The sequence below is a fragment of the Neopsephotus bourkii genome, unplaced genomic scaffold, assembly GCF_033783945.1.
Source record: "Neopsephotus bourkii isolate Nb327-2 ecotype Australia unplaced genomic scaffold, CSIRO-AGI_Nbou_v1 NB_1792, whole genome shotgun sequence".
NCBI lineage: Eukaryota > Metazoa > Chordata > Aves > Psittaciformes > Psittacidae > Neopsephotus > Neopsephotus bourkii.
In genome coordinates this window covers 12,996,527-13,223,578 of record NW_026902266.1, presented here as the reverse complement: position 1 = coordinate 13,223,578, position 227,052 = coordinate 12,996,527, and the positions used below count along the sequence as shown (strand labels likewise).

The window sequence follows — 227,052 nt, the reverse complement described above, 5'->3', positions numbered from 1 at the left end:
CCAGCAGGGCTACCACTTTTTGAGCTGTCAGGAAAATCACATTACAACCTCAGAAGAACCATATGTTGGTGCCATCAGGCAGCATTAACATGCTTTCGTCCCGTGAAAGTTCATGACACACTGGTGGAACTACAATAAATGCCCTGTATATTCCTTGTGTATGACATTAAAATGCCCATCATGTCTCTCTGTGAATACTAAAAACATGCTTGTCCTGGTGCTTTCCCAGTACCAATCTTGTTAGACAGCCATGCTGATAACAGCCACCATTTTAACCAGTGACCAAACCAGGAGCTTCCTGAAAACAAGTCCCTTAAAGCTTACACTGCAGTTTGCAAGAGGCCACATCTGCTTTTTACCTTTAGGGACCATTCAGAGTGTGTGGGACAGGCAGTACAGGCAGAAGATGCAATCTTCCCTCTGGTCACACAAATGATACTGGCTGAAATTACTAAAGCCCAGCCCTACAGAAATGTCATGCAACAAGTAATAACATCAAATGAAGGCAAAGTTTGAGCAGGTGTTGGCCAAAGGATTGGGAGAATGCAAAAATGAACACATTTTAGGATATATTTTCCTTACACCACTCTGGCTAAAAAATTCCTTCCCCAAAGTAGGCTACAAGGAATCCCCTCACACATACAGGGAATTTCTTGTCTCTTCCTCTCCTCCCTGTCAAATAGCTCTAGTAATATTGTCTAATAAGTGTCTAAGTGCCTGCACAATTTGTAAAATTCAACCACTTTGCAGATGCCTACACAAAAGCCGTAGTCTCCTGAGTGTACCCAAAGTTCACCAACTCTCTTCCAAAGCTGGAACAGAAAAATGCAGAAAAACATTGCACCCTAATACCTCTACCATAGATATTTTTAGTCACTGAACTTAAACACACTACACTGTGGTTCACTGCACACACAGACGTGTAGAATGTCTTTAAATGAATGCCATTTTTTTCTTGCAGAGAAAGTACCAAAAGCACTGACTCTAACTTCTGTGCTTGCACAGGGCCCAAGACATACCATAGCTCTGTACACATGGAGGCAGAATAGCAAATACTGGGACAATGGATAAATAGAGTTCAAAAAACTTATTCACAACTGAAAGTGATGAAAAAAAAAAATAGCAGGATTATGCTTTCCTAGTGGAAAATAAAAAAGAGGGTTGATTCTACACCTGTGGTTGTGGATAAACACAAATCAAACTCAAACGAGGTTGCAGCTCTTCGCCTATATTCCAGTCACTTCAGTAGCTCTTTTGCCATTCAGACCTGTTTCAAGAAGAAAAATTTACCTGATGTCTGCACATTTTGCTGTTAACTGTGAGCAGCAGGGGAAGCTCAAAAAAATCTGGTTATTTCTCAGGTTCTAAAACTTTGTATGTTAGTGTCCTTCACAGGCACTGAAGTCTCCAAAACAAATGCTTGGGGAAGACTGGAGGTCTTCCATTAGCACAGTGTAAAACTTCATCTACAATCCACATTTTCCAACTTAAGGCTGAGTCTTGACGAGATATTGTTGCTCACAGGCAACTGTACCAATTAAGCCATCAAAACTGAGGCCAACATGAACAGCAGACTAGTATGGTGACTAAATCGTGGCACAGGTCTGTGTGCCAGCAAGCTCCAGATAAAACCAATAGCTTCTGAACACCGAGGTAGGGAAGCTCTGTCAAGTACTGCTCATTCTTACCTCTGGGCTCCTATGTCTTGAAGGTTGTCATGTCATGCCATATTGTACTGTACCATATTGGCAGTCACTTTAAAAAATACACACCTGGAATCCCAGTGAATTGCTGACAGGAAAAAATAAAGTGTACTGGGGACAGGATGGCCTGTGCTTTCTGACAGAAGGTGAGGGTGAGGAAAGACATCAGCATCACCCAGCCTGCTAGTGCAAGGGTAGGCTTCTTTAGAGGCCCTCAGGATGAAGAAGGAAAGTACATTGAAAGCACACTTACACACAGAGAACTTTCTCTGATGAACTGCCTGCCATGTGTTTATTGATGAATGCCTTCTTCAGACACACAGGTGTGATGAGAATTACAAAAGCTGAAGAAAACAAAGGGACATTGGGACAAGCCCAGACAGGGATGTTTCCTGGGGACAAATGTTTATGTCAGCTAGAAAGAAGTCATAGAACTGGGGAATATGGGAAAATAGATTAAGAAAGAGAAAGAATGAGATCAAGAGGGACACTAGTAAAAAGATTTCAGAGAGAGAGACTGCAGAAGGAGAAGAGGAATAGAGGAGGGGAGAAGGGCAAGTGAGAAAAAATATTTGCGACTCTAGAAGGAAGGCAGGAAAAATAAAAAGAAAGTTAAAAAATAGGGATACAAATGGAGAAAGGAAAACCTCAAAACCAAAAAGAACTGATGAAGCAGAAAGAACAGCTGAATGGAAACTAGTTGGGAGAGCAAGCGACACTGAGAAGAAAAATATGAGATAGAAACAGGAGATGGCAGTGAGGAAAGGAAATTAGCTTAACAATGAAAGGAGTAAGGTAAGGAAGGATAGAAAGGTCAAACAGAAGAACATACAATTATAAAATAAAGGTCTGTAGTACTATCAGGTCTTGCATTCGTCAGCGAAATACTGAGTGCAAGCCCTATTGAGACTGAGGTGGAGGCAAGTATGAACATATTTAAATGCAAGATGGAGGCTGGATTGTGCTTTACACATAGGAACCACTTTTGTCTTCATTAATGAAACCACTGATAGTAGGAGCATTAGGGAGGCTAACAGAAGAGCTGTACTTCCCTTTGCCACTAGCGATACCAGGTACCAGGCGCATAACTTACACATTTCATCCCAGCCACCCAAAACTAGTCATGCTTTTAAGTCTCCAAGAGATGAAACAGTACCCGAAGATACAGGGTTAACAGAATTCCTAGTTTACTCTAGAAATAAGTAAACTCACATCTGCCTACAGAGTCATGTCAGATGAAGACAAGATGGACTTCGCAAATTCCAGATCCAGAGCCCACTTTGGACTTGGAATGAACCTCAAAGCTCAACAGCACTGGGATACAGTGCTCTGGTTACAAATACCAAAAAAAATTGAAACTTTGTATTTGGATTGCAGTTCAGGTTAGCAAAACTGCTTATCTCAGGAAATGCTTAAAAGCAGTACGCAGATTAGGGTTAATCTATAGTGTGCAAAGAATTAAACACCCAAATCAATTTGTTGTTGAACATGCCAACAAAAAGACTACAGGGAAGCTGTAATGTAATGGAACAGAGCTCTCCATATTATAAATGTAGCTACTGAGCTTTGTAAAGCAGCAGATAGTGTAAAGAATGAAAACAAATAACAGTTTAATAATGAATTACAATAATTGAGTCAAGAGGAAGCCAGGACATGAACCATGCCCTCAGAGCCCAGCTGAGTTAAAATAGTACACAGAGGGGAAATATATAATTTCAGACAATTCTGGTTGCTTATTTCTAAAGGTGAACAGAGAGCTTTTTAAAATTGCACGAGCAGAGTCCAGGGCTGTGTATTTCTCCCACTGATGAAATCACTAATATCAAAATGGTGTGGCTCTTGTTCTGCTTTAGGGCAAACAATATAAGCACAGCAGCCTATTCCTTCTACTGATAGCCATAATTCTTAGCACCACTCATTGAAACAAATTGCTGTGCAAACCACTTGGGTGGCTAGGCTTTTATTCTTAAAATATTATTTTATTCTTAAAAAATTTCTATATTCTGCACTACAAATTTTGGGGTGTTACCATCATTTTCTGCTGGGGATAAAGAGGAGAAAAAAATTCCTATGCAAATTCCCTAAGAATCTCTTTTCCTTGATTCATCAAAATTTCAGGTTTCTGAGCACTTATCAGTCCCCTTAATAAGCAAATGGCATATTTTGATCCCTCCCTTCACTTTGGCCCAGATTACTAACAGTATTCAGATGCTTGAAGTTAGATGTGGGCATTTTTAATCCTCTTCAGGACCTAAGTGCCTGTTTTTATTTCAGTGTTTTTTAGGTGGGTACTTATTTTGGGAAATCTCAATACTTACCTAGAAGCAACAATAATAATAGTAATAACAACAACAGACACCCTAATGTTTACCTTAACTACCTAAGTACAGGTAGAGGGTTGCTTCGTATCATGCTCAAAATCTACATCCAAGGAATATTTCAAAGCAACTAAAAGCACCATCTGCTGTGAGATCCATTGTACAACATCATTCACAAGCATTCACAGGTGACTTTTACAGTGAAAGGCAAAGGACTGACTTTCATCTTTCCAAAATGAATTATTTCTAAGCAGGCCTTTTCCAGTCACTGAGTACACACAAACACCATTCCTGGTGTCAGTTTATCCCAGCACATCCCTGTGGCAGCCCAGCCAGCTCTCCATTGCCCATCTCCACCTTGTAGGCTACAGTGTGTTCTTTCTTGCCTTTGTTCCCTCTAATGCTGCTGTTCACAGATTAGCCCATGGCAGTGGGTCCCGCAGACGTGACTCCCTATTGGGTCTGGCCTGGGCATCTGTCCACACCATTTGTATGGAAAGAAGCATGTTGTGGGATGGTAAAGTCATTAACCCACCAAATTTCAAAGATCAGCAACAAATGTTATATCACCTTAATGCAAGAAATGGAAAATATTTCCCCAGAGAAGGTGCCAGGCAGCTTCACCAGAGACGGCAACGCTTTCTGCAATAGGAGAAACTCCACTTCCACAACTGACTTTGCTGAGACTGCAGAAGGTGTAAATCAGTGCAGAGTTTGGACCTGTCTGTTTATAAACAACTGTGGATGTAAGCAAGCACTCAGATGACGTGGGGCTGCTGGCAAAAAGCCGAGCTGCATTTCCTGCTGAGGCTCCTCAGCCCCAGGTTAGGAGTGCAAAGCCTGCTTCCCTTGTCACACTAAGGGCAGCATATATGGCTGCTGCTTCACCTAATCCCTGGAATGCCACATGATAAGGCAGAATTTGTCAGCTATTGGGAAAGGCTACCAAAACCAGTGAACCACAACTGACAGTGTCTGAAGTGAAAACAAACTTTCCCAAATACGAAAGAATTTGTGCAACACTCCTTATTCATAGAGAGTCCAAAGTATCATCGGAAGTTCTGATAAATACAAAACCAAACTTTATCTGAAGTGGAAGTGATACCCAACATATGACCAAGGCAGGTAGGATAGAATGCACACTGAAGGCCCAACTAGAATGTAGTTACCCTTATTTTACACTGATTGTTTCAGTTCTCCATTCATAATGCAGGTAGAATCATACATGGTAAATAAAACTGGGAGAAAAATGAAGTGAGAAAGTCTGAGCTCTGCAGAGGTGTTAAGGGTGATGTTGCTAAGAAAGAAAAAAGTGAGAAGAGATATGTCCTCTGTTCATGCTCTCTTCTACGTCATCTGCATAATGAGACTTGCAGAAAGCACCCGAATTCCTCTAACCCTTTTTACTTTCTCTGTAAATATTCTTCTGGTATAATATGGAAACTTGTTGCAGCAACCTTTAAAGCTCAGGCTTTGTTCAGGACAGAAGTGGGGAGCTGAGAGTGCACAGCACTGTTTCTGAGGAGATTCACTCAGCAGGATTCAGTTTTTCTGCTTTTGGTTGGGGGGAAGCAGGAAAGGAGGGGAGAAGGAAAGGGACTCTTAGAAGACTATTTTGCTATTTCCTGTTAAAACTTAACTATGTGGACGTTCAAATGAGTATGAAAGAAAATCTAAAGAGAGGTAATGCATTCCTCACTGCAGCTAATCCTCGAAGGCCAGGCTTACATGATTTTTCAGTAGGAAAATTACAAAAAGTAATTTTCAGTTGGTTGGGTAATGAAAGAAATAAAAATTACCTAAAGCTACTGGGAAAACATAATGGTGTACGGGTATGTAGTTAGACGGACTCAGTTCACGGGGATGAGAACTACTGAATCAAGTTTCTGGAATGGCCATTACAGAATTTGTAGTAGTTAATATCACCATGTAAATCCCAACCTTTCCTCATACTTCCCAGGGGGAACCACAAATACTTTTCATCTGGCTTGTATTTAGGAAGACAGTTTTGGAAGTAGGAAAAAGAAAAATCAGCTGAAGATGCAGGAGGCACTGAGGCTAGCTGGTGTTCTAGTCTACCAGAATAGGGTCCCCTACCTTTAGTTTTAATATTGGACTGTCTCTTCTCTCACTGCTTTTTGTATGTTATGTTCCAGTAGTGACAAACAGTAACTGAACTGACAGTGTTACTTACTTGAAATTAAAACAACTGTTTAATGCTCTCAAGATTCAGAATCCTGCAGCTTTGCAAACTACAGTGTATGGACTGGCTGCTATGAAGCTCAATCCTGATTGCAGCTGCTCTCTTTGGTCTGCCTTTTCTGCTCATATGCTCATGATATGTTACATCCAATAGAGAGCCGGTCAGAACACATTGTTGGTGTTTGAAGAGGTCCATGAAAAAGGAGGACCACCTCAAAGAGATATCCTGCAGGAAGAACAATGCCAATGGTGTGTGAATAGCTGTGCAGTCTTAATGAACAGGTTTGGGCAGAAGGAAGACAGGGATGACTACAAATCACGCTAGGCAGTAAGTGTTCACAGCTCAGGGCTGTGTGCCACACAGCACACAGGGCAAAGTGCTCTGCCACAGTGCATGTCACAGGTAAATGGGACACATAAGGAGCTTTGAATCACAGGTCCTGTACATAGTCATTAAATAGTTGGGTAGAAGTATGTCAAACAATGAGGTGATGTAATGGGCAAACACTTGTCATAAACACAGAGAATCCTGACCTCATTTCACATGTGATTTCATCTTAGGTGACCTCACAAATGCAGTTACTCTACCACCTTCACAGCCTTGTGTGTTTTATGTGCTTCTTTTACCCTCTAGATCCTGAAGAAATTAGTTAATTTGTTATTTTTCACAATCAGTCCCAGATGGATGATGTCTGTCAGCATTTCCTGAGTTACAGAACATTTATCATTTTCAAACCACTTTATAAACACTACGCAGTTGATCCTCACACCACCCTATGCCCTAAGCATTAATACTTCCCTTTTACCAACTTCCCAATTATTACGGGAAGTCAAAGTAATCCTCACAGTAGCTAAGGTAAGAGCAGAACTCAGTACCATCCAATTTTTTAACTGCTCTTTACGCCTCTAGCACATCACACTTTCCTAATGCAAACACACCTACCACACTGCCCTCCAGTAATCCTTTTTTCTTTCTTATTTACATATAAAAATCCTCTACCCAGCTCCATTAGTTCTTGCGGCCTTTTGGTCTCTGGTATGGTTAGAACCAAGATCCCAGCTTGTCCGTAAGTGGTCTTAAGACACCTTTGTGTCTTAAGATACTTTATCCCAAATGTCTGTCAGGTACAACCAATAGTTTTAAAAAAGCCATTTTTAGCTTACTCACTTAGTATGTGGTCACAGAGTCATCTAATTCCTTGTGGATTCAGAACTGAGGTTCACTGAAAATCGGGCCGCAGCTGAGCTTTGGTGAATTTTTAATGTCAGCAATTCAATGGCTTGTAAAATAGAGGTATTTCAGAACTAACATCAGTAACTCTTGGAAAGGAGTGAAACTCAGAACGGTTGTGTTCTTAGCTGCAGTAGAGCATTCAGCAATGTTAAACTCCTTCCAAACACATATAAAGGGAAGTAGTTTGATTTATTAATAATAATGACCTTACATACATAGTTATAGGCAGGTGAAGGCTTTTGAGTCAGTTTTACATTCTAACTGCCGAAGGCAAGTAAAGAAGAAATGTCAAGTAGTAGTTAAGACAAAATTAGAAGCCTGTAAGCCCTTCCTTGAGCAGTGTTTCTTCATCTAATCCTGCCCATACTAGCAAAGAGTAGTGGTACATGGCTGAACACTGCCAGCACACCACCAGCTGCCAGCCCCTCGCACATAAAGGCTCCATAAGCCCTCCAATCATTTGAGTCGTATCACTTGCCAAAAAATCACCTGAACAAAAACACAGAACATGAACTTCTGATTATTACATTGTCTTTCCCGACCTTCCTTTTTGAAATCTTTTCCCTCTACTGGCATAGGTGACCCCAGACCTGATGCTCTTAAGGATAAACCTCCTGAACATTCACTGTTGCAATTCCTGACTTAATGAGTTTGCTTTCATGTTAGAGGCAATGGGTAATGCATGAGAAAAGCCATGAGGTACCTGAGAATAAGATTCACCACAGTTAAGTTAGAGATACCTAGAAGTACCCAAAAGGGAAATCCTTAGGAAAGCATTAGAGGTCTGCTCTCTGACAACATAAAGAAACTTTGTTTGCCGTAACAGGAGGTGTTCTTCTCTTGCAATTCAGACCCTAACTTCCTTTGCTGAGGATGTGTGTCTCTGCTCTTGCTTTTGTAACTGGCAGCTGGCCTCCGTGCTTCACAGCAATGACAGGAAGAAAGCGATATTGCCATTCACTGTCCTTCCTTGGTAGCAAAGTAGATAAGCCTTGGTCCACTAAGGACTGAAGGAAACTGAAGCTTAATGTCCTTCTCCACCTGAGATAATGTTTCTCCAAGCCCTACGGAGAAAGCACTGTCTAGCAGGAAACAGGTCTGTTGCTTCTCCTTCAGAGGTTCGCCTTCAGAGTTATAAATTGCATTTTATTATGCTCCTTGCAGAAGAAAGCAGTGAGAGAGTTCCAATTTCTGTGCAAGCCATTAGTGGATGTAGTACTCCAAACTGGGAACTGAAATGGCACATAATCTCTCATTTCCACAAGAGCAGGAGCCTGGCCACCAGTATATCTTCTCAAACAAGTAAGGGGGCTTCATCAAGCTTATGGCTTCAGTGTAGCTTGGGCAAAATTTAATTGTTGGCTACATCCGGACTGGTATTAGGTATTGAGGTATCTATCTCTGCATTATAACTCCTGCTCAGTCTGTTCCCTTTTGCAATAAGAGAATTAAAGTCTGAAAATGGGACAGAGGGAACAGGAAATCTATAGCTGATTGGGAGGGCAAACTCCTCAAATGAGCCTTCATTGGCTTTATATTGTTTACTCATGCATGCTCCTTCTGACCACAGAGTATAGCAAAAGTGAAGAAAACAAACTTGCATGGGATGAAGTTGTTCTAGTAATGCATCAATATTAACATCCTACATGTATAAAACATTGTCCATATCTTTTTGTCCACTTTTCTTTTTTTTGCTCTAAGTGGCTGTTGTCCAACCTTTAGGTGTCTCATGAATTCAGGTCAGTAGAGAACACTGGAAAATAAGTAAAATCTCTTTGTTTGAGACATGGGTTTGTTCTGCTGCCCAGGTTTGAAGAGGGTGAGATATATACCTACGTGTGATTTCAGCAGTGGCTCAGACACACAAGCCAGTTACAGTGGCTTACCGAGGAAATGCATATAAGCTGAACTTATATAAGTGGCTGCTCAGCTAAGTCAGAGCTCTTCATGGCATTTATGTGAATCTTACATACAGAATATGAATTAGGCATCCAGGCTGCAGCACTGGGAAGGGACTTTTACTCCTGCCTACATAGTTTTTAATCCCTAAAACCATGAAAGGAGCCATTACGGTGTGGCTAAAGAATGCCTAGGTGACACTTGTTGTATTTCTTCTACTGACAGCTGACGGCTTATGTTATTGCTGAGGAGAGTTAAACTATTAAAAACCTAATTTATGTCTCTTTCTTCACTGTGTGACTCAAACCAGTTTTGCAATCTGTTACAGGTTAACTAGCCAGGGTTAGGCAGGGTGGGGCCTATAGCAGATTGCAAAACTGGTTTATACAATTCACAAAGTGAGAAAACATCCTTAAAAATCGGCATTCTAGAAGAAGACCAGATACCTTACTATCTATTATGGCACGTCACGCAACAAAACAGATTTTCAGGCCCCTCAGCTTTTGCTGCTGTATTGAGTGAGACACTGCATGCAAATCACGTGCAAGCAGAGGCCACCCAGCATTGTGCTGCAGCTGAAGAGCATGCCTTTCTTTCAGCTTGGGGCTACGCTCAGAGGCGTACCCTCACCTGCAGCCGCTCTCCTCTCGTCCATAACTCTGTGTGCCAAGCGCAGCTGGTTAATAGATCACAGATCAGATGGACCAGCTGCTCCCAGCATATGGGGTCACAGAGGAGGGGAAGCTGCAGGGCTGCTCTGCAAATGTGTGAGAGGCAGGTCTGGAGCTGTCTGGAGATCAACAGGTGATTTTGAGTAGAGACCGGTCTTGTTTAACATTGTCGCTGACATGGACAGTGGGATTGAGTGTGCCCTCAGCAAGTTTGCCGATGACACCAAGCTGTGTGGTTCGGTTGATACGCTGGAGGCAAGGAATGCCATCCAGAGGGACCTTGACACGCTTGTGAGGTGGGCTGATGCCAACCTCATGAAGTTTAACCATGCCAAGTGCAAGGTCCTACACCTGGGTCGGAGCAATCCCAGGCACAGCTACAGGTTGGGCAGAGAAGAGATTCAGAGCAGCCCTGAGGAGAAGGACTTGGGGGTGCTGGTCAATGAGAAAATGAACATGAGCTGGCTTCAGTGTGTGCTTGAAGCCCAGAAAGCCAACTGTATCGTGGGCTGCATCAAAAGGAGTGTGACCAGAAGGTTGAAGGAGGTGATCCTGCCCCTCTACTCTGCTTGCGTGAGATCTCACTTGGAGTATTGTGTGCAGTTCTGGTGTCCTCAACATAAAAAGGACATGGAACTTTTGGAACAAGTCCAGAGAAGGGCCATGAGGATGATCAGGGGACTGGAGCACCTCCCATATGAAGATCAGCTGAGAAAGTTGGGGCTGTTCAGCCTTGAGAAGTGAAGGCTGCGTGGAGACCTCATAGCAGCCTTGCAGTATCTGAAGGGGGCTTACAGGGATGCTGGGGATGGACTCTTCATTAGGGACTGTAGTGATAGGACAAGGGGTAATGGGTTAAAACTTCAACAGGGGAAGTTTAGATTGGATATAAGGAGAAAATTCTTTACTGTTAGGGTGGTGAGGCACTGGAATAGGTTGCCCAGGGAGGTTGCGATTGCTCCATCCCTGGCAGTGCTCAAGGCCAGGTTGGACGAGGCCTTGGGTGATATGGTTTAGAGCAAGGTGTCCCTGCCCATGGCAGGGGGGATTGGAACTTGATGATCTTAAGGTCCTTTCCAACCCTAACTATTCTATGATTCTATGACATAGGTGTGTTTGAAAGCTTTTCTTCAATGTTAAACTCAGGAAGATGGAATACAGAAAGCATGGGAAATAAAAAAATTACATCAAAAGTCTATTGCATATGTGTTAAAATATGACAGATGGTTTCAGAATCTTGCACCTTCTTTTCTTATCAGTGCAGTTCCTTTTATTGCTTCCAGACGCTCAAATTTTGGCACTGTATCACAGTATCAGAGAAGACATGAAGTGTATGATCAACTTTCCTGTGTAGAGCCAATACCATCATTGTCCTAGGGAGTTTTCCTAGTCTACAGCCACAGAAAGATCATCAGAAACAGAGAGCCTTGCTTTCACTTACATTAGTGGGCCTTTTATATTGCTCCAACAATATAAAAAAGTCCTAAAGTTTAACTTAATGTGAAACTTCAGCCATCCTTTACATTGTCATGGCAGTGAAAATTTGTCCCTGCTATAAACATAACACAGCCATGTTCTGAATCGCTGTTACGTTATGCTGCATTATAACAATGAGACACCCGAACAGATCAGCTGGGGAGCCAGAGGAGTTTCCTTCACAGGAAGTGTTTGAGAAGTTAGGATCTGCATGTGCCAGCATGGTCTGGGAGTATTAGATCCTGCCTCAGTGCAGGGACAGGCTGAGTAATTTTCTGAAATCCTTTACAGTTCTGCAGTTCTGAAGGCTTGTGTTTTCTAAAGAGAGAAATTCTTTGCGTGTCACTCAGTGCGGTCTGGTCCTATACCCAGGATGTTATTTTGTATTTTTGCAAAGGCTATCAGTTTACCCACCATAGCAGTGAAAATTAAAAACTACATTCCTGAAATTGGCCTGTTTCCTAACAACATACCGAAGAAAAGCAAACAGAAAGGTATTACACATAACTTAGTTAAGATTGCTTCTTTTGTATTTGCTGCAGCGTAAACATATATTCCCTTCTTGCTCCCCCAAACTGCCCATTCCAGCTGAATTGTGAACTGTGATTCTAAGGACATCCAACTTTTGTGCTTTTAAAATTGTAATTAAAAAATCCCCCTTTTATCTACAAATTCCCCAAAAATTCTTCAAGTCCTGCTTTTCTTTTCTTTTCTTTTCTTTTCTTTTCTTTTCTTTTCTTTTCTTTTCTTTTCTTTTCTTTTCTTTTCTTTTCTTTTCTTTTCTTTTCTTTTCTTTTCTTTTCTTTTCTTTTCTTTTCTTTTCTTTTCTTTTCTTTTCTTTTCTTTTCTTTTCTTTTCTTTTCCCTTTTCTTTTCCCTTTCCTTTTCTCTTTCCTTTCTTTTCTTTTCCCTTTCCTTTTCTTTTCCCTTTCCTTTCCTTTCCTTTCCTTTCCTTTCCTTTCCTTTCCTTTCCTTTCCTTTCCTTTCCTTTCCTTTCCTTTCCTTTCCTTTCCTTTCCTTTCCTTTCCTTTCCTTTCCTTTCCTTTCCTTTCCTTTCCTTTCCTTTCCTTTCCTTTCCTCTTCTCTTCTCTTCTCTTCTCTTCTCTTCTCTTTCTCTTCTCTTCTCTTCTCTTCTCTTTCTTTCTTTCTTTCTTCTCTTCTCTTCTCTTCTCTTCTCTTCTCTTCTCTTCTCTTCTCTTCTCTTCTCTCCTTTTCCTTTTCTTTCCTTTTCCTTTTCTTTTCTTTTTTCTTTTTTCTTTTTTTTTATAACTCAAAAGATATCAGTTTTAAAATGACGCTGTTGCGTTTGTTTCTGAGCACAGTAGCCCCTATCTATTTCATGTCTCTATTTGTTTCACAGCAACAACTCTTGGGAAGGGACCTTCACGATGCCTCTCAGTGAAACTCCAGATTTAACAGCTTTACCACCTAGACCCAAAATCGGCGTTCATGTCCAGGGTTCATCTACAATTCTCCTGTCCCTTCTCTGTGGAAGTGGCCAGTTCCAAACCAAAGCTGTCCAAATTTCCTCACACTGCCCCACAGGAGAGGCATGGGAAGCTGTTGTTGCTGCCTATAGGACAGCAGAGAGAGAGACAGGTAAGCAATCTGGCTTAGGTAATGTAATGGTTTCACTGTCACAATACAAAGCTGCTTCACAGAGTAACTAGCCTACATGGGGGTTTGGGTTGCTGTGGCTGGGCTACCTGTTGTACTCAAACAAGCTCTGTCAGCCCTGCAATATCAGGTACCTCTACAGTGCCAGTGTAGCCCTGCTCCCAGGTTTCAATAATGAAAAAGAAACTTCAGTTTGCATATGTGTTATTGTGCCTTTGGTAGTGTCACGTTCGTGCTAGAGACAACCGTCCCAAAGGAACTGGACTAAAGCTAGCATTTCCCTTCCTTGGAGTCAATGAAGCAGTCCTCAGTCACAGCTGCGGTCTGGGTAACTGGAGTAACGAGGTCCGCAGCCCGTAATTTCACACTGAGCACTTCCTCCCTCAGGAGCCGCGTGGCCAGTTTATTGAAATCACACACAAATAGGTCTTAGTGCACTTCTTTGCGGCTGATACTAGAAAAACCTCAGATGGCCTAATTGTGAAATATGCTGGTGGAACCTGTGGAAACATGGCCTTTATTGCTGGCCTTTCAACCAGTGGAAGGGCTGACTTCAAACAAGAGGCAACCGTTATCATTGCAGCTGCCAACACCGTGCTTGCCTAGTACTCCTTTCCAGGCTTCAAAGTTCTTACCTACTTGGGCGTTGAAGTCACCAAGGATTATGATCTTATCTTCTATAGGAACCTTTTGAGTGAGGTGACGCAGGTCGGAGCGGAATTTTTCTTTTTCTGCAGGGTCAGCTTGCAGAGTTGGAGCACATATGCTGAAAAGAACAACATGTTGCTTATTGTGTAGTGGAAGACGTAAGCCCAAAGTTGGCATGAGTAAGAGTATAATATCACACACAGCAAAACTACTAATGCTCTTTACAGTCATCGAGAGGCTTAGGCCACTCTGGCCAGATCCTATGGGTCCCTACATACCCTCACCATACATCTTCCAGTAGAAATCACCAGCAGACCCTTCTTCCACTCTCAACTGAAGCTACTTCAGTAGCTTTTAAAGTGTCTCTGGACTGCGCTGCTCAACTCCAGTTCAGAAATTGCACTTGATCAGGCAAAAGACACTTGACCGTCTAATGCGACTTCATGTTCTGGACTGCAAGAAAACCTAGCAGTGACATGGCTGTGCCCACCCTCTGCACATGTAATGGCCATATCTGATCATTTGGTGTAAACCTTTTTTGTAAGCTGAGATCATAATCTTTAAACTGCTCCTCTGCAGGCCAGTCATTAGATTGAACTGCAGTTTCTTCTCACCTTGGGATGATCTTTTAAAGCATGTGAGCAATTATGAAAATCAGCATTTTTCCAGGGCAATAAAATTTGCGTTTCAGAGACTTGTGAATAAATACTTAAGAAAAAATATAAATGCATTAGGTAAAGTTTAGCTTATGTTAATTTTTATGACTCCTCTGGATGGTAGGACAGCTGCATTGGCTGCATAACATTTTTTAGAGTTAGCAACATATAGCCATCTGTTCAGCTTGTAACGTGTGTTAATAGGTATCTCAAATTTCAAATTTAGAAATTACCATCATAGTAAATAATGCAGCAGCAGGAAACTTGGGTTAACTAATGGAGACCTACCTGTAGTAATACTATATCTGTTTAAGTCAGTCATTACAGAAATATTCAAGTATGAAGTAGAATCATAAAACAGTTAGGGTTGGAAAGGACTTTAATATCATCTAGCTTCAAATCCCCTGCCATGGGCAGGGACACCTCACACTAAACCATGTCACCCAAGGCTCTGGCCAACCTGGCCTTGAACACCGCCAGGGATGGAGCATTCACAGCTTCCCTGGGCAACCCATTCCAGTGCCTTACCACCCTCACAGCAAAGAACTCCCTCCTTATGCCCAATCTAAACTTCCCCTGTTTAAGTTTTAATCCATTACCCCTTGTCCTATCACTACAGTCCCTAATGAAGAGTCCCTCCCCAGCATCCCTATAGGCCCCCTTCAGATACTGGAAGGCTGCTATGAGGTCTCCACGCAGCCTTTTCTCCAGGCTGAACAGCCCCAACTTTCTCAGCCTATCTTCACACGGGAGGTGCTTGAGTCCCCTGATCGTCCTCGTGGCCCTCCTCTGGACCACACAGCTTGGTGTCATTGGCAAACTTGCTGAGGGCGCACTCAATCCCACTGTCCATGTCACTGACAAAGATGTTGAACAAGACCGGTCCCAACACCGATCCCTGAGGGACACCACTCGTTACTGGTCTCCAGCCGGACATTGAGCCATTGACCACAACTCTTTGTGTGCGGCCATCCAGACAGTTCTTTATCCACCAAGCGGTCCGCTTCTCAAATTGATGTCTCTCCAATTTAGAGATAAGGATGTCATGCGGGACAGTGTCGAACGCTTTGCACAAGTCCAGGTAGATGACATCAACTGCTCTACCCCTGTCCATCAGTTCTGTAGCCCCATCATAGAAGGCCACCAAATTGGTCAGGCAGGATTTCCCCTTAGTGAAGCCATGCTGGCTGTCACCAAGCACCTTGCTGTTTTTCATGTGCCTTAGCATGCCTTCCAGTACTTGGCTTAAATGGGACTTTTAGGTAAAATGCATTAGAAAACCACATTTCTTGGAAGTTTGGGATTGAGACTAAGAAAAAGACATAGCCAAAAGGTTTCCAGCTTTATGTTGACACTTAGATGCATTTTACAGAGATTACAGATCTTAACTAACAATATACCAATATACCCACCCAGGCTTCATAAATTTATTTTATGGACTTGGTCCACCAGAGATGACCCTAAAGATAACTTCAGACCTACCTGGATTTGAAGTTCAGATCACTAACTCCAGAGAAAGAAAAAATCCCATGCAAAATGCCTGAGATCATAATCAAATTAATCTCAAATTGTGCAGCCCCTGTAGGACAATATCATACTTATGTAGTCTCAATGCAGGTGATGGTTGGCTCTGAATTTAATCTGAAAGGTGAGTTATAGTCCCCTATACGTGCATGGGTATGTATGAAGCAAGACAAATAACAAAATAAAGTCAAAGTATGGTCTTTACCCCACTCCCTGCTCCAAAAGGCTCTTCTTGCTGCACAGTAGCAGGCAGTTTAAAGGGCTGTAGCTCTAGGTTTTTGGTTCCCAAGATCAAGAAAATGTCACTCTAAAGCAGATGGTACTGCTAATGCAGAAGGTCATACACTTGGAAATTCATTTTAACAACCCAAAACTAAAGCAAGGGAATGGTAGCAATAGTCCATTATTATATTTGAATATTTAAAAGAGCATTGAGGAAGCACGGCAAGAAAGGAAGGCCGGTTTATCCTTGGATTGATCATAGAAAATGCATTTGATTTCCTTCATAAGAACTAAAGGGAAACATAAGCTAACAAAAGAAATCATAGTCAGATCCTTGAACCTCTACAGATGATGATTTTATCTGAGTATAGGAACCACAAAGGACACAGTGTCACCACAATTAATGGTCCTTATGCCATTTTCAACTAGAAGGATGCACTCCATTTCCCCACCAACTAGATGGATGCTGGAGCGGGCTAAGCGCATAATTGATGCTCTTCCTGGTTCAGCCTTAATTTTAGGACTGAGAAGCACTGAGATCAGTTGAATGTTCCTGTCCCATCTCCAGTCATCTTTCAACTACAGCTCAGCAGACTGAATTCCAGTCCTTTGCATGGGGCAGATGTCATACCAGAGAAGTTACAAGAACATGACTTCATGATTTCATAAAGTACCTTCACAGGAACTAATTAGGGGGTAACTTCTTAATGGAGAAACCACTAAGTTATGAATGAACTGTCAGTTGCTGTGCCAAGTAACTTGCAGCAGCAATTGCAGTCATAAACATTCTGGTTAAAAGCACACTTAATAGGACACTTTCACGGGCTGTGCAGTCTCTATCACAGGAACAATTTAGTATTTCCTCTGTTTGTACCAATTATAGAAGGGCCCGGAAAATCTGTGATCTCTATTCAATTTCTGTGACATGAATTTGCACCCATCTTTGCTATTCAATAGCCACTTCTCTCCCCTCCCCCAACTTTATAGCTCTTACGGCTGCGGAGAAAATGTGATTCAAACATATTTTGAAAGAGCAAGGTCTTCCCGAATCTCTGGAGAGCCTAATGAGGTGCTTGTGAGTATGAACTGCCCTATTCATATTAATCAGTAGCTTCATTGGTCTCACAGCCAAGAAACTAGTAATTCTTTAACAATATACTAAAATTAATTGAAATTCTCATCTTGGCTTTGCCAGAGACACATGATATTTCACTTTGTTTCTATACTCTGCTGGAATCTCTCAGCAGCTGTTTTTATCTCATGCTCTTCCTACAAGCAGAAAATCTGTGGAATTATGGTGCATCAGTCAGTCCTGCTCTCTGTTCAGTTAAGCAGCTACATAACTCACCTCTGGCTCAGCCCCTGCTAGAGTGGCCACACTGAACTGACACCAGTAACCTGGAACGCACACCTAGGTTATACCTTCTGGCACCCCCACCGTGCCTCTCTGGATCTTTAAGATTGTGTATAAATTGCTATTATCATGTGTCAAATGGCGAAAACATCTACCTATAGTGGCAAAATCATCTAGTCTGCTGATTTTTCATGCTGTCCTCATCACTAGGACAATCGTATAAACATCTGAGCAGCTTTAAACAGTTGTACATTACAGCACACAAATCTGACAAACTTTCAAAAATGCACTGCCCCAAACAGAAATACTTCCCACACAAATAGCCTTCCATAGCTCAGACACAGAGCTTGAAAACTCTTGCAAAAAGAAAGAGACATGGAAAGAACAGCTTTCTATTTCAAATTTCAAATGGAGTAAAAAAGCACCCATTTTTGTCATCCATTCTCGAATTTCTCTTCCAGATTGCATTTTGTATCTCTTCCTTGTTAAGAACCACATCAAAAAAAGAAACACTCCCCTTAAAATTTCCTAAGTAGGAAACTAGCTGTTGGTACAGTATTTCCTATGCGTTAGTATTAAAGGACTTCCAGAATATGATTAAAATATTATGAGCTGGTTTTATGAGAGCTGAAGTCATATAAGGTGATTTATATAGGCCATTGCAACCTTCCTATCAATTGCAAGTTTGCTTAAGGCTACTGTTTATTCTTTCAGAAAATACTGGAGATATCTAAGGTCTAAGGCACCAGAAAAAAGGAAAGGGAGGCAAGCATCTGTCATGGCACATAGAAAATGAACCCTTCTGGCAACTCCTGCCCAGCCCTAGATTAATATGGATTTACAATTAACATCATCAGTGAATCAAGTAGCATTGTAATTGTTTTTGCAGATATTCCAAAACTTTCTTCTCCACAGACATAATCTAATTCTAACTTAGCGAGACAGAACAGCTTGACACATTTGTTATCTAAAGACTACTTCAGCCAAAGAATATAATGAGAAAGCATGGGAACTTGACTCAGGAGCAAAGGCTCTTCTTCAATATTTGTTCCAAAAATAAAAAAGCCTCTCTCCCCTACATCTCTCATTATTTCTTACCCTTGAAGCTCTAATTTTGCCCCAAGGACTGCTTCAAAATACATTATCTTTGATAGGATTGCTTAATACTGTGCAGTCAAGTGGGATTAGAGCCTTCTGAGGGAAATAACATATTTCTTATTCATTTTCTTGACTAATTAGTAAAAATTACTTTGGGAAACCTTAGTTGTAGAAGGATCACTCACCTCTTTTTCACAGTGGGGATTAATAACCAGCACACACTATCGTTCAATGCCCAAGTGCAGCTGGCAGGCAGCTCCATGACACCAGCCCTGGAGCCTCATGGAGAAAGGAGCTAGAGCTTCCGCCTTCACCCAGTGACCTGGGTCTCAGGCATACCAGGAGCAAATCCATTATTCCCTCTCACAGGCACATTCTTACTTCATCACTAAGGTATCAAAGGCTGCTACAAAGGGGGACTAACCAAGTGTAGCCCTACTCTGGCGTCATTCCTTCAAGTAGTCTTTAGGGAGAACCGGTGAATGTTTTGCTTATGCACCAGTCTAAGGTAGGGAATGTGCCTGTATCCCAGCTTCTAGAAGTGATATAACAAGAAGATGAGCTGGAAAAGACCAGGCACAATGATGGAATCAGTTCGTGTCCTTCTTTATGCTGTGGCCAGACATAACCAGTCTTTGTTGAGAATTAACTGGCTAAATATTCCTTCAAAAGCCATTAAATTTCTTTCCTTAAATGCAATGATTTTGTAGGCATACATAGTAAAAAAACAGAACATGCCTTTATCATGCAAACATTGAAAGCTTACTTCCAGAGTTTCTTCAGCTATGAAGCTCAAGAAGAAAATAAGGACTACCACCATGTGAGGTACTATGTTATCACTGTGTATTACACCATCAGCACACTACATTATTGATACTCAAAACCATTTACAGCAATGCTGAAACAAGACAAAAATCAAACCCAGGGATCTGAATCTACAGTCCTCACTAAATCAAAAACAGGATAGTTGTTAACATGTACACAAAATAATGACTCAGACCTTAAAAAATCCATGATGTTGACTTACATTTGTGACTTTTTTAAAATACAAAAGACTATTTAGATTTCTTTACACAGTTCTAAGAATATGGACTGGGCGCTGCGTTTCCTACAGTTGATTTATTGGAGTGTTTTTGTAATCTGGGATGTAAAATTGTCAGGGTGTGATGAGGAAAAACAGGCTTTATGAAAGAGCATGTGACTAAATTGAAATGAACTTCCCTGCAAAGGGAAAAAGGGGCTTTTCATGTTCTTCATCACCACTGCCCACTTGGCTGAGCTTGGCTGGAGTGGCCATACTACAGCCACCTCAGGTACTTGATTGAGGTATGAGGCCACAAAGGGTCTCCTGACTTCCTTGGAAAGCTGTGGCTGTAGAGCATTTCTCTCTGGCTTTCCAGGCTAATTGTGGAAGTCAGATCAAGGCTCAGAGTTAAGAAGAGAACACAGATCCTGCAAAAGGTGTCAATCTCTTTGCTGAAAGAGAGAAGTATTCTAGAACAAAAAAAAAACCAACAAAACAACCCATGCTTTAGGGTCCATCTTCCACTCAGCAGTTACTGAAAGATTTCTTCCTTTGCCTAAGTGTCCAGTCATTAGTAACATGCTGAAAGTGATCTTTTTGGTATAGAGCCATATACACCAATCTAGATAATGCCAAGGTAACACAATGAGAATTGTTACTTCCTCATGCCCAACCATCATCTTTCACTTGCCATCACAATTTGATAGATGTGAAAGTAAAACAAAGCAAAATAAAATAAAATAAGGACAAAAAGAACCCAACACCATCATTCTTAGAGCACTGCCAGAGCTTCTACTTAGACAAGAGCAGTTTGACCTGTTATAGCAGGTAATGAGATCCACTTCTCTGTGACAAAATGGAACCTGACCATACAGTTTTATTGCTTACTGCTCTTTCCTGAAGAAGTTCTATCCTTAAAAATGGTTTCCAAGCTTGAAAACATTAATAATATTGATTCTGCTTGACAATGTTTCAGGACTTTTGCAAAGACCCCTTGTCTAGAGCTGAGTTGTGAAAAATTCCTGTTATTTCCAAAAATGAAGCAGAATATGATGTGCTGCCATGCCCACTAACTGTGAACATGACTTTTCATCAGTTACAGGGATTGATTTAATACAGATGTAGCCATGAGGCTTCTGAAAAGCACAATGGGTCCTCTGGGACTCTGCAAGCCTCCCTGACGCTTCAAGAGAGTCACTCCATGTCTGTATTTCTTTCTTTAGGACTAAAACCACCACACCAGACAAAAAGAAATCTGTGACAGCTTCAGAGCAGCCTGTTCCTGAGCAGAATTGTTGCCTCTGAGTAGGTGAGAGTTGGAACCACAAAGACAGGGCCAGGAGTTATTCCCTTTCTTCAGCAGTGCACAGCTGTGACAATATCTGCAGTGTAGGAAGAGGGTGAAGTTCTGGGCATCAATGCTATACATATCCCACATGCACAATGGAAGAGTCACTTCACCTTCACCTTGCTTCACCAGTGCTTTTGAAAGGCCATGGGGAAAGAAAGACTGACGCTATGATGTGGCTTTAGGGATATTTCTGGGCAGGCCTTCAAGCTCATTTCTTAGCCTTATTTTTCCATGGGTGTCCATGAAGACTACAATGAATAATCAATAATTTTGATCTTTCCCCAAGTTAACACAGGAGATACCAGGAAGAAGGGACTCAGTTACAGATTCTTTTTAGAGATAAAGGTATTTCATAGTTGTTTCATACCTCCCACACTGGCAGCATGTTAGGGAAACACACGACAAGGCCTTTCTCCCTGTTACGACAAACCTGAAGAGATCAAAAGTCAGTCAGTCTGGGGTGGGAGTCAGTAACAGTGATTCTAGGAGATGACTTATCTTCCCCTTTGTGTTGAGCACAAAAGAAGTAAGGACAGTCCATAAAGCTAACAGTCATGGAGTGATTCTTCTGCTTCCGGTGGGTACAGTAGCTACCCACCCATAGCTCACATGACCCAGCAGACTAATTCTGAGCATGCTGGGGATGGAGGAACCAGGATCTTACAGACTGCACAAGTCTGAGAGACACAGGCACGTGTGCAGTCTACCATCTGTGTGCTAGTCCCAAGTCTGAAAAATTCCAGTGCAGCATTTAACTTTCCCCAAAATACTGAAGATACTCTGAAGAGGCTGTTACGTAAAGCCTTTGCTAATACACCTGTAAAAGAGCAAAAGAACATCCATCTGGGCCAATATCAGATACACCATACCACAGGGCTATCCCTGGAAAAGCCAGCACCAGGAGAAATTTAACATGTTTTGCTCTGATTGGTTACAAACTCACCATAGACCAATCATGTGGATGGCTCTGAGTTTACTGCTGTAGGAGCACAGCTGACATCTTTGAAGCTTGCTGCTGAACTCTGTATGAAGAACGAGGGTAGCAACTTTTCTTGATAGATATCCTGTTTTCATGAGGCTGCTGTGGCACAGGCTAGCTGTCCTGATTTGTGGGCTGCTGTTAGCCACTGGGTCTCTGTGTGTGTTAGCCAGAATAACATAGGTGCACCTCAAGGGTCATGAAAGGGCTAGGATTTTGCTGATTATCCCAAGAAACTTGTGCGGAGTTAAATGTTAGAAAGTGTGGATATTCACAGGGTTTGACCTCCAAAGATGCTAAAGTGACAATCTAGAGTGCTATGAAGGAAAAAACTTCATTTCTTACAATATTTGGGCACCCGAATCCTATCTGTATTAGTAGTCACTATGCCTTTGAGGATGCAGGACAGCTCAGATTTATTTAGACCAGTGCCCACCACAGTCATAGTGCTTCAAGCTCCTGGTTGACTAAGCCTTGAAGCCAGGCAGTAAGGAATGCTAGACATTGGCAGTGAGGTAGACATATTTGACAATTTGAACTAAACCCACCTAACTCTTCTCAAAATATTTCACTGACAAAAACATAACTGGCTGGTTCCCTATTGCTACCAGAAGCAGATCTGAGTAAGAATAATAATATTGATGAACTGAGCATACAAAATAAAGTTACAACAGTAATTAAACACAGAACTCTATTTAGCAATGAAGGTTGGTTATTAATCTTGCTGGGTTAACAATTTGGTTAGGAGGCAATTAAACTCCAGTATTTTGAATTTGATCTTGTTTTGTCCTGGAATGAAAGTCCTGTAGGTGGTTATCTATCAAAAAATTTTCCCATGTGAAGCACATGATTAGTACAGCACAAATATTCTGCATTGATATGTATTTGTGATCATACCAAAGATTTTTCTTATATCAAGACACTTTAATACCCACACTTTCTCTATCTAGCCACTGGCAAGCAGTCGTGTCGGGTCAGGCAGGCCACTGCGGACTATTTCATAGCAAGACAGTTAATCCTCATTACAACAAACTGCCACACTTTAGCAAAAAGCTGTTCTGCCATGGTGTATTCTGAATTTCAGGCAGACCTCAGTCTCCAGAGATGCCAACTCAACCAGTAGCCTGATTCAGATATCCCACCTGTCCGAATGCCTACTGCATTTCTTCAAACCTTGGGTACCTTAAAGAAAAGTATTTTATGCTGCCTCTTTCCTCTCTCACCCTCCTTCTCCAGCATTACCTCTATTACAATATAATAACCCCAAATGACCTTGGGGCACCTTTTCTGAAGGAGTCTCACTTTGGATGCTGACTCACCACAGAAAGGATAGCCCTCTGCCCTCCTCACACAGTAACATGCAATCTTAATTTTATAATTCAAAAACACAGAACCAAATCCACCCCTAATGTAACTAGTCAATGAAATGACTCCAAGAATCAGTTTTAATCTCTTGGTTCTAATACAAGAAAAATGTCTCATCCAGCATAAAAGTAGAAACTTAATACACACTCTGGTGTGTTAGACAGCATTGTCAACACAGCACTGTATTTGCTTTTGAATAGGCTTATTCATATCTGTGTTCTTTCTAAATCTGGATATTGCATTTGTTATGCAAAGAAAGAAAATTAAGTTTTGCTACTTGAGACAGGGACTGCTGAGATACCTGAGATGCAGCATATGTTAACAGTACACCCATCCTCACTTAAGAGAGATGCTCAAACCTCTAATAAAATTTTGATTTTTAAAGATTTCCTCTACTAAAGTACACGTAAGTACCATGTACCATTGCCATCTAGTGGAAAGGTAAGTAAGAACACAGGTTTCCTTCACTTTAATAGCTATCCATGATGATTATTTTAGCTAATCTCTAGATTAGCATACTCCATGCTGACCTCTAGAAAGCATACTGTAAAGTCCATACATTTCTCAATGCCTGGCCTGCTCTCAGGTAAATCAATAGCTTCCTGTTTATCTTTTGGTATGGTCGAAAGAAGTGTTTGACTGCCGTTAGCAATCTTACTTATAGAAGACTTTTTCTTCTGAAACAGAGGAAACTTAGCTTGCATCCTCATCTTTGATTAAATATAATATTTACTAACTCAATTGAAATACAGCATGTTAGTGGATACACATGGTCAATATGAATGTATTTCAGAGACAACTGCTGTGAAAAGGGAGGTGGTGTACAACAGGAATAGAAATAAAGCTACACTAATTCAGCTTCTTCTTGGCTTGTCTGAAAGAATAAAATTAACACAGCTTTTTACAATTAAAAGCATACGCAAGTTTCAGGCAGACTCACAGATTAAGCATTAAAGTGAGGAGCTTCTACACAAAAACTCTGTTCAGGCTAAAAGACTTATTTCTTGTAGCCATTTGTTTAATGAGTTTACATCTGATGTAACGTTCAAAGAAGTCAGAAGAGCTAGTGTTTGACAGCTGCTCTTAAAAAACCCAATGAGGATGCACTTTGCTCATCTTCCTCACAAACTATAGATAAGGATGAGAAATGTTACAGAGATCCACTGGAAAACCTCAAAGGCAAAATACATGATATCTAGTTTTACTAGATTCTTATCATTTACAATTCACCCTAAAACTCCCACACATTTGTTTCTTAAAGTCCCTTATGCTCCGTTAAACCTCACTGCAGCAATGTTCCCATAGGAATGTGGCCACTTGCCAGACTCTCTCATGAACATTTCATTAATCTTCTTGGCTCTCATACAAACTACAAAACATTATTTGTTAGCAATTTAACTGTTTTGCTCCCAAATGTGCCAGAAATGTGATCTTTGCTATGCTTTCATTCAAGAATACACAGGATAATTATATAGTAAATGAAATGAGGTTTTTTACATTTAGCAAGATAGAGTGCCAGAAAGGTAAACCGTTTATAACTTATGGGTGGAATTAATTCCCATGCTATCCTATACACCAAACCTTTCTCAAATGTGAAGATCTAACTTATACTTAGCAAAATACTTCTTTAAATTCAGTTTCAGACAATCCCATATAATCTACATACTTGAGAGGGTAACATAACAAAAAAGACTATTTCTGTTTTCTGTAAGTCTGGCCTGCCCTATGTCCAGGGATACTGAGAAAAGACTGTCACTGGCTTTGCAATAAATATGAAGACTCTGTTAGCAAGCAAATCTTTGACAGTACGTGTGACTTGCTAGAGAGAAGAAAAGCAATTAAGAGAAAAGCAACATCATCCCCTGCAGAGCAGGGAGGAGTTATTATAGCTATACAGATACACAACTTTTATTTCATAAAATGGGAAGCTTCAGAGTGGTGTAAGTGGATAAAGCTGTCCCCAAATTCATATAACGCTAACAGTATAGAAGCAGGTTTCATCACTCAATTTCATCTGGGCTTAAAAAACCAGCATCACATAGAGACATGCAGATGCAACTCAGTTTCATGGGAGAAGTATAACCTTTCCATTTTCTAACTTTTCAGTATTGTAAGTAATAAGCTTCAAGTGTGTCAACTCCATGGGGTTTTGTTTTTTTTTTGGTAACTAATCTATAAGAAGCTCGGTTAATTCCTCAAATCCCATTTTCACTTTGCAATAAGGTGACTGTTTTAACCAATTTGCTTCCATAGCACTGTATGTAAAGTGGTATACATCTGTAACTGAAAGATGAAATAAAGAGTAAAGCACAAATCAAGGCTGAAGTCACTTAAAAAAAAGAGAATCAGAGAATTAAAAGGAGAGGAATGAACAATAGCACATTTCTAGGTCTTTCTGTTTTCTGATTGCTGTAAGTGCACACAAGAAACCAAAACATTTGGGATGTATCCAAACTCAGGCTTTTCTGAGGTTTTCCCAGCACTTTTTCGGCTTAATATTGTTCTGCAATGTAATGGGCAAAGACATGCAGCCATACTCTCCACATTGTGCAGTCAATAAATTGCAATCTGTGTTAACAGATCTGACCAGCCATGAATGAAGCAATGGCCACAGGCTGTTTGTGGGTCAGAATTTGGATTTTTTTCTTAGAATAATCATAAGGGGGAAAGAAAAAGGTATTGCAAATTATGCTGCAGAATGCACTGGATTGTGGCAAAAACTGACTGAAACATGCTCTTTCAATTCTACCTTTTAAAATAATAGCAGGGGATGAGTGGGGAAGTGTTATGAGTGCATCCATAGAACATGAGGGGTTGATGATAGAAATAAGAAGCTCTATCAGTTTTACATGCAGTAAGATAAGGAAACCATTCAAAACTTTCAACGTTGCTTGAGAAAAAGGAACAGGAATGGCAGAGTGCATAAGACCAGCTGGAAAAAATCGTGTTTTGGTGAGACAACGGCATGATCAGCTGCGTGATTTTGATTGTTTAGATATTGGATTGATCAACTATCTTAACCAGGGAGAAGGGACAGCTGGAAGAAAAGGTATGTCATAAGGTGTGATGAGATGAAGGGGATTGGGAGCTAGCAATTTTTGAAGGGTGAAAGTAGGTAGGAGTATTTTGATACAAAGGCTCATACAATATCTCAGGAGAGTCAGTCAATGAGGAAATAACCAACGGAGGGGGCAAGGCACCCTGGAAAGTATCTGTTTTTCTTAGATGGTGATGGGAGACCTGATGCAGCTCTTTCACCATTGGACTGAGAGTACTCCACTGCAGTGTTACAAGGGTTAAAACCAGTCCAGAGACAAGCAAATATGTAATCTGACATTCGGAATGAGCATTCCCAATTTAGCTTTCAACCAGTGGCAAAGCCTAGTCATAGTGGTGAGATGCCAAATATTAATTTAGGCAAAGCTATGCTGGTATATACTCTTGGAAGCTGTATGATTAGAAGTCAATAGAGTAAAACTGACCTAATTTCTTATTTTTATTTCATAAGTAAAAGCAGCTCAAGGGAATCCTGAACAGAGAGACTTGCTCAACCCACACCATAATTGGACAAGCTGATTTAACTAGCTGGCTGGCTAACACTGTATTCTGATTAAATTGTAAGACCTTTTTTTCCAAATGGCAAAGCTCTCCTCCCTGTAATTCCTGAGAGCTCCATCCGAGAATTACAGTGTAAAGAGAGTGTATAGTGTCAGACAGCCTCTGTTGTTCTCCCCAACAAGTTATAAACAAATATAGCATACTTACAGTGCTCTGTATTAAAGAAAGCCAAGATCAAGGCCAAGTGTCACAGTCCTCCCTGAAAATAATTGCAGCATGCAATATAATCCCACATACTCTAGCAATATGTAGTCTAAATAGAAACCAACAGGACAGCATGGGATTGTGGGTGGTGGAATTCTACCAGAACTCTTTTACGTTAATTAAGAAATGCTGATTAATAAAGAATGGCAAGTTTTAATGAGCCAGTAATATAAGAGAAATTGTGTTTAAATAACAAGAGTGTTTTGATTCCCTGGAACAAATCTTCTGATTTTTAATGGGGGGCAATTCACCTAGTGGAAAATTTTGCCTGACTTACGACAGCCGAAGTTTTCTGTTGGTGTTACTCACTGTGGTTTAACTCTATCCCAGAGGTCTGCTGGGTAACTAAGCCATTGGGAAAGAGGTCTTAGAAGCAGCAGAAATCACAGTCTTGACACCAAAATTACTGGGTGAGGTTGTGTCATACTAGAGAACAAGAAGATCACAAGACTTCTGGGGTTAAAGTGTTAAGGTACATGCAAAAGACCTAGCAACACAATACAGTATAGTTTATTTACTGAAAGTGCTCAGAATGCAAGTTACAGGTCTGCTAGCAAAGTGATTAACAAAGATGCTGTGACTGTGCTGCGGCAGCAGGATCGATCCTTTATCTCACTTCAGGGTACAAATGCTTCTTCTCCCTTTTAATAGTACAACTACACATAACTACCTACACAAAGTGAAGGAAACCCCTGATCTTTTTTGTTACTGAGCACAGACAGAAATCCTGAGGCATGATGCAGGTTTCTCTGTATATATATCCCAAAAGGAGGCAGAGCTGACTAGAGAAACTTGCCCATTAATATCCTGTATTCACATCATGCTACGCACCTTGGTGGATCATACAATACCTTGTAGATTACCTAAAGGAGCTGTGTTCATTGGAGGCACATTATTGTAAGCATAAAACAGGAATCCAGACACTTTTGGTAATCCAAACTCAAATAACGTGAGCATAGAGACTCTGCTGTGGCTAATGAAAAATGAAAAGCAAAGTCTAATTATCAGCAAAGGAATTTCAGAAATTAATACTCAAACCTCTAACTGAGGAATACATGTGTTCCTGAAAAGCAGTGTAACTGCTCAAAATATCTATAGAAAAACCTGTGCCCTAAATCTGCTTCCTACTAACTTGGTAACTTTCTACAGTGATTGGGAAGTGCATATTGTAACAAATTTATTGCCAGACTATCTTCCTGTCCCTCCAAGACAGAAAAATCTCTGAATCTGGACATGGAGTTCTGGTTAAATGAAGCTGAGTCTGCTACGTGCTTCTAATTTCTTTGCTTTGATGAAAGTCCTAATGTCACCACTTAGACAATGAGAAGGCAAGTTAGGGCTTTATCAGTACTAACTGGCAGCAGGCAGAGTTGAAGGCAGATCTTGATTAAGAGACCTAAGCCACTGGAATTAAACTGTGGGACTGCAGAGTCTGTGAAGTCGTGGTCCACATACAAGTTTTCATTTCAGAGCCCCCCTAACTAAGCCCCTTTTAAAACCTGACCTTTTTCTTCCAGCTCTCTTCTTCAAACTACAAGTAAACTCACGGAACCTGCCAAAGTAGAAAATTAACTTATTAGTCACAGGACAGTTGGTGGCACACAGAGCATACTACTGATTAATTTATCTGTCTAGGTTATTTTACAGCCAGCTGGCCCATCCTCATTGTGTTATATGAGCATGTTGCAAACTCTAAAGTGTTCACACAAAGATGCATTTCTTTCCCTTCTCCTCACCCTCTACTTTTATTTGTGCTTGTTTCTTTAGAGATTATGCATTTGTGCACCAAGTATCTGTATACCTGCTTCTCATTTGCATTAAGAGTCCCTAAGGTGCCATGAAGAAAGTTTAGTGTTAAGTAAGATTCAGGCCTTGATTTCCGTGAGGGTCAGAGGGGGGGGTTTATTTGTTCTGTTTCAATGCTTTTAAAATTGTGTAAATACAATTAGTATTGCTTCCATTTTGACAGGCTACAATCAGTAGTGGCTTAGATTACCCTCTCTGCAATTTATATTTGAGGAGATGATTTGGTTTTGCTATTGCTTTATTAAGGCACAGTGACCCAATTAGAAATGCTGATAGGGATCCTGACCAATTCTATCTTTACATTTTATCTTAAGAAAGAAAATGAAAGTTCCCAGATAGCAAAATTATGAAAATCACAAAGGGAAGGGACCCCTAAGACTCCTTCTACTGAAAATGTAATCACAAGTTTTTCACTCATCTGCATCAGGACTGGGAATAATCTCCCAATGTCCTAGAATTGCACATTTCTTTTTTCCTTTTCTCTTACAGATTAATTACAGTACTTCAGCAGTCTGTCAAATAAGGCAGCTCTGTTGCTTAGTTTTTAAACTAGTGCATTCATGGGAATCTTTTTTTTTTGTATCATTATCTCATAAAAATACACATGCAAGTTTAGCACAAACCATAAAATCGTATTGTAGGCTTCAGCTAATCTAGTGTCTTTCATTTGTAAGGAGGATTTGGGTGGAAGCCAAGTTAATTAAAACCAGAATAGAAATGTTCTATTCATATGAGTCATATACTTCTGACTCACAATAGAGTCTGTGCAGCTAATGGGTTAATTTGTCCTGATAACACAGAAAAAATGAACCTATACATTATGATGCTGTTTGAACCGAGTGCTGGTTTCAGACAGTAGATGTACAAGGTTTTTTTGCAATTAAGAACACAGATCTGCTCTAATAACGTCCCTTCTGTCTATTCAAGAGCCATTACAAGCAGTTCAGAAAGATCTGGAGGTACAGAAAGCTTAGAAATCGAGGACTGACACCTTCAGTACTCTATTACTGTAACAATATGCACATGGAAGTGTTTTAAGCTACTGTCACATAGGGGAAAGTCTAAATCACACACATGTAACTTGCAGTGTTGGCATTTTCCTCCTAGCTGATGGCCCTGCAGCACTTCAATGGGAAAAAATCCTCTCCAAGCAACCTAACAAACCCACATACTTGCCTCAGTGGCTTGATGCTCAGCACCTACATTTTTACCACAGGAAGTGTGGTAATCTTTTGAGCTAACAGCCTTTGTAACTCCTCTAGTCCCTTTTTCCCAGGGGACTGGCGTTCCACACAAACCTCACTGGTAACCTCCTAGCTCCTTGTTTTACACCACAACTTAAAAGGCATAGATGTGGTACAGAAAAGGGATCTTGGTTCCTAGTCCATACCTATTATGATCTTCTGTGTAAAGGTAGAGAAGTTCACTTACAGCTTTCTTCTCCCACATTCCTGCAAGACCATGAGCCTTTCAAGACATGCACTGTATCACGGCATGCATTCACAGAACTCCTATTGCAACAAACCCTGTATGCATGGATATAAACCATCCAGCAATAATAAGCACACCTGAGTAGTATCTGCCTAAAACTTAATGCCAGCATTGAACACAGACAGCAGCATTCTGGTACCCTGCAGTTGATCCCTCGTAAGAGTAGACAAAAATTAGTTTTTCAATCCTCATGCAGCTGAAACTCTTAATGAATACAAGAGTGGACAAGAAACATGTATGTTTAATGAGCTAATTGGCAAAGTGGCTATAAAGGATCCTTTATAAAGGAAAGCAGGCCTTAAAAGTAATGGTTTTGTGGGTATAATTATATAGGATTGTGCTAGGGTGTGAAGACAATAAAACACAGGCCTCAGTGCAAATGTGACTGAGGCTTTGCACAGTGATATGAGTATTTATCCATTCCTAGGTAAAACAGACTCCAAGAAACCACAAGTGCTTTTCTCACATATTTAAAGTTAATTCAGTATTTTGCTGAATTGAGGCTACAGCCCTCAGCATCTTGGAAGTTTCAAACTGTGCACAGGAATAGAAATAATCACCCCTTATCTAAGTATTGCCATCCAATAAAAAAAAATAATTAAATTCTAGCCACAGTGATTTCCCTCTCTCCCTCCCCATGTAATTTCAGAGTCCTCATCTGTTCATCTAATGTAACAGTTTTAAATTTGGCATGTGATCCAATGGACAAATCATTCGGAGACATGACTACAGTCAGCATTGTTCATTCCTCCCAGCATCAAAAGCCCTAAGCAGTGAATGGTGCTGATTAGTCACAGCTGAAGACTTTAGAACCTCAATATGTTAGTTTAGTATTAATTTTCACCTCACTGGAACAGTGGAAACATCCAGGAGAGGGAAGAATAGTTAAAGCATGTTTTCAGGGTTATTTCCAATAAATTAAACTGAGCCAAGTAGGAAAGAGTCTGTGCAGTCCACCACAATATGGAGAAGGGAAGCAGAAGATGGTCTTCCTGTTTTCCCTCACCAGCCCAGGTGAGGCACATGGCCCCAGGCAGATTTTGTGCTCTTCACACTGAATACAAGCACCAAGGTCACCATTCTGGAAAATCTATTAAAGCAATGCTTCCCCCTGAAGCTGTCTAAATTTCACCCTAAAATTCACCTTGATTTTTTCAATTGAAAAAGCCCTAGCATTTTATGCCTGCACATACTTGAAGCTGACCTAATCTCAATGGGACTGAGCAGTTCTAGTTTTAATCTGTCTGGGATCCAAAAAAGAGATTTAGCACTCAACCCAGTACCTGTGCCCAGAGAAGGCCTAAGAAGTCTCAACTGGCTTTTACAGACAAAATGCACACGTCTGCCATTTTCCTAAAACACAGCTGGTACATAATGTGGTGCTCATCTTCCCATATGAGTTCACCTAATGGCTACAGACAGGTAGGAAGCAGGCGATGAAACCATTATTTGCTTTGCCTAAGAAATGCAAAACTAACTCAGGCTGCAGGCTTTGTGGGGTAGGAATACCTTCTCTTGGGGCTGTTTTGACACCAGAGTCCTGGATGAGAGGAGTGAGAGTAACCAAAGCTCAGCAGGAACTCTGCATTGAAACAGAGGTGATGCTAGCCCTGGTTCCTCTTCAACCAATGTATTTTGGTATTTCAGCACCTTTTGACTAAAATACAAAAGCAGGGCTTACAGGAGGCCCAGAAGACAGGCTCTTCTCCCAAATCCTTTTCAGCCACCTAACCACCAGTTATGCCACCTATTTTGCTCGCTCTTTCTGTCAGTTACTGTGGAATCACTTTATATACTGAATTGCAAGTTCATCTTCTGAGTAGACAGTGCCCCTCCAACACCACTAAAAAATGCACATTACCTTAAATTCATATTGCAGATTATGGCATTCTAAGGAGGAGAAATAACTCCCAGAGGTGCATAAAGACATTAGACCCAGGTCTTTTACTTTGTGGGTGAAGAGACATGAAGAAACTGAGGCAGCCAGCCAACAACCTTTTTGTTGTATTGCAATATTTGAAGATGAGCAAGTTTACTTGCTCTTCAGGACAAAATACATAAAATTCAGGACAAAAGCTGCAAGTATATATGGTGGGGCTTAACACTGTGGATTCTAAGCAGATATACTTCTTTCCAGCCCTTTTAATAAGCTGGGATTGAAGAATGGCATTAAAACTCACCCTTACTGTTCCCTGTTGATTAGGCAGCTCTGCTTGGTGGTTTCAACTCTACAAGCAGACCTAAAGATCAAACACCTGCTTCTAGATTCATTCCAGTAATTCTGTAGCTAAAGATGTCGATCTGTAGCACTTTAGATGCCTATATTTTTGACTAGTGCCAAGCTCTGCACTGAAGCGCCTGCATTAAAGATCACAACAAAAACAAGTTTGTAAAAAAACAGATCTCAAAATCTTCCTAAATGCAGCTATTTTCTGAAATGGACAGTTTAATTTTGATCATTTTAACATTCTACTAAGATTCTGTTAAATCTCAAATTAACAAAATTATGCTGCAGCAAATTGCATTATACCCAGGTGCAATACCACCACTAAAATGTTCAGCACAGTAATTTAATTAAAGGTATACTTTGCTATTTTGAATCAAATACAGCATTTTCCCAACCTCCCGCTGTTAATCATTTCAAGCATATGCTTACGCGGCTGTTTTTGCCAACCCACTTTCAGCTGTCACCAGCCCCCACACGAAATAATAACAAACAACTAGTGCACCCACATAGAGGCAACTGAAAATGGGTCTAGAAGCTAAGAGAAAAATAAACCACACAGCCTTCCTAATTACTTGTCATACATCTCATACTTTGACCCAACATACAGGGTTGATTTTTCAGGTGCGTATTTTATTTTATTGTGAATCAAAACAAAGGTTTCAGATAAAGCACAGGAAAAATTCAGCAATGGTGTCTCTTACTTACAGGGTACATAAAATATATTCTGTGAAAGCTACTAACTCTGCACTTGAAGGCAACGCGGCTTAATTTAAACTAACCATTATTTTCAGATACATGTTAAGAAGCAGATTTTGCAAATATGCTATTTTTTCATTAGTTTGATATTGAAATTGAGAACCAAATACATTACAGCGAAACATACGTCGTTGCAGAGTGTGTAGTAGTAAACTGTTAGACAGAAAACAAAATCTCATTATTGGAAAAGAAACAGTCATACAGAAGATATTGTCAAAATACGTAAAATTAGCCCCAGTAAATATTAAATTACTCAAAACATCTTTGGAAAAATTGTGGATTCTGAGGTATGCATAATTTGGGTATTTTGGTGCTGCTATCTCCCATTTTTTATGTGAGACATCAAAAAAAAGATCTTGATTTAAGCTAATTGTAACTTTCTACAAAAGATTTCTTCAATTTTTAATTATATTTTTAACTGTAAAAAAACCACCCCACACTAATTCTTATAGTAAAATGACAAATGTCTATTAGATACTAGTGTAGAAAATCTTGCAAGAGTTATTCAAGGCACTGATCTTTTTTGCATGCTTGGCACACACAGAGGCCATTCAGGAAAGCTGTTCTGATAGGAAGACAGGAATAACAAAAACTAGACCTAAAGCTAGTATTTAGTGTATTAAATAGCATATATATCTTTCTCTAATGAAATAAATCCCATTACTTTTAAAAGTCATTTTGCTTTACAACACTATAGCCTTCACTAAGGTGTCTGCTAAATTAATCTGAAACACTAATTTAAAAAAATACTTTAAGGAATTGAGTAAGAACAAAAGTCAACCAAGTAGCATTTACCTCAATCAATACAGTCTGCCTGAATGTAAACCATTCTCAAATACTGTAACCTTCTGTAAAACAGAAATGACCAAATGCTCTGTTGATTTAATGCCACTGGTTCACACGGAGATATGCTGATCGGCAACTTGGTCAACGTAGATTTGGACCTTATCCAGCACTTGCTGGTCCACTTAAATGCCTGAACTATGGAACTATAAGGCTGCTGCCCCCCTACTACAGGAAGATATATACTGACTAAGAAATGCAAAGAACTAAATATTCTTTAATAAGAAACTTGGTGCATCTGTACTCCATCAGAAATACACAGCAATCAAGTTTTGGACTTTATGTGTGCATCTCAGGTAAAATTATGCAAAGATTCCTTCAATACTTTTTTTTGTAGGGCCTGTTTCTTTACAGCAACTAAATGCCAGTCAGCTGGGAAGGAAATCTGAAAGGAGATGACTTCAAGATATTAGGATTTTAGATAATTATTTTAACTACATCTTACTGACATACTGTTAAGAATCTCTAGCTGCTCTTTGAAAAAAAAGTAAGTTTTCTGTGGTTGACAGAACATGCCAGGCTCCATCAACTGGAAAAGAATGCCCATCTCCAATCACAAAACAAATCTGGATACCACATTGCTTGATGCAATGGATGGATTAGAAATCAGAGAAGCATAGAAACCTCTGTTCTTCTGGCAGTTTCATAATGCCCCAGCAGCAGAAGTGTTTACTGTTTGTTATTCAAGGCAGGTTAATATTCTGCCAGTTTTCAGTGGACTCCACTACCTGTGGACCTTCATGTGACAGAGCACAACAGACAAGAATATTAGTCTGGTGGATGAGATCAGAATACCACCATGAGATCTTAAGGCAGTGACTGGGACTCATACTACTTGGCTTTAGAAACCTAGCCAAAGCAGTGAGATAGCAGCCTCAAGATTAGAGACTCCTGCTGGGACCAGGAGAGAAACTTGCCTCTCCAGGTGACTGTTTATATCTTACATGGGCTACATCCATTGATCTGGATCTATTTAATCATTTAAAGCAAATATAAATAAAACTAAGATTGACCTAAAACTTAAACAACTTCTATTTTCATATAAAGAGTGAGGAAAGTTCTGCATTCAGCTGTACATCAGTACACCTGCTCTATATCAAGAATAAAAGCATCACAGGCACCACCAGAATTTGGCCCAGCTAATTTAACATTTCACTTCCCTGAAGGAAGAAGGTGATGGCCTACACTGATTGCTGAAGGGCAAACTGTCTGTAGTAGTATTGTATATTTCTATAATATTCTGTATCAAAGCAATAAATATTAGATATAATCTGTATATTAGATTTCATATTTATCTGATAGCTATTTAAATCTACATTGTCAAAAATATAAGCAGTGACCCACTCCTACATGGCAGCATATACTATATGTGTGAATGTGTTAAAACTATCACATGGGTCTATATTTACATAAGACACACTTGTTTATACAGTAGATTTTAATTTACATAAATTCTTACCATAGGATAACTGTGTAAAGCTTCGATAATATTTGTTTCTATGATTCTGCATAATTACATTTCAGCATGAGGATTCTATCATTTTGTCTCATTTTTACGTTTTTTAAGGATAGAAAACAGAGCCTGGTAGACTTCAAAATCTCTAAAACATTATATCAGTATAGCACAGGAACACTTACTTTCAAGTCCAGACAAAAAATAGTTTCATTGCTCCTAACTTTTTTCCTTTACATATATAAATCTCCTCTTTAAAGAAAGTGCACTCCTGAAAACAAGGGTAATCAAAATGTTTTAGCATTGTTGAAACGTAAAAGAGTGTTTCATTTGAGCATGATCATCAGAAAAAAACATCATACATGTTTTTAATTATTACAATTACTACAATCTAGGTGCACAAATGAAAAACGTACATTAAATAAGCTGAAACTGCTGCTGGTCTCAGTTTGCTAAAAAAAAATGGTTGATTGATTCCTATTGTTTTGCTTAATTTCTCAGGTATTAAAGATCTAATCAAAACATGTTCATTTTCATGGAGGTCAAAATGTCCAGTTATTTCCCTCTGTAAAAGGCAAGTAATTGTTAATTTTTTGTACCTCTAATTTCAGAAACTTTTAAAAATACAGAGGTAACAAAATATTTTAATAAAGATATTTAGAAAGTTTATAACAATCAGGTAACAATTTCTGAGTTCAGAGAACATTCAGATATTGTCTTCTGAACTACATATTGACTTTCCTTTGCTAAAGTTGACATATACTTCTCAGAAGAATATCTTCTGTAATATCTGTTAGCGTTCATTATGAGTATTTATTATGGATGCAGCTTTGAGCAATCTGGTCTAGTGGAAGGTGTTCCTGCCCATGGCAGGGGGTTGGAACTAGATGAGCTTTAAGGTCTCTTCCAACCCAAACCACTCTATGATTCTGTGATTACAGACAGAACATAACAGCTTGTCTTCCTTTTTTGCTAATGTTGGACTGGAAAGCCCTGGAAAATTGAAAAATATGCAATGCTTTATATAATAAGTAACATATAGATGTTACTGGCTGTTCTTGCCAGCACTGCTTTTCTACAGATGAACAGACCCAAGGGCTGACAGACTGCTTTCCCTTTTACCTATACCAGTTGTCATAATTGGACGACTATTAACAAGTCTCCTTCCTGCCCCAAACAGTCCAAGCATTTCTGAACAGTCATCCAGTAATTACTGCCTAAGGATTTTCTTCCTTACTGTGTAACCCAGGATCCCAAGAATGTGTGGTTGCATTGGATCACTTCTTAGAGTATCTAACATCAAGACTTCCAGCAAACGATTGATTTCTCTTCAACTTATGCCAGCACAGTTTCTGATGATTCAGGCAGTCTCCATCAGCTTCTTATGGAAATGTAATTGGTGCTTGGTATCTGTCTATGGCAAGAATCAACTCCCATTTCTCTTTCCTGTCTTTGTTTAAGCTAAAACTAAACAGGTAACAGCTTATACTTGGTCATGATTAGACAAAACTATTCTTTCTAGCTGTGTAAAAATGACCCCAAAAACTTACACTGTAATGGAGTCTTTGCAGATTGGAGTAGTTTTGACCAAAAAGCAGTGCTTTTGTAACTGAAACGCTACAGGAATGTTTCTAGAAAATGAACCTGACTTTTTCTGTGTCAGACATTATGCAGCGAAATACATTCATCATAAAATCAAACAAAGGGACAAATTCTAAATCCTACTTAGCAATAAATCTAAACTTACAACCTGTTAATCCTGTGTTTAAACTACTAAATAAAAAATAAACCATCTTTTATTTTCTAATACTATGTAGTAATACAAATATTACAGAGAAACGGTATTACATAATGTGTTTTCCTGAAATGTGTACTTTGTACAAAAGACCTCTTGAACAAAACCAAGTGACAAGCTGCAAAGCGTGCTTATGTGGAATGCTCAATAACACATAGTTAAAGCACAGCATCATGTTATAGTAAGTCTGAAGGAATGAGTAGCCACTTCAGTTTGCACCCCTAAAATTCAAGCCTAATAGTACTGGAAATATAAATCGATCAGGTTAAGTGCTTGAAAAAGTATCTTTTTAGCTGTGATCTGAACAAGAGTTTTTAACTGGTTGTCCCCATGCATATTTCTCATAATTAGAATGCAACTGTCTTATCATGGATAGAAAATATTGGACTAGAAAATACATACAGAAAAAGAATTAAAATAGCAAGTCAGTACAGAATCTTCCTATGATTTGATTCAAATGCTGATTTGAACTAAAGTTACCATATCTTTTTTCCATTGTTTCTCCACCTACTACAAAACAGTGTGGAGACAGTTATTACTAAGACATTAATTCTCCCAGAATACACTTAAATACCTTCCCTCCAAACCTTTTTTCTTATTATTTTTAAATCTACTATAAAAATAGTAGTGCATGGATAATCAATTAAAAATGCTTCAGATAAATGGTTCAGTTCCTTTTCAGATAAAGATGCAGAGGAATACTGATGAAAGATATGCTAGTTATGATGTTTTCTTTGTTAGCACTCCTTCACAACCCAAACCAATTCTTCACTCCACGTTCCTGTATTTGGTAAACAAATTGTACAGTACTCTCAGTGTAGACTTCAAGTCACAATTTACAATATCTAAAAAAAAGATAAGGGAAAAACGATTAGTAACTTCATTAGCTCAAAACATTTTTCAGAAAAAGTGCCTATCCTCTATTTCTTTCCCTTGCTCGGATCCATATCCATGAACATTAGAATCACAAGTACAGTAAGAAAGAGTAGAGACATAAACAAAGTAAAGCTTTTAAACTGGTAACTCAAAAAACATTATTTCAACCACTTTTTGTTAGGTATACAAACGGCTAATGGTGCTGGCATAGAAATGCAACCAGGGTTTAGATACCCATGCAACAAATTGTGCCTAGGTTTGCACATATTTACATTACTAGATCTTCAGTTAGTTGTGGCTGGAAAGTAAGTATTCTGAACAAATAATGAGACAGGAACCAATGGAACTCTCACATTAAGAATTGCAGAACTTGCATTCTGGGTTGCAATATCCTTTAGTAGGCCTAATTTCAGCAAGACAGCTAGAGGCAAGTTTAAATTTTCTGATGGATCTAAAGAAGCTAGGCATACAAGCAAGTCCCCTTTCTGAAAATGCTTTGGGTTAGTTGATGTACATGGCCTTAGAAACTCCATGTATAAAGGAGTTATATGAAACAAAAAGCTGATGAATACTTTGTTTCAAAGAGAAGTTCTTGAGAAAAATCAATGTTATTTCACGAGAAATCTATAAAACAAGCTGACAAGTACTACTGCAGCAGTCTATGCCAGTGCTTCAAGGAATATTTAGTCTCAAACAGGGGCTTAGAACTGCCCTCAGAAAGAACAGAATAGAGCAAAATAGAATTTGAATTAGAATTGTCCTATGACTTTTGACTCCACAGGAATTCAACCTCCTAATTTTGTTCTTGGAATTGGTCATGAAAGTGTAAAGCAGACGGTGTCCCATTATCTTCAAAACCTCCAAGCAGGCCTAGTAAATTGTGTATATAATCATCAGATGGCTCTACCATTATATTTAACTGCACTGTTACTTCTCACAGATTGTAAAGAATGAATCCAATCAAACCTGTGCATGCTGTCCCGAAGCACACAAACTTTGAAGGGCTAAAGATATCAACTACATGTCAAACTGACATCCACAGACAAAGGGTGAAAACACTCAAACCTAGATATTATGCTGAGCTTGTGTATGGTCATGAAACCACAGCCACATGGTTTTGTGGCTCTTAATTAAATTAGATCAAAACTGCTTGGTATAAAAGAAAATGCCAAAAGCTAGAGGAAGGGCATGCTGTTCCCACAGCATCAAGTTATACTCTGCAATACTGTTTGCATGTAACTCAGAAGTTTCCTTTTCAGGTCAGCAGCAAGCAGTGTAATACCTTCCTTTCCTAATACAGAATGTCAAATGTGTAAAGAGATAACTTTGATAGGTCTTTGCAACGTTACCAGAGGACTTCACTGCCACAACAGAATTCTGCAGAAAGCTCCAAACTAAAAAGCAGCACGCTCCCAGAGAAAGATGAGTTATTTTCATTGCTACATGTGTTTGACCTATACATATAACATTTTACTGATTGCAATTTTCAAAAAGAGAAACTTGAGTTTGACTTTGATGTACACATTTCAAGAAGTAATCTGAAAAAAGCTCAAACTGGAAATGTATTCATTATAGACTCAGTAGATTAATGTTCCGGCCCTTTTTAAAGTAAAGGTCACAGAATGCTTTTTAATACCTTTTCAATTATATTGCAAATAACCCAAATAAACTGTTGACCCTATAAAAATCATTGGGTTTCATACTCATTTATTTAACCACATTCTTTTTTCCACTAGATATGTTTTTCATATTCTAAAGCACTTTTCAGCATATTTTTTCCTCAAGAACCTCAAAGAAACAGTGTAGGAATTTAAAGAGTATTTAGTATACACATTTAGGGTAAGATCCTTTTCAATACGCTTTTGCTCACTGGAAATTTTAAGTACGGGCATTGTGCCCAGTGTAACAACACATAAAACAGATGTGTTTTTCCATTCACATTGGGCAGGAAGTTTCATATTAAGCATTTCAATAATTGCACAAGAAATGTCTTATATATGCTGAAATATCCTTATGGCTTGATTTATACTGGAAAAATTAGCTGTCCCCTAGAGCAATAAATACCTGAAAAATTAAATGCCATAAGAATTTTAAACCTCCATGGGGAGCAAGGGATCACAGATACTCTCTGTTTTACTTGGATCCCTAGATTTCACTATTTCCCTCTTCTTTGACTGTTTCAAACATAAAAGTTTGTGATATAGTCACCAGTGGTTTAGTTAAGAATGACTGTGGACAAGAATTCAAAAGGGAAAAAGAAGGGAAAAGACAGGCTGTGTAGGTGCAGATTAAATGCCCAGGCAGAATAGGCTCAATCCTGAGACGTATCTATTTTGTGTGCATGTACGTCTACTGCTGTTAGGATGTGGAAGCTGGGAGGAATGGAAAATAACCAGAATGGAGCAGAACTTGATTCAGTGATGTGTGCCTGAATCTCCAGAGTCAGTCATTACCATTAGAAGTAAAACTGAGTGTTCACTTCTATCAGCTCCTCAGAGAATGACAACCCAATATTACAGCAGGAAAAGACCGTGCATCATAGAACATGAATCTGCAATGGGTCTTGAAAGCACATTTATTTTTACTATTACAGTAGGTAACCAGCAGAAGCCTAGTTACCACCCCTGTTGGGAAGTGTGAAGCAGAAGCTACATGTCCAGCTCCTCCATGGTAAGAAGTGTCAACTTCTTAGGGGAGGAGCCATAGGAGCACCCTATAGCATGGTGAATCAAGAGCACTATATCTAGCCTGAAAGGCTGGATTTAAACCCTTCTTTATATGGGCAAAGAGGAGTGCAACCCTGGTCCTGCAAAAGTCAGCAGCAAAGACTTCATCTTCCCCCAAGGCACTTTACTTTCAGTTTCCAGCTCTAAATGTAATTTAAATATCCATTATTAGGTCCTGCATTCAAAGGCAGTTTATGTGAACATTTGAAATTCCTTATCCACAATACCTACTTATTTTGTGAAAAACCTGTAAATTACACTGGAATAGTTGAGGTTTGCTATGAAGATGCGGGATGGGGGAAAAGGGAGCAAATGGAGCAATTCGTATATGCTAGTTACACCATTCACAGCTGTATTCTTTTTCTTTCAGTGAATATCTGAGTATTACTGCATATGTTTGGTCATGCAGATATTACCCTGGCCATTCAAGAAAGGAAGCCTTGCAACATCTGAAAGTGTATCTAACAGTCATTTGAAATACAGTTACCTGAGCACTTCAAAATGTATCTTGACTTTCACTCTTTAATGTTTTAACCACTGTTTAGCTACACCATAATCCCATGAGATACATTGCAAATTTTTAAGAAGATATAAAAAAAAGTAGAATAGATACCTTCTGGTCTTGGCTTTGGTTTTTCCAGTCCACCATCTTGCATTAGCTCAAATGCGAAGGATACATTGAGGACCTAGTAATGCAATAAAGGTACTCATTATTGTGAACTACATATAATATAGGATAAATGGTCAAAACAAGATTTATTTAAAGCTGCAGACCCAGATGCTAAGAAAGAAAAAAATAGTCAGGGCTCTGTATATCAATGGCAGATCTGGTCTGTGGAATCCAGACAATCCATTGTTTTATTTTTTTCTGGGTAGTGGTGGTGGTTTCAGAAACATAAAAGTAATCGAAAAATAACATGTGGACTAATATTACCCATAGAAAAGTTAGTTACAAGTAAGAACAGCCCACCTCCTGCAAGTTTGAGAATTGGAACATGATGGCCCATGAAGCACTCTTCTCTTGAAATAGACAACTGAACTGCCTGGATAGCAACAGATATTTGGGTAATAGCTGGTCTTAAAATGATAGACTGTATGTATATGCTTTTATGCTTCCAAAAAAACATTAAACCTTTCAAATGTTAAATTCTTGGATTCTCAACACAAAAAACCCAGTTTAGTCATCAATTCATGCATATAATTTCTTCTACACTTACTGAAGACTAAGTCTGGTTCAATGCATCACAAAATGGCTGCCAAAATCAGTTCTTACTTGCTAGCCTCCCCATCATTAACATAATTTCCCCTTTTATTCCTGACAAGCATTAATATTGAGATCTTAAAAATGCTTGGAAATGGTTACCAGTACATTTCTATTACATCAAGCTTACGCAGAAAGGTCTGTGTCATCTTTGAAATATCTGACATGCTTATGTATTTGGTTTTTTTTAACAGAAAAATGAAATCTAATTACCTTTTGTTCAAAACTATCAGGAGTCAAGAAAAAGCTATGCAGAGGAACAAAATAGCCTTCTAGAAGACCCATTAGCAGGACTAAGTACACACCATCTGCAAACTGTAAAACAGACATTTCTCAGGACATTTACTGAAGAATAACTCATTGTTTTGCTTAATGAACAGGATATATATTGTCTAATGCAAAATACTAATACAAATATTTTAAAGTGCAACAAAAAGTTTTCATCTCACTTCTTTGATTCCTCTTATTTAGTTAGTACATTCTATTATGTGTTCTCCAAAACTGCCTAATGCTAAAACACACATGCCGAATAAAGTTCCTGGAAAGAGGGGTTGTCAGTGGCTTTGAGGTATGCCTTTGCTTTCTATTCAATTAGTTGCAGGGAATCAGAACAGCCACCTTTCAAGCTCTCAAACAGCATGCATTCCCTGAGCACAGAAAAGTAGAATGGAGGTGCAATCTCATGGCTGTGCTTAAATCCAGTGCATTGGAGGAAATAAAGGAACATCTTTGTCCATGTTATGTAAGTCTGTGTCAACCTAATTTTAAGTGTAATTACAGATGGAAGATAATGTAATTGCTATATGAGAATTTCTATCTAAAAAAATAGCAACAAGATTTTGATAAAGGCCTCTCACTCTTACCCCTGTGGCATCAGGTCTATCAATGTACTGAGAGATCCTCATGTCAAACTGAGTTATCTGAAGCAACCCATCACCTTCCCATAGTAGGTAATTTTCTCTCAACTGACAGAAATACAGTCTCTCATCTCAGGGAATACTGTTTCAGATAAATGCCTAAGGGGTTTCTAGCCACATCTGAATAAATAATTTTTTCCAAAGCAAATACTGCAATAAGCAGGCAAAGGGAACACATTTCTGAAAGGCCTTACATATTATTTCCATCTGAATCTTACCTTTGAAAAATCTCTACAAGACTGATAGCTATTTAAATAAACCAGAGATTCTTAATAAAATGCATCAAGACATAAAATAAAGCCTGTCCTGAAGTCACCTGGGGTTTTTTTGATACCATCCTTCCTGTGTGACCTTGTAATTTGCTTATGAAAACTGCTGCAGTTTTTCACATGGGGTGGTATTAATGCAGCAGGATTAAGCTTTTCTTTTAGTTATTTTCAGACAATTCAGCAGCTGAGAACAAGAAAGAAGACCATGTAGCACATTATTTCTGTGCTGCAATCAAGTCTGCAGCCCAACTCTACAGCTGCCTATACACTTGAGTAGCTTTACTCTCAAGAACGTGTCTTACTGAAAAGAGTCACTGTAATCCCATACGATTGCGTGCTTCTGTGAAGGTAGGCAGGAAACAACTGTTCAGCTTGACGCTGGATCAAATCAAGCGGACAGAGTTCTTTCCTACCAAAACAAGCACAGGTTTTGCTTACAGCACTTGGCAGCACCCAAGAGGTAGCATATGTTAATTAATTTTTATGCTAATGGAAGTGCAAAACAGTTTCAGAAAAATTAAGCTGCCCAATTGGTGATGGTCTTCATCACACAAACACATTTAGAAATGAAGGGTTTCCTGCTGAAATAACATCTTAGAGCTCAATCAATAATAACTCAATGAGATTTCTGGATAAGGTTCAGGGCATAGTGCGCAACAGTGCAACTATCCTTTCCTTTTATGAAAGGCTGTAAAATCCTACCTGAGTCTCCAGTTCAGTGACCTCCAAATTCAATTTATTCAGATGCTTGTTCACAAAGGTGATGAGAGTCTGAAATATGAAAACAATGTACTGAAAGCCTATTCAGTAGAGCAGCAGCTCAACATGTGCAGTATGAGCTCCACTCAAAAGAGAAATCCACATGAGCAGAGAGACTGCAACACAATCTTCAGGTTTTAAAATTGAAATAGAACATTAAAACCCCCTTTTTTTCTTCTGAGATTGAAGAACAGAAATAAAATGATCGTGATGCATATAATAAAAACACTGTTAAAACATACTAATTCTTAAAAAAAAACACCCTGTAGCAGACTATAAGGAAGTGGGTAATTGGACTCCACTCAAATCTGACAGCAGCCAAAATACTCTAGGTCAGACCACTGGCAGTTGTAAACTGGATACCTCTTTAGCATCAGTATACTCAATCTACGAGGAAGGTTCTACTTAACATACACTTTGTGAGAATTTCTTTTTGATGGGAACATTGATAACTACACGTTGTTCTGTATTCCAAAGTTAAGTTTATGCTACTAAATATGAATAAAAAGTAATATTATAGTAATGAATTTGTATATTCATTTAAGCATAAAGCTTAATTGCATTTAATGTATGCAAACTATGTCAATTATGTGCTATATACATACACTGTCAATTATGTATTATATACATACACACTCACTACATATGTAGAAACAGATCCACACAAACATGCACACATCATGTATTTTGAAAATTAAAACTTTCCAACCTTTTTCACTACATTGAGCTTGTCTGGAGCATGGTCAAATAAAGTGTCAAATGCATCTCTTTCTGAAAAACATTCAGAGATATTAATATCTTGAGAAGCAGTTGTTCAAATGCAGAATAAACGCTTATTAAGGCACATATTGTTTGAGACAACACAGTCAGGAAGAGGTTTCATTATAGCCTCTTTGTATTCCACGTACCATGTATTTTGCATACTGCTCTCTTGCTATAAGTTGCTAGGAACTTACTCTCTATTACTTGCAAAAAGCACGATTTTCAAGCAGGATCTGGATTACCCAATAACCCTGTTTCTTAGAGATTAAAAAATAATGGTATCTTAATGCATAAAACTTTAATTGGACAGAAACAAGGAGCTAAATAACCAAATCTTTTTTTTGCAGAAGGACCTGAGTTCACGTCTAGAGTTAGCACACCTACATAGGAAGATCTTCCCCATGGGCCACTGACTGCATTGTGGTCTGCTATGTTATAAACCACCTCAGGCAAGCCTCTTAATTACACAGCTGCAATACAATCCTTTGTACAGATGTTTTGGGGGCATTCTGATATGCAATTTAGGATATTATCAGCAGGACAGGCAACCTAGGGTAGCATGACTGGAGTGCTGCCATAGCTGCCTTCTGAAGAAAACAGAAAAAAAAATAAATATAAAAAGATACCAGAGCTTTTTCTGAGCAATTTCTGCTTTGACTATCACCTGAATGATAGTGACTGACTCTATGAAAAGCTACATTCATACTTCTCAATAGTATGAATGCTAGATCCAAAAGCATCTGTAGAAGGTACACTTTATACAGAGAGTGCTCTGGGATATCACTGGGAAAAGAAGGTCATGCATGTATCCTTCTAGATCAGCTCTAAGGCAGCTACTGAAATACTACAAAAAGCAAACGTTAAATTTTGGTGGGACGCCACCTGAGTTTCTCAGATATGTGTTTTCTCTTGGCCAGGCCTCTGGCTAGTCTCACTACTTGCAGTAAGACATACTAGATTAGATGCAGGAACCTGCATGGTGTTTAGGCCTGCCGGATAATGACTCAAAGTCATTAAAGCATAAGCAAGTAACGCATGCAAGAATGCCAACAGGTTCACCAGCTGGTTTATGATAAGACGTTATTTCATATTATGCTGTGAACTTATGACCATTATTACTATTACAGTAATGTTCTAGAGGTTAAACCACAAAGCACCTGTAAATTAACACGTGCTGAAAAGCAATGAAATGTGTTTTAAAGATGGTCAGACTGATTTTTATGCTTTTTTTTTTCTTTTGTTAACTCCCACAATAGCCCGTGGTGCATATATTCATATATTTGCCAGAGCAACTTGAAATCCTCTGCTTCCTTGCAGCTTGATCAAAGTGGCCATCCACTGCAGAACTACTGTTTACTTTGGCTGCCTTTAGGAAAAGAAAATAATCAAATGTACTTACCATGCCTTCCTGATAATGCCCTATGAAAAACAAAAAGAACAAAACAGTGTTATATGTAATAGACTTGCAGACACTGTGCTGCAAAAGACAACATCATACACGGCCAGATCTTCAGCTTGTTGAATGCTGGAGTAGATTAACAGAATTAAGAGAATCTTTATCAAGTCACTCCAACTGAGATCCTGGATTAGTCTGCAGTCCATCAGTTTAATGTCTCCTGGCTTCACTAAAGTCTCACGGGAACCCAGATCTCAGATATCCTACTATTGAACCAAATCAACACATCTTGCTTGAGTGAAGGTGGCTTTTTCATACTGATTTTTTGAAAACTTTTCCATTTGCTTTTAAGATGCATTTACCAAACCAACTACAATTTCAGCCAAAACAATGCTTGAACTTGGTTCTTTACACTGCAGGATTTTCCTGCAGTTGATTCCTTATATAACTAGTACACATAAGGAAATCCATAAAGATTAAAAATAAGTCAATAGTCTGGTTTGTCTTCATTCTATTAAAAACTAGGATATTCTATTATTGCTTTCTGTTGATTTGGAATAGCTTTTCTATTAAACATTGTTTGGTCAGATGACATATACAGGGCTTAATACCATCGTTTTAAATCTCCAAAACACCTAAACATAGTGGTATCACATTCCTTTTTGAAATAAACTAGTTCTCTATCAAATAAATACCAACATAAAAGAATGAGGCATATCCTTCTTGTTTGTTTGAAGGAGTTTTGAATAATAAGAAATAGAATAAATACAGAAATAAATTAATAGAAGATAAATATAAAGTAGAGCTTTTCTGCATCTTCCCTTTGTCTCCTCTTTTACCATGGTTTCCTGCTTTTAGTTTCCTGGCTTTGTATTCCCTCACCCTTTTGTATTTTTAGATGCATGTTTGCAGCTCCTGAAATGGCTAAAATAGAGCCACTGGCTGATGCATCATCTTCCCTGGAACCCCAATACCAAAATCTAAATATCAGCAAATGTTTGAATTTCTGAGACACATCTGTGTTCAATTACTGAACTGTTGGCAAAAGTGGTGTTGACATACTCAGTGTTACCAGTTATTTCCTCTTGGATTTGTCGAGACTGGAGGATTCCTTCTCGTTTCTGGAAAAAATAAAAAAGTGACATTTTTCACTGTAAAGTTTAATGCTTAGGGTACAGTAAAAAAAATATTTGTGATCCACAAACATAATTAGATGAGAAGCCTGCAAAATAAGAAGTTTTTAAAAACAAACTTACATCAATAGATTATTTCACTTTGCAAGTATTCGGAAACCTCTTTCGTAAATTAACAAGAAACTTGAAAACTCCACCTGTGGAAGGAAGTATTTCTTTTCCTTTCTCCATTGTTCTTAATTCACTTTTATTCTAAAGGCCCCAATTCAGCAAGACATTTGAAACACCTAAAAACATATGTAAGTATTTTAATAGAGGTATGTCTAGGTGAGTTGAATTAAACCTTGTGTTTCAATGAACAGATTGGCAGATGGTGCCCATGCTTCCCTTTCACAAAATTCTTGCTCCCAGACTATCAGTTCTTTCTGCTCTGTTCATACATTTTCTTTCTTGCCTCAGTGGTTTTCTTGTATGACTTTTGCCCACAAAAAGAGCTCTTTTTCTTGTGATGGAAAACCAAAAAGGAGGATAATCCATTCACAGTGTGCTCCAGACCCTAGTCCTTTTTGGTGTTAATACATGCATTGACTCCAATGCTCCTCAGATTCAAGAAGCACTTCATACACGGTGGTGAGTGGCTTGTGTCTAGAAGCTGTACACAAAATGGCAGAAGCCAAGTCAAATGGTTGCTATTTGAGTCAGTTGGAAAATGAAGGAGTTTAAAAATTTTGACATTGTTTCCAGTATGCTGATCATAGTCATCTGTTGTCAGTGTAAATACTGCACATATGTTTTGCCTCTCTTTGTGTTCTCTCTGTTAATTCTATTCACTGGAATTAGTAAGATTTTGCAATACAGAAAGAAGAGTTGGGCAAATGCTGACAACTTCATATAAAGTCTAGACATTAAGCAATTATTCACGGTTCTTCACTCCTTGTCATACAAGGAAAAGAGAAAAATAAATTTATGCTGGTCCCAAACTTGCCTTCTACACGGAAAAGAGAAAAGGGAGGCTAACATTCTCCAAAAGTCTTTCATGGCATGTGAACTGGAGCTGCTGCTCTTCCCTGCCTTTGAGAAGATAGCACACCCCTACCTGAAGCATGTATGATGGTGCTGAGGATTTGGTCAGGCTTGAGTTTAGTATTTCTATGCTGCATTACTAAAATATATGAGGATCAAACATAAGTTTCTGCAATAAAGCCACACGTGGCACTCTCTGGGTCACCCCAGACCGGCACTTGGAATAGTCTGAATTGTCGTTTTAGCTAGATGACATTTTCAGGTTTGTTTGTTTTTTTTTAAATCCTATTATTATCTTGCATATAGTTAAAAATGTATTCACGGAGGACATCTGAACATTAAAAAGAGAGGGTGAAGTCCAGTGTGTTATATACTGAAAGAGGAGGCACAGAACAGCTGCTGAGACATCTGTTGTCACGTATCTTAAAAGTCTGAAGAAAAACTACATCATTTAGGGCTATCTTCATTTATAGCTTGCAGAGACAGCAGTAAGTACTTGCACCTAAAGTTACCATCTAGTCCATGGTAGCTCAAGTTAAAATTCCACTCTAGGATTTTTGTTTATTTTCCCTTTGCTGCAGGGTGAAAGGAAACTTTTATTTCCTTCTGATGATGACTCCGACATGCCAACAATGCCTTCTGAAGCAAAAGCCCTATCACTCGTCTCCTAGAGGAGTTGAGCAACATAGCAATGGCAACTGTATACCTCAGTGCCCAGTCCACTTATATGGGAGAAGAAAAAGGCTTCTTTTACTTCACTTTCCCTCTGCAAGCATGCAAAAATTGCCTAAAACATAGCCTAATACCAATATAAAACATCTCCCTTTTTGATAAAACTGCAATTAATATAACAGGAATTCCACATCTTAGTCCTGTTGTTGACAAATAAAAAAATAAACCAAAACAAAAAAAAACAAAACCAAACCAAGAATCCAAAACAAAACAACAACAACAACAAAACCCACCACACAACCAAAAGATCCCAAGACACCAAGCCCTGTTTTTGTGTCTGCCATCTGATCACTAACAGTAATGGAATTTCCACACTACCCAAATATGACATGCATCTGCTGGACACTTACTTGACCACCACATGTCAAGAGGGACTTCCTTATGCTTTTGATCTGTAAAAAGACTGGTGAAAAAATCCCAATGGCAAAACAAAGAACGGACCTTAGAAACACTAGTCTAAGGACCATCTCTGGGAAGGCTGCTTCCCATTCATCTTTTACAATTTAAAAATTCTCTGTCTCAAAATTTACCCTAACACCGATGTCACCTGTTGTGAAGTTTGATTTATATCAAGACAGAGAATGACATGATATTCCTAAAAATACAAAGAATTGACACTGAGGATGGAAAGACTCTCCAGCAATGTTCCTTAAAAACAACAGCGGCTATAACTGAAATAACAAATAATAAAAAAGAACACCTACTATTTGAAAGAAATGAGGCATGAACTGAGATTCACCATTAGAAAGAAAAGCTGGACACACATTCCAGTGACTTCAGGGACAGGCTTGGCATTTTCTTTCCTCCCAGCTGAAAGACTCCACTAATGGCTGTGAAAGATCTTCCTTGTCACTTACCATTTTAAATTGGTGACTAACCCTAAAAAAAATACATCTGAAATTTGGGTAATAGATCTGGAAATGGAAAGAGTTTCTTCTTCATCTCTGTTTGCATCAGCTAGATGTCAGCAGTTTTATGTAACTGAGGGCCAACTGCTTACTTAAACACAGAGTCTCACTCTGAAAACCTTCCAACTGTCTGAATCACAGAATAGTAAGGTTTGGAAGCGACCTTACGATCACCTAGTTTCAACCCCTCTGAATGGGTTTTGCCTATGTACTGTGGCTATCCATTTCATCTGGAGGATCACGTTTCCTAATCGCCCCACCAAAATGAAATGCAGAACTGTTCTGGAGCTTAAAGAACAAATACATTTGTCACAGGTTCAAAAAAAAGACTTCTTGGGAAACTGGAGGCAATGCTGCTCGGAAGCATTTCAGACCTTCTCAGGCAGTGGGACCAATGATCTCAGATTACATCTGTGATATATATACTTTCTTCTAATCTCATTAATTTTCTATCTTTGCTTATCAGTAGTTTATGCACCCAAGAACTGCTGTACCAGTGTTCAGAATATGCTGAAGCCATTCTGGCTGCTCTGCCAATGCAGTCTTATACTCTCTCTGACTTACATCTCTTGCACACAAACAACCTGTCATTTAACAAGTTGTGGATGGCATAAATAAATAATTTTTAAAAAGAGGCAAAATGATGGCTCTCCACAAAAGTTCTCACTTGTTTCAGTAAACAAACAAAGCCCAGGCTTTGGTCAAAGTTATTCACTCTACTAGTATAAAAGGAAAAGAAAATCATATAACAAAATAGCTATAAAAGATCCATCTATCTTTTTTTTTCCCCATTCAGTTTATAACCCATATTTCATATTATCTCATTGCTAACAGCTTTTGTATAAAAAAGCCCAAAGGAAAGAAGCTTTCCTAAGACCTGTTGGGCATGAGCACGTTTTTAGTTTCAGAGGTATCTGTTTCTACTCCAATTAACTACACCCAGTCAACAGGCAACCCACACATTTTATGTGTTTCTAAACCTAAGAAAATATGAAATGAATCAGGGTAGTCTTCCTCAAAGAGTTCATAGAAGTACTTGGGGTTTTTATTCCTCTCTTTATACTATTCCCTTTATCAAACTATATAGAGTAGAAATTAAAACCAGCTACCAACATAATCTGTTAAGCTTCCCTAGGCATGACCTGACTTTACAGAATGTATGAGGGTTTAGAACATAAGGTGTGCAAGTCTGAGCACTAAATTAGGCTTTAGGATCTAAATTAGGCTGCTTGTTGATTAAAACTTTCACTGAGTTCAGAGGGCACGTGATGAATTACACAGAACCCATCCCACAGGACATGAAAGACATTTAAAACAAAAAACCATCCACCATAAAATAAGAATTGCCTCAAACACGATTACAGTAAGAATACTGCCCTTCCCCCCCACCCTTCCCTGTTTACAGGAATCAGCATAGCCTTGCGGTTCCACTGACAGCTTTCACCAAGGACAGGGGCTATAGGACGAAACCTTCTGCAACTGCTTTCTCTCACCAGCACCTTAGCTACAGCTGCATAGCTCAGACGCAAAGCAGAGAGCCAGATTCTCCCACTACTTATTGTTTTTAACTCAGTTTATCTGTAGTGACTTCAGTGGATTTGCTGTTGAACTACATTAGCCTATTAAACAAAAGGACAATTACGTCCATTGATTTCAAGGGGAATTTTGCCTGGACATATAGAGTGACAGCAAAATGCAAGACTGGTTCTTTATTTTAGAATGGTTTTCTTTTTCTAGTGGTTTTTTTTAACCCAAAGATGCTCTGCCACTGTACTCCAGATTTCTTAAGCTGGTTTTGGTAGAACACTGAAATAAACCAGTGTAATTAATGTATTTATAATAACCAAAGGAAAGTGCTTGAAAATTATGTTCCTCTGAAGCCTTAAACAAATAAGTGCAGATCTGCTAGGGTTCTCTTTCATTGTCTGTAGAGAAACCCATGAAGCAGAATTTGGGAGTCAATGAGTCATTATCAGGCATCAGTGACACATCTACCAGAGACTTTCCTTCAGATTCCCCCTCAAATTACAGAACTGTCTGATTTGAATGCTGGAAAAAGGTTACTTTCTCAGATCTGTCCCACAGATTTTCAGTCACACAGAACTTGAGCAATAGCTCTTTGCATCAGATACTTCAGGGTAACATCAGTTAAAACACATAAAGTTGCAGTGTGAAAAATAAAGGCATAGCTAGTAGGACAGAAAGAAAAACAAATTAAATGGGAAGAGGCCAAATAAGATAGAGCAAGCACAAGTCCAAGTGAAAGAAAAGTTCTAACAGAATATGAAGAGTTTGGATGGATGAGACTCTAATAAGGAGTCTGAGTGACACAAAAGATTTAGTTGATAGGGGTTTTTTGCATGCTTATGAGAAAGCCAACATTGTAATCAGACTAAATGAGCATGCACAAGGCTGAAAAAGGGTATTTAGTCACCTAACATGAATCTGAATGTAATACACAGTGAAAATTCATCATTCAGTGCCAAAATTGATTTGAATCTCTACACAAGTGAGAAGACCGTCAAAAATGGGAAAAATAATAATTACAGAGATCATACTGAGTGATAAACACATTCTGACAATAACAATGCTTCATATACTTTTAATGTCAGAGTCTGGCCACTTCACAATCTAAATAAGATATTCTGAGCCACAGCTCAATCTGGGAAAGCACTTCTGCCTTTTTCTGGTTGAAGCATTGTCCAGCAGGGAAGATGCTTTCTTGTCAGCCAAACAGACACACACATGCCTGCCCAAACAGAAACTCTGTATGTATTTTTGAAGAAACCCCTGTCAATTTCACAACACTACCAACAGCTGTTCAACACCTCTCTTACCTGCACAACAACCACCTGAATGGACACATGATCTGGGAGTCGGATTGGTGCTCGAAAATACTGTGATAATGCAACCAGAAGATGAAGTATTGCTACGAGGCTTTTAGCATGAACAGCTGAAATAGATATTAAAAGCACAAGTTACAAACTGCAAAGTAACTAGGGCATATATTTTTACCATTTAGGATGTAGAGATTATGGGACTCTTGTCCTCCTGCCACCTGGATCCTTGGGGCACTTTTAATGCACCCCACCTTTACCGGTCCCCTCTTGCTCAACAGGTCATGCAAATGCACCCCAGTCAGTAATAAGTGTCAGCACCAAAGCATTACTTTTTGCAGTATGTCTGGATGCTACAGGCTCGTCTAGATGGAAATCTAAAGCTAATCCAGAAACCAGATTTCATGTACAGCAGTTTAAGTGCTGTCTCTGCATTCTCCTTGCCTTTTCTTTATTCCCTTTATTTCAATAAGGATTTATGGACTATCAGAAAGATATTTTTGTACTCATAACGTGCACTTACTCATTTTTAAGTGTCACAATGTCTGCAGGATGATAAATGAGCCTATTTTGGCAGAAGCCTTAAGCAATAACTTACTAAACTCAATGACTCAAACATTCTTCATGAAGTTGTTACAGTTCTTGTTATTGAAGCTTTTTCACAGCAGGTTTCATATGCGTAGTTAACACTAACACAACTTACAAGATATCAAAAGCCATATGCAGGAAATCCGTAAGTATCTGTAAGGGAATCATTCCTAATTTTTATAATTGCCTTTCTTCTTTTTTTAATTTGTTTCTGCATTCATAGTCTTTTCCCAGAGTAGTATTCCTGAATGATCTTTGACAGCTACAATACAGCGCACTTAGGTTTCGTGTATTTGAGCTAACCAACAACTACTACCTTACTACACTGTAAAGCAGGATCAGATTAACTGAAACACCCTTCTTCATTATCTTCCAATGCAAGTCCCAACTATGCCACATGGAGATACCCATTCATCTAAAATGTGGTATCACTGTCAAATTTTGCTGGCATGCCAGTGGTCAAGGATGAGGAGCTTTAGTAGAACACTAGAAAGATGTCTGTCTGCATAAAACCAATGTGTGCTACAGCTGGCTCCAGCTGCTGCTATCTCTTACTTTAGCTCTAAAACACATGCAAAATATTAAATTAAAACTAGGAAGTTAAATTGTCAAGCCACTCCAAACACCCTGCCTCCCGCTGCATGACAAAGAATGGAAAAAACCTGGGGGGAAGTTGAAGAGAGATGGGGAAAGAAAATTCAGCGGGACATGAAGGGTAAAGTCAGAGATGCCTAACATTCACTCTTCCTCCCTTGAGCTATTTCTCTCCCTCTCACTAATTTGTAGGAAATTGAACAGGATACAACACAGACCGGATGTGGTAGACAGGTATAGGAGACTGGGAAACTGCTATATACTGGTAAAGGTATTCACTGGTGTGAAATCGTCCTGGATACCAAACTTAAAACAGATTAAGAGGTCTAATTTTCTAGAATTGATGATAACCTGCTTTCTGCAACACATGCAGTAAAACTGTCCTGTGTTGGGCCACAGAGGGCATTTCTATTAGATGTAACTACATTCATTTTTAATACAATAAAACAGGAAGGATATGGTCCTAATCCTAATGAGAGTTCTGTAATAAAAACTGGTGGTTCAGATTTAGCCTTAACCAGAAATATTATTCACATTTATGTTGCAAATGTTACACAAATAAGTCCTAGGACCTAACTCTCCTTCTGCCTATCTAATACATTTATGCAGGTACCTCCCTATTTCAACAGTTTAATAACAGAAAACTTAATCTGGTATGAATATGGACTTAACAGCAGAAATACCATACTTTCACAGACTCTGAAAAGACACTTTATTTAAATTGGAGGTTGATGACCAGTAAGGAGGGTAGAGTGTAACACAGCTTGAAGTGCCCTGCAGGGCAGCTCCTACAATAAATACCAGGTTTCAGCCTTCCCTTATCATTGGATATTTTGTAATTCCAGATAGCAGCTATAAACACTCAGCTGTCAACAAACAAGAACAGCATACAAAACATGCAACTTACAGTCAACATTCCATTTAATGCTTCTTGGAGGCAGTTTAAGGGTTTCGTTGATCTTTTCAAGTACTGTCTGTAGCTTCTGTTTCTGAGCGATTTCAGACTGAGTAACTTCAGCAACGTTCAGCTTCTCACTTTCAAGTTTTTCTGAAGTGATAATAGATATAAAAACAGAAAAAAACCCTGAAGAACACAAAGACATCCTATGCATCCAGGTGTACATTCACAAGATACTGGACTTCCTAGTTTTAAAATTATCTGGTTTTCCTTCCATAGCCACTTCCCTCCCTCCCTACCTCTAAGCTCCTATCCTAAAGATACAGTTCACATTTTCCCTTTATTTACCCATTGCCAAGGGGAAGGCTAGGTATTAATTAAAACCACACTACAGACTAACAAGTATTTTCTTCAATTCCCTTTTGGGAACACCAGACTGTGAAGTAAGGCCCATTACTTGTATTGCTACTGGATAAAGGACATTCTGCATACAAGCGGCTTGTACAGCACACCATCAAACCTACGAAAGATACACCAACTTCAAGAAGATTTGTTTCATTGGTCTCACTCTTCTGGCTTCTCCCTCAGACTCAGGAGATTAAAAAAAGTATACTCAGCCTGTTTGTGATAAAAGTGAAGAGACACCACATTCAGAGACGTGGAGGATGCATGCAAGAAATGTGAACAAGTATTTCTGGAGGTATGAAAACAACTAAAACCTCTGACAGTTTCTTTCTATAAAACCACAGCTCTTTTCTGCACTCAAAATTTGCAGAAGATTAAAAATACTTCATGAATCAATTTGTTACTAATTAGTACAAACTGCTAGGTATATACGTACATGGCTTAGTGTTTGCCATTAAATAACAAGCAAAGATAATTTAGCAGTAAATGCTTCCTGATCACAACAGAAACAAAATGCCTGGTCACCTATCAATTTAGTTCTATGAAGGAATATCTTAACAGGTATCTTACTCAGTAAGAGCCAATCTTGTTCTCACCGAAGCCAAGTGAGTATCTTCACAAAGAGCTTGAGCTACCAGCTTGTGAATCCTACCTGAGATCCTATCTCCATGGGTTTCTTGTGCCTCCGGAAAAATCAATCTGTGCATAGTCTCACAAAACCAAAGTGTTCAGTTAGCACAGATCTGACCCATAAGGTATTAATGGTAATGGAAAAGATTCCACTGAAATCAGTAAGTGCTGGATCAGTACAAGCATATTTAGAGTCAGGCTGCGTCTGATATGTGTTTTTTGGGGTTTGACTGAAGTCACTGGAGGTCTGCCCATGAGAATCAGATTGCTCAGCCTGGGGCATATCCAGTCCATCACAATATATTCAATAGCTTAACCATTCATAGAAGTCTGTGTACTCTTTATTAGAAGCGTTCACATGATGTTTCAAGATTCATTTGAGATACTGAGAAGAAATTTACTGGAGACTTTATGAGCTGTAATAACTAAGAAAATGGCTTCTAAGCCAACAGTTCAAAAAGCACATGCCAGCTCTGCATTAGCAGTTTCTCTTCTCTATCTGTTTCTCAGCTGAAGCTCAGTTTGCAGTCCACTGGGTACCATTACCTCGGTAATGTTAAAAGCCAGACATCAAATCAGAAAGAAATTCCAACTTTCCAAAGGAACTTCGCAATGTGAATAAGCTACAGTATGGAACCAGCAGAGATTAAAAACATCCACCGTTGTACTGGAAATAGCCTTGCCTTGAAACTTACTTTCCACTTGTAACATGGTTAAGTTTGCACAGCACATATGCAGATAATAAATTTAATTGGAGTGAATACTATTGCCAAGACAAGAACCCTCCCTCTCTAGCACCCCAGGTAGGCTTTATGCTCTTCTCATCAACTACAGAGCACCACACATTGCATTGTAGCTATAAGGACTGTGCATACAGCCTATTGCTCAAGGGTCTCATAATACAATGCTATTTTTATATCACTTAGTGGCATAAATTTAAGATGAAACCAAGGCTCCTATGTAGGAACAAGTGATCCACTTACTGACAGAATACCCCAACAGCATGCACATAGATTTTTTTCTTACCAAATAATTTCTGCAATACTTGTCCATCATACAGGTCTTCAGCCAAGTCTTTCACAATAATCCTCTCTCCTACCAACACATCATTAATCCAGTCAATTAATACCTATATGGGAAACACAGATTTGGCAGTATTACACACTATTCATTTGCAATTTAAAACACATGTCATTTTTTTACAATGATGAAAATATCTAGCAGAAAGAATACCAAAGCTGTAATGGCTCAAAATACAATCAAGTCTGAAATACCATCACAAGAAAATAGGAAGGACTTAGGAAGGACTCTGTCAAGGTAGCTGTGTCAATGCACCACAATATCTAGACAAACACCAACTTGATGCAGGGCCTTCTGGAGTGAAATCTGTCCCTCGCTTTCACTAGTATTTTAACATTTTATTGTGAATCCAAAGGTGTTGAAGTCAGTTGTAATTGAGCTTCCTGATAAAGTTCTGACCCAAGAATCACAAAGACTACAAGGGAGGTCAGGGTGATTGTAGGATTGGGGGTGGGATGGGACTAAAAACTCAGGATTTTAATTCAAATCCTTAAGTATCCATGTGCCATATCTAGAGAAAGATACTTCAGCAAATGACCTTCCCATTTCACTGGGATGCATGTACAACCTGGTTTCATTTAATTAATATCTAAACAATACTTTGAAGTGTTCAAACAAAAGAGTCAGGGATAGCATTAAAAATAGCTTAACTTTCTTGAAAGTGTTTACACGCTTTTCGTTACCTTCATTAGTTCTTGTAATTTTGGGTCATTTCTTGAATTTGGATCAACCATTGTTCGGACTTCATTTTCCTCTGGAGGGTTTTAAAGAAAGATATTAGAAACTATTACAGGCATTAAACTTTATTTTACATCAAGCTTTTATGTTGAGATGTAAAATTGTTGTGAATTACCTAGCATAGTGTCCTCAGGGTCTAGTTCAAATGGAATTGGACTGAGAGGTAAGTTAATGGCATTTATTCCTTCTTCCTGTAATTCAGATACTAGGAAATAAAAGAGAAGAGCTTGGTCAAATTTCAATTCAATTTTCCATACTATTTCACTCTTGCTAAAAGTAGCATTAATTGTCTTAATTTCTTTATAAGAACATGACTCTGTTAGATAAGCCATTAGGTATAATTAAAGTAATAAAATATAGCTAAAAAAAAAAGGAGGCCCACCCAACAAACCTTTACTTGTATATTTTTCATGGATAATGGTACTCGAATCAACACAACTTCCTCTTTTCCAGGATAAGGCCCATTGTCCTCAAATTTTGAAAGGCTCACTTGCATTTTAATAGTCTTGACATTTTAACACTAATGAATCATCTTAGCTGAGGGAAATGATTATTGCTTTCAGTTGTGTCACCCTTGCTCCGGAAATACTTCAAGTTTAGCTACTTGAGAGGAGCTGGGTCTGGATATATATTCACACAGGAGCTGCCAGACTGATAGAACTGTTAGCAGCACGGCTATCTCCGTTGCTCAGGTCAGAGACCAGCTGCAGCAGACTGCAGGATGCTTCTGGCCTGTGTTCTTGGCCTTTCTTTAGCAGATACCACAGTACCAAGACACAGATGTAAAATGATGAACCCTCAAAAGTACTGCCTTAGTGTGGAGTCCAGACATAGGTTAAGATAGAACTTGGACACGGGAATGGCGAAGTAATCCAAGATCCCACAGCCTGGAGATGCCCACAGTTGTCAGGAAATACGGACTCGTATTTCCTACTCAGCAAAAGTCACCTAATGCTGCAAAAACCACTATTCTTGTAATACATGCTCTGAGAACAGAGGCACAGATTGACCCAGAGAAGTGTTGAAACAGTCCTGCTACTAGTTCTGTACTACTGCACAGGTTCTACACTTTTACAGTTCATCCTTCTGCTCACCTCATGGGTTGCAAAGACAAACTTCTTGCTTCACTGGCCAAACATGCCTCTGTGTAAGAGAAGAGCATAAATACAAACAAGCCAATACACTAATCCTACCACTATGGAAGAACACAGAGTACTGTGCAGGGAGGGTTGCCACTTGGGTGATCAGACAAGCCGGTACCCTGATTTGTGACCCAGAAATCAATACAAATTGACTTATCAAACCAGGGAAGAGTTTTGCCACCTTATGTGGAAAGCCTTTTAGAAGACAACTCGAGACATGGTTTTACTTTTTTCTTTAGCAATTTTCTTAGGCTTTGGAACAGGCTGCCCAGGGCAGTGGTGGAATCCCCATCCCCGAAGAATTCAAAAAACCTGTACACGAGGCCCTTACTGGCATGATTTACTGGTGAACTTGGCAGTGCTTGGGAATGGTTGGACCTGATGATCTTGAAGGACTTTTCCAACTTTGCTGATTCTATGTGTGACAAGTAACTAATGCTGTTCTGACCACTCGTTTTCCAGTGTACAGACGTTTAATAGAACTGGTTATTAACACAACTGTTCCAGTTCAGACTTAAATAACTATTCTACATGTGTCCTAAAGATTCATGTAGCTGTATGCACCTTCTGACATGAACTGAAATATATGATTTATGTGCAGATGCAGATTCGACATCTAACATTTTAGATTTACTAGCTGAAGCTTTGCTCAGTTTATTCTGAAAATTACAGATGCAGTTCAGGTTTGGAGAAAACAGCAAAGGAGAAAGTGACAGTAGAGATCTTGTGTTTTTTTCCTGGCCCCTTGACTGTCTCCTAAGTTAGCTTTTGAAAGAGTTTTACCTCTCTGCCTTAATTCCCTGTGTGCAGTAAGTACAGCTAAGTTTCACATGAACACTGTAATAATTAGTCAGTTGATGTGATAACAGTACTTAAAACTTTCCAAATATTTTCTATGCTTTGTGAAATATTTTGTGCTCTGCCAAATGAAATGCCTGTGCACATTTCAAGAGCAGCCTCTAGGAAAGCTCACTATGTGAGATTCATAGCAATAATGGCTGTTAGAATGCTTACTTTTAATTGTACAAAAGTAAATTTGAGAAATCCACTACCTTCAGTACGGAAACACTAACTTCACACATTCACCCTGCTTTTTTATCTGCAAAATACAAATATTGAGCAGCTCTAAAGAGTCATAAAATAATGCTGACAATAATAGTTCCCTCGATTGTTGTACATCCTCTAAAACTGATGGCTAAGAGCAACAGACCAAATTAATCCCTTACGTAAATCTATTGAGTTCTGAGGAGTTATAGCAAGGATGAATTTGGTCTAACATGTACAATCTCAGGAACTGTTTACACTTAAGGGCATTTTTTTTAACTGACAGCACTCCTTAGAGAAAATCACTGTTGGTTTTATTAACCATGGTTATGAGGATAAAAACATCAGTGGACAGAAAACTTTTATGTGCAGGTCTTTCCGTTCTGAAATATTTAGTTCATGGAGGACTTCCGCACAAAGATTCCTGGGCAGAAAATGTTATTTGGGTTCTTTTTCCACATCAATCCCAAGAGGGAGCATAGCAAGAAATCTATTCAAGCCAACTGGCTTCACTGAGCAGTCCTATACCAAAGGGATGGACGCTTTGCTTAAGGAAGCAGTCACCTCATTTTCCTAGTAAAGAACAGTGTGGAAAGCTTTTGGCTTCCCTCCCCCAGGTGTGACCCACTGGCACAACTCACTGACACTTCTCCAGGGAGACTGAGTGCACCTTTCAAGGCTGAATGTTCTGTAAGGCATTCTTTACTAGGCCCACTAAACCTCCCCAGATTTGTCCTCCAGTCTGTACAACTATTACTTTTAATAACATGACCTTCAACATACTATCAGAGTTTCTGATAATAAAACAAACTAAAACCTGCCATATCTTGCAAGGAAAGGGTACATAAAATACAAATAAAATAATAATAAATATGCACAATAAACTAATACATAGTTCTCTTCTAGAATGCACTGCAAGTGTTATGTTCATTGTACAGCAGGGGCTAACTGCTGCTTTGCTGTACACAGGTATGCACAAGCGTGGTCTTATTCCCACCAGGCAGGTCACCCAACTCATACATCTACCACAAATGCCTGAGCCATATGCAGAAGCTACCCAACACATCTCCAGATGATCCAAAGATCCCAGATGGATCCAGTTTGCCAGAGGACAGCTCCTCCACAGCCACTGCTTTCTGCAGTGCACAACCATGCCCAAGGTTGGTATTAGTTCTGTAATAAAGACTCCTGCTCTCCTGTCCCCTACAAGCAGAAAACATGATGGAGAAACCCTAAGCCTGATAGCATCTTTCCCTTTCTTTCCTGATAATGAAGAGAAAACATTTAGCTACAGATTAGCAATACTACTAAAAGAAGCAGGTAAGAACATATGCATTATAACAAGTTGTACGTAAATGAAGAGGAAATGTATTATGTAGTATAGCCTCACTTTCTAAGAATTTCCATCAAAAATGTTCCATGACAAACCACTATTACACACTTAGGTGTTTATATAGAGGAACCACAAAAATGTGACTGAGAGTCACAGAGTTTGCATACCACAGTTTCAGCAGAGGAATCAGCTGCTTTTCATTAATTTGTTTTAATTAATTTTCATAAAAATAACTTCAGCAATTTAGCATTTTAATAAAAAAAAGGCACATGTTTGTGACAGTTTTTGCAGCAGCCGAAACTAAAATACAATCATACAATTTCTTGAAATACTTTGAGGGAGGACTTGGCGTTATCAGTAAGACCTCCACTCTGAGTCTTAAAATTATAAAGATCCAGGAAGGAAGAAGGGGACACAGCTGCAGCTCATTTATACAGCAGCTGCCAGAAGGTAGACCAGTGCACAGGGACCCGATACCTCTGAAGGACAGTATCCACATAGTTGTCTGCTTGATATCGAGCATGTTTGGCCCCTGGATGACCCCAGCAATTAAGAGTTAAGAGCACCTTTCTGTTCCCACCCTCTGCTGCAGCCCAGATACAGCCCTGTGAGTCAACTACCATGGGACGACTTGTGCTTATATTGGCAAGATTAGGGACTTCATCCTTTGGATGCAAGAGGAAAACCCAATCCTTTGTGGGTTTTTTATAGTCACCATGCTGAGTGGAAGTGGGGTTTGAACATATGTTTGAAGCAATACCCTTAAAAGCAACATGGACCAGACAAATCTTCATGGATTTGCAAAGTGAAAGTCCCAGTTTTAACTCTGGATAACGAATGGTCACTTCTGCTTAAGACTTCTGATTCAAGTCCACATGCCAAACTTGTTACGATGTAATCAAGTGCAACTCCACTGCTATCAACTGTCAACAGACTTCCTCCTATCATGCCAACACCAAATTTGGCCCCAGAGCTGCGGAGCCCACAAGCTTGTATCAACAGCAACTACAGCAGCTATTTTAAGCTGGATAGAGTTCTTACTGCTTTAGATGCTGTAGGATTACAAGGTCATAAACCTATGCTATCAAATCCACACGGGTGCTCTGAGCCAGACTTTGCCCTTTGATGTGTGCATCAAACTGCCATGGAAACCACTGGATGCCAAGCACACCTGAAAGTGGAGTACTGCCCATACGGTTTAAATTGGCTTAATTCCTCTAGAACATGCAGCCTGTTGCTCCACAATGTATTTAGCAGACAGTTTCATCCGGGTTTTTTACTTGTTTATTTTCTGTGCTGAAGGCTTTTTGCTGCCCTGCTTAGTATTCATGGCTTAATGTTATTCTGATTTGAATAAAACACATCTAATTATTTAACTGAGCTTAGAGATGCCGTATCACCCAACACATTCTCTGTGGTTTAGATGTATTTTGGCATATCTATCTGAAGAATCATAAAAAAAAATACAGCAAGATGCAGTGTTAAATGGTCTCTTTTGAGTGCTACAGCCATGTCTTTCCATATAATTGATTCCTTACAAAACTAGAATTACTCAAGCACTACAACACTAACAGATCGATTCTGAAAGTCTGTGATTAACTAGAACCAAACCCTAATACTGGAAGACCACAATGACACAATGCTTCTAACCTCAATCTTTCAAAACCAGAAGATTCAAACATATGCATGTACACCTACATAAATATATACATACACGCTTATACAGGTCTTTAACTGTCTTTTATTCTTAACATAAGGGTTTTCCATTCAAGGTCATCTCTGCCATTTTTAAGGTTCCAGATACTTTGTTTTGGCCTCAGGGGGGGTTGAAGAAGAGGGGAAAGGGTGTGTTTTCATGGTGGTTTGGTTTGATTTGGGTTTTTTTTTTTTGATGGAAGCTGAAATTTGTTGTCATCCACAGCACTCCAGGAGTTTAAGCTTCCCATAAAAACCCAAACGCCGAACTACCTGTAAACTTCTATGGTAGACAGTAGCTTTACGTGCCATACTTTAAGCTACTGTTCCCTGGAACAAGCACAGCTTGGGAGGCTAGCTGCAGACACCATATTGCCAGAGTAACACTGGATATTTGTATATACACCCACATTCAAACATGCGTGCTTATGCTACATACATTGATGTTTGTAGTCACGAATTTTCTAAACAGCCAGTTTAGAAAAATGCTGATTTTCAATAAGAAATGTCTTTACTGCTCTTGTAGCAGAGATGTTCGCCCAATCAGAGATGAGCGAAATGCAGATGAATTGGTTTTGGTTTCACATTCTCTTCATTGGGTGCAAATTTCCCATAAATGCTTATGACCTTACTGGCTTGCCTCTGTAACCACTTGTGCACCAGAGCAGCTTTACTACTCCCACTGACTTGACAGTCTGCGATGCAGACTTGAGCGTTAATGACTGTATCCGCACAGGTTTCAGTGGATTTATGCCAGTTTATACCAACTCGCTTTTAATTCTATTCCCCCTCACATACTCCAGTTTGACACCCCAACATAATTCCAGTGGAGTAATTCTGAATTTGTACTGCCAAATGTGAAAAGATTCAAATTACTTGAGATGGTCAGAGAATGAGAGGAAAAAATACAATCAGCAAAAGCATTTTCACAAAATCCCAGTTTAAGTTTTTACAGAATTATACTATTCAAAACTTATGCAATTGCTTTCTGTGCCATCCATCCAATTGTTATTTTCTAATGTTTGTGTGTGTGCATCTTATAAGTCCACAAAGGGAAAAGAAAATATTAATCTAAAATGGTCTAATTTTCTTGAATACATAATTCATCCAATATGGATTCTGGCAGCTCAGCTTTAACTCTGAAACAAAAGAAATCCACACAAAAGACAATAAATCTGCATTACACATGGTACTAAAATGATCCAATGGATTTATGGATGTTTACAAGTTTGCAGAGTATGACACAGTGTCCACCAGAAATTTGATATTCACAGCACAAAACATCATAAACATATGTCTACAACTACAAAGGGGCCTTTTTATCTGGAGATGACTGTTAAAATTGTCTTCAGAACATAAACCTGAACTTGTAAATGCTACTCCTCATTTATTCTCCAAAACATAACAAATGAGGAAAGAAAAGCAGAGATATGTTTGCAATTGAAAATGTTTCTCAGGAAATGATCTGTACAGGAACATCATTCTCATTCCATTAACTGCTGACTCCAAGCCAACCATTTTTAAAAGTAAACAAATATGCAAACTGGCTGACAACAATGTGCCTGCCTTTAATGTTACTGCATTAGTACCCATTCTCCAAAAAAAGAATCTATTTTCTTTTCTCATTTCTCCATTAAACCAAACATGGCATACATACAAAAAGAACGGGTGAAATGCTGCTCACAAAAAAGAATGGCAAATGCCATAATTTAATTTTCATGTATGCAATACAAATTAAATGCTTATTGCCTTGAACGTTCTTTAAGGTCCAAAACTACTCAAAGTACTTCAGTGAATAGCTTGCTGTTCCTTTCCTTTTTACAATTAGCAGGGAAAAAAAACCCTCCACAGTCTGACAGATATGTGGTCTGAGCAGGTAAAAAACAACAAAACAGGAAGCAAACTCAATCCTTCTAGAGAGTGCATGTGATTTTCTTTGCCACGTCATAAGTAGCTTCATTAAGCCATACATGCTTTCACATTTCATTTGGGATGAAGGTTCTTTCTCAGAATTTTCCTGTGGTTTCTGAGAGGTAGCAAGTGTTGCAGTGTCACGCTAACACAGATGCCAGTCATTCCAGTCATTCCTTCAACACATTCTCTCAACACATCTTTCAAAACATATAAGCAGTATCTGCAGATGTTTTGAAAAGCCTGTCACCCTACAGGAGTGTTTCAAATACCACTAAAAACCCCAAAACACAAAACCAGCAATGGGAACAAATACAGAGAAGCATTCAAATGAAACTGACTTTCTTTCCCCTGCTGAAGAATAAACTATGCATATAAGAAATGCTGTGACCATCCCAAGTCCTTATCAAAATGTGTTGCACTGAATCTGATTCCAGCCTAAAAACGCCTCAAACAGTCTCAGATATGTTGGTAGGGTCTCTGTGCAACAGACACCTAGAGATTATTAAATGGTCTGCACACGATATCCCTAAATGCGAAATATCTTACTGAAACAAATCCTTTGACAGCTAAGATTTCCAATTTACTGAGATACTTGGAGAGATTTATTGAGATATCTTAGAACTACATGGAGTGCTCTGGGAATATATGGAGACAGAAGAGAGAATGTTTGTATCCTCCTCACCAATACCTTACAAATTGTAATAAACCCAGAGGTAGCAAAATCCAGACGAGTGCCAGACAGACCGCCTGGTGCAGTCCTAACCCAAAGCAAGTAGACGGAAGTTCATTCTATACGCTCACCAGCTTGCTGCAATAGTTTTTTCCAAATATTGTGGAGTGGAGAAGCTGATTTTATTTTATGACTGACTTGCCTGGTTCTCTGAATCACCACCAGCCAGCTAATAGTAGCTATTCCAACATCAACAAGGGGCGCTCATGCAGAAAAGACAAAACCAAAGATCTGTTCCAAGAAGTCTTTCCCAGCTCAACAAGTTCTAGCTATTCCTAAGAGAAAATCCAAAAATAGTTCTTAGGAATGTGAGGGCATACCAGTAGCAAGCTGAGGATTTCCTGAATTTCTTGCTCTTTTCTTCTTGTGTATATAAATCCTGGTTTTGAAGGAGAAAAAATTAAGTGTCAGACCCACTGCATCTCAATAATCTAGATGACTACTACTTCTTGGAAGAATTAGAAAAATTACTACATTTACTGGAAAGTTACAGTTCTTTTTTCAGGGACTGCAAATTGGTTTATGTATCACACATGGCCACTATTTTCAAACTGTACTTCTTGGAGCTACTTGTGTTTTAACGTAAGCATCTGGTCATCTTCAGGGAATGACTTCGTAACAAAGGATCAAAATATTTGTAGTAAATGGCCAAGTATTTCTACATCCCAGAAGGCAAAAAACTGAAACAAAAAAAACACTTCAATCTCTTCTGAGAGCTGCTCATGCTTGAAGATCTTTCTTTGGTATTAAAGTCAATCAAGATAAAGCTTGAGGGTGACACCAAGGTGCTGGACAAGTAGCAAACAAAAAAAAAATGACCCTCAGAAATTAAAATAATAACAGATATAAATATGCAAATGTATTATCTACTTGCACAACTAGTACTTTGTAGTCCATGCTTTGTTACTTTCTGCATCAATGCTGAGGATCTAACCTTGGTTTTCAGATTCAGTACAACAAATGAGAATGGACTTGCTGTATCTAATTCTTTTTTTCCCCTCCATTTTAAAGATTCCTGACTTCTTGCTACTTTAGTGTTTGTGTCTAACAGATGGTTTCTAAAAGTCTCTGCAGCGTGCCCTAGGGAATTTAAGTTTCTTGTCAAGGACAGAATCAGGGTCTAATTTGGGAACTGGGATCTAGACAGACCTTCAACACGGTAAAATGAGGCTGCAGCTTTGGCTGGATCAATAGAAACCCACCTACATTCTTAAAGCAAATGGGCTGAATTTGGTTAGGGCAGCAAAATGAAACATTAAAATGGCAGAAATACATCATTTATCATACTGAAGAGTACACTACCCTTTGGGGAGTTCTCTTGATCAATGTAGAGGTTAATGTGCATTTGACAGCAGAAAAACTTCAAGCTTGGACTGTTACAGAAACAACTACAGAAAAGGTAAACTTGTTTCACCATCCTTATTTTGCATGAGTGTGCATCACTTACCAAGACACACATCTGACGAGTGGAAGCCCTCCTGTTCTTACCAGCCATACAGCATGTAGGGTCATTTCAGGGACTGAGAGGAATATATTAGGGCTGTGGCAATCCCTAAGTGGAGGGAGGACTTTGGTCAGCTGGCATAATTCACAGTGTGCTGTGATCAATAGCATGTCTGTAGTATTCTCCTAAAACACATTTGCACAGAAGTGTAAGATCATGATGCAAGACAGGACTTTGGTAGCACAAACTGGAAACAATGCTCAGCTTAGGAAAGCAGAGTTAGTTCTCATTTTACACAGGAAATAAATCAACACTTTCCAGTCTACGTTCTCAAATCCCTTAATCAGAATTAATTCATTTAACTTCCCACCAACAGAAGAAAATAGCATTATCCCCATTCTGCAGCATAGAAAGTGACGCACTTCAAGATTAAAGGATACATTTACATGTTCCCTTTCTGAAGACACAAACTGCTCTTGCAAAATAGAAGGCACTTAAAAATACAGTCTATAATGTTACACTTAGTCTGACATAGAATGGACAGGAATTCTTGTACCTTTTGTTTCCAAACCTATTATCATAACTAAGAGAACACCCTTGTTTTGATATAACTTTCACCCAGCCCTGTGCCTTGCTCTTCACAGGCACTGCCTGGTACCCTCCTGCACATTCCTGACTATGCTCATTTCCTTGAAAAGCTCAGACAGCTGCTCCAACTTACAAATGCCCTGCCTCCAAAAAATTAGCTTACTGAACTGTTCATCTGATTACCGTGTTCACATATTTCTTATCAGGAAACAAGTTGCAAGCAGTGTAAGCACCATCAATGTCAGGGTAAATCCACAACTCTGAACTGCACATGCATTGCAACTCTTCCAAGAGATTTCAAACAAGCTGTAAGCTCAGAGCAGCAGTTCCTACCACCTGTCAAATGCTGTCAGACATGGGAAACACCATTATGTAAACTCCTATCTGTTAAATCCATTTCACAGGTTGTTGTCATTACCAATATATCAATTCCAGCATGCAAAACATTCACACCAATAGTAGCTGTGGCTGTATTTGCTGCTTTGCAGGTGAACACACCAAAAACTGCAATTGAATCATTCAAGTAAATAACTTTAAATCGGTTTTAATCCATAGTACTAACACATTCAAAGTTTCCCAGAAATAATCTGCAGCCTTCAGCTGTTGATGTCATAAATGAGTTTGCATTAATATTCCTATTCGGAAGTGTTTAGTACTAAAAAAAATTTCATTTTAATACATATGAATACTAAAACTTACCTACTGCATCACACATAGCCCATTAGAAAATTGCTATCTCAAGTATGCTTTTGACTACAAATGACAATTTTCCCTGAGTGGAAATTCAAACCATAAAAACCACTATTTTCACACTAGATCCAGTACTACTAAAGGACTGAATTTGTCTCAAACTGAAGTTAACAGAAAACACATACTCTTACAAAATAGCACCAGGATAAAACTAATTCTATCTTATATTGCACAAATATTTTCATGGAATAGTTTTCAAAATTAACAAACTATTGTATATTCTTCCTCTTTTACCCAGGAAAAACAACTCTAACAAAGGGAAGAAGAAAACAACCTCCCATTCTTATCTTCAAATTATCACAGAACAAAAATAACTACCATCCCAAAAATTTGTATTTTGGAAAACGGTACTCCTGAAGTATTACAGAAATGACAATGAAAAATAACTGAGTCAGTCTAGTCTCCTACCTTTAGGGCAAAATGCTCCACAGCCCATCGTAGGGTCGCTGGGCCACCCTCATAGTGCATCTCAGGGAGAACTGCAGTCTATAAGGTGTCTGAAGCCCCTTGTTGCTCTGCAGGCCACTTTGCTGCTGCTCTGCAGAGAAGCTGTATTAGCTTTAGAGTCTGTTTTCCAACAGAATGGTCCAAGCACATCACAACTCTCGGCTCAGAGCATCGTTTCAGAACAAGTGACTGACCGCCTATATAATTTAATATGATGCCACATGAGACTCATAGACCATCTGCAAAAGAAACTAATTCTGCTTTTTGCAGCTTGGTAAGTTGCATTCTGAATGCTGGAATGTAATTTTGACTGTGTGCTTTTGTTATCAGTCATATAAAACACTGAAACAGCAAGTGTAAAGCACACGTTTTAACCAGTATCAGTCTGTTCCTGTTGTAGGTAACTCGTACCTTTTCCCCATACAACTTAATAAAGTCATAATTCCCCTCACAGCATAGGAAGGGTGTTAAGGCACAGGCATGTCAACACTGGAAGGGAAATTTACCTTTTGTCTTTTTTTTGGTGTAAAATAAAAGACTGGTCAACAAGAACAACAGAATCCTTGAATCCTGTTGCCAGAATTGAGATGCACATGTGTTACTACCACATTCAGCTCCTGACAGCAGTACTCCTTTCTCTAGAAATACTACCCTACTGCAATAATTAGCAAAACTCACATGGAAAGAGGATTAAGCCTAAACAGGCAAAAGCATGTAAAAAGCTAAAGAGCAGAGGAAAGCAGAGGTATGAGCCATCAAAAGAATAAACTACTGGTAAGAAGTTAACTACTTTTATGTGCTCTGGGTCCTGCCAAAGAGGGACAGTAATGAAAAGATAATCTAAAGTAATCACTTACTTGGCTAAAAATCAAATAGCTATGAAGTTTTCTACAGACTACAACTTTTCAGAAGCTACAAAACATTAAGTGTCTATTTCAACTTGGAGCAGGATGAGGGAAGTGACACACCCCTGGCTCATTTCTAAGTCATGGAAAGTGGCTATCTTTCTAGTTTCCAATTGAACTTCATTTAAAATACCAGTGCCAAAAGGCAAGTATGGAGAACTGAGAGGTATTTATTGTTTAGGGTTATTCAGCTGTACTACACAACATTCCTTCCCCAGGCTTCGTATCAGATGTGATTCCTTGCAGGAAAAGACACAGAGTTCTCATAACTGTCCTGAAACCACATTCTTCACCAGTTCTAAGGGATCTCAGATACACATTGGTCTGCAGCTACTTGGTTACTCCCAAGAGCAGTGTTCCTCCGCCAATAGTCCTATTTCATACTGCACTCAGAAGTACTAACGGGGCTCCCCATTCTGACTCCTGAGTCCCACTGCTTTTTGGAACTGAGAAACTGGATCGCCAAACTGCTGAATAACAGCATTCAATTATAGGACAATACTAAGCTGGCCAGTCTGTACCAAGCTTTCCTTTTCTTAATTTCTGAATAGAACCATAAACGTCCCAGATAGTTATTACAGCAAACCTGTTTGGGAGGTAAGTACAGCTAAAGGAAAACTATGTTCCACTTGAAACATCAAGGAGGATGCACTTAAGATGGTTAACAAAATCCAGAGTCTGAAGCCAGAGGAACCTACAGCTTCAAATCAACCCATTTTATAAGTGACTAAAGTGGCACACTTCTGCACGCAGAAAATAGCTATTTTATAAAAAAGTAGTGAGAGAAAATAAAGTTGGGTTTTTTTATGTAAGTTTTTATACCTACAGCCAAAAGATCATGTCCAGGTACATTTCTCATAGGTATAGTTACAGTAGAGTAAGAAAGCTACAAATTAGCTAAAGCAGAACTGCTTTCTCAGGGGGCATAACATAGCAAGAAGTTGACAACAGCAGGTGTGAAGGTTATAGCTTGGGGACCAAGTAGAGGAATTTCTGTTTGTACTTTCTGTAACCCATTTCCACTTGCCACAAACACAAATTCAAGTGGGACTTAATTTCTAATTCCTGTAATCTAACAACAACAATAAAACCATCATTCAAAAAGCCTGTGCACTTCCCCTTTCCCTTCGCAGAGAGCAGAGATCACTGCAGGAAAAAAACAGCACATTGGTAAGATGCTTTGGATCCAGATTTTCCCAACTGTTCCTAAAGGCTCACTTTCAACCCCACAATTTTCAGCTTTATGAAAACAGAATTATAGCCAGAGAGGACTAAAGTCTTTTTCAAGCCATTCTGGCCATCAATACAGGAAACAATTCAAAGGCAACATGACACTGATAGCATAATTTGTGAAAATGGATAAATACCGTATCTGCCACATAGCACATTAACCCATGTAACAAATAAATACAGAAATAGCACTGCAATACTTGGTTGAAAGGTTTTGGTTCACAGAGGAGGAAATTTAATTAAAGCATGTAATGTCAATTACTGTCATTTGTAATTTTATTTTGCTTCCCTAGAAAAAATACAGATGCAGGATTCTAAAGTTACCTGCATGTTTGATGAAAATGGGATAAAATTATCTAGGTTCTGAGAAAACCCAGAAAGTAGCAGGGAAAAAAAATATGCATTTTTACCTAACCTCATTCATGGATCTTCTTCAAAGTGTTGATTACATGAGGACTGACATGCCTCCAATTTAAATATATAAGCCAACAACCCAGACCTGAAACAAGACTTTTATGTTTAAGAAATTGTGTGAGCAGAAAGGTTGAGAGGGGAGTAATAACCTAATTCTCAGATACTGCAAATGGGCACAGCCTTACTAGAGCCGACAGAAGCACAGTGACTAATATCAGAAGAGAATTTGCCTTAGTGTTTACACTGACTGATTTCAGTTGGAAAATTACAGGGCCAGGTCCTTAATGCTTCTGTCCCCTTAACTCTGCTCTGTGCAAAAGTGACAGAGATATGGGAGCCATGTGGAAGACTCCAAGCATCTCATCACCACAGTAATAAACATTGCCAAAACTCATCAGTCCTTACCCTTTGCCATATGCAATGCACTGCAGCATCAGCATCTATTTCTGCTTTTGCATAAGCTCAGTGAAGCACCCTACCTATATTATGTTCTGCTGAAGTCAGGAAATAACACCAGAAATGGATTAAACTTACTGTTGGTGAAATACGTCAGACATGCCTCTACCTTGCAAACTGTGATCCGAGCTACCACTAGAATCAGCAGAAGATCTGCTGTAAAAACAGACCTCCAAGCCGTTTTAAGTACCACTGTTTCTAAAAATGGCAAGCATCCTGCTTTGAGAAATCATGCTTTCCTAAGTAGTGTAATGCTACAATAAAATGGTGATTAGAATTATAGGAAAGAACTAACAACAGAAAGATGAAACCAGTCATATGCTTTCTTACGTCTCTAAATGATACATACAAATTGTGTCTATCAGGTTCCCTCAGGCTATTTCAGGAGTATGCAGAACACAAAAATGATGCAGATTCATTACAAAAAGTCTAAATCTAATCTACCTGAATTTAAAATGCCAGGAATCACATAAATGAAAGATGATAAGATAGAGCTCGTATCTTATACATAAGCAGAAACAAGAGTGGAAGCCACATAAAATGCTCAGTTTCCAAGAAATATTAGGTGCATAACAACACTGAAGAAAATGGTGTCTCCAAACTGCCTTTGTGCCTTCCCCAGTTCTCAGAAGGATGACATGAGGCTGGCATCTGAGATTTCAGGGTTGGAATTGGGGGTATAAGTGACACTTAACCTCTCTTTTCCATTCAGATACAAAGAATTCCAAACAGCCTGTATAATGCAAAAGGAGGAGGTAAATACCAGTTATATTTTCAGATGTGCAAATTATCAAACTGTGGCCTTCCCAAATAACACAGGTGAATGCTGACAAACGTCATTCGAAATGGGCAATTCCAACTACACCTTTGTGGCAAATGCAAAAAATTAGGCTGTTGGCAAAAATAAAATAACATTGACATGACTTAGTTCACCTATAATATAGCAGACAAGTGGCTACGAATATGTTGACAAGATCCTGAGAGATAACACCTCCCCCAGTCCGTTATGATTATATGCAGTGCATCTTGCAAAGTCCAAGTGTTACACACAGGAGAAAGAGCGTGCTGTCATACCCAGAAATACACACACTTTTTAATGCCTTATATCATAAACAAAGTATTTAATATAACTGTGCCTGCACACAAAATCAAATAATTTGGAACACTCAATACTACAGCATCTCTCCTAACAAGCAAGTCTTATTCCCTGCCATTAAAAGTCACACTCAGGTCTGAAACTTTCACCTGGACCCAGGCTTGTTGACTTGTTACGTGCTGACATTTTAAACTGATTGCAGGAATTTCTCTCCTTGCATTTTCTAAGTTATGTTGGATCAAAATCTAAACTTCAGCAATGCTACTGAAAATACAGAAACAACCTCAGTCAGCAAACTCTCAGCAGCATAAAACCGGCATGCAGATCAGACCAAAATGGTAACTCCTGCTGACTTTCCTTGTGACACAAAAATACTACTCAGCAAGAGTAAAGACAGCACAATTGGTTAGCAAATAGCTTACTCAGTATTGTGATACTGCTTCTCAGGTGAAAAATTACAGCATATGCATTTACAAGGATATCCAAAATTGCCCCAAAGTTTGTGCTAGAGTATGGGGGAAAACCCCTTGATTTATAGACCTGTGCATTAGCACGCCTCTCTTTCTTGTTTCTCTCTGTCTTCCATTTAGTCTTCACATTACTCGAGCTGTATTTCCTCTAGGTCTGGGCCCTATTCACTAAACTGCACTAATATACCAATTCCATCTTGCAATCTCCTTTTCTAGAATACTGCCAAGCTGGCAATACGGTTCCTGAGAGACTACTTTCCCTGACATGCAGTATGCTATTTATTGACACACCACTGTTCCCATGCAGTTTTGCACCTAAGCAGTGAACTGGATAGCAGTTCCATATGTTTGAGCTGTTACACTTCTCTGGAAAATTGTATTACTTTGAGTAAATAAAAAGCTAAGAGCAGCAGGAAAAATATCATAAAAATGCAGCCGAATTTGTTTCATCCTGCCTCCATCAGCAAATTTGGTCTATGACCTCTGCATATGAGTCATGCAACTGTTTTAAAACTTGCAGTGATTTATATTTTCAGGACAGGAAGTTCAAGGCTTATGTTTCTATTCCCCAACCATACATTATTTTTCTCCATACACAATTTCTTGATAATTATCTATGAACTAAAATGTATAGGCATCTTTTTTCCTACTTTGTGGTGCATATTAACCAAAACCATTCATCTCAATAACCAGTCTCTGTGTTCTTGGCAGAGTACAGCTGATGTGTAGGTTATTCCTGGAACCATACTAGGTCGATGCTCTCATCATGACTAGTTTTAGTCATGGAAACAGGCTTCTACCAAGACACGCGTTGTTTGTGAAAAAGGAAATTCCCAGCATATCTGTCATAAACAAGTAGCAGGGTACACCGCTTTAATAAAAGTATCTAATATTTATGCAGTGCCATTCATTAGAAAACCTTTCTCTGTTCTACAAATCAAGAAATGCTTGTTAAAGCCCAGGGCTTATATCCCGCTGAGAAAGCACTCTCCCTATCCCTCTGCAGCATGGCTTTACTCCTGGAGTCTTACGTTTATAAACAGATGAAGAGCAACAATTCAAAATATCACACAGGCACCAGGAAAAAAGGAGATGGTCTCTCTCACTCTTCATGCACACAGACCATTTCTGATTCCACATTCAGCAACCTAACTTCCAATTATTTTTTCAGATACAATCGTTAGTATACACATTACTGTTTTGCTGCCATCTTGCTGATCAGAACCAGTGCTAAGGCAACTCCAAACCGAATTATTTCTGTACCTCTGTAGGCTGATACATAATTGCACGACAGTTTCAGTGAACTGGGCAGCCTATTTCCAAGAGTTACAGCACTTCTATTATGTGGGCACAGTCTGGAATGGCGAGATAAAAGATGACTCTACAACCTACTGTGTACACCTGGTACACATTTCCTCATCTTTGGAATCTGGATTTTAATCCCAGAAAAGGTAATGCCAGGGTTCAAAGCGCACAGTCCGTTCAAGGAGCAATGTGATGGTCACTATCTAGGCGACCTAACACTTCCCTGCACATCTTACATACAGGTCTCTACTTGAATTCATGGTCTGAAGAGAGGTAGCAGAAGAGGCTACTTTTCAGTTTCTCTGAACATTATTAGCTGGGTTTTTGGTTCCACTAACCTGTATTTTCTATAGTCTATTTGATTTGTGCTGAAACACCTGAAAGATTACAAGGAACATCTCACTGACTTGAAAAAGACCATTTGTTTCCTTTGTGATGTAAGCCTGTAAGAACCACAATACAGATCTAGATATAGGTAAATTGACTTTACCCTCTAGGGACCAAGTTATAAATTACCGTATGGGTTAGGTGCAACTAATTAAGCACTCTTTTTCTTCTTCCTGTAAAATTTAACAAATAATTCCTTCATTGAGTAAAAGTGTACAAATCTGCCTCCACAGTTAAATTCTATAGGGTTCTGTACCTTCAGGACATGCTTCTTCAGGACATTTCACAACAGCAGAAGCAAAGAATCTCACACACCAGAGTTTTGACTATATTGTGTGGCAATGTTGTTCTTCCTGTGTGCTCTCTTCAACTGGTCCTGTTCAGATAATTGAGAATGTCTCCATCTTATTTCTCTATGGAGTACTAACAGTGATCAATCGTTCTGCTTTACCTCATGGGCAATCTTTGGAGTCTCGTCAATCATACTCTGGCAGCTCAATCTAGATGGAAATCTGTGTTCATCCTTGGAAATCCTTGCTTTAAATATACTTTCTGAAACAATCAGACTTTAATTTGATCTTAGTATTTATTTCTAGTCTGAACGAGTCAAAAAGCAGGTGAGGCTCCCCTGCTGAATGATCAACTCAGGCATAAAACCTAATCTTTTGCAGATCTGGATCAGTTTTAGAACTCTGCTGCAAAATGTTACATCTGTGAACAAGTTAATCCTAGTTTCTCTGTTATGCCTCCAGATACAATCAAGGATCTGAAAGCTTCTGGTTTTCGTCAAATGATTCCATTTTCATTAGTACAACAGGGCAATCCTGCCCTTTGTTGTTTGCGCAGCCCAATTGCTGCTAAGAAGTCTACTGTAGCAGCCAAGATGGTGTTCAAAACCTCCATAGCTGTGGTTGCCCTGCAGTATTAACAGGAAAAGAAAGGAAAACTTTGTCACTGAGGTAAGCACTTACCGACTGGGGGCACAAGCGAAGGTCAACACATCTCTGCTGTTCAAGAATTAGTGGCACTTTAAGCCTCATAACACCACTTTGATGCAGGTAATGATTGTCATTATCACTATTTTAGGGATAAGAGAACAGACAGAAGAAGAGAATTTGCATGCAGTCTCAGAACAGAACCAGGATTAGTGATCAAGGGCTGCTGGCTCCCAGACACAAGCTTAGTCCATTTCAGCATCCGCCCTTCACCTTGTCTAAGCTTCACCCACTTGCCAGAGCATCACTCTCGTCTCACATACTTCACCCTGATTCAAGCGGGTCACCTCCTGAATATTCCTGTGACCTTGTCCATCCCCTTCAAGGCCCTTGTTTGTTGTCCCCTCTTCACTACTCCATTCTGGTGCTGCTGCTACCACTTCCTCCCCACCTGTGCTTTCCTGGCTTCCCCCTTCTACACCCTACAACTGCAGGCACAGGGCCAGAGCTGGTGAGCCCAATAGATCTTGTTTTCCAGATCTTCCAGGGAGCAGAACTAGAAGTTAAATGATGAAAAACAGTGCCCAAAGCTGCCAGCCCAATTTATCACACTTTGAATGCAGGTATTAAATATAGGAGAAGGACTATTAACTCTCTCTTGTCCCACTTAGAGTCACCTTGACTATCTGAACTTTGCCTTAGAAGCCTGTTTCCCACGTTAACTGCTGATTTCACATTCTATCCTAGAATGCATAGTTCTCAGCATAATCCCCAGCCTCCTGCGATTCCTGTAGAACGCTTTATCCTGACAATCTTTAAAAAAGTCTTTACAACATATTAGAACAAGGATCTGACAGCCTATGTTTCTAGAAACAAACGCTGTCAGAATTAAGTTTAAAAGCACTGTACAGGCAAAAGAAAATTATTTGCTATATCACTCAAGGCTTAGTGTCATAAAGGAAAGATGTTGCCTTTAACAGTCAAAGAAATCTACCAGCTTGTTAAGAAGTACCAACAAGCCAACCCATGTTGATGAACAGGAGATTTCCAGTTTCTGGGCCCTAACACAGTAAACCTGTTGGTTTGTAATGACAGCTCTCTTTGCTTTGCCAGGCCATGGGGAAAAGGGCAGGCAAGAAGCTGTGCTCCACCACAGCAGCACCTGCATGCAAATGTGGCAGTATCAGCTTAGGGGCTCGGAAGGGAACCACTTGCCACAAGTAAATGCGGTTTGACAGCAGCTCCTAATAAGAGGAAGGAAAAGAGGGAGAGAAAGAAAAGTGATAGGAGACAAAAAGGGCTTTATAAAACAGGGCTTTACTGCTTTCATTTGCAGCATTTTCTCTTTGTTCTGTTTAAGCACCAAGCCTTCCAATTCCAGATACTGCACAAAAGAGATACCTGTCTAAAAAAGTTTATTTCCATCTGGAACTGTCTTACAAGATGCTCCATAAACTCAGCAGCCCATCACTAGGAGTAACAATGAGCTACCCCTAATTAATTTGGTACAGCTTTTGCTTCTGATACCAATCAAATCAATATTAATGGAGAGTTTGTGCTTTCTCATTACAGCACAAAATGAGTATCAATCTTCTAATGAAGATTTTTTGGACCATAAACTGTATTTGAGGTCAGTGTAGTTGGCTTCCTACCACCCCCCTTTTTTCAACGAGGATGGAAAAAATATATAATGATGTGCTATTTAGTACCTGGATAAAAATCTACATTCAGGCTTCCTACTCTGAGAGACTGAGACCAGTTCAATATGAAGAAATCTCAGTCTAAGAAAATAAAGATTTTTGTAGCTCACAGAGCTCAAATTAAACACTTAAATAGGTAACACTAGATATTTCTCATGCTGCCTCACATTTCTCTATTTATTTTTATCTGCAGGATCAGGCGTGTTAGAGAGGGAGGCCTGGTAAGAATTGCCTCAGCCATCATTCTTGGTTACTTACATCTGTGGTCAATTTTCCACACTTTCTTCCATAAAAGGTAAACGAGGCACTGTACTTGCAACAGGATAATCTAAACAATATGAACAATGTTACTGTTAAAGACCATCTGGCTCATCAAGCACAGCTCCAGACTTTTAACTCCTTGAATAAAGTGTGGAGGCCTGCAGTGTAACTTTTTATCCGAATGCATTTTTAAAATGGCAAAACTAAAAGCTCCTGGAAACACAAGGGATTTGGAGCGCAAGGAAATTAATTTTCTGGTTCTATCCCTCTTGTATCTTACACATGCCACGATCCAGGCTGGAGACAAAAACTCGCATGTCACATTTTTCTACATAAAAACTCCCTCTCAGATTTTCCGCGAGAAGCCTCTGTGTGTAATGGCTGCGTGGGGCTGGCGTTTCAGAAGGGAGACAAGAGGGTTAAGTATTTCATAATTCACTTTAACTTAACAGCCTGGTCTTGCCACTTCTTAAAAGGTAATAAAAGTCAAAGAAGGGTCACCACGAATTAGAAGAAAATGGAGCGGGGAGGGGTAAGGGTGAATGCAACCAAAGAAGGCCTTTGTTAATTGTACCCACAATTTCTTATCTGTTAGATAAATTAACAAGTGGCTGGTCTCTGCTACAGCAACGCAGGAACAAAATAATCGGCAAGAGGGCAAGTCGGTAGGGAGAAAAGAGTGATCCAGAAAGTCCAAAGAGCAGAGGAAGCATTGGAGCAGGCTGTACCCTGTGCACCATGAGTCAGACCATAGCTCAGTGCCTCAGTTTCCCCACCCACCATGGGGGAACTGCAACCCACGGATGGCACTGTCAGGATTCACTGCAGTCCTGTGAAGTGCTCTGAAATACAAGGTGGCAGCACATACCATGCTGTGAAGCAAAACAGCTCCACCAACATCCAGGCCTTAAATACTCTTAGACATTTAAAAGGCTATGGACTTCAAAACACACTTGGTTTTGAACTGAACAACAGACAGAATTAAATCTTGTCATTGGTCTTTGTTCAGCTTTCTCTCAGCTCTAACTCTGTGACTATTGTGCACACAGTTGGATAAACAGCTCTGCAGCCCCATCAGTGCTGGCTGTAACAGAGGGCAGGGTTTTGGTCCTCAAGAAGTGGGGTTTTTCTCTAAAAAAGTTTCAGTTGCATCAAAAAAACCCCAAACCAACCAACTGGTTTGTTGAAACACTTTAATGCTTTTTATTTAATTTCTAAAAACATTTTTGGAAGGCAAAGCAAAGAAAATTAATTAGAGCATAGTTGGATGCTTTCTTTTGGGGTAAACACAGAAATTAATTTTCATATTCACTGGTTCCTTGCTTTAAATTCTGCATCTTGATTTAACAAGAAACATCACCCTGTCTGGTCTCTAGGTAGAGCGCACACATGACTGAACCTTCCCCTACAGTAAGTTCTTCCAGCCACTCCCAGAAACATGTGCCTACAACCCTTTTTCAAAGCCTACTCTAATTTTGATCCAATTTTCATTGAAGCTATTATATCATAAGCCCACTGCATACGTATGCTAAATTCTTAGCTTACAAAAACTGTTTAAAATGCAAGCAGGGCGCTTTTTTTTTATTTTTTAAAGAAACTGTATTTAATATGTGCTCATGACTCATCAATTAAAAAGAAGAAACTGTTACAGTAAGTAAGATAGGTCAGGCAGCTTTGTGATTAATGTGGTCAAGAAGTTAGAATTCATATTTAAAATGTCGGTTGCTCACACTGAAACAATTAACCCTATCTGCTGAGCACCAACTACACCAGCCAAGAGAACCAATCCCAACATACAGTTTTAGAAAGACGCAGTGTTATATCACAAACAACCCTTGAACAAAAAAAAAAAAGGGGGGGGGGAGGGGGGGGGGAATCTCCACCTTATCAAGAGATTTTCTGGGTGTAACTCCTTCAAAATACATGGAGCTTTCAAGTACGAGATGGCAGAGTACAATATGTAAACTAGACATGCTCTGGTGGCTCTTCTGCTGCAAAAGCATCCTGTTTTCTCGTGTATCAATTCAAAGCCCCTTTCCTCATACTAAAGTTAGTATTAGGATTTGGAAAAGGAAAACAGAAATCATTTGATCAACAAGGAATCTCTTGTCGAACCTCCCTGTATGGTAATGGTTACATCATTTTCAAAAGTGTCTGCCAATTATATTGTACGTCTGAGAAAAATGATTGCTATTTTAAATTTACTTTTCTGCGTACTGAGCACTCGTGATAGTAAGCATCAAATGCACTGTATGCAACTACTGGATTTTAATTAAGAGCATTCCACAGGAATAATACTAACACGTGCTGAGTGATAAGCGTATATGCACTAACACTGTTCTGTAAAGCCTTAAATTACACGCTTCAGTGTGTTAGATTTAAATCCTAGAAGACATTGTCAGCAATTGCTGGGATTACAACTTCCAATTAAACCTAGAACTAAATTACTGGATTTTAAACCATTTCTTTAAGCCACACCTGTCTGCTAAGCCTTTCACTACATTCACACTTAATAACCCTTAACATTTTTTGCCTAGAAAGCTCAAATGGTCTCTCAAATTGAATCCCCGTCACTGCTCCATTCCACATACCTGGAAACTGAGGCACACAATAATTAAACATCCAAACCTAATGCAGGAACCTGTGCCAAAAGGTACCAAAAATACCACATGGTCAGAGGCCAAATGGGAAAACTCACTCAAAATACTGGGAAACAGGTTTAGTAAACGTACATAGAAAGAGTTGCCAATGACAAATTATTGGAGGCTGGCAGAGCATTATGAAAAGGCATCAAATCTGTTCCATACTGGTCTACATCTGTGTATCTATGGCCAGTAAGTGCTAAGCAGATCGGGCCTTCGTTTGCCTTTTTTCATGTTAAATAGTAGATATAAGAGAGAGTTGTTCTTTATAAAAAATGCTTAATAAGTGAAATATTAAATTAAAAAAAGAAATTGAAATCTGACATTCCTATTTAGATTACAAACATTAGAAAAGAGTCAGATAATTATACCAAATAGTGTAATTCAGCTTTTCTTTCGAGACCTGAAACTGTAAGGTTTCTCTGGAGCCTTTAGATGGTCTTCTCCAATGACACACTCAGAGGAAATACTTACCTTTTCAGTGTAAAGGGAACAGATATTGCACTGGGGTCCATTTATGTAAATTAATACAGCTGTTTCTGTAGCCATTATTTAGGATGAGTGCTCTAGGTGGGCACATTCGGTGGGATTTTCAGAGCCAAACAGTAGACTTGGCAACAGAATGTTATATTGAGTAAGCAAATGCTCTAATTGGCTTTGGAAACATCAGTCATGTTTCCATCTAACTGAAGAAAAAAGAAAGAAGGGGAAAAAGAGAAAAGAAAAAATATGAATTCTTTCCTCCTGATCCAGGACTATTCTCTATTTGAGAAAGTGGTTAATTGCTCCTTCCAATTAACATTAAGCTTACTCAGACAAAATCTCACCGAGAAACATTTGGCCAACTTCATATGAATCTCATACGGCAACATACTCAAATTTTCTTAAAACCTCATGTCCGTACTCCAGGCCAAGCTACACCTGAAGAGCTGCATGGATGCTGTGCATGGTGGAAAAGCACTGGGGACACTGGGGAGAGCTTTGCATATGCACTTTCACACACCTGCAGTGCTAGGTGCTCCTGTACAAGAGATACATGGGGTTCAGTGAAGGACCACAGAGATAATTAACAGTCTGAAGCAACTCTCATGAGGAAAGGCTGAGAGAGCTGGGAATGTTTAACCTAGAGAAGGCTTGGGGATCTCATCAATGTGCACAAGTATCTCAAGGGAGGCTGTAAAAAAGTCAGAGCAAGACTCTTTTCAGTGGTGCCCACTGATAAGACCAGAGAAAACAGGCACAAACTAAAACACATAAGATTCCATCTCCATCAGGAAAAACACTTTTATCATGAGATTTACCAAGCACTAGCACAGACTGCCCATACAGGCTGTAGAGTCCCAGTCCTCGCACACATTTAAAAGCCACATGGTCAAGCTGGCTCTAGTTGGCCCTACTTGGGCAGGAGTGCTGGACCAGATGATCTCCAGAGGTTCCTTCCAACCTCGGACATTCTGTAGTTCTGTAACTCCAGGCACATAGCAATCTTTGTAGCTCAGCAGCGCGACTGTCACAAGCAGCTATGAATGGATGGAGACACATTATCCCCCTCTCCCATCACCCTGCCTGTAACAACCCAAAATCACAAGGCTCTAGTACACACAGTGATTCTCTCCAACTCAAATGCTCAGAAGGTTCAACTATTGGTACAAACTGGGGAGCAGGACTCCCGCTGCTCAAAGAATCAAGTAAAGAATCTGCGAAGCCGTGCATGCCCTCAACTACTCTTTACACACACAAACATCAAGCAAGTAAGTGGCATTAAGGAAGTCTGAGCCACATGCATATACAGGAGCACCTCGTTATTTTCTTGAATTTTCCTACAAAGAGTTACATTCGCTTATTACCCTGGTAAAATGCAGTGTTGAAAAATATGCTTGGGGTATAGAATGTGGTACAAGTCAAAACTATTAAGAATTACTTTGTCTTTTATCTGTTAGGCATATTTCAATATATGTATCAAAATCCTTGTACACATCAGGGTTTTTTGTATCTTTGAGAAGAAAGTGTGAAACTAACACACATCACTCGTGAATAAAGCAACGATGCTCTCTTTTTCTGGAGACTGACATTACAAAAGTGGATGCCTGTTTTCTGCAGATGAAATCCCTGAAACTGCACATTCTAGCCTATACTCTGTAGTAATTGCTTTGAAGCAAAAATAAAAGCCCTTGCATTGCTGCTTCTTCTGCAAAGGTTTTAATGACAGTAACAACAATATATGCTAACTCTTTTAAAGCCTGATGAACGAAAAGACAAGGAGAACTCTGCTGAACATAGAATCCTCTACAGTGCTTGCATGAAACAACTTAAGAAAACTGCTGCAGCTGATTGTACTGTCTCTAGGTCTTGGCATTCATTACTTGAATTCAGTGGAAACTGTTCATCCTTGAAGTAGACTGACTCATATACTTTAACTTCTAATTTCCTGCAAACAATCCATTAGTTTTTGGCAAGTTCCATACTGCACAGTACTTCCATAAAAAGGGCAGCTCCCAGACTCTTCCAATTTCAACAGTATTTTTTGTAACAGAGTTTAACGCAAGTAGAATTTGTACTCATGCCCCTAAAAAACTGAATGTGATCCCCACCTAAAAATGCCTGACACACTTATCAAAGGTAAATGAATGACTTTGTTCCTAAATATTCTCTTCAAATGTACTTGTTGGGACAAATCCCACTGGGCTGTACTATACTCTCCATATGAGGCAGTGGGTATTTATCAGAAAACAGAAGCTGGTTTAGATGCAGAGTGTTTCGTTTTGTCTGACAAGTAAAAATATATTCATACTACTTACACTTTTCCCCAAAGTGCATTACCTACTCCTATACTTCTCTGGGTTTACAATGACTGAAGTAAGCCACGGAATAAGTAAATGCTAATTCCATCACTTGCAACTACAATTGTTTTTAAACTTACTGTTCCCTTCAAATATTTTGTCACCAAGTGGTATCTGAAATATGTCAGTAACTCAAAATGGGAAATAACTGTGGTATCTCCAATGCCACCATTTGGTAACTGAAGATAAAAGTGGTCTAGCAAATGGTGACTAGTAAAAATATTCTTCTTCTATCCCCAGTATATAATTTCCTAAAAAATGAGAAAAGAAACAGAAGCATCGATGTACATACGTACATGTGAATACAGCTTTCAAAGTATCTGGTAGGATTCCAAATACGTATGTGCTCCAGTTCAGCTAATACAGTAGGAAAGTTTCCCCCTAAAATTAATTTCTTTGTGCACCTTGCAAGGTGTGGGGTTGAAGTGTTTAAATGCCACACAGCAGCACAGATTTCCTCTCCTCAGCATATCAACTCTCGATCCACACAAGGCAATCATAAACAGGTTGCAGTTTTCATGCTCATTCAGTTCCCAAGCCCTCTCTCCTGGGACTGTCAGCAAGCACAGATTATTAACTGAGATTTGCAAGATACTTGACTCCTTGTCAGAACTGACCCAATCTCATTCAAATAATTTTACTTAAGTGATACAATCATCAAATAGTAGTGGATTTTTGGCCACCACAGGAAAGTTTAGATGCAACAAAATAGTACCAAAAAAGTTTTACAAATAAATAGAAGCAAGCTCCAAAATCCTTTGAAAGGTTTGTTTTCAAATGTTTAAAAATACACTGAAGCAGCAAAGTAGACATTGTGGGAACTTAACAGCTGTTTAGGCACCTAGATTAAACATGTATTTGGGTGTCCAAAAGAAACCTACCACCTCTGTAGAGGTCTGCATCTCAGCTGGTAAAGTCCACCAGGTATCTAATTCTCTGTTGCCGGATTCATGAACCTGACTCGAAACCAGGTGCTTATTTCCCAGCTTTCTTTCCCAAGCTACTCTGCACAAAGTATTTCCACTGTAAATAAAATATGCAAAGATGTCAGACCAAAGTTGTAATAATTATTACCTATTGCACAGGGTTACCTTACTTTCTGCACAAGTAGTGTGGTATTTGACATTTCATGGCAATACGTTTGCCTTATTTTCCTGGTATGGAAGTTATTATTTTCCACTTCAGAAAAACCTCTCTGCTACCTTGCTGAATCCACTTGGAAGCATCCCCAAAGACTGTTTAAATGCGCAAACAATTACCATAAACCTAACCCTCCCCCCCCCCCTTTTTTTTTTTTAAACGTAGTTCTCTAATTTTCCTTTTTTAAACTCCAAGTTCTTGCAGTCAGGCATAAGGTTCAGTCTGGCAGATCCAGTTCTCACTTTTTCTACTGCATTTTCAAGCCTGAACATAGTATGTGCCCGATTTAGTCCTTAAGCTCTGTGCACTCTGACTTGATCCATGTATACACCTCTTTGAGCACATGAATGGTTTCTTGACTTGTCTACTTGACTTGTCTACTTGCATGCTTATTGTTAAGCATGGAATTAAGCAGTTTGTCAGACTGATCCCAAGTCCTTAGCATCTGAACAGCATGAATTTTTACTCAATTGAGTAAGAAAACCTTTCCCAGAGCTTCATCTCTCTATCCATAATAAGTGCCTACATATAACTTTACTTGCCTGACAAAAGAGTAAAATTTACAGGCATTTTTATCTGTCTGGGATTTATTACTGAAACTGAAGACTGGTTTAACTGGGGAATCAAATGAAGCAAAGCTGGTTTACTAGTCATCTAGGGGTTAAGCTAATTTGTTAGTGCCCTTGCTGTTTCTTGCTGCCAACCACTATGCATCCACTCTTTAAATTCTGAAAAGAACACTGACCTTTAATCTGTGGTATTAGTTCCTTTGACAAAATGGAAGATTATGCCTTTTTCCCACAAGCCTTCATGCAAAGCTTAGCCAGCTTCCATCTGGTCTGGCTAATTAAATGTAAGTTAACATTAAGTTAAGAGCCAGCTCCAGCCCACAGACATTCTATTCTGCGACTGCAGATTTATTAATTGGCCAAACTATTTGAGTATTTAATTCCAATTTTTGATTACTTCTATTTTCTTCTCTTTCTCATGAAAACAGGGAAATGATTTTGAAGACATATTTGCATAATTTCAGCTCAGTAACACATAATATTAAGACAAGCTAATAAGAATCCGAATTGCCATAAAATTGTCAGGTTTTTCTCTTCTGTATTTGACATGTTAATAAAGTATCGTCATAACAGTGTGAAAAACCTGCCTATTATGCACAAGATCTGGAATCACTGGAGCTGTACACTTCTAAGCTGGCCGTGACCCACAATCTGGCCCTATATGTACTAAAACTAGAGCCAGTTGTTGTATTCCTTATTCAGTCAAAACTTTCTTTGACCTTAATGGGCGTCCTGTCTGAATAAAGAACAAAGGGATTAGATCTAATATGAGGAGTTACAATTGTAATCATGCCCACAGTTAACTTTTGATCAAATCCATTTGCAAAACTGAAAAAAATACAGAGAATCTAAGTCAAAATGGTGCTTTATACTATTCTATTTTTAATATTAACTCTACATAGGAATTGTTCCTAATCCGTTTTGCTGTATTTAACATTAAGTGTTGGAGAGGAAACCTGTAAATTTCAAGACTTAAAACAAATAATGTGGCAAAGTTAGATTTATGGATTTGTTTTAACACCTGACATTACTTTGAGAAAATTCTTATTTAATAGAACAGCTTAAAACCTCTTAACCAAATCCTCCTCAGAGGCAAAGATAACATCAAGAAATGCTATTTCTTCACATGTTAATCTAATACAATGCCTGCTGCAACAGTATGTAAAGCAAATTAAAAAATGCAACCCCCCCACAAAAGTTATTCCTATTTCACAGAAACAAAAAAAAGGAAGATATTTAAAAAAAACCCAAACAGAACCAAAAAAGTTGAAAGTTCAGTTTCATGCGAAAATCCAAACTATATCAAGACATGCAACAGAGAGTTAAAAAAAACCCAACAAACAATAAAAACTGTGACTGGCACAAACTGCTGTCTAATGGAGCAAGACTAAATGCTGAAATTAGGAGACCACTGCTAATTTCCACTTCTTACCCTGCATAAAATCACGAGTAAATCAGCTCAATCTGCCTTTCTCAGCCTCAGCTGCCCAGGCAGATCGTATGGATAGAACAAACATTTCTCCTTTTCTGTCCTCACTCAAAATTCTCAGGTGTTTAGAAACGCTCAGATGAAGGTGTTCTTGTGTAATGGCTGACTGTTTGAAACTATTATTATGCTGGAAATAGAAATGGATAAGTAATTCACTTCTAAGACTCTGAAAACAAAAGTGGTGCTGTTACGGAGTCCAAGACCAACAACAGACAAATTATTTTTTACTAAATTTAGTCATAATACGGGATTTTCTCATCAACTTAGTTTGCTCTCTCCTCTACTCATTAAGGTTTTTATCAAGCAAGTCATTAAATTTTTCTCATGAACCTCAGAATCGCCATTTTATCCTCTGCCTGGCTTACATTACATTTCTGCACACCGACTCTGTTTTCTTCACAGGTCACCCTGGGAATGCTGTTCTGCACCTTTAACTTAGACACAAGCAACTTAGCTCAGAACATATAATAAAATCCACTGGGATAATTCCTTCAAGAATGAAATACAAGACACAAAATGCAACGTAAATTTACTAGTCCAACTCTAAGATTAGACACAGCCTTCTTCCAAAGACCCACTAAGATTCGGTTGATATTCAAAATACCAGGCCTGCAGTACAACGAAAGACTGAGCTCCATCCTGACACACTTCTAGCTGACTGCTGCGAACCGATTCCTGGCACTTCACTCGACTCACGCCAGCTTTCCTCGTCAACTGGAGCCACCTTGTGCCTTATAGAGTACCTGCACCCTTCTGTCCAGGAAAATTTGTATTTACATACTGGCATTCTGTGCACGTGAAAACTCCTAAAACATAATTATTTGGATTCTATATAAATTGCTTCATCTGTGACTAACTGTTTCGAGTCAGTTAAACATTAACAAAATAATAAAGATGCAAATCAACTGGATGCTGATTATTTTTTTCCAATCTAATGCACCACTGCAATGAGTTTTTAGGAAGTATGCAAGGCACTATGTCACTTTGAACACTCGTTGTATAATGAGGAGCACCATCACTATTTTGCAGTTTATTTTCTGTTCTTAACCTATAATTGAGAATTATAACAAAGCACTGACAAGAATCAAAAACCATGAGCTGCTTCACTGCATGTTTTGTTTTGTAGTAAACCAGTAAAATCTCTTCCTCTGCAGTAATGAATTTGAGAGTACAGCATACAGCCTTAAAAATGTGCTACAGTTCAGATTTGGCCTCTAGCCATAAAATTTAAATCCAGCTTTGAAGCATTCCCAAAACTCAGAGCTGTTTTTTTTCATGTGTCTCGTTATAAAATAGGGATCGCATGCATCAAATAGATCTGGATGTATTTCCAAAGGCTACTGGATCAAATCTATGCCAAATCTACCAAATTCATATTCTTTTATTCTAACAAGATCAATATCTAATAAGTTGAGGGTATGAGAGTACAATGCGTATTTCCTTTCCTTCTCAAAGCAAGGGTGTTTTTCTCTATTCCAAGTGGGGAGGACAGATGTGATCACACCCTCCAGTAAAATTAATACACATTCATTTAAACACACGAGATCTGACATTTCTTCTGAAGCCTGAAAGCATAGGCCACAAAAAATAACCTACAAAACCCAAACCCATAAACGACTTAGTTACAACAAAACCTGTTCTGGCCTTTTACCATTCTTCTTCTTCATCCACTCTGACGACAAGTTAGGCATATCATCTTTTGAATCCAGTACTGCAATACATTATACTGCATTTACTCTGAGCACTCTGACATTATCATTATCTTCTTTTGTGCCCGACAGCAACTGCGGCTCCTATAATGCCATTATTGCAATTAAGAACAATCTGAACCATTGACAGCATTGCCTCATTTGCTCTAGAATCCCCTGCGCATTAGTGTTCTTCTAAGCCAATATTTCACTATTAATAGTTTTCTGCTTTAGAACTGCCTACGGTTAAAGGAAAAAAAATTATCAGGCCTCAGCCTAACTCAATGGCTAAAGAAGAAACTTAAGAAAAAAGGAATTAAAGACCTTACACTGGCAAACTGTTACAGCTTTTCTTTGAACATGTTCAAAACGGATTCACACCCTGCCAGCCTATTCAGGCCGTTACCCAGGTGAGGAAGGTTATTTTGGCTTGCTTCAAAGGACCACCTGTACAGATACAAAAGAAAACATCTCTTCTCCTACTAAATGTACCCAAGAAGTACTTCTCTGTCAAAACTCTCCCTTTCATTAATCCAGCTCACAGTTGGATAAGTAGGGCACAGCAATTTAGACATTCTTGTCTGGGAAATTCTGACCTTAACATCCACCCTTGCTGCACATGTGCTCTCCAGGCTGCCTGTACCCCTGCCTACCTGTTTGCAAAGCATGATGCCTGCTTGTTTGCTGAGCCACAAAGATGACCACTACCATAGCTCTGTAACTGTCTAACACCCAAGTCTTTGACTGTCTGTAATTCCAGCTGAACAATCAATAATGAGCTGAAGAACTGCAGGTACGACTGGTAGGTCAGCATCGTGCAGCTCTTAGAAGCTAGGGCCAGAAAGCCCACAGCCAGGTCAGGAGAAGCAACTTGTATTTTTCCTCTGCAGTACATGAGAAGCTGGAGTATTAAGTCCTAACATAAGGGAAACCAGGAGTCATTACCTGCACACTGTCTGAAAAGAGCTACATTGGAAGTCCACCTATGGAATGGCACCTGTAACATGGAGCTTTGTCTAGCTTTAGTAAACATGAATACAGAAAAGCACCACATGAAAATGATCAAAGAAACATGGCTAGGAGAAAAGCTGGTTATCTCCAAAGGATAATACAGAAATAAAGCATGAAAAATATTATTTTGCCACTCGGTTTCTCCACTCTGCTTCTAGTCACCTTCATCTGAATTGATTGCTTGGCTTTGGTGGCTGCAGCAGTGCACAAGAAGCCAGCTCTAACCAGACCACTTTTGTATACAAAGGCAGGCAAAGAGATTCAAGACTGCAGTACAAATACCAAAGCTAGGGTGCAGAATTTTCTTCTTGTGACCACACGTTCCATTGAAAAAAATATGAACCCTATATTGAAGAAACATTCAGGAAACTGAAACGTGTAGGCTGCATTTAGGATTTTTGATGCTTTCAAAGCTTTTGCAGTGTAAGATTGTATTTTTATGTCTGGGAAATCTCAACCACTCTGGAGATAAACAGCTGCTCCTCAATCTACCACACCCTGCAGTCTCTGCTCAGAGCTTATGAAGGGGAGTAGTGGTCACTGACAATTGTTGCACCCCATCTCTTACCACTCTGAATAAAGTCCCTTTTTCCAAGTGGAATTTCATAGGTTTCACTACAAATAAAGGTTAATCTCACCCACCAATGGGTCAGTGCTGTAAACTGCTCAATCACTCCACAGGAAGGGAAATGAACAGTCAGCTCTATGCTAAGCAAGAACCAGAGAAGCTGAAAGGACTTAACGATGACTACAGCTATCAAGAATGACTCACAAAAATATATGTTCCAGGTGGTTTTGTCTGCAAAAATAATGATCTAAGAAATGCAGGATGAGTAAAATATTGTCATGGTGGTGTATAACACAAACATCAAGAAGTCAGGAAGAGAAGTGCAAGGACTAAGAGCAGAGCAGTACTGCTAACTCATGACCAATATGCTCCCTTTAATTCTGTATTAAATCTACATATATGACAAGAATGTTTTATAGCACCACTTGCAATTATTTCACAGGGACTACTACAAAACTAAAATGAAAACAGAACAGTTGGGAAACTGTAGAGCCTTGTTACTTAATCCTGCAATTCTTTATATTTTGAGTAAGGTCATCACTTGGTTGAACAGTGGCACGTTCTAGAGCCAGGTGCAGGATTTGGGTGAACAGATGGTGGCTAATCTTCCTAATACAGCTCTGCCAACACAACTCACTCTTGACCAGTCACATCCCAGGTTTTCTTTTTTTCTGGCCCTTGGGTTTCTCTGGCCTATCACAGGTTGTCAAGGAACACTTGCATGGTAGGCAAAGGAATCACATAAGGCTGCTGATCTGTTTTGCTTTTGGTCCAAGACATCTTTTGTTTGTGTTTTAGTCTTGTCAATAATGTGAATTAACTCACTGGTACGCTCAACACACACATACACACCCAATCCCAAGAGGGACAAGGGTATCCAAACCAAGTAATGTTATCTATTAACAGGTACTAGCACACCAAACAGAAAAGGATGGACTCTTCATTAGGGACTGTAGTGATAGGACAAGGGGTAATGGGTTCAAACTTCAACAGGGGAAGTTTAGATTGGATATAAGGAGGAAATTCTTTCCTGTTAGGGTGGTGAGGCACTGGAATAGGTTGCCCAGGGAGGCTGTGAATGCTCCATCCATGGCAGTGTTCAAGGCCAGGTTGGACGAGGTCTTGGGTGATATGGTTTAGAGCGAGGTGTCCCTGCCCATGGCAGGGGGGTTGGAACTTGATGATCTTAAGGTCCTTTCCAACCCTAACCATTCTATGATTCTATGATACAAAGAGCAAGGCTCGGAGCACAACTACATGCTCAGAAAGTACTGCTACTGCAACTGCAGAAGGCACAAGGAACACACAGTAAGCAAGCTAAGCCTTCAGCCCCACCCCGGCCCTGCATTTGGAAAAGCTGTAAGTGAAAATGTGAAGCACTGCAACACATCCTGCCTTCCAGCTCACCCTCTCATGCAAACTGGCATCACACTACTTCCAGCACAACACACTGACTGCACCTAATGCAGTGTTAACTGTCCCTTCAGGAGTCATCTCTTCTTGGTTTTGGCTGCAGTTTAGCTAAGACACACAAGTGTATTTTTATAGGAACTGGCGTGGGGAGAAAAAGGAAGGGGACAAAAGCAGCAGATGGAAAAGCAACAATATTTCAGGTATACCTCAAGCACTGCTTTTCTGTTTACTTCACATAGAACTGCGCCCTACACATGCCGATTTCACCTTCAGGAACATCAGCATTCTGCTGAAAAAGACTGCAGAACTCTGTGGACTAAATTAAAAGGAAGCACTTGATCTCAGATACAGTGAAGTAACAAAAGAACTGGATTGCCCTTATCTTAATCTCAGCAGAAAGGCAAAGCGCCCAGGTTAAACTATTTGGTCTGCAGGGAGGTCATGGTTTAGTAGTTGCAGAAGGCATTAAAGAGAGAAAAGAAAAAGTAGGATATATCCAGAGATCCGGTCCAAGAGAGATGCACAAAAGCACAGACCTGTACTTATGGTAAGCTGCTTTTAACCTGTAGGGTTTCAGAAGATGTAGACCCCCACAAGCAGTAATCAAACCCAGTGAGAACTTCTCTCTTGGTCAGAGTCTTGGACTTTTGGTCTTCTCCTACCTTCAGAGCAGATTACTTAAATGCTAATGGAAATGTTAGAGTTCTAAAATCACAGATCCTCTTTCTTGACAGCATGCTCACTTTACTAAGGATGAAAATGAGAACTTCGTATTTACTCTCTTCTACAGCTTCACTCTGTTATATCCACCTTCACACTGGACACTGGATGCATGCTTTTATGAGTCTAATATCAGGGATAGAGTATTTTAAAGCTGGGGATGAAAAAAAAAAACCAAAAAAAACAACCAAAAAACCCAAAACTGAAATAAAGATACATCAGTTTAAGCTGATCTCTAGCTGTTTTTTAGTTCCTCTGATCATGCCTGGCCAGAGGTATGAGCTTCATTGGCCAGACCAGTCCACTTGCCTCAGTTGAGATCCTGAACCATTAGACAACTGAATCGTTAAATGATCTCCGGAGGTTCCTTCTAACCATACCTATTCAGTAACTCTGCAACTCAACCTTGTCAAGTCTCTGTGACAGCACAATACAACTGGCAGCTTGTGGCCACCACCCCTTTCTCACAGATGGGGAACAGCTGTTGCAGCAACAAGCGCTGCCAAACCATCAAGCACCTTCATCCATGTCAGCTCACAGGACCCTAAGAGCTCAGCAGTGACCACTATGACCAATTCAGCACAAGGAGAGGGGAGCAACTCCTGCTGAAGAGAGGAAGGAAAGATGGAAACTGCCTTAGGGACAACCATCATCCCTACCCTTGCCCTTCAGCCTAATCCCTCCTCCTAGCCCAGCAGCACCTCAGAGAGCAACCGCTTTCTGCAGCCAGATTCTTGCTTTGCTCCTCTTCACCACCCTCCTTCCTTTAACCCATTTCATGCATGTCCAGTTTTATCCTGTATAAAACCTATAGGCTCAAACAATGAAAAAACGGCTCAAATGAGAAAAACGCAGGAAATAAAAGGCACACTTCTGCAGCAGCTGACTTGCCCACACAATTTAAGGCTGCTTTAGGAAGTCAAACGCAAAAACAACGTTCACTGGCTCCATACCTACATGCAGGTAGTCAAGAGAACAACAGAATTAATGGCTATATTGGGTCAGAACCACAGTTCAAAGCCCAGGGTCCCGGCCCCTGGCAGAAATGCATACTTAACAATACAAACAGGGAAAGGCAAAACAACAGAATTTTTTCCCTTGGTATAATCTTCCTTAATAGCTATGAACTTCATGATGGCTATTTCATGATTTCTGAATCCAAAATGTCTCTGATGGCCTACATGATTCATTCCTATGTGGGCCACTGCAACCACTTTGTTTTTCATCTAGAATCCACCCAGACCCACTATTAGCCTCATCCCCCCTTAAAAAAAAATATTTCTGGCATCCAAAACATTGTACTGCAATAGGTTTCAGAACTTAACATGCACAGAGGGAAAATAATAATTGTCACTTTGGTTAGTTCAAAAGCAATCAGATGTATTTAACAACTGAAGTGCTCCTGTGGGAACAGGCAGAAGGACCTTGCTCTATGTCCTCTTCACACACATCCCCTACAGCATGCATGGGTCCTCCTGCCTCCAGTGAGACACCATCACAGCTGCCTTTGCCTCCTCTTTGGCAGAGAAGAGTCTGGCAGTGCTGCATTTTGTGTTCATTTCAACACAGCCAGTGCATTTTACATATCCTATGTTTTACAATCCCATATGAGCTAACTCCTCCATGCATGTTTTGCACACGCTAGGAGACATTTGCATAAACCAGAAACTGTTACACTCAGCTCTACCACCACAGGACTCACTTGGATATAGACTCAATAACCTGAAAAGCAAAAAAGAAGAAAAAGCCTCTTTAAACTAAAACCCTAGAGAAAATGCACTAGCTAAAATTCCAAATGAGATCATGAGTTCTACCAAAACTGAAATGCTGGAAATAATGTTAAAATGCAGATTAGAGAAGGAAAAAACCCAGAAAAGTATGCAAGATGTACAGATAAGAGGTCTAGGCTGAAGTTATTGCATGCAGGAACTCTTCACACTGTTTGTGAAAGTACAGTGCCTAGCACTGACCCTCTGTTTAGCCACGTATGAACAACACCACATCCTTAACCGTGTCTTAGAGATAACAGCTAACAGTGCTTATCAGTTTCTGATTATTGCAGAGAGGAACACTTGTCAAAAGAGAAGACAGAGGCAGGGAGAAAGATCCAAAAGCTATCAAAGGCTACAGTAGCTACTATTCCAGCTGCACAAACCCAGTGCAGCATGGCTTGGGTAGTTTATTTTCCTTTAATACACTGTAGATATGCTCAGAAGGTTCACAGCAATGAAATGACAACAAACAAAGCCTGTGAGCCTTCCCCTTCTTTTTCTTTTCACTTTCCATGCTCCAGGAGTATTTTATCTACTGAACAGAACTTGCTCCAAGGCAATAATTACTTCAGTGGTGGTATTAACAGGTTTTGTTCAGCAGCAGCTTACCGAGCTGCCTATGATGCACCTGTGGCAGGACACAGTAATAAGCAATACAGGATACAGAGGAAAGATTGCAAGCACATTTTAGTCACTATGGGCAGAGGTTGGAGGTAAAGCATGTTATGTCAGACATCAAAACCAGCTGTTCAGTGATTCTGATGGCACAAGAAGGCCTATATACACTGCAGGAAAAGAGAGGAACTCTAAAGTACTGATGCAACAGTGACTATAAAGCCCTCCCTGTGCTATTTCCTTTCCATAGAACACACTATACACTCTCTTCAAAGCGCCAGTATGAAATTAGCATTCAGTGGCCCATTTTCATTGTTTGCACTACGTATTAGCAAATACAATAAGATATGTATCAGTTCTGCTTTCAGCTTTGTCTGCATTTTAAATACAGCATTAGGTAGAGCAGTAGAAAAGAAAAAGCCTGCAGTGCATTTAAGCTAGTCTAGAATCTCTCATGTGAGAAACAGACAAGCAAGAAAGTCTACTGGCATGAAAAAATAGCCCTTTGCACCAGTAGTGCATTACTCAAAAAGAAATTACAGAACCAGGTCCAAAGAAAACTATTCAAATATGTCAATTAAAATTCAGCAGAACACTTCTTGTATACCAAGAAATACATTTCTTTCAGAGTAGAATGCCCCTAGCCAGACCAAGGAATGATGTCTCAGTTGGTGAGTCACACAGCAAAGCTTTTAGTCATGGATTCCAGAAAAACAAGAATTTTACTTAAAACACCTGAAAAGCTCTCATAACCCTACACTTAATTTGTATTTTTCATTTGTAGCAATTTCATCTTACTCTGTGAAATTCATGATGGCAACAAAGCAAAGATTGATAATGTGAGGTTATTATCAAGAAGTAGCAGAATCTATAATATTTTACACTTTTAACATACTATTCCTTAGGCATACAGAGAATACAGCCTACTGTGACCTCACATACCAAAATTAAATCAAAACAAGACAAACAAAAGGAAAAGAAGTACCCTAAGTGGAAGCTAAAAGAAAAATTCATTCCTCCTCCTGCCCATCAACACCAAATAAACCAGGCACAAGTGCAATCAAATTACTAAAATTGATGTCATATCAACTGGAAAACTGACTGAGCCTGTACAATTGTTCTCTACCAAATTCATGGGTCCAAGCTGCTTCCCATCTGCTCCTATGCAATTTAAGCAGTTCTGAACTTTGCTCTCTGTTCCCACATGTGTCAGATTTATTAGTATGTCAGAGGCCAATTCTTAAGATTCCCCACTAAGGTAAGCTATTAGGAGGAGTGACATTTCTGTGTCTATAATTGCCAGGCCAGGAAAACTCAAGGAGGATAATCACGCATGACCTTAGCAAACCCACTATGAAAAATTCATCAGATAACACAACACACCCCCCTACGTCTAAAAAAAGATGCCATTCTGCTCTCTCCTTGCACTTGTATAAAGATAAGTTTAAGACACAATGCAGACTACTCTATGGAGCTTACAATTTAATTTAATTTGTGGTTGAGTTTTGCTAATACAATGAGGTCAGCATGCACATTAACTCCTGCTAGATCAGGGCTGGAATCTTCCAGCAGCATAAATGGGGTGGGCCAGTCTTTGAATGCTTTTCAGGAATGGAAGGGATGGAATCTTACTTTAAACTACAACTAACCGTGGCATGCAACAGTTCAGTTGTACACAGGTCATCAAATATTCTAGGATTATCTCATCATTTTCTCACTAGAGAAACCCTAACCCTAACCTCTATATGTGCTTCCACTAAAAAAATGCAACAAACACATGCAGAAGGATGTTAAGGTGAATTGAATAAAATACTTTTTATTCCATCAGCATATAACAAACTTGTTACAAAGTTAAAAAAAAAAATAGTAAAAATCTCCAAACCAAACTACTGGTATTTCTAAATAGACTTTAGAAAACTGAGAAACACAAAGGACCAGGACAACACTAACGTTGTTCCAAAATTTCAAAAGGGTAAATATCAGCATGATGAGACAATGAAATGGCAGGTACAGGTGGTAGTTGATAAATACAGATATGCAGGTAACAAGAAGAAATATTATTTCACAGAATACAGCTTTTTGAAAGATTAGAAAATTTTGGATAAAAGTAACTGTTACTTTTACTCCAACAGTTTCCTGGAGATTTGTAACTTAACATCTGTCACTGAGGAAAACAGCATGGCTTAAAAATGACATTGGGCATACTAAAACTACAAATAGGCAAAATTAAGTATTTGTGAATACACCTATCATATAGCTACCACAGATAACCGTTGCCCGTTCAACGCTGCTAATATTCATGGGTACCCTAACAGAATAATATAACAAAGTGAGAAAGCAGTTTAGTTTGAAATTATTTACTATTTCATCAACTTCTGGCCCATCTGCAATGACCAGGAAAAGCCAAATAACGTGGCACAATGGTGTAACATGTATTTTAATTGAAAAGCAAGACCATGCATCTCAGAAAGATGATGTGATAGTTGCAGAATGAGGGCTGTACTCGCCAAAGTCTGATCACCCTTGTTCACAGCACTGGTGCTACTCTGAAGTACTGTGCCTGGTTTCATTACCCATGTATAAAAATACGAAAAGCAAGAGTCTTCAAAGCATAAACCCCTTTTTCACACTTGCAAGCAATGAACATTTTGAAGTGACTATTAACTTTGGCTCTGTTTGCATCATATTTAAATTAACATCAGCTGGGAAATAAAGGGCAAGTGACATTAAATTCCAATTCTCTGCCTCATGGGATTTTAAATAGGCAAATTCCATACAGAGTGGATATTAATTCACATGCATGGACAAAGAAACCCACTGCTGTATGTGCTTAGTGTTCTGCAAAGGTTCATTGACACGAGGCAGAAGTTCTTTGCTTAGTACAAGAATAACTATGTTTTAAGACTCTAAGGATCGATTCCTGCTATAAACATTACATCAGTCTTATGCATCACACTAGTTTCTCAGAGCAGTGTGTACTGACCATACTGTAGGCCAACACAAAGCAACACATTATGAGTCAAAGAAGATCTGAGCATCAAGTTTCGGGTTTTTTGCACCACAATTCGGAAGACAAGTGCTCCTGACCGGCTCTTAGGGGCGGCCGACGACAAGCCGCGGGCTTTTCCCAGCTCCGCGGCGCTGCGAGGCACAGGGGCCCGCAGGCCTGACGAGACCGAAGGCCTGACAAGACCGTAGGCCGCCGAAGCGCCTCAGCCTCGGCAGGGAAACACCACCCTTCTCCAGCCCGGGCACGCCAGCCCATCCTGTCCCAACACCGTCGGGCGGTACGAACTCAGCACTGACTCCAGCCGGGGGCCAGGGCTCATCCGCCCCACCGCTTCCCGGCCCGCAGTGCGGCGGGCCCGCCTCGGCCGCAGCGCACAGCCCGCCCGGGCGCGGGGGCTCAGCAGCGGCGGAAGCTGTGGCGAGGGTGGTCGGGCGCGGTGTCTCCCGCGTTTCCCCGCCGTGACGTGCTGGCACCGCGGAGCGGCACCCGCCCGCAGCCAGCGAAGCCGCAGGGAAACAGCGCGCTCCTCCCTCGCCGCTCGCCTGCCCACCCCGCTCCACGCGTCCTTCCCCAGTCAGCCCCTTCCTCCCGCTCCCCAGAGCCTTTTCCTCTCCCCCTGTCTCCTCCCCCCCCTCCCCCCCCCCCATTTTAAGGTAACTCCCAGGAAACGTGCAAACCTGTAATTTTTACCTTCTTTGGCTTTTTTCCTCCTCGCCAGCGTGCCTCCGAGCTTGCCGAGGAAGGAGTCATCTTTCTTTCTGGACTGGGGAGATTTAGGGGTGGGGGACTTGGGGGAAGAAGGGGACTTCTGAGGGGAGGTTGCCATGATGGCCCAGCCGGTGCTCGGGGATGGAAGAGACGGGTCCGAGGCCCCGATGCCGTGGGAGGCTGCTCCCGGCTCTGAACGGAAGCGGAATTATTTCAAGCATTTGAGGCAGCTCCTGCTCCGCTCTCCCGGCTCTCCCGCTTCTTCCCTCCCTCTCGCCCGCCCTCCCGGCGCCCGCCGGGGAGGGCCCGCTCCCCTCAACACGGCTCCCTCCGCCGGCCCCCTCCTCACCCCGCCGCCCGGCCAAATCCCCCGGCTCCCCTCAGCCCAGCAGCCTCCCCCTCCTCAGCCCAGTGGGCGCCCCTATTTGTCCCCCTCAGGCGACTCAGCCATGGGCCGAGGACCTCGCTTCGCTTGCCCGCGGGGGCCGCAGCCTCAGGGTGCTATGAAGGCCACACTCACCTCTCAGCTGAGGGACACGCAGCTTTTTGTGAGCCTGCTGTACCGTACACTGAGCGGCAGGGCAATGCCTCATCCCATGGTCCATCCACCCTTACCGGCTTGCCCTGGAACCAGACACTAACTCGGGCTGGTTAGTCAAATCCACCAATGTATGTGACCACGCACATGACAATGCTAGTTAACAGGAATGCCAAAAGTTAAACACGGGTATAGACGGGCCGGACCAGGGCTCAGACAGCTCAAGTCATCTACTACTATCGTAAGTGAAGGCTCTGGAAGGATGGAAGGTCACAGCTGCTGGCACGTGTTCCTACACCCTGGGTTCAGCACTAACAGAAAATAACTAATGAAGTAATAAAGTGACACTATATGGCCGTGTGCAAGTTAAAATTTGAAGCTTACTACATACATTTCAGTCTTGAGCCAAAGAAGCTCTTCTGGATGAAGGTGTCAGCTGTATCTGTGGTTGTAGGCGGTGGGCATCGTCGTATCTTCTTCTACAAAAGAAACCAGCTGTTGTAGTCAGACCAGTATAAAAGCCTGTGGTAAAGAAAGGTGCCCTAGCATGATAGATTGCCTATACCAATGCTGCTTGGATTTCCAGATGAGTATTTCAGGAGAGAAGTATGTTTAAGGTAGATAATTTGCTGTGACTGGTTCAGGAGACATGCAGGACTGGAACAGCATTAATGTCATCTGGATACACTACTTTCACTCACCACTTAATCACTTGATTAACAATTCAGGCAAAAAGCCACACACACTTCATGCAAATATCTAGCTATCCATTAGGCATAATAAGTGAAATGAAATTACCATGAGGATATTTCTATGTCGGCTAATAATTGTTGTGTTTTTACAAACCGGTAACATTGGTTAGCCGATGAGGGGTAGAATTCAATGCGTGTTTGTTGCATGCAGTTAGAATATGCCCTGGAGAAAAATGTTATTCATCCATGCTGCCATCAGTTAAAAGCAGGAATGAGCCCAAGCCTTTAGCACAATCTCTCCTTTACTTAGGTTTGCTCTCTGGCTCCTAGCGCCAATTGTGTCTCAGAGCTGTTTGTCTACAAAACAGTCCAAATTTCACACATTATTCTCTTTTTACAGAAGTGCTACTCACACAGCATATGGATTAGGAGATGAACTGTTTTGGAACATTTTTAAGAACATAATAAAATATTATTTCAAAAGAAGGAGAAATAAACACATCAAGCCCTTTTTTGCATGTGTGTGAATCTGTGGCATTTACAAACAGAGCAATGACGCCACTAAATCTCCATTTGGATCCAAATGACAGTACACAGATGTCAATATAGGATTTTGTGGGCGCAGCAGAAGAGACAGCATTTTGGCAAGTACAAGTATGCTTGCCTTTGTACCACTATGGTTGTGTTTAAGACAGAAAGAACAAGCCACATACCTCACAAACAGTAACGGGTGCTGGGTTGTACAGTATGGGAAAGTCAGGATTCATCATGCATTTACTGAGACTCACACGAAACAGCCAAAAAGACCCAGCATCTTTCTTTCCTATTTCACTAAACTCGGCATGTGTAAATAAATAACAAATGCAATATAACTTATTTAATAGCCTCACGAGTTACAGTGTTTCATATCACAAGGAGAAAGTAATTTTTAAATTAAAGTGTTTAAAATCAACTTTGTCAGATCTGGAAACACAAATACTGTGTGTTTTACATAATAATGCTAAAGTAACAGACACTTAAATTTACCGATGGGATTTTTTATGTTTGGGTTTTTTCAGAATTTTTTTGCAGTTCTTTGGTATAACATTGCAGTGTTTTTCACTTAGGATGTTCTTTTCAAGGATAGTTACAACATTTTTTCCTCCCATCTCTTAAATTTAGAACTGCATGTGCTAAACCTTTTTCTTTTGATCTGGGAACATATATAGACCTATGACCTTTAAATTAGTATTGCATTCAGTACAAAAGGGTTCATAGATATGCACAATTTCTATCTTATGGTACATACAGGAATGTTTTTTGCTCTGCTTTGTATTTTATAATTGAACACTTTCCTGATGATGCTTTGTGATTCCACACACAGGACACAGTAGTCAGCAGGCTGCTGTTCAGGCTGGCCTCAACTGCATCTGACATATAAAAGTCTGGGGCAGACCATGAGAGCTCTCACTGTGCTCGCTGTCAGTGCCTTGTTTGTACAGATGAGCCAAGCAGTAGCTCAAATTAATTGTATCCTGATCACTTTTGCCAGGCTATAAAAAGCTAAATCCACATCTTATTCACCTGCATATCTCTCCATGCACACCTGGTTTTTATTTCTTGTAATACAGGACTCAGAATGATCACAAACTGTTCAAATTAGACAGAAGAGGCAGGGTACATATACTAACCGCAGGCTAGGCTAAGTAAGAAAGTACAGTGCAGAAGCCATGCTGATTAAGGCTGAACAATAAATTATTCATTTTCCTTAGAGTTTTCTCCTAGCATTTTTCCTAGGTGTACCTCTGCTGTAGCTTTTGACCACTTGGTCATTTAAAGAATGGCAGCAGTATTTTCAAAAATGCTCTATGGACCTAGTGCTGTTGCTGTGGTTGATACAGGAACACTCTTCATTGGGTTCAGGAAGAAGAGAACTAGACCAAAGTATACCCTTTTTATTTTTCTCAGTCCGCCTCTACTGACCTGCCAATTCTGTGTGGTTAACTGCTGAATGTGCTTGTCCCACCCACCTTGAGTAATAGTTAACAGGACATCAAAGGAGCCCGCTTAGAAAAGAAATCATTTCCATACAGGTTGCTTTGAGGATGTTTCTTGCTTGGGATTTTCTTGAGAGTGCCCCAGAATACCTGGACATAAGAGCTCTGGCAGGACCTCGTGCTCTTGCAACTGTCCAGGAGCAAGACATGCCAAGCACCTGCTCCCTCAGGTGAGGCAAGGCTGTGGCCAGTGCTGGCACCCCAGGAGGCTGGGAAGTGTAAGCTACCTCCAGTCCTGTCCTGAAGGACAGTGATCTTGAATTTCACTAGGAAGGCACGCTCCTCTTCACGTGGCTGAAAGGCAAAAGATACCGAGTCTCTGTGACTATATGCAATATGTTATTTGGGAAGTTTCAAAGGAAAGAAAGTGGGGTTTTTGCTTGTGCCTGCAAGTTTGTACATCATTTGTTACATGAACATATCTATTAGCAAGCACTCTGCTGGCACACAGGGCCACCAGGACTCTTTTTGTAGTTCTTTAGAACCAAGAGGAAACCATAATTTGGTCCTAAATATTAGGCAAAGACATTTAGATGAATCCAGCAAATACCTTACTTATCACAGAGTATTTGTCAAGATCTAGCTCCATGAGATGTGGCAGCCATGAAAATTGCAGGCATAGTATTTGCACACTAACATGGCAAACCCATCATGCCCAACTACGCAAAAACTGTATGGTCCATGCAAAACCCAGCAGAGACAGCTTTAGATCTTAACAGTAGGAAAGTCTTAAGAGACATACAGAAACTCCAATCTGCCAAGCCACATCCTGTTACTGAAGAGACTGCTAAACTAAAGCAAACTCCTTGGTTGAAATCAGATATGCATTTGGCTAAAAAGAAGTAGTTTCAAAGCACAAGATCTCAAAGTTTGTTGCCTGTGCCCAGAGAAACCTGACCAAATACCCTAAAAATCACTGAGGCATTCCTTTACCTTGGGAGCAGATGGAGTGATCTTGAGTCAAAATAATGGCTTACAAAACCTTTTTCCTGAACTTCTTGTCCAATTGATTTTTAGACCTATGAGCGTTTGAAGAAGCGATGGGGGGGGGGCCCCCCCCCGTGCTGTGAATAGGAAGGGAGCCTCAGTAAATTCCTGTGGTGGCATTTCAACCCACATCCTACTCCAGGGCCCTTCAAGTTCTCCAGCTGTTGGTCAGCTGGTTGAGAAATCAACATGGCTGCAAGGTTTTGAATATGGATTAAAGTTCTACATATTACTTCTAATAAACCCAGAAGGCAGATAATTCCTGTGCAGTCCTAAAACTTATGTGTGGTATTATCAGATGAGTCACCACCACATCTGCCTCTGGGACACACAAGATGGAAGCAAAAGGACAAGACAGTAGAAGAGAAACCTCAGTTTAAATATGCCAAAAGTTACTTTGAAGAGAGGACACCGTCCATCTGTCCTCTGAATATGAAAATGAGGGTGAGTTCAGAGTCACTGAGCAGGGGAAAGTGGTACAGGCACTAACATAAGCCCCAGTTCTTGCTTATCCACTTCCTTCATCTCAAGAAGCACATTGTTTTGCTCTGTAAGGCTGGTAGAAAGCAAGAAAATGAGGTGACCTGACAGAGGTAAAGTTAGCGGAAGATGTAAACTGGCAGTTAAGGTTTTGATCACCGATTCTTAGTGATCCACACAATGACACTTGCTTCAAGGAGTTGTTTTAATTTGCATGTTATGCCTAAGGAAATTAAGTTCTGAATCCCTGTGTAAGAATGTGAGGAAGTTGTTGACCTTATGGAGTTTGTAACCTGTTGTGCTAAAGGTAGAGTCCAATGCTGTCTGCCTTCAGGGTGTCATTATTCCTAAACAATAACATAAATCTGTGAATGATCTACTTACCAGTATAGGAATTATTTATTACCTATGGATCTTTCCTAGACACACACATTGTAGATATTGGTGGAGAAAAATTGCTATGGAAATGATTCAGGGACTTCAGAGAGTGAGACAATTTTATTTTTTCAAGTAGAAAATTGTTCACATCTAGTCCATTTACACATACTCAATACGTTCCAGCACATCACGTTATACCAAAAAATGACAGTGCTAAGGACTTAAAAATGAACAAATCTATTACAGGTTAACAAGTCAATTTACAGAAAAGATTGAGCAGCAAGAAGACTCATAAACAAACCAATGTTTAAATACATTTCTAGTACAAGCCAACCATATTAAATTGACCTGTGAACAGTGCACATAGCTTCTCTTTTTTTAACCTGCTTCTCTACTCTCATAGTATATGAAGACCTGCTTTAAAGGACTGAAGAGCTTATTGTTTTTCTAAATCACTTGAACAGCTTATTTCTGGATGTAATCTTGTGAAGTACTTCCTATCAGGCAGGGTAACAGTTGCCTCACAGGTTTATTCCACCAAAGAGCGGACACACAGTTTTGGGTGACACGTGTTATGACCACATGGCATCCAGAAAAGAATCTTTTTAGCAAATAATATACTTGAGGTTCACAAAATGCTAATGGCCCTCAGCTTCTGTTAACTCTAGTACTCCCAAGAACTCAAATCTCTGGAGCCAAAAGGAAAGCACTTTTTTGTATTTGGTTTTATAGCCAAACAAGTATCTGCTGTAAACTGGAATCTCATGGCTTAAATACAAGGCAGAGCAACCTGAACCTTACTGACTGCAGCATATGTACCTCCCTGGAGTGAGCAGGCTGTACTTTGGTAGAGGAGAGCAATCATGTTTCTCTAATTATTCCATTCCTCTTCCTTTCTATGGCAGCAGCACTAAGGTGAATGGAATTTTTAGTTTGTAAAAGCGAGGTGAAGACAACCAATCTTTGACTGATACAGCTGGAGGTTTCTGCTGAATTCCCCTTCTGTGCAAAGCATCAAGTTTGCTTGCTTTTTTTCTTTTTGTAAATACCTCGAAAGCATTAAGGCTCTCCATCTTCTACAGCGAATTGACAATGTTCCAAGCAGTCTTGTTCTACATGATTACATGAGGCTTCTGGAAACAGTGGTAAAATCCAGAAATTTTCTCCACAAAACTGGAAATACAAGCAGACCTCAACAGAGAAAATTAAAATACTTATTACTGCTCTGCCTGCTCCTACTTTGTGTCAATCATAAGTAATAGAGTTAATTTAAAAATCAATTGCTGCAATCCATCTCAATAAAAATGTAACCTGAAGATCAGGTACGCTTAGCTTATGAATGACAGAGGAAAAAAAGAAGTCTGATGGTAGTTTTGGAACACATTTAAGGATTCTGCTTTGTCTTCCCACTGCACTGAGAGACAAATTTTACTGTTAAAGCCCTACATGCTATGATTTAAGAGTATCCCTTCAAGTTATGGTAACTGAGAACATATTTTTAAAATCTTAATTCATATTTTTTTACTAATTATTTACCAAATTAATAAAGCTATCTACTCTACAATGCACACCGTTACCTATACATAGCTGTTAGAAATACACATCTATGTATCAAAATCAGAGACAACATCCAAACTGTAAAGTGTAACCAGACACTCTTATCCTCTTTAAACAGTCTAATAAATAAATATAAATACATAAATATTGAGGAACAGTCATGTATTCCTTGCACTAATAGAGGTATATTATTTTTCTGTGGTCAGTAGTAAAATTTTGCTTGTATCTTTAGAAAGGGTATTTTAAATTTCTTACAATACAGCAAAAACTTAAGATAATTCATAAATTATTGTGACAGGATCCAGTGTGTTGGTTACCCTACAAATACTTATGAAGAGGTTTTTAGTTTAAAGCTTTTGTAACAGGAATGCTTCTAGCTTTGGCTGTATCATGGGCAACTGCTGCAAATAAGCACCATTCATGAAAGAACGAGAATATCAAATCTTCTCTGTGCATGAGGTAAAGTGATAGTCAAAAAGAAAGTCTAAGTTTCTCCTTGTTTTTTCCACTTTGAAAATCTAGTGCATCATGCATACACAGTTGGACGTACTACCAATCTTAAATTGCAGAATTATCTCAGATTCAACAAAGTACTTTAATTACACCGAATACTAAAGGGAAACCGCACAGAGCTTTGCAAATATCTACAAAGACATATACAGAGAAGACAGGAGATATTTCCTTTAAGCAAAAAATATGCACATGTTCTTAAGCAGCAAGATAAATGTAGTGTAAATATACCCACAATATTTTCTATCAGATGTTGACATTAAAAAAAATCAACGCTTTTTTTTTCAATCCTTTTGAGGAATTATTCTCAGGGAGATTTTTAACTCATCACACCCTATGATACCATGTGCGGTGTATTTTATCAAGCCATTGTAAAGCCTACCCTACAAATACTAATTGGGTTTGGATTATTAGTTTTAAACTATCATTTAGCATATTTTAAAGACCTTAATCTGTGACATACAAAAGCTTTTTTGAGCATTTAGCAGTTTTAAGGGTAGTAACCCCTTTGATAATCCCTTACCATTCTACAAAATGTAGGGATTTAATATTGCTTTAACTTCTTGTTCAAAAATACACAGTGCACTAAAACTTGCAAATACCTGGAAAATTAATTTCTGATACTGCATTTACAGTAGTTTTAATGAGTGCTTATATGTAGTTATTAATCAAATGACACTTCCTCCACCAGAAATACAAACTAACCTTGTTTTTATATGTGATGCTTGCTTTCTGACCTTTAAATAGTTCACCATGGCTTGGCTGTGTCAAAATATTAACAAAACCACACACAGATTCAGATAAACACATGGAAAGTAATGTTGTCTCAAAAATACTAAATTACGTCACCATGCTTCTCAGAAACTCTATTCTCAGCATTAAAATAAAACTCCAAGAAAACAACAGAGCTTTGATTTCCATTTCACAGACTCTGATGCCCATCAGAGAGGTAAATTCAGTCCTATTCTATATTCCAGTGATCCTTTAAGCTGATAGTGAAATGACTCACTCTGGTATGAGCAAAAGAACTGCTTAAGGACTTTTGATAACAAAGCAACATGTTTCCCAAATAAACTGATTTTCAATTTGAATTTCTCCATTTTTCATAAGAATGTATCTCCATGATTATGAATATTGCTGAAATTATGTTTATTTGCATGTGGCTGTTTAAATCCTGCTCCGCTGATAGCCTGTAGATAATATAATGCTTTCAAAGTGCTGGTCTTCTGCTTTTTCTTTCACTCTCTGCTCCTCTAAGGTAGACACAAGTTTGTCCCTTTCTTCAACCACTTTCATCATCTCAGTAAAAATTTCAACCTCCTCATTCAGATCCGTTTCATCTTTAAGGCTGTCTGAAAGATCACAAAACAAGAGGTCAAAATCCAGGTAACACACTTGTTACACTTTACATTTTAAGTGTTGGTGTGCAGCTTGAATTAATATTACAGTCAATGAGAAATGAAGTCAATAGCAGTTAATTTTTTTTTTATGTTACAGTCCAGGGAAAATTTCTCCATCATTTGGGACATTTAAGGTTGACCATTAAGGCTCCTAAAGGCTAGATTAGGTCTTTTAGCAAAACTTTGACTGGAATGCATAGGAAGAGCACAACTTATTTACAAAAACTGGAGTTTAAATTTAATTTAGAAGATAAAAAGCCCAACCATGAAATGCAGTACCTGTAAGAAAACGAAAAGTGTTTTCAGAAAATGTGTTGAAAACTGCCATGGCTTATAAACCGCATGCTTTGAACATGACAGGCTATTTTTGGGTATTCAGTGCTATTTAACTCCCCTTCTTCCTTCATTCCTCCTCCCCATGTTCTCTTTTCTAATATCAAATGAAAGGGCAAGCCTAAATTGTAACCCAAAGTACCTGAAAGCAATTCCAAAATACTGTGGTAACCAGTAATGCTACAGCTGGCACAAAACCAGATAACCTCTTTCGTGTTTAAGTGGTTGACACAATTACTTTCCATTGCTTCCCATCATTGCATGTTAGCTGGATGTTGCTGCCTGCACACACAATTAGTGCAATTACATGGGTGAGTGCTTCTGATCCAGTTCAGTGTAAAACTGGGCAGGTTAGCTTAATTGTCTTCACAAGAAGTCAGATGACAAGACCTCTCATGTTGCATTTTGCTGGCTGAACTGCCATTGCAGAAGAAAACAGGAGGAAGAGCCTTAGCAACTCTGGTCCTCTTGAAGGAAACAGGGATATGTATGGGCATGGCCTATCACTGTGGCCTGGAGCATATGTTCCCTTTGACTTACCATCAATGGCCATCTTCTCTCTCAGTTTTTGTTCCAATCTGCTCTGGTGGTCTTCCAATTCTAGCTCTTGGGCTCTAGGTACAATAAAAAGTACATCAAAGGAGCTTTTTTCCAATAAATACATAGACATTAATATTATTTCAACCAAGAGAGTCTGTGTTCTGTTCATCCAGTGTTTTCTCCTCTTGGGCAGTCAAGGCTAAAAAGTTTGCCCATGCCTACTTTGCCACAGCAATGCCAAATGTACCACTACCACCTTTTGCGTTATGTATCAGATTAAGCTCTCTCATACACTGCAGCACTTCATGCTTTAGCCACTGTGCTTTGTTGGTGGCACCCACAATGTAATTCTGGATAGGACTGAATGCTCCCCTACACATGAAAGGCCCTAGCAGGCTCTCTGCACAGGAATGGGTCCTGAGGGAAGGGAATTAACACATGTGAACGCATCCAGACAACATTTTGTGTTCTGCAGTGACAAAAGCAGCCTGCTTTTGCTTTTTTAACTGCTTTTCCAGACAGTGTGAGCAGGAAGCATTACTACTGCAACACACAATGACAATCGAACAGGAAAGAAGAGATTTGGCCCCTGACAGCATCAGCTGGGGAGAAATTGGTGTGCAGCTGGAACTTATGGTTGGTCTGCATCACTGCCTGCAGCACTGGGTGCTGAGTGATATGGAAAGGGTAAATGGCAACAAGCAGCCTGCACTGGTGTGAAATCCAGCGGTGAGTAATAACTCTCATCACCTTCCCACATGGTCCAGAAATCCTGGAGAAAATAGCTGAGAGTCACCTCCGCCTATCTGTTGAGCACATTTCCAAGGAGGCGAGGTGAGGCAACAGAGCTACAGCTTATATTGTCTCCATCAACTACAGTGGCATCTGAGGCAGTTTTTATTTGCTTGGGGCATCTGCTTGCTTCACTGCTGTAGTGAATTCCTAGATCTTTTCCCCTATGTCCGATGAAACCCAAGATAAATTTGTCAGACTACTTTTCTTTCACAGAAGAAAGTTCATTAGATGCACATTATGTAAATGCAGAGCATCTACATGCTATATTGTTTCAGAGTATGGTATAGGATTGAAATAAATGAACCCCTGTGAGAGGGAAGGACAAGGAAGGCTCAACTAGAAATCTGTGTTCAAAACAGATTGTAGCTACTCTGGGTACATTTATTCCACAACAGACTCAAACTGCAGCACACAACAGGGTGTTCAGTTGTATTTTCAGTACACTCTTTCTCTCTCCCCTCCCCATCTTTAGTACTAATGCTTATCCTCACTTACATAATCAGGAGCTCAGACTCATAACGCATTAATTTATTCTTCTCCAGGACCAGCTCAAACCATTCATGTAGCATCTGAGTTTCATCCTTTGTGCCCGAATCTGTTTAAGATAAAAGGCTTAAGTGTGCATTACCAGCTTGCTTTCCAACGCACTTACCACTTAAGTTCATGTTAAATAGTCATCATTTGTAAGCCTACGGGAGCTCAAATGTAGTTTTTTTTGCTGTGTGTAACTTATATCAGTAAAGTCTGGGTATAACAGGTATAACATTCTTGTCTATATTTGCTTGAATGTTGTAGTTTATTGCATATGTTGTAGTTAAAGATGCATTAGACTTAAAACCACTTTTGTTCAGGCAGTTAAGATTTTCCTTTCAAGACTTTCTTTTCTTAATGGGCACTTTTTCTTAATTCTGCCTTTGACAACATAGTTCCTCTGCTGATACTGGACTCCAGCAGCTGAACTGTATGTATAAACAGATAATCCCATTAATGCAACCAGACTTCAAGATATACATCCTGGCAAGTATCAACTTAGTCCCTGTTCCCAATGTGTGGGTATCAGACACACAATCAAATCCACAAGTTTCTGATCATTTTCCAACTGGCCTCTAAATCTGCATCTGCTTTGAATGACAGGAAAGGCTGTGGGACAGGGTAACTCTTCTATTACTGCCTGGTTTTGTAACACTTTGGGCCAACGCATCACTGTTAGGCACTATGCAGACATGAAACATGAGATGGTGTCGTGGTTTAAGCCCAGCTGGTAACTCAGAACCATGCAGCTGCTCACTCACTGCCCCCCTTCTGCCTTCCCCTGCTCTCAGAGGGATGGGGAGGATAATCAAAAGAATGTAACTCCCACAGGTTGAGATAAGAACAGTCCAGTAACTAAGGTATAACACAAAGCACTACTGCTACCACCAATAATAATAATGATAAGGGAAATAACAAGGGAAGAGAATACAACCGCTCACCAGCTGCTGATTGATACCCAGCCCAACCCGAGCAGTGATCTGGGGCTTCCAGGTAACTGACCCAGTTTATTTACTGGTCATGATGTGCTGTGGTATGGAATACCTCTTTGGCTAGTTTGGGTCAGAGATTCACCTTCTCCTTCAGCAGTTTCTGTAACTTGTCATAGGGGACTCAATACAGCTTCCTTCCATCTCCAATGCTTTCCCACAATATGCAGAACCCATCACTAAGCAAGGCATACTGTTTTTCACTTTCTGACAGTTTATTATGTGGTGGGGCCTCTTCAGCACGCATCACCTCCTCCTCTGGTGACATTCCAAAATGCCTGGACGACTGGAATTTCTTATCTGAGCTCGTTGTGTAATCAGTGCAGCCCATTTACTCCATGTAGCATCAGTTGCATGATGCGCAGAGGAGACCCTGCCTTTGAACATCCAGCCCAGCATGGGCAACCGAGGTGCCAGAAGGAGCTGTGCTTCAGTGCCAATCACTTCCAAAGCAGCTCGAACCCCTTCATAGGCTGCCAGTATCTCTTTCTCAATTGGGGTATAGGTGGGCTCAAATCCTCTGTATTCTGGACCCCAAAAGCTGAGGGGTCGACCTCAAGTCTCCCCTGGAGTTTTCTGCCAGAGGCTCCAGGTAGGACCATTCTCCCCAGCTGTGGTGTACAGTACATTTTTTACATCTGGCCCTGTCCGGACTGGTCCAAGGGTCACTGCATGAGCTATCTCGTGTTTAATTTGCCCAAAGGCTTGTTGTTGCTCAGGGCCCCATTTAAAATCATTCTTCTTCCAGGTCACATGATAGAGAGGGCTTACAATCAAACTGTAATTTGGGATGTGCATTCTCCAGAACCCCACTGCACCCAAGAAAGCTTGTGTTTTGTTCTTATTAGTTGATGGAGACATTGCTGTTATCTTGCTGATCGCATCTGTGGGGATCTGGTGATGCCCATCTTGCCATTTTATTCCCCAAAATTGAATCTCCTGTGCAGGTCCCTTGACCTTACTCCATTTTATGGCAAAACCGGCTTTCAGCAGGATTTGCATTATTTTCCTCCCTTTCTTAAAGACTTCTTCCGCTGTATCGCCCCACACAATAATGTCATCAATGTATTGCAGGTGTTCTGGCGCTTGCCCCTGTTCCAGTGCTGTCTGGATCACTCCATGGCAGATGCTAGGGCTGTGTTTCCACCCCTGGGGCAGTTGGTTCCAAGTGAACTGGACACCCCTCCAAGTAAAAGCAAACTGTGGCCTGCACTCTGCTGCCAAAGGAATTGAGAAAAATGCATTGGCAACATCAATCGTGGCATACCAGTTGGCTGCCTTTGACTCCAGCTCATATTGAAGTTCTAGCATGTCCGGTACGGGAGCACTCAATGGTGGTCTGATTTCATTAAGGCCACGATAGTCTACTGTTAGTCTCCACTCTCTGTTAGACTGTCACACTGGCCATACAGGGCTACTGAAGGGTGAGCGGGTCCTGCTGATCACTCCTTGGCTTTCCAGACTACAGGTCAGCTTCCGGATGGGAATCAGGGAGTCTCGGTTGGTGCGATATTGCCACCTGTGCACTATTGTGTTCACGATTGGCACTTGTTGTTCTTCGACCTTCAGCAACCCCACAACAGAAGGATCCTCTGAGAGACCAGGCAAGGTGGACAGCTGCTTAATTTCCTCTGTCTCCAAAGCAGCAACACCAAAAGCCCATCGGTACCCTTTTGGGTCTTTCAAGTACCCTCTCCTGAGGTAGTCTATGCCAAGGATGCATGGGGGCCTCTGGACCAGTCACATTAGGGTGCTTTTGCCACTCCTTCCCAGTTAGGCTAATTTCAGCCTCCAGCACAGTCAACTCGTGGGATCCTCCTGTCACTCCAGAAATATAGATGGGTTCCACCCCTTGACAGCTTGATGGCATCAGGGTACACTGTGCACTGGTATCTACTAGAGCCTTACACTCCTGTGGGACTGATGTGCCAGGCCATCTGATCCACACAGTCCAGTAAATCCGATTGTCCCCTACCTCCACCTGGCTGGAGGCAGAGCCCCTCTAATAGTCGTCACAATATTGGTTACTTACGTCTTGTAGACAGGGATTAGGATTCTTTGTCACAGGAGATGGAGTAAAATCAACTCTTCCACTCCATCTGGGAACCTGCTCACCAGAGACTGAAGCCGCAGCTTTCATGGGATGATCATCCTTGACTGTTGTTCTCTATAATTCATGCATCCGTTCTTCCAGAACTGAGGTAGGTTTTCCATCCCACTTCCTCATGTCTTCTCCCTGTTCCTGCAGGTAAAACCATAGGGTGGCCTGTACCTCCTATATCTTCTCCCTTGAGCAGCAGGGCACCTTTTGTTTATAGCTGAGACAGGGGCTGGTACACGTAGGGAGCTGGGGAGATCGAATAGATCACCTCTCAATTGTTTTTAACTCCTGGGACAGTTTTTCCACAGCTGAAGTGACGGAAGGGGTGAGATTGTCTTGCAGCTCTCAGAGTTGATGAATCAGTTCACCCACTGTTGGTGGTGCTATGTCATTCCAGGTTATTGATGCCAATGAATGTACGTATGATGGTGGTGCACTCTGTGTAAATTTCTGCCACATGGGTCATGTACATTCAACTTCATTTGGATCTATGGATGCATTCCCAGCATCCAGCCTATGATAGATCATCTCTAGAATGGCTGATTTCCTCAGAGATTGGATGCCTTTTTCTATCGTGATCCAGTTGGCTGAACGACTCATAACATTGTCCTTGTAGGGAAACCTTTCCTTCACAGCTGCCAAGAGCCACCTCCAAAGGCTGAGGGACTGTTTCTCTCTTGCAATAACATTGTCAATTCCCCCTTCCCTAGCAAGTGATCCCGGCTGCTTGGCTTCCCTGCCTTCTAGTTCTTGACCATCTGTCCCAGCGTCAGAGCAACCAGGTGATGGTGTGCTCCCCTTGATGATGGGTGAAATCCTTTTACATATTCCGTAGCTCAGTTGAGGTCTGGGGTCAAGAAGTCATCTCTTCTTCTTCCTCTTCCTCTGATTCACATAATGATGACTCTTGTTCAGATGCTGTCCCATGTAGTAAGTGCACTGGTTCTTCATCTTTCTTCACTGTATGGGTTGCTCTTTATGCCTCTTGTTTGCTTTTCCTCTTGTGTACAGGGGCAACCAATATTGGCATGAATTGGTCTTTTGGTTTAGCTGGAGTGGCTATCCCTGTGTTTGGAGTGGCTGCAGTATCTGTTGTTGGGGTTGCTGCAGCCACTGTGCTTGGGGATTGAGTAGCACCAGCAGCTGCATTTTGGGGGTCTGCTGTACTTGTCGCTGGGGTTGGTGTAGCTGTTGTACGTGGAGTTGGAATTGTCTGTTGTAGTCAGAGTTTGAGTAGCTGCTGTGCTTGTCACTAGGGTTGGTGTAGCTGTTGTACTTGGAGTTGCAGTAGCTGCGTTGTCTGTTGCTTTGCCATCAGATCCAGAGACATCTTTTTCCCTTTGAAGATTCTGGATAATGCTTAACAGGGCTCTGTAGGCATAGACTACATGAGCACGTTGCCATGATTTGTCCCTCTCTGGTTATGTCCAGGATGACAACACACCTAATTTAAGTGTTTTACCAGTTTTTCCAGATTTTCCACTTGTTCACTGATGAACTTCCAAAGCACTGGAGGAGCCCCCTGGCTTAGATACTTGTCCATACTATCCCACACACCCTGCCACTTGTGACTGTCCAGCCTTGGGGAAAATCTCTTGGTCCTCCTATATCTTCATCTAACCCTAGACAAGACCCAAACCCGACTCTGCTTAACTTTTGAGATCAGACAAAATGGTCGTGGGCAAAACACACTCTGTATGGGTGCTAAGATGGTGATCCCCATCACAATCAGCAGGCAGGTCTCAAGGATACTTTAAGGCCATTCAAAACTATCAGAACTCTCAAATAATGCTCTAAATAGTCTGGTGGGGGAGCTGGGGGTGTGAGGAAATGTCTCATTCATACGTTGACCACCCGAGGAGAAAAAAAGATGTGTAATTACTAAATACTTCCATTATATACCTCCCAAAGTATAGAGGTGGGAACGCAAGCCAGACCAGTTTCATGATCAATGAGTCTATTGTATTACAAGTCATTACCATGAAGTGCAGTGAAACAAGAACCTCAGCCCAGGCTCCCCAGCCGATAAACACTAACACAGCAAATACCGGCTGTAAGTAAGGTACGATATGCTGAAACTGTGAGATCAAGAGCAATAACTTTGAGAGCCAATAAATCACCATTGTGATGAGTGACTATTAATCTGAAACAATGGATGCTTGTCACAAATACTGTTAGACACACTCCGGTCAGATCTGTCATTATCTCAACCCTTTGTGCCCCACACTGGGTGCCACAAAGAACTGTCATGGTTTAAGTCCAGTGGGTAACTCAGACCAATGCAGGCACTCGCTCACTCCCCACCTTCTTCTTTCCCCCATTCCCAGAGGGATGGGGAGGAGAATCAAAAGAATGTAACTCCCACAGGTTGAGATAAGAACAGTCCAGTAGCTAAGTTATAACACAAACCACTGCTGCTGCCACCAATGATGATGATAAGGGAAATAACAACGGAAGAGCATACAACTGCTCACCACCCACCGACCGATACCCAACCCGACCCAAACAGCAATCTGGAGCTTCTGGGTAACTCCCCGCAGTTTATATGCTGGTCGTGATGTGCTGTGGTATGGAATATCTCTTTGGTTAGTTTGGGTCAGGTGTCCTGCCTCCGGTTACTCCCAGCTTCCCCTCCTCCCTGGCAGAGCATGAGACTCAGAAAGTCCTTGGTCAGAGTAAACATTACTGAGCAACAATTAAAAACATTGGTGTTATCAGTGCTGTTCCCAGGCTGAAAGTCAGAAACAGAGCACTGCACCAGCTACTAAGAAAGAGAAAAATGACTGCTACTGCTGAACCCAGGACAGATGGTCTGTCTCCCAAAGATCACACAGCTTGACTCTGCCTTGCTGAAGAGGAGGATGGATTTCTTTCACCAGGTGAGGGCCTTTAAAGCTCCTAAAATACTGTCTGTACAAAAATCTTTGGCAATGAAGAACCCCTACGTGTTTTCAAGTGGCAAATCAGAGCACATATGTGTTTATTTTCCTTGCTGCCCTTTTTAACATGCTCGTCGCTTCACATTTTCCATTAATTTTCTTCACAAAACAAACCCACCCCAGCACCCCTTGATGCAGAATTACAGCAGTGATAGCATTGCAAACACACCTCCCACAGTGTCTGCTCTGCCCCCCTGCCATCTGTTGCCACAAAGCAGTGATCACTTGTAGGAAGCAAATATCTTACACTGCTCCAGGTTGAGGCAACAATTCAGGTGACACACTGGCCCCTTCAGAAGCATAAAATCAACAGCCAGCCTGTGCTCCTGCCTCAGGACATGGTAGTTGCGCACTCCACCACTGTGTGTTGGAGGCAGGGCCAGCAGAACCTGGGACAAAGCAAAAGGAGGCACTGCCAGCAGGCAGGGGAACACAGCTCTCTGCTCCTCCAACCTTATGTTGCTAGATAACCAACCATAACCCACCCATAAATAAGCTTGGCTATTTTCTGTGGATGGAGACTTCTGTGGATGGACTGCACCTTTATTTCAGATGACTGAGAGTACTGAGATATAAGCCCAAAGGTCTCAGGTTCAAGCTCCAGTGATGACAATTGCAAAAGCAGGTCACCAAAGGGTAAAAGAGGCAGTGCTCTGGACAGCTCAGCAGTGTTTTGGATGCCTTTCTGTTGTCATTTTGAAATGCTCTTTTTTTTTTGTCAGCCCCAGGAATTACCCTCTTGCCTCTACTGTTTCAGCTGTCCATCACTTTAACATGAAAGCTAGGAGCTGACTCCAGTCAAGAACAGCAGTTTAAAGTCCATCTCCTTCGGGCAAGCAATGATCTTGCTCAATGCAGCCCTTTAGCAATCCTCCTGAGCAGAAGGGAAACGTTAGATGTTCACCAGCCCATTTCTGTGCCTTCATCAGGCACAGTCATCCTCCTGCCAGTGTTGGAGGAATTACATGGGCCCCCATGCTGAGGACAAGAGTCATGCTGGTTTTGGTGCAGTTCTGCAATTTCTTGCTAGGATTTGACCTCAATCTAAATTTACCCTGAAATGGGAAGCTAAACAGCAGGAGAGGGCAGAGCAATCTTGGTCCGATTTCTGCCTGACTCCATTAAAACCTGTCAGGAATTGATGTGCTCCCATGGGATCTTCCAGGTCAGTGAGCGGTGATAAAAAATGTGTTCTCAAAGTGACTGCTGGAGCAGTTCTCACTGTGACATGCCAGTGGTGGCTTCTCCCACACTCAGTGCAGGGATGCAGCATTAGTACCCGGGACCTTCATATGCCACCATCAGAAGTTAAAATCAAAATTTGATCTAATTTACCGACAGTAAAAACATCACAATTGTAGGTATGTGTATGTCCCATACCCACACAGAGAATTACTGCCCCCTTTTTCCTGTTTTCTTGATTAGGCATTTTTTAATATCTTTTTTCTTTATGTTTCCTCTTTACACTTCAAAATCTGTGTACCTCTAATAAAAGACTGCATATGTAGGTTGACTGAGGTAAGCAAAGAGTAATGCACTTTGTAAAAATACCACTCATTTTAGTAAAATCCTCAGTGCAAGCCCGAGTAAAAGTAGCCCTTGTTTTACCTCATTCTCCATCCCATAGAATGACCCCCAGATGTCCCCAGGGACATTTTTTCCCTGAGCTTTTCAAATGTTTTTACTTATAATGGTAATAGTTATTTAATGCCTTCTGAGGGCGGAACAAACCAATGAAGTATTTAGCATTATGCAGTATGACAGATCTTTTTAAAGGTTAGAGGGAAAACAATTTGTGAGTTTGTTTCGTGAGCCACGTTGGCTTTCTCTTACAGCACTGCTAAAGCAAAACTTGCCTCCTGGTTTACCCAAGTCTCCTTTAACTTCGATACTGTTTGAAAGTCAGATACTCTTCTAATCACATTGTAGCTATTTCTGTTTTCAATACTTCTAGGAAATGACAGGCTGCATAGGAGCATTTACTGAACACAGTTCTCAAAACATCAAGCTCTGTTCTCCAGAGTGATGCTACACTGTCCCTCCATAGAGCAGTCACACAGTAAAGGGGCCTTGGCCAGTTTGCATCCTTTTAGAAAGAGCTAAACTTCATATTCTTCATTCTTACAGGTTTAAACTGATTTTTTTTACTCTCTTGGAAATTCTGAGAAACCTTGAATATGCTCCTTATGAAATAAAAAACTAACGGCAATGTGTGCAGATATTTGTTCACCTTCCAAAAAACAGTGAGCTTTCTTAACGTTCTCTCAACACAGATTTTCTTCTTTCATGATTTGTTTAGTCACTGATGAGTTATGCTAATTTCAGTGGAAAATGTGTTTTGAGATTTTTATTTCTGTATTTTCTGGTAGGCAGAAGATCTCCATAAGCCTCCACAAATGCCAGTGGAAAACAAAGCAACAGTACATCAATGATTTATTATTTGGTATTTTGAACCAGAATAAAGCAAATAACGGGCTTCAAAAATTATTCATAGGACTGATACAATTCCTTTTCTTTTTATTTTTTTTTTTTTGAATGCATGAATTGTTGTCACTACAATTAGAAGATCATCAAAGCCTCGTTTTGCTCATCAGTCTTCATGACAGTTGTTTTGCACCCACGCATGTTCTCTTCTAATTCAGTTGAGGAGCTAATGAATAACTCCTCCTAACAAAGGGGCCATTCATCCCAGGCTTACAGAATTATTAGAGGAGAGTTGCGTAAATGTCACTGAAGACTAGTGTTTGCAGGCCTGTCTCTAAATTTGGTTATTCACAACCTTTGCAGCTCAATATTATTGCTGAACTGTGATCGTTTTCTAATTACCTTAATAATACCTATTAAATTACTTGAATTGCGTAAGCGCAGACCTGCTTAAACACAACTTAACCTAATAAATACTGGTCATTCATTAAACAACAATGCACATTATTTTTAGGAAGGTTGAACAGAGTATTAAACTCACCAATTCCTGCATCATTACATGCGTGCTATTACAAGCAACAAAGCATTCACATTTTGTTTGGGAAACTTGCAGCTTCATGCTTTCGCACCAGAAGAGTTACTGAGACACGGTAACATCCTACTCTTCAGTATCTGCCCTATTTGTAACTGGCCACCTACGCACAATCAACAGGGAGAAAAAATAGTACTTTCACCTTAATGAGGACAATCCAATTACTAAAGATGGGAAGAGAATGAGAAACATCAATCTCTTGGCAGACAGCCTTCTTTAGGAAATGCGATTGTCAAAACAGCAAAAACAAGAGGTGGCTGTAGGCCATTTATCTTGGTATTTGGCATCTATCCCAAGAGACAGAAGTCTCTTGTCCCTCTCCGGTTTTCGAGGTTTCCAAAAAACCAACCACCCTTACACAGCTCAGCAGTAAAGAAAAAAAGCTAATCAAAACAAATCCTCAAAGTCTTTTTTGCAGACTTTCTCACAGGTGGTAAAGTGGGTACCATTTCACAAAAGGCTATTCTTTCATTTAAGGAAAAAGATACTAGCCTTTAAATAACAGTTGAAATAGGTTGGAACTATCAAATGTAGAAAATCAGTTAATAAATATAAAAGGTTGGGCAAATGCTGTCTTGCTGAATTGACTACTTCAGTGTTAGAATAGGGGCAACAACTGCTAAGAAACATGGCATTAAAATAAGCCAGCATGTAGATATTGTGCTAGGTTGCCCACCCAAGACAACAAAAAGATCAGGTGCCAAAACATATCTAGGTTTTCAGTGCTGTGCAACTGCTTGTCATGAAAGCACCATATTCAGATTTCTAAAACAGAGGTAAATAAACACACATTTGCAATCAGGCTCCACAGAGTCCTTTCAGCACAGAACCACAGCCCCCTCTGAAGTCCTTTACACACATGGTTCACAGTCCCATCCCCATTTTGAGCCTGGCAGCAGCTCCCAGATGTCCCGTCCCTCTGTGGGAGGTCTCCACAGCTTCACTCCATGTGTGCTGGGGAGCACTGGCAAGGCTGGCTTGGCGGGAGGATGACACTGTCCTGGGTGTTTGGGACTGTCAGTTCAGGTGAGGGAAAACCTTGCCTCCAACCTGGAGGAGCCAGGACAATGTCCCTGTGATCTTCTACCTATTGGGGGAAAAATATCTTCTACCTACTGGGGGAAAAACTGTGTGGTTTGGGTCTGTGTGCCTGATACTGCTGTTGCTATAGCATGGCCACTGACTAATTGTATTAATGGCATCTCACACTCCAGAGGAATCATTAAGGACTCTGTTACTAGGCATGGGCTGCTGCTGGCTTGGTAACTGAGATACAGATACAGCTCCTGGAAACCTCATGGGTTCTCTCCAGAGGATGAAATTCAGCTCAGGATAGATTTTTTTAAAAAGGGGAAGGGGAGAAGGGGCTGGGGAGGATGTAGATTCAGGTTCAACAGGCAAATAATTCCAAATCTGTGACAACCAAGAGTAAATTTCTAGCATTTAGCGTAAAGGTGCTTGAGCTAACAGAGTTTGGAAAAAAGGCAAACAGTGATTTTTTTGTCCTTCTAGTTAATGTTCCGTTTCAGATTTTGCACTAAACTGTATTTCTAAGACACTAAAACCTCTCTACCTTGAAAAATGTGATTTTAAAGAAAAAAAAAACCCACCAAACAAAACCCACCACCAAACACACACTGCTTCATTTACCTGATTCTCCTCTTAGTTCTCTCTCCAGTTTGACACCAAAAATCTCCAGAGCTCTTTGTCTTTCCTCCAACTCTTCTAGCTGGCGCTGGACTGCCTGCAAAATTGTAATGATATAAAAGCTACAGACATAGCTTAAAAATTCAGAGACAAGAAGATAGTCTCAGTGGTTAGAGAAACAGCTTGAAAGGCTCTCGGAGTAGTCATGGGATTTGCAAACTGATTGAGTACATTAGGTGCCTAAGCAATTTAATAATTCCACCAGGTACCCAAATCCAGCAGGTATGGCTATGGTTTGTGTGGGTAGGTATCGTAGTTACTAGAAGAACCTAGTTTTCTTCTGAACTCTAGCTCTCCTGTTGTAAAACAGCGATCATAACATTTCTGTCTTTCAAGGTGTCAAAGTCAACAACTTACACATTCAGAGGCATATATTCTGAGATGCTACCTGAATAAAGGTCATATAGTATTGAAGGTTTACAGCTAGAAAGCTCTGCTAACTATTTTGTTGTCTATGTGATTTTGTTGTTTGCTTCTTTTGCTTTCATATTGCCAGGCTTTTGACACATGAAGGAAAAGGTCTAATACCTAGGAAGTGGCACTTTAGGAAGGACCTCTACATTCACTGCTCCATCCCCTTTTAAGCAAGATTTTCAGAGGTGCCTCGTGGATTATACACATGAAACATGTCAAAGGTAGATGCTCAGCAGTTCTCATTTCAGGCTGTGTTAGGGAATACTAAGCCAAGCCCTCAGCAACAGCCTGATGAATATGAAAGATAGTTCAACAAGTTTGGACTTCATTATTTCCACAAAGGGATAAAATAAGACAAGGTGTTTTTTAGCTTGAGATAATTTACAATTCTTAGTTGAAAAATAATACAGTTGCTCTTACTTTAGATTAAATAAGACACTAGGTTTTCTTCCCCATGGGTTTTATTCTGTCACAGAATTTATAGCAACAGCTAGATATAAGCGTTTTCTAAAATCCACTGGTTCAAACACAAAATTTGTGCAGTGATGTCTGCAAAACCAGAGATTTCAGATTCACATCTGAAAAACAACTTAGTAGTTCCCTTTTTAAATTTAATATTGGTAAAGAAGTAGTCAGTGGAAGCTCCACCCAAAACTCCCCACCTGCTGAAGTAATACAACACAAGATAATGAAAACTCCTGCTCTTTTCACTACCATATCTCGATTACCATTACAGCCTGAATTAATGAGATTAAATCTAGTTCAGGTTTCTCTGCCCTATGCTACTGTACGTACACACACAAAAATTGCTAATGGCCACATAAGCCATTGAGGAGTGGGGTTTTTTTGTGTGTATAGATATAGATATATATACACAATACACATACGCATATGAATACGTATGTATGGTAAGTGAAATAGATAAACCCAAAAATTTTGACACCTGAGAGAACATAGTCTGAGATCAAGTTGTGCACAAGTGCATCACAAAATCTTTGAACTGTAATTGAAAATAATAAACATTAGCAGAGTCCAAAGCTTTTCCAGCATCTTCCAAAATGCAGGGCCTGCATATAGTGAATTGGCCTTGCATAACTAAGAAAGAAAATGATTCACTTTCATAGTTATGGCAGAGAAAGAACAAAACCCATCACTGTATTTTCATACCCTCCTGTAGTACATAGGGGTAATAGTGGAGTTCCTTACATTCTCAGGGACTGATGTTACTTCCCCTTTCTATCTCCTTCCCTCTTCAGTGTATTCTTCTCTTATTGCCAGTCACTGTTCCCTCTTGTTCTTCATACACAGTTACAAAATTATGATGATCTCCTGGGGCACATGTGGATTTGTCACAAATAGAGCTGCAAGGCCCTGCCTCATACACCTTCTTGCTCCTGACTGATAGTTTGGCAGGACTTCAACACAGAAGGCCACAATGAGAAGTGAGAGGAAGCGCAAAGCCCATACTGGGTATCCCCATACTCGCTAGTCCCATTTGTCTTCCTGTAGTGACACCTGTGAGTTACATTTTCACCTGTGCTTTGTGAAGCCTCTTCAGTTCCTCTTGTTTAATCAATTGCTTTGTCTCCCTCTCCAGCTTCCTTCTCCTTCTGATAGACCATTTTGCCTACACAAGAGAGAGACAAATAAAGAAAGGCAATCAGAGCATAAGTATGCCATTACAGGTTTTCTCAAACCTACCCCAGAATCCCAGAACATAAAGGGTGTGGAAGAGACCTCTGGATCTCATCTAACTTGAATCCCCTGCTCAAAATAAGGTACACTGCTGCAGGGTGCTTGGGGCAACCTAACTGAAATGGAAATATGCATGTAGGAATCACAGTATCACAGTATCACAGTATGTTAGAGATCGGAAGGGACCTCAAAAGATCATCTAGTCCAATCCCCCTGCCGGAGCAGGAACACCTAGATAAGGTTACACATATTCATGCATTTGCCTACATTGACTTTAAACCATTACAAGCTCTTATTGCAACCCGCAGTGAGTGTGATCTGTGTCTATCAATAAAAGAAAAGTCTGAATTGCAAAGTTGCTTCTGCAGACAGCACCATGACCAGAGAAAAAGCCAGGCACAGGGAGGGGGAAGCACTGGTTTAAGGAAACTCAACCTGTTTCTACTGCTGTAGCTGCTAAGTAGTAAAATTTACTTTGGATCACTTGTAACACAATAAAAGGAATACATCCTTTTATTAGAAACAGCCATCATAGGACACTATCTGCAGCCCTATGAAATATTCCCCAGTCCAGTTCTCTGCGGCATTAGAGAGTTATTTTTTCCCTTTCCCCGGGGTACCTGCCACTGCTGCTGGGAAAGCAGGGCAGCTACAGGGCTGCCTGAGGGAATCACCTGTGCTTGCTCCATACTGCCCTTGACCCAAGTGACCTGGAAGTGCTTTAAAGCTGTGGTTTTCCCATTTTAGAGGAGACAGAATATATGAGCACCATAGAAAAGACAAAAAACTATCAAGTGATGAAGCTGCTTGCTAAAATTTTCCCACTGAGTTTCTCCAGGGACACAGAGGGTGGCGAAATAGCAGGCAGAACTGGCATGCAAAGAAGTGCTAGGTGGTAGCTGAGAGAAACAAGCTGAGTGGAGAACGTGCATCAAAACTGAATCACCTGTGTGTGACAGCTGCTCATTCACACTGGTTCTGGCACTGCCTGGCAGTGCTGCCTTCCCCACTGCCTCGCCTTGCCTGGTCCTGTGCCTGCCTGAACTATTGGGAGCTGCTCCTATCCAGTTTTCTCCTATACCTCCCTTCTTTTCTCTATTTTGTTTAGACTTTATTTAATTCACTATCATATCATCTTACTATAGACTGCCTTTCTGTAATGGGAAAGATGAATGATGAATTCTGACATCTCAGCACATCCTGAAATAGAGCCACTGGCGGGATGTGCTGCCACACATTGCTCAACTTCTGCCTCCTGGCACTTCTGTTCTTCTGGAGCTGTGCAACTGGGTTTCCATTTATAGCCCCACTTAAGTTTCAGCTTGCCTGTTTTTCCAGCATACTGGGCAGCCTCTTGCTTTGCTTTCCTTGTTTCCACCCTACCTCAAAGGCAACAAATCAAAAGGCCACTTTGTACTATTAACTCCACTTACTGATATTCTCCACAGGAAAGAGGTAAACACATTTCTGATGAGCTATTCAGGCAATAAAAGCTCTGTTTCTTCACATCAGAGCTAGGCATCAAGAGTTCATTGGTGCTTTAACCTCATCCTAGCCACAGGAAACAGATTAGGGCTCAGAGACCCCGCTGTGCAGCCGGCCCTTTCAGCATGTAAGCTCTGGGTGCAACTTGGTGGCTCATGCAGTGCCACTGATTAAGATAAATACAGAGGTTTCCAAACAACCTGCCTGTAGTTCTTCTCAAATGAAGTAGTATTTCCTCATAGGAAATCTGCATCTGTTTGCTTTAATTTTTTCAGTAGTTTGCTTGTTGGGCTACGCATTAAGGCCATTTAAGAGTGCAGCGTCAAAGTGGATTCAGTGAAACATGTCTGTCTGTCAAATTAAGACTTCCTCTGTCAACACTGGTGCAACCTGGGGGAATTAAAGATTCAAAGAGGAAAAAGGAATTTTGATGTTCATCTTCCTTAAAGAGTTTTAATGTGTTTTTTTTTCCATGACATGTAACCTCCACTGATAAAACATTCCAAACCCCACTTGGAGAAACTGCTGTGTGTTTTAGATCAAAATCATACGATGAATCTTAAATACAGTCCAACTGAGGAATTATCTTTCTGTTTCCAAGTCAAGATTACCTTGTGGGTTAATGAAGGCTTGCATTCAAATTCATCATCAGAGGAAGAAGTGGAATACTCTGTAGCTTGTTTTCTGACAGTTAGGTGTTCACATCCTAAAATGCAGGAACAAAACATTCAGTGAAGCAAAAAATACAGACACTTTGCACCTGCCCTGAGTTCTAATCAGCAGCACCTAGAGCAATGTGGAAATTCAGCTGATGGCATTAATTCGATTCTTGATGACTGTCAAAAACTCTGTCTGGGTATATTTGATTTTTTTCAGGTATTACGTACAAATAAATTAATTCCTTGAGCACCCTGCATGCAGCACGCTGCTCTGAATGCACTCAGCATTCATTAAAATATATATCTGAAGTTAGCCATATTACCCAAATGATTGTATAAGGCTCACTATGCAGTGTAATTGAATGCAAAAAGTCTGAACCAGCTCTTAAACAAATTACCCTTATGTGGCTTGTAGCATCTGGCACCCATTTTTACTACATGACATCTGCTCAGTGTAAAATAGTTGGCGTCAGAATGTCTGGTCATATAAAAAAATCACAAATGTAATCAGAAGCAAATGGACTAAGAGAACAAGGCTTTATCACACAGCCGCATGCAACATAAATATTTCATTAATTATGTCTAAACAAATGTCACTTATTTTTCTGCTTTAGGAATATTATCACATCACTGAACTGTTGATTAAAATGCCATAATAAGTCAGGAAAATCCATACATCACAACAATGCACTCCATAAGGAAATCTCCAAGGCTGCCGTTGGAGGAAGCATGCTTTCAGATTTGTAAATTAAATTACATTTAATTGCAGCAATTTTAGCATGCCTGCTTTTTCCAGCATCTTGTTTCAACTGGGTGTAAATATTTGAATTTCTTCTTAATTTGTCTAATTCATAGCTTCATTCTCTTTATTTCAGAAAATAAAACCATTTTTGGAACATCTGTCCCTACACTTCAACCTGCTATGGGGTTAATGATTAACAGCTGGGCAACATCTTGGAAATGTACATTATTTAAAGCTAACAGTGCCATTTTCCTTTGTATCTTCCAGGTAATAATTGGCTGCCTGCATGCAAATTGTATTCAGATTAAAAGCACTTCCTATTCTCCTAGTGTAAATGTTTCTTCTCTGTTTTGTCCTGGATCCCAGTCCTGAAGTAGGAATTCCATTTCAAGCCCTAATTTAAAATCAGGATCCATGAAACAGATTCATCCCAGACAGTAAAGCAATAAAAGCAAATCCAAGTAATTTGAGGCAGAGATTCTCATTTTTCTGGGCAATCTCAACTGTGGAAGAATCCAGTCCTTTTGCTAAATGGAGCTGAAACCTCAGAGGGTCCAGTAGAGCAGGTTTGGGTCCTGCCATCCTTTTTGTAGGACAAGTCCTTGGGCAAGAGACACCTGCAAGCAAAAGCAGGGAGGTGCAATAGCTCTCCAGGTGGGTCTCCAACTCCCAGGCAATTCACCTGCTCCAGGATTGCCCAAGGCTGCCACTTGAAGGCAGAGACACTGTCCTGCTTGCTGGCCTGCCAGGGACTCTCCAATGGCTCACAATTGTAGAGGTCACACCAGTGCCACACACTGCCCCATGTTCTGCAGACCAGAGTGCAAATCCAGCCTCACCCTGTCTCTGCCCCCAGCAATGACAGTCAGGCATAAAGCTCTTCCCAATGCATGAGATGGAGGAAGACATGGGGAGTATCAGCCACTACTTCTTCTGGGTAGTGAAGTCACATACCTTGCTTTTCCCTGTGCAACTAAAAGATTGCAGTAACTACCCTTCAGTCATGCCCATGGGGAAATCAAATTCCCTAACATGCAAAGGGCAAACTTCACAGCCCAGCATGGCAGGAAACACAGGCAATTACACGCTCCCTTTCTTCTCTCTGCTGTGAGAATAAGTGACTGCTTGCCTATGTCCTCCCTTTTGAGTGGTACTGATAATTCAAAAAGCATTACAAGGTCTCCAGGAAAGCCATCATGCTGTAACACAAGGGCACCCTCCTCCTCCTCAAGGCTGGGACTCAGGAGGTCCTCACCTGTTTGACACAGAGACGCAGTCAATGGCTTCACCAGCGACTTCCAAGAACAATCTCGTTAGCACAGGAAGCCCATGTCTGCACACAGGATACATTCATAACATCCACAGTCCTCCCTGTGACAGTCTACTATGGAGAGCCAGATATCCGCACCTTGCTTTGCAGAGAAGAGCCATTTAGATTGCTCCAAAACAGCTCAGCCTTTCAAGCGACACAGTACCCAAAGACCTGTAAGACAATAGCCACCTAACTGAGATCAGCCATCTCCTTCATTGTCTCCACCTGAGCATCCTACAGGATGGATGGAGGACCACATGAAACTGCTCAGTGGTGAGGCATCTGATGAACCTACTGTCTCTGTCACATTTATTGCATGGCACTGATGTTCTCTACTAATTTAATGTGGATAATCGAAGTCACAGGAAAAAGAAGGTGTCTGGAAACACACAAATAGTGACAGAATCGGGATGAGAATACAGGGCTTTTGTGGCATTTCATGACACAGACTGAAGTTGATGCAGAGACTCAAATCCTTGTTTATTACCACCAAGCCCTTTTTATCCCCTTGTTCGCTACTTTCCCAACCTGCAGATACATGTGACATTCAATCTCACTGGTCCCTGTAAAACTCTCCAGGTAAACAGTCCAATCACAATGTTGCAGACCCCCTCACAACCCCCACATCCTCTGGCCTCCAGCTGAGATTCCCATCACAGCTACGTCCTGACCCATCCTCCCAATGCTTGCTTGTTTATCTTCCCTGTCCTTCAATGTTTCAACTCATCGCTCCAGAGCTTGTCAAGCACCAAGGCCTCAGAGCTCATTCCCAAACTCTTTTTCATGCATATCTTACCACCTTCACTCCCCACAGGCTTTGGCTCCCAGATGTGTGGGTTTGCCATACTGTATGGATACAGAAGAAGTGGGACAATGCATTTCTTTCAACATTAGAAGGGCACCCACTGACTGCTCTGCTCAACTATTTTTCTTTGGCTATTTCCAAACAAATTAACAACAACAACAAAAAAATCCAACCAAAAAAACCCAAATCACCCTTCTTTATCACAGCATCTATATGTTCTACTCTAGATGACTGAGCATTAAACTTTCCCACCTCCTAAGGGCTGGAATAAGCAGAATTTACCTGCCAGCTGTGAGAATGTGGACAAGGAGCTCACATATAAAGATGTTCAGTTTATGGACTTCTACACTTATGGGTTCATTTAGATTTGAAACTTAGAATTGTAATAGTAAAGTTAGATAATAATAATAATTTGTCCACTCCAAATATGCCAAGCCTTAAAGCCTGATAGCTACAAAAAAAAAGATCTCAAAAATATATGTTTTTTTCCAAATCTTAATTCAATTCTTCTAGACTTGGGCTTTCTCTTTCTGGCCATCTTATTCCTTCTAGGGAGTTATTTATTACTTAATTACTTTATTTCTTAAGTACTCTAGCATCTCACTAACTTCCAAATTAACTGGGGAGCTTTTCCTCCCCAGCTAACATTACTTTGGATCACTAGGAATGGTCAGCTGTAGTTTTAGCTCTTAATTATAAGGGGGAAAGGAATAAATATCTCTGTTCTTGATTTCTACCTCACAGTAGCTACTAGGAGTTTGGTCAAGACACCTTTCCAGCATATCTGATTTACAACTGTTAAATCACAGGAAGCTGCAGATTATTTAATATTATTATTGTTATTCAATCTGACAGTGTCACAGAATACACTACAAAGTTGGAGGAAACCTCCAATTCTTGATATTGGGACTTGGTATCTTCACTTGTGTATGTCACAAGAGATAAGAAAAATTACATCCATAAAATTAAAATCTGGTCCTATGCCAGTTCGTTAGAGTTTGGTAATCCAAGGGTGTGTCTCAAAGACACTTTGCTTCCACTTAAAGTGCACTGCCACTGAATGCCACCAGCAGCAAAACCGTCACTGCATTCAGAGTGATCTACTGGACCTAAGTCCAGTGCTTTTGAGACACCCCTCCCATAGAAATCTAAGGTACTGGTTTTCCTAACATACTTAAGGTCCTCTGAACAAACAGGGAGCTGTCATATGAAGATGTTAAGAGGGCGATACCTTCTATTAGATGGGAAAGCACTGCTGACTGCCCTGGAGATTAATGGGGAAAGCCACCACTTCTGTCGTTCTGCATATCACAGCTCACCTCCCTTTCCTGGCGTGTTTCTGTGTCATGGTAGTAACTGCAGTCTAAATACGCAGAAAGTCTTGGAGCAGGAACTGTTTTGCTAACATCATGTTATTCTGATCTGCTGGCTTCCTGTGTAGGTGTCCAAGATTCCATATTTTTGTAAAGTCATCGGTGTTAATCATGACCACTTTAAGTACTTAAGTGTTTTACAAAAGAAAGGCAAAGCTACACATATCTCTTTGGCACTGGTGTCCCAAACCAGACAGGAATTGGCGTGAGGCAGGAGATGAAAAGTGGCTTCACATTTCTAGTTCTACATAGATTTCTCATATGGTCTTAGGCCTGAAATTTAATCCTATAGGGCCTCAGTCCTCTTCTAAAACACAAAATCACCAAGATAACAGTGTCCTAGCTGCCAATAATATTACCAACACACAGAATTTCAGTGGTACAAAGATGCAGTAATAGGAACCACGTGTGAACCTGAAATACTTGCAAGAAATCCCTTTTCAATCTGAAAGTGCACAAAACCAGCACAGTGAGTTCATAACACATCTAATTTTCTGGTCAGCAGGACTGGTTTCCTATTTAATGAAGTGAGCTGTGTAAACAACACACAGCCACAAACTGAGTTATAACAACTCCCATCTAAGGGGCAGTTCTCGGAATGCATGTTTCCACATGAGCCCCACTCAGTCAGGGACAGAAATATTCCTCCCATCTCCACTGCTACAAAGAAGCAACCCTGGAGTCACAAGCATCTACTAGTAACCAACCACCTTCGTAGTCTGGTCCTCTGAAAGTCTGTCAGTCAAAAGTAGGAGAAAACAGTTAACCACCTGATTGATCAATTTTATGGATCAAGTCTGGGTTTTTTCAACTGCAGGTTGGAACACAAAGGAGGCATCGACAGACAAAAGCCTCAAAGATGTTTGTGCGGTAAATCACAAGTCTGGCATTGCACCTGGAAACTCCAGTGTGGTCATTTGGAGACATCTGTGTATTCTACTGGCAAACTTGGACAGGGTTTTACTTTTTAAAGAACTCATTCTTTCACTGAAAACAGCACATGAACCCCCATTACGTCAGTAAGATTTGTCTATGTTCCCCACAGGTAGTCTGTGCAGCCGGATCTCTACACGGTCCAAAATTTCCAAGTGGCTCTGAGGAATGGCTCTTACGAAGTGTTAGCCTGAAAGCTTTTAGACCAGGTCTGGATATCAGAAGCTGGAAAGACCCATATGGAAGGTGTAAGACAGGCATAAGTTTGAGCTACAGGTAATCTGCTTCTGAGCAATTAAGATCTCTGCTTCCTCATGCTGACCTTCAGCTGGTGGCTGGACACTTGGCAGGAAGTGACAGAAGGACAGAATACAGTGTTAGTTTGAACAGACACCTGGGTCTGCAATGCAGAAGTCATAAGCATAGGATAGACATTGTGATGTGTATTTGCAGGTAACATAACTAAGATAAGGTGTAAGAAAAGATGAGCAACATAACAGAAGTAGGTGTGTAGAGTGAAACTAATGGTCCTTCCAGGCTGCCAGCAGTGGATGTCTAAAGGAACACCATAGACACCAGGGAGTCATACATGATTCCTCCTGTAACACTCGCCCAGTCTCCAAGCATTTTTCAGTTCAGGAGCTTTCTAAATTGGAAGTGGTTTCTAAGCATTTGGTTACTCCCCAGTGAGCTCAGCCAGTCTCATCTCAAGCCCTGCACTTTAATCACCCAGCTCATTCTTTGGCTCCCCAAGCCAACAGCCCATTGAGGGAGAAAACACCAGTGTAATGTGAGACTCGCCATACTTGCACAGAATGAGTCTGGCCTCAAATAGGATAGAAAACCCCTACTGGAAAGAGCCAGGAGGAGTATGAGAAAGAACCTCATTAAATTGGTTTCTGCCAGGTGCTGGGAGTATTTTTTTCTCTTTAAAGAAAAGAAATTTTCTGAGATTCATGGTAAATTTCAAGAGAGAAAAATAATGATGTAATGTGGGCTAAAGCTCACCATCAGTTCATGAATGAAGTTTGCCAAGCCTGAGCCTCGGACAAGTGCCACTAGGAGACAGAAATGCCATTTGAGAGAGTCAAGCAGGACTTGGCTCTTCTATGAGTTTAATTTACTCAAATATTAATGTTTGAAAAAGTTCAGGGAGGTTCAATGTTGAAACACTGAGGATGACAGATTCCTGGACAAATGGCTAGATCAAAGCTGCATTTTTTCCTCTGAACAGACTTTGCAATGCTTATATTCAATAATTACAATAATTTAATCATTCCTGTTTTGGCTTGCGCAGCAGAGGAAAGCAACACATATTAAACCAGCATGTTTTCCAAAATATTTAAAACATAAATAAAGCAAAGCAATATTCAAACCTAACAAGAGCTTTTCCCATTTTCATAGGAACACCACATACCAATTATTGTCATACATTCTGTTAAAAGCAAGTCAGCTTTACTTACTTGATAGACAATGACTACTCATAGACTCGGAAAAAGCTCCCCATTTAAGACCACAGCATGACTAGTGCGAACACCAGCAACTCTCTGTGGGTTCAGTGCAATCCTTAGCATCCTCTGGCACAATGGGGATGCCTGGTTTTGCAAGTTGTTAGATAAAGGATGCCCCCAAGAATCCAATCCAAACATTCAGGAATAAGAACAGGAGTTATTGTATCAATTTTAATGATATTTAATCAATGTTAATGATCAAGTCTCTTTCAGTATGCAGTAGTTCCGAAGCAAAAAAGATGCAAAAAGACTCTGGCCACTTACTGAGAACTTCAGTGACTTCACATTTTATACACAGATTGTTATTTTAATGCTGCAATACAGCAATTTTGGGGTTACAGATTGGGTTGTAATTTAATAAAGTAAGAAACAAACAGGTAAGTAAAAATTCAATAGGTTATAGTTAAATAACTGACTTTCTCCAGTGGGGTAGTGGAAAGATGGATCACTGCGGTAAGGCTCTCATACCTTATATTTCAGACCTGAAACTGTGCTGCACTTAATTCTTTCTGAGCCTATGCTCAGATTACTCAGACTCCTCTTTGTCTCTGACATCAATATTTCTGAGATTGGTGTGCAATTTTAGTACTAACCTTGTTCTTCCAAGCAAACATGAAAATTGATGCCTTTTAATCGCTGCCCAGACTCACAAGTAGGCCAGAGTAGGTCAGTAAGGAGTTATCTCCTCTCACATAAAAGAACAAGGGCATATTAATGAAACCACAAAGGTCCCTAAAGCATGTCTACAGTTTGGTCACTACAACAGTAGACAGAGCTGAAGAGACACCTGCTGAGGAAACACATACACAAAGCACAGCTGCTTGCTGTTGCAAACATAACTGCTTCAGCCCCTGAGCTCCTCATGGGAAGAGTAGCAAATGTACTCTGCACTGCACTTCAGTTTTCAGTGCTTGTCCTTCTGCTTGTCTGCTGCAGTCCCCCTTCCACCACACACCCAGGGTCACAGCAGCAGGTACCCCACTGCCAAACCACTCCTTCCACCTTGACCAATACATTTGTCTGACCTAAACACATTTGAACAGCATCAAGCTGCAGACCAAACTAGGGACCAGCAAGCTGTGTGCTGCTTGCAAAGTCATTCTGCTCCTTTAAACCAGAAGCAGGTCCTAAACCTTAACTAAAAAATAGATTTATTAAGTCTTCATGTGTAGAAAGTAACTGCAGATTAAACAAAGCATACAACAGATAGGTGTTTACATGATCACACACAGATATTTTAAATGTTAGCTGCTATTAAATCATCATCATAACAATAACTAATAATAATTCAACTTGGGTCCTCACCTGTGGAAGGATAACAGAGCCTGGTTTCTGGAGAATGGTCCCTCACAAAAGGCAGAAATGACACAAAAGAATTTCCTTCTCTGTCATGAACTTTACTTCTCAGTCTATCAAAGAGGGACCCAAGACTACTCTTCTGTGCAGAGTCATTCAGATTGTCCTTGGGGGTGTTCTTGGGCTCTGGAGATGAAAGAAGGAGGTATTTTTCATTACAGAAAAACATGTCATCCATGGGAGCCCCTGGAAGAGTATCTTTGAAGGTAAACTTTTCTAGGAGTCCTGGGACATCCTCCATCCTAGTGCAAGTTGATTTCTGAGGTATACTTGTTGTCTGGGAAGACCTGGTGTGAGAACTGTAAACTGGGAAGGATACTTCCTTGCTGTAACCCCTTGGAGATCTCTCTTCAGAGACAACAGAAAAATTAGATGAATTTGAGAAGTGGCATCCATTTCCTAAATGTTCTCCTGCCCACTCCCCTGCTTTAAGCTCTGGTGGCCGAGTGTTATTTCCCCTGTTATTGTTACTGTTCCTTTGGCTTAGAGAATAGCCAGGAGTACTGGGGAAGCTGAAGAAAGCTTGTTCTGAGGCTTTGACTTTGCTGTTTGAGTCCTGCTTTGGTCCCTCTGAAGATGAAGTCAGAGGCTCAAAAACGGACCTTTTGATAGCATTGGCTATGAGCTTCAGTGGTGACTTTGGTGGGCCAGCTGCGTGCTCCCTGGCAACTACATCTGGACTCCTCAGAGCATCTTTTGCGTTAACTGGCAAAGCTGGTGGAGCATCATCTGCAAATAAGAGAGGCACAGGACAACCAGATGGTTTGAACACAACTTCTGTCCAGTCAGCATTGTTCTCCTGTGAAGTCCACAGCGCTCCTTTGTTTTCATACCCTGAACTAGTTCTGCCTAAGTCTGTCCTGTTAGAATCATATGACAAGGGCAGCTGTTGAGCACAAAGCACCAGCCTCTTTTTTGCCTCCTTTAATTCTTGTTCAAGCTTTTCTTCTGGGTGCCTTGTATTTTTGCCATCTTTCTCCTGCAAATCCAGAGATGACAGTACTTTTGTCTTCCTAATAATATCTTCTGGTTCAAAAGTATATTTCTGGGATTTTTCCTTCCAGCCCTGGACTGTGTGTGTCCTATTGTCACTATCTGTATCTTCAGCCTCAGAAAAATCAGCCAGTGTCCCATTCCCAGGAGGGGTCCATGGAGAACCTCTGGTACTGCTCTGAAAATGAGAACAATGGGGCACATAGACATGGATGTCTTCATGCATCTCTCTGGCTTTTTCTTTTCTTTGAAATACTGGGCTGTAGGGTTTGAAATGTCCTCTTGTGATTTCCGGTGGTTTCTTATGAGCCAACCGTGAAGTGCATGAAAAAGAATATTTCAGGGATAGAAGAAGATAGTTTAGTTTATCTTTTATTTCATGTAATATTTTCATAAATTTTAATCTTAACATAATACTATTTAATGTATATACTCGTATATATGTGTATATATATATCTAATACATATATGCATAATGTATATACTTATTTAGATGACAATACAATAAGAAAAGCTTTTCTCCCTAAAGGGCTAATATTTCCCTAGAAGTGGAGATCTAATATTACTGGAAATATTAATAGTCTAAAAATAATGTTATTCACACTAAGAAACTGTCGTATCTTTATGAAGTGCCTTCAGTGTTTTCCTCAGAAAGAAACAGTCCTATATTTATAGGAAAACAAATGAGAACAGGTCTGCTTTTTCCTCCTGTGTACATTCCAGTTGCATCACCTTAGTGTTTCCAGCAAGCCCAAGAGACCATCAGCCATCTTTCCAACTGCTTTTATAATACTGCATGCTTACATAGCATAGGTACAAAGTGACCCTGACCCACAAAAGATCATTAAATGCAAGACGGTGATTTTAAACAATTCAATTAGCTCTTTCTTATGACTACTTTTCCTTTAATTAAAGTTTTAATTCATTACCCTAGCCATGGAAATCTTCTGCTGGAGATAGTAACAAGGAGAAATGACCACATTATCTAGCCAGCACATCAAAACTAGAGGGTTGGGTGTTTTTGTCCTTCTTAAAAGGGAGGTGTTTTAACCTCAATGCTGTGTGATAATGGATGGTGCAAAGATTCAATTCCTGTTTCTACTTATGTACCAGATTCCCGAATCTACATGGGTGAAGCCACTAATCTGTCTGACTTCTTGTTTCCCAGAAACATCGTAAGTAAGGAAATAATGATTACCTTGTTTCACAGTTGTGTTTGTTGACCAAAGTTAATATTGACCAGGATTTCAGACAGAAAAACATGAGAAACACTAATAAACAAATGAGCACCCTCTTATTTCTATTCTAAAGAGGGAGAGGATTAAGGCCGCTAAGCACTGCTTATGGAGTGGGAGCTGCAAAGAGTCACCTCTCCTCGTGCACAGCATGGTGAGGCAGCATTGTGCAGCTCTGTTCCCATGGGACGTTCCCTTCCTGGCCCTATTGTCCTGGACCGGATTTCAAATACCACCATGGATGTGGGAGAGTTTATTATTTTTTAATGCAGACCCTGAGGTCAAGCAATTTTAATCATGTTTAACCCAAGGGTGAGGACAACCGGCTAGGACAAGGAGGACATGAGCTGGTTCCCACTCCACCCAGCTCCAAGTCCAGGGGACGTGCTGCCCTTTGCCTGAGATGCAGCAGGTCACGACTCCTGCTGCAGCACTGCACAAAGAGCAGGCCCACTATTCCTCAAGCCTAAACCCCCCCATGAATTTAAAACCTCAGAAAATGCAATGGAAACCCTAGGTCCTGAAGAAAGCTGAGGATGTTCTTGAGTTGTGGGAGGTGTGTAGCCAAGGGCATGCTGCAAATTAAGAAAGGCTGCTGCCCACCAGACACAAAAATAAACATCAGACACAGAAACACCTACTTCTAAGGGCTGTAACAGCCTGAAATACCCCAGACTCCTATACCAGGTTTCCTACAGCTGTTATTATGTGAGCCCTTAGCTTGACTCCTATATTTACTCTCTAAGGCTGGTGCTGGCACTTGTCTTTTGCCCAGTGATATACAGCAACCAAGTGATACCCTTGCACCCCACCATGTTGCCAGAATGCCACATTTCCATCCAACCCTACAAGCACACAGACCAACAGGCAGCTCTGGAGCACCAGGGAACAGAGGTTTGGGGGATTTCCTCTCCTTTGGGCAGAAACTGTGGCACAAAAGAAATCCCAGTGGCAGCTGAGCCCCATGCTGTGAGGGAAGGGCAGGTTGGTGGTGCCTACATGTTGACTGATGCAACGGATCAGTGACTAACTCCCAGTGCGATCAAGGTCTGAGTCCCACAGCAAATGTGACATCAGTGCATGATTTGGGAATGGCTAATCCATCAGAGCATCAAAGTCTCTTCCCTCTGTGCAGCACAGGCATAACTCCAACTTCAGTGGTTACTGTGAGGATCAAAACCATTTGAAAGAGCAGACGATGCTCAGAGAGCCTGCTGAGAGCAGAGATACCCAGTGGTAGCTACACGTTTTGCTCTACACAATTTTCCTTCGTACCTGCGTTTGGGAGGGATTCTCTCCAGGACCACTTTGGCAGCTGGCTGAGCTGTCCTTCCCATGTAGCCCAGGTTTCTTGCTGGACAGTAGAGGGAAGCCTGCCAAAGACACACATTTTTCCATCACATCGATACTGGTTTTGTCTTAAATAAAGTTTGAAATTAAAGAACAAGAACAGAAAGTTAAAGGCATCTGGACACAGTTGTACCTGAAGAGCTGACATTTCAATAATGAAGTTTATGGCCTCACTCACATGTGTGTGCATGCTGTGCCAAACACACGTTGGTATTTTTAGCAGTGGTCCTGAACTGCATCCACTTTTTGGCTGGACCTAGTGAAGCAGCTTTAGAGTTCTGGGAAACTTTGTGGAAAACCATCCTTAAAAGCAGAGGCAGTCAAAACAACCAGCAACTCTGGAAGCTTTGGGCAGTTCCGAGAAATGAAGAAAAGGGATGACTTCCGAGAAGGCTGTCTGTCAGAATGGGAAAGAATGGGAGATGCAACCACCTGTAGGCAGTAAGGACAGAACTAATCCTGTGGTCTCCAAGCCAGGCAAACACAACAGCATGCTGGGAGCTCTCCTAGGATCAGACAAAGGAACTAATTGCTAGAGGCCTTGAACCAGAACTAGCATCGATAGACCTGCTGGAAGAAAAAGTCGGGAGTCAGGGGGGCTCGCTAATATTTGTGCCTGTGGGAACTTTACATAATAAATAATCTTTGGACAGAATAGAAGTATCCGTGAGCCAAGATATTACCATGTCAAGCTGTAACAAGCTAGGACAAGTATATTTATAGGTGAATTATTAACTCCCAATTATTAGTTCTGAAACCCACAAAGGTTCCAAAAGCAAACTTTGAATCTTCTACATAGGAATTTAAATGTGTATAAGGACACAAGCAGACAGCAGACTTTAGGAGAGACAAGCCAGGGAGAGAGGCCCAACTTTCCTTTCCTCTCAGTATCTCACCTATTTGCTCCCAATCTCGATTAAATTTGTCATGTTTGGTCAAGAGCAGAGGGAAATGATGAACTGGAGTTTGTTAAGGAACTCCTGCAGGGACTAGCAACCAGGGGCTGACCTTTATGTTCTATAAAGTGAATTGAGTCATGGGAAAACAGGAAAATCAAGAATTAGGACAAAAAAATCCCACCATCACCTACATAAATGAGCCAAACAGGTTTAGCCTGATCCACTAAAACCCTGAGCCTCCTGACACAGGCAAATGTCATAGCTCAGCACACCAGGGGAAATACAACCGCTACAGCAGCAACAGCCATAACACCAACGGGGCCATAAACCCCACAGCCAGGGGTCTGCAGGGAAGCAGCACATACCCACGGGGATAACTGTTTCCTACAACAGCTCCTGTGGGTGTGCATGTGCTTGCACAGCCAGGACCTGCACATGCAGGAGCATTGCTCCATGCAAAGCCACAGCTTGCTGGCTTTCATAGACTCACAGAACGGCTGAGGCGGGAAGTGACCACCAGGGGTCATCTAGTCCAACCTCCCTCCTCAAGCAGGGTCACCTACACTGCTCAGGATTGTGTCCAGACAGCTTCAAACATCTCCAGGGAAGGAGACTCCATCACCAGGCAACCTATTCCGGTGCTGGATTTATTCCCACCAAGACGCTGGATTTGCAGCTTCACATTCAAAACAGGATCTAAAATATAAAAAGCAAAAGCAGCTCCCTAGGGCACCATCATGATCTGTTTGACCCAAAAGCTGCTCCAAGTCACCAAGATAAATTAGGATCACGGTTTCCCCTGTAGCCATCGGATGGGGATGAAAGATTTGGAAAGGTAATATCCTGCTCTGAGCCTTTCAGCCAATATAAGCATGACACTGCTTTCCTTTCCGTGGCCACATGCCTTGTGCTGTTTATGAAACATACGTGTTTTGGGAAATAAGTCCGAAAAGAAGACGGATTTTTTCTTTCATGAGACTGATGATCATATGAGTTCTTATAGCCAAACATTAAGTGGATTAAATATAGAAACTAAGACTTAGTGTTCCTCTAGAGAGTAAAAAAAAAAAAAAAAGCCTTTATTCTGTTCCCAGTATACACTGAATGTGCTTTACATGGGCTTTAACAGCATACTTGAAGTTTCAAATTCATGCAGTGCATTGCTTCCCTTTCAAAGGCTTGTAGCTCCCTCTAGAGCCCTTTAGGCACATGGAAGATTTTAATAAAATGATGGGAAAATAAACTGGGAAACGATTAGGTAATGTCCTTGCTAAGAACAAGCTGGAAATGAGTCGAAATTAAGAGTGACCCACAATCTTCTCTTCTTTCCTCTCAGTGTTTCTTTTTTCCCCCCATCAAACCTGTAATAAGTATAATTGACACAGATGCCATGAGGCTTTTCTCCTTCCCCATCCTGGGCATGGATCAGCTTTCCCACTGTAGGAGAGATCTGGCTCGAGACAATCTTAAGAATCTGAACGTGCACAAGCCCATGGGACCTGATGAAATCCATCCGTGGGTCCTGAAGGAGCTGGTGAATGAAGTTGCTAAGCCACTGGCCATCATATTTGAAAAATTATGGCAGTCAGGTGAAGTTCCCGATGACTGGGAAAAGGGAAATATAACCCCCATTTTCAAGAAGGGGAAAATGGATGACCCAGGGAATTACAGACCAGTCAGTCTCACCTCTGTGCCTGGCAAAGTCTTGGAGCTGATTCTCCTGCAAGGCATGCTAAGGCACATGAAAATCAACAAGGTGCTTGGAGACAGCCAGCATAGCTTCACTAAGGGGAAATCCTGCCTGACCAATTTGGTGGCCTTCTATGATGGGGCTATGGAACTGAGGGATAGGGGTAGAGCAGTTGATGTCATCTGCCTGGACTCGTGTAAAGCGTTCGAAGCTGTCCCACATGACATCCTTGTCTCTAAATTGGAGAGATATCAATTTGATGGATGGAACAATCTGTGGATAAAGAACTGGCTGGATGGTCACACACAAAGAGTTGTGGTCAATGGCTCAATGTCCAGCTGGAGACAAGTAACGAGTGGTGTCCCTCAGGGATCGGTGTTGGGACCAGTCTTGTTCAACATCTTTCTCGGTTACATGGACAGTGGGATTGAGTGCGCCCTCAGCAAGTTTGCCGATGACACCAAGCTGTGTGGTTCGGTTGATACGCTGGAGGGAAGGAATGCCATCCAGAGGGACCTTGACACGCTTGTGAGGTGGGCTGATGCCAACCTGATGAAGTTTAACCATGCCAAGTGCAAGGGCCTACACCTGGGTCGGAGCAATCCCAGGCACAGCTACAGGCTGGGCAGAGAAGAGATTCAGAGCAGCCCTGCAGAGAAGGACTTGGGGGTGCTGGTTGATGAGAAAATGAACATGAGCTGGCTTCAGTGTGCGCTCGCAGCCCAGAAAGCCAACCGTATCCTGGGCTGCATCAAAAGGAGTGTGACCAGCAGGTCGAAGGAGATGATCCTGCCCCTCTACTCTGCTCTTGTGAGACCTCATTTGGAGTATTGTGTGCAGTTCTGGTGTCCTCAACATAAAAAGGACATGGATCTGTTGGAACAAGTCCAGAGGAGGGCCTCGAGGATGATCAGGGGACTGGAGCACCTCCCATATGAAGATGGGCTGAGAAAGTTGGGGCTGTTCAGCCTGGAGAAGAGAAGGCTGCGTAGAGAGACCTCATAGCAGCCTTCCAGTATCTGAAGGGGGGGTATAGGGATGCTGGGGAAGGACTCTTCATTAGGCACTGTAGTGATAGGACAAGGGGTAATGGGTTAAAACTTAAACAGGGGAAGTTTAGATTGGATATAAGGAAGAAGTTCCTTACTGTGAGGGTGGTGAGGCCCTAGAATGGGCTGCCCAGGGAAGCTGTGAATGCTCCATCCCTGGCAGTGTTCAAGGCCAGGTTGGACAGAGCCTTGGGTGACATGGTTTAGTGTGAGGTGTCCCTGCCCATGGTAGGGGGGTTGGAACTAGATGATCTGAAGGTCCTTTCCAACCCTAACTATGCTATGATTCTATGACTCCGTTTGCTGTTCCAGGGAGGCCTCTCGGAGCACAGCAAGTCCCCAGGACTCGGAGGTGCTGTGAATCCTAGGAAACACAGCCCCATCAAGACCCATTTATCTGTCTGTGACTGCTGCCTCTCTGGTAACAGCCCATCACAGGGGATGGTCTGCCGAAGGAAAGCTTGGTGAGAGCACTCTCTCAGGACTGTGAAATAGCCCTGTGCATTCCCTACTGAGATTTGCAGAGTAATCCAAGTTGTCAGTATTGGGAGCCTCCAAGGGTGGGTGTTGACAGTGCTCACATGTACCTGCAGGCAGCTGTCTCTGAGGCAAGTCGTGTTCTAGGAAGGAGGGATGCAGCTTGTCTCCTCTTTTGAGATACAAAAATTCATCCCACAGTGGGTACTTGCAAATAATCTTAAAGCCTGGTGTACATTCAAATCAAGCAAGCCCAAATGCTTCTGCTTGAATGCTGGGTCCTGTAACACACACAGGGTTCCTACTTGTTTTGGGAGCAGAGTCTTAACTTCTCTAAAGGCAACTGGTACTCTGAGCAGCAGCAGAAAACCCCCTAATTGCAGAGGGCAGGGTTAAAGAGCGGCTGTCACCACCATTGCCCAAAAGCCACTGTCTCCATGCCCAGAAACTGTGGCACTTGGTCACGTCCTCATAGCCCTTCCTTCCACTGCTGTGCGTTCGTGTATCATACTTAAGGCTGTCAACACCCCAGTCTGACAGCTATGACTGCATTTCTAATGAAGTCTGGGGAGGATTTGGGATACTGGTAAGCTCACCCAGCTTTCATAGTGGTATGATCAGTCCTGGCAGGTATCTGTGAGTCCTTAGCAAGGACAGGAAAGCTTTTGGGAACATCTGGGATGCTGGTAAGCTCATCTAGCTCCCATACTGGTATAATCAATCCTGGCAGGTACCTGTGAGTCCTTAGTGGGCACTGGGCAGGCACTGTGTGTGCTTGCAGAGGGGCTGTGCCATGGCAGGCAGGCAGCCCTGTTATGAGCAGCAGAAGTGTGACCAAGGACGGATAGCTCCTTTTGGGGCTGCAGCCCAGGAGAAAGCTTACCTAGGTGGAGCCTCAACTGCTAGGGGTGACTGCACTGTGTTTTGGCAGTGAATCGAGTGCAGACCCAATTGTTGTCGAAATCTCTGCATTCCTGTGCATGGGCAGGGATGGGTCAGCCCAAATCAAGTCGAACTGCTAGAGGACAAGAACTAGTAACACTTATGTTCACCAAGTCACCTCTTGGGATGGCTGTTAGTAATCTCTGCCTTTTTGTAACCTAGAAACATCACCTCTTTTTTTCCAACAAAAAAGAATTGATAGAGCACCTGTAGTTGAGTATAAATAGTTACCTCCAGGAGCACCCCTAATGAGTGATACTCATGATGTTAGAGCCAATGTTGCACCTGAGCGAAAGCAATCAGTGCAGGCAGGGCTAGAGACAGAATACATGGCTCTGGGACAGGGGTGCATTTTCTTGGACAATTAGGGCAGACACCACTTGCTGATGCATGTAATAATATAGGGAGCAGCCACACAGGGAATTTGATTTTTTTGAGGATAACAAAAGGGAAAAGAAGTAGTTGGTGTGTTTCAGATCTCTGTTTTCTCTTGTAGTGACTCAAAATTACAAAACTTCTAAAGGAAAGGAGGAGAAACATATATTTAAGAGACAGAAAAGAGAAGACAGCACAAACAGAAGACACAGCTGTTTCTTGGGCTTCACTCACTCGTTTGGAGTTTTCTCCTCCAATTCTGATACTTATTTAACGCGGTGGAGTGAAAACTGTTGGCTCTCTGCAGTGCTGAACAGAAACAGGAAAAACACCTGGTCAGATAGCGCAGCAAAAGCCAGACACCAAAAACAGAGGTGGGAAAAAGGGGGGTGGGGGACGCGGGACGGACGGCAACAAAACCTCCAACCCCGGGCCGTGGTTTTCCCGAGCCCTCTCCCAGGCGCGGCGGCCGGGAGGGGGCAGCGCGCATTCGCCACCGGCCCCGCTGCGGGAGGCGAGGACAGGCTCGGAGGGAAGGAGCTCACGTAAATCCTTCTGAGAGCCAGGCTACTCACGAAGACTTAGATAACCCGGCTGGTATGGTGGGAAGGAAGGTGACTGCAGGAGGGAAGGGTGGAGGAGAACATGGAACTGGGGAGGAAAAAGGATAAAATCCTTCAGTGGCTGCATGGCACCACACACTGGGCATGCTTTAGGGTTTGCTACTGCCCTTTTTCTTTCTCGTGCCCTAAACAACTGCTCCATTATTGAAGAGTCAATTTAAACTGCTGTATGAAATCCCCTCTTTCCTGTTTGGATTTAAAATGCATATATGGATGTGGGGGTGGTGGGACATGGGAAGAAATGAATGCCAATGGCCTTTTATTTTCTGCAAAACAATTTCTTCAGCTGTTTTTAGCACATCTTTTAGTTCTGACCTTCCCCAGCTCCAGAAATGAGCTGAAAATAAACTGAGCACTAACAACTGTGGAAATCATGATATTGGGTATTATGTGTCTTTGCCACTCTTCAACAGTCCAGCTGATAAACACCTAGAGTGTTTGTCATAGCATATAAATTACCCCCTAGATCTAAATCAACCTTAAAAAGAGAGGAAAAAAAACATTCATTTGCTATAAAAGGGGCTTATAAGAAAGATGGGCCTTTTGCAGTAGGGTGAGGGGTGATGGTTTTAAACTGAAAGAGAGGAGATTCAGACTGGATGTGAGGACAAAACTTTTTACAATGAGGGTGGTCAAATTCTGGCACAGGTTGCCCAGAGAGGTGGTGGATGCACCATCCCTGGAGACATTCAAGGCCAGGCTGGATGTGGTTCTGGGCAACATGATCTAGTTGAAGGATGTCCCTGCTGATTGCAGGGGGGTTGGACTAGATGACCTTTGAAGGTCCCTTCCAACTCAATCTATTCTATGCTTCTATTTGGAAGCAGACTGTTCCCAAACCTCTCCCCACCTCTCTGCTAGCTACATCCTTTGTGCTTTGACCTGACACAAAATTTTTAAGCAGCCACGGATAGAAATACTGATTGAGCCAAGCAGAGCTCTCTAGTGCTTCCCAACATCACCCTTCCTTAGGCAACACTGTGGATACTGCCAATAACATCCCAAATTTTTACCAGTGGGAAAACTTCCTTCTCATCCCTGCAGTCTAAGGGTGAGGCACAAGTACTCTGGGTTACACTGTATCTTGGAAATGCTGTTTCAGTTACAGCACCCAAAAGGCAGAAACCCCAAAATGAAGACATCTTTAACAGGTACAGCCTGGCCACACTGCAGGCAACAGCCTCTGCTCCCCACATCCCTGACTTCATCCCTCAGGAGAGGCTGCTGGAGCATACTCAGGTGGGGATGTTGCTTACCATCAGCAACTTTGGATGTTTTGGGGCTTTCCTCCAGTGCCACAGGGTTCCTGGTGAGCGCTGCCCACCTCTGGACGGGGCTCGGGGAGGTGGGGAGCTCCAGCAGCAAGGTCTGTCCTCCATTCACTTCTGAGTTTGACGAGTCGCCATTAAAATCAGACTCCTCCAGCTCAGAGCTACAGGGTAAAAGGGCAAGATGGAAAGAAAGCAGGACATTTCAGAATATGCATGGCATGGAGGTATTCGTTCCCCTTCAGTGCAACAAGCATTGACAGAAAAATGGGCGGTTTTGCAGCCAGAGTCAGCACCCTCATCTTGCTCTTTTTCATTGCTATTATTACAGGCCTGTAATTTGCTCTAGGTGCAATACAGCTGAGCTACACCTATCCGCATCAGACTTCTGCTGCCTGGATTCATGCCCACAACCTTTACTTTCAGCACCTAGAATCAAACTGCTGCCGAGACAAACTTGCGGTGAAATACCTCTTCTTGGTTAGCGGGGATGGGTCCTTCTGCCTGCAAGGCAGGATGAAGAGAGATAAACAGCATTTGCAATAACGTAACTGGCCTAGAAACAAGGCACGAGGGTCAAAACACTACGTTTTTACCTTTTCCCCCCCATAGATTTTTTGGAAATCAGAGGTATACCATAGAGAAAGAACTCACAGGAGGCCAAGCCCTGATCGATCAGAGCAGCTTGCTCTGGCTGTGAGGTGGGCTTCACCCTCAAATTAAGTAGTTATTGCTGAACCTGGCCTCATTGCCCATTTGGGAACCAGCTCCCTGCTCTGATGGCAGCTGAGCACACATCACCTGGCAAGCAGTGGTGGTGCCAGTGCCTCTGCAGCTGCAGCTGCCTCGTGGCGCTGCTCCGGCAGGAACAGGCTCCTGGGAGCTGTTTGCCTCGTGCCCCGGTGCTCGCAGTGGCCTTGCCAGAGCTGCTCACCTTGGCAAGAGGCACTCTGAGGCCTTCTGATGTGACCGTGTTCTCAGTCACGTCCCACCATCCCACTCTGCATGTTTCTAATGCAAACAATACTGCTAACCTAATTCATAGATTTATCGCGACGATTAATAGCTCTACCTTAAAAAAGAAGAGCTTATGCCATGAGTAGTCCTGCTGGCGTGGCAGGAGAAAGCTGTTTGGTGTTTATATAGCACAGCCTTGTAGAAAGTAAAGATAGGCTGTAACAGCCCAAGGCACAGCCCAGGAAACAGGAGGAAGAAGAGTTAAAGAAAAGGCTGCAGTCTGTATAAAGCCAGGGTAAATGCCATATGGGTAGCACCCACCATCCCGGCTTTGCCCAGTTCAAACCAGCAGTGCTGAGAGGCAAGGATGGGAGCACAGCTCCAGGTGCGTTGCTCTCTCAGTAGGCTGAATCAGCATGGCCTTAAGTTTCAGCCCTAACACGCACTTTTTAGGTGTCTTTCAAGCTGTGTCAAGCATAGAGATATATTTAAAAATACAAATATATGGAAGTCTTTGATAGTTGAGACCCTGTGTGGATGGAGAGATACCACACTGAGATTGGGCAGAGCGCCACACAAAAGAAAAAGACCTGCCATTAACATTGATTGATATATTTCTGTTTTAAAGAGCAAAACGTTTATTTTCCTTGGCTGGCAAGGAGGTAAGTGCTATAGTGCAAGCTACAGCTTCTCCTCCGATCTCTGCTTGCTAGGTGGTCATTATCCACAGGTACCTTAAGCCTGAGCTGCAGAACTGCATCACTTGAGATGGTGGTTTTCCCCGTCTCACTAAGTGCCCCACAGCCAGCTCAGTAGTGCCATTTGTCACTTACTATTTCTCTCGTGCCCCATTTTTCAGCAGGGGCTGGCCTCTGGAGAGCACTGCAGCAGCCGGGGGGCTGACCTCAGGGGTGATATCTGTGGCATCACCCCTGGCAGGAAACCAGGGGCCTTGCTGCCTGGCCACAAGGGCTGTGAAAGGGAAGGGAGCTGATCCCTCAGATTAGAGGGATTAGCTGACTCTCACTGCTGCCTGGGGGTGTGGGGGCACCACAAGCCAGAGGGTATTGGTGAGGGATACAAGCACAAGCTCTGCAGAGGGTCTGTCAAGCAGGTAGGAAACCCTGTGCCCTGTGGGAGAGGAATTCTGGAGAGGTTCCTCCTTCTCCAGACCCATGCAGCAGAGCACAAAAGACATTTAAAACCACTGTAGGGAATAGAAAGTTGCATTTCTGAAGGTGTGACTCTCCACAAACCACACACAGCATCACGGATAGGTGTTTAAAGGACATCAAGAATTTGAATGAGCATCCTTACAGAGCAGTAGCTTAGTGTTTGCAACAGTTGGCTTTGGGTTCACCCGGACTTGTTTTTTGCCTTTCCCCCACCCTGCTCTCCCTCTTCTATTTTAGTTCTCAGTAAGGAGAACTGCTTTAGTCCCGAGATACCCATCTAATCCTTAGACGGAATGAACTCCTACAGAATCCTGCCCAGAAAGCCAATACATTCTAATTTGCACACAGAAATTGGGCTTCCTTTGACAGCTCCCCAGGGGTCATCAAATTTCAGATTTCTTAGGGGTGGGCAGGAGCTGGGAGAGGCCTGGGGTGTGGAGCTGCAGGATGGTGCCTGAGGTGGGAAGCAGCCACACCACAGGATGCACCTCTTGCCACAGGCACACCCGCTGCCCTAATCCCTGATCCGATGTATTTTGGTGCACAAAGAGCTGAACCCAGGCTGACCAGGACAATGTTTTTCCCTCTGATTCAGGCCCCTGTGTGGGATGCAAATGTTTGAAGATCTGTTGCAGAGTGACTCATGTGTCCGGGAGATTTATGGCTGCGGTAAAGAACAGTTGTTATTCTGAGCGGTTTGTCTTTTCCTTCCTCCCTCCCTCCCCGCCTCCCCCCCCGGCCCCCGAGTTGTACATACATTCTGTACTGTATTTTGCTATATTTTTCCTTAGTGTTCCAGAGAAAACCAAGCAGCTCTTACAGGTTATTTTATAGGCTTACTTGTATTTTAAAGTACCTGCTTGTGTCACTGGTGACCATGACTCGGATAGCGAGAAGATTGTGCTCTGCCATTTCCTCCTCAGGGATGACCCTCACAGTGGCCCACTCAGGGGAAGGAGGTGAGAACCAGCTCTCCAAGTTAGGGCACTCAGAAATGCTCTTTGCCTTCTTTGGGGAAGTGGGCTCATCAGCTGTGGGCAGGCAGCGATCTGGGAAAGCACAAAGGTGATAGAAAGGTATTAAGAGAGGAGAGAGTCCATGGGAGGAACCTCGCCCCCGTGTTCACGTGGTCCTCAGCCATCGCTGGTGGTTTCTGTGTGAGGCCCTGTCTGTTCCCACAGGCACAGGCAAGGTGTGTGCACTGACAGCCTGGCACAGCAAGAACATCCCTTCAACCCAGTACAACCCTGCTGGGGTTCATCAACTCAGATGCAGAGAGAACCAAACTTCAGGGCAGCCTCAGCTTTTGCAGATACAAAAGCTTGCTCTGCTCCATGGGACAGCCACCAGGCTGGATGACTGGTGGCAGCAGTACAACATGTGCCAGCCACACAAGTAGGGATTTATGGTCCCTTTTCAGGCCCCTGATTTACCTTTATGTGTGGCAAGAAGCACATGGACCAATCTTGCCTGGGGAGCTAAGGCTTCAGCCTTTCATTGGAAGTTTGGATCAATTTAGGACAGTGAGAGCAAGAAAGTAAACGCAGTGTGTTTACAGCACAATCAGACACGATTTGGGAGAAGCATCATCATAGCAGCTAAACAGCACCATCCCCGAACTTCACATTCATGCAGGAAGAATGAATAATAAAGCCAAGTTTCCTTTGTTCACCTCAGGTGATGCAACCAGAGCCACAGACAGCTCATCCCTCCCTGTGAAATCCTTAGTTTTGGAGCAACCTCACCTATCCACAGCCTCTTGCACAGGCAAATACAAACATACAGCTGCACAAGTTCCCCTGGGGCTTGGTGCAGAAGGGACAAATGACAAGCTCCCAGAGAGTGGCTTTGCTCAGTTTAACTCCCATGCATGGTGCTTTTCCCGGATTTAATTCAACACTGCTGCTTCTAATTTACAACTGTATAAGTGGAAGAAAACTGAACCCGGGGCTGGGACAAGGCTTACTTTCTCATTTATTAGAGAAACCTGTCAATTAAACTCCTCTTTAACTTTGAGCTCCTCCATTTATTGCAGGAGTGTATTTCCCTCCCCCCCATCCTTCACTTCATAAAGGCTTTTAACTTAAACATCAAATGCATGCATGGGTTGAATGCAAAAACCAAACCCACAGGGAGCAGCAATGCTACAGGCAAATCCCAGACCATCAGGAGGATTATATGCACCACAGAAGCCAGAGTGCTAGCCCATGGGACCCTACAGAGCAGCAATTTCCCGCCTGCAGGTACTGCAGCTGCACAACCCACACCACACCGAGCTCTAACCCCATCTCAGATCACTTGGTCCATCTGTCACTGTCCCCTCTCTGGTACCACTCCTACGGAGCTCTGAAACAAGGTTGTAACAGCAGAGCTGTGCCTTTATGTTGCATGATTCGTGTAGCTCCTGGCCTCCCCCAGAAAAAGAAAACTGGTGTCCTGAGCTTCTGCACCACTCCCAGTTACTGTCCATCCCCTCTCTGTGTCTGAAAACAAGCACCACAGAGGAAAGCCCAGCTGCTGGTGGCAGGGATGACTGTTCTACAGGTACAGCTTTTATGCTGGCTGGACAAAGCTCTCTTATTTGTGCTCACAGACTGACTAACATGGCTTTGAGTCCTTTTGTTTTTTATAGTTTTACAGATTCAGTCTTTCCCAAGTAACACAGACCTCCACACTCCCCGAAGGGCAGTGGGGACCTCCGGTTTTTCACCCTTCAGAGAAGTCAGTGGATTTTCTTGGCTTGAAAACTCCTCACAACTCCACCTCTCACAAGAGTTTTCTGTGGTTTTGTTGTGTTTTCTTAAATACTTCCATGTACAAGAAGCCAAGGAGGATGGAGGAGTGGCTTGCTGCTTCCCCAGAGCAGGATGCTCCCATGTGAAAACATGTGCTTAGGCTCTACATCCAGCTCACTAGCACCACAGCAGCCACGTGTTTCTTGACCACAGATATTTCATTTCCTTTGGGAAATGGAGGAAATTCATCCCTTTCTGACTTGTGTTTGACTTCTACTTTGTCCCAGCCAGACCACCCACCCCAAAGCTGCTCACAGCAGTGCACAGCAAGCCTGGCAGCGTGGGAAACCCTCCTGGGAACAGCCCCTTTCTTCCCCCAGAGCTGGGCTGGACCACAACATGCCCTTTCTACTCTCCAGAAGCAAAGCAGAAAGCAGTATCTTGAGCCAATTTGTAAAACCCAAGTCCTTCAACTCAACTTTCTCCTTAGAAAAAGCTGCATTTTATATGAAAATCAGAGCAAGCAAAGCCAAACAAAAGTTTGCCAGCTCTGTCTATAAACTTTGTACCCACGCTGGCAATAAGCACTGCCCAAGGTTGCTGTAAGCGTCTGTTAAAGTAAGCCAGTTCTGCCATTTGCCTGCATGCTCAGTACGTACTCCTTCCTCACCACGCTAGCAAAAAAGAGGAGAAAACATGTTTATGACTAACAGACACACAGCTGGGGAGCATCGAAACCCACAGACAGACAGACTACCTAAAATGATTCCCAGCATGGTTCCTGAATGTGAACAGATTTCCAGCCAAGTCCCTCCGCAATAGCCCATTACACATCCAGTTTTCAATTGTGATAGATGTAATAGGTAGAGCCAGTGAAGGACCCTCAGGATGTCTTCCGGGACACTCGATGAGGTGACGGATGGCACCATCACCTCTCTGAAGAGTTACGTATTTAGTTACATGTGTACATTTCTGTGTTCCCTTTTTTTCCTCTTTCTTTTTTTTTAATATTCTGGTATCAATTGAATTCAGCACCTAGAAGCTGCCCCCATCAGGATTCTACTAGACAGCCAAGTCCTCCTTGAGCAAGATAAGCTTGAATTCACAGACATACCCATCAGGTTTAAGATCAGCAACCTGCATCAGCATCCACTTCAATCCAGCAGATCCCTGCCCATGGCAGGTGGGATGGAACAGATCTTTACAGGTCCCTTTCAAGCCCAAGCCACTCCTCACTAACATTTAATCAATATTTGTACTGTGACATATGAAGTTGAATAAACGATGTTGCACTCAACTCCATAAAAGCAGAGACTGGGCTGCCTGGGTGTTTCAGTGTGTGGGATGTGCACTCATACACGGGGTTACACACTCGCAGGACATTCAAAAAGATTAAATATAGTGCTGCTGCTTCTCATTGCAGGGCTGCACCTTGGGTAACAGGCTCAAACAAAGAGCAAAGGTGTCCCAGATACCCAAGTATCAGGGGTTTTGTCAGCTCTGATGATGTTACACAACTTGACTGGTCTCTCCTGAAAGCAGCCCTTCCTGCAGCATCAGGCTGAACCCCAGCCCCGCAGGCAGGCACTGCATCGCGAAACACAGCTCGGAAGAGCACTTTGGGCTCCTGCAAGACAGAGATTCCAAGCCCCAATAACAAGAGGGGTACAGACCGAGCAGAGAGAGCAGAGCAAGCTGCTGCTGGCTTTGTGTAAACACTGCGGAAGAAGAGCATGGCCAATTCAAACAAAAGCCTTGAAGCTCTGCAGGCCTGGGGTGCTCCTGGGAATTATTACCTGCCTCTCCACAGCAATGCAAATAAATCTAATCAGCCATCAGATGCAACTCCACCACTGGCCATTGCTGCCGTCAATTTTAACGGAGTATCAAAAGGAGAAACATGATTTAGACAAGGAACCATGAAAGAAATCTGGGAGTTCTTTAAAGCTCTTATTTCGCACAAGATAAGAAGGGCTGTCTGAACTAACTTCTGAATCAGCCAAAAGGCTGAGTACTTACACAAAAGTGAGGCATACATTTATGCTCCTGAAAGATGGCTAGGCTAAATAAGCAGCAGCCATTTTACCTTCCCATTTCAGCTGGGAGCTTTGCAGCGCCCCTGAATCCTGGACAGCCTCACAGCCCCAGCAGTCAGGTCCTCAGTGACACATCAGCACAGTGAGGCTGAGCAGGAGCATACCGATTTTTTGGCAATCTGACTCCAGGGTGGAAACCAGGCTCTAAACCTGAGTGCCCCAATTCCCATCACACTGCAGACTGACAGCTGAACACCTTAGACCGGTACCTCTAGTGACCATTGCAATTAACTGGTCATGCACTGAGCTGCTGGTAAACCAGCCCTCGTGGAGGTGCAGATGGATCCTGGCTGGAGGCTGAGCTGTGCTGGGGGGTAAGCCCAAGTCGTTTGGCACTTCTGGGCATATACAGCAGCCACATGCTCTCTGGGGAAACTCAAGCTCTGGCAGAAGGACTGAGGTGGCCATTAAGCTGCTAAATCCAACGTGGCAACTCTCATGTAAGTTCTTGCTTGAGCCTTTCATAAGTCTGTGCCTGGCTGTGCTTACCACATTATCCATTTCCTCATCAGAAGACACAAAAATGGCCATACTGCTACTCCTGAAGGGGAAGTGGCACAAGGCTGGATCCCTGAGGGAGCCTGTGGTATTGCAGGCAGCTCTGTGGCCAGCCAGCACCCCCATTCTGCATCAGGGTTCCTGCCCAGGACAGGAGATTTTCTACTAGAAGCTAAGAGACTGAGTCAGAGGAATTGAATTTTGTAAGATAAACACACACAATGGAAAAGCTGGAGAGACATCCAGTGTGTAGGACAGAAAAGGGCACAGCCCCATTTCCTGCCGATGCAAGCTGGTTCTGTGCCTCCATGTGGCAGCAGCGGACATTGTCAGGGGAGAGCCCAGTCCTCAGGAAACAGTCACTCAAAATAGCATTTGCATAAGATCTTGTTTGATTTCCATCGTGCTCACTTCACATTTCCTACTCTCTGTCTCAGAACGCCAAGGACCTCCAGCAGTGAGTATGCCTGCTCTGTAGCACAGTTTGGGCCGGAGTCCCTACTACTCCTTTGCCAAAATGTTTGCATCCTTTACATGGGGTGGCACGGACAAGGCATACATGGGAAGGCGTTAATCTTTGGTCACAGCCAGCAATCTGTCACGCGAGTATGGCTGCAGGGACAGGCAGCACATGCCATGAGTATGTTGCAGCACACTGCTGGCCAGTTAAAGTGAAACCTCCTGACAACTGACTTGTGGGGTTTCTTTGGGTGATGACATTTCCTCAACTAGTCAGTATGAGCGAGCATATGATGATCCTTCCTCATCCATCGTGCTGCCCCAGTGCTTTGTTTTGGCCACACCATTACCTTTCTCATTGGCCTCCTGATTCTCCTCTCCCCTGCCAAGCACCCTGTGCCTTCCCTAACTGACTTCCTACCTCCTGGCTGCCTTTCCCCAGCAGCCATTCTCAGGGTGATGTCCCTACTACCATGGCTCTGGGTCCTCCCTTCCCTTCTATCCCAGCTCCATACCTCAACAGCTCTCACCCAGCTACAGGCTGGCTCTGGGCAGTTTCTGGGCCCAGGGACACGCTGCTGGCTCCACAGCAGGTGGACCTGGCCCAAGGTAAGGGCTTGGAGGTGCTCTGCTCATCAAAGCAACGAAAACAGCTCTGCGGTACCACAGAACCAGCCTCTCACTTCCTCTGCCTAAGCCACACGACAAAAACACTGCTCCCAAATCGAGAGAGGAGTCAGGCTGGGCTGGAGCACACAGGCCAGGGGCTGCACTTTGCTGCTGGTCACAGTGCGGGCAGAGGGAGGTGAGGCTGTTCTCACCCTCACCAGCCCAAGGGCACTGCTGAACACATGGATGAAGGACAAGCTGCACCATGGCATGCTGCTGGCAACTGGCCTTTGGAGAGCACACTGCCTACCCAGCTGAGGCCTGGAGTGAGTTTGGCCACTCCAGTACCAGACCGGCAGCAGCATCTCCACACACAAGCTCTACTGCCCATCTCTTCAGTGCAAGTGTCTCTCCTCCGTCAGAGCTCTCCTGATCAGTCCCTGACAGACTGGCACCGAGAACAAAGAGTGGGTTTTGTCTGGATTTTTTTGTTATGCAAGCGGTGGAGCTTAGCTGCCTTCAGTCACTCAAACAGCAGCAGTACAGCCAGAGATTTCAACAGAACAATCCTGTATTCATCTGGCTCTCCCACTCGAACACCATGAACAATTTGGATGAACAATTCTGATAAACAATTTCTGCTTTGTCTGTATTTCCAAACCCACCTCATCCTCCTCACACACGGAAAGAAGCAACTTTTTTCCTTATAGGGTAAGGATTTAGCTAACCATGTGGTAACTGAGATGTATTCCTAAAGCTTCATCTGCAGGGCTCGCGTGCGGATCAGCACTCACCCGGACATCAGGGCTGGTCAAAACACACTCCAATGTACAGGCTTGGCCAAACAGCCCCTGCAGACCCCACAGGCAGATGCAAACCTCTTTCCAGTAAAACATGCTTATTCTCCATTAAGTGTCATGCTGAGTTTTCTCAAGTCAATATTGTGCCAGCTCAGCCTTGCATTTGAGACTGCAATTTTTGAGCCAAATGTCAAATGAGTTAGAGATGCAGCCAGTGAGGGACAAAGACGTTCAAAGAGCTCTGCAATGCCAGGATGGCTTACAAAAATTGGAGGTGGGCCTTATTGCAGATACTCAGATAGGTCAAGGAGCACAAATCCTCATTTTTTCCTAGCACCAATAATCCAAATACCACAGTTTGTATATACAGGGCTTTAGTCACTAAAGGTAAATTAGCAAGAACATCTGGGACTGTCGTGAGCCAGTTTGTGACTTCTGGCTAGACTTGCAGGAATTCACTTATCAGACCCAGCGGAGACTGCAGCTGAGTGGACTGGACCACTCAGTGAAGCTTGTACCAAGGAGGAGAGAAGGCAACAAAGCGATCCAGGCCTTTGGGACAACGCAGCAAGGTCACACACTGGACTGCCAGCCCGCATCCAGAGCCTCAGCACCTCCAGAATCTTCCACACCACTTCAGGGGTGGACAGGCTGTACAAAGATGCTCCCATCTCAGCACAGCCACTGAGCAGGAGCCGAGCAGGGCTGGTACCTTGGCAGGGACCTGTTTCGAGCTGATTATCAAATCTGAGAAACTATAGTTTGTTTATGGCTCTGCAAAGTAGCAGCCTCTAAGTAGGAATATAATGATGGTATTTGGAGGTCCCTGTATATACAAGTCCAGCAGCAGCCTCCCCGCATTAAGAGACTTTTCCCTTCAGTCTCTCTGGAGACCGGCTGAGCCCTGCAGAAAGCACACAGGCTGAAGGCAGCTTCCTACAAGCAAAATGCATGCAAATTCAGTGTGGTGTTCTGCTCACTGGAAGATCATCACAACTGTGATTTTCTCAATGGCAGACTTGTAAAATTCACATGCTTGCAGAATAACACCTGGTGATGATCCTCCACAACCTAAAAGGCATTCTTGCCCCCTCTCCCCACTTTAAATAACTTTTTGTATCAGCATCCTCAGTGTTCTGGATGCATTTCAGCAACTAACAAGGCCTTCAAGCAGCACTGCTCTCCTTCAAAGGCTCTATGCCCAGCAGGAATGGCCAAGGAGGAAGAATGGCAGCAAATCATCTGGAAGCCCAGAAACAAGGATGGAGAAATCTCTCAGCATGTGGGATCAGGGACTCGGGGATCTCAAGTGCTTTTGTGAGTACCTTGGTTCACCTTCCTCCCTCAGGTACAAGGGCAAAGCTGACAGCCAAGAATAGCAGTGGAGAGGTTTTTCCTGTCTGTAACATGCTGCATATTACAGACATGAGCTACATGAACATTCTTAAAGCCCTGAAAACTCGCAATTAATTTTGTTAGTCATTTTCTCCTACAATGATTTTAGGGCAATTTATACCCATGGAAATACAGGGCAGGTCTCCCCCACAGCTATCAGGCACCTGTGCTGGTTTTGCTCAAGCTAAACAGGAGCAGCATGGCTGCATGGGCCCATCGGCATTGCCTGGGAGAGATCAAACCCCTCCCTGCATCACATCCCAAGGGATGAGGGAGGGTGTGCATGGAGCTCTGAGCATTGCAGACCCAAATCCAGGACTGATGCTGTGCTCTGCCCGGTGTGGCTGGGCCAATGCCAGTTCCACTACACTGGTCTGCCAAAAAGCTGAAGCTCAGGTTTTGGAAAGCTCAGCCCTCAGAGCTGTTTACTGCCCCTCCGTGACTAACAAACTGCAAAATGCAGCCTACCAGCAGGCAAGCTCCCTCTGCTACCAACACAACAGAGAAATGCATCATCACATCCCCCTTCCTGGTCCCAGAGGCTTTGCCAACACACCAGCCCAATTTAATGAGAGAAAGGTGCTGAGTTACACACTGGTGTCTCACACACGCTGGCATTTCACTGCAGCACAGAGAAGCACTGAAACCTATTTCCATGTTATGCTATGCTTGGCAGTGCAATTGCAATGGGCTTGCTTAGCTGATGAAAACACCAGGGTCCAGTGAGAGCCCCTGCCAGGGTTCTCCTTCATAAACCCGCCTAGGAGCAGTGTGCCACTGTACATGTGGCAAAGGAGAGGCCCTTTCCAAAGGGCTTATTGTCCACCCACCTGGGGCTTCACAGATGGCTCTCGGCACCTTCTGTGGTTACCATTAATAAGGAGCTGATAAATAAGGCTCCAGTATCTGAGTGCCCCCATCAGTAACACCAGGGCCAATGAACAGATGTAAGCAGGAGATACTATTCACACTGGTGGGTCCCAGTTGACAAGGCAGCCTGACTTTCTGTATGAGCTGCTGCTGCTCCGGAGTCACTGCCAAGCCAGCGTCAGGCAAATCACACTACTGTGACCTGGCAAGGAGATGACAAGGGCTCGGGACGCAGCCAAGTTTGGGCAGAGCCAGGCCCCCAGAGCTGGGGCAGCCAGACCGGGTCAGTGGTTTCCCTGCACTGCCCACAAAGGCACAAAGCCTGAGCTCTGCCAACATCATCCCCCTCCCCACGGAAGCGCTGGGCCAAGTGCCTCGGACACCAGCTGGCTCGGGCAGCTGTGATTTATCAGCAATGCTCAGGAGCGGCTGCTCTGTGCCTGCCGCTGCCTGTCTTGGACAAAAATGGTCAAAGATGCTCCAATGAAAAATCCCCACCAGCTGCAGCAGCCTCCCTGTCAAGTCAGCACCACCATGCCATAAGCAGCCACAAGTGTTCACGTTTGTCCTTCCTCTTCCCCTTTAGCTGGTTTTAAGTCACAAGAGGGGGACTCATTGTTAAGCAACGTACAGTGAGAGCTCCTGTGGTATTTCTTGACTAAGGCGAGTCAGACCAAGTGGGAGCCCCACACAAGCAGAAAGGGGGAGTGAACCTTGCTGGGCTAACCAAAGTATGAAAACTTAAGCTAATAGAAACACAGAGAACACCCCTGAAGGCAGATGAAAACCAGAGACAGAGCCAGGAAACAACAGATTTTAAAGTGGTTTCGACTTTTCTGCCTTGGGACACAACACACCCAGTGTACTGGTGCTCAGGAATAGAGACTCTGCAGGGAGGCTGGTCCAGAAAACTCCCCTGAGGGCAACCTGATACACCCAGCTTGGGGTCCCTCAGAGAACACAAGGTCTGGTGGCTGATCAGATGGAGAACCCCTGGCTGGCCCCTTAGAGGGGATAAGAAATTGTTCATACCTGCTGCTGGCAGAGAAAGGAGACCCTGCCATAACTGCCCTGCCTCAAGGGGAGGCAGCTCGCACCCGCTCTGTGGCTCAGGAAAGGCAGACAAAGAAGTGACCAAGTTCTTACGGCCATGCCTACATTGCACACCTGAGTGCAGGCCATGTTTGGGGAGGAAAAAGGAAACCTACAGGAACTCGGTGTCACAACGCGCACTTGGGATGTGACGTTTTGGCACCTCTGACACCTCATGTTCCTGTGACCCCCTGCTGGCTGGGAAGCAGCAGTACTTACCCAAAGCTGCCCCAGCCGTGTGAGACTGGCAGAGGGCTTTCAGATCCTCAGGCAAAAAGCACCACTGTGATCCCGAGTGCTGCTCTCACCAAGAGGTGGGTGCCCAGGCACAGGGCTGACTTTCCCTGCTGTGCAGCTGGCCCAGCACAAACCCATAAAGACCCCAACCTAGCTTGTGTCCTGCTTTCCTGGCTGGCAATCCTGAGGCTCTTGGCCTGCCATTAAACTGTGTCACCCTATAACTCATTCACAGGATGAGTGGACTCTGCCTGGCCTTGTATGGAGCTGCTGACTAAGGCAACGACAGGAGTGAACAGTTTTAAAGCAGAGTTACTCATACATGTAGGCAGCTCTGATGGTGAAAACGAACACCATTTGGCATCAAAACCCGACATTAAGACATTCAGTCAGCAGGCCACAGATTGATTTGCAGCACACCCAGCACACTTTGCTGCTCTCTGGCTTCTTACTGTGTAATAAACAAAAAAACATTCATGAGTCCTGCTTATAACACGGCAGTGCTTTAAGAAAGCTGTGGAGCAGAAGGAAGGCATCTTCATACCTATGCTGTGGAAGCACAGCTGAAATGAACTCAGCGAGCTCAGGGATGAGCTACAGAACAGAAGGCACTCTCCAGGGAAGCGCAGCTCACATGGGACTGTGAGAGGGGATGGGGTAACTGTGACACCTTCCGCTTGGTTAGACCTTGGTGTTGATGCAATGCACTGGTTACCAGCCCACACTGGAGCGAAAACTGAGCTCAGACCTGTTATAGCTTCAGCTGTGCCCTGTAACAGGAATGTCAAAACATATAAGGCTGCAATGGGAGCATTGCCTGTGTCAGATTTTGAAACTGAAGTCATCCCACTGAGGTACTCCACAGATCACTATCTGAGGAGGCCGTAGGAGTCCTAGCAACATTCCCAAACTGATGCCCTGTCCAAAATCTGACTTTTCATTGCACCTGAAAAAGCGCCAGGCAGGTTCTTGTCCTTCAAAAAGGACACGTGTAAAAGATACGATGTCTGACATTCCACAGATGTCACCTCTTGCCACGTTTCTCCTCCTTTTTCCTCACACTTGCTTCATGCTCCTACAGGAGTAATTTCCCTGTTACAGTGGCTAACAGATGGCAAAGAACAAAGGCAACCAGCTCTCCTGTTAGCCATAGGGTGGCACACTGCTCCCTGTGGCAGTGAGGCCTGATGACGTGCCTGGCTTCCAACCACCAGCACCCAACAGATGCTTTCCTGCTGCCACTTCTCCACCCATGGCCCTGTGATGGGCTCCTGAAGAGCCCCTCCTCCTGTCCCCATGCCAGGAGCCCACCTTTCTCCCACAACCCATGGCCACACCAGCGCCTACACAAGTTCTTCAGCAGCAAAAGACTTTTTCAAAGTACCCATTACTTACTTGATAAACAGACACCTCTGAATTCATGCATGAAACATGACCAGGGAATGTGAACCTGGCAAAGTAAGGCAGAGCCCAAAGCACACGACTTTCGAATGCATCCGGGATGGTGCACATGAACATTCTAATGCAAACCGAGCAAAAATTAATAAAGGAAAAAGCACTTTAGTGAAAGCCTACTAGACAAAGGGAATGTGCATCTTTATGGAAAATTGCTTCTCAAACAAAACCTGCTATGGTAACACACAGTGTCTGTAATTTTAGAGTAAATATATATTTTATCAGAGCAATCTGTGCTAGTCTGGTATATTAATGCATGTAGTAGTGATGAATTCGGAGTGCAGGGACAACTGTTTCAGTCTCCAGAGTGATCAGTGTCTCTCAAAATAGTATCTTCGGACACAGACTCAAAGCCTCAAAGACCTTAAAACACAGACACAAATGAATGCTTGCACAATAAATGCTGAAAGAGCAAGTTCGAGATTATAGCAATATATAAATTCCTTTGTAATTTTATATTTCATAAAAACATATCAGAAATTCCATCCATTTCAAACAGGTTTGGAGCCCACCACCTGAGGAGATGAGATCAAAGCCTCTCTTCTTTTTATGTTAACACAGTTCAGGGAGAAAAGGAGAGATTGGGGAAGCATTTACATGACTAATATGTATTAATACACACTGTTTTCTGCTTCAGTGATACGATCTCTAATGCAAAAAAAAAAATCACGTCATCTGCAGCCATGTCATGCCTTCAAAAACATAAATATTAATGCAGAATTCAGTCATTTCAGAACTCATTGTTTTGATTGGAATGTGAGGAATGAGCGAGCCAGAAGTGAATTAAAGCCAATTATAGTAACTAATTGCCATAATAGTGTGGGAAAACCCAGATCATAGTCCTTGTTTGAGGTTGGAATACATACAGAAGTCACTTTCAATGGCATTTTATAGCTGCAGCAATCTAGACGAAAGCAAGAGAAATAGAAATTACTTTTCTTGTAGACCTAATGAAAGGCTGATGTTTTAATTTAAGCAATTTTAAGAAGTTTTGTCTGTGTTCTTTTTCATTATCAAGCATTAGCATTATCATAATAAAGGCAGGTTACCCTTTACAGAATCTCAGCATGTTTGATTTTCATTACCAGACATGTAGGCAGGTAACGCTGCCTTGCTTTAAGATGGGCCTGGCTCTTCAAAAAGCACACCTGTGTACTTATTTCCAATCCAAACGACCCTTGTGGCAACAGACAAGTTCAGAACCCATTTGAACCAGCATAAAGAGGAGGAAAGACAAAGCATCTCCTGAGCCTGCCAGACAAAGCAAATGTCACCTCTGCATTTCTACTGCTATAATGGCATCTATAGCATCAAGCAACTTTCAAGTCTTAGAAAGCATTAGCTATATCAAGAGCCATTAGTGTCTTCTGCTCTGAAACCATGGTTTTTAGAAGGAAACCAGTCCAGTGGCAGCTGGAGACCAGAGCAGCAGCCTGGTTGCCTTTCAAACAAGCACCACTGCTAATTCCAGCTATGTGAAAGGACAAGGCATCACTGCTTCAGGGTGCATTTTTAACAGCATGTGCTGCCAGAGTCTGAGAGCACTAGAGCTTTTGGAGAGAGCTCAGCACAAGAGCAGGAGGAGGATTCAGGTCTTCTACCCACAGGGAGCTCTGCACATGTGGCCAAATCAGGCTCATTAAATTTGCAGAGAACTTAACCCACTAGTCTGTTCCTTCATCAGCAGTACTAGAAGTAGAACAAGGAATATTCAGTTTTATTGTGTAATGGTTTTGATTCAGAGCAAGGGAACTAGCACAAACTTGTTCCCCTCATGATGCTCATTTCGTCTTCTTTATTTCCTTTCCAAACACTGTGTTTTGTTTTGTCCACTAGTATTCAAGGACACGGACTGTTCACTGCTAGGTATATCCCTCCAGTGACATGACTTGGTAGTGATTTGACTTTTTGGACCTCTGTGCCACCACAAGAAACAAAACTATAACAAATCTAACATTACCCCAATTCCAAGTTATTGTGAGTGAAAACTTATGAGAACAGCATGAACATCTGATGCCTCTCAAAGCTTCAGTGCCAAATAAATCATCACCTTCTGCAGGCACAAAAACCCCTTCTAATGTTTCCATGTCACTGCCTCTGCCTAAAATAATGAAGATGGCAGAAATAAGGCTGTTCTGAATCTGTTGGTTGCATAAACAGTAAATGGAGTCTTACCCAGATTGTTTTGTCCATTACAATTAAGAAAGTGCCAAGTATTGTCTTAAATAGTATTTGTTGCCCTATGTTGTCATTATGCAAATTGTCTCCCCCCCCCAGACAATAAACTTTCTACTGTACATGGTGGCTTTTTCTTTGGCAGGGAAGATGAAATAGTTCATTGGGAATAACATTTGTTGTTCTTTAGCAATGTTGTCTTTAGCAACACTGTAAAAAAAAATAAATCTTTTCTGTCACTCAAACAACCCTTCTGAGGCTCGTTTTGAACTAACTTTAAAAAATACATCACACAATCTTTCCATTAAATTACTGGGAATATTCTTTCTGGGATTTGTTTGTTTTGTTGTTTTTTTTTCTTGAAATACAAAGGAAGAGATTACAGTTTAAGAGTTGCAGTGCAAGCAAAAAAAAGGAAAAGAAGGTGAAGGGGAGGAAGACTTAGGAAAGCTTTTTTGGAGACCCCACTGCTTAAAAAGAACCACAAACACCACCTTTAACAACAAATTAAAATTAAGGGAAAAAAAAACAAATAGCCATGACAGAGCAAAGGATGGCTAAAGAAACGAATAAATAAATAAACAAGGCCACTGTTAACATATAATAGGTCACCACTAGTTGCAGCTTCCCAGCATCCAGAAGATACAGGGAGCTTGCAAACAGCACTCAAGAGCTAGTAGCAAAAGTAAAGCTTTACCCACAGTTATTACCTGCTTTCCTGTACACAGTATAAAATCCCAAACACATTTCAGCGTGACCTTTATGATGTTTGTAAATATGCAAAATATAATCATAAGGAAAGGTAAGAGAAGTGAGAGGGAAGCTGACAAGTCCCATTTTTGTATGCAATACAAGCAGCTCCAATGCGCACCAACACCAATTTATCATTCCCAGGAAGGACAAATCCCAACACCAGCCACCTCCTGATCAGCACTGGGTGGGATAACTTGCCAAGGACCCTGCCATATATCTGTTTCAAAAGGGACACATGCAGTTATGCCACCACAGTGAAAGTCTCTGGCCTTTGGGTCAGGCCACAAAGATAACACAACAGCATCCACCAGAAGAGGAATGTGCAGAACCACTGTGAAGTCATTATTAAGTCTCTGTCCTTAGGAAATATTTTTAAAAGGAAGAGATGAAACAAGAAGAGTTACAAAGAACTACATTTATTTTTGTTTACAGCAGATATCATAAATAAAGCTAAAACAATTTTCACTGTGTGCAAAATACAGAATTTCCATGTGAAAATTTAAATACAGCATTAAAAACTATTTAATAAAAATATTCAGTTAAGATTATAAAGCAAAATGAAGACAGAAGATTGAGGAGGAGAAGGACAGAATCCTCACTGGCCAGGAAGAGCTAGGAAGACTCTGCAACAAAGGGTAAAAAAACACAGCAGTGGAGTGGTTTGAAATGGCAGACCTTTATGTCATGACCTTCATCTGAAAGCATGCTGAGCTCTGTAACAGAACACCATAGCCCTGAAATACATAGGAAGCCACGTCCTAACCATTTGTGCAGGAAGTGACGCTTAAAATACAGAGAAGGTTTCTGTGTGGGCACAGAGTTGGGACTTTCAAAGCCATCAAGACATTCTGGCATACCCACACAAATAAATACTATTGCTTAAGCTACACAAATGTACAGGTCAGCAAGATAAGGAGTGTAGAGCTCTGACCCTGCAGCACTTCAGCGTTCCTGCCTGAGGTGTGTGAAACAGGGCAAGTGGCAGAGGATGTGTGGCCTCTCCTGAAAACTGCCACTTAGATCAATTCCTGAAGACTCTTCCCTTTAGAAGAGAATGTCAGGAGGGAAGGCTGGGTCATGTCCATGTCAAACAAAGCTTTAGTGCACATGCTTGTCAGACCCAGCCCTTGGTTCTTGTTTTGATTCATTTCCCCTTCTAGATTATCAATGTGTGACTGATTACACATACTGGAACTTATGAAAAAATACAAAATAATAGCACAACTTCGTCATGGAGAGCATGGCAAGGTCTCATGCAGCAAGACAAATCCATTCATCACAGTGGCAAATAGGGCCTAGTTAATTAGTTAACAAAACAATTCAAACCAAAACACTCTGGTTATATAAACTTGGCATTCTGCTATTACAGACTAAAAATAGCATGCTTATATATTACTGTTAGGCCAGCCTACCATGTTTCTTGGGGTGAAAGACCAGAATTCGCATCTACTTGGCTAATTTTTTAACAGAATGCTTTTATATTGTACTCTTCCAGCATGAAAGCAAGAAAGTGTTTAGGAAGCACCGCAGTGCTCAAACATTGCTTGATCATTGCTTATTTGAGCTCAATGGAAACAGGTGTTCACGCTAACCAGGAGAATCAGCTGGCTAATCTTGTCCTGACCTTACTTCAAACCTTTCCTTCAATATTTTGAAAGAAATATGACTTTAATTAGTTCTTTGGAGAAGCAATTTACTTACCTAACTTACCTTGAAGGCACAAGGAAGAGTACATGCAGAGACACAGAGAGAAAAACATTCTCTACAGAGAGCACAGACTTTATGTTTTCCAGAACTGTGAACTCAGCATCAGATTAAATGATCATGCCAAAGCTTGCATCCATTAATATACCAGACACACACAGTTTGCTCCAAAAGTCTTGAAAAAAATGCACACTGAAATGCTGTCAAACAACAGTGTTAGTCACACGATTTTGGAACTGGCAAGCAGAAAAAAAGTCACCTGAGAGCAGAAAGGCTTCAGCCAGTGAGTGGATGCAGCACTGGAATGATGAAATGGACTAAAAGCAATGAGGGAGATTGACAGAGAAGACAGCCGGGAAAAAAAAACAAAACACAAAACATACCTTAACTTAGTTATACAGAAAAGCATCAGAAAGATTATGTAGGCACAGAGAAGAATCGGCCAATATGAAACTGCCTTTCTTCATTAAATCGTGAATGAGGACAAGCAAGTATGAATCTTACTAACAGAATATTAAGATTAAAAAAAAATAAAGAAAAAATCTACCAATTAGATTGATACCAATAAAAAAAACCTTGCCAACAGATTCACCTGCAAAATCCCAGTTTGATATGCAGCGTAATTAAGATTCCTCAGGAAAATGTTTTCATTATGCAGATTCCTGATTTCTGTTGTGGGAATGTAGGGATTTTATTCCTCAGTATATAAATCTAGAAGAGTCAATGACATCTTTTTATGTTTTTACGTTGAATTTTAAACTTTCTCCTAGTAAGATTCATCTACTTTACATTCATTGGCCATCAGAGATTTATAGATTTCTTACTATATTGCCATTTTCCATACCAATGGTATGTTTACCATTACGTTCACTCTGCTGAAAAGCAGAAAATTTCCTGTAGTAAACAGTAGGAGAAGATTTCAGGAAACAGTGTTCCTAAGGACTGTGCTGTTGACAAACTGACAGAGAACTGATTGCAAGCCAAATTTTAAACCTTCACCACTTGGCAGTTTGCTGTGTTGCAAGAGTAACATGCTCAATCACAACACAGATTTCTGCCTTTTTAAAGTGAAACTATAATTAGCAAATAATTAAAAAGTATACAATGTTCCAAAGTAGGCTTGGGGTTTTTTAAACGCTATTAAAAAAAGATACAGATATGTTTTGTTACATATATACAGATGCCCACCATGTTACTATAATTGTTGCTGTGTCCAGTCAATATTCTAGCAATGTTTTGCTAATACGTGTTTGAGCATTAATGACAATTTATTTCAAATGAATGCTGCCTTACACCTAAGCAATTTTCTTCAATCACTTTTTCAAGTTCTGTGTATATACTAACAATTTTTCCCCCCAAAATACATAATCATTCTAAACCGTGAAAAGCTATACCCCCATAGTTGAAAGGAAGTCAAACTAGAAGAAAAATCCAGTTTGCTATTTCCTTTAAACAGAAGATAATTTCCTCTTTATACCTAAGAAAAAACTGCCAGCCCATAAGCAGCACAGTCATTTAAGGCCACTGGAAGACCACTGGATCCTCAACTTTGGTTCTAACTGAATGCAACAATATTTCCTATTATTTAAGCCATATTCTTTGGGCTAGAAATAAATGCTACAGATGCTTTTAATTTTAGGCTATACATATTACCATGTTTATGTATTTACCTATTTCCTGGTTAACTTCTGAATTCAAACACTCAAGTATTTGAGAGGCAGGGAGCATGCTTACCTTGCTGGCTAACTAGGCTGAAAGTAATCAGGATTTGGGATGTTGGTGTCTCCTTGCCACTAAACAGCTTACTTAACCTGCCCCAACACCTTCTGATTAAGGTAGACTTTGTTGAGAGACATCTGAAAAAGTTACTTAACAGCTGCTCCAGATAGAATTTCACCTTTCTACCATTACACATTGAAATGAATGAAATACCCAACTACGAATTAATCTCCTTGGAATACATTTTTAGGTTTTTCTTGTTTGCTCTAAACTTGTATTTAAAAAAAAAAAAAATAAATTCAAAAGACAACAGGAGCAGTGCCTACCCAGAGGAAACACAGCAGTGATTCCACCTACAGATGAGTGCTCCATAAACTGATATTCCTCGAATCAGGCACCTAATGAGGAAGCCTCAATTTGAGAAATAAGTCAGGTCTAATTACACTACCAGTTCCTTTGACTTAGTTGCAATCAAGCCTTCACTCACCTAAGGTTTGCTCTTCAAATTTATTTCAAAACTTCAAATAAATTAGTAGTACAGATTATACCCACTATCATCATAGGGTATCTATCACATATAAGAAATGAAAAAAAGGCATGACTAGGAGCAATGGCAATTAAGTACATGATTAATCCTTCTTTTTCTCTTTTTAACATATTCATGCAAATTATAAACCTCATAACGCAAAGATGAAAGCAAGAAAAAAAAGGTATGCGCCATGTTCAGGTTGCAAAACCCAGTCATTCATCACAAATATTCCCAAACATCTGAAAGAATACACATTCTTTCTTGGTCTAATGAAAAATAGAAAAAGGAGGAGGGCGGGGGAGGGAGCATGGTTTTTATATATACAGTATGCCCCATGGTCTGATCACAGGATAAAACAAGGGAAAAAGATAAATCTACAAACATCCTTCATCCGTTGCAATGTTTTGGAAATGTGTCTGGACATTGCCCTTCATGCTCTAACATACAGTACATTTCATATTGAAATTTTTGATTGCACACCTCATTTATATCAGAAGGAATCCACCATTCAAGTCACACATTAAATTGTATGAGAAGTAAAAAAGTAAACAAACAAAAAAAAACCAACAAAACCCCCAAAGAAACAAAAACAAGCCCTCAAGAAAATAGTGAGGCTGTTAATTCTGAAAATCTGAAAGGCAAAATTGAGCAAGACACAGAAGAATTTAAACCCTACAGAATTTTTTTCACCCATTCAAGCACATTTTCAAGTGATAGCTCTGCTTCCCGGTACATATGAGTAAGTACCTCTAGAAGAGCACAGAGGAATGGCACACCAAGGCTCAAGAGTTCATACAAGTAGGTATAGTTATATGCATTGTCCCTGAAATGAAGATTGGTAGCGTGCAGAAAACCATGCATCCAGTTAGACAGGCGTCTGGGAATGTCAAGCAGATCCCTTGTCACCCGAAGGGGCCAGCTTAGGGTGCCCCTAAAGAAGGAAGTCAGGATACCTGGGGACCTGTCCTCTGGACTGCTAGCAGTAGACAAAGTGCTTTCTGTGGTGGTCTCTGTGGGTTTGGGTTCCTCTTTCTTCCATGCTTCTGCTGTTTCCTTATATAAAGCGTTAAAAAAAATGTTATATATATATATAGTTCTAAAATATGGCACATCCAATTTCCGTTACTGTTTTCACATCTTTATATATATATGTATATATATTCACTTCCAATTTCTCATAAGTTCACATTTATTTTGTACAGAAAAAACTCAATTCCACTCAGAACCAGACTATAAGTATGTCAAACAGAACCAGGATGTTATATTTTAGTATTGATTTTATTTCTTCTGGATATTAGCTAGGAAACATCTCTCACACACACATACAACTGCAAGTATTGCACCCTACTCCAAATAAAGCTGCCTCAACAGCCCCTGCATTACTAATATAACCAATACCTACCTTTCCTTGGATCTGTAAGGTTGCTCTTCTCTTTCTCTGCTTAGTACTGATTTTGCAGTGTGTAAAATGAGGTTTACAGTAAAATTTACCTACAAGAAAAAAAAAAAGGTATTTCATCTATATATATATGGACTAGAAACCCCACTGTTGCACCCATAAAAAAAGATAAAATCAGGATAATCAATGGTTGGGCAGCAAAAGGAATGGGAAACTTGCCACCGACTGAATAGCTCACAGCTCTGAACGGGTTCTTTTACAGTACACAGATTTACACGTTTGTTAAATAAGGCAAGGTCATTTATCTACCACACAGGTTTAAGATTAATTAATAGCAGAAACCCAAGATTCAATAAATACAATGTCACAAACCAAAACAAGACATAAAGCAGCAAAAACTCAAATAATGAGTTACAAAAAAAAGTCTTTGCAAAAGATTCTCTGGACTTCAAAAGAGCCACTTTTGGCCTTGAGACTTATCTTTTCTTTGCAGAAAGAGATCAGGTTAACATTCTGATCTACTCAAATCATTTGGAGGAGGCAAGGGAATTTCAATTCAGTTTAATAATTTCCTTCTAAACAAAAAACAAGCAAACAAAAATGGGGGTGTAGGTCAGATTGAGTGCCCAAGATCTGAATCCCCTGTTCTACAGCAGACTGGAATAAATTACACCACTGCTTGGCCAGTACTACTGCTTTCAATTCCTGAGCCATAACATCTTGAAAGAGATAACCTATATTCCCTTGATCCATGTAAATATGCCACTATCGTGTCTTACCCTTGTAGATCATGTTATTTAATGGCCAGTTATAAATGAGAGATGAGAATAACTCTGTACTGTTGGAGAGAAAAAAAAAAAAATCACCTTTCCCCTCCCCCTCCCTTTGCCATGTGCTTGGACAAATTACATTTTGATCACTCAAGTTATTTTCCACTGAGGAATTCCTCATTTAAAGCTCAGGTCTGTCATAACTGGATTATTTTGAAAGACTAGAACCGCAAGTACAAGGACTTGAAGCTTCATCAGTATGGACACACATATGCTAGGCAGACCTCCTCTTTACTGAAGTACTTGGCCAGGTCTTTTTCCCTGGTTCCCTTAAAAACATCAATACTTAAACAATCAATATTTAAAATATTGTTAAATAGTTCCTCTATTACCTTCTTCAACATCAAAGGCGTAAATTCCTAAGCGGAGTGTTGTAGAACATATTTCACACTTGAAGCACTCCCTGTGAAAGAAGTGGCCTTCTGCACTCAGCCGCTCCATAACATATACCCGTTTTTTGCAGAAGTAACAAATGTCACTCCCCCCAACAGACTGAGGGAATTCTTTTCGCAGAGATGCCTGTTAAATGATAAAAATAGAAATGCACGTAAAGCTGTTGCACTACACCCAGATATAAATTCTTAACTGGGCAGCTTCTTTATCTGCTTGAATTTTTACACAGCACCCTCCACACACAATTAAAATAAAATGTCAGCTTTTTTATTACTCATTTGCTACAATTCTGTAGGTTTATGCTGCAATTCATAAATCAGACATCACAAGGACTTTAAGGGGTGATTTTCACAGAATCCCAGAATCCCAAGGGTTGGAAGGGACCTCAAGAGATCATCTGGTCCAATCCCCCTGCAAGAGCAGGGTAACCTAGAGTACATCACACAGGAACTTGTCCAGGCGGGCCTTGAATATCTCCAATGTGGGAGACTCCACAACCCCCCTGGGCAACCTGTTCCAGTGCTCTGTCCGCTGGACTTGTATCCAGCTTCCCTCTGGGAGTTCACTGACATTTTGTGTTTACTCAGGTACAAGAGCAGCATCAGCCCCAGATGCTCTTCCATCACCCTGCACTGCGCTGGCTCAGGCACTTGCATCTCACAGTCTGAGGGCATCAGTGCTTCTCAGAAGAAGGCAAAGGCAGACCTTGCCAGCCTCAAATAATAGGCATGCAGAGCTAGGAAAACAGACATCCTGAAACTTTCAATACACACTCACTCCTACACACTCTGGAGGAAAATGTAGGCTTGCATTTTAATGTCCAGGAAGAAAACCTGACAGTCTTTAATGCTGGTGTCTGAACTATTTTCATCACTGCAGACATGCTTCCCCTCTCAGACATGTTCCTCCCAAGACTACAGCCCAAGCTGGGGCTTGGTTTGTTTAAAAAAAAATAAAAATAAATCAATTTCACTCCTTCCACAGACATGCAGAATATTTTTAACGCATTGGACTTTAAAATATGATCCATATTTACAACTGGAATCTATTGTGAAAGTTCTTGTTGAATTTGGGCTGTCAATCATCATTCTTTAATTGCCATGCATCTTCCCCTCTCTGGATATACATGCAAAAGGTACAGAAAAAATACAAAGGTACAGAAAAATAAATTAGAAATTAATTAGATGCCACTGGACTTCCCTTTTCTTATTAGAGGTAGGTATGAAGATGTTACTTTGCATTAGTTGTAAGTCAGTACAGATGAGCAACCTGTCTCTACCACAGCCATCACCATTTCCCTTCCTTTCCACCATCCGCACTGCCACAGGAGAAGTTCAATGCATGAGACAGAGCAGGCACAGGCTTGGCAGAGTCCAGGCACATTCAGACATCAGCACATAGTCCACACAACTCATCTTTAGTTTGCTGGCAAAAGGCAGCCGTGGAACAACTTCATAATGTTAAGTTCAAGTCACAGTTTTTATTGTCACATTGTCTTGTGCTTAAAAGTTAAGGACCTTATTCCAAATCTGCCATCAATAATCCATTTTGCTGTGATGGATCATTTCAGAGCATGAAATATCCCAAAAGAACAACCATGCAAATGATTACCCATATATATATGTTTTTGAAAATATAGTGTTAATAGAACAGATAGTTACAGTGAAGTACAAGCAACTGACTTTGTGCTGGCTAATAGGTAAGTGTCATCACCACAACACAACATCTTACTTCACTTCCCAATACCTGACAGCTCTGAGCAGTAGAGGCAGAAGATGGAGAATGAGGAATGGGGCAAGAACCTGTAGCTCTGTCCAGAGACTGCTTCTGAATTCAACACAGAACAGTGTCAGAGTTTAAAAACAGCTCTCCAAAATGAGGCACAGTGATTCAGCATTTGTGTGTTAAAAATAACTGCATAAACATATACTATAACAAAACTTTCTTTAGAAGCTACCCTGATTAATAATTGCCTTCTCTTACTAACTGTACCAGTAATTACGTTTAATAAAAGCCTCCTGAAGTTTTAATTCATGCAAATAATAAAAATATAAATAGAAGACACTGTGAACAACATTTCCAGCACATCCACACATGGGCATATTTTGCCAGTATGCACTTGATTCCTTAATAAATGTTAGAGTAAGACCTTTCATAATGCTTGAAGTGCTCCACAGCCAGTCTTAAGTTAGGATGTTAGTTCTGGAAACACCACTCTTTAAAATACAGTTATTGCTTCTTTTTGCGGTTGGTCTTACCAGTTCAAGGGGGTTAAGCTGTGGCTTGGGTCTGTGATCATTCACATACAGATTGACAAGAACTTCAGCCACAGCTCCAATTGCACATGATACCTTTCCTACAGTCATCTAACCAGAAAAGAGAAGATGAAGAATAGAAGGAAGAGCTTTAGTTCTTCTTGAAAAAGAATTTTATGAGAAAAGGACAAGAATGATTTGAAAATATGCAAACAACGATAAGGAGAGGCTAAGAGAAAGAGCAGAGCCAAAGTCTAGCAGAGCACAAGCATGTTCATTTGTTATCAGCATGGTCCAGCTGGTGGCCACAGAAGGCTTCCATGCAGCTCCCACACTTCTCTGTGAAACGATGGGGAAACAACTGCTGGGAACAAACATTCCCACAGCACAGTCCTCCTGCCATGCCTATGAAAGGCTGAGCTGGGAGCTACTGCATGGCTATCAGCGTTGGACGGTTCTGATAGATTGAAAAAAACAAACCCTGTTCACTTTGACTTCTTGGAACTTTGTTGTTGTATTTAACAGGAGTGGGGACTAAACTTTACATTACCAGACTACAGACCATGGCATTTCAGGAAACATCCTATGAAAATGTAGTAGAAATCTCACATACAAACACAAAGCAACCATTCTCCCTCTTCCCCATTGACTCAATGCTAGGGAAAAATGGAGAAACCATGTTCATGAAAGGAAGCCATCTCCTTTAATTTGCTTCATCACACTATAGCAGCCACAAATGTCAGGCTCTTTCTAACCAAATTTATCAAATAGACAGGCCTGCAAGGAGACTGCACTTCTTTAGGCTGTGGCTCCAAATGTACCACCACCAGATCACTGACTGCATGGTCCAGGCTTCCTTGCCAGAACACATGCCTGGGGAGTGGAACAGTAGAAAGGGAGATGTGTGTGTGTGACAGGCAGGCAGGTAGGTATTCTAGTTCCCTGCTCCTGGAAAAAAAACAAACTCTGAAGGCTTCATAGAGCTATAGAAATATTTTCCACCCTAAACCAAATTTGCTGTAGTGACTTTGATTTTAGTTTTATAGTCAACATAAGATCCCACAACCTCTCTGGTAGCAAAGGCAGCAAGAACAATCCTGGTAAGGCCAGGGATCTGGTATTCTGCTTCTGAAGTCAGAACATTCTTTTTATTTCCTAGAGGATCCACTGTCTCATATATTGTGCTTCATTTGCCTCCCAAAGAGTCCAAATTTTAAAGTCTCACACTTGTCAGCAATATAATTTTTTACTGCCATTACACCACGTCTTGCTGATGGAAAGGTTTTAAAATATCAGAAAGCTACCATGAAGAGAAAAATATAAAGGCAATGGTATTTATGCTACTTTAAAATAATTTTGAAGCATTTTCTATCAAGTTTAAAACAACTATGGTGCGTTGTGGGTGCATTTTCAAAAATTATGACAGATAAAAATATTCTTGCTGATAAAAAAATACAATCCAGAGGAGTATGTTCAGCTCCTTACAGCTTCCCTTATCTTTTGAGAGTTATCCTATAATTCACTTAATATCCAGGTAGGTACAAAATACGCATGTTAAGACAACAAAGGCCATACAAGGAATACATTTCTGTCCTGTTTGGTTTTGCTTATTATAAAAAGACTTTAAAATGTTGTCCAATATCTGCAGAACTTGCAGGGTAGCAACAGCAAAGTAAACTGTTAATTACATACCATAGTGCTGTCCCAAGTGGTATGCTAGATTACTAGCCAGCAGAAGTGCTACTTGCTACTACAGGAAAACTATGCTCCTTTGTATTGTTTAAGATTATAGAAGACAAAGTTTTCCTCCCCAGATTCTGCCCCTCAGAATATGCTGAGTGACTTTTAGGCCACATACAACTTATTACCTATGAGCTCCTAGGTAAAAGAAAGCTTCTGAAGTTAGCTGAAGCAAAAAGTTTACCTTGAACTAGTTAAATGCTGGAGCAACCACTTGAACAATAAGGCTGTGCCTAGAGTGCAAGTAGTTGAATTTCAGGAAAAGCATCCTTAAGCCTGAACTACACCTTGAAATTCATCAGGTTGGTTGATTTCTGTTCTCCACCCATTGGAGCAATCTACCTCAACATTAAAGCAGTCAAAACAAGAAAATTGCACGTTTGTACATACTTAAAAATGTTGTTAAAAGGAAATGTTATTGTAATGAAAGTGAACTCACATTCCATGTAAAAGCAAGTGGGATTTCAATTTAATCTAGTAACCAAAAGATTGCTGACTACTCTTGTCTCCTACAACCACCACCAACACAAACATTGTTGCTACTCACCAGTGGGAAGGGCAGGAGACAAGTGGACTTGAGGACTGATTAGATCTCACTTTATACAAACTGTCTAATAAGGCCACATTACTGGGGAAAGGTCTCTAGTGGTTCTTACTGAATCAGGTATGTCAGTAGACAAGAGGAGATCTATTGCTACAACCTTGGCACCACACCTTCCAGGTGATGTGCAGAGGGGCCTAGACAGATTGGAGCATTGGGCAATGATTAAGGGGGTAAAATTTACCAAGTTCTGCACTCAGGATAGAGTAATGCCAGGCACAAGTATAAACCAGGAGAGGGGTGGCTGGAGAGCAGCCCTGAAGAATGGGATCAGGGATTGCTGGTTGGCAGGAGGCTCAGTATGAGCCGGCAGTGTGCCCTGGCAGCCAAGAGGGTAGACCCCATAATGGAGTGCATCAAAAACAGCACCAGTAACCAGTTCAAAAGTGGGGACTATCCCACTGTATTCAGCATTGGTGTAGCCTCACATTGAGTACTGTGTGCAACTCTGGGCCCCACAACTGTAAATGGATGTGAAGTTCCTTAAATGTGTCTGGAGGAGGGCAACAAATCTGGTGGGAGCACTGGAAGGCAAGTCTTGTGAGGGGCAGCTAAGGACTGTGGGCTTGTCTAGTTTGGAGAGAAGGAGGCTAAGGGGTGACCTCATTGCTTTCTACAGCTTCCTGAGGAGGGGAACTGGAGAGGAGGTGCTGATCTCTTCTTCCTGTATCCAGTGATAGGATGCTTGCAAATGGTTCAAAGCTGCACCAGGGGTGGTTCAGACTGGACATCAGGAAGCACTTCTTCACCAAAACAGTGGTTAAACACTGGAACAGGCTTCCCAGAGAGCTGGTTGATGCCCCAGGCCTGTCAGTGTTTAAGAGGCATTTGGACAATGTCCTTAGTATCGTGGTTTAGCTTTTGGTCAGCCCTGAATTGGTCAGGCAGTTGGATTAGATGATCATGGTACATCCCTTACAACCAAAATATTCTATTGTGTTCTATTCAAAAGCAATTCAATTACAAAATAGAAACATCAAGGAAAGATAAGAAGCCACCAGGCCACCTCATGAGCACTTGCATAAGCCTACAGAGAACGGAGGGACGGGGACTAGCCCACAAGGCTAGTGAGTTCTGCCCTAATATGACAACAGCACAACCACTGAGTAACCTTGTCTTCTCTAAAACTCACCTGGTAATGGACAAGGATTTCAGTAACATCCTCACCCATGTAATCATGTAAGTGTAATAAATTCTAGTTGCAGGAGAGAGGGTCTGACCCCAAAATCTACACACATTCCTGCAGAGAACCTGTCAGCTCTTACATGGCTTAGCTTTGGTTGACGGCACACAGATTTCTGCCAGCGTGATGCTACTCATGTACCCTAGAAACTCACTACACACATAATAGGTTTTATATTTTGCTCATGCACTTACTACCCTTGAGGCTACTGATGTACGTGAAGCGCCACACAACCCTGCAATTTTGTAGTGCTGGGGCCACTATCAATAAATAGCAGGTTACTGCTCACAATTCAAGCAGGTTTATACCATTAGCTTTAAACCCTGTGTTGGAAAGGAATCTTAGAGCAGTAAATTTCAAAGAAAAATCCACAAGAAGACACTTAAAAATCCACCACGTGTGTGTGATTTGCAAAGACTGTTGACCTGTCAATGCCATGTTACCAAAGCTTTTCAGCAGGTTGATCAGAGTGGTTATTACTGGGAAGCGAAAGCTGCCTTCTGTGTTTCCCTGTGTTATTGTTTGCAATACCACAGCCAACGAACAACTATGCCTGGTAGTATTTTCATGAAACAAAGGAAATACACTCTCTGCCTCCAAAGCATACAATGCTTCCCCTTTGTTGTTTCACATCCTTAATGATTTTCCTGGTCTTATTTAGCTTTGAGAGGTATTTATTTACTTTTGGTACCACCTGCTACATGTTTTACCTCTGAGGTAAACAACATGTGAGTAATAAGTTACTGTGTGTAGAAAACACACAAGCCCTGTTTGTGATTAGTCACCTCACTGAAGGGAAGCAGTTGGCCCAAACACCACAGGCAGCAAAGCCTACTGATTGCAACATCATAGTTCTTATGACATATGGTGTGGATTCACGCACGCAAAGCTCAGATGAACACAGTTTTCTTGAGGTCAAATCCAACTTTGAACAGACAACAGGAATAACCAAAGCCCAGCCTGTAATATTTGTTCCTTCATAATTCTACCTATGCGAATTTTGACAGCTGATTAAAGCTAGAAGGTAGCTTTGATTATTACTGGCAACTTGCATATACTTTCATGTAGAAGCAAATTCTTAATAAGTTCTAACGACCGTATGCCTTTAGAAGAAACAATATGCTTCCACAGCCTTCCTTTTAAATGCTCCTTTCAGGACTGAAGCTTAACAACAGGTTTCTGTAATAAGGCAGTATGATTTCTTAGCCACCATTTTCAATAAATATGGCAACATAACTAATACCGCTCCAGTGAAAATTCAACAGTTGCAAAGGATCATTGTGTCTCATAACAATCTCAGTACTCACTTGAAATTAAAGTGACAGTTCTAACTACTTAAAGAATGGGAGGGTACTGATATTTATAGGTCATCTCTCATGAAATCTTACAAAACTCAGACTTCCATTATCTTTTCTTCTGCTGGGAAAATGCAGAAACACTGAGAGCAACATGAAGAAGCTTGTTCTGCTGGCTTACCAATCCTGAAGCCCGTTTTCTCACTGAAGTCTAGACTTACCTCGTGGTATCTCTCAGAACAGGGACCAGAAATACAAATTCTGAGTCCTATGACCCCAACCACAAGATAACACAAACACAGGCAATTTATTACCAGTGCATACTCACAGCAGAGAAGTCCAAACATACTGTTAAATTATCATGCATAGCACTTGAAAATGGGCACTGTGCACCTGAAATATGATCCAATTTTATTTTATAGTGCTGCACATTTAGCCAGTGTTTTACAGTAGGATAGAATTTTCATGTTACAAAAAGTGTGCAATCTTAAGACAAAACCCAGGGACAAAAAGTTAACCATGAAAGGGCACAGATAGATTGCTTGTTATGAAATCAAGGCTCAGCAGGTATTCTCTGAAAAACTGATATTCTCACAGTAAAACAGCAGTAAGAAACCTGCTTCTGGAAAAATTTTGCTTGAGAAATAACAGAAGATAGCCAGAACATGGCCTGTGTAACTTAAACAGAAACAGAAATTAAGTTGCCAAAGAGAGGTACAACTAAAGTAATGGGTATCACAGGACTGAACCAACCTCACAGCACATGAATAAATAGTATGGAGAACAAAAGCCTTGCACATCCATTAACACCTCACCAGCGCATCACCAATACAAGTAAGGGTCCTAGACATAGGTCCACAGAACCATTTAGGTCATCTCCTGTCCTCAGGACAGATCCATTTTACTTGTGTAAAGCGCACATTGGCATAACCTGCTCCAAACACAACCTGCTGCATACTGCAGGCCTCTCCCAGCACCCTGCTACTTACTATACAGGAGTCCCCTATCCCCATCCCCAAACCTCACCTGAATCTCTGTTTCCATAGTGACTGTCCTTCACCAATTGCTGTGCCAAAACTGAGCATGGAGCACAGGTACCCTCCCCTTCTCCGCAACAGCTCTGTGCAGACACCGTGGCTGACTGACATTGTCTAACCTCTCTGCTCCCTCTAAGTTACCCCTGTAGCATCTGTCTCAAAGGGGAGGAAAGTTAAAGCTTGCCTGTTCACTATCAAACCTGCTATTTAAAAATATCCAAATATGCTGTGCCAAATGCACCATATTTAGACATATGTAATGCATACAGTGTACAAGAAGACAGCCTATGCAACCCTATGGAGCAGTATACTAGGCATCAAGATGTTCATACATGCAGATCTGCCAAATAATACATGTAGTCCTACCTAACCAGCCAAGTATTTACCAAATGAGATGAATGTATGTTTTCTGTACTGGTGACAGGACAAGATTTTCTTGGCTCAGCAGCTGTGTTGCATTCTGCCATCACCTCTGGAGTAATGGCAGAATGGAGAGCATTTTTCAATTGACGTAAACTCAGCTTGACTGAAATCAAGTCCTAACAAAATATTGCTACATCATTCAAATACAATGGCAAGCTAATAAAAGGCTGTGAGTGTAGTTCAAATAAAACACAGTTGGACTAAAACATCCAAAAATGACTGCTCAGGCCAAACGCTCTCTATGAAAAAAAACTTTAAAACCCAGTAAAATTATGGTTCTGTTTCTGTATGATTAAGAACTTAGTTCTCATATGTTAAAGGGTTGCTCATATAGTTTGGGTTTTTTTCTTTATTCTCATTGCAGTGTCACAATGGTTCTCCAAATAAAATGAACAACAGGCCCCTACATTTTGGAAACCATTACTTAGCTTAAAACCCATCACATGCTATACCTCGTAGGTCATAGAAAGTAAGAGGTAAATCCAGGCAAAGGATTTACTTTGAAGCTGAAGAAAATTAGGGGATTACTGCAGTAAGGCACCTGCTGGGCTTGCAGTGTCCTTGAAGGACTCTGTAGCCTATATTCTCCTGGAGAATGAGAGGGAGTCTTTTCAACACAGATCTATCTCAACTGAGGGACATGGCTTTGCAAACTGCAAGTCAGCTCAGTACCTAGCTTCTTGGTTACTGCTGGGGCTGTGAGCCCAATTTCCAACCAGCACTAACAATATGGTGCAAAATAACCTTAAAATACCTAAACCATTCCACTAAATGATCCTGCCCACCAGATGTAGAAGTACCTTCACCCATGGCTTGCCTGAAGTTGGGCAACACTCATAAGTAATTCATAAAACCACTGTTATTTGAATACAACAAAAGCAGAATGCTTTGCTTCTCCTCCCAGTAAATGCAGACAGTATCCAATTTTGCTGAATAGCATTTCTTTCATGTGTCAGGCAGCAAAGCCACCAGCTCCAGCAGCACGTGCACTGAGTCACAGCAGTTGCTGTCAATACTCCTAGAAAAAATGAAGTGTCCACCTTAATTTCCTCACCCACCCTACTCAATACTGGGAACCCAGATCTGTACCTGCCCTGAAAAGCTGAAAAAGAAACTTGCTTCAATTAAAATCCTTCTAAAACAAAGGGATTTAGAAGCCAATATCATCTTAACTTCCACAGATAAAAGCACAGCCCCTTCTAACATCAGCACAAGCAGTAAGAGCCGAATATCTGATTCAAGTGTTACATAACTGCTTTCATTCAGAGTATGCATGTTTCCTCTCTGTAAAAGTTTGCTGTTACAAAAACCTATTCTAGCAAATAATGTGCAGGAGCAAGTTTCAAGTACAAATAAATAAACAAGCAAAACAATTAAATTGGTCTGTATCTACAGGTGCTCGTACAATATCTACTTAAAGCCAACACTATTGTGCAGGTTCCCCCCTACAGTCCAGACAGATATTCTTATGAAAACAAAAAACAACCAAACACAAATGCCATCCGAGAACATCTAACTGATCCCGTAACATCCAGTTAGCTATAAAAACTGAAGCTCTTTCTCTGCTAGACATGTCTGCAGTACTGCCCAACAACAGAACATTTAAGATAAGCAGCAATGTGAAATTTTCAGAACTGAAATAAAAATTTTATTAGCTATTTGCTTTGTTCTTCAGCTTAATACCTGAACAATTTTTAACAATGACTTTTCTCCTACAAACACGCAGAATTAACAACAGTGAATAAAAGAAAATTTTATTGCAGTGTGAAATACAACCTATACAATAGATCTGCTGGCAGCACCTTCCATCCAAGCAGTTTCTTAAGCAGCTTTAGCAACATGTTTGGATTTAACAGGAAAAAGCTGTTAATATAGTACCTGTCTAGAAGGAACAGCAGGGGAAGCTGAACTGACAGATGATGAAGAGGCAGCAGCTGAGTCATAAGGTGGAGGGCAAGAAGGAGTTGGGGGCTGAGAACAGGATAAGCCTTTAGTAGATAGTTTATTCTGTGAAAAGCAGAAATAAAGTTATCCAAGAGACAGTGACATTAGCAGAGGTTAAGAGATTTCAAAGTCATGCATGAAAAAAAATAGGATAGTAACTATAATTCTGTTCTTTTTCCTCTATTTCTGCACAGGGAGGAGCCACAGAAATTATCAAGGTAAAACCTTCATGGCAAATCATACTATTGTACTCAGTTTTCTTTACAGTGTACAGTAAGGTAAGATAGTGCTGGGAGAAAGCATAACAAAGCATAAGAAATGCCAGATTCCACCAAAAGCTACAAATGCATTAGAAACTGTGAGCTACCAGTGTATACGTAAGCAAAAGACATGGTTTATTCTAACATTTCTCTCATGCTAAAGTACTCTGATTAGCTCTATGATTTAGATTGTTTTGCCTCAAATTACAAATAATGCATAGCCTTTTGCCAGTTACAGTGGAATCCACATTGCTTTTCAGATCCACCCAAGGTGAAAGGAAAGTTAGAAACAAAACTACTGAAATTTCCCCCCACCATGATTTCTCGTATGTCTTCTAACTCAGCACTTTTTCAGGGATAAAACCTAATATTCACCTTTGGAAGCTCCATGTATCCAAACATTGAGGCAAGATGTGCTGCTTTCTCTTTAATGTTCTTTTTATGGAATTCCCTATTTGCTATGGTCTGAGCTCTTTTCTGCAATAAGGGCCAGGGAAGGAATGCCAAGAAAAGAGTGAGAGAGATCGAGAGAGAGAGAGAAAGTTCTGTCAATGTCACATACATCATGAGAATATATCAAGTTTGTAGAAAGACTTTTTATTGTCTTAATATAGCCTATAGTCAACAGAGAAAAAGCCAGCACATCTAGGGACAATACAGTATACAGATTAACATATGCAGTTAAGAAACAGAAAGGAAAAGAAATTGCTTGTCACCTGTTTCATTTTTTCCTCCAGGTGCTGAAGACGCTCAAGCACTCCAGAAAGTACAAATGCAGCAGAACAGGCAGATGCGAGATTTTCAGAGGTTTTTGACAGACTGGGTTGGGTATCTGTTTTTTGTACAGTCTTTGCTCTCCTGGCCATATGATCAGAACCATCTAAAGACTGTTTGGGTTCCCTGACCTCGTGTTCACTCCTAGCTACCACCTGAAACTGGGAAACACTTGAAGTGAAAAAAATCTGCTTTCTGCACTATCATGCAGTATATGCAGCTTTTAAGGATGCTTCTGAAAGCACAGCACAGTCATGCACATAACTAGAAACAAAATGTTTTCACATCACTCTTTGCAAACTATCTACTGCATCTCTGATGCTTGCATCCATGCACTGAAATAAATCAGTCCTGCATAACTTATGCAGGTCTTGACATCCTTCTCTAGGTTTGTGTCAGTTTTCATGAATAACCCCAATTAGCATCAGTGCAGAAGAACACAACACTGCACCTCCTTCCAGGGTTTTTAGCAAGGATTTTGTTTTCTTGTTTTAGTATTACATCTGCCTGAAACTAAACTTAAAAATCAACTTGTAAGGGTATCAACAGTAGTTCTCAGTGTAATTCTAGATCTAGCCTAACCCAAGTTAAGCTATAATGTATTTAAGATTTAAATAATTTTAAGGAGTTCATTGAGGATTTCAGAATAGGTCTCTGAATTTCAGTCTTTATAGAGAATAGCTTTTGAAGTAAATGAAACATTTGAATCAGTTCAGCTTTATCAGACTCAGTCTTACCTTCCAGTTGGGTCTTTTCATGAGAGTTTTCTACTTCATCCTATCTGTCCAATTCAATTGAATACATAAACTTTCCAAATGTCTCAGAATTAAAATTTAAAAACCTAATGCCAATCAACTTGCAGTGTGTTTCTGATGTTTCAGAATAGCAGATCTGCCTTTGAAACAGCAATTCTCAACTGGTTTATGGACCTGCATTTTTCATCAACCTGATTCACAGATTTCCATATGCAATGCAGATCCCATTTCACTGAAGACTACTCTTGCAATGCCCCTACACGGTATTTACTTCAATTTAAAAATCTATTGTAAAGTGAATGCCAATACTATTTGATACAAGACTGCTTTCACTGGAAGTATTAAGAGAAAAATTTAGACAATGTATTAAAAAAATTTGCCCCATGTATATGGTGCTGCAAAAGAGTTTTCAGCAGAAATTCTTATCACAAGTTCTGCTTAAAGAAATAAAACCTCTGGGCATCAATATCAGCTTTTCAGTGCTCAAGCTTTTACCTCAGATATTTTTGCCAGGTTTCTTAGGATGGAAAACTCCTTTTGCATTATCTTTACAATAGCCCAAAACATCAAGTACATGCACAGACAAATTTTCAGATACTGCTGTAGCTTTCTTACATGTTAAATGTAGCTGTGTAATTATGTTTATACAGTTTGGAGTCTAGATGTGATAATGCAGAAATCAACACCTATGTTTTTAGGTTTGTTTTGGGTTTGTTTTGGTTTGGTTTTATTCCCCCCCCCAGTTATTAATTCTTTCAAATAGTTTTCTCATCTGGTCAAGCATGTATAAAATAGCCTTAAACTTTAATGTGGTTTTCACAATTCTAAGCTAAATATATGTTAACTTTGCAGATTACATCCACATGTTGTTTTATATATTCTATAGTTACACAATAAGATTGAATTCCCAGCAATGAGAGAAAAAGTGTGATTGTCCAGTGTTACCAATATGAGTTCCTACCTGCCTTTTTGGTTGAGGAGGAAGAAGGCTTGCATCCTTAGGCTTAGCAAAGCGAGGATTAACAGGAGGGTCAGAAGAGAGCAGGCCTTGTCTATCTATGAGCTCCTTGTAAAGCATTTTTAAAATAACAAAGACAGAGCAGAGGGAAAAAAAAAAAAAAAAAGGAAGACAGTAAATAGGATTCAAAGGTCTTTTGAGGCAGAAAGAAATAAAAGCTGGTTTTAAAGACACGTTACTATGGAGCTTAACAACATGCTTTGTAGACTTTTGTCACTGACCAATTTTATTAACCCCTTCTACCATCAAAGATATACTTAAAATTCAGCGTGTTCAGTATCCTTTTAGAAAGGTTATGATCAAAAGGTACAAGAAAAGCATCAAGCATTCCTTCAGCAAGGCCAAGCAAACCTCTGCTCACATATCACATGCAGAAAGCTCAGGGCATTGACAAGTAGCCAGGTGGAGTGCAAACAACAGCAGTTCACGCACTGTGAAAGTCACTTGACATCTATAAAGCCTACACTTCTGGAGGACTTAAATACATAAAAGAAAAGAATTGATACAAGCACAAAGAATTAAGAAAACCACCTCCTTCTGTGGAACCTCAACACCCTGTTCATCCTTCCTTCAAATATTTCATGTGACAGATCCAAACTTGGCTGACTCAAACCATCTCACTAGCTAAAGTGTGATTTCGAGTTTATGATCCCTACCTTGACAGCACTGGATTATCTTTAAACCATGAAAATGCCACTGAACATACAAATATATTCCATTATGTCTACTTTACAAAAGGAAATGCAGCCAGACACATCTTACAAAAGGTTAGATTACCTTCTATGCTTTCTAAATTTTCCACAAAGAAAGATTCTACTGGATGTATAAAGTCCTTTAGTCATAGAATGTAGGGGAAAAAAAAAAAAGTCCTTCTGCAATACCATATGCAGTCAGCTGTGACTTCCACACAAAGCAAAAATTCTACATACTGGCTTACAAGAGATTTCTAGACATTGCAATTCCACTACACTTTATTATGAAAATATATATTAATACATTATATTAATATGCATTAGTCAATCTATATTAGTCAGATTTGTTCATTAACTATTGAAAAGAATACCTTTAATTTGCATACAGCATACAGCATCACGTTCACAAGGAGTGACTAGAGTTTAATTTCAGAGAACTATGACATACCTGCCTCCGAAAAATTGTATTTGGAGCATTCTCTTCAAACTTTGCCAACAGTTGAGTTGCCATTGATTTAACTTTATTCTGGTTTGTTCCTTCTCTGCCATCACTCTGTTCTTTTCCATTTGTCCCTTGGCTTGAAAAACCTGAAGTCTGCAAGGAAATAACAAACTATGGTTTTCTTGAGCTTACCTACAACACTCACGGACAGAGAAAAAGAGAGATGTAACGTCCTTATCAGCAAAGGGCAATAGGAAATACATCTACATAATATTTTAAAGATGAGGCTGTTTGGCATGCCAAAGTCACCAACAAGTACTTTCTTTGGTCCCAGAGTACAGCAAAAAGGGGATATTAACTGGTGCTAGTGACAAAACACTCACCAACACCTTAAGCATCCTTGGGTCTCAAAGAAAACTAGTGCAATTTAGGTAATGCTCTCCTCCCTGACAAATTATTTAAATAAATTTAGCTCTTCTTTAGCACACACCATGGTAAATTCAAGGTTTTAAGGAGAGAGGATGGCTTTTTTTTTCCTGCCAAGCACAAAAAAGGCCAAGCCCCAGCCCCCCAACTTCCACTGCTTCCTCAGATCTGGTGCTCATCAAAGAACTGGCTGAACACCACTGAACACCAACCTCCTCGAAGACACCAAAAAGACCTTTTCGACGTCTTTTATTAGACTCATTTTCTTCCATTTTCCCTTCAACCTGGAATGGTAAAGCCAAAACAAGTTTATGGATTACTGCAGCAGTTACCAGATTTATCCACACAGATCCTCCCAGGATATTAACTTTCATAACCAGGCAGTGTGGTCTGGCCTGTGTTAAAGAAGGCAAACCCAGGTGAGCAGTGACAGCATGTGGGGGTCCCCATGGCACTGGCATGCCTCATCAGACCCTCACATGAGGAGGCTGGTGGCCCTCATGGGAGTTATCACATATGTCAAAGCTGCGCTGTGACCCCTGACTGGGAGCTCTCATTGGACTCTGATAGGTGAAAATACATGCTTGTACACCCTGTTGAACACAGGCCCTACATTGTTGGTGTTTATCTTGTCCTCTTTCAGTGATGAAGGGTTTAGGATTCATAAATTACTGACACATCCTTGAAGGAAAAGGCATTACAGCATCACTTATTCTGTGAATTTTAGTCTAGACTACACTGGTTTACAGGTAAGTAACAAAATCCAGAAACCCCGCACTCTTTCACGTCTTTTAATTAGATATCTGCATGCAGATCATGTGTTTATAGCGCAGACATACCTCTTTTTGGGAAGCAATTACTGTCTACATTAAAGTCTGTCTCCCTTGTAAGGTTCATCTCCCTGACTATGGCTTTACATTACTATACTTAAGCAACCAAATTGCCTATTTTGTGCTCAAGCTACGCACATGTTTAATTACTGAATTAGGGATGACACAATAAATAATACTTCATACTCAGTCTGGATGAACTTGCAAAATAGTCAATGCTTAAAAACTCGTAACAGTTCTTATTAAATTCAGTCTTGAAGATTTGGTACAATGGAAACTTTTTGTCTGATAGATGTCATGTTGGGTTACACTTTATGAACAATAGACTCCACTTATTTGCATCTGCCCATGCTGCATCTGAGTGATTGCTCAGCCAATTAAAAAAAAAAGAAAAAAAGAATGAAGAGAGATCAAAGAATACAGGCTTCCTTTTTATATATACACTGTAATAAATCATCATGCAGTGAATAGAAGTAATCCCAAACAACTTCTGGGCAAACACCAAAAGAATCAGATGACAGTATTTTGATTACTTTGTATACTTTGGTACATTGTCTTTCAAGCACTAGCTCTCAGTAACCTAGCTTTACACTACCTATAGTCATTAGTCTACCAAGGAAAATTGAACAACATAACAGCACAATGTATTCTGCATAATAAGCTGTACCACATAAAAGCAGAATTTGCCTAAGTGAATGGAGCAAACAAGATGATGCCTTTCGAAAATCTTACACAAAGGACTTTAATTAACATATTTTACAAAGAAATTAAAGACAAAGCAATTTAATTGCCTAGCAAAACTGCAAGAAAAAGGACCGTGCCCTTTATTGTGTAAACACCTCCATTCATTTATTAGTCTGGAGCACAGGAAATCTCAGTTCCTCTCCAGCCCTGCCGACACTGTTGCAGAATGGAAAACATTATCCAGCCCAACACACCCTGCCAGAACAGCTATGGCCACACCAGCTCCAGGGTTCAGCTTCCTGGTCTCTCACAACCTGAGCCCAGATAAGGATCCCTGTTCCAGCCAAATAAAAGGACTAACTAGATGGTATGGAAAGTTTTGTAAGCAACACTGTTACCCTGGCTGGTTTCTGAGTCTGTGATATGTGAGTGCTCTCTTACAGTAATACCTGGAAAATGCTCAGCAGCACTTTTTGCAGGGGAAAGAGACAATAAATCTGAAGCCAGACTCTTAAGCAGTTGCTTTCCAAGGAGTTTCATTCCCCAGCTAGTTTCAGCTGGTTCTGGCACTCACAAGTCTCTGTTCTAACCCGAGTACCATGTTCCTTGCTTAGTTTCACACCCCAGCCATGACAGAGCTGCAAAGCCCTATACAAAATAAGGTCTTCACAGTCCCACTCCCCAAGCTGATTTGGAAAATACCGCCTTCGCTTCTCTTTTCAAACAAACCCCTGCAGTGTGAAACCAAAGGGGCCCATCAAGCAAATAACCTCATGCTTTCATGTAGTGCCAAGAACTATACCTCCTGTTATGACAGGAGGCTTATTTCATGACGGGAGGTTTGTCAGAGGGCTGCACAGCTTAGTAATGGAAAGCTCTCCCCACTACTAAAAAGTCTATTTACTTCCGCAAATAACTCAGGGAAAACCAACAACACTGTGGTCATGAAGAAGGTTTTTCTTCTGAAGAAGTCACCCACAAGAAAAAGCAACATTTATTTTGCCTATTTGATTTCCCACTGGTTGGTTAGCTGGGAAACATGTCACTTGGTTCTGTGTATACGTGGGTGGCAGGGAAAAGTTATTTCCTAACAAGGATATACGAGGTTACTGTGCTGTCCACAGGTTTCAAAAATGTGTTTCTTTATAGAAAATATCTGAGACATAATCTAGGAAATCCCTAGAAATTCTGGAGCAATTTTTCAGGTAAAAAAAAACAAACAATAAATCCCACATTTCCATGAAAACTGAGAAGATAAGTTGGCAACAAATTTAAAAAGCAATACATTAAACTACAGAGAATGCAGTACATACATGTACACCTAAACTTTTCTGAAGGACACTGAACTCCAAAAGAATTTGGAAATGTGTAGTTTTGAAGGCACAACTTAAGAGTCTCTGCATAGGTGTAAATGAAGCAATAGAGTTAAGCGTGAAGGAGGTCTGTTAAAAAGGAAAAAAAAAAGGAAGGAATAAAAGAAAAAAAACAAACAAACCCAAAACCCAACAAAGCAAGGGCTTAAGAACTGTAGCAGTAAATACACAGTTTCTGGCCAGCCCAGGAAACTCAAAGCCTGGAACAATTTTGCATTAAGCTTTGTTTCAGAAAATACAGAAGTTAAATTCATTTTGGTGGAGTACATGCTGCTGTCTAACTGGTGCTGGTTAATCTACAGCAGCTGGATTTGAGACACTGGTGCCTCTGAGCCAGGCTTTGCAGACGCTTCCCATGTAAACTGAAATTAGAATGAAGGTAGGCTTGGCTGTGGAAGCACAGTCCCTCCTCAAGGTCTCCTTTCAAAAGAGGACCAGGTTAATGAATAGGCAGAAGGTGAAACAGTTTATTACTGAATAATTTCATTAGAGTAAGCCATAAATTAAGTCATAGAAAACTTCTGAAGTTTTAATCCATTCAGAAACATAATACTCTTACTGCACACAGTCCTATGCCACACAATATTAACTCGGGTCTTCATAACCTTTCAAGGCCCCAGAGTGTTGAATCACAACATGTATGGGCATGGATATGTTTTATAAAGGGACATAAAAAGGGCATTTCAATAAGTCTTCACTAATAAGTGACCGAGAGAAAAATATATGTATATGAGTAAGAGAGCATCATCTCAGAGTCATGCTAGTCAGCCTGCCCACTGTTTGTTACCGTTGCAGGCTTTGCGCATCTCTAAGTATTTGAAAGCTTCCCTCCAGAACCATGACAGCATCCACACCTGTTCAAAACCCTGCTTTGTGAAAAAACAGCACTCACTCCCAATCAATAAGCCTTCTAGCATACCAGTGACTATTCGAACTGAAATATAAAATATGGCTGCATATTTAACTCTAGGAATACAGAACTACAGTACTATTTTTTCTTAAGGGTACCAATAACCCAGAAAAATTCCAGACTTTCCTGTCTTAAAAAACAAAAAACTCAAGCCCAAAGCCCCCCCCAAACTAAAAAAAACCACCTTAGTATTTAGCATTGAACAAAACCTCCTAAAAATTATTTTGAAAATTATTTTTCAAAAAATAAAACATAAAAGACAATACACATAACAGAGCCAAGATCTCAAATATTTCATGTTGAAAATGTTAATTTGTAAACACAACAAATAAAACAACCTTCTCCTCTTATTTTTACCTTCACTGAAGAAGATATTAATGGACAATAGATATGAATTCTCCCCAAGTACACCTAAATTCTCACTGTGATTTGAAATTCTGCAGTTACAGAGAATGCTTAACTGGGACTATTATTAATGCTTCAGCAGTATGACACTGACAAATGCTTCAGTATTATCCTTACAAACGTCATAAGAATTGAGTGTGCATGTGTGTGCTAGCTTTGTTTATTGTGAAATCCTATTTTTCTTCTTTAATATGCTCAAAAATCTCCTTCTACAGGTCTTTTAATAGTAGGATACATATAAAACCTTTATTTCTAAACCTGACAGTTTATTTTCATCTTCTCAACAGAGAAAGGTTTATAGGGCCATTCTTACCTTTGGTACTCGTTTTCTTGGAAAAGTTAAATTGATGTAATTATTAAAGATGAAGTTGGATGATTTTGCTGAACACAGATCGTTATGCTCTCCATTTTGCTTCTCACCAGCATCTGTTCAAAAAACAACTGCTTAGGATATTTACTCAAATTTCTTTTTTAAATGCTTTGTCCCAGACAGAATTTTCCACTTGAGTGCTGGTAGCAATTATATATAAGAAACCCAAGCCAGTAAAATAAATACATACAATATAAGGTGACTTTTTAAAAAAGCAAGAGAAGCACCCAGGAATGGACAAGCCATATGCAGTCATTCTTACCAGGGAATCACTCTAACCGTCTGATACATGAACTTTATGATGTCAAGCAGCAGTTATTCAGCTGCTTTTGTTCTCTGAAACCACCAAGGACCCACAAAACCTTGGTCTTCAATCAAGTTTTTCCCCCTTTCTTTTTTAAAGCACAAGGTAACTATTGCAGACAGAAGCAGGCACTCTTGCATGCCAGAACAGCTCAGCTGGGAAAAGACTCTTGGCTCAAGGGCAGTGCTCATAAGCAGCCTGGATAAAGTGCTTCCGTCCCCTAAACTTGCAAGAATTAGGAGTGGCCTGGATTTGGCTTACCTACTGCCCGCAGCGGTGTGCCCCTAAACAGTTCATAGAACTTGGAGAGGTACATGACCATGCTGAGTTTGTCAGGCTCCCCAGCTGACCCCACCTCCTTCCCCGTGGTCACAGGGGGGATCCCAAACTCCTGCTCAGCAACATCAAATGCCAGCTGGTTGTTTTTGACAACATCCTCTTCATTCAGAGCATCAAAGTCACTGTGGGGCAACACACTGGTATTAGTGGCAGTTTCCTCTCTGATTCCCACAGAAACATGCAGTGCTCCTGTCCATCACATAGGTGCAGAACGGCACCATGAATGGGCACGCAGGCATTTCACTGAGTCAAAGTGATAGACATGCCAAAGGTAAGAAATGCTAAAGGTAAAAAATCCCATTATTACAACTCCTGGCTTTGCAAAAATGTAATTTAGAAGCTATTTCACTGAAATGGATTTTGATGCAGTCCCATGAAAAGGAGTATCTTATTTGTGAACAAATGCAATTCCTCCTTAGAAGTGCTAAGAAAATTTTATCCTCTCCAAATACAGCTGTACTTCTACAGAGTTCACCTGTCAGCAACTGACTTTTTAGTTTTGATTAGTTCTGCAAAACATCAAATTTAGGAGTAGTAAATTTAGGCTCATGTTTTATGAAATGTTATGTGTACACACACACACACACACACACACACAGGCACTGCCTTTCTTTTTAAGGTGTTCCACACACAGTTCAAATGAGGACCTCCTGTCCATGTCATAACTGAATTTAGTAGCACACTAAATAAGTATATCACACATCTGGAACTGTGTTTATCCATTCTCTAATCCATTTTCTATGGGACCTATTCTAAGACTCTGATCTCTTGAACAGCTTCCAAAATTCATGATTAAAATAAACATGTGAATAAATTACAAAGCTCAGGGCAGGGTAGCTTCTCCTCGTAAGGAATGTGAGGTTTTGAATCCCCAAAGAACATCCCCACATAAACTGTCTATTCCTGGAGCCAGGGGGCTGCAGGCAGCCCTCCACCCCAGCCCTGCCTGCAACCCACAGGCAGCTGCCTCTGCTGCCTGCCCAGCTTTCATCTGGCCAAGTCCTTCAGCAGTCCCAACAATATTTGAACACAATGTTAATTAAAAAGCAGGAGGTCTGTTAGCTCAGGAAATCTATCAGCTTTCTAGAGAGATCAGGGCTTAAGAGACATGCTTTCCACAGACAGAAAAGATTACTTTGCTTTCTACACTGTCCTCTCCGCAAAAGCATCCGTAATTCTTTTAAACTAATACAAGGGAAAAAACAACCCCAAAAAAATCTAAGTTTTAAAATCCTAGCTCTTTCTCTGGCAAAACTGTACAAACAAACATCCTTGATATCATTCCTGTTTTTTCCAACTTATCACACCTTATAAAAGAGCTCAATCATTTCTTTCATTTATCCATAGTAATGAGTGGCTGACAATAATTCATTCGTGACTCCTAAGTCTGTGTAGGTAGACAAGAGAACGCATCCATTGCATTCTGGAGACTGGTGAGAAGACAAAAGAGTCACCCCACCACAGACTGCAGCAGGCAGGCAGGCACAGTAACCCAGCACCAGCAACTGCTGTTTCCTGACACCTATCAAACACTGATCCCATGGTATCTAACAGAGGAACCTTACAAAACATTTATACATAATGTATGTATTATAGGGTTAGGACCCCAGGAATACTGTCAAAAGGGGAATGCTGGCTTACATTCAATCCCTAAAGCAGTTAATTTGCAAGGGCCAGCCTTTGTTACACAGCCCACGTACACGGGAACTGTGCTCTTCTGGACAAAGCGTTATGCAAAACCACCATCTCCTGTGCACCAAAATGGCCCACCATTTCCCTACATGACTGTCACAGTAACCACTACAGTATACTGAGGATGGTCCATTTAAGGCTCACCCATGTATTTCTGTAACTCATGACAGTGACGTCGTGGTTTCAAACATACACTAAAAAGCTGTCTCCAGAGACCCGGGAATGCAACTCTCACATGCTCCAAGCACTGCAATTTTTGTTTTAAATAGCCGTGTGACAAACATGATCATAAATCATAAGGTTCAAAGACTTCCTAGCTCTTTGAAAGCATATATACTTCATTTTAAATTGTGTGCAAAGACATACAAAAAAAAAAAAAAACCAAAGCAAAAACTACCTCAACTTCTCCATCCCTCAAACCTGGCAATGGTGTGCATCTCCTTGCAAAGACCAGAAATAGAAGGGGACTCCAGAGTATCAGTGTTGTTCTCATTGGTTTTACTCTATACTTTGGTAAATGCTTAACATGCCTACACTTAACAAGATCTACAGATGCCACTTACATGAGGTCAGGTCTGAAGCGATGGATAATAGCACACAGTGCAAGGCCACTTTTCCAGGAGGCAGTCAGGTCTGTGACATTAACATTACGGTACCCTTCTGTCTGCTTCTGACACCAGGTGAAAAGCTTGTTAGGTCGAATATCTGACTCTGCAGTTACAGTGGAGAGCAAATGTTTCAATCAATTTCTGTATGCTCAGAATGCTGTAAATACTAAGCGCTGCAGGAAACATGCGATGTCACATACCGTGTCTTGAGAGATTCACTGATCTTCTAATGGAGCTCACTCTTTCAAGAGGACATTGTTGTAACTCAGTGGTAACATATAATTGTCTCACCTACAAGTAAAAGCAATTAGCAGCATAATGTGAGAATTGCTTAGAGAGAAAAACAAGAGTTATCCTAGAAAGAAAACTTTATTAACAGTTGGTTCTAAATCAAGGAGTCTTCTGAATATTTTGTTCATGCACTATTTACAGCCCTGATTTCACAAGCAAGCTTTTAAGTACTAACCTGATGAGGTCGAACACAGCTTGAGTTCAAATTTGGGTATCTTGTTCCAGGGTCAATGGTATACTGGTCAAAGTTCTTGTTAATATTTTCAGGGGTAGTCTGAGGCAAGAGTCGATAAATGCTCTCTCTGGTAGAGAAAAAAAGATGCAAGATATATTGATTAAAATAAATATTTATTACATAAAGTATTTATTTTTTGCAGCTACCTGCACCTTATTTTGATTCTGCTAGGACAAGTGTTATGCACTAACTGCGTAATGCATCCATCCCATTTCCTATCCCCACTCAGCAGGATAGCAGAATGATGCCAGACAAAAAGGACAACAAAAAGACAGACTCTCAGAACTTATGCCCATATTTTCCTGAGGCAGGAAGTGAGCAAGAAAAAGAAGAGGAGGGAGGGGAAAAAAAAAAAAAAAAAAAGGGTTACATCATTCGGTCATCTGGTTTTGCTTTAACATCCACCCAAGGAGTAACTTCTTTACCACATAACAGCATTAAATCCTGTCATTCTGCAATTCCTATAACCACCACAGCCTTTTTATTATGCTGTTCAATTTTCCATTTGGGACTAGGCTGTGTTTGAGTCATCCCACAGGCTTCTATCTTAAAAAACTTCTCAAAGCACTGTTCTTAGTAATGCTTCCACTTGCATTACTACAACCATGACTATTTCTATTGTGTATCTGCCCCAGAAACACCTGGGCAGCTGTAGCAGAGCAGGGCAGTTGCCATCAGGACCAAAATCAGCAACTTGAACCATCAGACCATGGCAACACCAGGGTTGCTGGTATACTTATGGCTGGAAGGTTAGTCTTTTGACACAACCAAAGTATCTTTGGTTTACTTCCTTAAGGATCTCACTTACTCCTAGCCATTAGCAACTTGAATTAATGCTTTAAACCCATGTTATACACATTGCTGGATCTCTGTATTAGTGTGCAGAAGCATACAGCACAATGGCCTACTGCTATTGTAAACTGTTCAGTAACCTGAACTAATAGATAATCTCAACCCAATGCCATTGCAGTGAAGAATATTTTTCCTAGTGGCATTCTGAACTTCACTGCCTTCTACCTGTGCTGCAGCTCTTTCAAACACTGGGAATGCTAGAGAAGACAAAAGCAACACTCACCGTTCAGCAAGAATTTCTAATGGGGGTTTTCCTTGAGCCCAGCTCCGCACCATCCATGCAGTATCAAAAGCAGCTAAGAAGCCTCTTGCACAGCCAGTACCCATTGGCCAGAAGGGCTGTAAAAAGCAATTACATTTTAATTCCTTGTATTAATGTGTTATTACAAAAGTAACTTGCAATGTGATTTTGGAATCTAGGGTTTCATACTGTATCAGAAAAGTAGCCCTGAAAGAGTTAAAATACAACAACTTGCAATTTTTAGACATTTCGCTCCTCCACGTCTTAGGTAATGAAAAAGACTGCATTCACATTTTCTTTTTTAGCTTCTATATTTAAAAACAGATTTCTTAACCTCAAAAGGTACAGGCTGAGGGGAAAAAAAGAAAAAAAAAAAAAAGAAAAAAAGACTCAAGAATTAGTCTAGAAAAAAAAAAGGGGGGGGCGGAAGGCTTTCTTCCCATCTCCTAATTTCGCTTTGAACTGATCTTTTCAAACACTTCAGGCTGTCAGCATGAATTAAAAATAAAATAAATTAATTGTGAAATACACTTTTCACTTCAGAAAAAGAGAACATATTAAGGCAAACAGACTACAATTAAAATTTGGACCAATTTTTCTCTATGATGGAAGTCAGGAAAATTATGCCATGCACCCAAGCTGAGGACACACAGCTCACAGTTTTCAGACAGAAATAAAACCTGCATAAAGCAAAATAGGATCTCAGCTACAGAGTGCGAGCCAAGCATTAGTTATGACACAACTATGGCATAAAAAAAAAAAAAAAGAAAAGGAAAAAGAACCTATTCATTCCAATGAAAGTACATGTAAGAGAGTACAGTTTGTTTTGGAGGGTAGATTGAATGGCTTGGTTAAGGGGAAAAAATAAAGATATACCTCAAGCAAACTATCTCCAACAAGAGCCACCAGGAGCTGATGTCTGTGTCTCTGTCTCACTAGTGCAGCATTTTCAGATGCATACATAGAAGTAAAATCAAACATTGCCACATCTGGTTGCCCATAGTGATTAATTGCAAAATCCAAGGAAGGCAGCTGGTAGTTGGTTGCAAAGTCAGCAGCTTCTCTAGCATAGGACAGCAAATTGCTCTGGTTCACATTTTCGCCGCAGAGGAGCAACTCAGTATCAATATAGTCCTGCAGGGAGAGAAGCCTGTAGATTAGATACTCCAACTATACTCTCTGGATTGGAACATTGCAGTGTCATAGCATGAATAGCAATCACACATCTCACAGCATAAAGAACCACATAATGTTTGTGATCTCCTCCAAGAAGTTAATACACAAACAGAGGTTATTGTACTACCCCAAACAGGAACTCTCTATGCCAACAATGAACAAGCAGCTTTATTTGCAACACAGTACTACAGTGCACCCAGTTCTTCAGATATGTGCTATTTTCATGACATTACTTTCCTCCCAACAAAAGATGTTACCATCATCACTGCAATGCTTTCTTGCATGTGTGCACCCCACATCTGAAACCACCCGAGAGCAGAAATACCAACATACTGATGATATAACATGCAGGTCTCAGCCTCAAGGTTTAACTTAACACCTCAGTAATAATACATTCAAACTTGGACTGTGGAAACTTTTCTGTTTTGCTGGTTTGGGATGGGTTTTCTTTGGCCAGTGTGGTAAAGACCCCTGCCTTTGCAGGTCACCCTACTTAAAGCCAGTGATTATTAATCAGACAGTTTCTATTTACAGCTTAATCGCAGATGAGACCCCTAATCCTAGGGATGATACCACAGAACCCCTATTAGCCCAGTTGTTTTACAGAGACTGTTTTGGTTTCTCTCCCACTCAGACCTGAGCAGATTAGAAGAGCTCTGACAGCCACAGATACTGCTCCTCTTCTCCAAACTACCCACAGAGCTCCCAGGACTGCCCTCACCTACAAACACCAGCCCCTCAACCACAGGGCCCATGTCCCGCTCTGTCCACCCCGCACTGCTGGTGGCTACTGCCCTTCCCCTCTCCCATCCTGGCTGGTCAAGGCCAGCTGCTCTGCTCTGGGACCATCCTCTGAAAGGGCAGGAGCTCACGGCACCAAGCTAAGTGGTCCCATCAGGAAGCCAAGAAGCTTTCTGATAGTTCCCCACAAATACTTCCTTCGGGAAATTATACTTGACTCATTTTGGCACCATCTTGCTTTAAGAAAAATTGACCTCTCTTGAGTTTCCAGGAAGAGAAATTTAAATGATGCCAAAACACTCTCTAGAAACAAAAGAAAATAAACCTCTACATCTTACAGAAGAAGGAAAGAAAAAAAAAAAAGAAAAAAAAAAAGAAAAAAGAAAAAAGGCCTCAAAGGCCCAAACTTTCAGAGGTACTTGGGACATTGTGCTTACAGCCTTACTTCCATCATGTTCTATGCACATTAGAGAATTTGCAATTTAGCCTGGGGTAGGTTTTAATGCATCCTATTTGTCTGATAAAACTGGACATAGCTGTGTTAAGTTCACCTTTAAATAATGAAGATTTTATTTTCTAATGTGATGACCACACTACATATTTCCAAGGTGAGTCAATATCCCATTTCAGCCAGTTTCAGAACTGATAAATTTAGGACATATTGTTTTCAGTTCTCTACAGAAACTTGGTGTTGACTGGAGGGAAAAAGAACATTAACAAAAAAAGTCAGAGTAAGATCTAAGAGATCTGAGCTTTAATGAAATGATGTAGTAAGTCCATAAACACCCTCTATAACATGCATCAACATTTATACAGATGTTCACACTTATTCTGTGCCAAGTAAATAAAATCAGGTTTTAGCCAGCATTTTTACATACATTAATAATCACTCCTTTGTCCAGAAGACTCTGCTTTTTTGCTGTCATCACAAAATAATGAGTGCTATCTTTATAGTAAACAATATTCTCCAGGTCAATTCCTGAAAAGAGATAATACATTTGTTATCAAGCACTGTCTGTGTACTTTACTAACAACATGTGACAGATCCTCACAGATGCCTTTCCTTCTTGGGATACCTTAGCAGCTGGGATAAAGCATTAGTGGACAAGATAGTGGACAAGATACTATTTAAAAAACCCCAACCCCAACAGACACACAAAAAAACAAACAAAAAAACCACAAACACACACAACACCCCCCAAACAAACAAACAAACACCCCAAAAGCCCCCCAAAACAACCAACCAAAAACCGAAACACCCAACCAACCCACAAAACCAACCAAAATCAAAAGGGGAAATAAGCCAGTAAAGTGCTTTTTAGGTTGCCGGGGCTCTGGCATTGGGTCTAACCAGCAGTTTGGGTTTCTACTGTAGTAATTTTTAATAAACAAAATTAGCTGTACATCAAGAATGGAATTGCTTGTACTGACAGTGCAACTACTCTCAACCCCCTTTTCATAAAGATGGTTCACAGTTTATATTTTAAGTATTTATGGCAGATTCCTGTCTAATTCTTTTCAGTTTACCAGATCTGCACACCAAAACCAAAGATTAAACTCCTCCCAGAAGGGCAGAGCCTTTTTCAGAGGGTTTAAGCTGTTCAGTATGTGAACGGATACAAACAAAACAAGCTATGTCTTAAGGGAAATCTCTGGGCACTGAAAGTGCTTTTCTAAATTTGTTCAAGATAGCAGACTTTTTACAGTTGAGAAAAATTTAAACATTAAAACAAGCTATGAGGTGGCAACGCCCAAGCTAGAAAATATAAATAAATAAATCCCACGGCACCATAAATGGATACCTCCATCTGCAAGGCTCTGACATCAATGGCATTTTATCACTTGGCAGGTCTTTTTATACACTGTATTTAAATTGATGTGAATAGGAGGGTGGCCTGGCACATGAAGAGTCCCTCTATTATCTCTTGTATTTGGTTGTGGAAATAAAAAAAAAGAGGATGCACCCACCCGTTTCCTCTTTAAGATCCTGGAAGAACTTCTGATTGAAGATGAAAGCAACACCACTGATTTCTTCTACCTTGGCTTCTGCAGTTGTATTTCTGTTTATAAAATTGGCAGTGATAGCTATGGCCAGCTTTCCACGGAACTCCTTCCTCCTGAAACCTGGTAAGCAAAGGAAAAATTAAAGACACTGAAAATGTCACATTGGACTTCCAGGAAGGAGCTGGTCAAGGCAGCTTGGTCTCTTTTCTATGTCTAGCCCTACATATCAAACAACACACCAGAAGCAGCTTCCATCACTTCTCCAAAATTCCCATGAATGAAGGAGTCTTTTCTCCCCACTTCCAGCTGCAAAACTGAAGCTGCACTGCATTCAAGATAAAGTCTCAGTAAGATAAAAAAAAACCTGGAGGGGAACCATGGGAAGAAGTGCAATACGGGAAGAAGTTAAGAACAAATGATAATTAAAGAACAACAGATTGGAAATGAACAGATCAAATTTAATGGAGGAAAACATATTTAACATGCAAAATACCAAACAAGATTTTTGTTATATAGATGGTAAGCAGCAGCTTAAGAAAACACATGCAAGGGATCAGCAGTCAAAAGCAGAAAGAAAGATCTGAAAAACAGAAACCTCTAGAACAGTGCTTAGACGCACATACTCTCAGCTAGTGAGGTTTTCCAAAGATATTAGGGGATGAAAAATATTCAGTGGCTTATCTGTCGTATTTCCAAGGTGAGACTGACTGCAAAGTCACTCGCTCTCTTACTCCACCCTAGCTTCCTCTTTTCGCAAAAAAAAAAGAAGGCCACTAAGCCACTATCTTGCAATTACACATTGAAGTTTTTCCATCTGGATATTCTGAAGTGGGACAGAGGGTCCTTATTTTTAAGGCCAACTGCAGATGACTTTGCAGAGAATACATGTAGTTTTAAAGAAGAAATAAATTAGCTATAAATTTTTGTCTCTGTGCTTCTTGACATGGTCTCATTATTTCACTGGGATTGATTTGATATGACAATACCAGCCTCTGTATGTAAACAACCTTCAGTGCACTGATTTTTCCCTTAGATCCTGGTACTACGATAACCACATTAACTTCTCAATAGAGACTGCAGCTGAGGTAAGAATAATTTTGTTTTGCTGATACCTTATTATTTAAACAGTCTGTTAGAGAGGATAGCTAGACAATATTGTGGGGAAATTTCTAATTGAGCATTAACTCCAAACATATTGTGGTTGGCAGATATAAGAATAAGCAAACTATGAAGCTAATAAAAAGGAAATAGCGTACTTAGTGAACTGAAACGAACATGGATAGAATTAAAGCTACAAGGCGAATATATAATTAAGTAACAGGTTTGTTCATGTGATACTAGTGTCTCGTTAAAACAGACAGCTCAGATGGTCTGAATTCTCAGAAGTGGCTCCAGTTCATGAAGCATTTCCCCCCTCTTTTCCCCTCCTTGCTTAGAGTTATTATCTTTTGGTATCATTTCCAAAGGATTTGCTTTTGAAGTTAAATCATCTCTGTAAGACAGCAATACCTCTGATGCCTTCATTAAATACCTGACAGTCATGTTTTGGTCATTAGTTGAAACATACAGTACAAATTTAAGGCACAATAGCAAAGACTAGACAATTCCTGCCATGTATCTTGTCAGCATCCTTGAAGTAAAATCATATAATTGCTGAAGCTTGAAGCAAGCCCAATCGCATCATGATGAATTTTGAAGGCAATGCAGACACACAGTGCTGGGAATTAGTAATGACATTAAATGTCTTTATTTTGAGCTACAACTTAACAACAGAAGCAGAAGATACCACATAAAAAATAGTTTCACAGACTTCAGTGGATTGAAAAGTCTCTTGTTTTGTGTTCTCCTAAGCACATATTCACCTACCTTCTAACGTGTTCCTGCGGCCATCTGCACCAATAATAACATCAAATTCATACTCTGACAAAGGGTGATCCATGGGGAGAAATTCAGCCCTCCAACCTACCTCTAAAAACACAAGGAATAATACTTATTCTTCAGTAATACAAAGGAGAAGCGGTTTCACAGTCTGAAGAAAGGGCATTAGGATAAATTACCCATTTCTCATTCTAACAGAGCTGAATTCTGCCCTGGTCTGATGGAGGGAAGCTCTGCTGCAATCAAAGCTACACTCAGGCTGTGTTAGCAAGGTGTCAAGCTCGTAAACTGACAATAAAAAAAATAAAAATCACCTAATGCACTAAACATCTTCTCAGACCCGTATCACAATGAAGGACTGGGTATTAAAAGAAGAAACATAGCATTCCATCATCAATACTTTTTATTATCTTCTAAATAGAAATTAAATGTGAGCATGCTCACAAACAAAAATTTAACCTTTGCATTAACACAAAGCTGATTATGCAAAAATGCTTGTATTGTCCATATTTAAAAATTATATATAATTTAACTACTTTAGACATATATTTTATAGAAATAGATATAAAATATCTATTTCTAGAATTTTTTTATTCCTATAAAATATATTTATTCTACTGTCACTATAAGATCCTTTAAAAAGAGCATAGTATTTTTTATGAAAACAAAATTTTAAAATACTCTATTGCAACTACACCCTACACACTAATCTCATTTTAAAAAATGGAAAAAAGAATGAGGGATCATTCTCTATTTTGTTTAAAAACCTTGTATAACATGCCTGATAAGACTCTGTGCAGCAGTGGGAGTTACATCAAATGTGAAAGCAAAATAAGGCCCAGGGAGCTTAATCCATCCTCAATATTTATGTTATCAATCAAAAATTGTTTTTGCAAGAAGATACCAAAAAGCCACACCAGACTCCCTACAAAGCCTCAAACGCATGCCAGAAGGCATAGTGCAAAACCTCATCTTCTCAGACTGGGTTGTATTTTAAGAATTATCAGTGCTCTGCCACAATGACAAGTATCATGATTACAACCGTGCACAGCAAACTTTGCTGAATAAGAAGGGCAAAACCTTCCCATTTCTTTAGACAGAAATGACCTTGAACGATCGCACAAAATGCCTGCCAAAAAGAAGGTACTGTGAACAAAACTACATTATGACAAATAATACTTTGGTTTTCTTGATCTTCAGGAGGTTCCAGGACTTTCACAAATTCTAGATTCACATGGATTTCAACTCCTAGTATAAGTGCAACTTTGAAGAGGATAAGTTGAAGCTGTCGAATACCTGTAGACAGTGAGTAACAAAGAAGTATTTAATACGTAAGTAATTACAGCTGCTACAAGCATGCCACCCAACTGATATTGTTAACACAAGCATGCAGCACTATTATTTCCCATACTGTGATGAATGCAATTGTAGCAACCACCACAGCCTGTTGTTCTCTTCTGTCTCATTTTCCTCTGGCAGCAAAATTTGTAGGTAATAAAACTCACTTCAGTGAGTTTCTAGCAATACTTATTTAGAACTTTCCTTTTTAATGATATTTAAAGGATCTGCTAACCAGTATGTTGACCATTTTAGGACAGAATATTATACAGCATATTTACCTGTAAAATACCTCACTTTCACATATTTTTTTCATTACATTAAGGGTTGTGTCTATCTTCAACATACTAGAATGAATGTCAACAGTCTTCATACTTTGTAATTAAAAAAACATTGCTTAACAAATCCAGACTAATAAAAAAGCTGCTCTGTAAGACTGTCAAATGCTCAATTGCCATTTTGCTTAAATGAGACCATTTATTTTCCTCTGAGTGGGTGTGCAAGCATGCACTAGAGCATGTTTAAGGCAGATGAGCTTTCTGCTAAATCAAGAAGTCTCTGGTAATCATCTGACTTCAGTACACCTGTTATCTGAACTGTGCCCATGCCCTCGGATACTTACTGATGTGATCAATAGACCCTGCACAGAATTTTCCATAGAACTTCTTTGCTCCCAGTCCCCGGAGGTCGTGGATTGTAAATGGCCAGAGGTGCAACACATTGTTTCTTGAAAAGGTGTCCCGCTTCTCCACAACGACAACTTTGGCTCCCAGAAAGGCAAGTTCTATGGCAGTCCGCAAGCCACATGGGCCACCTCCAATAATTAAACACTAGTACAGAAAAGAAGGAGTCTTACACAGGGTCTTGTATTGACTTCCACACACTCCTCTGTTACAAATTGATATTCAACCAGATATACGCTACTGAGAATGTATGCAAGTCATCTATTTAAACCAATAAACATTCAAATTCTGCTCTTGTGTGGCATTCAGTCAATTTATACAAGAGGATAAGCTGTGCTTCATGCAGATGTAGAAACATCTGACAAAAAGATAGAAGAAATAGCAAAAAGCTAAACAGTTTTGAGCACCTGCTTGTACATTTCTAACTCACATTTAGTGTTTCAAAACTGCTTGCAGTAAATAGGATTACAGCTACATAAAAAAGAGAGGAAAAGAAGTTAAGTGGTCTTGTTCTGAAGAGGAAATAGGCGGACATTTGCTAGACTTGTTAAACAAATCTATGATAAGCCAGGAGTCTTATGGTGCTAGTTACTCTTTCAAATGATGATGTATCCTGAATATAACAACCTATTTCACCTACTGTTGTAAAGTAGTGCCTGTTAAGAACAGTCAGCAGACTTGTACTCCCTACCGGAGCCAAGGAACTTGACCTGCTCTATTTCATTTCACCCACTGGTCAACATCCTCACTGTCAACACAATCACATTTTAGGAGCTTAAGTCTAAATTTGGACACCCTCAGAAGAACTGCTTCAGAAATAACTACAGAGAATTCTTGCCCAAATTTTAGTTGACAGCTGTAAGTTTTCACAGCCTAACAAACAAAGGATTTCCTGAAAGCAAACTAATTAAAACTTAACATATTTAATGCTTATGTTTTCCTGACTGATTACTAAAAATTGATTAGAAAGTCTCATCACTGCTGTTCCACATCTCCCCCAAAATTCACCCTACCTCCCCCAAGACACCCCAAACCACACATGGACTTCACAAACTCTATGCCACCAGTTCAAACACCAGGTTCAGACAGGGAGAGACAAGGTAGGCCTTAACAGAGGAGGAGAGAGGCTGAGCTGTGCCGCACTGCCACCCAAAACCCATTATCTCACACACCAGACATGCTCCTGTGCATCCTGCACACATAGCCAGACAGTGATTAAAGCTTCAAAGCAAGCATGGACTGTATCTGGAGGCTTGTTGGATACAAGTCTGGTTCCCATTACATTTCAATTTCATAAAATAGAGTCATTTATTTATTTTGGTTCGTTCAACATTTGTTTTCAAATTTAACAACTTAAGCAAAAATTACCCAGTGCTGACTTTTGTTCATGACTTTTGTCCAACCCAATCATAGAAGTGCCAGGGCTGTTTTTAATGTAATAATTAATCTGAGTAAATTCCCACTGAAAGAAGAGTTCCTGTGAGGTGCTTTTGCTTTGCTTAAGGCTAGTGGTCTTTTAACTAGAGACATTAAATAAAGTTAGGTTGTTGCATTAGCCATTTGGCTTTCCTCCTCTTAAAAGAACACATTTAATTCATAATTTCAGAAGAACACTCCTCACTCCATGCTAAGTAATAAAGATAGCAACAGATGTAATTATATAAAGGAAGAAAATAGAGTGCAGATGTTACCCCAGCTGAAGAGGATCTCTGGTGGGTCAGCTCTTCACTGCACATGCATGTTGTGATTAACATGGGGACTGTGAATTCTAACACGTAAGTGACTGCCTCCACAGGTACAGTTTTCCAGTAATGTTTAGCAAGCAGTTAGAAAGATTTTACAATAAAGACCATACATGGTTTGATAATTTGGGGCTGGGTTTTCACTAACAAACTGTATTATATACACGCAACTTTTTCTTTAAAAAGTGGCCTTTGAGATTTAGCCATAGTGGATCCTGCGAAGGAACAAAACCCATGCAGAAAACACTGTTAGCTCCTCCTGGGGCTCTGCAACACAGTACGTTACAATTTTGAGGAGGATTCTGCCCCTTCTGCTCCTCCTATGACCATTGGCAAATTATCTTCGTAACTGCCTAGAGACGCCATGAGAAATGGTAGTATATTTGTCATCATCCATGGTTACCTTCCATAAACACATTTATCTATGTCTCAGCACTATTTGTTCTTTGATTTATTAAGGACACTTCCTGCTGGTGTAGAGCTTACTCTTGGCACTTTGTTATATTTTTTTTTTTCTTTAACTTCTGGGGTCAAAACCAACACAAAACCCTGGCAAAGGTAATTCTTACTGTGTTGTGTTCCTACCTTTATCAAGTAGGGAAAGAGAGCATACCACTAGCCTGTCCTGCCCTCCCTCCCAAGCTCTCTGCTAGCAAAGTCACAGGAGAAAACTTATTGTAGTCAGCATAGAACAAGCCTTGAATGGCTTCCCATTTTCACCTCCTGTTACCCCAGCCTCCTGGCTCATCAGGGCCTGCTTTTGAAATTAACGTCTTGCAATTTAACACCGATTATGAAAACTGACATCATGCAAGGAAGTCTCAAGCAATCAATCCTGAAATGTAACAAACATGGATGGACAAATGCCAAGGGTTTCTTGACATCACCATTCACAGCTCAACTGTGTTTTAATTGTGCCAGACCACCTCCTAAAAAAGTAGAGGGTAACTCAAAAGCATCTTCTGCAACTTATTCAAAGTAACAGTTTCTCAAGAGGACTAACAAGGAGCTTTTGCATAGTTATTGCTCCGGCTGCAAATGAAGGGAGAAAGACTTGTGCAGAATACAGGGCAGCTTGTCCAAGAATAAGATCACGGCTAGACTTCTGTAACAAACCTGAAGTTTCTGTATCATGTTGAGTTTATATCCTGTTTTACTGCATATATACACCACGTTAGTGCAGATAGCAATACTGAGAGAAGGCATATTTCTCAGCGAAAACCTCATACTATAAAGGGTGAGGCTGCCTGCAAACATATGTAAACGCTTCCTGTTAAATCAGAAGCTTCATTAAATTTAATACACTCCCCAGGAACAGTATGGGCACACCTGCCTGTGCTCCATCACCTCATCAGCAACAGGACCATGTAAGGTTATGTACATCAAATTCCTTGTCCCAAACTCCAGCTATGCTGTAACTGGCAGTACTGAAGAGACTGCCCATAAACACCAACTCCTACAAGCAATAGTCACCACAAGTACTTTTCATCAGGATTTTATGTGAGCTAAGGTCATCTACTCTTCTTGCAAATATCCTGGATATGAATGACACCCATTACAGCTTGCAATAAATGCAACAAGGAAAATTTTACACTTACAATATAAATTATCATAAATAAATGGACATGCTGGTTTGAGTTAAACTTCTGCAAAGGCATTTTTTGAATACCAGCTACAAAATCCCCGTTGAAGAGGACTAATGCAAGTTTACAGGCCAGTAACAGTTGCCTAGTGACAAACTTAGGACTATTTCAGCTTACAATTATAAATATTAAGTAAAGCATGAAAATTTTTGTACTTCAAAATAAAACACTAATAAGGCTATGCATATTTTACAAAAGTTGTCACTTAAGCTGCTGAGTAAATAATATGGTTTTATGGTACTGTTAAAAAACACCATACTTTTCCCTAAAAGATAATTACTTGTTTCTGTATAAATCTTGTCCACTTAAGCACACTTCTTGTTGCATTACTTATCTTCAGACTGAAATAGAGCAGAAACTTTGTGTATTTTTCCCCCAAGTGCAATTAAAAGATATCAGAAAGTTTCACTTGTAATAATGTAAACATAGCATTTGGTAAGTCTCATAAGCTTGATTCTACTCAAAGGTTGATCTGACTCTATGAGATGCTACTTCCTCTCTACTGGTATGTTTAAGAATTGCAGCACCTTGAAAATATCCAGGAAATGTTTCTACACTGAATAAGAGCACTTGGTGCTGAGATAAATGGCAGCACAAGTTACCTCCCCAAAAGCAGAATGACTTCTGTGCCAGGCACAGGTTTTTGATACGATCTCCTGTATATAATGTACAAACATGAGACTTAAAAATAGAAAGACAGGAAAGAAGAGAGGGAGGGGAAGTAGGGGCCTCTTGCAACCTCCCCCGTCCCCCACTATTAAATCGACAGCATGGGAATCCAGACACCTATATCCCATTCTGGAAAAAACATATGCAGTTTAACAGCTGAGAATTTGCAGAACTCTTCCATTGGTTTTCACACACTGAAGTAAATCTTTATACAGAATACAGAAACAACTGAGGCTTTGAGAGAAAGGGGAGAGAGCAGATGAATAGTAACACTACTCTTAAAAAAACCCCCACCCCACTCCACAATGACCTAGTCACAGAAATCTCTCATCCACAGAAATCTCTCATCCACTTTAATAACTGAAAGACAGAATCTACTCACTGACCTTGAAAAATGTAAATAAATAAATAAATTATATATATATATATATGAATTTGTTAGTCCTCTGTATTTACATGCTCACAGTTGAGGAATGTATCAGTTGGTAGTAGCACATGGGTGGAGGATGCAAACAAACTGCATCTCTTTGCATAGTTAAGAATAGACAAATCCCATTGTAGCTCAATGCATCACATCGTTATTATCCAGCTCTAAAACCCTCACTCATCTCCCGCTCAAGGTACCTCACCATTAAATTAGTCCTGGAAAATAAAAGTATGTTCAATGATGACCCATTTCCTGTATGTTCTGGGATGAAGAGCTACAACCACTCCAGGAGTTCAAGACTTTCTCATTTCTGCCTTTCAGTTGCTTTAGAGGTGAAAAAGAGGACATTAACTTTAGACTCCAGCTCAACAGCACCTGGATAGATGCAGAGATACCCTTTGTCATCCTAAGGCATGCCTAGCCAGAAGCACCATTTCTACTCTTCAGTGGAAATACACGCATGCACACTAGTGAAAAAATACTGAAAACCATCTGCCTAAATTATTTAACTTCTTTTAGTTTATATGCAATATTTTCCCAAATTACTAATTGGAAATCAAAACCTATAGGAATGGATCGTGCTGCTAGAAATGAATACCAACTCCCGACACACCTCAAGGCCCCTGCCTGGTGCTGCAGGTTTCCCCAGTGCCTGTTGGCCTCCCCACATATGACACGAGGCTCTACCCATGCCCAGACATCCTGCAGGATGCAGACAGACAGTATTTTGCCCTTCCATGGCAAACACTTTTTCATCATTGCTCTGGGATTCAGATGTGTTCATTCCCATAGTCACCAGATGTGGGACTTTGGCTTTTCTGCAACGTCTAAAGCAACAGGAGTGCACCAAGGATTAATTTGACTGACTATACGGGATTACATCCTACATGGATTTGGGCAAGTGTTTATTCATGATAGAGCTAAAAGTGATGCAACACGAGATAGACAAAAAACACAATGAAACAACACATTTTCTGGATCAGCAATGACTGTCCCTGGAATGGGTCCAAAGAGAAACAGCTGCATAAGCAGCTAAGGCAGACAGCTACCAGAAGCTACAGCAGGAAGCTCTCTTCACCACATTGCTTTTCACTTCATCCCCCTTATTAGACATGGAAATGCTTCTAGCAAAAATAGGGCTGTTCAGTAGGACATTCCTGACTCACAGTTCATCTCATATTTATAGTCGCAGATTTTATCACATAAATTCATTGACAACCACTGGATACAACAGTGCAGTCAAACGTACCCTGAATCCACCGAAAAGCCAATATAGTTTTTGAAGTTTATAAAACTATAATGGAAATCACTGAAAAATACTATTCTATATGCCACCTGAGGCAATATAAAAAATGTCAAGAGCTAAAGTTTTATTAAAAAAAAAAAAAGTGAAGGAAAAGAAATAAAGGTTACGCTCACAATAGGCATGACACATTTTGTCAGTCTATTGTGCTAGCCCAGTCTTGCTGCAGCCCTGGCCTACCAAAGCACTTCAATATATGTCTGCTCCCCTTCACAGTCCTGTTCAGATACTCACTGCTTCTCCAGAAGACCCCTGCACAGAGTGATTGTCATCCCCTTACATACTACATACCACTACAAGCCAGCCCACCCATTGCCAACAAAGGATGTGTTGCTATAAAATACCTTGGTTAACAGGCACCATAGTACAGACCTGCTTTGTCAGTAACATGCCCTGCAGTGCATAGAATGCTTGTCCTCGTTGCCTGTTGCCTGACTTGCTAAATGCTGCCATACATAAAACAACTGCTTTTACTAAAAGGCAACAGAACATGACCCTGTCAAGAACACTGATCATAGTAACTGCAGCTAAATATGAGAATGATTTGGAAGGTGTCGATTTGACAACATATACATATAGAAAAGGAACAGCACTAACCTAAACCAGGAATTCTTTCATTCATTTTTAGAAAGAGGTCAGATATCAAAACATATATCCAAAACTTCTGTGGTTAACAGATCTATACTACAGATTCTTCCAACAAAAGAAGGTATAGGAGCTAATTAAACTTGCCCTACAAAAACTAAGTAATCTTTAGAAGAACTTTCCTCTACTATATTATGTTTTATGAGCTCCTTATAAAATTAGTGAGGTTAAAAACGTTTCATTTGACAAAAATAATATTCAGTTAAGTGTATCTTAATGAGAGGTCTTAACTCTCCAAAGGGTTATATGAACACTATTTAAATGAACTACAGATAGTTCCAAAATCTACCTTAAAATATTATGACTAGCTGGATGTTGCTGAATGGACTTTTTTAGAGACTGAACACCACATAAATACCGCTGCTGGGGAAGTTCAAAGGCAGCTGGGAACTGCAAGGTTCATGCACCCCTAATTGCCACCAACCACAGCAACAAAACCATTTTGGTGCAACACTGCAATTCCATTTCTGCTTTCAATTCCAACGGTATATCACCCTTCATATCCTCAGCTGAGCACCTCCAAAATACACAGTTTTGTCATCTCCTGCCAAAAGTGCCCATATCAGGAACTGGCTAAAATGCAAACACTGCTATCTTTCTCCTTAAAAGACTGTAACAAGGATTTGAGGCTACCTAATCCAGGCTGATTCTGGACAGAGCTTTCCCCAGCACTGTGCCCTGCAGTTGCTACAGTCACAGCTGGACATGGCACAGTCCAGGGATCAGAGGATCTATCTTTATTGCCCTCCTATTTTATTGCCAGAAGTGAAACATTAGTACATTTATTGCATTCATTTGGCTCATCTTTACAGGGATTTTTTTCTCTTTTTTGGAAGATAAGCTTCTGCATGGAAAAAACCACGTGCCTTCATTTTTCCTGGATTAATTTGGACACACTAGTCCATCCATCCTGTCTGTCTCTCAGATACATGTACTAGTATTAGAACTGCATATAAAAATCTTTCCATTACTTGAAATTAAAACAATGGTATGAAAGGCATCTGAAACTTATAGTCTGCTGTGCAACACAAAGAAAAGCTGTATGCATTCGGTGTGCTAGAAGGTCAAGAGTTCCTTCATTCATGCACCAGCGCTGTCAAGGCTTGGTTACTTGGAGCTTTTCTGAAGAGCTCTCTCAGGTGGCACTGGACATATTTAAATATATTCAGCTTGATCTCAGAGCTTTTATAATAATTTACTGAAAAACAAAATAAAAATTGTAATTAGCAGACATAACACAGAAAATATCTCCAGAAACTTTAAGTTGTCCTGCACCACAATTACAGCTAGCTGAAGAAAACCTGACAGCAAATGTTACACTGTTCTTAATTAAACAGATTATCCAGCAGAAATCAGGCAAGTGCAAAGCACAAAATAACCCTCTAACATCATTTGCAATTAAGAGCATATTTTCTATTTTCCTGTCTTTCACTGTAATCAAAACAGGGAAAAAACGCACACCCAAAACCCACAAGAGATTGCTTTCTTTTCTTTTTTTTTTCTTTTTATATCAGTTGCTTAAACAATCAAAATGAAAACAAGATAAACCTTGCAGAAAGAATGCTGCCTGACTATCCCAGTCATGAATAGGTTGGCAGCACTTAAGTAACTTGTCTTTTACTTGTAGGCTTACACCTGTCATACTGAGATAATGCTTTAAGGCTATCCTTAAACACTTAGCAAAAAAAAAAACCCCAAAACCCCAAAAAAGAAACAACCCCCCCCAAAAAAAAACAAAACAAAAACAAAAAAACACCAAACCCCCAAACCCCAAAAACATGAAACAAACTATACAGAAACAGAAAACTGGTGAGCAGAGATGAAGAAACATAGGTACCAAGAGCCTCACTTGTGAGCACAGCAGAGACTGGCCAGTGTCCAAGCCTCAAGTCTTGGGAGCCTTGCAAGTAGTGACACTTTTGTGATCACAACTGCAAGAAATAATTAATCCTCTACATGGTTTCAGGGTCAGAGGCTGACCAGCCAGTGAAGAACTTATCTACAGGCGCAGAGGAAGGGATTTCTCATGCTTGACAGCATCCAAAGCATGCAGGTATGTTGGTCAACAACCATGGCATCGCTACAGGAAAAAGCTGGTAATATGCTTGGGAAAAAAAAAACCACCAAACATCAAATCCCACCCACAACACAAAAATAGCATTGTTGCTACAGCCTGGTGTGGGTACCAAAATGAAACACTAAACTGAACCTGAAATTGTTAACTGAACAACAATTACGACCATCTAATAAATGAGTAAAGCTTCCATTCAGAAGCTGGTTTTTAAAGTAAGCGGTGAGTCAAGTTATTCCAAGGTCATTTCACTGAATATTTTAAAACATGCTGGCAAATACATTTTTATATTAGGTGAATTATTAACCAATACCCAATTAAGACCTGGCTTTTAGAAGCCAGTACTGGGTAAATGAGCTCATACAGAACCAGCCATCAGAATCCAGATCTAAAAATCATTTATTTACTTATTTTTAAAGAGCTGAATTGTTTAACCCCATCATTTCTAATTTTGCTAAGCAGAATGACTGTACAGTAGTGCATGGCAGCTATAGATGAGCTCAAAACACAACGCTGGGCAATAAAGCAACAGTTCTGGGCTCCTGGGGTTTATTTTCTCCTGGCTCATCATGCAGTCTTCGAAGGCACTGCATTTTTCAGTGCTAGCATTTGCAGCCAGTTAACTAGTAAAGCCAAATACAGCTCCAAAGAGTGATAAACCAATTTTTTTCCAGTTTGACTCGTCACTTGCACATACCAGTCTACCATGGGTAGAAAATGCTTTTATATTTTTATTTACAGTCTAAAAACTATAAGAACTGACCAACCAGCACCTCTTCAAAATCTGGCACCAGATAGCATCAACATGCAAGATAGATTCAAACACTTCACATAACTCGAATTAGGAAATGTATCTTTAGTGCTTTTGACAGCAGGCAAAGTTAACAGCACTCACATAGAACCAACTAACCAGACTGCTGGCAGCATATCACACAAAGAAAATCAGACTTCAGCACCTCTAGTTCTTATTTCCAAAACCTTTTTGGCTGAAAACAAAGAAAGAAGGGACAAAACAGCCCTTATTACTGAAGGTAAGAGTCTTGGCAAATACAAGTAAATACAAAAAAGAAAAAAAAAAAAGAAAGAAAAAAAAAAGAGCATGCTTCAAAGAGAGGAGCAGAGAGTTGGAGGTAAAATCTGACAGCAAACTTCACAAGGTGTGGTGGTCCCTTTTATACCAAATTCCGATGCAATAGACGGAAGATGAAAATACACAGATCAGTGTTTATTTACACACCTCCATATTAATGACTCTGTTTTCACATTCCAGCCAGGGTGAAATGCAGATGCAGGCACTTGCCTCAACAGCACTTGCTGTGCTTGTTCTGCCACTATCAAGGCTGTATCTGGGCTGGCAGGCAGTGAACTTCCTACCCCAGATGCCTACAGCCCATTAGAAGACAGAGTAAGCCACCCAAGCCCCAACAGCCTGGCGGCCAGGCAGGCAGAGAGCAGCCCCAGCAGCAGCTCCACCAGTCACAATAGTCCTCACCCATCAGGAAAGGCTTCCTACTGCATGCAACTGCTTCCTACCTTGCTAAAAATCACACAAACAAGAGAAAAAGTGGAGTGGGGTAGGGGGTGGAATTAGGGAGAAATGCCTTTGCCTTCCACTGAGCACTTGCTGATCAGCATAACTTGTTATTAGCGATTTGGGTGTGTAGTCCTTGGCAGGAAGCTCACTACCATCTCTTGCAATGTTTTCTACTCTGAGCTGCAAACTTCCCTGTGGCAGTTGTTTTATCTGGATTGTAAATCCAGAGAGGATGGCAGAGTGTGCAGGCAGGATGGGGAGGTGGACACCAGTCTCAGAGAGGTGCATTTGGTGTTGCAGAGGTCCTTTCAAAGCTGCTCTTGTAACTCATTCACAGGGGCAGTGGAAGTAAGCAACACAAGTCTAATTCAAAGTGTGGCATAACCACATGGTTCCTTCTAAGTTCATATCTTAGTCAAATGAACAAATCCAGAGTGATGCAAGACAAGCAAGATAGTATCTTGTGGTTGGTTTCTTAAGCAGAAACAAGCATGGCCTTGGGAAACAGAAGCTGTTCTTCAGGGCTGAAACAGGAGCAGCGAATGTCCAAGGCAAAATGCAAACTCTGAAAAACTAATCAGAGTATGATCTAGCAGTGTCAGCCAGACTACTACAGAGTGAAGGTGAAAAGAATAACAGATCTGGTTGTGTTCAAGCTCCACAGAACAACTATGTAGTGCTCCTTTTTGGGCCTTCTCTGCCACAGACTAGGTGAAGGTATTTAAGCCTCTGCTACAGGTTATGTTCTCTCAAATTCTGACCATGTTCTCTGGGACTCTGGGCTTGTTTGAGTTTATCTTGCCTCTTGTCCTCTTTTATTAGAAGAGTCTTAGTTTTCTGGTAGCTTCTGTAAATTTTATCCTCTTGATCTCAGACTACTGTTCTAGCTTTCAACATTTTTTTTAAACTTTGAACCCTGTGTTTCAAAGCACTTGCAGGTCACTGCAGCTGGGTCACATCTGCCCTTCCTCAATCCAGCTCCCAGACTTCCAATAAGCACAACACATAACCAGTCTACAACAGGAATCACCGAGATTCCACTGAATGCGTTTCACTAGTCTGGAGCAAACTTACTGGTATCACTGCAAGCACAGCTCTTCAGCTGCCTGTGTGACATAATTTAACCTAAACCACAGTCACAAGTTTGCTTGTTAAAGCAAGGGCTCTATGAGGATCAGGTCAGAATTGCAACTTCTACTTCCCTCAGACACACTGGGCCAACTTCTTTGGAAAGGAGACGATACCTACACCTGGCTGTAGCAATCACAACTGATGCAAGAAGTCACCATTACCCATTTCACCTCTCATCTCCCAGGTGGTCAGTACAATAGGCCCACAGCTCTTGTGCATTTTTAACTTAAAACTTCTCTAGACTTGAAGTACAGCTGCTCTGTCAGTTGAAATGATGTAACGCTTGTTCTTCTCTCTGCCTTTGCCCAGGTCCCAGAAGGGGACAAAGGCCCATTTGGGTACCTGTCAGACTTTCACGCTTCTGGAAGATATGAAGCACATTGAGACCAGGACACTGACTCTCCTTGTGAAGGCTTTCTCACCACAGTAATAATTAGTTCTCTCCCCCTGCCAGGTTTGTTTCAAAATACAGCTTAAACTCACCCAAATATTCCTGACCTGAGGAAAAGGTTAAGTGATTTAAGAATTAGAAAACTGTAATAATGTCAGATTATGGCATAAACTCAGATAATTTTTCAATTAGCACCTTTCATCAGATATACAGGTCAAGACACAAAATCCTAGAGACCTGAAATGGCAAACAGGTGTCTAGGTTGCAGAAACGTGACTATCTGCAGACAGAAACAGATTCTGTGTATAAGTACAGACATACTAGGGAATGTGGGAATTTTGAGAACTGACTGACACAATATAATCCGCCTTTAAACACTGTAGCAGATAAAGCAGAGCAAATTAACCCAATTTCAAGTGCATTAGCAGGGAATTTCTACTTTGTCTTTACAACAGATAATGCACATCTAGATTTGGCAGCAGAAAGATGAAAAGAGTGACCACATCCCCAAAACCCCAGTTCTCAGGACAGACATGGGAACCTCAGGAAGGACCTGAACTGAAGGAGACAGGAAATTGCCTTATTGTCTGAAACCTGGTTTTTAGCAGCCAAGTGTTTAATCACTTCTTGGTAGCAAAAGCTATGTGTTTCCTCACTTATCAGTACACAAACATTACCAGAGTGAACCTGGAAACGTTGCTAGCAACAAACCCCTAACAACCACATCTGGCACCGATGGGGTCTCTCTGAAGCCAGGAGAAAGGCCTGACCCGAGCAGACCATCAGCACAGGCTGTGCACTGCAGCCCACACAGGAGCATCCCTCACCCCATACACACCACTCTGCCTGGTGGAGAGACACACAGCCCTGCTGTTTCATACAGCTAAACTCCAAAGCACTACAAAGCCAAAGTTAGGGAAACACACCCTGTCGTAATTAAGTCTGAATGAAACAAAAGGTTAAGCCACTTGTGGTGACAATAGTAGTGTTTTATGTGAAAGTGACTGGGTGTCACTCCCCATGGGAATCTATAAAATATCTAGGAAATCAGGTCAGGGTGGGACAGTTCCCTTCTGTTGATTACTTGCAAAATCATTAAGCAAAGCACAGAGAAACAGCACAGTGATGTTAAAGCACAGATGCAAAGCTGCTGTTAAAGCACAGATGTAAAGCTACTGTTATCTTGAAAGCCAAAAAAAAATTAAAATTCCCAAATGCCTGAAGAATTCTTATTTAGGCTGTTTGATTACGTTACTTTGGCCTGGGTTCATTGCTTTTCATGACTGATAAAGCTGAAAAATTGTGTGTTTGTGGAAATGTCTGTAGGATAATAAAAATAAAGTGATTTCATTACCAAATCAAATGCCAAACATTTGCCTTTGCTGACGTAATTTGGCCCAATCTCAGTTTAAAACACAGCTCAAAGAGTCAAACACTTTGTTTTGTTTTCAAAGAACCCCGTCTGCTCTGTGTCCTGTCATCACCCGAGCTCCCCCCCTCCCCTCTCGAAAAATCCTTAGAGAAATGAATGCATAGACAGTGTTCAACAACTGTGATTTCACTGCATGTTCACACATGGTGATTTGCTGGTTCTCTCTGCATTCAAACAACTCTTCCTTACCTCTTGTCCTATGTTTTCTACTACTTTGAATTAACTCTGGAAAAGTTACTTATTTAAATTCCTAAAAATGAATTTACAATACATTCTGGAGTGCAAGGCTTTAGGTGCTCTGTCCTGTAAGGCAAAAGCAAAGCAGCATAGATGCCAAAATAAACAGTTTGTCTTTCAAGTATACCAAACACACCTAGGTAACACTTTACATGGCCTTTAATGTCTCCAACACCTCAATAGCTTCTGGATTCTGTTGTCCAAGCACTCTGTGCTTGGCTTTTAAAAGCAAACAAACAAAAGAGCATCTGAATGCCTTTTTGTGAGAAGTCACAACCTTTCATTCACTAAACTTCCTATAAATATGGCAGTCAGCTTCTAGTTTCAAGTTTTATGACCTTCATGGGAACACATTTTTATTACAATAAGCAGGTTAGCAATGCTATCTAATAGATCTAAGATATGTTTGGTGTTTTCATTATAAAGACCAATTATCAGGTTTGGAAATCTCCCCATTTCAATCTTTATTTTGTAGAAATTAGCAAATCCAGCAGAAGGGACATGCCATGTGGATATTCGCTCTTTATAGAATAAACAGGCTAAAGTTTTTGTTGCAAGAAGGGTATTTTAGAGTTGGCCACGACTGGCATTCCCTTCTTTCATCTTACAATTCAATTACTTTCTTAAGAAAAGAACCAGTATTTGTCTCATGGGACACAATCAGTCACAACACTTGAACACACAGAACTACTGGCTTCTGCACCAGTATATACAGCAAAGGAGAAACCTGCCTGAAAATCCAAGTTGACTCTGAAGGATCAACAAATGCCAGTGATTCAGGAGGAAATTTAGCCACAATACCAACAGGTTTATACATGCTGGATGATTTGCTTAATTAAGAGCCAAATATTTGTTTAGCACTACAGAGAGAGGTGGAGACAGGAGAGAGGAAGACATCTAGAGCCCAACCTGCCTTACTTACCATGAGGGCCAAGACTGCAGAATAGAATGTTTGTAAACAACCAAGGACTGGTAGGAAGCCAACTTCTACCTAATAACAAGGAGCATGACCTTGTATCCACTCCCCATCCTGCTGACTACTCTACAGCTATGTAACATGGCAGCACCCAGCACAGCCTGGGGGTACCTCTCCCTAACTCAAATCCATGGAAGGAGAGCACCAGGTAAAGTAAGCTTTATTAACTCCCAAAGGATTAATTTGACAGTCTTCATCAATGAAGACAACTGAAAAGGAGCAGAAGGGGTTTGGCTGATAAAGACCATCCTGATTTATCATTCATGGGTACACCCCTGTGGTTAGTATCAGAGACAAGGCTCTGAGCCAACACAGACTCAGGTGCAGAACCACCAGCCTCCAGTGCCATTCCTGATCCAGGGCTGCTCCTCAGCTGACTCACATCCTGGCCCCTAACCCCCTGGCCTCCCTCAAGCCACATGCTCTCTGCTAAAGCCAGAAGAGTCTGCAAAGCCCTCCCTACAGCAGAGATGCACATGCCACTGAGTCCATGTAAGACTGGACAGCATAGGACACCACCAAACAGAGCCACTGTGTCTTTTTACGTAAGCCATGGAAATACGGTCATAAAAAATTTTAGAGACATTCTCTTGCAAAAAAGCTTCACAAGAAGAGGTTTTGGAAGGCAACCTGATCTACTGAGAAACAAGCTTTGAAAGGCCAACTCCAGGAACAAGGAAAACTAGACAGGCCAACAAGAGACAGAGCTCGAGATCATTTAACTTCCTTTTCAGGAATTTATACGTTTCTATATATCTACTAATGAGGATGTATGTGTGTATTTACATAGCACTCAAAACCTCTTAGCTTGATTTTATTTACTTGTTTTATGCTAATTTTGTCCAGTTAGGCCTTGAAACCAGTCTACCATGGCAGCTGGTAACTATATAGTAGCACTTTAGAATTTCCTTCATGTAAGCATGTGTTTGAAAAATCAGCACACATGTTTGAAGCAGAAGAAAACACATTTGCTTTAGAGAATCAACACCTCTCTTGAGATTAAGTCTGGGATGTTTTCATGTGCAGTGGCCTCTCCCCTTCTCAAGCACGAGGACAGTCAGAATTCCAGGTGGACAGCACAAGCCAGGTCCTCTGATAAATATACATACACATCTCAAACATCAGCAGGAGCCTCATTTATATGAGCATGCATATATTTGTATAATTTGCACAGGTCAACGGCCAGTAAATCAAGTGCAAGTAAAGAATCTGCTCCATACACAGAGGTTCAAATAAATGTTTGAAGCACACTCCCATGTCTTAAAAAGGCTACTGAATACACTGCAACTAGCTGGATGAATTCTTGTTCATCACTGTGTTTTGTTTTGCATGTTCCAAACTTCAGACTAGAGACATTCAAACTGCTAGCATGGTGAACAGCATATGCTAAAACTTTAATCTTCTTCAGTTGTCTAGCTATGCTTCATTCCCTGAAGAAACAAATAATCATTACAGATTCTGAGCACATTACTCTGCACTGATTAGCAAAAGATGAAAATGAAAAAGAAGTTTTGCCAGGATAATAAATCTGTGGTCTTTTTCTAGACGTACTTGCAAAAATCACAGATTTCTAGAGCTTTGCCTACTTAGGACAGACTTCTGTTTCTCTCTAATAGTAGTGAACTGTACAAATGCCAGCTCCAGGTACAGCAATTCTGAACAGTATTCATTCTTATTTTACAAGTTGGTGACGGAAGGAAGTATCCGTTTCATACAGACTTAGCGTACATACAGGTGGACTCCTACAGCTTCAGAAAAAGTTTATTCCCACCCCAATTGTGTGCATGTCTTTCTATAGCACTTCAGTTTTATTTTGGGGTGTTTTCTTGTTTTCTTCTACAAAGAATAAAAGGGAAAATAATGCCCATAGTAAGGCAACTGCAATAGCAGCAGGTTTGAACTTCTTGAAAATTGTTCAACTGCTTTTATTCATCCAGCTTAAAATCATGTAATTGTAGAAGCCTGGAAAGCTGTATTTGGCAGTGTTCTTCAAGAGCAGTTAAAACACAAGATTATTGATATTTAGTGGGAGTGGAACGTTCTGTATGTATAAAACTTGTGTATATTGTAATGAGTAACTTAAGGGTGGCTAAGGAGTTTATAAATGCAAAAATCAACAAGTACGACATTCGCCTCTTAAATATGAGTGCAAAAAATATGAACAGTTTTTGGGTGAGGCAGTAGATTGTCAGTTTTTAAAAAAAACAACACACCAAAAAAAAACCCAACCATGAGTAATTTAGATGCCAATTGTGTTTCATTCCCTTTATCTCCTCCAAAGACTGGAGAGATTGCAAGAAGCCAGATTTCAAAGCCATATCTGAGAACTGAAGCTGCAGACTCAGCTACAGAGCTCCTGGCCACAAGCTCATATAAAGCCTTCAAGTCATATATTTTTTTTTTTAATGATGCCTACTAGCAACCTTGGCTCTGTTTACAGAACTGCAATTGCAAAAATCCACTTAGCTCATTTTGTGATCCTGCTTTAACAAGAAAGATCTTTTACTCTGGGCTGATCTACTTCAACAGGCCCCCAGGCAGCTCCACAGAAGTGAGCTGTTGTCAGGATTTAGCCTGCTAACTCCTGTTTGCCTGCTTCACTACTAAAAATGGTAGCTGGCATAACATGCAAGACAGACGAATTTAAAATCACCAGTTGCACCCAATGAAAATCATGGCATGCATACTGTAGCCTAATCTCTCTACATTGGTATTTTGGTTGGATTGCCAGCATTTCTGATAATTCCTTATCTGTAAGTGGTGCTGTCAGAGCACACCACTGTAATGATCAGGGAGTCCGCAGCCTTCTCCCAGCATGTCTCCTCTCATTCATGCTGCATAGATAGGCTTTCACAACAGGCTGTGATTCATGGGTGAGGAATGTTTGGTAGATATCCCCACAGAGCCTGCAGACTGTGGTTATTGCTTTTTTGCAGCAGTCTGAAGATTCATGTTTCTCTCGTTAAATGAGTGATGACACAGTGAAGTACAGGTCTGGGCATGGTCCAGGCTCATAATGAACGTCTACAAGTATTTCACAGATTATCTATACACACACTGTTCACATAGAGATGTTCTAAACTCTATTGCAATTTGATCATATGTGCATCAAATACGTCTATTAATTTCTGCAAATACTTCCACCATGCCACTAAAAATAAACTTTTACTTGCAAAGAGAAGTAACACCATACTTTGAACACTGTGGAAGGTGTTGATTAGCCTCCGGCTTGGCAGCCTTATAAAGCATTAAACAGGCTTTATTTTATGTACCAACCGACTGCCATGAGCCTTCTCCCATATATAAAAATCAATCATTTTGCTCAGGAACTTTGCAGAACCAGGCCTTGGCAGTTTACTGTCACACTTGAGAGAGAACTTAATTTTTGTATTTCACATGTGTCTTAAAACTGCTTTTTTTGTTGCAAATATTTCCTCAAATTAACTATGGAAATTCGGGCCTGAGGCTGTATGTGTAAGGCAAGGTGCATGTGGAATATCTCCTATAATTTGTTAGCCATCAGACCTTTTCTCATTCCTTCCCTTTCCTGTATGTTTCCATTTCGAAGATGCTCAATGACATATGTTCAAGGCCTTTTCAAAAGAATAAAAGGCAGGAAGGAAGCAAGAGTCAAAAAAAAGGAAATGAAAGGAAAACAGAAAAACAGAGGCTGTCAGGAAAACAGTGCAAATAGCTGTAATGGCACTCTTCACTAAATAAAACTGTAGTAAGGGCATCTGTTACCTTCATAATCATTGGGACTTTATTCAAAATGAATAAATAAAACCGGAGACCTCTATATATAGTGAAGGTAACATGGTGTCCTTCTCCCTGGTGCTCCTGAGAAGCCTCAATGCAATGATGCAAACAGGAAGAGACTGTCAACATTGCCTATCTACTGAGTCCAAAATAACACTTCAGCGATAGTTTCAATTAAAAAGTCCTCTTCATTTTTGTGTCTAGTTACCCTCCCTCTCTGCTCAATACAGTCAAGTAGCTTTTTTAAACTTACCCTTCTCGGAGCAACTTTTAGCCATCACTTGGCAGCAAACTGCTCCAAGAGAAAGCTATTAAAAATATTCTGTGATAGCTACATGAAACAAGTGGTATGAGCTAGAGTATGTTGTACAGCTCTGTCAACAAGATTTATACCCATGTCCAGTGGCTCTCTGTATCAAAATATGATATTGCATGCCCTACTGAAGAGAAGATAATACCCTTGACTTTCCACAACCAACCAAGCCAACCATTTCCTTCAGTGACTAGCACATAGCAATTATCCACATTCTGATTGCAAAAAAAGCAGTTACAGGAAAGTATTTAGATCCATAAATAGTGCAGGATTTTCTTTTGCTGTTGTTTAGCAACTAGAACCAATGCTAGGTGACAAAGACAGATCCCCAGACCTCCAAGCTGCATTTCCCAGAGAACAGTTTGGGAACTGCTGCTGAAAAGCATCAGGCCAGCCCTGATATCCTACTGAATATGCTATGATTTGGACCTTTCAAAACACTGTTTAATAAAGCCAGCAGTTCTTGTGAGCCTGGAATGAATGAAATCGCCTGCTCATAGGTTTACATCTTATGCCTTAGTGACGCTGATGTCCAAAGAAGGCAGAAAAGCTTTTTGCCATGATTGAGGCAGACTGTAAAGCAGGGTGCTTTAAGGATCACTCTGACGTACTCTGTGTTTTCATAAAACTTGCATAACAAAAATACCTGAAAATTTGTCAAAATCACTTGATATCACCCGTAATTTCAAAAAGTATTTTCAAGGGAGAGTTACATGAATGGATGCATTGCATGTGATCACAGAAACCTTGCTTCTGCAGGAAAAAAGTGTGAAAGATTCTAAGCTACAAAATCCCAAACCAAACTCTACTTACCTTAGTGTTCATACAAGATTTTCCACGTTTATATTCTTTGTGACTTGCTCTTTTATCAAGCTTGTTCCACAAAGCTTTGGCCTTCCACGTGGTCACTCTTGACTTCAGTTTGGTGTAAAAGTTTCTGTTGTCCAAAGGATCTAATTCAAGTTGGCGAGTGAGAATATTAAAGGCCTGAATGGTACCTTTGCATGTTGATGCTTGTACAAAGTTTTCAAATATCTGGCCAGCTTGACTGTATTTTTCATCCTCATTTTCCCCCATGTTCTAAGAGAAGTGTTTGAAAAGGATTGGGCTGGAGCTCTTGTGTTGGAGTACAGGTAATCAACACTACCAAGTACTTTCAAGCATGTTATTCCTAGAAAAGAGAAACACAGGTCATGTTAAAGCAGGTGCAGCATAACCAAATTAAACCTACAAACTGCATATCCACTATTTGAGATCCCCAGGACAGTGAGAAGAGCGTGCAGCAAGCTCACTGCCCTGGACTTCAAGAGAGCAGACTTTGGCCTCTTCAGGAACCTGCTTAGTAAGGTTCCATGGGATATAGCCCTAGAGGGCAGGGGGGCCTAAGACTCTTGGCTGGTCTTCAAGGATCACCTGCTACAAGCTCAGGAGTGTTGCATCCCATCTAGAAGGAAGTGCAGCAGGAGGGCCAGGAGACCTCCTTGGATGGATAAGGAGCTGCTGAGGAAACTTCAAATGAAAAAAGAGTCTTATAGAAAGTGGAGGCAAGGACAGGTGGCCTGGGAAAAATACAGGGATGCTGTCCGGGAAGCTAGGGACCAGGTTAGGAAAGCTAAGGCCCAGTCAGAATTAAACTTGGCTAGGGATATGAAGAATAACAGGAAGGGATTCTACAGGTACATAGCAAATAAAAACCAGACTAGGGAGAATGTAAGCATCCTCAGGAAGCTCTCAGGTGAACTAGCTACACAGGATTTGGAGAAGGCTGAGGTTCTGAATGACTTCTTTGCCTTGGTCTTCTATGGCAAAGGCTCTGATCGCACCACCCAAGTCTTGGAAGGCAGACGCAGGGACTGTGAGAATGAAGACCTTGGGCCCACCGTAGGAGAGGAACTGGTTCGAGACCATCTTAAAAATCTGAACATGCACAAGTCCATGGGTCCTGATGAAATCCATCCACGGGTCCTGAAGGAGGTGGCGAATGAAGTTGCTAAGCCGATGGCCACCATATTTGAAAAATCGTGGCAGTCAGGTGAAGTTCCCAATGACTGGAAAAAGGGAAATATAACCCCCATTTTCAAGAAGGGGGAAATGGATGACCCGGGGAATTACAGACCAGTCAGTCTCACCTCTGTGCCTGGCAAAATCATGGAGCAGATTCTCCTGGAAGGCATGCTAAGGCACATGAAAATCAACAAGGTGCTTGGTGACAGCCAGCATGGCTTCACCAAGGGGAATCCTGCCTGACCAATTTGGTGGCCTTCTATGATGGGGCTACAGAACTGATGGACAGGGGTAGAGCAGTTGATGTCATCTACCTGGACTTGTGTAAAGCGTTCAAAGCTGTCCCACATGACATCCTTGTCTCTAAATTGGAGAAACATCGATTTGATGGATGGACCATTCAGTGGATAAAGAACTGGCTGGATGGCTACACACAAAGAGTTGTAGTCAATGGCTCAACGTCCAGCTGGAGACCTGTAACGAGTGGTGTCCCTCAGGGATCGGTGTTGGGACCGGTCTTGTTTAACATCTTCGTTGCTGACATGGACAGTGGGATTGAGTGCACCCTCAGCAAGTTTGCCGATGACACCAAGCTGTGTGGTTCGGTTGATACGCTGGAGGGAAGGAATGCCATCCAGAGGGACCTTGACACGCTTGTGAGGTGGGCTGATGCCAACCTCATGAAGTTTAACCATGCCAAGTGCAAGGTCCTACACCTGGGTTGGAGCAATCCCAGGCACAGCTACAGGCTGGGCAGAGAAGAGATTCAGAGCAGCCCTGCAGAGAAGGACTTGGGGGTGCTGGTCGATGAGAAAATGAACATGAGCTGGCTTCAGTGTGTGCTCACAGCCCAGAAAGCCAGCCGTATCCTGGGCTGAATCAAAAGGAGAGTGACCAGAAGGTTGAAGGAGGTGATCCTGCCCCTTAATTCTGCTCTCATGAGACCTCACCTGGAGTATTGTGTGCAGTTCTGGTGTCCTCAACATAAAAAGGACATGGATCTGTTGGAACAAGTCCAGAGGAGGGCCACGAGAATGATCAAGGGACTGGAGCACCTCCCATATGAAGACAGGCTGAGAAAGTTGGGGCTGTTCAGCCTGGAGAAGAGCAGGCTGCGTGGAGACCTCATAGCAGCCTTCCAGTATCTGAAGAGGGCATATAGAGATGCTGGGGAGGGACTCTTCATTAGGGACTGTAGTGACAGGACAAGGGGTAATGGGTTAAAACTTAAACAGGGGAAGTTTAGATTGGATATAAGGAGGAAATTCTTTCCTGTTAGGGTGGTGAAGCACTGGAATAGGTTGCCCAAGGAGGTTGTGAATGCTCCATCCCTGGCAGTGTTCAAGGCCAGGTTGGACGAGGCCTTGGGTGATATGTTTTAGAGCAAGGTGTCCCTGCCCATGGCAGGGGGGTTGGAACTAGATTATCTTAAGGTCCTTTCCAACCCTAACTATTCTATGATTCTATGATTCTATTAATATAAAAATACAACATATGGCAAGCAGACGAGGTACAAAAAGTTAGTAGTAGCTTCTAAGACAAGTGTTACAAACATATTTGCGCTCTCATGATACACTTCACGATGACTGATACAGAAACCCTACAAAGTCTACTGCTTCAAAACCAACCAACTTCACCATGAGCCTCAAGATTTCTTTAATTTTTGTTCAGTGATATCTACTAGATAATAGATGAAGAAAAAACACATGTCCAGATACTTTTCCCCAAGAAGAATTTATGTCCCAGCAAGTACTTGGCTGGTAACATCTTAAGAATTCTTAGAAACCTGCAGCCAAAAGTCAACACCAGCCCTTGCATAAGCGAGGGCCAAGAGCACAGCTTAGCTAGAGCAATTTACAGTTGGCACAACCACTTGCCACAAGCAAATGCACAAAACAGGCTAAGAGGAAATATTATCACAAGTTACACCAGAACTGAAGAAACAGCAAACAAGTAACAAGAGCACTCCCCTTTTTCTAACACTCTTGCCAAAACCAGAAAGAGTTTGGTGCTTTAGTGCACAGAAAGGAATTTTATCTCCACATGTTAAATGCTAAAGCTCTATGTTTGGAGTCTTACTTTGTCATGTGCTACGATATAAAATAGTGATGCTTGGCCCACTAAGCCCCACTGTTTTTTCGTAGTAACATGATCACTGTCAAACTGCCTGATATTCCAGATAAATGCCCTTACATTCTCTAAGAGCAATGCTATTCTAAATTCATGTATGTTTGAAAGAACTAACAAACTTTCACTGTGGCACTCCCTTATCCTTCTTTAACCTTGCTCTCAATCTCTAATGAGGAGACTGTTAGAGTCAGCCAAGGTCCACAGAAAATATGCAAGTAGCTTTCACATTTTCCAAGAATATTGTTACAGGTTATGTATAAACTTGTCCTCAGAAGAGGGTCTACCTGGACTCAAGGCCAGAGATTTAAGTCATGGGTTCTTTCTGTTGCTATGAAAGAATTATCTACCACTCCAAAAACCCCAAACCTAAATCAATGCTTGCCTAACCTCCCACATAATTAGTTATTTTGCTTGGAACATCATCTGTTGGCTGATAGTTTTAGAATAAATTGTTAGAAAGGCCTTTGAAGTTTCTGCTTTTTAATTTAACGCTGTTCACAAACTATTCATTCTCTGCTTGCACTTCCTTCAAAGAAGAAAAAAAGAAAACATAACCAGTGTATTTAGGTACAGACCTACCATGTCTATCTTACATTATCTACCCTCTAATACTGAAAAATATTATGCAACTTAGTAAAGAGATCCCATGGGGAGATATAAGGAAGCATTTGGAATACTCACATTCCCTGGCTGTGCTCAAAATAAATAACCTTTGTGTGCACAACTTTGCCTGTTGTTGGTTTGTGGGTAAAACAAATTGGCAACATTGAGAGTTTGTAAATTTTCTTAGACCAAATGTCATGATTAAATATTTAGTGCCAAGAATAAGTCAGGAAATTTTTGTTTTCCCCTCTGAATACTTCATTTATAGTATGCTCCATGCCCTTTTCTGAAGAGCTTTGTGGCTTTGTGAGGTAAAAGCACAAGTATTTTATATGCCCGACTTCCAGAAGGTCTAATTTTTCAGGAGACTGAGTGCTATGAACTCCCATTGACTTGAAAGGAGTTCAGGACATCCAGTGCCTTTCCAGGTTCAAGTTCTCAATGATTTATGAGCAAACCCCTCCAACAATTGCGTGGCGATGGAAAGAACCCTGGCCAGCTCCTCAACCCCTGTACAGATGTGACTGGGGCCCAGCATTACCTTCCCCAGCCACGACTTTGGGAACTCAGAGCTACAGTGGGTTTTCGGGTCGCTCCAAAACAGCCCAATAGATCCAGAAGTTCCTAGGGGAAGGGTAGGGACTGCCATGTCCCTGCTGAGCCTGGGAGAGGCTGATGTGTGTCTGCGTTTCAGCTTTACACACAAGTGTAACTGAAGATAGCAACAGCACAGCGCAAGATGCCACTATGCAGTTTAACAACTTGATATACAGGAATTCCAGGATTCAAGACGCATTGAAAAAGAAAGAGCTCAAATCAAGGATAAATACTTACCTGCCGAAGATATTTTTTGTAACAGAAAAGCCAACATACTTTTCTTGTCTCTTGGGGAGGGGCAAAGTGTCAGTGAAATGTTCCACTTTGGACAACTGAGCTAAGTGAACAGCAGCCAGATTATGTTTTATTAATCACTATAAACTCACATTGCTACTGCCTCAGTGCTAGACCAAAGACTTTGACTGACTTACTAGCTATAAAACAATACTTCCTCTCCACTGTTTTCATTAGCTCACCACAAGGCTGTTGTGTTCATACAACACAAATATCTTTAAACGTTACCTCTGGCATAGTTGATACGCGAGTCTGATCACAAGCTCTTTAATCTAGTATCTTTTCTGCTCACAGAGAGGAGATTTTTATAGTCTCAGCACTTTCCATCTAACTGGGGAATGGGGGGAGAGAAAAGCTAAGAGAGTAGAGCCATATCTGAATCAACCAAAGAGGAAAAGCAGTATGTGCCAGGGCTGATAACAGTGAAGAGGAGACAGAAGAGATGGTTGGCAGGAGCCGCTGCAAGCAAAGGGAAGGGGAGGAAAACATTTTTAGCATGATGCAAAACAGTGGACATTGGTGTTGCACACAAACACAGGCAGCAGGCCTGGGTTTCCTCGGCCTTTCCACTGGGAAAGACAGCAGGAAGGAAGGACAGCCTGAACACTTTAAAATTCCCTTTTCCAACACCAAAAAGCCAAGACTGAAACTGCTTCATCTGGGCACAAAATCTTCCAAAAAAACATCTAAACCACTCCCATCCTGTCCACACTGAAAAGCTGTGGAGTGGCATCTCAGCAGAGACATGTGGTCACCAGCAAAGCATTTCTCCTCACTGTGTCAGAGGTCACATTCTCCAAAACAGCCACATTTTGTGGTCAAAAAGGCAGGATGAGACAGGAGACTCTGGTTACTTGGGTTTCTGGCTTGCTGGAAACACCACTTGTTTTCTCTTTTTTTGGACATGAACAGAGTGTTGGCAGATGACAGAGAGGAAGATGCTGTCCTAAGTGTATGCAGCTCTTAGAAAAGTATGCATTTTTTTCTGAGGAGTCACAAATATTTCAATGCAGCATTGCACATAGCTCACTAGAAGCAATGCAATAAGGACAAGAGGTTCAACAGAGTAATTCTGAGCTATAATTAAAGTTTCTTGTTCTGTAACTGTCTTTTAAGACGGACTTAAGAGGCAATGCATAAACTGCTTACCTGTATTGGGGAAAATAAAAACAGTGTTAGGGCAAGTACTTGATTTCTTAAGAGTATTCTCATTTATCCTTTTTCTTCCTTCATCGTGTAGACCACTCTAGGGATGAAATACAGATCCAAAAGTCTCATCCAGGTAAGTATTGATGTTGAAACTTCAAACTATGCTTTTTAAAGTAATCGCTGAACTTCCTCTGGAAGCACAATCCAAAAATATAACGAGGCTTACCTGAAACTTTACTGAAGTGCTCGAGCCCAATAAAAACTTGGGTCACAAGAAAGGAAGAGAATTAGAAAGCAGGAACTGATCTGGACAAATGTTCTTTGAAGTCAGAACTGAAGCATCTACGGGTTAGATTCACACCTAACAAGAACTGTCACTTTAGGTTCCACGTATGATGTATTAAGCACATACAAGAATCTAGCCTTCCATGCAGCTTCCCCATGGTATTACAGGCATCTCTGGAGCCTCCCTCACACAAAAGTGCAGATACCAAGAACAAGATGACCCCCATTCTGATAATCTCTTCTACCTTAATGTTAGCCCAACCTCCTCTCTGCCTCCATTCCCAGGCAAACAGGAATGTCAGATAAGAAAATCTGAGAAGTGCTGTTCATGCCTGATAGCTACCAAGGAGAAAGTGAAGATCTTACTACAACTTAAAGGAAAGCAGTGCAAAACGGACAGAAAGAAAGCAGAAATTGAAGTTATGATGCATGTACAGATGTAAACATCTGAAAGCAAATGCCTCAGGTCTTGGCTGATACTTCCTGTTGGTAAAACAAACACTGTTACTCCAGATGACTTTGAGAATAGTGAAAAAATGTCTCCACTGTCAGAGGAATTCCTGTCATCATCACCAACTAAATGAATGTAGGGAGCTGGTTCACACCTGCACATGAAGCCTTTCAGCATAACAGAGCAAGCAATAAAGCTGACATACAGGAGTCATTAAATGAAAGTAACGTACATTTTTGACAAGGGTACCATGTGAATTGCTTGTCAGCAGTGTTTGAGGTAGGATACTCAAAAATCAAAAACTTTTCTCAGCTTAGTTGTCCCACAGGAGGGAATACAACTCTAATTTGAATTCAAACTTGCAGCACTTAAGTCCTTCCTTACTCCCCTAATGCTGTTTCTAATATTTGAGAACATGTACCTCAGGGAGAATGTAAAATAATTAAATTCCTCACATTTCAATACCACTAATCCTGATTCCATTTTCAATATAGCCCTAATTCTGTCATGTTTAACAAGAATAAATTCTTTTGTTAAGACTTCAGTTTGGCATGCAGGATACAATAGATTTATTGCTTGCTTGAAGTTTAAAAGATCAAGAGAAAAAAGACTGGTTTCTGCAGCACCTGTATTAATCATCTACTTTGGCCTTTCCTCATCATGAGTAAAATCAGTATTTGTGCTCCCTCTTCTCTGACATAACGGCCTCAAGTTTCAATATCATTACAATAAGTTAAATTTCCAAGTGAGATTGGCTGTGTTACAGGACCTTCTAGGTTTTTTAACTTAGTTTCTACTCGCATTAGGCACTTTGTTTTCATGGTGACCATTTTAAATATAAATATTTCTATCTGGAGGAAACACAGCTTTTTGGTGGTTTCATTTCTTTGCATGTTTTCCTCAAACTGACATAAAAGGAGGAAAAAAAAAAAGTGATTCTTGTAGTAACTGAAGCTCTCCTTTACTTTGCTTATAAAACTGGCTAAAAAAAAACCCCACAAAAGTACATTTGTCTAAAATACTTGTTTTCTATTGGTGACAAATAGGAAACACATTTCTTAAGATGCAAATCATAACAGAAACATCAATGTTTCTGAACACAGCCTCGCAAACAGTCTCTCTTTATAAACAGCCAGATTACTTTTCTTTATTTTTATGAAAAGCTGACTTCCACTGAACTCCCGCAAAATAACTTTGCAGGCCAAGTATGGAATTCAAAACAGTTCCTACTGAGACATTCTGTGCCTATGAACTTACAAGGTTACCATACACGCTATCAGCTTGTTTTGCCAAAGTTATATGAGACATTTCAAACACAAGCCTTCCAACAAGTGCTGCTGTGCCGATTTAACCTGCTACATCTGGAATCATCCCTCAGTAAAGCATAGCTGGAAGCACGTGCACAAGTACACTAACACTCTGGTGTGTATTTTAAATATGTTCACAGGAAGCATGAAATAAAGTGACTTATCTGTAGTATTTTATCTGCCACACAGACTAAGTCACATTCCACACATTTTAATGTTGAAAGCTTTAAAAATAGTCCAGTTTGTTTCTTGATGTTACTGGTCTGAGCCTTCAAGTTTTACTGTGGGAATACACTAAAACACTGACAAGTAAAATGAGCTCAAGCACGTAAGGAAGCCGTGTGCATACATCTCTGTTAATGCAGAGTGCTGGCATGGGTAAAGCATGGGATGCTGCCCAAGGGTCTATGTGTAATCCTAGATATGAAGGATCCAACATCTGCCCCTGCCACAGCTGCTGGTGGGCCCAAGGCAGGCTGCACTACCTTTGCCTTACGGCCACTCTTGCAATGCAGATTACAGATAACACAGAAGACTGGCATTTACAGGGGTCACACCACTCTACCGCCTGCAGAGCATCATTAAAACCCATGGATGCTCATTTTGCAAAGCACGGGCACAAGTATTTCAAATGAATGACGATGCATCATTTACCAGGCATCTGTATGCAGCATATATTTAAACTACTTATCAAAAACACTGATCAGAAATACCAATGCATTTCTGAGGAGTCAGTCGTAAAATAAAAAAGTTTGTTGGTTTTGGTGTTTTTTTTTAGGTAACGGTGTTGCACCTATACTGCTGGAAATTGTAACTCTAAACCTCTAAGTCCAATGATTTTGAGGAAAAATGTCTCTACCCCAATTATTGTTTTGTGCAGGTTACAGTGACTATTTCAGAATTATTATTTTAACAGGGGTGCTAAAAGCTTTATTACAAGGTCCCAAGTTCCCATACAGTCTACATCTTCAAAGCTAATTGTAGGTGATTAAGCCACAGTCATTAGGGGTTACTGTTATGAATAAACAAGATATTAAAACCCAAGTCTTGTTTAGACTGGTTACAAGAA

General features: G+C 40.9%; 2 protein-coding genes and 1 long non-coding RNA gene across 4 annotated transcripts; all 3 read right to left on the bottom strand.

Annotated features, from left to right (window-relative positions):
* Positions 1-35,305: 35,305 nt before the first annotated feature.
* On the bottom strand, positions 35,306-98,777 carry PARVA (parvin alpha). Of its 2 annotated transcripts, none has more exons than XM_061342513.1 (13): positions 98,479-98,777; positions 58,181-58,270; positions 58,011-58,081; positions 57,274-57,376; positions 55,222-55,362; positions 53,133-53,248; positions 47,562-47,620; positions 46,503-46,522; positions 45,051-45,112; positions 44,285-44,353; positions 42,610-42,711; positions 41,749-41,821; positions 35,306-38,378 (listed from the first exon to the last, which is right to left on the bottom strand). In XM_061342513.1, the coding sequence occupies exons 1-13, from the start codon at positions 98,612-98,614 to the stop codon at positions 38,302-38,304; spliced, it is 1,119 nt and encodes a 372-aa protein (XP_061198497.1). In that variant the 5' UTR covers positions 98,615-98,777; the 3' UTR covers positions 35,306-38,301. The 2 variants fall into 2 exon arrangements, with proteins under 2 accessions (XP_061198497.1, XP_061198498.1); XM_061342514.1 differs by lacking the exon at positions 98,479-98,777 and adding an exon at positions 69,114-69,228.
* Positions 98,778-103,708: 4,931 nt separating this feature from the next.
* Positions 103,709-224,156, bottom strand: MICAL2 (microtubule associated monooxygenase, calponin and LIM domain containing 2). Its single transcript, XM_061380425.1, has 36 exons — positions 222,735-224,156; positions 217,977-218,334; positions 198,830-199,037; positions 198,049-198,165; positions 196,858-196,959; positions 194,956-195,111; positions 193,866-193,966; positions 191,947-192,204; positions 191,053-191,168; positions 189,918-190,044; positions 189,652-189,742; positions 189,407-189,554; positions 187,074-187,273; positions 186,452-186,564; positions 182,149-182,220; positions 181,517-181,663; positions 180,320-180,424; positions 178,546-178,764; positions 178,205-178,306; positions 177,504-177,632; positions 169,350-169,457; positions 167,031-167,217; positions 165,872-165,960; positions 165,144-165,522; positions 146,184-146,392; positions 143,669-143,715; positions 143,200-143,375; positions 141,555-141,629; positions 135,814-135,911; positions 132,260-133,760; positions 124,231-124,325; positions 121,974-122,066; positions 119,969-120,062; positions 109,238-109,337; positions 107,948-108,021; positions 103,709-107,026 (listed from the first exon to the last, which is right to left on the bottom strand). The coding sequence occupies exons 2-36, from the start codon at positions 218,238-218,240 to the stop codon at positions 106,842-106,844; spliced, it is 6,285 nt and encodes a 2,094-aa protein (XP_061236409.1). The 5' UTR covers positions 218,241-218,334; positions 222,735-224,156; the 3' UTR covers positions 103,709-106,841.
* Positions 160,918-164,643, bottom strand: LOC133226665 (uncharacterized). Its single transcript, XR_009729603.1, has 2 exons — positions 162,481-164,643; positions 160,918-161,230 (listed from the first exon to the last, which is right to left on the bottom strand). It is a non-coding gene; the product is annotated as an uncharacterized LOC133226665 (long non-coding RNA).
* Positions 224,157-227,052: the final 2,896 nt, after the last annotated feature.

What these genes read in the sequence shown, in the direction of transcription:
- MICAL2 (XM_061380425.1), bottom strand. Translation starts at nt 218,240, where the DNA reads ATGGGGGAAAATGAGGATGAAAAATACAGTCAAGCTGGCCAGATATTT. An exon ending in TTGGAGATAGTTTGCTTGAG is followed by an intron (nt 191,169 to 191,946) that starts GTATATCTTTAT and finishes TGCTTTTTACAG; the next exon opens with CCCTTCTGGCCAATGGGTAC. An exon ending in CTGCTGTTCCTTCTAGACAG is followed by an intron (nt 169,458 to 177,503) that starts GTACTATATTAA and finishes TTTTCTGGTTAG; the next exon opens with ATGACTGTAGGAAAGGTATC.
- PARVA (XM_061342513.1), bottom strand. Translation starts at nt 98,614, where the DNA reads ATGGCAACCTCCCCTCAGAAGTCCCCTTCTTCCCCCAAGTCCCCCACC. An exon ending in CTGATAGTTTTGAACAAAAG is followed by an intron (nt 41,822 to 42,609) that starts GTAATTAGATTT and finishes TTGCATTACTAG; the next exon opens with GTCCTCAATGTATCCTTCGC. An exon ending in ACCAAAGCCAAGACCAGAAG is followed by an intron (nt 38,379 to 41,748) that starts GTATCTATTCTA and finishes TCTTTTTTTTAG; the next exon opens with ATATTGTAAATTGTGACTTG.